Here is a 288358-nt window from a genome sequence, read left to right on the forward strand (position 1 = left end):
AGACCGTCTGGTGAAGGCTATCCAGGCGAACAGCAAAAGCATTAAAAGTACCCCTGTGGCACCACAGGTTGATCCGCATCTGGCTCATCTATGAGAGGCCAGAGAGGGACTTCTCAAGCGCTGGCTTTACCAGTGACACAATCGTAAATTGAGACTCCGCATAGTCGCTATCACTCGCTAGGCAGAAGAATACGCGAACACGATAGCCCGCGCAATCTGGGTAACCTTTTGTAACGACCTAGAGGGTACATTAAACACTAAATGCACGTGGTCCCTCCTACGCGCTCTCTTAGATCCAACAACCACTAAATCTCAGACACAAGTAAACACACAACGTCAAATACAACTAGAACTCCAAAAGGGCACCGACGTAATTGGCCAACTACGGGACACTTATATACCCACATCCCTTCAGTCAGCCGATCCACCCAATCTACCTTCCCCTAACCCAGAACTTGATGCCGACATCACCTTAAACGAAGTCCGCCGATCACTCTTTAGTATTCGCCGCTCTGCGATGCCGGGGCCGCATGGCATAACGTACAAGGCACTACTCAATCTGGACGAAGTCTCCCTCCAGGAACTCAAGGAGCTTGTTAATAACCACTGGCAAGCTGGGACGCTCACATCAGCCTAGACCCATGCCAGCATGTGATTTATACCCAAACCGGACAAACCCCTCACCCTTCAAAATTTGCGCCCATCTCCTTAAAGAGCTGTGTCGGCAAGCTCTTCGAGCATGTCATTCTCAATCGCCTCTGCAACCGTTTCTAGAAACAACAGGCTTTCTCCCGAACGTTCAATTCGGCTTCCGCTCAAACATCTCAGAACGTGGCGGTGGTGTCCTCCTGCCAGTAATTTTGCTCTTCCGCAATATTTCGTGCTTAGTAATGTTAACCCGCCAACCAATTTTTTATGGCGTTTCAATTTGTTTTACATATACGAGGTCTGTTAGAAAAGTATCCGACCTTTGGCCGAAGAAAAAAAAATGGCATAACTGGAGCGTTGGAAACCTAATCACCTTCGCCGCCGCGGTGGCTCAGCGGTTATGGTGCTCGGCTGCTGACCCAAAAGACGCGGGTTCGATCCCGGCCGCGGCGGCTAGAATTTCTTTGGAGGAGAAATTCTAGAGGCCTGTGTACTGTGCGATGTCAGTGCACGTTAAAGAACCCCAGGTGGTCGAAATTTCCGGAGCCCTCCACTACGGCGTCTCTCATAGCCTTAGTCGCTTTGGGACGTTAAACCCCATAAACCAACCAACCTAATCACCTTCGAAGTAGTCTCCTTGGAACTCCACACACTTCTCCCAGATGTGCTGCCACTGTTGGAAGTATTCCGAAAAGGCCTTTTTCGGAATGGAGTTTAGCTCAGCTGTCGTTGCAGCCATAATGTCCTCTCTTGTCTGAAATCGCGCTCCTTTCAATGGCCTCTTGATTTTCGGAAAAAACCAGAAGTAGCAGGGGGCCATATCAAGAGAGTAAGGAGTCTGCCGAACTACAGGAGTCTGGTTTTTCGCCAAAAAATCTGAATCAAATGCGAGGAATGTGCAGGAGCATTGTCATGATGGATGCGCCAATTTCCTGTTGACCTCAACTCCGGTCTCTTGCGCCGCACCGCATCTCGTAGGCGACGGAGGACACCCCTGTAGTACTCTGTGGTCATTGTTTGACCCTGGGGCGTGCGTACTCGTGGTGTAATACACAGCGAGAGTCCAAGAAAGCAGTCAGCATCACTTTAACGTTGCTGATCATTTGGCAGGCCTTCTTTGGTCTTGGGGACGTGGAATGCTTCTACTGTGACGACTGGGATTTGTTTTCCGGGTCGTACCCGTACACCCAAGACTCGTCACCAGTCATTATGGTGTTGATGAAGTCGGGGTCACTGTTTGTGGCATCCGGCGTGTCCTGTGAGACTTCAACACGAAGCTGCTTTTGCTCCACCGTGAGCAGCTTCGGCGCGAATTTCGCCGCAACTCTCTTCATGGCCAAATCTTCGGTGATAATGGAAAGTGCAGAAAAACTACTGATGTTCACCTCTTCCGCAATTTCTCGGATAGTCACACGACGGTCCCGCATCACCAGAGCGTTCACTTCGGCAATGGCCTGGCCATTTCGGCATGTTGATGGCCGACTGGAGCGTGGCTCGCTCTCCACCGATGTGCGGCCATCTTTAAACCAGTTGTACTATTGCTTAATTTGTGTGCTGCTCTAAGCATCATCACCGAAAACCGTCTGAATATTCCGAATGGTTTCCACTTGGCTGTCGCCCCGTTTCTGGCAAAATTTGATGCATTAGCGCTGCTCCTGTCGCACCGACATTTTGCTTTCACTAAAAAACCGACGAGAGCACTGCGCACTACCTGACTCAAACGCTGCCTCCCAGCGACTGACGCTATCGGCAGGCGGGAAAAAATTCGTGCATGCGCACGACGGTTCAAGGTCTGCTGGTGCAAGCGCGCTTGTTTCATATCCATCAGGTGTTCGCAAAAAAAAATAAGGTCGGATACTTTTCTAACAGACCTCGTATGTATATATATATACAAGTCAAGTTAAATTGAAGGCACAAGTGTAACAGGGGCGAACAAAGCGGCGAGACCACGTTCGCTAACTGCCGGACTGCGGAGGGACGGCTGAGACGTTGTGCTAAAATTTTTTTTGCGATCTTGCACGCTCGATGGCTCACAATCAGGAGGATTAAGAGGCGTGGAATAATGCTAAAATGATACCAGAAGGAATAAAACATGATATAAAGTGCTTCTAGACTGGTCAGTTCACTGTCTGTTGTCGACAGGGTATTTATTAATGGTATTGCTAATAGGGTGAGATCAACGCAAGACTCGAAGCAGTGAAATAAATGCTCTAGTTTTCAGAAAGGGCATTCGAAAGCAAGCAATAATTTTGATATTAGTCGCTCTCGGAAAGAACTGCTAATGATACATATTTTTTACATACAGCGTTCATGGACAGTAAGAATGCGTTTGAGTTAAGATATGAGCAGTCACTCAAGGACAGTGTAACCAAAGCGCGGAGGAAGACTGTGTAAAGAGTGTGGAAAATATTTACATATGGTGCATAACAACCATAATCCTCCACCACAAAAGTGAGAGAACATTGGAGAGGACCTGTCAGGCAGGGGAATGCAACCTCTCGACTATTATTAACTGCGTAGTTATTCAAAATTTTACCTGGCTTGGAACGGTAGGCTTGCGAATTATTCAGAAAAGCCCAGTAATCTAGCTCCATGACAATATCGCTGTGTCAAGATTGTCTTCAAAGGCGACAGCCTTCCGTCACATGTGAACGTAGGCCTTTTTCGTCACGCAGTACGGCCATTCATACCAAAGCTCCTACAATGCAAGAATTGTATGAAATTGGGCCATGTTAGCGGAGTCTGCGGCAACGCGAGTGTGTGTTCGCAGTGTGCCGAGCCTCATGATTCTGAGATATGCACAACACAAATTCTCAGGTGGTCAAACTGTAACGGTCCCCATGACGCCTCATCTAGAGACTGCCCGCGGCTAAAAGAAGAGCGTGCTGTCCTAAGACAAATGGTCCGAGACAACTCGACGCATCGCGAAGCCGCCGCGATCGTTCGCAAGAGACGTGCCCGACGCAAGAGGAAATCCAGACAGGCTGCTGCCAATGACAGCCGCAACGACGCGCTGTTGGCGCCTCCTGCTCACCCTCCTCCACCTCCTGTTCCACCTCGCCCCCAGTGTGCTCCGTCCGCCCTCTGTGGACAAGGGTGGCCAGATGTCATCAGGTTCCGATCCTTGGCCAGCGCTTCCGCCATTATGTCCTCCTGAGGCCCCTCCACGTAAGCTCCCATCGCTGAGCACGTCGGCCGCTGCAGACGGGCTCCCGGAGCAAGACCGCCAAACCCTCGTGATATTAGACCGTGGTCAACGCAATTCGGCCTCTCCTACGGCTCTGCAATCCCCAACTGCTCGAAGCGTTTTACTAGTGCTGGACTCCCTGGGTTCAGCACTTCAAGGACTTTAATCCATAATGGCTGGCCACCTTCCAACCTTTCGTGAGGAAGTCAGAGGCGCCACGATCTTCCAATGGAACGCAAGAGGTCTGAGGTTGCGAATGTCAAGTTTTCGTCCTTACGTATTCACTAACTACTTCCCGATATTGGTAATCTGCGAGCCCAAATTATCAGAAGCAATCAGGCTCTCCGGGTACGAATCTTTTTTCGCCCCTACATGCGGGGAGCGCAGCCAAGTCTTGGTTTACCTCCGCACTGACATGACGTATGTTTGCTGCCCAGTTCCACCTCACAATGACAATCAATACGCGTGTTTCTTAAGACAAAAACGCTAGAATTGACACTGATTGCAGCATATGTGTCACCCTCCTCTCAATTAGACTGCGAAAGGCTGAAGGCCATCATGGAAGAAACCCGTGCTCCTTGGATCATTACTGGCGATTTTAACGCCCACCATTTGCTATGGGGAAGCACCAGAATTAACGCCAAAGGAAGGCATCTGGCGTTATTTGCTTCCGACTATGATCTGTATGTTATGAATGACGGCAGTCCGACATACCTGCGCGGCTATCACTACAGCAGCTGCCTGGACCTGACATTAGTTTCAAGGTCGCTGCACCGGAGTGTTCGCTGGTTTTGTGATGTGGAGACCCATGCAAGTGACCGCATTCCTACCTACCTCAAAATAAACGGCCTTGGTGCGTCCACCCCAGCCCAACTCGCGCGAATTGACTGGGCAGTATTTCGAAAACATATGGAGGAGACGAGCAAAGAAGCCCTCACTGGCAGGCTGGAGCACACTATAGCTAACGCTATGAACGTTGCGAGAAGTCACATCACGTCCTCAAGAATGCGCAGGGATTTTGATATTGAACTAGAACGCCTGTGTGCTCTTCGGCGGCGAGCAGAAAAGCGATACAGACGAACCAAGTGTTAAATGATCTACGGTAGGCGAGACTTACGCAGAAAAAAATCAAACGAAGAATGGATCAGCTGGCGAACCAGCGCTGGAGGTCCTTTTGTCAGCACTTGGATCCCCACAAGCGCATGTCCCTCATATGGCGTACTGTGCGGGGCCTCCGTACGCTTCCGCAGCAAAGACAACCATTCTATGCGTTGGCTGTCTATCAAGATCGACAGCAGTCTGAGGTAGCAACGGACTACTGCAGGAAAATTGCTGGTGTAGCAATTGCTTCGAGTTCCCGGCGTGTTCCTCCTGCCTCACGGGTCTCAGCCATGGATGTCCTTTTTTCTCGCGAGGAACTCGACGCTGCTCTCGCAGGATGTCGGCGTTCGTCTTCACCAGGGCCAGATGGAATCACATATGCTGCGCTGTCCCACCTTGGCCACGACGCGCGAGAAGAGCTCCTCAAACGTTACAACGACTCTTGGCTAGACGGTACTGTTCCTCAAGAATGGAAATCGAGTCGATTGATACCCCTACTGCGTACCCCTACTGATACCCCTACTGATACCCCAGTTGCGTACGAAAGGTCATGGAGAAAATGATTTTGTCGCGCCTTGAGTGGTACCTCGAACACTACAAAATATACCCCGACGCTATGGCCGGCTTCAGGCGGGGTCGCTCTTCTATTGACAACGTCGTTGATCTCGTATCCACGGTTCAACAACAGAAGCGATTGAAACGTTCGTGAGTGGCACTCTTTCTGGATGTAAAAGGCGCCTACGACAACGTGACCCATGAAGCCATCCTTGATGCGCTGGAAACTGTGGGCATCGGTGGTCGGATGTTTGCGTGGATAGAGAGCTATCTGTTGAAAAGATCATTTTTTATCCAATATGAAGATGGCCCGACGCCTGCGCATTACACCTACCGTGGCGTGCCCCAGGGCGGTGTCCTTAGCCCTACATTGTTTAATCTGACTCTCATCGCCCTCCCTGAGAACCTCCCCAACACCGTCCAGGTGTGTATGTACGCCGATGACATCTGCATTTGGGCCTCCTCTGTGACGCGTCTCCAGGTGCGTGCAAGACTTCAGCTGGCAGCTTCGATCACTTCTTTCTATCTCCAGAAGCAAGGTCTCAGCGTTTCACCGGAAAAGTGCGCGCTAGTGGCATTTACACGTAAATGTATGACTCCATATCCGCTCCGCATCAACGGTCAAGTCATTTCTTACAGCAAATCTCATCGTTTCCTTGGGATCCTGATCGACCGCAATTTATCATGGAGCCCGCATTGCACTCTACTGAAAAAAAAGCTAACATCTATCGCTCATTTACTCCGATTTCTGGGTGGAAAATCATTGTGCTTGTCGGTCCAGTCAATGCTGGAGTTGTACAGAGCTCTATTTGTGGGATGCTTGCGGTACATTACACCTGTACTCTCAAACACGTGCAAAACTAACATGCGTGCCCTACAGTCAGTGCAGGGTCAGGCCCTTCGCACATGCCTAGGTCTCCCTCGGAGCGCATCAACACTGGGTAGCATTGCACTCGCCAAAGACCCCCTGATCACTACTTATATTGTCCTAGACTGCTTGCGAATGCACATACGTCATATTTCAAGGATTCCACAGCATCACCTTGCGCCTCTGCCACTGCAGAGACCACATTCTGCATTTTCAAAGGTGATAACGACGCAACAGTCGTCGATCCCACAACAGTTCACCCCGGCAGCAATACCTCCCTCTCCTCTATGGTGTATGCGGCTCCCATGTGTGCGCTTTGCTATTCCGGGGATAGCGAGGAAGTAAAATTTATCGACGCCAGCCATTAAGCAACTGACACTGTCCATGCTCCACTTCGAATATTGGGACCGTACTCCCGTCTATACGGATGGATCAGTAACCTCTACTAGTTCTGCTTGCGCTGTGGTCGTTCCTGCGCGACAGACTCAAATTCACCAACAAATTTCGCATCGGACTACCTGTACTGGAGCAGAGTTGGCCGCACTTCTTGCGGCGGTACAGTATATCTCAGAACAATCACCTCAAAAATGGGCTGTTTTCTGTGATTCAAAAGCTGCCCTACAATGTCTTCAATCTGCCTTGAGACATAGCGGCCATGAGCAACTTGTAGCGGAGATACGATATCTGCACCACCAGGCAATCGAACAAGATCATGAAATCATCTTCCAGTGGGTACCAGGCTATAGCGGCATTGTTGGTAACGTCTTAGCTGACGATGCTGCTCGATCGGCTCACGATACAACCAACACTGTCCGCATACCAGTCACAAGAGTTGACGCAGCAAGGCACCTTCAACTGCTCACCCGAAACCTGACTGTAACGTCGTGGTCTGACCCTGGAGGCTGGACACCTCGCTCGCATCACTTCAACCTCTTGCTCCAACATCATATACCATTCGGCCTCCCCCGCGGTGATACTACGCTGTTGTACCGCCTGTGGCTGGGAGTGGCGTTCACAAACGCCTATTCCCATCTCATCGCAATGGCTGACTCTCCAGCGTGTGACCAGTGCGGTTGTGACGAAACGATCAGCCACCTCATCTGTGACTGCCCTCGTTTTGAGCGAGACCGCGGTTTCCTAATTGCTTCTCTGCTCCGCTTGGACTCGCGTCCTTTAACAGAGTCCAACGTTCTGGGGCCTTGTACACAACCTTCCACACAACGGAAAGCGGTGAAAGCGCTCCTGAATTTCTTAAGGGACTCGGGGTTGCATTCCCGCCTATAATCTTTAAGTTTTCAGTGCGCGCCCTCTGTCCCTGTGACATAGTGGTCACTGGACACTTAGAAAACTCATTTCCTTGCTGCTCTTTTTCCTTTTTTCCCCTTTGTTCCCCTCCCCAAGTGTACGGTAGCCAACTGGGCATCGCCTGGTTAACCTCCCTGCCTTTCCGTCCTTTTCTCTCTCTCTCTAATTCGCTAACGAAATGCGACGTGTGCATGGAGTGGACGTAATGCGATTTGCTAGGTGTGATAGTATTGTGATGGCCGGAAGCATCTACAACCATGAGGAGGTGAAGTGCTCGCGTGTGGGACGGGAAGTGGACGTAGTGTGGTTTCGTGTTGGGAGCCGATTGCCTCTGGCAGTTAGGCAGCGCTGTTGTCAGTTACCTCTTTGTAAATAGGTGCGCTCTTTGCACACATTTGCGGTGCACTATAGGCAGCTGTGCGGGGCATCGTTCCCAGTACCTGGCCGTTAAAGTAATAAACTAATGCCTTGATCGCACAGAGCTTGAAAAATTTATTTTTATATAGATTCTTCGTCTTTTGCGAGTTTCTTGCTTATAGACGCCTGCATATGGTGTCTAACGACTCCCTGGACATGGGACAATTTGCACTATCCCTTGTCTTCTTGAGGCTCTAAAATTCTTGCCTCGTGACAAGGATGATATAACGATTGGAGTTCAAAGGCCTTTCTAAGAAAAGGTACTTCAAATTGTCCTTGCCGTTCCTTTTCCTCGTGAACGCAATGGTATTTTCGGGGTGAAAAACATTTTACAATCAAGTCGGGCTGCATTCACGAGAAAACGGATGCGTTCTCGCGTTGATTTATAACACGCTGTGAAAATATTCGCCAGGCCATGTCTGGGGGCTAACTGCAGATTGGAGATTTAGACACGCATCAGGTGTTTCTCGGCTGGTGTTAGGCTAGACGCGTTTTAGTCAGTACTGGAGAACAATGGTCGTGTGTTACGTGCAGATAATATCATTAAAACGAAAATGGACAACCATCTCCACGCCTGGGAAGAAACATTGAAATTTCTGCTGTTCACGAAAACTGTCCTTTATTTACCACCTTTGCATTTTCTGTTGTCGCTCATATGCTTTCTGCGAGAGCCATGTCATAATATTTTTATACGCCTTCATCACTTCCACTTCTGAACACATATCAATGTCCTCACACAGTGCTCAAAAACATGAATATCAAAACCCCGTAAATATTCAACAAACTCGCAGATGGATAACAGCATAATCCTATTTACCTGCTCTATAGTAAGGGTTTTTAATGCGTTACGGCCAATTTAACGATGCTTCCACTGAGACGATGCCACACCTGGCCGTTGTCACTCTGGGGTGGTATTCCTCCGGTGTCGCCTTTTGCGACATGTCGCATTCGCTCTTCGCCGATTAGTTCGAGCCGCGGTGACGGCGGCGTGACGACACGGACCCGCCTTCCTGCTACGTCATCGTGACGTCGCCCCAATTTACTACTCTTAGTCGAACAACGGAATGCGCTGAAGCGATTCGCGCGGGCGACGGGCTACCGTTAGCGTACGAACGCAATCGGCAGTTGCGGCTTTTGCGCCCTTGGCGTAACAACATGGCGACGTCCTTTCAAGCGAGAGCCGCCCGCTTCAGCCAATTCAGCAGTCCTTGCGATTCCGGTCGGCATGTTTACCGGCAACTACTGGTGTTGTTACTTTTCGCTATGACTTACCTTGCTTCGACGATAAAGTTTAAGCTGCAATTCAGCCTAGTTTTTTAGATACGCTCTCGATTCTGGAGCGCGCAAGCCTAATGGGACCTCCAGCTACACTGCTACCGTCTGCAACTGCCCTAAACGCAGCCGAAACCTAGCACAACCGTCCGGAACGAAAGAAAAATAGATTTGGAGCTTTTTCGCGATGTTTTATAGACTTAAATGAAGTAAAGCGAGTTTATATTAAATTTGCAAATGTTTTTTTGAACATTAGACGTCATGTGATGGCAAATATTCTTGCTATAAAAGATACGAAACTACTGCTGCTAGTGGATCAGCAGTGGTAAATTGTCGCTTCTCGGAGTGAATGAATGCACCGCAGACGAAAGTGCCGGCGGCTTTTTCCGTTTCTTCCAGCATCTGTAAGCACTTTTTTAGGCCCCGCCCATATGGGACATGTCGCAAAAGGCGACACCGGAAGAATACCACCCCTGGTCTGACACGGACCCGAGAACTTATCAAAACGCCTTGTTCTGCACAGCGGAGTGGATCGGACTTGTTTGCCGGAGCGGTCTAGTCTGATTCCTGTCATCATCATCAGCCTGACTACTCCCACTGCAGGGCAAAGGCCTCTTCCATGTATCTCCAATTAACCCTGTCCTTTGCCAGTGGAGGCCATCGTATCCCCGCAAACTTCTTAATCTCATCCGCCCATCTAACTTTCTGCCGCCCCCTGCTTAGTTTGCCTTCTCTTGGAATCCACTCTGTTACCCTTAGGAACCTCCGGTTATCTTGCCTTCGCACTATGTGCCCTGCCCTAGCCCATTTCTTCCTCTTTATTTGGACTAGGATCGCATTAACCCACGTTTTTTTCCCTTAACCACTCCGCCCGCTTCCGATCTCTTAACGTTACACCTATCATTTTTCTTTCCATAGCTCGCTGCGTTATCCTTAACTCAAGCTCAACCCTCTTTGCTAGCCTGCACGTTTCTGCCCCATAGGTGAGTTCCGGTAGGATACAGCTGTTGTATACTTTTCTGTTTCTCTTTTTCCCTCGCTGCCAAAATTTTAAGACAAGCGACATTGAATAGAACAATCAATATAATCTGGACCCCCGCGCACGAATCTGTCCCTGGCAACGAGGCGGCCCAGGAGGTGGCTGAAGATCTCTACCACCGAGCTACACACGACGATCCACCGCTCGCAGATCACGGGAGAGAAGGGCGACTAATCTCCTGTGAGGAAGTTACAGAATATTATAGACAACATCGCAGGTACTTTCCCCCGCCTAGCATAACACTCAACAATCAACAGGCGGTGGTGTGGAGGCGTCTACAAACAGATGTCTACCCACACCCAATTCTATGCCAACATATCATTCCATAAATAGAAAACGATAAATTCAAGAAGTGGGGAGCGAGAGGGTCCCTCGACCACATAATATGGGAGTGTAGCCAATCTCCAGGCAGAGGAAACAACATTAATAGTAGAGACGCCTGGAGAGACCATGCTCCGGAGTTCGGACCCTGAGCTCCAGCTCACCGCCGTCCGACTGGCTGAAGAAGCCGCCGGGATACAAGAGATCCTGGCCAGCATCTGACGCGACTACCCCATGCGGCCGGATCTCTCCTGATCCTCCTCCCTCAACTGGGTGTGTACGACAGGGGAGGTCTGGATGAGGTATGCTCATTCTGTTGGACAATAAGTGTTTTTTACTCACTCTGGCGTCCGTAGCAGACATCAATAGTCCTGTAATAAAAACAGCGCAAGGACACAGGACGAGAACGGAGAGTAGACACACACGGCGCTGAACTTGCAACTGCGTTTATTGGAAAAACACGCTGCTTTTCAAGGCAGGGCGTCAAGAAAGCGCGCGCATGCGCTTTGTCAAAAATACACTTATCGGGTAATAAAATGTCTCCTAAAGGCACGTGTGATTATCGGTGCTAACCACTGTTTAGCAACTTCATTTCCTTAGATAATCACACGTGCCTTTAGGAGACATTTTATTATCCGATAAGTGTATTTTTGACAAAGCGCATGCGCGCGCTTTCTTGACGCCCTGCCTTGAAAAGCAGCGTGTTTTTCCAATAAACGCAGTTGCAAGTTCAGCGCCGTGTGTGTCTACTCTCCGTTCTCGTCCTGTGTCCTTGCGCTGTTTTTATTACAAGATGCTTAACCAACTCGCCCAAACTGCCATTTTACTATCAATAGTCCGTTTTTGCAACGCATAGCCACGCCAGAAAATCCTGGTGTTAACACCCCAGAACACACCAATCCGGCCTGGTAAGTTTTACAACTGGCTAGAGAAAGGAACACCGCACTTTTCTGCCTCCAGGCATGCTGCAAGACCCTGGTTCGTTGATGTATCGCGGGCAGCGTGCTGTGGAGGACGCCCCCACAGTGGACCGGATGCGCGCAACCGGAGCCATCCGGCTTGTGCTGACCAACGTCCCGGAGCTCTGAATGTGGGTTGATGCCCACAACCTGGTGCACGGCACGACTCGCAACCCGCACGACACTCGCCGCGGACCCGGTGGCAGTAGCGGTGAGTCCGAGGGCCCTAATCAAGAGTGACGCAAGCCCATAAGTCGCCTGCAAGCGAAGACAGTACCGCACTGTATTTCTTCAAAGACCCGCTGCTGTGTCCACTGCGTAGAATATTCAGGCAAGACATTATAGGCAGCCCGTTAAAGTGCTCTACATTCATGATGTGTGCTTAAGCGATTTACTTGAGGAAGGCTAAAAGGGACCTAACCTCCTTATATGTAGATACTAAAAAGTAATTGCAGAGATCATGCATTTTTGACAATGCGCAGCTTTTATGGATATGAACAACTACTAGATGCATCTTTTGGCTGCCAGAAGCGAACTCCACCTAACTAAACAGGGATATTTCAGACTTCATAATTTGACAAATCTTTAGGGTCAGAAGAGGTTCCGGGCTTATACAATGATTATCACGATAATTTCCTGATCGCTGCAAATTACGGCAAAAACTTGGAGGGGATACTTAGGCTCTGACTTAAGAGTATGAGGCGAAATCGCTAATAGGTTATTGCCCATATATTCACGTAGATTAATAAGAGTCCTCATACCACTGCTAGCGCTGTGGTGCAGCGATTAAAGGGCACTCATTTTACGTCCGAAATAATGAAAAAGGTTAGCCGGTTGTTGTCAGTAAAACAGCTGCATACCTCTCCCTACCACCCGCTAGCGAACGTTCTAGTCGAACGGTTTAACGACACGCTTAAACAGATGCTAAAGCGCATGTGTTAGGAGAGACCGACCGATAGGGATCGCTACCTGGCTCCACTCCTGTTCGCATACAGAGAAGTACCCCAAGAAAGCCTCGGCTTTTCCCCATTCGAACTCTTATATGGGCGAAATGTGCGTGGGCCTCTTGCTGTACTTAGAGAGCTTTGGACTAATACAGCCAACCCTGGCGAGCTGCGAACTACGTACGAGTACGTCCTTGCTCTACGGGACAGACTGGAGAATACCTGCAAACTCGCCCACGAAGAGCTGGAGAGCGTAGAAGACCGTTACAGCCGCTACTACGACCTCAAGAGCCGCAAATGCTCCACAGAGCACAATAAGCTGCTCATGCAATGGAAGGGGCCCTTTTCGGTCATCAGCCGCTGGGGTGATGTCGACTATGAAGTGGATTTGGGCAATGTCACAAAAATATTCCATATCAACATGCTGAAGAAATACCGGCAAAGGAAAAACGACACCATTGTGGCCGCCGTCGGTGCCGTCATTTCGGCAGAAGAATACACAGACGCTGGAGAGATAGAGCTTCCTAAGCCCTCAAAGACACAGTCTATCAAGGATGTAAACATTTCCGAGAGACTGACCAGCGTAGAGAATAAGGACGCAAGGAAACTTCTACAACAGTACGAAGGTATTTTTTCTGACCTTCCGGGAAAGACCACGCTGATTGAGTGCCAACTGAAGTTAGAGAACGACAGGCCGATCTGTGTAAAGCAATATCCGCTACCGTACGCTTAGAGGCAGGCAATCGCATCAGCAGTGGACGACTTGGTCCGACTAGATATCATTGAGCCATCAGAGTCGCCCTACAACTCCCCTGTGATTGCCGTACGCAAGCCTGACGGGACGCATCGGCTATGCATTGATTTCCGGAAACTAAAAGAAGTCATCGCAGACGACGCCGAGCCCTTACCACGTGCGGACGACCTTATCGCCTCGATAGGCCGCCAGAAATTCTTTTCCAAGCTGGACTTATCTACGGGATATTGGCAGGTACCGTTGTCAGCCGATTCAAAGGCGATGACTGCTTTCACGGTTGGTACCGGGCGCTTTCAGTTGCGATATATGCCCTTCGGTATTAAGACGGCGCCAGCCATTTTTACCAAGCTGATGCGGAGCATCTTGGCCGGTATTCCCGACATGACGTACTACTTCGGCGATGTACTCATTGCAAGTACGACCTAGGGGCAGCATCGCCAAGCATTGTGCGAGGTCTTTGCCCGAATTGAGACGGCTGGTCTCACCATTAAACCGCTCAAAGGCGAAATCGGAATGGAAACCGTCGCGTTCCTGGGCCACCAAATTGCGTCCGGAGAGATGTCACCCCTCAGCAAGACCCTACAGAAGATACAAGAATATTCCTGTCCGACGACAAAGAAGCAGGTTCGATCCTTCTTGGGACAAACGGGCTACTACCGACCTGCCCTCTCTCCGATCTAACACGGAAGGGTCAACCTTAAGTTGTGAGCTGGGTCCCCGAGCAAGAACGGGCTATCAAGAACTTGAGGGAAAAACTGACTGAGGCACCGATTCTGAAACTTCCCGATTTTGATAGGGAATTCGTCCTGCGAACGGATGCTTCTGACAGGGGTGTTGGGGCCGTTCTGCTTCAGTCGCATGACGAAATCCTGCATCCAGTTGCCTATGCGAGCCGTAAGTTGCTCCCTCGAGAGGTAGCCTATACAACCGTTGAGAAGGAAGCTCTGGCATTCGTTTGGGGAATTGAGAAATTTCAAGTTTTCCTTTACAGGCGAGGGTTTCTCGTTCAAACGGACCACCAGCCTTTGGAGTTTATAAAAGGAACAAAGTCTGCGAACAGCCGCGTTCTCCCCTGGAGTATTAAGCTTCAGGAACACAATTTCCAAGTCGAGTATATTAAGGGCAGCGAGAACGTGGGCGCAGATTACATGAGCCGGCTGGAATAGTTGTTCAGTTGGCACTGCTGCCTAGCTGCATTGTGTTTTGATTGATGCAACGAAATCGTACATGATGTGCCTGTATATTTGTTCTTGCTTGATTGTATCGATTATCAATGACTTGTGGCATGAGCTTAGCACATGGATGCCGAACTAGAGTGTTGTCGTGCTGTGCGGGTTCTGATTGGTGCATATGTGGCGCGTGTGCATCATGAACTCTGCTGAGTGGCGAACGATCCTCAGTGCATCGGATGGGCCCAACTCTTTGCACCCCTCTGTGGGGCACAGTAACGTCGTTCACCACGATTCGGCGCTTGCAGATGTCTAGAATATTTCGAGACAATATTCAGTGGAGGGCAGTGTCACAAGCTGCCTCACTTGTAGAGCGGAAGTTACGAGATCTCCCCGCTCCTCTGAGCCGCGGAAATTACGGGATCTCCTCGCTTCTCCGAGCATGCTTCGACATGACTCTCCGGGGCAGCGACCGGCCAGCGCGCGTCCTTGACGCTGGGACGCCGCGCAACCAGACGGGGGGATAAAAAGGCTGACCGAGCCCGCCCTCGCCAGTGCGCTCTGGGGAGATGCAGTCTCTCGGCCCACTCTCGCGGCTGTTCGCTCCTGGAAAGTATTTTTTTTTTCTTCGCCAAACCCGCGATCAACTCCTCGTTCTTCCTTATCTGGCACGACCGCCGTTACTGAACTCTGCAACTACGACGCTACGTCGAACAAGAAAGTCGTGAGAACTTCTTTTTTGCAAAGAAACTGTCGGTTAATTGAACATTGTTTGCGCCTTTGTTTAAACTTTGATCTGGCTTAGCATTTTACGGCTTGTTTCTGTGAAACCCTTGCCCCTACTTACTATATCTGGAATATTTGCTTCATTATCGTTATCTTCTGCTTCTATCGCAGTGTTTGTTCATTGTCGGTTTTTGTTTTGTTTGTTCAATTATTATGCAGTGTAATTTGGACTACGAGCTATAAATATCCAATGGTTTGAAGGAATGGTTATTTACCGTGAACTTATTCCTCAATCCCACGCCGACACACGTACTTCGCGGGTTGACCGGCCTAACTTTTTAACTGTGCATGCTCCAACTTCATAGAGGGACGACGGGTAACAGTAAAGGGGATCCCGCGCCTCTGTTGACCGTAAAGGTGGGGGTTTGTGACAACTTGCTTGCGTTTAATGTTAACCTATACACTTATTCCTTGTTATTTCCATTCTGTCATGCTTGCCTGTACATTCTTCAGACAATACTTTTACTTATGACCACCGCCATGTGCGGCTGTAAACTGTTTTTCGGGCCCGAAAATGCACTTTTTTCTGGTTTTAATGTTCACCCATATACTTGTTCCATGTTGTTTACAACAGGTCATGCTTGTTGTTACATAATTCATACCATGCGTTTATCCTTTCACCATCAGTTAACTTGCAACTCTGGTCATCCTTCTCACGGCGCCAGTTAACTTTCTAACACTGGTCATTCTGGTCTCGCACCAGTAAAGTTTCTCCTCCGGATCGTCGTCGGAATGGCCGGTTTGGTCTGGTCGGACGTTCGTCGATGGCGACGAATAACGATGGCACGTTGGCCGATGATCGTATAGCACTTCACGTCTTCGTACGCTCGTCCGGCGACACGTTGCCGGTTGGGGCAGCCGCTCCAAACTTCTTGACAAACAAAACTTATTTATTGAAGACGGGACCAAAATACAAGAACTTAGAGAAAAAGGCGGTTTAAAAAAAGGCTGTTTCAAAGAAGGGCTGTAGAAAAGCAGCTGAGACTGAGACTCGACGCGCTCTCTGCTCTTTGCTTGTAGCGGGTTTTAATACCTTCGATAATTGGGCGGAGCATTATTAAATCTTCTCTCGCCCAATTTCAACCAATACTGCTGCAGTGGCACTGTACATACAAGTGGGCGGAGCCCAGTGCTCGCCAGAGCCCGACTCGGCGCACCGCGCACTTTTTCTGCAACTTTCGCACCTTTCGAGGCGCCAGCAAAGCCGAACTCCACCGCTTAGCGCGACAGTCGCGTGGGTTCAGAAGGCGCCGACCTTATTGTCCCCCACCCCCACTTGAGAGCTCATCTCTTTTCAATGAGAAACGGTCGCCGACCCTCTGCAACCCTGACAAGGCTGTTCGCGGTCTGCTCCCCGTTTCCCGCGGCCTTGGAGAGCGCCCGAAGCGCGCGACGCGCTGTCTCCATTCTCGACCCCTCCAGACTTCCGACGGACACGGTAGTAATCGGCGAGAGGGGGAAAGAAGCTACTGGTGCCGTAGGCGTCTAGCTTAACACCATCCCCTTTACTTTTGTTCATTGTTTTTTTTTTCAATTTTACTGTATACAATGTCACCTGGGCTTTTGTTTTTCCGTTTTTCCCCTTACCAGTATAAAAGCGATTGTTACTATCTAATCTTGGTTTCTTTTCCTAATGTGTCTTTGGTTTGAAGCGCTTAGCGAAATGATGTCCGACTGCTGACCTGTTTTTTATCTGACCTTCACTAGTGATGTGATTTTGTTACTTAGAGTTTTGCTTGCCCCAGGAATAATGGTTTGGTTTGGTTTATGGGGTTTAACGTAAGTTAGCGCTGGTTGTGTGTCTTGTGTCTCTCTCGTCCCTGTCTTTTTTCGCGCTACGCCTCCCTTAAACATGCTTTACCAACTGGCTCAGAACACCACTCTGCTCAAGTCCCAAAGGGACTCAGGCTATGAGAGACGCCGTAGTGGAGGGCTCCGCAAATTTCGACCACCTGGGGTTCTTTAACGTGCACTGACATCGCACAGTACACGGGCCTCTAGATTTTCGCCTCCATCGAAATTCGACCACCACGGTCGGGATCGAACCCGCATCTTTCGGGTCAGCAGCCGAGCACCATAACCACTTAGCCACCGCGGCGGCCTCGCCAGGAAAGAAAAAGAAAAAATATGATCACTGTGTGCTATCTAATCTGAGCACATGTGCTTATTGAGAAAGGTGAATGCGCGCCTTGGTTCCACGTTTATATAATAGCATGTGCTTGCATTCATCAATAAGCAGTCGGAAGTCTGCGCTCGTGGTTTCCTTTTTGTTCCTTTGTCTACTGCTTTTTCTTTTTTCCGCAGTCCTACATTTTAATGAATTACGCGTTGAAGTCACCCATTCGTACAGTGTACTGCGATCTTACTTTGTTCATTGCCGATTCCACGTCTCCATAGAAGCTTTCAACGATCTGGTCATCATAGCTGGATATAGGCGCGTAGGCCTGCACCACCTTCAGTTTGTACCTCTTATTAAGCCTAATTACGACAGCTGCCACCATCTAGTGAAATTTATAGAACTCATTTCAACAACTGACAGACATGAAGTGCATTATCACTGAAGAGCAGTGTTGGGTGAAACGGAATGCATTCATAAAATTGAGATAAGTACTTTTTCTCAGTTTTTCGAGTTTCGCGCATGAGAATAAAATGTAACTACTTGATGTTTACATTTTTCACAAACAGGTTTCTCTTGGATTCTCAGTGGGAAATTGTGCGCAAGTGTATGTGCCCAATATGGACACGCGATAAAATTACTTCTATAAAACGTTCCTGATGCCTACTGGTCTTGTATTCAGCCAGGACGGACTTTGCAAAATGCGGCTTGTTGTTAAGTTTGTTGTCGCATGAAGCTTGCAATTTTCCTCAGTTTATTTCGGACAAACTTCATGCAGTCTTTGTGAGGTATATCTACTTGCACTAGTTGTTCATTATATGCACGCGTGGCGCATGCATCAGCGCTCTCGTTCCCTCTAATTCCCACGTGACTAAGCCTCAACAGAACTTTATTGTACGCCATTATATATTAGCTTTTATTATATTATGTATTTTCTCCTATTATCGGTTGGACTACATTTCTGGAATTTTGGTGTTTTAGTTACGCTGAGCGAGCCTGTGTAGATAACACATTTTCAATGTTTTTCTATATTATTTTTTTCAACTGCAACAGGAATGGTGTAACATTCTGCCGCGAAAACTGCTGCGCACTAAGGTAGCCTGACTATTTTTTCCTTTTTCCTTTCTGATCTCGCACCAACATAGTTTGCCGTTTTAGAGCCACTGTGTAAAAATCTTTGTAATTATTGCAGTTCTCCTTCATTGCCAAAAACACCTGCAGAATATATTCCTGTGGTGTTTAATTTTTCTGAACGTGTGCCAACGTCAAGTCGCATGCAAAGGGGAAAGTGTACCAGGTGGAAGTGGGTGTGGTCTCCGGACAATATTGGGGAGCGTTTAGGATACCTATTCCTTGGCATTTTTTTTTTTCAAAACGGAGGAGGAGTGGCCTAATTGCTCGGGGTTTGCTGTTAAACAGTCGTTTGGATTGGCGTTTTGAAACTATAGGCCAGCAGATATGTTTTAGTTAGTTACACTGATTTTAACGGCCCAAAAGCAACGAAGGCTATGTTGCGCCAAACACAAGGTTGGGGTTTTTGCTAAAACAACCGCCGTAGCTCAGCGGTAGAGCACCGGACGCATAATTCGGAGGTCGTGGGTTCGGATCCCAACGGCGGCATGTGGTTGTTTTTTCTTCTCCTTTTCTAATCAATTAGCTTTAAGCGTTAACATATGCAGTAATATTCTAAATCGAACAACAGCATAAAATAAAAATAAAATGAAAAAAATTCCCCTGTGTCCCTTGGTTTCTGTGGCTGTTGGCTTCTCTCATATTTATAACGAGCCCCTCATTCCCCTTCCCTTGTATGCTTAATTGCTTAGAGAGGGCCTCGGTTCTGGCAGCCTTGACGCCATAGGAGGCATAAGAGGGTTCTCACACAGCTTCCACCCTCGTCGTTCGATGACGTCCTACGTCACATCAGCGGTAACTCAGCACGTGCAACGTCCGCCGCTTAAGAACGTGGGTGGCGCTGATGAACGCTCTCAAGGTTAGGTTATTTGTAAACATAAATACCCCCGAAAGCAGAAGATTTGACAGCCGTCGCCGTAGCTCAGCGGTAGAGCACCAGACGCGTAATTCGGAGGTCGTGGGTTCGGATACCACCGGCGGAATGTGGTTGTTTTTTCTTCTCCTTTTCTAATCAATTAGCTTTAAGCGATAACTTATGCAGTAATATTCTAAATCGAACAACAGCATAAAATAAAAATAAACTAAAAAAAATTACCCTGTGTCCCTTGGTTTCTGTGGCTGTTGGCTTCTCTCATATTTATAACGAGCCCCTCATTCCCCTTTCCTTGTATGCCTGATTGATTTCTACATGAGGGCCATTGTCCTAAAATGGGCTTTACAGAATGAAGTTTGTTGTTTACCTGCTCTTCCCATGGAGCCTGCCACTTATTACTGAGTTTACTGTACATTAACTTCAAGCAATCCCTGTGCGGTATGTTCCCTTCTTTTATTTGGCGGTCCCGGGCTTGTGCAGCACATGCATTTGCTTTCTCATTATCGACAATTACAACATTGCTGGGACCCAGCATAATTAGTTATGTTTTTTCTTAGTGATTTGAGTATATTATGTATGATGTTTCCTATAGTGGGTTCACCAGCATTTCTAGACTGCAGAGCTTTGAGCATAACCCCGCCGCGCTAGCTCAGTGGTTACGGCGCTCGGCTGCTGGCCCTAACGACGTGGGTTCGATGCCGGCTGCGGCGGCTGAATTTCCATGGAGGCGGAATTCTAGAGGCCCGTGTACTGTGCGATGTCAGTGCACATTAAAGAACCCCTGGTGGTCGAAATTTCCGGAGTCTTTCACTACGGCGTCCCTCATAGCCTTAGTCGCTTTGGGACGTTACAACCCTAATTTCAAGGATTCCACAGCATTACCTTGCGCATCTGCCACTGCAGAGACCACATTCTGCATTTGCAAAGGTGATAACAACGCAACAGTCGTCGACCCCACAACAGTTCACCCCGGCAGCACTACCTCCCTCTCCTCTGTGGTGTATGCGGCTCCCATGTGTGCGCCTTGCTATTCCGGGGATAGCGAAGAAATCAAATTTATCGACGCCAGCCATTAAGCAACTGACACTGTCCATGCTCCACTTCGAATATTGGGACCGTACTCACGTCTATACGGATGGATCAGTAACCTCTACTAGTTCTGCTTGCGCTGTGGTCGTTCCTGCGCGACAGACTCAAATTCACCAACAAATTTCGCATCGGACTACCTCTACTGGAGCAGGATTGGCTGCACTTCTTGCGGCGGTACAGTATATCTCACAGCAATCACCTCAAAAATGGGCTGTTTTCTGTGATTCAAAAGCTGCCCTACAATGTCTTCAATCTGCCTTGAGACATAGCGACCATGAGCAACTTGTAGCGGAGATACGGTATCTGCACCACCAGGCAATCGAACAAGATCATGAAATCATCTTCCAGTGGGTACCAGGCCATAGCGGCATTGTTGGTAACGCCTTAGCTGACGATGCTGCTCGATCGGCTCACGATACAACCAACACTGTCCGCATACCACTGACAAGAGCTGGCGGAGCAAGGCACCTTCAACTGCTCGCCCGAAACCTGACTGTAACGTCGTGGTCTGCCCCTGGAGGTTGGACACCCCGCTCGCACCACTTCAACCTCTTGCTTCAACATCATATACCATTCGGCCTCCCCCGCGGTGATACTACGCTGTTGTGCCGCCTGTGGCTGGGAGTGACGTTCACAAACGCCTATTCCCATCTCATCGCAATGGCAGACTCTCCAGCGTGTTACAAGTGCGGTTGTGATGAAACGATCGGACACCTCCTCTGTGACTGCCCTCGTTTTGAGCGAGAGCGCGGTTTCCTAATTGCTTCTCTGCTCCGCTTGTACTCGCGTCCTTTAACAGAGTCCAACGTTCTGGGGCCTTGGACACAACCTTCCTTACAAAGGAAAGCGGTGAAAGCGCTCCTGAGATTCTTAAGGGACTCGGGGTTGTATTCCCGTCTATAATCTAAGTTTTCAGTGCGCGCCCTCTGTCCTCGTGACATAGCGGTCGCTGGACATTTAGAAAACTCATTTCATTGCTGCTCTTTTTCCTTTTTCCCCCTTTGTTCCCCTCCCCAAGTGTAGGGTAGCCAACTGGGCATTGCCTGGTTAACCTCCGTGCCTTTCCGTCCTTCTCTCTCTCTCTCTAATGAACCAAACCAAACCAACCAGCATGAAAATACTGTCTGAGAGGCTTCCATACATACACAGCACTGTCTTGCCGTCTTTGATCTCGAGAAGGCATACGACACAACTCGGAGGTTTTGCATACTCCGCAACTTATCAAAGCTTGGCATCCGTTGAAAAGTGTTATAATCCCTAAATGACTTTCTATCCAACCGATCCTTTCTAGTGCGCCTAGGTTCAATCCTCTCAAATATCCCAAGGATTCGTTACGCCGCATCGACAAGCAGAATCCTGGCTTTCAACTTCTTTAACCTGATATGGGTATAACTAAAATCCAGCTTGCTAGTTCACATGATTCACTGCCAACAGTGCCACTGCCACGACATACAAGTCTCCTTTATATTTTCAAAAACCAGTTTTTAAAATTCAGTGTCGGAGATTTTCAACACAGCTGGTATATGGGAGTTTTTGTCGTCTTTGCAGACCTTTCTCAAACGGCGTAAATGTTACGCCCATGCTTTGTGTGCGGGTGGATTTTGCGGAAATGCAGAGGAGTGTCAGCGATAGAGTTTATTTATAAGGCGATTAATTAACTAATATTTCCTGGTCAACTATGTAACTCTTTTATTTTAGGCTTTAGAGAACAAACTAAAATTCAAGTCGTGAAATTCGAAGACGAGACAAGTTTTAAAATTTTCTAAAGTTAAAGCATGGTTCAAGATGTTCGACAATGGAATGGTCGGCTTTTAAATTTTTTTATGCTGATTTTATCACTGTCCAAATTGATGAAATGGCGCCACATGAGTTTCAAGCGCAGAAAATACAGAGCCAGGTCACGTTTTTGTTGCGCATAAGAATTTGATCTGGTTCCCGTGAGATGCCACGCGCAGCTACCAAGCATTAGCAAGCACGGCGAGCGCATTGCCTTTCTTCGACTATATCTATAGATATCCGCTAATCGAGCCAAACCAACAAGCGAGAAGAGGGTCACATGCCGACTAGAGGCAGAATTTACCAAGAACATGACTGTAACAATAGATAATTTCTTTCCACTTCAGATTTTATTTTGCACCTTATAATGAAATGCAGTGGATACTGCTATATATATCAAGACAAGCCGCATGCCTGTAAAGCAAGAATGCGCTTTAAATATTTAACTTGAATTTCAATCAAAATTTATTTGCGCGGGATACAGTCGAAATGTGAAAGGCGTGCCATATCACTCCCAGCCAGCCACAAGGCGGTGTCAGCTTGCCGCCAGGACTTCATTGGCAGCTTTCGTCGTATATGTGGTACTTGGGCGAAGTGCCGCAAAGCAGTTCGTACACGAACTCGCAGCAAGTCCTCTCGTCTCCGAGTGCCTCGTCGGTCACCCAGTAGCTGCAGCCGGCTCCTGGAATGTGGGGAAAGAGACCCGAAACGTCCTCCATAACTGGACAGAGCAAAGAAGTACCTACACATGAAACATGGCTTCAAAGAAGGAAAATTCCACAAATATTTATCACTTTGGCGCTCTGCATTGAGCTTTCTACGTCTTGTCCTTGCCTGCAGCGCCGAAGCATTTCTTGAAGCATGGATCACCAACTGGCGTACAAAACAACCCTTCTAAGCTATATTAAATGAAGTCACAATCAGAGTTCTTGTCAGTGACTGCGCTACTGACAGGTCCGTATTTAACATGTCTTCTAGTTCTACGCGCCTTTCATCTCAAAAGTACAGTTGATTACACGAGTTGGCAATCGGTCATAATATTTTTCTATCGTGATGAAATAAAAGGTACCGGCACCCGTGTCGTCTGTCTTTTCTCCTCGTTTATTCCTGACGTCGCGCTGGAACTGTATGGTTCCTCTTTCACATCACTGTGCCGTTGTTGGCGCAGGTGAGTTGTATATTGTAACATAGACACTACCGCACTTACTCTCTCTTCAGATTATCTTCCTACTTTAATCTCAAATAAGCGCGTAAAAGGGGTCTAAGCTTATTTCAGTCGCTAGTGCTACATGACCCTAGCTACAAAGCTGACTAAAATTACTTATACAATGGGACATGAAACGCAGATAATGCAGCTGCAGTGCTTTACGAGAACCAAGGCTGTTATGACTTAGTACTTGCAGGTAAATGTCAACATGCTGGAATTCTCAAACGTGGTTTTTATGTTTTTCGAAGAACATTTAGGTTTCTGAAGCTATGCCATAAGAGCAAAAGGCTTTCTTTTCGAAATACATACAAGGCAGGGTGCATATTCATATAGCCTGTGCTTGCAAACTATGTGCTCCTACCTGTGACTAAGCATGCCAATCAAACGAGATATTTCTTTTGGCGCTACGAAATTTCTCTTGCTGTCGTTGGTGAATACTGTGAGAAAAAACATATTTCTCGGGCCCTTATTGCGAGCTCACTGGAAACCATAGATGTACAGTCATGGACAAAAGTTTGCGGGATGCAAATTCGCGGGAAAAAAATTTATTGCTGCGCGGTCCGGCACAGTATATCACTTAAATGCATAGGAACATAAGGAGACATTCGTGCTCCATCTGTTGTAAAAATACAATCTGCCTGTCCAGAGAGGCAAAAGATAAATACAATTTTTTTCGCAAATTCGCATCCCGCAAACTTTTCTCCATGACTCTACACTGAAAGATCATGTAAATCTACTACTTTAGTGGATGTGCATCGCATCGACCACTGAATGCTTGCAGCGCGTGAGCTGATGGGCTGCTGACAAGTCAACTAATATGACCTAGCTCCAGTTGGCTAGCCCAGATAACGGCCACTCGCGTGGCCTAGGTCTCAAGTTGAAGCGAAATAGCCAAAGCATACAAAACGCGTTCCGAGCTATTGGGTTTACCGTTCTCGATGTAACCATGGCGAAACACCTTGCACCTCTTGCAGTCCCTGTAAGCTACAGTGAAGTTGAAAGGCTCCAGACTCTCTGCACAAAAGAGAATACAACACGAGGTTAGTATAATCGCTACTCGAAATTTTTCAAGACACGAGAAGAAGTACACACACTGCGTCGAAAGAAAGCGTCTCTAGGAGCAGGCGGTTTCATTTACAACGAATGGAACTGGTGGAGAAGAGGCGCGCATGCGCAGAACGGCAATGTGTAAAAGGCTGATTTTGCCGATTCTTCAAAGTTTCTCATCAACATGGGCAGCCAATATTGCACACATATTTCCCAAAACCCCATTCCACTTTGCAATCCCTGCCGCGGCCGTCGCATTTCGATGGAGGCGAAATTCTAGAGGCCCGTGTACTTTGAGATGTCAGTGCGCGTTAAAGAACCCCAGGTGGTCGAAATTTCCGGAGCCCTTCACTACGGCGTCCCTCATAACCTAAAGTCGCTTTGGGACGTTAAGCCCCAATAAACGAAACCATTCCACTTTGGATGCATTTTTGTAACAACCGCCTTGAGCCACACGGTGGCGAGCTTCCAACACTCTTCGTGGTAGGGAGAATTAAGGCGCTTTGAAGGACAGGTCTCTCACTGCAAAAAGGACTTAAGGACTCTGCACACGAGACGCATCTCCGCCGTAAGGGGCCTTCAATAAGGAATGAGGGGCAGAGGAGGACCACTGCAAGCATCGGATACTGTTGTGAATACGCAAAATATTTTGTCATTTTCTCTTCGTCAGATTTTCTGTAGTGCTTCACATTTATCTGCAGTGTTTTTCTGTAGCTCTCACGCCACGACAATAGTGAAATATTACAGAAAATTTTGTTGTTACTACAAAAGTTTCTGTTGTTACTACATGTTCATTGCAAAAGTGCTAAAAAAGTCCGTTTAGCGACAGAAATCTTAGTGGTGTGTTTTTTAACAGCGAGGGATTAGAAATATTTTCTCTCCCACAGTACAAGAACTACAATACATTTTTATCAGTGTGGTCAGCTCTCCCTGTGTCTCATCACTACCAGTTCAGACGCAACTCATGCACGCTTTTTCGTTAACTGTTGGCGGCTGGCCAGAGTGGTTATATTCGAGCGAGGTTGCACACACCCCGCTAAAGGAGTTCCTTTGCTGCACCACCGTTTCAGTCTTGCCTTAATAAAATTAAAACAGTGCCGCTAGATTTTTCAGGTATGCGCTGATTTAACAATGACTGATTGATGAACTTCACTGGCTGAAATGAGGGTTAGACGCTGTGGGTTAGGAAGAGGTTGGTGAGGGAGTAGTGGTCGCATTCCTGGGCCCAGGAGTCCGTTGTCCTCAGCTGCGGCTCTGGCTCGCTGATTTAAGAACACTCTCAATCCAGTTTGATTTCCTCTCGTAAGTACAGCCTCATTCTATCTGAGCAGGTTTAAGAGTATGGGGGAGGGCAACTTCCCGATTGCGGCAGCTTTACAGTTCTTGCAAGCGACTGCACTGTCATTCTCCACAATGAAATTTTTGCCCACTCAGCTCCGTCCCGGCGCTCTGCCACCTAAGCCTGTGATGTGTACAACCATGATGTACGCAGCATTTAATGCCTTTCTGTCCCCATGACTTAGTGAGGAGAAATATGATGTCGCGCGAACCGTCTTAGTCCAAGCTCATACCTTGAGACTGTTTTCCACGGGGCCATTACTTTGCAATCCAGCCGCAGCGGCATCCAATCGGGCACGCATATTTTCCTTCAAATAAAGAGGCAGCTGTTCTGTTAAATTACATGCGCATGTTTGTTTTCTCTGCATTATGAACCCCGCAGACTAAAACTTCACATTTGTGCCCCACCCCCCTTATCGACCTTATTCAGTTCATTCGAGCTTATGTGTCTGGCACTTATAAATTTGTCTTTCAATATCGTATAGTTTTGCCTCGAGTGGTGATTATTTGGCACGCGCCCAGCGCTTTGCTAATATCCGATATTAGCGTGAGCTTTCCAGCTTCCAATGTCAGCAATCACATTAACCGGAAATTAGTTTTTTTTTTAAATAAGGCTAAAATAGAGGCAAGTTGACTAACCACAACTGAAATGCAAGCACTACAGGAGACAAGACACAAACGGACAGAAGGACGCACAGTACAAGCGTAGCTGTGCGCCCATCTGCCCGCTTGTGCCTCGGCTCCTAATTAGCGCATAAAGTTCAATTTGATTTACTTTTTCGCCATAAGAGTACGACAGCGTCCTGAAACTTCGTAAACGTTTACCACTTTAGAACAGTATACGTTCATTTCAATGCTGTGTCCATGCCTGAAGACACATACCGGCATCGACCGTATTTGCTTCCTCGCGTTGTGCTCATAAGGGTCACCTTTTGGACAAAACTTACCATCAAGAGGCTGAAAGTGAACCACATTCCCGGCACTGTAGCCCGGTGACGACATTACAGTCGTAAGGAAGTCACTAGCAGAGGAGGAAGGCAACAAAGCGGCACAGTCAATGATTAATTTCACGGCGTGAAAATTATACTATTCTTATCAATATATAACTGCACATTCACATGGGCCCATTTTTTTGTTGCGTTCCATTCACTTGAGTAAGGACCGTTTCCTCATCTTTGGATATCAAGTGCTGCCAAACAAAAATAGTTGCCCAGTTTGCTTACGCCCAAGTAACAGTGCTTTCCCACCCAAAACAACATGCTAATTGTGCTCTCGAAGTGTCATCTGAGGCGTCTGCTGCAAGGTCTACACTAGAGTAACCGACACATTTGCACACATGACTACATTGCAGACTAAAAAAGAAGCTTGAGCGAGTTGGTAATCCGTTCAGTTGGAAATAGCGCGATTTTAAACTGGAACGAAGGACACACAAAGACGAGGGCTCACTTAACAACTGAAGTTTATTTGCTTGGCCCGCGGAAGTAGCAGGCACCTACAACAAAAGCAAACATATCGAAAATCAGAGATGGTACATATACCATCAAATGTTGATAGCTACAACAATAGCAGAAAGTGAACTAAGATTATTAGCCACAACTAAATGACGTCGCTGTTGTCACCATCAACAGTCGTCCGTACGTATCTTCTAATGTGATTGCCGATACACCTTCTTTTATTGATTGTGCCTGTCGTACATATTTCCGCAGGCCATGCGTTAGAATTTTGACTCGACTCAATTGGGCTCGTTCTGGTGTGTCTTCCTTCGTCCCAGTTTCAAATTTCGCTGTTTTCTACTCAATAAACTCCACGGTTCAATCCACTTCCTTTAAAACGTCACTGACTTTCGCAAGGAGCATCGAATAACAACCGCGTGTACTATGCCGATGGAAAGAAATGCGAACAATGCGGCGCTAACGCGCTCCGCTGTTCGAATCTCTTTAGATCGCGCTTTCACCTGGGTGGCAAGGAAAAAACATTAGAGCCGTCCAAGAATGCATAACGGATAACTGTAGAACCTTTTTTCTAGCACCGAAGTGAAACGTAAAAACGTCATGTAATTAAATGCGAACACCCGAGCGATAGGGCTCCGCTCTGTTCGCGTTTCTTTCCATCGCCCCTGCACATTTCAGTCAGTGGAGTTCCTTCCCCATTAAGAATAGCAGCCATCCTTTTTATGCTCTCTTTTATCAAGAACAGTGTAGAAATGCTGAGTTTGCTTTCAGGTGGTTACAAATAACGAGTAACTTTGTATTATGGAGATATTATGGGGCGCCCATTGTTGGTATTACTGATTCAATGATCAGCATAGGTGCAACAAGAACACAACGAGAAGAAATCAATAAATAAAAAATCTGCCCGGCGACGACGCGCTGCCTTCCATATTGCTTCCACCTGTAAGTTTGAATATGCCCGCTCTCACGTCGTGTTGACGGTCGCTTCTGAGGCACGGGTACGACTGCTATGCTGCGAGTTCTGCACAGCCGAACGTTTGCGCTTAGGATTGGTCTCTTCTGAAACCTTTCTCGCCGACGCCAATGAATGCTGCTCATCTTTTAGTAGTATTTTGTTCTTGCTAAGCTGCTTCGACAGAAGGCAAGTGCGGGCTTCCGCTGTCGACTATGACTCATGTTTACTGCACAACAAAAAAAGCAAGCTGACAGAGGACACTAACTTGCGTGATAGCTACTCTCCTTTTGTTTGAGCATTTGATGTATGACATGCCCAGGGCTTTCTTGTTGCAATTATTGCAGGAATTAATGTAGCCGTCAAAGCTATCGCCTCATCGACCGATGTTTTACTGCTCCGTATGCTGCCCATTTACAGCAAGGCTGTTCGAAGACAGATTTCAGGAAACCATTGCACCTTGCATTTTTCACGCTGCAAGACCTTCTAATACTGACGATCATTAGAAAGCCTGCAGACCAAGCCATATCAGGATTAAAATAAGAACGAATGGCGCGAAAATAGTTGATGTACATTCTTCAAGCTTTCTGCGGGACCTTTTTTTGTGCAGTAAATTACTTGAATGAAGCGCGGCAGTATAAGAACCATGCTGTCACCAAATGCGACCATAAGCAAGCTAGAGCCGCCGCGGTGGCTCAGCGGTTATGGTGCTCGGCTGCTGACCCAAAAGACGCGGGTTCGATCCCGGCCGCGGCGGCTAGAATTTCTTTGGAGGAGAAATTCTAGAGGCCCGTGTACTGTGCGATGTCAGTGCACGTTAAAGAACCCCAGGTGGTCGAAATTTCCGGAGCCCTTCACTACGGCGTCTCTCATAGCCTTAGTCGCTTTGGGACGTTAAACCCCATAAACCAAACCAAACCATAAGCCAGCTAGAATATTGGTATTTTCATGTCTCTACTAGAAGAGTCATAAGCGCTTACATTTCGTCATCAGAGCCATATTCAAAGGTTGTATTAAATGCTGAGTCGACGAGGGGCCCTGTCGGACCGGTCCTCACGCACTTGGCTTCACCTCCGAAGTAAGGGTCGCTCTCAAAGTTTCTATAGATCTCGTGCAGGTTGGACTTGAAAGGAAAACACTGAAACGTAATAAAGAAATGAGCACACTTCCCCACACCACGCTTAAAGGGACCATGGAATGGTTTCTACAATCATATTTTATTGCAACAACTCTGTAGGAGTGGTCTCTGCGAGTATTCTATCCGATTCAGAAAGCTGCGCGTGGGACCAATAATTTACAAACAATTTTTAAAACTTGCCGCTCACAGCCGATTAGGGCGACACCTCACCGCGCGTTTTTAGCTGCCCCTACTATGTGACGTAAACTGGGCGGCCTTGGTCATGGACTGGGCGACCCTTATCATTGGCCCTGCCCACTGACGTCACGCGCAATTATTGTAATAATTCATTTCAAACTGAGCACTGATGCTCCTTGAAATACTATTTCATTGATTGCTTATTATTTTTTAAAACACAGGTATATGGAGGTAAGAATCCAGCGCATTTCTTGAAAGTAATGTAGTACTTCCGGTGGAGAAGGAAGTCCGTCTGCTCACAAAAGCACGCGTTCTCGTCAAATTTTTGCGCCCGGCTTGGCGAGTTTCGTAGCTGCGCCGACTAGTCGCTGCTGTCGTCACTGTCGTCGTCCTGTGGGTCTCGGTATGGCGTGTACTGATAAGGCTCGAAGCCCATCTCAGCGGTGGCCGCACGCAGCCGCGCTTCGAGCTCCGGATCCATGCCGTTCGAGCAGCAAACAGGGGACAGATGTGCGAAAAGTTGGCCGGCGCGCCGCACCGATCGTCGCTGCGGTCCCTCGATGCGCGCGCGCTCCGCTGGGGGCGTGCGCGCATCGAGGCACCCTTTACGATAACGTGAACAGGAAACTCCTGTGGAGCATATTGAAAGATTTAGGTATTGGTGATGAGGTAATTGATTTTCTACAAGAAATCTACCGAGATAATGAAGTTGAAATAACATGGGAAGGGAAAAAAAGTACCACAACTGTGGGGGTGCACAAAGGATTAAGGCAAGGTTGTCCTCTATCACCGCTGCTGTTCATGCTTTACGTGATAAATATGGAAAGAAGGCTAGAAGAAAGTAATCTGGGTTATAATCTATCGTACAGATTAGGCGGAAATGTAGTTGAGCAGCGACTCCCGGGTTTAATGTATGCGGACGATATTGTACTGTTAGCAGATAGCCAGGAAGATTTACAAACTTTGGTTAATTGCTGTGGAGACGAAGGAGACGCTCTAGGATTCAGTTTTAGCGCAACTAAATCAGGTGTGATGATTTTTAACGATACAACTGATCAGGTGCTTACAATACAAGGCCACGAAATACCCAAAGTGGCGGGATATGGCTAAACGAAGGGCAGATATACACGGAAAAGCATGAACAGGCTCTTAGGGCAAAAGGACGAAGAGACGCCGGGATAATGAAACATAGGGCATTATGGGGGTACAACAAATATGAAGTACTAAGAGGTATTTGGAAAGGAATAATGGTGCCGGGACTTACTTTCGGCAATGCGGTTCTGTGCTTAAGGGCAGAAGTTCAGTCGAGATTAGACGTAAATCAGAGAGCTGTTGGAAGATTAGCACTAGGTGCCCACGGCAAAACCACAAACGAGGCAGTACAAGGGGATATGGGCTGGGCATCGTTCTAGGCACGGGAAGCTGAGAGTAAAATACTGTATGAAGAACGCCTGAGGAAATTGGACGATAACAGATGGGCAGCTAAGGTATTTAAATATTTATAAAGAAAGAACGTTGACTCACAGTGGCGGAAAAGAACTAGAAAACTAACCAGTAAGTATGCCGGTCATGAGGACGGAGAAAGAAAGAGCATTAAACGACAGGTTAAAAACGCGGAAGTTAGAAATTGGATGAATTCAATGGAAAAGAAACATAGTGTAGAACTATATCGATTCTGGAAAAGGCAGATCAGGAAAGAATTTTTCTATGATAACTCAAGAGGCAGTGCCCTATTTTTTGAAGCTATGTCCGGGTGTCTTAGAACGCGCAGCTACAAAAAAAAAATTTAACGAAGAAGATGACACATGCGCAGTGTGTGGTTGATCTGTGGAAACAATTGAACACCTCATACTCAAATGTGATGGTATCCATCCGGATGTCGATGCAGGCACAGTCACTCTTTCTGAGGCCCTAGGGTTTAAAGATAACAATGGTCATGTAAATAAATCTGCAGTGGAAGTCAGCAAAAAGCGATTGGAGGATTGGTGGCTGAAAAGCAGAGATGTGGCATAAGGTTAGAATTGTAGGAAACCGTAGGCAAAGGTGATGGAGAATCTTAATGAGAATTGCCAACACAGTAAACAAAAAATAATAAATAAAGAAAAGCTGAGCATAGTGGCAATTGCCACCACCCCGTTTCAAAGGACGCGCATCCATCCATCCATCCATCCATCCACCCTAATCGTCGCTTGCGAACTGCCGCCCCACAGCAAGCAGGAACAGACGGAACGGTAAACGTCGCTGCGCCGCTCTACCCAAGCTCCGCCCACAAAAGTTGTCGCACTTCGCCACCGTGCAGCAGTGCCTGAGCGCTGCTTGGGATGGTGTACAAATATCACAACAACAGACAAGATCGCTTTGCTATCCAAAAGACTGCCAGCTATACTCGAGCAGCGACAATGCATGCCTACTTATTTGGGAGCTTTCGGCAACGGCACCGCTCGCGGGCTCTCCGAGCGACGAACTCTGCGGCTGCCTGGTTGCCGTGGTCGCCGCTAGGCCTATAGCTCGTTGCACGTCGAAGCTGCGCGCAGCAGCCGGTGCTTCGAAAGTCGCCTGCGCTATAATAAAAGGCCTACTCTACGCATCGCTTTACTGTCAGCAGCATCATCTCTCAATAAAATAATAGTATGGTCAATTTCCATGGCGTTTTCAGCAGCAGAGCTAGCGGGCGTTAGGCGAGCCGGACCGCACGTCGGGCCAGCGGCAGCTGCAAGACGGTTGCGGCAAGAAATTTGCTCGTATCACAGTTGTTACCTTTACCAGCAGCTCAGTATTTGTCAGCGATCCTCAAAAATGACACATTTTTTCACATTTCTTGTCCCAGGTTTTATTATATACGTCAGGAACACTCTCTAGCAAATTTTTTATGACGCAGGCAAACGTGATCCAGGCTGGTCGGCCGGCCGGCATGCTCGGCGTACTTGAAGTTCGCACAAGGAATTGCAAAACAGCCATTCTACCAGAGATGATGCTTCCTAGATTCGAGCAACAACAGCATGCCTGTTCACAAGTGGACCTTTCAGCGACGACACCGCCTGCGGCAATGCCGGCTGACGAAATGCGCGCTAGTCCCAGGCTGCCCTAGTCGTCGATAGGCCTAACTGGTTTCGCATCGAAGCCGCGGCTGACGGCGCTTCGGAACTCGCCTGCGCTATAACAAAAGGCCTACTCTTCACATCGCTTTACTGCGAACTTATCCCATAATAGAAGAAATGTTCGATTTCCCCGACGCCTTCAGCAACGGAGCTAGCAGGCGGCAGGCGAAGCGCACCAAGTAGCAGCAGCACCAAAGCGGCTATGGGATGAAATTTGCTTGTATCGCAGTCATCACTTTTACGAGCAACTCGGTATTGGCCAACGATCGTCAGAAATGATGCATTTTTGACATGCATCTAACCCAGGGCTTGCTATGAACGTGAACAAACAATACTAGCGCGTTTTTCAGTCACCGGCGGACGGCATCAAGGTTGGCAGGCCGGCGCTCTCCGCGCTCGCTTTGGCTCCCGCTTCCCGTCGTTGCGTTTGCCGCGCGCGGCTGGTCGTTGACATCTAGCAAGCTGGACGCAGGCGACGAGCCGCGATCGGACGTTCCGACGCCGTTCGCAACGGCGCGCCGCAGTGAATCACACTCACTTTCGCACATGTGTCTGCAACCACCGGAAGTAAACAAGCCGAGCGTGACGTATTCATGGGCGGTGCATCGCCCCGTCTTTTCTTTTTTGTTTTCGGAGCGAGCCTCGCGTGTATGAGTTGACGGTAGCAGGTGGAGGAAAGAAGGAACATCATTTTTAATCGGCGATATCTTCGGTGTTGATGAAGTTCGCTTAACAATTTTTGCGGTGCGGTGACAAGTGATGGAATACTGATCTCTCGTGCGCTTTTGCTAACCTTGGCAAAGAGCTTTTCAGGGTCCGTTTAAGGTCCATCGAAGGGACCTCAGTCTCCCTGTGCTTGCAGCGCCCAAAACATGCAATGACAAAATACGGACCCCGGTTTGTCGAGCACTCTTTCAGGCAAGCGTGTTATGAAAACTCTGAAGTTCCGGTGAATTTGCGCAGGGAATAACTAATATTCCAGAATTTGAACGGGTCCTTAATTCCGGAAATATACACGGACGAAACGAGTGTTGGTGATCCCGGGAAAGTATTCTGCGGGTACCATCTCTGGAAGCCTACCGATGGTGTAACGTGCTTTACAAAGTCAGTGACATGCCTCATTGTCTTTGTCTCTCACGCGTTTTCCGGCACAAAAACGTGGCGGAAACGCCACAGCGGCTGGTATCAGTCGTGAACCGAGTTCAGTGACCAGAAAACTTTGGCCCATCTCCTAACCTGCAACGCAACAATCTTTTTTCGGCAAAACGCGCTCTCGCCAGCTGCATACGGCCATAAATACCGTCACTCTATATTGATGTTTGACCGGGAAAAGAGAGGCCGCACACGTGGCCTAATCGTCCTGAAGCCCCCCCCCCCCCCCCCCCCCCCCAGCTCACTAAGTGAAGCTGCCTTGGAAGTGCAAGCGGGAACAGCATTTGTGCTTGACAAAATGCCCACAGTTTAGCGATTGCAAAGTCTGTTCACAGTGGGGTACAATCATTAAGACACCACATTGAAGTGAACAGAGTTTAGACTTGTGATATTTATAGCCATTAGGCTTCTTTGCATAATATGGGACTTATACGTCACGAAGCATGGGCTGTAAGGAGCCTTGTCCCACAGGACAAAAATACTGTGTTTTAGGATAACAGTTTTCAGAGACTGGCAATTTTCGCGAACTAGAGGGCGCGCCTCTTGTGTTAAAATTTCACTTGTTTTAAAATTTCACAATTAGCTCTTTGTCGACGGAAGCAACAGTGTCACCCATGATGAAGAATTCGATATGGCGGGGAAATGAGAAAACGTAGGAGATCATTTTCAAATGTCAACAGCTGTCAATTTTTCATGCTGCTTAGTATAACACAAGCTGGCAAACATTGTCAGTCACTATGGCGTGGGTTTTAAATCGTATATCTGCGCCCATCTGCTTCTTTTCGTGCTCATAACCTGTTAAGCATGCGCAACATTAAATGCATATATATTAATAATGGTATGCGCAGGTGAAAAGTGCAAAAGTGCAAACGAGAAATTAGGTAGCCTTTTTATGCCCGCTGTCTTCTCAGAGCAGTTTACCCGCGTCTTGAGCCCTCCGTTTGTTCGCTTGCAGTAGATAGAAGGCATTTACGAATAAAGCCCGCTATGATACGTATAAAGTCTTGTCATCATCCCGCCTGCCTGACTGATTCCAGAGATGGGGAGGTACAATCGAAATGAAAATTTAGTCACAATATATGGAATTCGCATCATATCACATCACTCCCCTCTTGTGGATGATACCCCTGTCATATTGGCACTTTCAAGGGCTACTGAGTCGAGAGTTTTCTAGATTCTCTATGGAAACGGAAGGGGTTCGTGCCGCTGCTACCAAGCAAACTAGATCGCCGTCGAGAGATTCCATCGTCTGGCACCAAGGAGTTGTACTGCCACCGTCGCTGCTAATGCTGGCAGACATGCTGGCAATCAACCAATAAGTATAACTTGAAACAGCTAAAAACTAAACCTTTATTCCTTAGACTAATATTAATCCCTCTTCAAACGAACTTCGTTGTCTTGGACAAGCTGTAAAGGCATTTATTCACTTTTGGGGAAGCTATTGTTGGTTGTTTGTGTATCGCTGGCAACATTGGCACTGCAGAAACTGCAACAACTTTAATATTTTGTAGCCTGGCCTCTACTGTTCTCTTCAAAATAAGTTGTTTATTTTCAAGTTCCATGTTTTTCAAAAATGATACTGCTCTGGTTTCATTCCCCTGCGCGTTGATGCAAGCGCCCCGCGTCCGAGAGTCCATGCACGCAGCCGCCCCTGAAAGGCCCTCGAAATCGCGATGGAGTTCCTCGCTGCTCCGTTGACCCGATAGAGTATTGACTCCACGCCCATTGAAAGTACCCCTGTAGCAGCGTTCAATGACCTTTTAGTCGATAGACTATCGGTTCGAGGGCTGACGAAATGCCCGTGTGACACAGGCATACGAAAGCCACGTGTCGTCATACACGTATGCCTTAATAAGGCCTGTAACTACACAGACAGTCGGGCACACAACTCTTCGCGTTTGAAATGTGCCTCTTATTAATAAGTGCTCGGAAATGTTTATTCTTTAATTTAAAGGTTACTATTCAGTGTTTATTCGCGTTTACACAGGCCCTCCTAGTCAGGCAAATCATCTTTAAATATAAGGAAGGGCGGGGGGGGGGGGGGGGGGGGGGCTTCCGATAAGAAACGTCCTGGCGTAGGCTTGCGAGGGTTTCACAGTAACGTGTAAACTTCCTATTCACAATTATTCTCGGCACTGCTGGCGCAAGAAAAACCATGCAATACACATACACATAACGGACCTCCTATCTATAGCTTGTAGACATCCATGTAACAGCGCTGCCAAGAAATATTTTTGCAGCAAAACTCTGACAGCAACGTTGAATGTGACTGCGAATCACTCAGGCAAAGGAGGAAACGACGCATCGGCAAAGCAACTGCATACTTTAATACCACCGTCCCCGCGCATTGCACGTGGGCGGCAAGGGCTACTTTTTAGTATATCGCCCGTGGCTCTTAAATATGCAAGCAGAATTGCGTTGCACCCAGGAGACGCCTCTTGAATCTAGCGTCCCTCCCTCAGAGTTTGAACTCAGAAATAAAAGTATTGCCCGTGGGCGCAGGCAAAAAAAATGAATAAATTTTCGTTTTCAGGAAAATAAAGGGCGCAGTACCTTCCGACCCTCGGCGGCCTCCAGAACCGCACCTTCAGAGATGGGATGAAATAGAGAGTGGAAGGAGGAACAGAGGACGAGGTGCCGTAGTGGAGGGCTCCCGAATAATTTAGATAAGCTGGGGTTCGTCAACGTGCATTTCCCGAATAATTTATATAAGCTGAGGTTCGTTAACGTGCGTTTCGAGCCGGTCGCGCTTGACACTCTATCCACAGCATATCTCGATGCCCGAGTTTCCTCGCTAAGCCTAAACCACGAAGAGTGCGCGTCTGCGCAAATATATTAGCAATTATAAGGAAAGAGTACAGTGCCGTGAAGAAAGGGGTGAAAGTGGGCGGAGGTTTACAAAAGAAAACTGGCGATGTTTACACTCTGTCTGGCTGAACGTGGTTATTCACACAAGTGGTGAAAAAGAAAATTTTCGCGGACTACTGGTGTATTTCGTCATCTCTATCAGAATTCTCCCATGAGTGAAAAAGTTTGTATTTGGCAAGAAACCGATTGTGGGTAGGGAGATATTTTTTCCGGCGTAAGCTGCCATAGTCACCACCGCAGAATGCAGAGAGCTTCTTTGACTCCCGTCAAACCTTTATTTTTCTCCGAAGGCCATTGGCTACCGATAAATTCCTGTAGTAGCTGCCTTAGGCAGTTACCGGCTTGAGCTTGTTAAGCAGGCAGTTAGGCGGCCGGCGCAAATGCCGTACAGATTTCTTCTTCAGCGAAAAAAATCAAATTTAGGCGCCTCGCCAGTTGAGGGGAGAACGGAAGGTCACTCATAATGAACGCATGCCAATACAGCCCGTCAATACATTTCTTTGCCTAAGGAGGTGATCACAGAAAAAGGTCATTCTGCATAACGCATTGAACAACCACAAAATCGAATGGCATTAAAACGTGGAACATCGCGAAAGTTGCTCTCTACACTTGAGCTAAGCCTTCGGAAATATTTGTGCTTTTTTCACTCATAAAAACAGGGTGCTGCCCAAAGATTTATATGGTCTCTAAGAACCAAAAGGACTGCCAGAGCATCCCGACAGAAGTGACGGCTCCATATAAAAATTTGGAGCCATGATTCTGGCGGACTAACGAGAGAGATTAATTTATATATATTCTTACCAGGTGAACGCAAAAAACTTACGTCTATCTCATCTTGGTAGGCTCCTAGAGAAGGGTTGAGGTCGGGCGTCGAGCTTGCGGCTGAGCTGTCAGCTAAGACTATAAACGCGGCAATAGCAAGTGCGACCGACATTTCCGGTACGAAGTTGGCGAACTCAGTAACGGCTGCAAGCGACGGGGCTTATATTGTGGACGCGAGATTTTAAAGCAGGTTAACCACATGTTGCGCTCAAAAGGATACTCAGTACTTGCCCTTGATTTCTGTTTACGCAGCTGTCGAGGTCAACGCCAGAACAGCGGCACGTGGCGTGTTTTTAGAGCAAAGCTCACAAAGATTCGGCTTTATATTTTTTCAGTCACTCTTCAGCATACTCCAAAGTATTATTGGCAGCCTAACTGGAGGTCTTCAACAATGACCTCTTCCAATACATGTGGATTTCTCCAGGTCCAAATATATGATTCATGAGAACATACCTTTTCTGAAGCCGCCGCGGTGGCTCAGTGGTTATGGCACTCTGCAGCTTACCCGAAAGACGCGGGTTCGATCCCGGCCGCGGCGGTCGCATTTCGATGGAGGCGAAAAGCTAGAGGCCCGTGTACTGTGCGATGTCAATGCACGTTAAGGAAAATTCTGAAGCCCTGCACTACCGCGTCCTTCATAGCCCGAGTCGCTTTGGGACGTTAAACCCCTATAAACAAATCTGATTTGCTAGTGTTGCAACTTTAAAGAGGGCGCCCTTAACCGGAATATATTTAGAATACTACGTCACTCATTTAAAGAACTGCTGTTTCTGTAAAATGTTGTCGCCCTGAGTGCACATTTTAAGCAGATCACTGTTCCCGATTTCCAAGAATGGCCCCCAAAATTGACCTTGAAGAAAGAGCTCGTGAGTTCCGGAGTCCGCTATAATGATCAATCAATCAATCAAAGACTATTTTCTCATCCAAGGAAACTTTTTACAAACTATTTGGACCGATAGCCTACATGGCAGTATCCGGTCCAATACAAAACAGCATATTTGGGCAACCTCATAAGAAATATTGAATAATTTTTCAACGCAAAACAGTGAAAAAATAAGGAAATTGTCCGGTCATATCTAAAAAACAAAGCATTTGGACAAACAACTGACGAAAATGCAAACTTATATTTCAACAAAATACACACGAAGCCTTCAACAAGATACAAACATTCAACGAAAGTAGCAAAATCACATCATTACTTGATTGTGCAAAAAAACAACTTCGAAGAAAGTTTAAAATTGCTGGGAAGCTATAGTTCAATTGGCAATGTATTCCAGGCCTTCGTCCCAATAGATTGGAATAATCTCTCACTGTATGTATTCTTATGGATTGGTAGGTTAAAGTTACCGTTGGTCGCATGTCTTGTGTTGCGTACTGGAAAAGAGAACAAGCTCAACGGAAGTGGAGAGTATGTTGTTATGATACTATTTACTTGAACGGAGATTTTATAGTCACACATAGCTGAAAAGTTTAGTGCGCGAAGTTCTTCAAACAGGATGTTGCTCGGATGGTTTAGTGCAGAAAAAGTTATTATCCTTAGTGTCCGCTTTTGTAAACGTTGTAGTGGCATGAGGTAAGTCGAATACGAATGCCCCCATGATTCAATGCAATGAATAAATTAAAAATACAGACTGCGTAATGCATTTGGAGGGAAGTACTGTCTAGCCTTAATAAGGGCGTAGCAGCGAAACGCCGCTTTCCTGCAAACTTTTGTAACTTGATCTTTCCAGTTTAAGTCGTTGTCGAATATAACCTCAAGATATTTAGTTAGTTAGTTATTTTGATTTTAATGGCGCAAAAGCAACTGAGGCTAACACAAGGTTGGAGTTTTTGTTAAAAGTGAAGCTTTTTATGCTTAGAGTTTGTTTAAAACGCTGGCTTCCTTGAGAAACCTAGAAATACAAGAGATTTCAACCAGTGCTCGATCACCTAAAAGTAACATGGGGTGAAATGGGATGCTTTGCCTGTAAAATGTTGTAAAATATTTATTTCTCAGTTCTAGTTTGATACATGAAATTAGAATGTGGTTCACTGTGAGTTCAGCACCACACATTTCACAGAGAGGTTTGTTCTGTTTGGTTAGCAGAAAGTTGTGCGTGAGGTGGGTGTGTCCAATGCAGAGCCGACATAAAATAACCTCGGTAAAACGTTCTTGATACCTACATGATTGCCATTCCCCTAAAATGGGCTTCACAGAATGTAATTTGTTGTTTACGTGCTCTTGCCATGCAGCCTGCCACTTATTTCTGAGTTTACTGTAGATAAACTTTAAACAATCCCTGTGCGGTATGTTAACTTGCTTTATTTGGCCATTCCGTGCTTGTCCAGCGCATACATCTGCTTTCTCATTACCTACAATTCCAACATGGCTAGGAACCCAGCAGAATTTAATGTTATGCTTATGTTTTGTGATTTTAACTATGTTATGTATGATGTTTTCTATTATGGGTTCAGCAGCATTTCTGGAGTGCAGTGCTTTAAGCGTACTCAGGAGTCGGTGTAAATGATGCTATTTTTGATGTTCTCTCTTACTATTTTTTCTACAGCTACAAATATGGCATAACACTCAGCGGTAAAAACTGATGCGCATTCTGGTAGTCGCATTATCTATTTATTTGTTTCTAGGATTACTGCACTTCCAACATGACTTTCTGTTTTTGAGCCATCGGTATAAAATTCAATGTAGGTGTCATACTTTTCTTGTAGTGCAAAGAATTACTGTAATGTGTACTCGTTTGGCGTTTGCTTTTTGTCTAAATGTGTCATTGTGAAGTCACATACTGAAGGAAGGCTGTACCATGGTGGCAAATATTCATTCCTTTGTGCAATATTCGGTAGGGCATCTAGTACTGTTAGCTCTTCGCATTTATCTTCAAAGCGCAGTAGTAATGGCCTGATAGAATGTGCTTTGTTGATGAATAATCTTTTAGATGGGCACTTGGTGACAATTGGATGGCAGAGATGTTTCGGAAGAGAACGGATTTTTAAGACATATGTGCATGTAAGGGCAATTCTTCGATCCTCAAGAGCGGCTTCATTAGTTTCAACGTAAAGGCTAACTATTGGTGATGTTCTGTATGCTCCAGATGATAGGCGCAGACCAAGATTATGAATGGGGTCTAACCTTTTTAAGTAGGATGCTCTTGCCGAACCATATACTATGCACCCGTAGTCCAGCTTGGAGCGCACCAGAGAGCGATATATTTGTAAAAGGCTTGCTCTATCGGACCCCCACCGCTTCCGTGAGAGCACTTTTAAGATATTGAGGGCTTGAAAGGCTTTCTTTTTAAGGTTATTAATTTGTGGTAGAAATTTGAGTTTCTTGTCGAAAGTTAGGCCTAAAAATTTGTGTTCTTGTTTAATTGGTAGCGCAGTGTGATTCAGGTATAGATTGGGATCGACCTGTAGGCCTCGTCGCAATGAAAAAAGAACAGCTGCTGTTTTTTGAGCAGAAAATTTAAATCCATTTCTGTCTGCCCAAGCACCTAGTTTATTTAGTGTGATTTGTATTTGTCTCTCACAGGTTGATATGCTGGAGGACGTGCATGCTATTTGTAGGTCATCTACATAAACTGAATACATTATGGACTTGGGTATTGCTTTAGCTAAGGAATTCATTTTTATTATGAAGAGTGTCGTGCTTAGAATGCACCCCTGGGGTACGCCATTCTCTTGGGTGAAAGTCATGGAGAGAGTTGCTCCTAGGCGGACTCGGAATGTGCGGTTAGCCAGGAAGTCGTTCAAGCAGTTCAACATCCTGCCGCGGATACCTAGCTCTGCTAGGTCACGGAGGATGCCGAACTTCTACGTAGTATCGTAGGCCTTCTCCAAGTCGAAGAAGACCCCAATACAGTGCTGCTTGTGGATGAACGCCTCCAGGATGGTGTTTTCTAGGCGGACAAGGTGATCTGTGGTCGAGCATGCTTTTTTAAACCCACATTGGTGTGTATCTAATAGTTGCCGAGATTCAAGTACGAAGGTCAGGCTAATGTTTATTACACTTTCGAAAGATTTAGCAATGCAGCTGGTGAGGGCTATTGGTCTGTAACTGCTAGGACTTGTTGCTGGTTTTCCGGGTTTGAGAAAAGGTATTATGACTGCTTTTTTCCACTCGTCAGGTATATTTCCATTTATCCAGATCTAATTAAAGAATTTTAACAGTGCCTCTACAGCAGCCTCGGAGAGATGGGCAAGCATAGCATAGTGCACGTTGTCTGGTCCTGGTGCTGTCTTTTTTCCAGAAGATAATAACTTATTTAATTCTTGCAGTGTGAGAGACTGGTTGTAATTCTCATGTATACCTGCTCCGGATGGGAATTTTTGTTTTTCGGCTATTGCTTATTGTTTCTGAAATGTGTTTGTGTAGTTGGATGAGCTTGAGATCTCAGCAAAATGCTCGCCCAATATGTTGGTCTGTTCTTCTAACGATGTTTGTGTCCCGGGTGCTGTCAAGAGAGGAAGTGTGAAAGGGTCACTAGTGAATTTACGAACTTTTTCCCACATTTTCTTTGATGTTATTGAACTGTTTATTGAGGAGACATATTTCTGCCACGAGGTTTTCTCTGCATTTCTTCGCACTTACTGTGCTCTGGCTTTTGCCTTCTTAAAGGTAAGTAAGTTCTCTGCAGTGTGATATCGACGCAGGGCGCTCCAGGCTTTGTTTTGTTGTTGTTTTTTTGCTAATGTGCATTCTTGTGTCCACCACACTTAATGTTTCTTTTGTGCAAGTCCTGTTGTTTGTGGTATAGCGAGTGTTGCGGCCGATATTATGCATTCAGTAAACTTCTCATTAATTTCATCTGTGCTGAGGTGGTCACAAAATTCCTTTTCCAGAGTGGCACTTTTTGTAAAAAGTGACCAGTCGGCGAGCTGAATTTTCCAGAGCCGTGGCCTTGTGGGGATGATTGGACTGGACGATGAGAGCCTGATGACGGTAGGTAAGTGATCGCTGCCCATGGGGTCATTTAAAACATCCCACTTAAAATCGTTAAAAAGTAATGGTGATGCGAAGGCTAAATCGAGAGAGCTCATTTTTGCTGAACTTGGACAGCATTATGTGGCTTTTCCCGCATTTAAAAGACAGACATTATTCGAAAGTATAAAATGTTCGACTGTTCGGCCTCTAGAGTCAAAGCGTTCGCTTCCCCAAAACGGAGAGTGAGCGTTAAAATCGCCGACTACCAGAAATGGCTCCGGTAGTTCATTGATCAGGCCTTCTAGATCTTGGCATGTTAATGTGATGTGTGGGGGAAGATATACAGAACATATTGTTATGGTTTTGTAGCTGATGACGCTAACCGCAACCGCCTCAAGTTTTGTTTTCAGTTTGATTTCTTGAGCCGGGACGCCGCTTTGAATGACGATTGCGACGCCTCCCGAGAGTCTATTTGCATGCTCGCGATCACGCCTAAAAGTTTTATAAGGTTTTAAGATATTTGAATGTTGTGTACCAAGATTGGTCTCTTGAAGACATAAAGCTAGAGGCATCGCTGACCCTAGAATATATGTTATATCACTGTAGTTCCTCAACATTCCTCTACAGTTCCATTGAACCACAAATGTCATGTTCGTGTTTTTGGGTGGGAATGGAACGGAAGAAATTTACTGTTCTGGGCCCGTTACCGGGGTTGATGATGATGATGAAAAATTTATTTATAACAAGGGAGTTTTGGACACGTCGGTCCTTGGGCCCCCGCACGGCCCCACTGCACTCAAACGTTCATGTCCCGGAGGCTCATGACGCTGGCAGCCCGGCCGGTGGCGATGGCTTGCTTGGCCGGGTCCTCGGAGCGCAGTAGGGTCTCCCAAGCCTCCCATGAGGTAAGGTGCTCCAGGCCCCGCGGGGGAGGATCCGCCGGGCAGAGGAAAAGAATATGGTCGAGGGTGGCTTTGGGGTGGTGGCAGAGGGTACAGGAAGGGTTCGTGTGGACTGGGTGATATCGCGAGCGTATATAAGGGGAGGGCAAAGTGCGGGTTTGGAGCCGCCTCCAAAGTGTCTGATGGTAATTGTCGAGGGAAGGATGAGGTGGGGGGTAGAGCCGACGCTCGGCTTTGTAGGCCTGCGTCATTTCACTGAATGAGTGCATGCGCTCCCGCGAGAACCCCAGGTCGGAGGCCGCCGGTGCCCGGTTGAGAGAAGCTCGGGCTAAAGCGTTGGCGGCCTCGTTTCCGGGATTCCCGTAGTGGGCAGGCACCCATATCAGCTCCACATGGCGGGGCGGGTGCGCGGCGAGGGAGTCCAGTATGCGAAATGCAGGGACGTGAACTCTCCCGCGAGCAAAATTTAGTATGGCAGTTTTGGAATCTGACAGTATATATCGCGCCTCCGTGCGGGTGATGGCCAGGGCAATGGCGGCCTCTTCGGCCTCCTCCGAAGTGGCAGTAGGGGTTATGTGAAGTGTGGCAATGGGTTGGAGGGAGGGGTTCGTGATGGCGACAACCGCGTCCTCGCCCGTGCATGCGGCATCCACCCAAACGGCATACGGTTCCGTGCCATAGTATTTGTGGAGTGCCCGTGCGCGAGCTCTGCGGCGGGGTTCATGGTAGGTGGGATGCATGTTTTTGGGGGGAGGTTTAATAAATAAATCGCGGTGAATGAGGCGGGGTACCAGGAGCTGTGTGGGATCGGTAACTGGTAGGCGTATACCGAGGGTGTGTAGGATGTGTCTCCCGGTGGTGGTTCTCGCGAGACGTATGTATTGTGTCTGTCGGTGGGCCTCAATAAGCTCCCCTATCGTATTGTGCAGGCCTAGTTGAAAGAGTTTTTCGGTTGAGGTATTTTGGGGTAGGTTCTATCTTTTCTTCGCTCGAGAGAGCCGGTCCGCCGCTGCAAAGCGGGCGGAGTGGGAGTTGTATCCATCACCTCACCAGAGGTGCTGGAGGACCGCGAAGCCGCGGATGTGTTGGTGTCGGGCCTCCCCCGGCAGGGGGAAGTCCTGCGGGGTGCCGACTCGTGGGCCGGTACTCCCTGCTTTGTAGATGGCAGGACAGCCTTCGCTGTCCCTGCCTGGGGCGTGGATGGCCCTGCCACAGGCTCCGTAAAGGTGGCCTGGGCAGATGCCGGAGTGCTGCGTGGCGCACCGCCCCTGCGCACCCCGTCAGGAAAGTTTGTTTTTGTTGAGAACGTGAAGGTGTTCTTTGCATGATAGAGTTGTCTTGCTTCTTTGAAAGTTATGTTTTGTTTTGTTTTCATTGTTATGATTTCTTTCTCAGCCTTCCAAGAAGGACATGACCTAGAATATGCAGGATAATCACCTTCGCAGTTTGCGCAGTGAACTGCTGCTCCTTCACAGTTCTCAGAAGCATGGTCTTTTGAGGCGAATTTAGCGCAAGTTTTGTGGCCACGGCAGCTCTGTGACCCATGTCCGTACCTTTGACAGTTGAAGCACCTTCGTGGATTCCGTATGTAATGACGTACATTTATTAAGGCGGAAGCCTTTAATGTCTCATCGTTGTAAGCAGCAGTTGTCGACAGAAAATGTCGCGCTTTTCAATTGGTGGAAACGGTCGTGACGTCACAGTGCGCGAATTTCAAACGGGGCCAATTGCACTTTGGCTAGTAACCATACAACCAATTGAAGGGATCGTATAGTGATGCTCCAAGTAAGGGACTGAGCTTAGTTAATTGCTTAATTACCCAATTAGCATAATTAGCTTTACTAGTCAGGCAATATAAATAAATAAAAGCGATTAAGAAATTGGTCGAGCTCAGGAATCGAACCCCGGTCTTCGGCGTGAGAGACGAGCACGCTATCCACTCCGCCATGCCAGCTCGATGGTTTGGAATGAACAAAGGCGCGTCTAGTGAATACGGTGTCTTCACTCACTCTCGTCCTCCTCCATTCCCTTCCGGCGAGGTTTAGGTGTCCACCGACAAATGAGAGACAGATACATTTCCTTTCCTCAAAAACCAATTCTTGGCAGCGTTGCAAGACGCTGTCGCGTTCCACTCTTAGGGGCGAAGCTTAACATCTTAACCACACATCAGTGACCACACTTCAGGTCAAAAAAGTGCCCCCCTGAATTTTGACGGGTGTCCACCGAGATATGTGAGACAGTTACTGCGTAATTTCCTTTCCTCAAATACAATTTTCATTTTCTTTATTACGGCTCCTCTTTATCTATCTTCTTTCACTCCCACCTCCCTTCCTCTACGCTGCGGTTCAGGTGTCCACCGAGATGACACAGAATTACTGCGCCATTTCCTTTCCTCAAAAAGCGTTGCGTTCAAAGGGCAAGGCATCGCGCCGAACGGATGGTGGCGTTCCGTGGACTCCCTGGCAGCGCTACAACGCGCTGTCGCTTTCCACTCCTAAAGGCGAAGCTTAAGCGCCATTAATTAGCAGTTAATTAGCATTCATACATTAATCAGTAATTAACAATTAATTAGTGATTTGCCATCACTTAGTAATTAGTACTCAAAAATTTCAGGGGGCACTTTGACTGTCTAAAGTGGGTAGAGGCGGAAGCGTTTTCCGCACCACCTTCGCTGTTTCTGTGGCACTGGTGGCGTCACATATATTTGAGTACTAATTACTAAGTGATGGCAAATCACTAATTAATTGTTAATTACTGATTAATGCATGAATGCTAATTAACTGCTAATTAATGGCGCTTAAGCTTCGCCTTTAGGAGTGGAACGCGACAGCGCGTTGTAGCGCTGCCAGGGAGTCCACGGAACGGAAAGCCACCATCCGTTCGGCGCGATGCCTTGCCCTTTGAACGCAACGCTTTTTGAGGAAAGGAAATGGCGCAGTAATTCTCTGTCATCTCGGTGGACACCTGAACCGCACCGTAGAGGAAGGGAGGTGGGAGTGAAAGAAGATAGATAAAGAGGAGCCGTAATGAAGAAAATGAAAATTGTATTTGAGGAAAGGAAATTACGCAGTAACTGTCTCACATATCTCGGTGGACACCCGTCAAAATTCAGGGGGCAGGAAGGGAAGGGAAAACTTTATTTACACTAATGGTTTTTCCTGCGGTTTGGGGGCATCTTCAGAGACGTCTTGGTTCTACCCCCAGGAGCCTTCTCTGTCGAAGTCGTCCGCCTCTAATCAGTGGTCGGTTGCCCTCAGTACAGGGCTCCGCTGGCCACTGCCGCCCATTGAGCTCGCTGTACCAGACCTTGTTGGTCTTGGCACTTTTTTGACCTAAAGTGTGGTCACTGATGTGTGGTTAAGATGTTAAGCTTCGCCCCTAAGAGTGGAACGCGACAGCGTCTTGCAACGCTGCCAAGAATTGGTTTTTGAGGAAAGGAAATGTATCTGTCTCTCATTTGTCGGTGGACACCTAAACCTCGCCGGAAGGGAATGGAGGAGGATGAGAGTGAGTGAAGACACCGTATTCACTAGACGCGCCTTTGTTCATTCCAAACCATCGAGCTGGCATGGCGGAGTGGATAGCGTGCTCGTCTCTCACGCCGAAGACCGGGGTTCGATTCCTGAGCTCGACCAATTTCTTAATCGCTTTTATTTATTTATATTCCGTGACTAGTAAAGCTAATTAGGCTAATTGGGTAATTAAGCAATTAACTAAGCTCAGTCCTTTACTTGGAGCATCACTATACGATCCCTTCAATTGGTTGTATGGTTACTAGCCAAAGTGCGATTGGCCCCGTTTGAAATTCGCGCACTGTGACGTCACGACCGTTTCCACCAATTGAAAAGCGTGACATTTTCTGCCGACAACTGCTGCTTACAACGATCAGACATTAAAGGCTTCCGCCTTAATATATGTGACGCCACCAGTGCCACAGAAACAGCGAAGGTGGTGCGGAAAACGCTTCCGCCTCTACCCACTTTAGACAGTCAAAGTGCCCCCTGAATTTTTTTTTAAGTAGCCTGCTTCGATGGAGTCTGGAAGTGTGCTAGAGTTGAATGTCAGAACAATATGTTTCGTCGGGTCTTTTATTGCTCTAGAAAGGTGCTAGTAGCAGACGAGAAAGAAGAGGTCCATCTTCCTTCTTCTCACAGGGTCGGTGCCCCTATTCCAGAGCTTCGCTGCTCGTTGGGCGTGCTGGATCAGACCTTGTTGGCAACCCAGATCGCCGCTGGAGAGCCGGCTCTCCCACTGTTCTGCACTCGGATCTTTGCGAAAGTTGTCGTTTTTACTGCATTCCAACGTGATGTGGTACAACGATGGTTTGCTGCCACACCACGGGCAAGTGTCCCGATATTGCGTCGGGTAAATCTTGCTAAGGATATGCAGGTTTGGGAATGTTTCTGTCTGCAATCTTCGCCAATACACTGCCTCTAGTTGATTTAGACCAGGATGAGGCGGCGGATAGCGGATCCGTACCCCCTTATAGTAGTTGAGAATGTCTGAGTACGTAGGGCTGACTCGGTCGGGTAGATCGTCCGATTGGGAGGAAGCTCGGCTCGTATACCCTCGAGCTACCTCGTCAGCGCGTTCGTTCCCCGCTATGTCGGTGTGTCCTGGCACCCAGTAAATGCTATGTGTGACTTTTGGTGGGGTCGCGCTCTGGAGGAGCCGGAGCGCGGCGCGACCTATGCGGCCGTTCATGTAGTTACGGCACGCTTCTCTCGAATCTGTAAGGATGGTAAGGGACATGTTGCTTCGATAACCGGCTACCGCCGCTAGAGCTACGGCCAGCTCCTCCCCTTCGGTTACCGTGCAATCCCTCACTGAGGCGCTAGCTAATTCCTTTAAGTTCGAATCAATAACTACCGCCACTGTGCTGTTATGTGAGCTTCCTGTATACGGAGCCGCGTCCGTGTATACCGTTGTGGATTTTGTAGCTAGATTTTGTTGTACATACCTCGCCCGGGCTGCCCTACGGGCCGCATGCAAGTTGGGGTCCATGTTCCGGGGAAGGGAGCGAACCTTTAGCGTCTGGCGAATTGCGTCCGGTATGCTCGCAGTACGATTCTCGAATTCCGCCGTTCGGCCTAGCCCCAGTCGCCTAAGGAGCGAGCGCCCCGTAGGAGTCTGCTGGAGCCTAGCTAACTGTGTGACCAGTTGGGCTTCTTTGATCTCTTCGAAGGTGTTGTGAATTCCAAGAGCCAGTAGTTTTTCGTTGGAGGTGTTCATTGGTAGATGCAGGGCTGTCTTGTAAGCTTTGCGGAGTATTGTATCTGCACTATCCACTTCTCCTTTGTTGAGGTTGAAGTACGGGAGGGCGTAACCCACGCGACTGACCACCAGGCTCTGAACCAGGCGCAGGGTATCCCCCTCTCGCATGCCGCTCCGCTTCTGCGACACGCGCGTGATCATTCTGGCGACCTGAGTGGTCGATTGCTTGAGAAGGCCGAGCGTATGGCCGCATCGCTGGTTGCTCTGCAGCCACATTCCCAAGACTCGTATTCTGTCTCGTTCGGGAATTAGCTGTCCTTCGAGGGAGACATTGAGGGACCCTTCCTTGTGTTTCCCTTTGTGGACTCGCAGGAGTTCTGATTTTTCGGTGGAGCAGGCGAGGCCTCGTGCACTGACATATTCTTCCACGCAGGTAGCCGCTGCTTGCAGTCGTTCTTCTTTCTGGCCGAGCGACCCAGTGGTAACCCAGACCGTGACGTCGTCAGCGTATATTGCGTGCTGTATGCCTTAGATCTTCTCGAGTTGTCTCGCGAGGCCGATCATGGCCACGTTGAAAAGTAGTGGCGAGATGACGGACCCTTGAGGTGTGCCTTTGTTGGGGGTCGAAAATTTAGCGCTGCGAAGGTCTCCGAGCCCAACCGTTGCAGTGCGGTTGGAGAGAAAGGCCTTCACGTAGCTGTGAATCTTCTCGCCGCAGTGGAGGTTGTCAAGTCCTTCCATTACAGCCGTGTGGCTAACGTTGTCAAAGGCTCCTTTGATGTCGAGGGCCATAACCACGTTCTCGCCTACGCTCGGGACGTTGGTGAGGACTTCCTCTTTGAGTTGTAAGAGGATGTCCTGGGTGGAGAGGTGGGCTCGGAAGCCGAACATACTGTGGGGGTACAGGTCTTCGTCTTCCATGTAGCTTTGGAGCCTCCCAGTAACGACTCGCTCGTAGAGCTTGCCTAGGCAGGAGGTGAGTGAGATTTCCTTGTCGTCTTTCCTTATTTTAATACGATACACGTTTGTGACATTCTGGTCACTGAGACCCTCAAGGATTTCTTCCTCAGTGAGGCAGACAAAGTCTGCTTCGGAAATGACACCACGGACACTGTTCAAGGAACGGTGTGGAGTTATTGAAACTGGGGTTTCCCCGACTGACAATATGGTGGAGAGCTTGGAAAGTTGGCCGTTGTCTTTAACCTCCAGAAGGAGGTCGCCACTTGGCATTTTTTTTAGCTTGTAACCCGTGCCCAAGGCATCGGTCAGGCTTTTCGCTACCAAGAATGGAGATATCGTTCGGGCAGTTTTATCTGTCGCTTCGCTGTGGAGCACATGGAATTTGGTGAGTCTCTTTAGATTTCTGGATGTACTCAGCTGTCACATCGGTCCGCCCTCTTTTGAGAGGGCGATCTGGTTTTGAAATAGGGGGAGCCATAAAAAAATTTAGTTTTTCGGTCATGGTGCCAGCCACCCACCACGGAGTCCAACCAGGGGACGCGACAGGAACTTGAAAGCAAGCCCTGCCCACGCCAGCTGTACACCTTAACTATAACCTAATATGACTCAACACAGGGTAGTTGGTCACACACGGTTAACCCTCGCCGTCAGGAAAAAGAGGAAAAAAAAGCAAGAAGGGAGGAGGATACAGGAAAGATATAAGAAAGGAGATAGGACAGTGAAAGATGAAGAGGAGAACAGGAAAAGGCGACTGCCGATTTCCCCCGGTCGGGTCAGGCCGGAGGTGCCGTCTACAGGAAGCTGAGGCCAAAGCGGTGTGTTGCCTCCGCCGAGGGGCCTTAAGGGTCCAAACGCTCGGCATCGGCTCAACCACCAGTATCCCCTTTTCCACGGACACGGTGATGCCACGCACGGCTAAGCGCGGATGCTCGGGTCCGTGGTGACGCATTGCTCACCATCATCCCCCTGCGGGGATGTCCCTGCGGATGCTCGGGTTAACTCCGTGGTGTCGCCACTCACCAACGTCTGCATGCTGCAGACGCCCCCCTGCGGGGACCAAGATATTTAAATGAAGCCACACATTCAATTACGTTGTTGTTTAAAGAAACTGAAATTTGATTAACATCTACACTTTTTCTTCTGGAATGAAAGACAACATATTTAGTTTTCACAGCATTTAACGTTAACTGATTGTTAGAGAACCAGTCAGAAACTGCCTACAAGTCTTCCTTTATGTTATGTTGCATTGCAGAAACGGAATTATCTGTGAATATCAGGCCGGTGTCGTCAGCATACATTAGAATCTGGGAACACGAAACTGCACATGGAAGGTCATTTATGTAAATGGAAAACAGTATAGGACAAAAGACAGATCCCTGGGGTACTCCGCATTTTATATTGTTATAAGTAGAGTCAAAGTTATGAATTACCACCTTTTGTTGTCGGCACGATAAGCAACTTGTAAAGAATTGCAGTGCGCCATTGACAATGTCATAGGCGGCCAATTTGTTCAGTAATATTGAATGCGATACAGTGTCAAAAACCTTCTTCAGATCTAAAAAAATTCCAAGTGCGATTTCGTTATTATGAAGGGATGAATTTATCAACTGCGAGAGCGTGAGAACGGCTGTGGATGTTGACCTGTTTGGGACGAAACCATGTTGCTGATGAGCGATTATATTATTCTCGCTAAGAAATGCTTTTAGTTGTATGGCAATTAGTTTCACAAAAACAGTATTAATAACACTCAGTATCGGTATCGGGCGATAACTACTTGAGTCGTTTAGATCTCCAGATTTGTAAATAGGAATCACTTTAGCTACTTCTAGGATTTATGGATAGGAGTTTGTCTCTATTGCATGGTTAAATATATAGCATAGTGGGTTACACAGTATGTCAATGTTATATTTTAATATTGCAGTCGGGATACCGTCATGACCAACTGATTTATTAACTGGTAGTGTGCTTACTACACACATAATTTCCTCCACTGTGATTGCATTTAGGTTAAGGTTGTTGCAGATAGCCATAGGTAAGTTAGGAGATGTGCAACTAGATGAGATCTTATATTTGCAAGGGATTCACCGATATTGGTAAAGTAGCTATTAAATTCATTAACGACCTGTACGGAAAGGTGATCGGGTGTGATGCGTTTCTTCTGTCCAAGTCCTAAAATATCCTTAACAATATCCCAAAGCTGTTTTGAATCAGTTACGATTCCGTCTCCATGCAGTCCATCTTTAATGGCAGCTGATTGGGAAAGCAGTGTTGGTGCGTTCTTGCTGAACACGACATCTGCGTTTGGTCTTCTGGAGCTACATATAACAGGCTAAGAGCCAAATTTCAGAACGCTCCTTAAAAAGCAGGGTGTAGTTACCTCTTAGCCCTCCATGCTTTCTTAACTGAATTCACCGCTGAAAAGCGCCACCTAATTTTTGAATCGTCCTTCGCCGCTTCTTAGGTCAGGTGGCACTGCAGAGCGATGAGGAGCCGCTTGCACGCAGCTGGTGTCGAGGATATGCTCCTAAGAGCATATCCTCTTTCTTTGGGATTTGGGATTTCTTTGAGCATCTTTGGGATTTTCCCACGTATTGTTCCATTGTTCTAGATGGCCTGGCAGTAAAACGCAGTTGGTCCGGCAACGCTTAATTGTTTACATGCAACGGCAGCAGCGACTGTTCACTCTGCCGTTGGGCACTCTGCATCACCACAGCCGCCGCAGATGCGCTGCTGCGCCAGCGCAGAGCGAGTTATGTAGTGAAACTCCCCTACTGGTAAAGGGGCGCGGTAAAAGAGCATGATTTAAGCTCAGTTTTTCAGCGCAGCGGCACACGGCCAAAGAAAAGAAGCAGGAAGAGAAGAAAGACGAACACAGCGCTGACTGTCAACTGTTTATTTAGTGACGCACACACAGCTTAAATACACTCAGGCCAGCGCAGGCGCACATCGTGCAAGGTAAACAGGAAAAAAAAAACTCGTTTCACATCTTTATTTCAAAAACTTTGATAGGAACATCTTTTCTGCAGCATACAGGTGAACTGATGTATCGCTGACATATTCTGACCCTGCTCTCTGAATATAATATGCATCTATCGTTTCACGGGTTGTTTTTGATTTGCTTGTGCTCAGAATCCTCACTCCCGAAAACACCGGTGTACAATCCTTGCAAGCAGCGTAGTGCTGGACAAGGTTAGCACCTTCCCCATTCTTTAGGTCTCTTGCGTGCTCCCTGAGCCGGTCGTTGATGCAGCGCCCAGTTTGCCCGATGTACGATCTGCAAAACGTCAAGGGGATGTCGTACACAACGCCTGTGGCGCATTCCGCAAAGCGGCTCACGTGCCCCTTTTTACACCCAGGTTTTTTGTTTTCACCTGTGATGCGTCGGGCCAACTGGCCAAGCTTCCGAGGGGCTGAGAAGACCAACGGCACGTTGTGCCGGTTTGCCATCTTTTTGGGGCCATGGGAAACATTGTGCACGTATGGTATCACTTCAGGCCTTACTTTAGCCTGCGGAGGGGTTATTGCCACCTCGCCAGTTCCGGGCTCCAACTTCTTCAAGAGCGCTTCTGCAACAGTGACAACCGACCCAGGGAAACCGGCGGCCTCAAGCCTAGCCAATTGTTTCCCGAAACTATCTTGCATATCATGCTCTCTGTATCATGTTCATATCATGTGTATCATGTTGCATATCATGTTCATCTGTATGCTGCAGAAAAGATGTTCCTATCAAAGTTTTCGCGATCAAAATGTGAAACAAGTTTTTTTCCTCTTTATCTTGCACGGTGTGAGCCTGCGCTAGTCTGAGTGTATTTAAGCTGTGTGCGCGTCCCTAAATAAACAGTTGACAGTCAGCGCTGTGTTCGTCTTTCTTCTCTTCCTGCTTCTTTTCTTTGGCCGTGTGCCGTTGCGCTGGAAAACTATCAGTTTAAATCAAGTATACCAACTAGCCCAAGAACTAACTCTACTGAAGGGAGCATGAAGGTAGCTTTGTGCCAACCGCAAGAAAAAGGCGCTCCAGGGGAGGCCTCATTGAGCGCTCCTCAGTAAGGCGTATTTAAACGATTACAGGGAGGCCAGCCGCTCTTAAGGCATCCTGACTGAAGTAAAAAGCGTTCTAAAATTTTGACCTAAATATTCCAGTCACAAACACAGCCAAGCGACTAAGAATTTGATATGCTGCAGGCACGTGCGCCATGGCTATGGTTATGGAGGTCACAACTGGAACGACGCACAAGCGCACGGCTTGGGTATAACGCGCCAGGAGTGAGGCTGCTGTGGGCTTGCGTTAGCGTGCTTAATCTTGCTCGCAGTTTCGTTGTCGGGAACATTGCTCGAAACGCATGACTATGCGTCTGTGCACGAGCGTACTAACCACAATTATGCAGCGCGTGTCAGCCAGCGCGCTGTCGCAGAAAGAGACGCATGGAAACAGTGCTTCAGTGTGCGTGTGCCGCCTGCTTGACGAAGCACTTGCTGACTGCACCAGTTCTAAGCAAGCTTATAGCGCCCGGCGACGCTTTAAAGCGCAGGCGCTGAGGCGTTCACTGGCAGGTGCAAACACTGTGGCGAGGTGGCTGACACCTACCACATGGTTTGGGCTTGCCAGCGCAACTCAGCTCTCTCCCCCCACCCCAACCCTACCAGAGAGGAATGGGAGGCGGCCCTGCTTGGCTGCTCGGACCTTCAGGCCCAAAAGGCTTTGGTCAAGAGGGCTAAGCTGGCGGCTTCGACCAATGGGGTCCCGGAATAGGGAATCCACCCATTGCGGGGCTCTTTAAGAACGCCTCACCTCTTTTATTAAATAAAGGCTTTTCATCATCATCATCATCGGCGGTACCAGCGCGCGCTAGAGGAAAATAAAGATGGACAGCGCGTGCTGGGAGCGCACGCCCTGCACGGGCAGTTCGGAACTAGAAGCCTGCACGCTGGTCGTCTCTCTCTCTGGTGCTCCGCTGCGACCCCGCCAATCCTCAACAAGCTAATGCTATTTTGTTACGATACCGCCAATCGAAACGCGAAGTAGAGTCGGCAATGGCTGTAGATATTCAGTCACTCTTCGAACACTTTCTGCACCAGACAGGTGCAGTAAATTCATTTACTCACCTGATCGGGACTACTTAACGGCCCTATTTACCAATAATGCCTCTGTAGGCCAGGCCTCATTTCTCTGTGTTTATGTGATCTAAGTGCCAAGTCTATAGGCTAATAGACTTTTACCACTTAAACTACAAGTTGCACATTCTCGTCCGCCAGCAGGTATATAAACATGACAATTATCTATTAACACGGCTCGGATACTGAGCACGTTATCAAGGAAGGGTGACATTACCAACCCTTTGGCTATACGACAGACACGACCAGAGAGGGCGTAGAACTACCACGAAAGAGGCGGCGGTGCCTCAGTGTTTACGGTTTTCGGCCTCTGACTGGAAAGACGCGGGCTCGACCTCGGCCGCGGCGGTAGGATCTCGATGGAAGCAAAACGCTAGAGGCCCGGTGTGTACTGTGTGATATGACTGCAGGTTAAAGAAACCCAGGTGGTCGAAAGTATCCGGAGCTCTCTGTTACGCCATCCCTCATAGCCTGAGTTGCTTATGGACGTTACAATAAACCAAAAACCAACCTTAAAGCAAACCAGTACTGCACAAGACCACAAAAAGCATCCTAATCACGGAGTTGGTGAACGCTTCAGTATTCCCAGCGTCAACTCCTCAATTCTTCTAGTTTCTGTGGATTGCGTACGAAGTTCTCTAATACGTGGCCGAAATTCACACTTTATCGCGATCGCCGTAGGAAGTAAAGCGGGAGACGGGGTTAGTTGGTTAGTGGATTCCAAGAGGAGGCAAGCGCAGGATCAGGGCAGAAAGCTACGTGGGCGGATGAGATTAAGAAGTTTGCGGCGATACGGTGCCCGCAACTGGCAAAGGACAGGGTTAATTAGAGAGACATGAGAGAGGCCTTTGCCCTGCAGTGGGCGTAGTCAGGATGATGATAATGACTTCCGGTTCTGCCGTTTGCGGAAGGAGGTATACATGATCCGTAAACTATTTTATTCGGCCAGCTCTGCTAATAATTCACCCCTGCTATTCCTATAATCAGTCGCATAATCCACTATGACCTGATCGCTTGCCTGCTTCTTGCCAACTTTGGCATTGAAGTCCCGCATCAATACAGTGTAATAAGTTTTATTAAGGCACAGGCCTCCCAAGAGAAAATCCGCGCACGTGTGCGTGCGTGCGTGAGTACTTGTGTGCGGGTGACCCTGATGGCACCCACAAAAGATGTCCGCATATAACTTGGCACAAGGTGGTTAAATTAATGATCAGACGCACGAGGTTGCTCAGGTAGGGCAACCTGAATCGCACAATTCCATCGCTGGTAGCGCCTGCCATCTCAGGGCAGTGGCGCACCGCTTAACCTTAGCACCACTGCGCCAGGAGTAGTGTAAAAGCGGCCAGGGATCTATATATGTTAAGTAGTGAAATAGCAATTCTGCATATATGGGCATTAACGCCATCGCATCGTACCCTTCAGGCGGAGCGCGGGTCGGGGTAGGGCAGCGACTGCCTTCACGAAGTTAGCGCGCGTGCAGGTCAGGAGTGCGGCGGCGTAGCGGCGGCGGATACGTAGAACCATGCAGAGCTATAGTTGCGTGGCATCTGGTTACGTCTTAACACAGCGGGTGGCGACTGCGTTCACAAAGTGAGCAGGCGAGCTTACGCCTTCTCACTCGTAAGCGGTCTTAAGTGTCTTGCCGACATTATTTTTATGCGTTGCATATTGCAATCACTCAGTTCGGCCCTTGGGCGCGGCCGGGCAGCCACCAAACCACGTGACGTGACGTCACGACAGCCACAGGAAAAGCTGGGCCCCAACTCGCGCGGTCGCGCGCGGCCGCAGCCACCACCTGACTCCCGCTCCTCCCGCTAGGCGCGCTGCGCCGGAGCGTGACGTCACGGAGGAAAAGCTGCTGAGAAAATCGAGTGCCGCCAAGCAATACCTCGCGCAAAAAGACCGCGCAATATGCAACGCATTCTTGGCTTAACCAAGCTAAGCCTGGGCATCTTTTTACTAACTGCGGATTATACGTCTTCACAGAAGCTTTAGGCTATACCCATCATGGCGCAGGAAAGAAAGGCAATAGGTGTTGCGCGCATTGAGTTGCAAGGAAAAGGTACCATTCTTAACTTTAAGCAAGTCTTAATATAATGTGTCCCACTAAGTGAGTAATTTTTGAAGCGAAAAGCTTCACTATGCTAGTCAACACCGCGCTTCGCGTGAGCCGGGGTATGTCGGAGCACGAGTGACGTCACGCACGGCGCAAGCTACAGAGCATGTGCGCCGCCGCTTCTCCTCCTTGCCACTGTTTGACCTTTCGCCGCAGCCGTGCGCAGTGCGCATTTGAAAGAAGGGGTATATAAGGCGCGCTTGCCCATAGAACAGGCGCACGCTGTCGCGCGCTATGCGTCATCGTTTGACGTTCGCCGCAAGCGCGTGGTAATCGCGGAGGCCTGCTATATAACCACTTGCCAGAAAATAGGCGTGCGCATTCAACATAATCATAAGCTAAACCGTAAGCGTATCTATAGGCTAAATCATAAAGCATAACCATAAGCATCACCGCAGCTTTTCGCTTCGAGATATCCGGTCTTAACCTTAGCTAAGCCCTAGCCAATTTTTTTTTATCCTCTCTTTTATGAAGAGCAGTGTAGAAATGCTAAGCTTGCTTTCAGGTGGTTACAAATAACGAGTATCTTTATATTATGAAGATATTAGTTAGTTAGTTATATGGGGTTTTTTGGCACATAAGCAACTATGGCTATCATGCGCCAAACACAAGGTTAGATGATGTTATGTTAAGTGTATAGAAGTTACATTATATTAAATTTAAAACATTGGCTTTCTTTAGAAACTTACAAACAAGTGAAAACTCGACGAGTGTTTGCTCGCATAAAAGTAATGCGGGATGAAATGGAATGTGTTCATTGTAAAATACCGTAAAAATTTTCTTTCGAAGTTCTTCGAGATGCGAGCAAGAGATTAAAATGTGATTCACTGTGAGCTCCTCACCACACATTTCACACTCAGGTTTGTCTTTTTTTGTTAATAAGAAGTTATGGGTGATGTGTGTGTGGCCTATGCGTAAACGACATAAAATTACTTCGATAAAACGTTCTTTATGACGGCATGATTTCCATTCTTTCAAAATAGGCTTTACAGTATGCAGCTTGTTGTTTCTTTCATTTTCCCAAGAAGCTTGCCATTTGGCTCTTAGTTTGCTATGCACTAACTTCATGTAATCCCTCGGAGGCAAACCCACATGTTTCACCTCCATGGCTCTGGCTTGTGCAGCACACGTGTCGGCTCTCTCATTATCCCTAATGCCAACGTGACTGGGAACCCAGCAGAATTTTATAACATGTTTTCGTGTTGTGACCTTTACTATATTGTGTATGATGCTTCCAATCAGTGGCTCTGTGGCATTTTTGGAGTTTAATGCTGTAAGGACGCTCAGTGAATCTGTATAAATGATGCTCTTTTTGATGTTTTCATTTGTTATTTTCTGTACCGCAACACTAATAGCATAACACTCCGCGGTGAAAACTGTAGAACATGAGGGCAGTCGTACTGCATTTTCATTTTTTCCTTGTATTACTGCGCTTCCTACATGAGCATGAGTTTTTGACCCGTCAGTATAAAATGCTGTGTAATTTCTGTATTTTTCTTGTAGTGCTAGATATTCTTGTATTATATGGTCGTGTGGCATACAGGTTTTACTGAAGCGTGTTAGTGTGACATCACACACTGTGGGGAGAGTGTACCACGGTGGTAGCGCTTCGTGTCTTGGGGCAATATTTTTGATTTCATTTAGTATGTTCAGGGTTTGACATTTTTCTTCGAAGCGCAAGAGCAACGGCTTAATTGCATGGGGCTTGTTGTTGAAGAGCATTCGGGATGGGCATTTCGTGACAATTGGGTAACAGAGATGTTTGGGCTGTGAAAGGATTTTGAGGATGTATGTACAAGTTAGTGCAGTTCTTCGATCTTCTAAGGAAGGTTCATTCGTTTCCACATACAGACTTGCTATTGGTGAAGTTCTGTAAGCACCTGAAGACAACCTTAAACCAAGATTGTGGATAGGATCCAGTCGTTTTATGTAGGATGGTCTTGCTGAGCCATATACGATGGACCCATAGTCTAACTTAGAGCGAACCAGAGAACGGTATATATGTAACAGGCATGCCCTATCAGACCCCCAGCGTTTTCTTGACAGTAGTTTCAGTACATTGAGGGCCTGGGAAGCTTTTTTCTTTAGGCTGTTTATATGTGGCAAGAAACTGAGCTTTTTATCGAAAGTTACCCCTAGAAATTTATGCTCTTGTTTGACAGGTAATGGGGTCTGGTTTAGATATAGTGTGGGGTCGGCCTGTAGGCCTCGTCTCAAAGAGAATAGAACCGCTACTGTTTTCTGAGGAGAAAATCTAAATCCGTTTCTATCTGCCCAGGTGGCCAGTTTATTTAGTGTTATTTGTATCTGTCGCTCACAGGTAGATATGCTGGAAGACGTGCATGCTATTTGGAGGTCATCTACGTAAACTGAGTACATTATGGATTTTGGGATTACTTTTCCTATGGAGTTCATTTTGATGATGAATAAGGTCGTGCTGAGGATGCACCCCTGGGGTACGCCAGTTTCTTGTATAAAAGTGTTGGAGAAGGTTGCGCCTAGGCGGACTCGGAACGTGCGGTTGGTTAGGAAGTCGTTCAAACAGCTCAGCATCCTGCCGCGGATACCTAGGTCCGCTAGGTCACGGAGGATACCGAACCTCCACGTGGTATCGTAAGCCTTCTCCAGGTCGAAGAAGACCCCGATACAGTGTTGCTTGTGGATGAACGCTTCCCGGACTGTGTTCTCAAAGCGAACAAGGTGATCAGTTGTGGAACATGCCTTTTTAAACCCGCATTGGTGTATATCTAAAAGTTGCCGGGACTGAAGTGTGAAGGTTAGTCTGATGTTTAGAATGCTTTCGAATGATTTTGCTATACAGCTAGTGAGTGCTATTGGCCTGTAACTGGTGGGACTAGTTGGTGGTTTGCCAGGTTTTAGAAAGGGTACTATGATTGCTTCTCTCCATGCTTGGGGGATTTCTCCACTCATCCATATTTTATTGAAAAATTTTAGGAGAGCCTCTATGGCAGTCTCAGAGAGGTGAGCAAGCATGGCATAATGTATATTGTCTGGGCCTGGTGCTGTCTTTTTACCGGATGTTAGTACTGTGTTTAGTTCCTGCATTGTAATAAGCTGATTGTAGTCTTCATGTATGCATGTTCTGAAGGGAAGTTTTTGTTTTTCTTGTATTGTTTTGTGCTTTTGAAAGGAGTGTGTGTAGTTGGCTGAGCTTGATACTGTAGCAAAATGCTCACCCAATATGTTGGCCTGCTCTTCTAATGTTGTTTGAGTACCGGGTGTTGTTAGCATTGGAAATGTGAAAGGAGTAAAATTTCCAGTGAATTTCCGCACCTGCTCCCACATTTTTTTGGATGTTATTGAGCTGTTTATCGAGGATATGTACTGTTGCCATGATGCCCTTTCTGCGTTGCGTCTGATGTATCGTGCTTTTGCTCTTGCTTTTTTAAAGTTTATGAGATTGTCATGTGTTGGATATCTCCGAAAAATGCCCCAGGCTTTGTTTTGTTTCTTTTTTGCATCTTTACATTCTTTTGTGTGCCAGTATTTGTGATTTTGTTTTACTATTCCAGAGGATTGAGGAATAGCTAAATGTGCGGCAGCTAAGATACAATTCGTGAATTTTTCATTTATCTCATTGATGTCAACATTTTCTAAAACTATTTTCTCTAATGTAGCTTGTGCTGTAAAAAGTTGCCAGTCAGCTAAATTTAGCTTCCAACACCGTGGTTTTGTGGGAATAACTGTTAGCGAGGATGAAAGACTTATTACGACAGGGAGATGATCACTTCCATATGGATTGTCTAAAACACTCCAGTTAAAATCGTTAAAAACAGACGGTGAACTAAAAGACAAATCTAAAACACTCATTTTCCCCAAGGTTGGGGAGCAGTATGTAGGCTTATTAGAGTTGAGGAAACAGACGTCATTGCATAAAATAAAATGCTCTACGAGATGGCCTCTAGCGTCAGTTTTTTCACTTCCCCAAAAATGTGAATGTGCATTAAAATCTCCAACTACCAGGTATGGCTCTGGTAGCTGCTCTAAAAGATCCTCTAAGTCATGTAGTGTTAAATTAAAGTGCGGATCGATATATAGTGAGCACACTGTGATGGTTTTATGGGCAACCAGAGTGGCTGCGACAGCTTCAAGTCTTGTTTTTAGTTTAAGCTCTCGAGCCGGGACGCCGCTTTTCACTATGATGGCTACGCCTCCCGATAGTCGGCTCGCCTGTTCCCGATCGCGGCGGAAAACAGTGTAATTCTTTAGAAAGTTATTTTTTTGGGGACCTAAATTTGTTTCCTGTAGACATAAGGCGACAGGAGCATGTGCTCCTAGTATGTCTTTTATGTCACTGTAATTGTGTAAAAGTCCTCTACAATTCCATTGTATTATGAAAGCCATCTTATTTTTGTGTTTGTATCGGGTGAAAAACTAGATCAAGTTTTTGATGGCCCCGTGACTCGGGGCCTGTCTTTTTTTGATCGATCCAGAGAGCTCCGCCGACCGTCCGACGTGGACGGCGCGGGGCTGCCCGGGGTCGTGTCCATCGCCTCTGCGGAGGCGCTGGATGACCGTGCAGAAGGCACGTTCACGTTAGAGTTTGACCTCGACCTGTGGGAAGAGGTCTTGAGGCCCGCCGACCCGGGGGTCTGCGCAGCCTGACTTGGAGTTGGCAGAGTAGCGTGAGCTACTCCACCAGACGGCGCGGATGGCCCCGCCCCAGGCTCACTACGTGTGACCGGGACAGGTGCCGAAGCCTGGTGTGGTGCGCCGCGCCCACGCACCACATCGGCGAAGTTTTGTTTTGTTGTGAAGGAGAATGAGTTGGTGAGTGCAAAACGCCTTCTCGCTTCTTTAAATGAAATGTTTTCCTTTGTCTTTTTGGTGATTATCTCCTTTTCTTTTTTCCAGGACGGACACGCCCTGGAGTATGCTGCATGGTCACCTTCACAGTTTGCGCAGTGCGGGGCTGCGTCACATTGATCAGAATGATCCTTCGAGGCGCATTTCGCGCACGTTTTCCGGCCGCGGCAACTTTGTGAGCCGTGACCGAACCGTTGGCAGTTGAAACATCGGCGAGGGTTGGGAATGTATGGTCTTACGTTAACTTTCAGATAACCTACTTCAATTGTGTCGGGCAGTGTGCTGGTGTTGAACGTCAGGATCATGTGTTTTGTGTCTATTTCCTTATTATCCTTCCGGATCTTGATTCTGTGAACATTTATCACGTCTTGGTCACTCAGACCTTCGAGCATCTCTTTTTCAGTGATGTGGACAAAGTCATTTTCGGATATAACGCCTCGGACGGTGTTCAGAGATCGGTGTGACGTCACGGAGACAGGAATATCCCCAACAGATACAATGTTTACGAGTTTTGAGTGTTGGACTTTGTCACGCAGTTCGAGCAGTAAGTCACCGCTAGCCATTTTAGATACCTTGTAGCCAATGCCCAAGGCTTCTGTCAAACACTTTGACACTAGGAAGGGGGACAGGATTCTAGCTTGTTTATCTTGTACTTCACTATGGATCACATGGTACTTAGGAAAACTGACTTTTCTTTTTTGAAAAAACTCTTCTGCTTCGTTCCGCCCTCTCTTGAGAGAGCGATCTAGTTTGGAAAAAGGGGGAGCCATAAAAATTCTAGTTTTTCGGTCATGGTGCCAGCCACCCACCATGGAGCCCAACAAGGGGACGGGACAGGAACTTGCGAGCAAGTCCTGCCCACGCCAGCTGTACACCTTAACTATAACCTAATATGACTCAACTCAGGGTAGTTGGGCACACACGGTTAACCCTCGCCGCCAGGAAAAAGGAAAAAACAAAGAAAAGAGGAGGAGACAGGAGAGTTGTAAGAAAGGGATAGGAAAGTGAAAGATAGAGGGGAGGATAGGAAAAGGCGACTGCCGATTTCCCCCGGTCGGGTCAGGCCGGAGGTGCCGTCTACAGGAAGCTGGGGCCAAAGTGGTGTGTTGCCTCCGCCGAGGGGCCTTAAGGGTCCAAACGCTCGGCATCGGCTCAACCACCAGGATCCCCTTTTCCCCGGACACGGCGATGCCACGCACGGCTAAGCGCGGATGCTCGGGTCCGTGGTGACGCATTGTTCACCATCATCCCCCTGCGGGGATGTCCCTGCGGATGCTCGGGTTAACCCCGTGGTGTCGCCACTCACCAACGTCTGCATGCTGCAGACGCCTCCCTGCGGGGAATTATGAAGATATTATGGGGCGCCCATTGTTGGTATCATTGATTCAATTATCAGCATAGGTGCAACAAGAACACAACGAGAAGAAATCAATGCACGAAAAATCGGCCCGGCGACGACGCGCTCCCTTCCATATTGCTTCCGCCTGTAAGTTTGAATATGCCCGCTCTCACGTCGTGTTGGCGGTCGCTTCTGAGGCACAGGTACGACTGCTATGCTGCGAGTTCTGCACAGTCGAACGTCTGCGCTCAGGATTGGCCTCTTCTGAAACCTTTCTCGCCGACGCCAATGAGTGCTGCTCATCTTCTAGTGGCATTTTGTTCTTGTTAAGCTGCTTCGACAGAAGGCAAGTGCGGGCTTCCGCTGTCGATTATGACTCATGTTTACTGCACAAAAAAAAAAGCAAGCGGACAGAAAACACTAGCTTGCGTGATGACTACTCTCCTTTTGTTTGAGCATCTGATGTATGATGTGCCCAGGGCTTTGTTGTTGCAATTATTGCAGGGATTAATGTAGCCGTCAAAGCTATCGCCTCATCGAACGATGTTTTACTGCTCCGTATGCTGGCCATTTACAGCAAGGCTGTTCAGCGCTATTTTTTCCAGCTGGCTGTGTTCCGTCTGTATTCCAAACTTATTTTCTGCAGCCGAAATGCGAGAATGCATCAGCTGCGTTTTTCCACTATTGTTCCAGACTACACATAACGGGCTCAGTCGAGGCCGGTGCTCGTTGGGCGTCTGGGGCGACATCGGCCGAGACTGTCTCGACCCTTCCAGGTGGAAGAAAGCACAATGCTGAAAGGCCGGCTCAAGAACTTAGCAGCTTTCCAATAAGTTCCGGCAAAAGACTATAAAACTATCTGAAAGGTTCAGGTGTCGCAGGCGTACTAGTTAGGAGTCAACTGCGAGATATCAAATTACGTCCGAAACCTTTCGTATGCTCAGTAATTGTGGGGTTTTACGTAATTGCTCGACTGGATAAATCTCGGCGATCTAGACTCTTTAAACTAAGCCGCCGCAGTGGTTCAGTGGTTATGGTGCTTGGATGCTGACCCGAATGACACGCGTTCGATCCCGGTCACGGCGGTCGCATTTCGATGGAGGCGAAACGCTCTATAGAGGCCGGTGAACTGTGCGATGTCAGTTTAGGCTTAAGGAACCCCAGGTGGTCGAAATTATTTGGAGCAATCTATTACGGTATCCTTCATGGCTATAGTCGCTTTGGGACGTTAAACCCCAGAAACCCATATTTTTTAGCTCATTTATTCTGGATCTTTTCATGAAATATAAACTCTACTTCCGGTGGCCTTCGGCAAACAGGATGTCGTTTAACAGTGATATAAGGTTCATATTTGTTTTTCAATGATGAGTGTGCAGTGAAACACAAGACTTACCTTCACATCTGTCTCCTTGCTTCTAGTGATGGCTACCGTTGTTCGTTTCACCCCGTAATATATGTACTGGAAATGTTATTCCTACATGAAGAGAAATAACTTCCTTTTCGCTTCGATTGAATGCACTGTTTCCTTAACATGAAATATGGGAAACGGCGCCGAGACGTCGTAAAATAATCCCTTCGTGTAAAATACGCAGATTAGACGGAATAAAAGAATCTAGACCGTGTTATATTGTACGGGAAAAAATCAATTGTATATAGAATTAGGAGGGATCCTCAAAAAACACTTGTTGCAGTCCCTGACCTCTGGGACTTCTGTTTATTAGTCAAAGCGGTCGTGCATTCCTAACGCCCAACTGGCCGGATTAAACACGTTTATTTGCTCTCTCTCTCTCTCTCTAGCTTTGTGACACCTCGTAAAGCTTACAAGAACCTTTGAGTAAGTGCTTAGTGTTTTCTCCCGCGGTGTAAAGAGATAATCAGAGCCTCGCTTTGCTTGCCACGCAGCTCGAGACATGTCTAGGAGCGTAAATTCCTGGGCTAGTTGGTTCATAATGTTGTCAGGGTGGAACCAGCGGAACACAGACGCAGGACAAGAAAAAAGGAGGAACACACACCACACCGCTGTACTTGCAACTGCAGTTGCAAGTCCAGCGGTTTGGTGTGTGTTCCTCCTTTTGTCTTGTCCTGCGTCTCTCATGTCTACCACCTGGGCAGAGCACATTAGTTGTATTCCAAAAAACATACCTGTACTCTGCTTTACCGTCATCTACTCTGATCCTTTCTACCAGGCTAGAGCAGTCTGCCTCAAGCCACCTTCTGCGCCTTTGCTTTCATAAATTTATCGCATTTTGTGCCTAAATGATATGCATAGCCTCCCCCGCGGCGGCTCTGCAGTTACCACGCTTTGAACTGCAGTCAGCATAGCGGACTACGCACCCGCTGGTCGGGACAGTCTCATTTCGACCGCGGAGCGTTGAAAATATGTCCGTACTCTCAAATTTTGGTGCACGCTCAAGAGCGCCTCTTGAAACGTCTGCTTACCACTCCTCTCATTCTAGAGACATGTTTTCGGAACGTAAACATTGATACAATAAAAGAAGCGCACACGGCAGCGATTACATTTATTAGCAACGTACTTCGACAGCATATGCCGGGCAACGAACAACATGGGAGCTCTGGTCGTCAGACCTTATTGTGGTAAGCCGAATAGTCAGTTTTTTGTAAATGAGCTATAATTTGATCAATTAGTTGCGCGATTCTCGACGCTGTCGCTAGTCTGCACGAGAATCACGGAGTAAGTGATGACGGATCCTGCGAGCTGCAATAAAAAGAAAACGTCATCGTATAGCTGTATGCACCTGGATCTGACTTGTGCAAGTCAGCATGCAGAAACTTGGTCTATATTCCCAGTGGACCGCCTACAGGGGTGCCACTCAAAGCCGCCTAGCGGTAACTTTCGAAACCACGCTCGGGAGGGCATCGCGGTTGTTCATTCGCCGCTACGAGGACGAGCGACATTCGCATTGTTATTTAGCGTTTTCTTTTAGGCTTCTCCCGATGTCCTTCTACTGTGATATGGAATGAAGATATGCGCCCTTGTGTAAAAGTAAGCACATTTATAACGTTCCAGCCATCTGAATTTATCAAACGCGCATATTGTCACGTAGCAGTTGGTACAGGCGTCCAGACGGCAGAGGAACGCCAACACCGAGATGATGCCAGCCCACACCGAGACGGCCAGGATGGAACGTCCAGGTTTCGTCTTCTTCAGCAGCGAACAGCGTGGCGCACGAGCTGCGTGCCGAACAGCCGCCGAGCGGCTATTGTTGTAGACGCGGCATTACCCTCCCTCTCGGAAAGAGCATCGGCCCGATGCTTTAGCAAGAAAATAGGGAGAAAGGAACAAAAAAAAACAGAGTAACGCACAGCACTTAGTCACTGAATGTCTCGCTAAAAATAGGGCTTCATCCGCACTACATGAACAATCTCTGGTCTCTGCTGACGGCGAGTAGTCCGGGAAGCCCCATCCAGGAGAACTTCATAGGTTACGTCGCTTAGCTGACGGAGAACTCGGTAGGGGCCGAAATACTGCTTGAGCAGTTTTTCTGAAAGACCACGGCGTCTAATGGGGGTCCATACCCACACTTTGTCGTCCGGGGCGAACGTCATCAGTCTGTGGCGGCGGTTGTAACGTCGGGCGTCACGGTCTTGTTGGTTCAGGATGCGCACTCTTGCAAGTTGTCGAGCTTCTTCTGCGCGAAGCGTGAACTCCTCGGCGCCAACGTCGGGGTCGCGGCCATCATGGGGCAGCATTGCTTCCAACATTGTCGACACTTCGCGGCCGTACAACAGACAGAAGGGCGTCCTCCGCGTGGTTTCCTGTTGAGCCGTGTTATACGCGAAAGTAATATATGGCAGGATATCGTCCCAAGATCGATGCTCAACGTCAACATACATGGGCAGCATGTCGACGAGAGTTTTGTTGAGGCGCTCGGTCAGGCCATTCGTCTGGGGATGGTAGGCGGTTGTTTTCCTGTGAGTAGTGCCACTCAGCCGCATGAGGGATTCCAAGAGTTTGGCAGTGAAAGCGGTGCCTCTATCCGTGATAATTAGTGCTGGAGCGCCATGCCGGCGGACGATGCGTTCCACGAAAAATTTCGCAGCCTCGGCTGCTGTGCCGCGCTGGAGAGCCTTGGTTTCAGCGTAGCGCGTAAGGTAATCAGTGGCGACGATAATCCACCGGTTTCCCGAAGATGAAGTTGGAAAAGGGCCAAGAAGGTCCATGCCAACTTGCTCAAACGGGAGTCTGGGCACTTGAACGGGATGTAAAAGTCCAGCTGGCTTGACAGGGGGTGTTTTTCGTCGTTGACAATTACGGCACGTGCGCACATAGTGTCGTACAGTCGCCGCAAGCTTAGGCCAGTAATAGCTATTTTTATCCGAGCCAGAGTGCGGGCGTAGCCGAGGTGACCTGCGGTGGGCTCGTCGTGACACGCCTGCAAGATTTCTTCATGGAGATTCGCTGGAACGACGAGGAGGTAGTCGCTTCCGGTTGGAGAAAAGTTGGCTTTGTTCAGCACGTTGTTGCGCAGACAAAAGGAGGACTGGGTTCTTGCGAAGGGCTGGGGAACCTCCGTGGTACGTGCTTCTAGGAAGTCGATGAGAGGTTTCAGCGCAGGGTCCTCACGTTGCTGACTGGAAATAGTCGCTGCGTCTACGGCTGCGATGAGAGGAAAGTCCGGTTCGTCGTCGTCGCGCGCAGCCTCGACTGGATATCTGGACAAGCAGTCGGCATCGTTGTGCTGGCGCCCTGATTTATACACGATGGACTTGTCAAACTCCTGAAGGCGTAAGCTCCAACGCGCAAGGCGGCCAGAGGGATCCCGTAAGTTCGTCAACCAGCAGAGAGAGTGGTGGTCGGTTACAACTTGAAAATGCCGGCCGTACAGGTAAGGTCGAAATTTTGTCACAGCTCATACCACGGCAAGGCATTCTTTTTCGGTCGTGGAATAGTTAGATTCAGCACGAGACAGAGTGCGGCTGGCGTATGCTATTACGCGCTCAGCGCCGTCCTGCCACTGGACGAGTACGGCACCGAGACCCACGTTGCTGGCATCTGTGTGGACGAGAGTCTCCGCACGAGAATCGAAATGACCAAGGACAGGCGTGGTTTGCAAGCGTCGCCGTAATTCATCAAATGCCTGCTGCTGCTGTTCTGTCCACGCGAATGGGACGTCCTCTCTTCTAAGATGTGTCAACGGTGCAGCAAGTCGGGAAAAGTTGGCAACGAACCGCCGGTAATACGCGCAAAGGCCCAAAAAACGCCGGACCGTTTTCTTGTCCGAAGGAGTGGGAAAGTTGGCGACGGCAGCTGTTTTAGCAGGATCCGGCCGGACTCCACGATGGCTGACGACATGGCCCAGGAAAAGGAGCTCCTCATAACCAAAGTGGCATTTCTCGGGCTTCAACGTCAGGCCGGCAGATCTTATAGCCTGTAGCACGGTCAAGAGGCGCTGGAGGTGTTCTTCGAACGTTGGCGAAAATACAACAACGTCGTCCAGGTATACCAAGCACGTCTGCCATTTCAGGCCCGACAAAACAGCGTCCATCATTCTCTGAAATGTTGCCGGAGCTGAACACAAACCGAAAGGAAGGACCTTGAACTCATAAAGGCCATCCGGCGTCACGAACGCTGTCTTCTCGCGATCCCGCTCGTCAACTTCGATCTGCCAGTAAGCACTTTTTAAGTCCAGCGAAGAAAAGTAGCGCGCGTGCCGCAGCCGGTCAAGAGAGTCGTCAATGCGTGGTAACGGGTAGACGTCTTTCTTGGTAACCTGGTTAAGCTTCCGGAAGTCAACGCAAAATCGCAGACTACCATCCTTCTTCTTAACCAAAACCACAGGCGAAGCCCACGGGCTCATCGACGGCTGAATAACACCACCCTGCAGCATCTCTTTGACTTGTTCAGCTATGGCTTCAGGCTCCCGCAGTGAGACACGGTATCGGTTTTGTCGAATTGGTCGGGTACTGTAGTCTGTAATGATGCGGTGCTTAGCGAGAGGCATCTGTTTGACTGCCGACGTAGACGAGAAACAGTCTTGGAACTGATGCAGTAGGCCGAATAGGCTCTCCCTATCGGCTGGGGGTAAGCCTGGGTTCACGTCGAGGATCAGCTGAGGTGTGCAAGAATTGGACGTTTCGCTCGGGAGGGCAAGGCAGTCGTTAATTTCGGCGATGCCCTCGAAGTATGCGACCGCAGTGCCCTTGGCGATGTGTTGCCGTTCGGTCCCGAAATTCGTTAGAAGGACATCTGCCAGGCCGTTCCCTAGCGTGACGATACCTCTCGCGATGCAGACCCCATGAGAGAGCACAAGCGCAGTGTTCTGTTCTGCTACGCCGTCAGCACTGCACCGGTCGCCCCAAATGACGGTAACGAGGGCACAGGATCGCGGAGGCACGGTCACATAGGCGTCGATTATGCGCAGGGCCACTCTGCGTGGTTCGGTGTCGGCTGAAATCGTTCCAGGGGTCGAAAATGTTACCAGACGATCGGGAAGGTTTATGATGGCACCATGCTCAAGCAAGAAGTCCATTCCGAGGATCAGGTCTTTGCAGCAGTGCGGCAGAACAACAAAAGTGCCAACAAAAGCAGAATTGGCAATGGTGACTCGAGCAGTGCATCTTCCGACAGGCGTCATGAGGTGACCGCCAGCAGTACGAATTTGAGGTCCATCCCATGCTGTCTTTACCTTGCTGAGGCGATCCGCGAGGTGCTTGCTTATAATCGAAAAGTCCGCGCCTGTATCGACTAAAGCAGTCACTGGGTGCCCGTCAACGTGAATGCGGAGGTCGGCGCTAACTGCATCGGTGTCAGGGAAACTCGGGTTCACAGAATCGGGCTGCGGCGGCATCGGGATCTCGGCATCGCGTTCCGGCGGCGTTCGGGGGTCTTCGTTATATCCGCTGTCAGCAACCTTCCCCCCTGAGGTCGCCGCTTTCAGTTTCCCCGGCGCGGGCTTGGAGACCGGCCCTGCAGTCCATTTGAGAAAGCCTGGCGGCTGGGCGACGTGATGCGTGCGGGAGACGGAGATCGGGGTCGGCGGGTAGAGGTGGTGTCATGGGCAGCAAGGTACTCCTCTAATTCGTGGGGTCGCTAACCGAAACGGGGACAGGGTGCGTCACGTGGGAAACCCCGGAGGCCGATTTCACGGTAGGGGCAACGGCGATACAGGTGGCCGGCTTCCCCGCAATGGTAAGAGCGGCTGCTGATCAGAAGTGCGCCAAACAGCCGCCTTCCGGGCCGCTGGACGCATGGCAGGGCCTCGCTGAGGCCGCTGGTAGAATGACGGTGGCGGAGCGGTTGGCGGCGGCGGATGGTACGGCAAGCGTTGCACAGGTGGCAACTCGGAACGGAGAGCCGCGGCGTAGCTCATGGGGCGTGGCTCCGGCATGACTGGAGGAGGCGGTGAAAATGCTTGGCGAATCTCACCGCGCACAACCTCGGTAAGAGCCGCAGCCGTCGGATCAGACGAGGCAAGGGTCAGTTTTTGCAGCTCTTCACGGACCACCGCGCGCATGAGCTCACGAAGCGACGCATTGTCGCTGGACACGCTCAAGGAAGCCGCACTGGCGCTTGGCTCACCGCACAAGGAGTCATTTCGGCGCCAGCGCTGCTGCAAGGCCCGCTCAATGGCGGTCGCCTCTTTGATGAAGTCGGCTACCGTCTGCGGGGGATTTCGGACCAAACCAGCAAAGAGTTGGTCCTTCACACCTTGCATCAGGTGGCGGAGCTTCGTGGATTCCACCATATCTAGGTCAGCGCGACGACAAAGACGGGTCACATCCTCGGCGAACATGGCCACGCTCTCATTAGGTTTTTGTACGCGAGCGTCCGGAAGGTGCCGCGCACGATCCCGGCGGTCCGTGCTAGCAAAGGTGTCCCGGACCTGCTGGCGGAAGGTATCCCAGCTTTGGAGATCGGTCTCCCTGTTCTCGAACCAAATCTTGGCTCCGTCTTCGAGGGCGAAATACACGTTCCGCAGCTTCTGCGCAGGGGTCCATTGGTTGAAATCGGCAACCCGCTCAAACTGGTCAAGCCAGTCTTCAACGTCTTCGAAAGCGACGCCATGGAAGCTGGCTGGCAAGCGGGGTTGCTGTAGCGTCAAGTGGGAAGCGCTAGCCTGCGCCATGGTGGTATGCTCACCAGGTCGATGAGTGCGTGCCGCTTTTGGGAGGAGACCAAACTCTGGGACCAGTCCCAGGAGGCGGCGGCTGCTGCGGTGAACGGGCGTGCAAACAAGGGGTAGCTGGTCGGGACTCGATGAGCGGCTGTCTGAAGAGGTGTTGGACATGGGACGTCGAGCCCGCAACCTCCACCAGTGTCACGTAGCAGTTGGTACAGGCGTCCAGACGGCAGAGGAACGCCAAAACCGATATGATGCCAGCCCACACCGAGACGGCCAGGATGGAACGTCCAGGTTTCGTCTTCTTCAGCAGCGAACAGCGTGGCGCACGAGCTGCGTGCCGAACAGCCGCCGAGCGGCTATTGTTGTAGACGCGGCAATATATACGCTCCAGGGGCCATGGCAAGCGAGCAATACGCAAAAAACTAATAAGTGAACCACAGATCCGCTGGTTCTAAGGCGTTAGCAGTTATACGGAGCACAACCCGGACAGTCGCGTGGAGGAAGCAAGATGCAAGGTCACCGATCGAAGCGGCCAGGAGAGAAAGGTAAGACAAACAAATGCAGGGGCAGCGATGGCAGAAGGGAAGATGTAGAGGGTGAAAATGGATGGACGCTGTTGCCGACAGCGGGACTAAAATAAAAGATAAAATTACAGAACGCTTAATCGACGAACTCACACATTTAACGAAAGGCAATACGCTAAGTAGAAAAAATTCTAAGACTGTGAATTTGTTACGATTCTTGATTCGTTGCGAAACTACTTGAATTATTCAAACTTGCCGTATTTGCATCCGAGAGATTTGTTGAACAGATTTTTCTTCTTAATGCGCTTTAGTAATGCAGCATCAGTCCAGGCCTTATCAATTTTTCGATCAGTCCGGCAGCAGTGCACTCGGCCAGCAAGTCGACTAAACATGCTGCATATCTTTGCAGCCACTTGTTCTAAGGCCTTTGGTTCAGCAGGATGGACAGCCAGAACGACGCAGACTACCTACGCCCCATGGCCACACACAGTAGAGGTCAGAGCAACCTATTGCGTATCTTTTTTTTTTTTTGCTTCCGCGTTCTTCGCCGGTGACTGCGTTGACGGAGCAGCATGATATCCGCCTACAAAATCTCGGAATCCCTGCTTCACCGTTCAGTCCGGCAGCAATGCATTCAGCGAGCAAATAAACTAAGCGCTCCTCTACACCTTTGCAGTAAGCAAAATCGAATTTAATACTGAATAGTAACTCACTTGCTTGTCGCAGTGCTGTCAGACAAACGTAGAAAGTTGGATCTTTTTTACTGCTTTTTGACGTGGAAGCGCAGTGGGAAAGGACGACGAAAAGGACCTCGCGAGCTTGTTACCTGAATTTCGTAGAGAAATGCGTGCTCATATGATGGCAGTCAAAGACAGTTTACGCTTTTGCAGTGACACCTGTGATGAAGTTAAGACAACTGGCATTAGGTGTTGCGAGCGGAAATGAAAACACCAACCAAACAGAGTGAACACCTGAAAGCTGAAAACGAGAGGCTTGGAATTAAAGTCGTAGAGCTCGAACAATATCAAAGGAGTAACAACCTGAAAATTAAGGGCGTGCAGAGGATCTTGACTCGACCGCCGTAATAAAAAAAAAGATGGTGAACTTGTGGACTAAACTTTAGCCGACGCTGATATCGACATATGATATCGGATGTCGACGGCCCGAAAGCAGGATATGAACATGGTCAGTCGGTTCGTATCGCGAACCAACCGTAACGTGCTGATTACCAAGACCAACAAAAAACGAGCTGTCATCAGTGATGTAGGATTTGAGGACACAAGCACTGCTATTCACGTGAACGAACATTGACGCGACACAACAAGCACCTCCCTGGTGCTGCCGTTGTGCAGAAAAAAAAAGGTCGGATGGAAGTACGTGTGGCTCAGCTAAGGTGAAACTTTTGCGCGCAAGGATGAATTGTCCGTTGCTGCACGAACTGCTTGGTTTGGTTGGTTTATGGGGTTTAACGTCCCAAAGCGACTAAGGCTATGAGAGACGCCGTAGTGGAGGGCTCCGGAAATTTCGACCACCTGGGGTTCTTTAACGTGCACTGACATCGCACAGTACACGGGCCTCTAGAATTTCTCCTCCAAAGAAATTCCAGCCGCCGCGGCCGGGATCGAACCCGCGTCTTTCGGGTCAGCAGCCGAGCACCATAGCCGCTGAGCCACCGCGGCGGCTGCACGAACTGCGAAGGAAGATGACCTTGCCTGCATCAATTAATCAGAAACGGTACTGTATGGGTCCGGTCTCTTCAATTATTAAGCGCCATGTTTAACACGACATCGGTCAGTTTTTAATTGTCCGAACTAATAAAACAACTTGGCGATTTAAATTGGTGTTTTTCCTTAATATACACTTCAATACCCGTAGCATGACTAAGAAACAACATGATTTCGACAGTTGCATAAACTCCCTTCAAATAAATTCTGATGCATTCATGTTTACGGGAACATGAATGAAGGAAGCTGACCCGCCCCCGACATTCAAGAATTACATACGGATGTGCTCAGACAGAACAGGCAGAGGCAGCTGCCTGGTGATTTATCTTCAGCACAAGTGTGCATATCATTTTCGTGGTGCGTGGACTATGAGGAATAGTTACATGCTGGGCGTTTCAGCAAACACTTTAAAACTTTTTGGAAAACAAGCTTTTTTGGGTTCAAATATAGCTTTTGGGGCACAGTATTATCAGTTTTGACGGACACCAGAAAACCGCTGGATCGTCTCAGGAAGTAAGCTGCTTAACTAATTTTTAATAATCAACATTTAACTAGTACAGTTAGGCCCTAGTTGCAATCAGAGATTGGTAGCCGGTCGTAAGTAATAGCCATACCAGTTTTTAAAATTTCTAAAACGCGATTACCCTTGGCGTTGTGGCTCGAGAAAAGTTGGCATTTTCGACCAGCTACGTGCAATGGAGGGGTTGTTTTGCCTGCACGCTTTCTAAAGCACATGTATTTTCGAACGATGCAGCCAGATATCGTCGAGCCACAGCGGCCACGGTAATCGCGCTTTCGAAATTCTAAAAACTGATGTGGCTATTACTAACGACCGCCTACAAGTATCTGATGGTAACCAGATGCAAAAATCTACTAGTCAAAAAGCTAATTATTAAAAATCAGGTTTGGTTATAGCTTATGCGGTTTAACGTCCCAAATCGACTCAGACTATGAAAGACGCCATAGTGAAGGGCTCCGGAAATTTCGACCTCCTGGGGTTCTTTAACGTGCGCTGACATCGCACAGAACACGGGCCTCTAGAGTTTTGCTTCCATCGAAATTCGACCCCCGCGGCCGGGATCGAACCCACGTCTTTCGGGTCAGCAACCGAGCACCATAACCAGTAAGCCACCGTGGCGGGTTATTAAAAATTGGTTCACCAGCTTACTACTTAAGACGATTCACTAGTTTTCTTGAGTGTTGGTAGTGTGCTTAGTGGTGGGAACGAGCTCATTTCAAGTTTCTACTCTGTACTGGCCACCCACTGGATACAAGCCGCATTTCCTAGAACACTTGGAATATTTAGTGGTGGGTTGTAATAGAAATAGGTAGTCTTTATTTTTGGGGGGATGTTAACATTGACACTTTATCTGACGACACTTACGCGCATAACTTCATGATTCTCGAGTCTTATGGGTGAGAAAATTGAATTAATATGACAAGCCGCATTAGTCCAGCCAGTTCTACCTCAGTCGATATATGTGTTTCAAACCTAAATATACCAGACATCACAGCAGGAGTACTATCATGTGATATCAGTAACGATTTGCACATGCTCTTTCTTCCACATAAAATGTGTTCAATATAACTGCAAGCAGGCTTGAATGCAGGGCAGTGAGTGACACACTTTAAGCTATTTCCATTATTTAACTGAAAGTGCTGACTGGTCAAATGTGCACTTAGAGAAAGTTGCAAACTCTGTGCATGAGGTTTTCCTACGTGTTTTTTATTTGCTATTATAATCGTGCATTGCATTAAGACCATATAGAAATTGCCATTACGACCATATAGACCATACAGAAATTCTAAGTAATATACATTTCTGAAATTGTGCATTCATCTAGTATGTACTCTCGTTGAAAAAAGTGAAACCTTCCAGTTAAAATAAATGTTTGCTAATACTGAGCGACGTACCTAAAATCCTGTTTTTTTTTTTCACGCGGACACTACCGTTCAAAATCTCAGATTATTTGATCATATCGATGCGGACTGAGCACTAGTGCCGACTGCAAGAGATGAAAGTACCACATTTTTTTTCTGTTACACTATCAGCAGCCCAAAAGGTAATCATTATACAGTGTTCGCTACAAAGATTTGTTTCGTCGCGGAACTAATCACAGAGTAGCACGGAGTTGACGGATATTGCTTCTAATTTTCAAACGTGCGTGGCATCGTCTACATATGGAAATATGCTATGCCAGTGTGCTCATTACAGAAATATGAAATTTCGACGGGATCCCTAGTGGCAATGAATGGTCAAAGTGTACATAGCAGTTTGAGGCATTTTAAATGAATAAAAAAACATCCCCGCCCCCATCACTACTCAACATTGATTATATTCGACTAAAGAAATAGAAAAAAGAAAAATGTGTCCCAGCCCGCACCACTAAGTATAACGGGCTTAATCACTACTGTTCTTGTTCTAGTAAAGTCCTTGTCAATCGCCCCAAACTGGGAAAAATCGCTTACCGAAACAAGAAGTGGCATATTTAGATTGAAGAAGTTTCCGCCGCTAAGGAACATCTCTTCGTGGATTATGCAATTGTGGAGATACGCAACCTGCAAGAAAAGTGCCATTTCTAATTTACCTTCATATGTGTGGATGAATGTTCCAATCAAATATTCTGCTATTAGTAAGGCTAGTTTATATTAGAATTACGCCAGCGTTCTGTGTTGTCCTGTAGGAAAGACGAATAACTCGGAATGCACTGGCAAAAGCTGCAGACTTACCTCACGGAATTGCTCGGGCGTGCAGCGTAACAGCGATGCTTTCATCAGGGTCTCTTTCAACTCTCGAACCTTAGCATAAAGAAAATACCATGATTGAGTCTGTATCAACTTCTGACGCATGGCAATCACCCTGAACTGTACTCACCTCGTTGGCCATCGTCTGGCTCAGCAGCGCCACGTCCACAAAGTCGAAGATCGCATAACATGCGTACGAAGCGTTCACGAGAAGCTGATCCGTGGGTAAGCCTTCGTCAAACGCGCAGTAGATGCACACGCAAGCCTCGCTCAAGACGACGACCGCCGCTGCCATCAATGAGAACTGCCAGGTTGTGTTGAGCAGCCTTCTGAGGCTTCTAATGGAGCTCAAGTTTACTCTCACTTTCTCGATCTCAGTTGCTCCCGGCGTCTTGAAGTGGTGGCTGTCTGCAGCCATAGCCAACATTAACGCATCACGCTGGTGACTGACGTAAGCGATCAGCACTTCGCAGCACGGTCTCAGAACGACAGAGTGCATCATATCGTAAGTGAAGAAAGGCAGGCTGACCAGAGCGCTGGCACGGACCAGAAACTCGAGGAAGGAGTTGCCTGCGACGTCCACCGTCTGTAGAGTGATGCTTGCTTTGATGATGATGGAAGCGATTAGTGCTGCCAACATGCAGGTCCTATGAACAAACGTTTGGCTTACTCAACAATGAAAGATGCCAAAGAATTAAATGGTGTACAGACACTTTGCAATCAGTTATTTTGTGGCAACCTGGAACTGTTCAAACATCTTCATTTCAACATAGAACTTTGCCCCAAAGCTGGAAGTGTTCGCAAATATTATTAAAACACAACAAATTTTTTTTTTCCAGAAAACGGCCTTGAAAACTAAATGTATCAACCGAATTGCCTGTCTATTTCGATTTGATAACTCATCTAATATATCAGACGTCTCCGTCCTTTTTTTTTCAGGTTTGGCCCCCACCATGTATCTTTAAAAATGCTAGCCACCGCCCCCAGTCACCCCTGAAAAAAGAGCCGAGCCAGCTTCGAAACGTTGGGGTTCAAATTAAAAAAGTTTTGGTTGGAGACGTGTCAGAGTTTACTATAAGGGAACGGCCTTGATTTAGCTAAATCGGGCAAATCGCCTCAAGCCGAAAAGCTAGCCAAGAATTGTCAATCTCAAAACATCGTCAAAAAGGCGCCTGTCATCTTAAAAATCTACCTTGCTTCTTTAGACGCGAAATGGTGATGCGGGCCTTCCAAGGCGAAAAATAAAATCGCGAAAAACTAGGATTTATAAAAATGACATTTTCGGCATGTCTATAGACACAAATTTCTGTGTTCAAAATCTCAAAGTCCAGCTCCAAATAGAAATAAAAAATTAAATAAAGTATCAGAGTTTTAAGTTGCAGATCGATTAAAGCGCGAAAGCACGAGCCGGAAGTCCCGAAGGAGTATTATTGGACGAACAAGACGGTGTGAGATGAACAGCGTGAGAGTAGGTTGCAGTTTAACACGAGGCGTGTTCAGGTGAGGCGATAGCCTTGTTTAACAAAAAAGAAAGCGGCGATAGCCTAGGGCTCCCGCGCAGTGGCCTGCGCAGCTGATCTGCTAGCGCCGCCGCGGCGTCGACTCCTAGTCATGGATATTGATTTCATTTCCTTTTTTTAACTTAACGTGGCGCCGCTGTTGCTAGACAACGGCATAAGATCCAAAGATGACAAGATTCTTGGTCTCTGTTGGTGACCGTATGAGCGCTTTCACGAAAAAATCGAAGTTTTCTGTGCCCGCGCGACCAAAAATTGATTGAGAATGGCGAGATGAAGCTGAAGTTCGTGCGCCGCTCGCTCCGTGCGTGCTTGTCCAACCGAGATCATTTTGGTGTCGTTGAAAAGCTAGTTCCCTCCGCCACGTTTCAAACGCGAAAGTGCCCGTCGCAGCCGCGCGTTTTTTCACGTCATTCCGGCCCAGACAGCCCCGCCGAGCGTTTCCCGGCGCAAAGGGAGGCGGGCAGCCCGACAGCGGGAACATGCGGGAAGCAGCAGGTGCCTCCACGGCCGGTCTATCGGCGGCGGCGCGAACGCGCGCATTCTACTCTGGCCCAGCCGTGTAGCGGCGTTGTTCGAGGTTGTGGCGGCTACTGCCGCAGTCGCGCTATAAGCCAGCGCGATCGCGATGGGGAAACGATCTCCACGTAAATGACTGAGTCCTGGATGTAACCTGGATACAACGAAAAATCGCGGACTTCTTTCAGTTTCTTTCTAACCACGTAAAACTTGCTAATGAAGTATTGCAATCATCTTCGCTAGATTTGAAGTGGAGGTCCAATTTTCTGAGCTATCCGGGACGGCTAGCAAATTGCGACTAGCTATAGCGAATTGATCAGTAATTCGAGGCGGGAACAGTGCTGGCCCAATATTTCTGGGAATCCACCAAGGAGATCTGCAACAAGGGAGTAATTACTCATTGTCATCCACCCAGAGCAGCCATACTGCTGGAAATGAAAGCATGCACAGAAGCATCGTAGTTGAAGGAAAAATCGTCCTGGTCGGGGGTTCGAACCCGGGACCACCGTTTCACCGATGAAGTCGCTCTACCAACTGAGTTAATAGGGGACGGCTAGCATATCGTATTGCGAGAACGAATTGACCAGTGAACAATAATGTCACCTAATGATGCTTCATAATAATAGTGTTTTCACAAAAGTGGTTTACGGTTTATCGGGTTTAATGTCCCAAAGCGACTCAGTGAATGAGAGACGCCGTAGTGAAGGGCTCCGGAAATTTCGAAAACCTGGGGTTCTTTAAAGTGCTCTAACACCGCACAGTACACGGGCCTCTAGAGTTCCGCCTCCATCGAAATTCAACCGCCGCGGCCGGGATCAAACCCGCGTCTTTCGGGTCAGCTTTTCACTTAAGTGAATATTCTTATATGATGCTTTATCCGAATAGCAATAAAAAAACACAGCTCAGCATGCCACGCCATGGCCTGCAGCTTCATATAAATCGGAACCAAGTAACACTAAGGGAAAGTGTCCTAACCACCCGTGAAAAAATTGGAAGCGGACACTTAAGCTCCGCCTTGAGGGTATGACGCGATAGCGCAATGGGTTAATTCCCACATATGCGGAAGGTCATTCTCTACTTTATATTAATGCATCTCTGGGAGTCCTCATACGCCTCGAGGCGCAGTGGTGCAGCAGTTAAGGGATGCGCCACTGCCCTGCGATGTCAGGTGCTGCCACGGTGGCCAGTTTGCGCACTATCCGGCAGGCAAGTTGTGATGGCGCCGCAAGGTCACGCGACCTCCGTGGCCCATCTGCCGCCTAAGTTGATCTCTAGGGAGCACCTGCCAGAGCCATGATCGTGTTTTTTCGCTCACAACGCCGGCGCCGAAAACGCCGACACCGCATTTTCTGGGTAAAGGGGCCTGTAATGCTATCGCGTCCGTTACCTAATTAAGCTTCAGTTATTTTCCCATGACACGAACACTAATAAAGATATACTGAAGCTAATTATATTTTTGAAAACTGGAAAAGAAATGCATACGCACCTAATTTTATCACGGGTTGTAATTTAAATAACGTTTTATATGCTTGGAATTAGTTTTCTCACGCGCTTCTGTTGTGATTCGGAATCATTACGAGGTAGGAGATTTGCGCTGCCTCGGCTGCTCGCGGCGTTTCGTCTCTTCTACAATACCTTTGCTGCTGCCGGAGTGTGCATGAGCAAGGTTGAGAGCCCGTTCAGGTGGGTGGATCACGTGAAATGACGCCTTGAAAGGCTAACTTGAAGTAAATAGCTTACGACGGATATACAAACAGACTGCGATAACAGCCAAAATAAATAGTGGCAGGTCAAGGCACTACTTTGTACCGGCTGCTAGTCAAACATACTTGGTAAAATTCCGGGGCCTGCCGTGTTTTTTTTCTTTGCGCTATTTGTCGTTTCGTGTGCGATTTGATCGCATGCTGTAGCCGCTTTTTTTTATATAAATAGCACAAGCCCGATGCTCGCACGTTACCGCGAACCACTTTTCCGGAAAGCCACTGCATATCTGCAAATCGCCTAGGGGGGCACTTACACGCCTTCCGCGTAACGACCAATCAACGCGTGCGCACTGTCGGCGCGCGAATGGGGATGCATGCCGGCGGCCTTCACTCCTTTCTCGCGTGCAGGAATGCGGCAGTGCGCCGCAAAAGATAACGTGAAATTTTGCCCCCTAGAGGTCGGCTTTTAATAAAAACAATGAAGACCAAAGTAAGTAGCGCATGGGGTTATAAATAGTTGCTGATTATACTGCAAATGGCAGCAAGCCACGGTGTGTGTGGCACTCGGTGTCATGCGCAAATAAAACTTCAGGCACTTAATGATTGGATATAAGAGTTTGTGCAGTATGGCAAGCGCAGTCCGCGGCAAATAACGCTTCGGACATTTCGTTCGCCGAGTAGATATGTCCCGTTGTTAAAATAAAATTAACCCAGAAGGTAGGTAAACACACCTCAGAAAATAGGCCAGATAGCTCCTGTAGCGGTATTTCGTGCGGTCGAACAACGCTCTCTTCTCATACTGCGCCGACATCTTGAAAAATTCGAGCATTGTCCAAGAGCCAAAGAAAGCGCTCGCTTGGTTGGTGGCTACTTTCGCCGTCACGACGGCAGGAAGAACCAGATACACCGACTTCGTGAAGGTGCGGGCCTTGACAAAAACGCGCAGGATCTTGCTCATGATGATGACAAGCTCTATGGAACCGGCAGTGAGGACGAAGACAAGAGAGTACAGGGTGTACCACGTCTTCAATGTGATGCGCATGTCGTTCGGGTCGGTAGCCTGCAAGTTTTGAATGAAGAAAACGCCCACGGCACGGCAGAGCAAGGCGTATGGCTTCATGTGTTCAGCCATGGCGCTGGCCATGGTGCTTTGGGCGCACCCCGCTGGCCGGAGTAGGAACCTGAATTTGAAAAAAAAAGTGCGGTCGGGAAAGGTAAGAATATAAACAAAGAAGATATTAACCCTGATAGCACAAGGCAGTCAAAGGGCGGAAAGGTCTGCCTAGACGAACAGCTACTACTACTGCCGTTACTATTATACTGCCACTAGGGCTACAACTAGTACTACCGCTATCACCACCACCTCCTCTACCAAAACAACTACAACCACTACTACTACATAAACTGGGTGATTCCACTAGATCGAAAGGGCTAGTAATTCGATTTTAAAGAAAGCGAGAACACAGCTAGTGCTATTTTTTAAAGTTTGCTTTATCGTAATGATTATGGTTTGGTTTTATGGGGTTTAACGCCCCAAAGCGACTGAGGCTATGGGAGACGCCGTAGTGCAGGACTCTGGAGATTTCGACCACCTGGGGTTCTTTAACGTGCACTGACATCGCACAGTACACGGGCCTCTAGAATTTTGCCTCCATAGAAATTCAGCCGCCGCGGCCGGTACCGAACCCGCGTCTTTCGACTCAGCAGTCGAGTACCATAACCACTGAGCCACCGCGGCGGCCTTTATCGTAAAGTGCCAAGACTGATAATATTTCTCGTGTTCCCCGTTTATATCCCTTTACTGCACGTTGTTGCATATATGCAACATTAGCATAAATGGCTCCAAAAACAAAAGGAAATCTGAGTTGGAGCTTCCTGTGCTCGTTGTTGCATTTCTGCAACATAGGTTTGAAAAGCGCGCCATCGTGTGTGCTGCCATCTGTCCTGCTTCAGTGGAATCACAGCCATAACAAACATGGTGGATGCTTCGCGCGCTCACGTGCTGTAACAACGGTAAGTTTTGCCGTTTTTTATGCCTTTCTGAACTGGATAATGTGCAGTGAAATTGTTTAGTCTTTACTACGCATCATTGTTAATGTGTGTAAGGCAGAAAACGTTCTTATAATGCAATATTTTGTTTCTGGCGCGTTAAAGTTGGTATGTTGCACATATGCAACAATGTGCACCTTGGTTGTTTTTCTTGACAGAACAGGCTACATCACTCTGCAAGGCGGGAAAAAAGCAGCTGAAGAAAAGGGGCAGACCAAGCAGCGAATCTATTGAACAAGCCATTGAGGTGAAGAAGAAGAGGGGCCCAACTGCACCCACTCCTACACAGGATGTTCGGCTAGATGAGGTATAATTTCTAAACAATCATGAGTTGTTTCAAAGGTTATAATCACATATATTCTTTCAGGTTGGCCACTGGGTTCTTTGGAGCCAAAAGAGGCAGCGCTGCAAGTTTCCCAAGTGCACCGGAATCTGCATGAGCTACTGTTCTAAGTGTGGCATTCATCTCTGCTCTACAAACAAGAGCAATTGCTTCTACGTGTATCACACAATGAAATGACCGTTTTACTGTGGTTGATTCAGTGGTCATTATTTGTATTTCATTCTCACCAAGAACGGTGTTCAGCTTTGCAAGGTGTTTTCATTGTGCACATTGTTGCAAATATGCAACATACCATTTTTCAGCCAATAAAAAATGTTGATAACCAGCGAATCAAATTTCCATGTGCATATAGTGATTTTTATGACTGCCTGCATGTCCTGAAATAATCTTATCATAAAATAAAAAATCGTGCAGTAAAGGGATATATATCAACAAAAGTCGGCACTCTTTGTTACGACTCACGTGCTCAACACTTCCAGTTACAAGCAGCTGATACCGTAAGCCACGGGCAAAAAATCCTTCCAAATAGTTTCATCTCAATATTGTAGCGTTAAAAATTATTCTAGAAAGCAAAATTTCCTTACATGTCCCAAACTGCCTGACATGCTCTTTTACAATGGAAACAAAAATTATATAATCAAAGTTGGCTGCTGTAGATTCGTACGCCGCTCGAAAGTTGCGAAATAGAGCCATGTAGCTCATTAACTTTTCCAGTAATACCGGGAGTTTCAAATAAATGTAACCAAGTTTTTCAAAAAGATGAAGTGTCTTAGATCGGTGAAACCAAATGAATGCTGTTCCAGCCACGTGTCGTAGTATTGTTTCCTTTCTTGAAAGTTAATTAGTAAACACTAATTAGCAAGCTTTTTCAATGCCGGCTCCAAGAAAAAAGTGTCAGGGCGGTGGCTCTGTGATAAGGCGCTCGTCTACCGAGCCGGAATACCCGAGTTCGAACCCGACCGCGGCGGCCGCGTTGCGATGGAGGCAAAACGCAAGAGGCGCCCGTGTGCTGCGCGATGTCAGTGCACGTTAAAGATCCCCAGGTGGTCGAAATTATTCCGGAGACCTCCACTACGTCACCTTTTTCTCTCTTTCTTCTTTCACTCCTACCTTCCTCCCTTCCCTTACGGCGCGGTTCAGGTGTCCGCCGAGATATGTGAGACAGATGCTGCGCCATTTCCTTTCCTCAACAACCAATTTACCCATTTATTTTAAGTTGCAGATCCTGTTGGCAGCAGTAGACTGGAACGTTTACAACAATTTACCATTTACGCAGAGATGCCCACATAGGTAAACGGGACGCTACTCTGTTCTAAGTGCAATCACGTCTTGCGTATTGGAATTGAAGAAACAGTCTGTCCATGAGAACGCGCACCAACGTCCACTGTCAGCATGCACGTACAATTGCTCGAAATGTGAATTAGTCAGTGCGTGAAGAATATTCGGAGACTTTTGCCCGCACATGTACATCTTCTTACCGGCCTCAAAAGAAAGCCCGCGAAATGCAAAAAATACTATGTGTAAGCAGAGGTATTTGAGCCCCCCAGGCCGCGCTCGCTGAGAACAAAATCCGCTCATCTCGAGAGAGCTCTCATCGATGCGGCTTTGCTTTTGCAGTGACCTTCAAGATGTGCGCCAGCAAATTCTAACCCCTTAGCGTGCTTTCTTTTTGGGCTGGCAAAAAAAAAAAACCGACGTAAATGCTGGCTTATTGCAAGCATTTAAGTCTGCTGTTTTTCAAGATGATCTACAACTTGCGATGACACTTTCCTTCTAAAGCTAAAATTTAAAAAGTTGACTAATAAGAGCTTAGTAATAATTAACTTTACAGAATGAAAAATATACGCTGGAGACTAGATCACAAGACTTTAAAGAGCACTCAGTTGGGTTCATTCGCTTAGGACACTCTGTCTTTCCGACAAACTCGTTTACTATGAGCTGGGACACCCGGTACACTGGACTCCTCACAGAACAAAATTCACAATCTTGCGACAGAAGATTGAGCAAGGCATAAAAAATATTCACGAACATAATAAGAAATGAAGTATTAGCTTTTTTCGACGTTTAATAGAACCACTCTACTATAGTTTCGTTGGGGATACGTGCGGTAACCAGTCAATGGTGTGTTTGTGTAGTGGCCAGTTCGACGGAAATCCGTCCGGCCAGGCATCGTGAATGCGCCAAACCTCAAGTCCTTCTCAACGTGAACAAGAAACTCCTACGAGCTTAGAAATGTCTTTTCTTTTTTCGACTATAGCCAGATACGTCTTCATTTCGTCGGATCAGCGCTGTATTTGTGCCAGTGCCCGTGATTCACGGCTCCGCGTTCTGGTTAGTATCCCTTTTCGGGCTCTGGTTTCGCGCCACTAATCTCCACAGACTTGTTCAACTTGCCACTGTTACCACTCACGCCAAAACAAGTAGCCGGTTTGGTTTACTGGTTTAATGGGGTTTAACGTCCCAAAGCAACTCAGGCTATGAGGGACGCCGTAGTGAAGGGGTCCGGAAATTTCAACCACGTGGGGTTCTTTAACGTGCACTGACATCGCACAGCACACGCGCCTCTAGAATTTCGCCTTCATCGAAATTAAGCCGCCGCGGCCGGGATCGAACCCGCGTCTTTCGGGTCGGCAGCCGAGCGCCGTAACCACTGAGCCACCGCGGCTGGGCAAAACAAGTAGCCGCATGACGGTTCGCGCCAAGGAAAGTTAGTGTTTTGTTCCTAATTTGTCGTGCCGGCACTTCAGCTGGTTTCCGTTTGACATGCAATCGTGCGTTTGCTGTTCCCCACTGTGCGGCATGAGAACTGTTTTAAAACTCCTTGGAAAAGAAGAAGACCCTCTCCGACAAAGATAATGTTACCTTCAACTTCAATAAAAAGTTCAATAAAAAGTTCAATCGAACCGGCAGCCAAAATGCCTTCGTGCGCTGCAGGACTTGAATGACCTCCCCCACTAGCAGTAAATGCAGAGGGAAAAAGAAAAGTAACATCAAATCAAAATTAGTTGTATTACCCATTAGAGAAAGTCTCAAATATTCAGTACACAAGTATTCCTAGAAACGTTGTTACAGTCACGAAAGTAAAAGAAGCAAAAGGTTAGAAGGCTCAGACGGTCTTAAATGCGGCTGATGACGAGTATTCCGTGCTGGTTGTTGCGTAACGGTTTTCCCCAGTCAAAGAGCGGAACATGCTCTACAAGCTAGCGCCCAGTAGCGCCATTGTTGAGGCATATTCCGAGTGGTGGAAGGAAAAGAGAAGTATCGTGCTTCAAGTTCTGTAACTAGTTCGTCTGTTCCGCTAACAACAATGATCCTATGTTCAAACCTCTGGCCAGATGTGAGCTATCATTTCAACACGCGTACGGTGCATAAACACACCAGCCAGGCAGACTCACCGAATCTGTTTCAGAAACTTGCCGATTCGCGCCTTGTGGAGCCACACAAGCTACACGTGCTGGCTTCGAACGTGCGTACTGATTCATTTTTGTAGCCCTGATGTGGGGGTGTTCCTCATTTCCATAGCAGTGTTATAGCCGCCGGCACCAGAAATTGCGACGTAAATTATTCACGCGCACGCAAGCCCCAAATGACTGCCTCATGCATGCCGCTGTTTTTGTTTTTAGTTCTCGATTTGATACGTGCTGGATACGAACAGTGGTACGTGCACCTGCCGCCTTGGTCGAAAGTTTCGGTGCTGCGCCCAACGAAATGCCAGCTCCGCGATCAAGCACTTCCGCAGTTTATAAGAACCTGGTTAAAAAAACCTCGTCGTGTGTGTTTTTTGTTTCATAGCAACTAAAGCTATAATGCGCCTAACGCCTCGTTTAATGTGACTGGCTTGTCGATAAGAACTGGCTCTATTGAAGAAGGCTCAGCAGACGGCACATTTCCCGCTGCTCACTGCACATGAGTCGTCCAGACTCATGTCGCCGTTTTTAGATGGGTAGCTATAAGGAGTCCATCCTTACAGCTACCGATCTAAAAACGGCGCACAGAAAACACGCAGAACACAGGAAGAACGAACAGGATAAGAGCGCACTAGCAACTGAAGCTTGGTCGAAAAACACCTCTCACTCGGTAAGCATGCGCCAGGAAATTCAGCACGTGTAAACAAGATAAAAACCCAAATAAAAACGTGACGTTGCTGTACGATAGACGAACGGACTAAACCAAGATAATTTTTTTTAAATATGTAAGACAAGAATTAAGACAAGAACCTAAACCCCTGGGATGACCGAAGCTTCGGTCATCCCAGGGGTTTAGGTTCTTGTCTTACATATATATTTTTTTTAATTTTATCTTGGTTTAGTCCGTTTGTCTATCGTACAGCAACGTCACGTTTTTATTTCGGTTTTTATCTGGCTGACACGTGCTGAATTTCCTGGCGCATGCTTACCGAGTGAGAAGTGTTTTTCGACCAAGCTTCAGTTGCTAGTGCGCTCTTGTCCTGTCCGTTCTTCCTGTGTTCTGCGTGTTTTTCTGAGCGCCGTTTTTTGATGAATCGATACCAAATAGCCCAACTTTCTGCTTTACTGAACTCTTACTGCTACATGTCGAGGGCCCCCAGTTCAAAAAAGTGAAGCTGCCAGCCAACGTTACTCTTGCCCCTGGTAAGAGGAACAGCTGCTGCATTCTGAAAGACGGATCTGCAATCGACATCGAGAACTTTAAATATCTACCAATTGAAACACTTTGTGTTCAAGGAAGAAAGTTTGTTCAGCTCGAGGACCTGTACTCCTCTCTACGCCCATCATTAATGCTCGGCGTACATAAGGCATCAAAACTCTCTAGTCTGCGCATCTGGCCATCAAAGAATGTTTCGCGCAAAACTATGAAACTTATTTTAAAAGTGATGTTGTTAGTTTTGCCCTCCTTCATGCAGAAATATCAGCATAACTGACTGCATAAACCGCGAGTTTATGACGCTGTGGCGGAGGCTGAAGGCTTAATGTATGCTGGTGACATGTTATTTTTGTCCAAATCTGAATGTATGCTTTTAAACAGTATCTCTAGTGATCGCATTTCAACTTGGTCTCTGCTATTTGGGTTTGCTTGAAAATTATATCTGCGCGTTTTCACAAATTTTATTAAGGACTTCCCCAATTTCATGGTTGATGTCAGAGGGGCATTTATGCGCGAAAGACGAGAAATGTCCGACTTACTCTAGTAAATATTGTGTGAAACAGATATGTAAAGAAGGAGAGAGGTCGGGAGGTAATAGGTTATGAAATGATCGACTGGGCAGTTCAGTTGTTGATTGGGTGTTCGTGTGTACCCTCCGAGATACGCGTTTACTCAAGTGCAAGCATTTAATATTTCTATCAATTATTCCTTTCTGGATAAGGACATGCTAAATATTAGTATGATGTGCCGATGCTCACGTGTTCTATAATGTCAATTTTGGTTTTGTCCCCAAGAAGATAATGATGTGGCAGTGTTTCATAAGAACTGGTTGTCTGGAGACAGCCGCATGCGACCATCAAAAAGGAAAGACATCCGGAGCCTAATAAAAGAAGCAGCAATACCTGCGCTAGACTGGAAAACAGTGCCTTGCATCGTAGTGTCATCATAGTGACAAGATTGCACTCCCAGGTTTTCCTGTGCACGTGTTGTTAGTAAGCATAAAGAAAAGGACAGCAGAGAAATTTCCAAATCAGAAAAGCAGATCAGGTGTCAGCGCTCCCTCTGTACCTTTCACAGAAAAAGAACTTATATATTTGGCCGAGCGGGTGAACTGATAGAGACACAGCTATCGTCACAGTCATGAGAGCGTTTGTGTGCGTAATTACTTTTTTCATACTGAGTTCCGAGTGCGCGAATAAGAGCGCGACGATGCGGCGCGGCGAGGAGTGCCGTCGTTCTCTCCGCTGCGACCCTGCAGCAAACGACGGCGACATAGGCGAAGTTCGGCAGCAGCAGCGGTGTGTTTTCGTGCGGTCAGTGCATGCGCACTCCGGCTTAGCAAGCACTCCAGTAATCTGTCACCTTGATCTGAGGTGAGCAAACTTTGCATGTGAACAGCTACAACGCGAGTGATTTTGCACCGACGGCTAGCGCACCGGCACTGCTGATCGAGCTCCCGTACCCGAATCGACACGCATTTCGCCCTGCAGTGCGCCTGCTCGTAGTCGAGTCCGGTCCAAGTGTTATTAGCCCTCCTTTATCGACAGCAGATTCGACCTGCACGGCAACGCACACTGTCGACGTATCGCAGTGTCTCGCATAAAGTCCCTCTGTGAGCTTTTCTATTTAAGGGCTTTAGTCTCGCATACCAGTGTGCAGCTTCGCTGAGAGGTGCGGACGGACGGACTGCGCACAACATGGCCATCACAATAGGAGTCCAAAAGCCTTTTCGAAAATCCGCCCGGGATGACAGGTCCCTCGACGACTGCAAATTTTTCGCCATCGCTTTCACAAATGCAACCAAAGTACTGTAGACATGCCACAAGGTGGAAACTGACGGAAAGGCCGCGCCGAACACTATAGCTGCGCGGCTTTTAGACAAAGGTGCCGAAAATATGGCGCACGGCGCCGACAGAAGTTGCTGATGATGATGCCTGCCAGGTTGCCAGACTGAATATTCTAAAGGGTCTTGCCCGTACCTGAGGATGGGTTTGATAGCATTCCCAGCGGACGCTCCTCGATGTAGTGCTGTCGCGATGTGGCGCTAGTAAAAGAATTAACAATACTAACAGACTACCAGAGGGCGCTACCTTTGTGTTGTGTTGTATATACAAAGCACGCAATAAAGAGTGCGAGCCACTTCCGTGTGAGCGGACCCAGGCGCGGCCTCGTTCTTCGCGGACCACTACATGGTGTCAGAAGTGGGGTCTCTGTCATCGTGCCTATGCCCTGGGAGTGAGTGAGTGAAAACTTTATTAGCTCTAGATTCGGTTGTGTTCGGCGGTTTTGAGATGGCTTCGTCCATCTTGCTCAAAGGTCGGTTGCCCTTAGTCCAGGGCTCCGCTGGATGCTGCTGCCAGTTTTGCTAGCCGAATCAACCTTCTTGGTCGACCCGGCGATCGCTGGAGAGCACTCCCTCCCATTGCTCCGCACTCGGGTTTGTTATCACTGGTACCACGCTTATCCTCTGGCATGCCCACGTTATGTGGTACAGCGTGGGGGGTTCTTGGCACCAAGGGCATTTGTCATTGTATTGTGTTGGATATATTTTGTTGAGTACGTGTAGGTTCGGGTAGGAGCCCGTCTGTAGCTGCCTCCACGCGACAGAGTCCTCTCTGCTAAGGGAGTTGTCCGGTGGTGGATACCGCTTTCTGCAGCCCTTGTAATAATTTAGTATCGCCGAATAATCTTGAGGTACAGGTTCGTTCCCCTCGAGGTCGCCTACGTTGGATGCTCGGTAATAAGTGTACCCTCGAGCTATCCTGTCCGCCTCTTGGTTCCCTGTTACTCCCGTATGTCCCGGCGTCCATACTATCGTATGCCTGATTGGTTCTTCGTTTGTTTGTCGTTGTGTTATGTGGCCCCCAGAGCGGAGTAATGCCCGGGGATGACGAAGAGCGTAAGCCAGAGGTGGCAGCCGTCAAAGGAGTCGCTGCACTGAACTTGCGGCCAATGCCGCAGTTCGACTTCGGGATCCCTGCAACATGGCCGCGGTGGCGTCAACAGTTTGATGATTACTGTTTTGCATGCAGCCTAAACGCTGCGAGTGATGGAGTTCGTGTTTGGACGCTGCTGTATTGCATGGGACCCAAGGCACGCGACATCTTATGCTCGCTGCAAGTTAAGGACGAAGACTATACTAAGTACAGCATCATCGTTGTAAAGTTGGGTGGATACTTCGCGCACCCGTCCAACGAGCTGTACGAGCGCGCCCGATTTCACCGACGAGTTCAACAGGCGAGTGAGTCAGCTGATGCATTCTTTACGGCTCTCGGAAACATGGTGAAGCGATGCAACTATTCCACGCAAGAGGTTGAAGAGGGACTCGTTCGTGACCGCTTTCTAGTTGGTCTTCGTGATACCAAGCTATCAGATAAGCTGTGCCGAAACACGAAGCTAACGCTAGAACAGGCGCTCATTTAAGTCCGCCAGGCAGAAGATGCGGAAAAAGAACGGGCGCACCTGTTAGCTGCTGGTGAGCCAGCAGCGATAAGTGATCCCAGCGGGATAAACATTGACGCCGCGAAGGTCGCGCGGAAACGCCCACCACAGCACGTGCGTAACTTTGCCGCGTCTGCCTCGGTTGCGGGCGCCGTGTGGATACTGCGGACGCTCACTGCATCCGTGCACTGAATGCCCTGCACGACGGGCAGCGTGCAACAAATGCGGGAAGAATGGTCACTTCGCGGCGGTTTGCCTTTCAAGAAGCTGGCAACTGTTGAACTGAGTGCAGTCGGCTCGGAAGGTAGCAGCAGCGCGAAGTTCGTCGATGTCAAGATCGATCGCAGGCCTCTTCGCTTTAAAGCTGACAGCGGCGCTGAAGTAACAGTGGTCCCCAGCACGTTTTCTGGGATTCCAGAGCACCTCGAGGAACCAGAGGGCCAGCTAACAGGCCCAGTGGGGCAACGCTTGGACGTTCTCGGAATGGAAGGACAAGCAAGTGAGTAAAAACATTTATGTTCGCTCACAAGTTCTTCCACTCCTGGGCTTTCCAGCAATTCAAGAGCTTGGTGTCGTCAAGTTCATCGGCCATGTAGACCAGCCGGAGCTCGGCGGCAAAGAGTCTAACCAGCTGTTCCGTGGCTTGGGCGTACTCAGAGAAGCCTACACCATCCGACTCAAGCGTGATGTAATCCCTTACTCATTGCCCGTCCCGCGGAGAATACACATCCCATTGCAAGCTGTAGTTAAGACACAACTGGACAAGCTTGAGGCAGAGGGCGTTATTCGCAGGGTAACCAGACCTACACCGTGGTGCGCAGGTGTGGTGGTTATACCGAAGGCGTCGGGCTCTTACCGCACCTGTGTTGACCTTACCAAGCCCAACAAGGTCATTCTACATGAGCGTCACATTCTGCCGTCCGTGAACAAAGTGTTGGGACTCCTCGGGGATGCTCAAGTGTTCTCAAAGCCGGAAGCGACATCAAGTTTTCATCAGGTGAAGCTGAATGAAGAGTCTCGGGAACTGACGACATTTACCACGCCGCTCAGAGGCTATTGCTTCCGCCGATTGCCGTTTGGAGTCACATCAGCCCCGGAATACATTCAGCGCCAAATGTATTACATTCTGGAAGGCCAGGAGGACGTCATAAACATGATTGTTGGTATCCTGGTTTTCGGCACAGAAAAAGCAGAGCGTGAAAGAAGCCTGAAGCCTGAACCATAAGCTTGCCGTCCTGGTTAGCTCAATTGGTAGAGCAACTGCTCCGGTGTAGCGGTGGTCCTGGGTTCGAACCCCGGACCAGGACGAATTTTTCTTTAACTACGAAGTTTCTGAGAAAGCTGTATAGCTTTCCTTTGTAGCCGTATGGCTGCGCTCGGGTGGACGTCAATGAGTAATTACTCCCTTATTACAAGCCTGAAGGAAGTAAGATATGATGCTGGGCGAGTTGGTAGAGCATTCTTTTGAACCACAGCGCTGGCAGACAACGGACGAGAAAGAAGACGCACAGAACACACACAATGCGCTCAAGGAAGGACGGTCTGACTGAAGGAAGTACTGGGGCGACTGCGGAAAGTTGAGGTCACACAGAACAAGTCAAAGTGCAAGTTTGACGTTACAGGCGTCAACTCCCTCGGTGTGGTTGCCAGCGGCGCTGGCATCTCGCCCGATCGAGATAAAGTTGCAACTGTAAAACGCATGGAGCCCCCATTTTATGTGGGTGGAGTGCGCAGACTTCTTGGTGTGGTTAACCATGTAGGGAGGTTTCTATCGCACTTGTCCGAAGCTACCGCACCAATCCGAGAACTGCCCAACAAGAAAAGCGAGTGGACATGGGGACCAAGCCAACAAGAGGCATTCTCGATAGTAAAGGGCACGCTGTCATCCAGAATTTGCATGATCAGCTATCATACACTTCGGCCGACCATCGTGTCTGCAGATTCTAGCTTCTGCGGGCTGGGCGCTGTTTTGTTACAAGACCAGCCGACGGGTGAGCGTCGTCCTGTTGCTTACGCGTCGCGCTCGCTCACGCCAGCGGAGCAACGATACAGCCAGACCGAAAAGGAGGCGTTGGCAATTGCTTGGGCCGTTAGGCGTTTCGATGAGTATGTTCGACGCCTATGTTTCGTTTTGGAAACTAACCACCAACCTCTCACGGCCTGATATTGGCGAAATGGATGTCGATGCTTAACCCCCGGGAATCCAGAGAATAGGAATCAAGCTAATGAGGTACCAGTACAAAATAGTGTATGTCCCAGGGAAGCTATTAGCCGCCGCAGATACTCTCTCAGGAGCTCCAGTGGCACCAGCGTTGACTACCGAAGCAAGCTTGGTCGAACTGTACGTGAACGAAGTCGTCGGGTCTATCCGGGAAGGCGCACCCGTCAGTCTTGAACAACTTCGTCAACACCAGTATTCGGATGGTGAGGGTCTCATTCTGCTGAAGTTCTGTAAACAAGCCTGTCCAGCGAAGTCGAAGCTTCCGATACACGTCTCGAAGTATTCGCCGTATCGTGGAGAGCTATCTGTGTGCGATGGCCTGCTTCTCGAAGGAGATCGTCTTTGGAATTCCCGAGGCTTTGCAGCGACCCACCTTGGATTTAATTCATGAGGGTCACCAAGGTGTGAATCGTTGCAAGGCACGAGCCCGCGACTCTGTGTGGTGACCAAGCATTGGCAAGCAGACAAAGGCCATGGTGGAGTCTTGCGAACGCTGCGCTACAACGAGAACCCAGCGGGCGCAACCTTTGCTGCCAACCCCACCAATACATGGTAACAAGTGAGCGCGGATTTGTTCCACCTGGAAGTGATAGATTTTCTACTGCTGGTGGACTACTATTCACGGTACCCGGAAGTAGTCACGCAGCGCAGCACTTCTAGCCAGGCTGTCATTTGGGCTATCAAGAGTGTCATGGCTCGTTTTGGCATACCAGAGGTGCTTCGAAGTGACAACGGTCCTCAGCTTTCTTCGCACGAGTTTGCAAGGTTTTCCAGGGAATACAGGTTCGACCACGTCACCAGCAGCCCCGGGTATCCCCAGTCAAACAGCGAAGTCGAGCGAGTGGTGAAGACTGTAAAGGATCTTTTCCGCAAAAATGAAGACTGCTTCCTGACTTTACTGGTATACCGAGACACACCTGAAGTTTCCGGTTGCAGCCTCTCGCAACTTCTCATGGGTCGGCGCTTACGAACACGCGTAACCAGAGTTCGCGGTACGCTGTTGCCGGAACTACCATCACACAAGTCTTTCTTCCGGAAGGACAGCGCGGCCAAGCGGAAGCAAGCAAAGGACTGTGATCATCATGGGACCCGTAGGCTCCTGGACATTTCTTCGGGAGAGGAGGTATGGTTAACTGATGCCAAATGCTCTTAGCAAGTCCTTAGCAGAGTATAGCGGCCGCGGTCTTACATCGTGGAGACGGAAGATGGTAGAATACAGCGTCACCGGCAGCATTTAGTGCCCTTTGTGTCCGAGTCGGGAGCATTCTCTCCTGCTTCAAACTCACCCCTTCACGCCATGAAGAGCTTGGCTCACCGGATTCGAGCCCGCCACTTCCAGTGCCTGGTTCAAGCATGGCTAGTCCGGCTGCACCTGGTTCTAGCATCCCAACTATGCAGGTACCTGGCTCGAGCTCGCCATCTCCCGAGCCACCGCCTTCGATGGCAGGGGTGCCGCTATGGAAGACCTGTTAGACCTCCGACAGTACTGAACTTGTAAATGTCTTCTCTAGAGGTGTTTTCAGAGAAAGGGGGATGTAGTGATGTCGCGATGTGGCGCTACTAACACGATTAACAATACTAACAGACTACCAGAGGGCGCTACCTTTGTGTTGTACCCAGGTAGCACAAGGCAGCGGGCCAATATTGGAAATCCACTGGCAAAGCGTGGCCCTAACTAGGCCCAGAGTTGCCAGTGAGCATCCGATATTGGTTGTGCCACTCCTTAGCACATCCAATAATGGCCCTGGTTGTCCGTCGCTTTACCAGTATTGGCTGAGCCGTAATTAGATCCTGGCTATCATGGGCCAGGTTAGCCAGGATTGCCCCACTGTTTGCCATTGCTGGCTGTGCCATCATCGAATCCTGGCTATCATGGGCCATGTTAGCCAGTGTTGTTCCACTCTTTGCCAGAATTGGCTATGCCATTTCCGGGAGCTGGCTATATTGGCCTAGGATTGCCACCGCTTATCCAGTGTTCAAAGTATACTGGCAAACGTTGGTAAACATTGTGTCATCCATTAAAATGGGTTCAAAATTATTTTTATTGTCGAGTACCATATCGGCAGTTCATAATTTTCGAACGCGCTAAAACATGCGAGTTCAAAGATTCGGTTTTATTTATTATTCTATTTTAACCCAACACTTTTGCAGTTTGTGAGCAAAGCTACCCATGATTCCGTTGGAAAAGCTGCACTCTGGTTGCGCAGTGAGCAGCAATAATACGTTTAGGAGAATTGTGATCGAAGTCCTGTTGATCAGAATTAACGTTCTGATTACACCCGAGACGCCTTCAACAAAAATCAAATAAGTTTGATTTGATTAAATTTTTGGAATAAAAAAATCACTTTTTTTTATTCGCTCTAGGAATTCACTGCCGCAGTGCGCAGCTGGTGTCTGCTTCATGGAGATCGCGATACAAACGTAATAGATTAGCGCAAGTGCATTCGCTAAACCGAAATTGTGCTGTTTTGGCAACGTCCAGAAACGAAGCAGTCGCCTCGTAATTTTGAATTATGCGTTGCGCTCGTGAAATATTAGGCGGGTGCTTCATAAACGCACGCGGACACGTGCTAAGCGATTCCTACGCTTCCCTACCTTGTGCCCTGTGATCGCGCCTTTCCCGTGTTTTCTGATTTGCTATTTCCTTCCCTTTCTGCAAATCGTAGTGTTGGAAATTGTTGTTTTTGACCATTTTATTCTTCTGTTGCGTAATTTGCATTGGGGGAAATATAGCTCTTGCTCACGTCCTTGCATATTTACTCGCGTTTTTTTTCTTTCGAACATGACCTTTATTGATGAAAACCATCGAAAGTAGTTGCGAACCACAATTCAACATGCCTTTGTTTTTGCTTTTTTTGCGCGAAACTTCTAGACCAACAAACAATTTGAGGATTCTTCGACGGCCACTGAATAAATGGACTGACAACTGGCGTTAGACGCATGTTAACCTAGCTTGTTTGGCGTATGTACGGTACATGAAACTATGAAAGAGCGCGCATTCTGCTTCGATATTTTTTTGCTTTATATTTTTGTTATTATGTGGTAACATTTTAAGCTATCTTGAACTAACAGAAGCCACATCATACGGCCCCACAAAATACGCGAGTGTCTGAAGTCGTTTTGGCGAAATTCATCTTGAAGCTCCAAGTTTTTCACTTCAAAATTTTCGGGCTTTTGCTGCAGCTTTGTAGCAATACTTTGACACTTCCGTGTTTCCCATCCACTTGTTCCTTGTAGGTATTGCTTTCCGTACTGCCTGTGGCCATGTGACTCGTTCTCCAAAAATTCCAAACCCTTTTCACGTAGTAAGGTGGAAAGTTGGGCGAGTTGAATCTTATTCATGATGAATAAGACGTGTTTTGGCCCCTTTCCCTCTCTCTTTCAAGTCTTCCCATATCTCCCCACCTGTTCTCCCGGCCGCGAAATTCTTTAGGTAGCGGGCTAACCCCCCACCCCGCGAAGCGCTTTTTTTTCTTTTTGGTTGTTACTTCCTCAAAGCTATTTTTCCTCGCGCGCAGCTACGCGCTCCGCTGTTCGGGCACCCTTCCACGATCTCCCTGTCTCCACCTTTCAGCTCGAGGACTTTTCTAGAAACCACAAAACCTGTGTAAAGGAAAATGACTCGATCCCCTCCAGCCAACCCCTCCCCCCCCCCCCCCCCCCACCATCGTCTCCACTGCTTGTCTTGGAACCGCGCGACGCATCACAATAAGACATTTTTGACTCCACGGCGTAGCCCAACCACGTGCACAACCAATATGACGAAAATGCATGCAAACTCGAGCTAGCACTGTTCATAGCGCGAAAAGCCACGCTCATATATTAGGAGAGCTCCGACGCTGTTCGTACCGCCTGCAAGATCTTATTTCTAAGTACTAAAACTCTTTTATCTTGATATACGTCTGGAAGTTAAAGTGGTTTTTGTAGTAAACGTTGCTTTGACTACATGCGCCTTTATTTTTTCGGCAGGAAAACAGAGCGAGCCAAAAAGCACGAGGACGACTTCTGTGTACCCACTCTCATTGCGAAATGGCTTGCTTGACGTCGTGCGCAGTGGAATTGTGGCCGAATGGTGAGATGAACTCACTGAAGATTCACTACTTTGGCTAACAGCGGGTTTGAACTCATATGACCTGAGATGGGCTGCATTCGGGAATATGTCCTTTACCGCTTATGCACGACGGAAATCAGAACCGCTTAATTAATTTTCCACTGCAGACCAGTTAGTAAGAATATGTGTAATACTTCCGTACTGTTTCTTTTTGCCTTCTACACTTGCAGACGCAATAGAAAATCCGCAATTTCTGGTTAAAGCTTTTGCCCAAGTTCTCTCGCAATGAAAAAGGGCATTACTCTGGACTATCAGACTAGTATTTTTGTGTGGTTTGCAAGTCGCAGTTTCGAATCCAATTATAGCATGCATGCGAAGTGACTAAGGTAAAACAAAGGTGCCCTGAGTTACTTGCGTTCAGCGTATTTCGCAAAAAATCGCAAGCCGTATTTTTAACCCTATTAAAAAAAAACTAATCAAAAATGTTGTTTTTACGTCCATGTGGAAGAGACGCTACAACCTGTGCATATTGATACATGCATTCGAAGAAGAGACAGAAGTAGCGCATGCGCTAGAAGAGGAAGAAGTTAGTTGGCTCTCTCGCGCGCGCTCGAACCACTAGGGGACCGCCGCAGGTTTTGTAAATCTTTGCCTTTTCCCAGTAATGGAATGAGAAGATCCATTACTAGCCGACCTGTCACAATTACTTTAGCCGGGTCGCAAAAAATATTCAAATTGACATGGATTCATAGTAGGCTGGAACAGAGCAATTTTTCAGGTATTTTCTCTTGTCCACAAAAAGCATGATCATACCCAGCTGTTACTGTAATGGACTGTCGCCAGAACGTCATGTACAGAAGTCGTAATTTACTGGAACAAGGTTTTCAGCAGCAATTAAGTCAAAAAATAGTGTTCATAAAATGTACAGTAAAACCTTCTTAATTCTGAGTCATTGGGATTCCAATATATTGGAAGCGCAAGCGACGAGCGCAAGCTGAATAACGTCTACTTTGCCCTGGAAGAGTCTGCTCGGACGTGGTTTGAAAACCACGAGGCTACACTTCCCACCTGGGAGACGTTTTGCCGGAGTCTCCTGACTACGTTCCCCAACGCTGACCGCCGGGAGAAGGCCGAAGCTGCGCTGCACTCCCGAAATCAGCGCACGAACGAAAGCGTGCGCATGTACACCGAAGACATGACCCGTCTTTTCAAGCGTGCCGACCCCAACATGACAGAGGATAAGAAGCTGCGCCATCTCATGCGTGGGGTTAAGCAGGAGCTGTTCGCGGGCCTCGTGCGCAGCCCACCCCGCACGGTGGCGGAATTTCTAACCGAGGCGACCACGATGGAGACGACGCTGCAACAACGGGCCCGCCAGTACAACCGGGACATCAACTGCATGGTGCCCGAAGGCTTTTCGTCGTGTCTCGGCGGCAGTGCAGACACCTTGCGTGAACTAATTCGCTCCGTTGTCCGGGAGGAACTGCAACGGATCCATCTGCCTCAGGTTGCACCTGCGCCGCTGGCAGCGCTGTCCGAAGTTGTCAGGGACGAGATGCGACAGGCTGCGCAGGCACCTCCTGTCCCCGAAGCGCCATCCCGGTTCGATGACCGACCCACGTACGCATCTGTTGTACGTCGCACGACAGGCTACGGTCCCATTACCCCAACGCCTGGCGTGAGCAACATCGGCACATGTCACGCAAGCGTGCCTGGCTACGGTGTGACCCCGTCGACCTCCGTGAGTAACATCGCCACGTATTCTGCAACCGCATCTGCTACAGCTGGGCCACGCCCTCGCAAGTCGGATTTGTGGCGTACACCGGACCGCAGGCCTCTCTGCTACCACTGTGGGGAGCCTGGTCACCTCTACCGTGCCTGTCCGTACCGCCAAGTGGGCCTTCGCGGTTTCCATCCCGACGCACCCTGCCCTCAGAACGGCGAACGACCGCATGAGATTGCACAGCATCTCTGGGCACGCCAGAACCCTGCCTACTCTGGAAGGCGCGAGTCCCGTTCCCCTTCGCCTCTCCGTTATCGCTCTTCCAGCCCTAGCCGCCAGAGTAGCTCTGCTGGCCGTCGCTCGCCGAGTCCGCGTCGGGAAAACTAACACCAGCGACCTCTGGAGGCAAGGCCGCTGACGTCGGGACGTGTCAAGATCCTCCATCGCGGAACCCTCGAGCCGACGATACCCGGACAGAGAGAGGCAGCGACAGTATCAGATACGCTGCATCCGATTTGCGTGTGACAATTGATGGCACTGACATTACCGCGCTGCTCGATACCGGTGCTGATTACTCTGTTATGAGCCGTGCCTTCGCTGGAGAACTTAAGAAGGTTCTGACACTGTGGACGGGGACCCCCATTCGCACCGCTGGTGGCCACCTAATTTCCCCTGTGGGCAAGTGCACGGCTAGAGTTGGGATTAGTGGTTTTACGTACGTTGGTGAATTTGTCGTACTCCCCGAGTGTTCCAGAGACTTGATTCTGGGGATCGACTTCCTGCAGTCGAACGGCGCTGTGATTGACTTTCAGGAGGCACGTGTCACGTTCTCGACCAAACAGGCCGTGGCGCGCTTTGACTCCCGCGATCCCTGCAGCAACGCTCTGCGCATTGTCGAGAACGACGTCACGGTGCCGCCGCGGTGCAGTGTTCTGGTGCTCGTGCGGAACGACCTCTTTCATGACTACGAGGGCCTAGCGGACAGCCATAGTCCACTGCTGCTTAAGTGGGGACTTGCCGTTGCAAGAGGTCTCGTCCAACTACGTGACGGCCGCACCCACGTCCTCCTGACTAACTTTGCCAACGAATATCAGCACCTGGCCAAAGGCATGGCTATTGCCTTCCTCCACGACGTTGCTGAGGTTCCAGGTTTGTGCACCGTGGGAGGACCCTCTCCGGAGTATGCTGGCCCACATCACGTTCTTCAGTCAGTCAGAATAAATCCTGCTTTGCCGTCGGTTCAGAGGGATCTTCTGTCGGCCCTCTTGGCAGAATTTGCGGACTGTTTCGCTACGTGCTCGAAGGTCGGCCGAACTCCACTCGCCAAGCATCGTATCATCACTGACGAGACTACGCGACCCGTCTGCCAGCGCCCATATCGTGTTTCCCCGGTGGAGAGAGAAGCCATTCAGAATCAGGTTGCCGAGATGCTTGCAGACGATGTCATTCAGCCGTCCACCAGTCCGTGGGCATCGCCTGTGGTTCTTGTCAAAAAGAAGGACAATACTCGGCGTTTCTGCGTGGACTACAGGAAACTTAACAGCGTGACCAAAAAGGACGTTTACCCGCTGCCCAGGATAGATGACGCGCTCGACCGATTGCGGAACGCCAGATACTTCTCGTCATTGGATCTTAAAAGCGGGTACTGGCAAATCGAAGTGGACGAGAGAGACCGGGAGAAGACGGCTTTCGTGACGCCTGACGGCCTCTATGAGTTTAAAGTGCTCCCATTTGGTCTGTGCTCAGCACCGGCTACTTTCCAACGCATGATGGACACTGTCCTCTCCGGCTTGAAATGGCAGTCCTGCCTGGTGTACCTGGACGATGTCGTTATATTTTCGCCCACCTTTGACCAACACTTGGAGCGGTTGCGCATTGTGCTACAAGCGCTCAAATCCGCGCAACTCACCATCAAAGCCGAGAAATGCCATTTTGGCTTTGAGGAACTTCGCTTTCTTGGTCACGTTGTCAGCGCACAAGGTGTTCGCCGGACCCTGACAAGACTGCTGCCGTCTCAGGTTTTCCACGCCCAACTTACAAGAAGGCCTTTCGCCGGTTTTTAGGCCTGTGCTCCTATTATAGGCGCTTTATTCAAGATTTCTCGAAAATCGCGGAACCGCTGAACGCACTGACCCGTGACGACACGCCCTTCCTCTGGGGGACCGACGAAGAGGCTGCATTTGTCGAGCTTCGCAGCCGTCTGCAAAGCACTCCGATACTCGGCCATTTCGACGAGCATGCTGCCACGGACATCCACACTGACGCCAGCAATGTTGGCCTTGGTGCAGTACTGATCCAGTGGCAAGACGGTGCAGAACGGGTCATCAGTTATGCTAGTTGGACACTTACGCGCTCCGAGACCAATTATTCTACGACGGAGAAAGAATGTCTTGCAGTGATATGGGCCATCTGCAAGTTCCGACCGTACCTCTACGGACGACCCTTCCGTGTGGTAAGCGACCACCACTCCTTATGCTGGCTGGCGAGCCTCAAAGACCCCTCAGGACGCTTGGCTAGATGGAGCTTACGCTTGCAAGAATACGACTTAACAGTAGTTTACAAGTCTGGCCGCAAGCATCAGGATGCGGATTGTCTGTCGCGCGCGCCTATCCCAATCAATACCGAAGAAACCACCGATGATTTTCCTTTCCTGGGCTCTGTTAGTACCACCCAAATGGCGCAGCTTCAGAGGGCGGACACGGAGTTGGCGCCGCTCATCGATTACCTCGAAGGCAGTGAAGCTCCCATTCCGCGTGTTTTTCTTCGAGGGCTTCACACCTTCACTTTACGGTCTGGTGTTCTCTACAAGCGCAACTTTGCCAACAGCGAAGAAGTGTTCCTACTCGTCGTACCATCACAGCTGCGGTCTGAGATCTTGAGTGCCTGTCAAGCGTGGCCCGCATGGAGCGTTTTTCCGGGCGATTCGTCGGCGTCGACGGCACCGGGGCGTTTTTTTGCCGCCGGAGAGGACGTTTTTGCCAAATCGTCGGGTTCTGTCGAAACAGATAAAAACGTCGACGCCGCGCCGACGCCGGGAGAGGGTAGCGACAGAGGGCCAATGAGAGCCGGAACGGGCGTCACGTGACTCTGGGCGGAGCCACGCCGGCCGAGAGAGACGCGCTTGCGAGCTCTCTCTGGCACTGTAGCTTGACCACCAAAACTGCGTTGTGCTTCCCGGAAAGCATAGTTATTATCCGGAAACACGGGCGTTTGACACACCGAGGGTACCGAGTTCTAGTTCACTATAGTACCGAGGCTTGGGCTTCGGGTTTCTCGGCCGAAACGGCCGAGCAGCGTGTTGTCTCTCGGAGGAGTCGCTTTTAGCTGGCCGCGCCGTCCATCAGGGGCACGCGTAAACGGTAGCGCCATCTAGTGACAAGACGCCAAAGCACATAAACGCTGTGTTGAAGAATTTTTTTATCCGTAATTGCTGATAACTACGATGGGTGCATTGCGAGCCTTTTTTCGTTCCAAGTAGAAAAACTGCTAATAGATGAAAATGTAGCAAGTGACTAAAAGCTAGACAACTGCTTCACCAGGTGTCGTTCTTGCGAGGTAAACACAGTTAGGCCTAAGAGCTTGAAAATCGCGAAATTATCTGAAAAACAAAGGCTAGCTATCGCTTATACCTCTACGCGTGGGCGAGCTGTGCGAAGTAAAAGCGAACCGCTACCATCTGAGCGAGCTATCACGTCGAAGAATCCAGCGGTGACATGCATTTATTCCGAAGTGGGCGAGCAGGGCGCAGCCATCTTGTCAACGTCGCCCGTAGCGCGCGCCGCTCGGCTGCTGACCATGCGGGAGTGAATTCGTCGACGCCGGCGCGGGCGTTGGGCGCGCGACGCGATTTCGCGGGTAAAAAACGCGCCATGCGGGCCAGGCTTCATGATGCACGATCCGCCGGCCACCTTGGAGTCAGCCGTACACTCGCGCGGATTAGACAAAAGTATTATTGGCCCAGGTTACTCCCATCGGTGCGGGCCTACGTCAAAACATGCCGTGAATGCCAACGTCGGAAGACTCCTCCATTGAAACCGGCCGGATTTCTTCACCCCGTCGATCCACCGAAGACTCCTTTCCATCAAGTGGGCATGGACCTCCTTGGCCCATTTCCGAAGTCTTCGTCTGGAAAGCGTTGGATAGTCGTTGCGACTGACTACCTCACACGGTACGCTGAGACCACGTCTCTTGCCAAGGGCACTGCTGCTGAAGTGGCGCAGTTCTTCGTCCACAACATTGTCTTGCGTCATGGAGCACCCGCCGTTGTTATTACTGACCGGGGAACTGCTTTCACGGCCCGCTTAACCCAGTCCGTGATGACTCTGACGCACACGAGCCACCGACGTGCTACGTATCACCCGCAGACAAACGGGTTGGTAGAGCGACTCAACCGCACACTAGCCGACATGCTATCAATGTACGTTGACGTCGAGCATCGAACTTGGGACGCCATTCTGCCGTACGTAACGTTTGCGTACAACACCGCCCTGCAGGAAACAACCCGACTGACCCCCTTTCAGCTTGTCTTCAGTCGCCAGGTGACCACTCCGTTGGATGCTATGTTGCCTGTCGACCCTTACTGCGACTCTGACGCTGACATCGACGTAGATACCTTCGTTCAGCGTGCTGAGGAAGCGCGTCAACTGGCCCGCCTGCGCATCCACCGTCAACAGGAGGCTGACGCCACTAAGTACAACTGTGGACGCCGTTTCGTCAGTTATGCTCCCGGCGACCTTGTGTGGATTTGGATACCTGTTCGTCGCCGCGGGCTCTCTGAAAAGCTGCTGCGCCGATACTTCGGCCCTTACGAAGTAGTGCGCCGCATCAGTGATGTGACTTATGCAGTTGCTCCCGCCCCGACAGCTTGTCCATCGCGCCGGTCGCACCGAACTGAAGTCGTACACGTTCGCATGAAGCCTTACCACGACCGGCTACCTGACTGAACTGCGGTCCACTGCAGCTGTGTTGTACCCTTTCGCTGACTTTTCACTCCCAGCCGCATCGTGTCGATGCTGCAGAAGAGGGGGGCAGTGATACATGCATTCGAAGAAGAGACAGAAGTAGCGCATGCGCTAGAAGAGGAAGAAGTTAGTTGGCTCTCTCGCGCGCGCTCGAACCACTAGGGGACCGCCGCAGGTTTTTCGTCTCTGCGCGGGTGTTCTTTTTTGGCGTTGCACGCTACAATATTTACTTGAATAAAAAATTAGCTCGCAATTTAGAGATACGAGTTATGATATTACAACAAAATAATACATTAATCTGTTTTCAATATCACATTAATTTGCTTATCTCGCATTGAATATATTTACTGGGAGTGCGACACGACGCATTGGACTAAATTAAACCATTTGGTATAAGAGAAGTTTAGTAAATTAAATTCCACTTTGTGCAACTAATGTGGTGCTGGTTCTTAAGAATAAATTTAAAATTATCCTGTAAAATATGTTGCTAGTGTCTTCACGATGACTGTTTCACAAAATTCGGTGTTATTTAATCATTTTTGTTTTTGTTCTGTGATGGCCATAATTCAACTTACCATGACATCATGCATCTCAATCGTTGCAGGCTTGGCGCTTCGTGAGGCCATCGTGCAAGAGCTGGACGAGGAATTTGTTTGAATGCAGTCCAGCAGCCCTCTTGCAAGTGGAGTGCAACGATTACTTCGGATATGACTGATCAGTTCACTGGAGGACAGCTCCGTTGAGCATTTTATGGATGCCTTAGCCGTGCCGCAGCAGCTTGCCCAGATGCTTTGCCCAACCTGATCGGCACGCACCAAACTTGAAAATAAATTGTTTTCCCACAGCCTCTGCCACCATGCTCTTGGGCCCCCTTTCTTTACTCCCCAGGGTGGCTGGTGGTAGCGCAAACCATCCTGTGCGGGCTAAAAGCGTGATTCTTGTAACTCAAAGCAATAAACGGGTCTTTTTTTCTGGAATTCTTTCGCACCCTCTATTATGAATATTTGCTAGGTAGAATGGTATGTACATCCATCCACAGTGCCGGTCATTGGCGAGTGGGTTAATTGCATGTGCCAGCGTTCGAAAGCTGGATGCCATTATTTGAAAGTTGGATACCAGATGAGACCTTTGCTGGCCCATGCTGCAGAACGAACATCGGTACTGCGTTGGCCGCTTGATCGTCCGAACATTGGCCCAAAACTGGCATGAAAGTAGGTCCAATGTGTAAAGTGGTAGCGCTCGGCCCAAATGCCAGTGTATGACCGATGTTCGTGCCAATTTTTGCCAACAGTTGACCGACCTTCGGCCAATGTTGTTGTGCTGCCTGGGTATATATAAAGCACGCAATAAAGAGTGCGGGACACTTCCGCGTGAGCGGACCCAGGCGCAGCCTCGTTCTTCGCGGACCACTACACTCGGCCCCGCTATTGTGATAGACCACAGGACACTGAGGAATAATTAACTGGCCGCTCGCGTGATGCCCACGACCTCGCAGCAGCGCCAGTCCCGATCACAACCCCCGAGGCGCTTTACTTCGCCCAGTCGGTCCTCATTCTCTGGTCACTTCAGAGACACGTCCCCTCGGCGGGAAAACTGAAGACGGCGTGCTCCGGTGCTAGCGCTGCCGCTACTGCAGAGTCAACAGCCTCCACCCGACGATTTGACGCCATGGCCCGAGCAGCGACGACCCGATCCCACGACCTCACTGGCGTGCTGCGAAGGACTAGTTTCCGCTGAAATCCTAGTAACTGCCGACGGTTGTGACGTGACCGTACTCGTGGAAACAGGCGCTGATTTCTCTGTGATGAGCGGTGAGGTTGTCACGGCTCTCCGTAAGGTTCTGATGCCTTGGTCTTGACCAATGATCCGCACCGCCTGTGGACATGTCGTGACGCCGGTCGGCGTCTGCACCTGGCGCAACAGATCCGCGGTCTCACTTTAAATGGTACTTTTGCCGTATTACACGACTGCTAGCAAGATCTGATCGTCGGCATGAATTTTCTTCAAGAGTTTGTGGTTGCTCATCGGCCTTCGGGCGCTTGTAAAACTTTTTCTGCCAAGCGAGCCGCTGAAACTGTGAGAGCGAGTTTGTCCTGAAGGCGCGCCCGCTCCTAGGGTGCCTCGATGCCAGCGCCATCCTTTGACCAGCCCCACGCCGCCTTTCTCTCTGCGACTCCGTTTTGAATCACGGCGGGCGTTCAGAGTGGTCGCAGTTGATCAGAGCTAACAGCTCAGCTTGCGTTGTTCCAGGTATACTCACAGGTGGTTCTACTTGTTTGAGTGTTCGACCGCATGACTGACGAGCTTGTCAAGTCCACTGAGCCAACATGACGGGCTGTTGTGTGCCAATGGGCTCCAGGTCAACACGTGAAGGCCTGCGTTTTCGCTTCCCACGGAACTCGCAGCGAAGAAAGAAATGGGAAGCTCAAGTAAAGCGGTATCAGCGGAACGCAACTGACAGCTCTTATATCTGCGGGCTGAGTTGCAAAACAGTCAAGTCTTATCCACCCGTATTTTGCAATCAAAGCAAACCTGTGCATGTGACGTCGCGTCCGGCGGCGGACGCTGTGGCGGACATGTTCGTGCAGTCAGCGCTGAGTGGGCGTAGTGCGGGTCGCATGCGTTTAGTCGTGTTCGCTGCTGGTAGCACGTGCCATTTTGTTGCCTTTTTTCGTGGCATGCCACCACTTCTCAATAAGCAGCCATTAGACGCGACCTACCACTTAGATCTTACGGGGTCTGAGCGCGTTCGGTATGCGGAAAAAGTGCGTCTCTGCGATAACATCGACCCCTTCATGCTGCGGCCGGGAACGGACACGACATGCGATGTCGACATATTCCCGGAGATTTGTTACGGCGACATTGTCAATTTTTCTCTGCAAACTTTATGACCCTTCAGAAAATGAAGGCGTCCACCGAGGCGCATAATTATTTTACTAGCGGCTGGGTGAAGGGTCTGTCGGCAAAACAGCTGCAAGAGGACAGGGTGCTTCTACTTGGAGAGGTAAGCCGCAGGACTTTTATCTTTCTAAGGATGAGAGTAAAACAATAACGTTTATTCAGTCCATAAGGAACTGAGTGTAAGCACTCAATCAGTAAAGTTTTAAAAAGAACTGTTTACAAACTGTCAGGTTAGTGAATCATTTCTTCGTATGTACTGCACCTGGACGATTTCAGATTTAATCACGTGTCATTCTATTCTTATGGACATATGAAAGGAAATTCTTGATTCATATTGCAGCGAAGAAGCACACACACACAGAGAAGGAACACGCAAAAAACACGGACGAACGCTGCACTCACAACTGGTTTACTGCGAAAAGATTTCAAGCTTAAAATGGCTCAACGTTCGTCCGTGTTTTTTGCGTGTTCCTTCTGTGTGTTTGTGTGCTTCTTCGCTGCAATATGAATCAAGAATGTTACCAACTTGCCCAAAAACGTGTTTTACTCAAATAAGAAAGGAAACGTTGCTGATTTGTTTTTTTTTGGCAACCTAACAAGTTATTGCTCGAAAAAGAAACGGTCACGCGTGAGGAGGTTGTTATCCTACAGATTTGCCAACCAACAATTTAGGTCTCGCCAGTTGCGTCGCGCAGTTTTTATGGCCTGCCCTAACTGATCAAGCTCATCGCTGCTGCCGTTTTCGACAGTCCGGTAGCACGACAAGATCGACAGTGACGTGCACCTGCGCAGAGATGTGCTCACTGTTAATTTGGACTTCGGCATATTTTACTTGCAGGTGAACCACTTACAAAGGTTGCGAGACCAGCCTCTACGTGTACGGATTCTGTGTAAAAAAAGTGGGGCTGTGCTCACAGCCCACTGCACGTGTATGGCAGGAGCAGAAGAGGCCTGTTCTCATGTTGGAGCCTGCCTTTATGTAGTCGAGACCGGTGTGAAAGACCGGTTTGAGGTGCCACCAGCTGCACCTCAAAGAGCAACATCTGGCTTCCTGCCTACGTGGAGAAAGTACAATTCCGGAGGCTCAAAAATATCAACTTCACTTTGCCCAGGATGAAAAAGCGAAAGCTGGATGATGCAATGAGCAGCACTTCAACTGAGACTGAAGCGAAGAAACGAATGGATATCCCACCACCAACAGAATAACTTGGAGCACTTTACAGAGCTTTAACGTTGTACCTGCACTATTTTCTGTGCTGCCAGAATATTACGAGCATTTTCAGGAGCCCGTACGGACACAACCTGCTCACTTAAGAAAGTTGCACTCACAGGAGAACTTGGTTAATGATCTCGACGTGCTTGTGGAGAAGGCCAAGGCCAACAACTTTCTCACACATTTTCAGTCTGAGAGGACAGAGTAGAGTGAGTTGAGGCTGCAACAAGCCACCAGAGCAACTCACCGGACTGGTTCCTTCATCGAGACGGCAGAGTGACAACATCAGTAATCAAAAGAGTGTGTCAAACAAGTGTTGAGAGCCCCAGCTTGTCATTGTTGAAGTTGTTATGCTACCCTGAAAAAAATTCTGTGGGTGTGCCTGCTGTTATGTGGGGTCTGAAACATGAGCAAGATGCTTTTGAGGCTTATAAAGCTAAAGAAGCCACCAAGCACCGCGACTTCCAGTGTCGAAGGTCAGGGCAGCACCTGAGCACTGCTTACCCATTTGTTGGCACATCACCTGATGCCATAGTCGCATGCAGCTGGTGTGGGAGAGGTGTTGTGGAGTTGAGCGCCCAATTTTGCTGAAAGATGCGAAGAGATCACCTCCAAGAATTCGTGTTTAAGTGATATCAATAGAACACTTAAGCTTGACAAAAGTGATGCTTACAACTACCAAATCCAGACTCAGATGAAAATGTGCAAAGTTGAATTCTGTGACTTCATGGTGTGGGGACCGAATGTGTTACACATTGAGAGAGTAAGGTTTGATGAACTGTTTTGCACTGACATATTTGCTCGTGCAGTGCAAAATGCAAGAGAAATTTGTTTAAAATGAGATATTCCGCCGTGCTCGTACGTCATGCAGCTAAATAAGCACTGCGCATATGCGACGGGCTTACCTTTTACGAAGTGGGCGCGGAAAACACGTATGCCCGTCCTTTCGGTGTTGAGATCAGCGCTTTTTATCCAAGCCAGCCACACATCACGTCGCTTTGCGCATAAAGCTTTTGTACGATCACCTTCATACTCGATGATATTTGGGAGACGAAAAAAGTTTGTGTTTGTTAATTTCGCCCAACAAGTGCAGTTGGAGCATCCAAAAACAGAGCAGATAACCATCGCGACGTCATCGGAAGAGCACCATACGCGCGAATTGCGTGAACTGCACTATGGCCGCTGCGACTGCACCAGCATGGCAGAACAGTAGGGCTCCTAACTACAACGTCAGTGCAAGCCATGTATATGCCTTGCACGTCTCGTCACTTCCAGCCACATCAAGCGCTAGCGGCCATGCTGCCGAACCATTTGTTCGTCCGCATCCGTCCGCTCCACAGACCCATGCCACCGGACCGCTACTGAGACGCTTTGGATTGTCCCTACATATTTGGTCGCGATGCCTCCTCCTCAGAAGAATGAGCCGTTCAATGCGAGCTATTTCTCTGAACTTGTTGGATCGTCGCGCGTACGCTATGAAGAAGAAGTGCAAATGTGCGACGGTAGAGATCCGTACACGTTGCAACTGGGTGTTGATACAGCGATGGACGCTGATGTGTCCCCTGAAGTGACTCAAGGGGATATCGTGGACTATTCAGTTTACTCCCCTACTTTTGTGACATTAGAAGAAATGAAAGCATTTAAATCATTAGAGGCACATAACTATTTCACAAGCGGGTGGGTGAGAAGCCTATCTGCGGTGCGCCTACAAGAGAAAAAGGTGCTTCGGCTCGGAGAGGCAAGCTCAAGGAACCTTTATGGCATGTTTCTCAGTGAACATACGCAAAAAAATGACCATTGGAATTTATGAAAATGAAAAATAAACCGTGCTTCTGGCTGTGGCGGCAGCGCTTAGTGACAGGAAAATTTCAACGACGTCCGCATAGGGAATTTTACAGAGCACGGTGATTAGAAGAAATTTCACTGCAGAAAGGCATAGTTTATCGTCATGACTGCATGTCTCTGCTTACAATGGTGGAGGACTGGAAACCTGTTCTGTCCGAGACCACTTTGTCTGGTGTGCATATGCCCATTTTCTGCAAACAAAAGAAGTTCACTGTTATGTACAGCTTCACAATATTTTCACAGGTCAACCATTCCCACCAGCTCAGCGACCACCAACTTAAAGCCTGGATCTTATGCAAGACAAATGGCACCGTGCTTGTTGCCCACTGCACCTGCAAGGCAAGTGCAGGTGAGGCGTGCTCGCATGTTGGAGCTTGTCTCTTTGCTGTGGAAACTGTAGTGTGCATCAGGAACTCAGTTTCATGCACCCAGAAAAAAAACATCTGGCTGCCAGCCTACGTTGAAAAGGTGCGGTTTAAACTGCTCAGAGGCATCAACATCACCTCATCGAGAGGACATACAGAGCAGATCGATGTCACACGTGCTGAAGGTCAGCAGAAGAGGAGGAGGTTGGAAATTCTAGAACCTTCTCCACAGGAGTTGAACACACTATATGATGACATCGGAAAAGATGGTGCAGTACCAGCACTTTTCTCTGTGCTTGAGGATAGATGTGATGTGTTCAAGGAACCAGTTAAAAGGCCAGCAGCACACTTAAGAAATCTGTTCACTGACAATGCGTTAGGCGACAGCTGCGAGCTGCTCGTGAACAAAGCAAGGAATTTCATGTCTACTTTCATCATTTCAGTGGACCCCGTAAAGGAAGTAGAGTCATTAACGAAGCAGCATAGTGAATCTCCACACTGGTTCATTTAGACAGCAGGAAGAATAACTGCATCTTTTATGAAGAAAGCAGGCAATACTAAAGTAGCAAATCATAGAGTGTACCTAGTCAGAGATTTGCTATCCAGAAGCCCAAACTATAGAGGTGCCAGCTGTCATGTGGGGTAAGAATCATGAGAAGGATGCCTTAGCAGGTTACGCACATAGTAAAGGCACAAAATATGACAATTTCAAATTGTCCACGTCAGGCCTGCACCTCAGCACTAGGTACCCTTTTGCTGGGGCTACACCAGATGCTCTGGTCTCTTGTAACTGCTGCAGAAAAAGTGTGACAGAGTTTAAATGCTTATGTGCTTAGGAATGCAACTGCATTCAATGATGAAAAAATATGCCTGACTGAAGTTAATGGGATCATGCAGCTTCAGAACAGCCATGCATATTATTACCAAGTGCAGACACAGATGGCTGTGTGCCAAGTGAAGTATTGTGACTTTGTAGTTTGAACATCGAGTCTTCTTCACATAGAGCACATCAAGTGGGATGACGATTTTTGTGAAAATATCTTTTCACTTTCAGAAAAGTTCTTTGTGGATGCTGTGCTCCCCGCACTGAATGCCAAGTATTACACCAGGCAGAACAGTGTTGGCACAAATGCATTGTGTGAACAGGTGTATTGTTTTTGTAATGGACCAGATGGCACAGTGGTTGTTTGTGACAGTGAAGCCTGCATGTACAAATGGTTTCATTTTTCTTGCGTTGGACTGACACGAGCACCTAAAACTAAGCAGTGGTTACTGCCTACATTGCAGAGGAGGCAAAAAAAGTGTGCTTAATTTTGGTTTTATTGCGTAGGGTAGTTGTGGTGGCAGAGGCTTGAGTGTGCTTCAAACTGTCGTCCAAATTTATGCGTCTCTACAGAAGATGTTTAGTTGTCTTTTCCTCTGTAGTGCATATGTGTACTGTTACCACAAGAGCTCAGTGTATTATAACCTGTGCCCAATTGTACTTCCCATGTGTTGCTTTGTTTGGGAAATACTGTCTGTCTGGGTTTATGGAGCTGTTGATAGCAGATCAGTGTAAGGCTAACCATACCAGTACCATACAATGGCTGCTGTCTATAAGTCTATAGCGAGACACCGTACAAAACGCAGAACCTCTGGCCCGGCGCACCGCCAAAAAAGCGAACGTCTGGGTAAGTACGTGTGATGAAAATTATCAATTTTCTTACAATTTATTGTTGTTTCTTTCGGTTGCTAACAGCTTTGCATTTTTTTGGGGGATGTGGAAGGTGCCATGACAGCAGAAGAGGAACAAATTTCGCCTCCAATGGTTGACAGCTGCACACGGACACCAAGGAATCCCTGCACTGTTGCCTGCCAGACTGACAGCATTGATGTGCAAACAAAATGTAAGATTTTCCTCGCAGCAGTGGTGTGTTCATTTTCTTCCCAGATTTCACAAGAATAAATTGTGTTGCAATAATTTTGCTGTGTCTTAGGAAGGGGGAGAGGGAATTAAGGAGCACCACTTTGTTTATTATCCAGTGGTGTCACTGAATGCTAGAGAAATTCTGGAGGAGGCATTCAAGCTGTGTCAGTTCCAATCGGGGGAAGTGCTGGGAAGGTATGTATAAATCACTTTTTGGTCCTCCAAAGAAGGCCATTACGGATTTCACATGCAGGTAGTGATGGTGCAGCTGATGTTGTTTAGTAGTCATGCCTATTAGCTGGTAATGAGGTGTCCATGACTGCAATATTAACGTTGCACAAACAAAGAGCACTTGGCATGGCATGTTTCATTTTCTTCATTAATTTTAAGATAACACAGGTGAACCTCCACACTTCCCTGAGAAAGGATATGCAACTACTGACAGATGCCTGTCAGTCCACCGGCACATACTGCGAAGCTTGCACCACTACAAGTGCTGCTGCAACCTACACAGCACTGCCCTTCTCCTCTGCCACGTTCTCCCTCCTGAATAGTCCCCTCACTACCAATTGATGGTCGAGCACCGTCTCCCATCACATTCGCTCCACGACAGTCATCCAGTCCGATAGAATCTTAAGAAGAACAGGATAACACTCAGCAGAGCTCGGAGTTTTTCCCATCACTTAACGAGACCTTCCTTAGGTAATAATTACGACTTTATGCGTACCCCTTTAGCATGTGCATTGCATGTCATTTCATTATGGCGGCGTGACTAAAAATCAGATCAGGCGATGGAAGAGTGCCATAAAGATGTCCTCCTCTTTCTTGGGTAGGGGCAGGCATGAGTATCATATTGTCTGCACTCGCATAATTGCATTGCGGTGATGCATATGTCCTCTCAGCAGCTGGCCAACTTCACACTGTACGAATATTCATAAAGCAGATCTTGATCCATCGAAATGCTTTTACAATATTCAGTGGCACAAGGAGCTGCTCATGCAGCATCAATGAGACAAAAATCTTGGAACTTTGCTAATCTGCCGTTACATTTACTGCTCTTTATTCCTGTTAAATTCTAGCCTCCAGTTGTCTGAGCAGCATAAGACATGACAATTTAACCGTTACAACTCACTTTATATTGTTTCAGATTTGACTCCAGCACTGAAGAAGTCCTCCAGCAGGATGAAAGAAAATTCATCATATTTGAAAGCAGTCTCACCGAACTATTTCAAGTGTGCCGCAAGTGCTTTGCCGCTTGCAAAAGTGCGAGTCGTGTGTCTGGGACTTGGCTTGAAATACAGACACTTTGTGCAAACCACCACACGCTAACATGGACAAGCTAACCCATGAAAAATGGCAAAGCATCAGGCAATGTGCTGATGTCATCAGCCATGTTGTTGCTGGCGCCAGCCCCACCTCAGTGCTCCGAATGTTCAAGTACGGAAACGTGCAGGTGTTCACGCCACGAACATTTTACAACTACAAGCAAGATTACCTGCTTCCTGCAATCGACAAGGTAGGAGAAAGGTTGTGCATTGTCAAACGAAACGAAGAATTACTGAACCAATATTTCAGGGTCCACATACATAAAAGGTCCATGAAGTGATTTTCTGACAACAGCTAGACTAACCTCAAAGGATCTTGAATTTTCATAGGACGCAGCAATCATTTTTGATCCGAAAAGAGGTTCCAGAAAAATGTTCTCAAAATCTATTTCGTGGTACCTGTTAAGGAAAGAAGCAAAAGGGGCAGTGTATTAGTGTTCTGCGTTTGATATGGTGTTTAAAAGCTGCACCCCTGTTGTAGCAGATCTGGCAACAGCAACAGGAAGAGCTGTTTTGGCAGTTGGAAGGCTGCACAGTGGACCTGACTGGCGATGGATGCTGCAATTTCCCAGGGTTTTGGGCAAAATTTTTAACTTACTTTCTACACGTCGCCCAGCTCAACAAAATTCTTCACTTCGAGCAAGTGCACGTTGGGGAGGTAGGTTAGAGCTTTTTAATAAAGTGGCTTTGTGATGTAACTTAGCTTTTTTTCTCAAAAGTGTGCAGATGTCAAATCAAGCACCTCCATGGAAAAGTATGCATTTATGAAGAGCCTCAAAACGCTGAAGGAGCGGGGGCTCAAGGTGAAGTCAGTGACAACTGACCGGCATGTCCAAGTCACCAAGTACGTGCGGACACAGGAGCCCACCATCCAGCACTACTTTGATTGTTGGCACATTTCAAAAGGTAGCACCGAATGAAAATGTCTGATGCTCATTGCCACGCTTCACAGATAAGACTGCTTACTCCATGATGTTTTGCAGAATGTGGTGAAATTTTAGACTAAATTTTGCTCGATCAAGCAGACTACTACAAGCGGGCCGGGTAGCAAAATGATAACAAATGGTGAAGCAGTGGGAAAGGTTGCTGAAGTTGAAGCGGCACAAAAATGGGGGAAGGTTTTATCAGTTTGCTTTTCTTTGTGGCTGTTTTTGATGTAAATGATGATGAGGGAAGGGCCTGCCATGCCTGCAGATGTTGCAGATAGGCACTGTGGTGCGAAACCAGATTCCTTGCATTCTGGAGGTGAGGGGACCGAATGGGGGTGTTTCGGGTGCAAACTCAAGCCAGATTAGCATATTATGAAGGCTTAATCTTCATTAATTAACTATTACACCTCCTTTCCAGGCATCAAGAAGCTGGCTGTAGTGTGCTAGAACTGTGGATCCAGACAGCCAGCAATCACCTATATTGGTGTGCAGCCCTTAACGATGGAAACATCAAGTTCCTAACCGACATGTGGAAGAGCATGGAGCGGCATGTTACAAATATGCACACGGGACACCCGGGGCTCTACACACATTGTACACATGACAATCTTGGAGAGAGGCAATGGCTAGTTCCTGGTGAGTAATGCAACTGTTTGAAAAGAAGATATGCATTCTGCAGAACCCTCAATTTACTTCCTGCATATTTATTTGCTTTCCAAGTTTGAATCATGTCCTTGCGATGAAGCATGGCTTGCGACATGTTGAAATTGCAAAGCTTTGTCAAGGAGCCAAGCTGCTGGTATCCAGCTAGTTACCAACCTTTCCCAAGAAACTGTTTGTTGTCTGAATATAAGAGTTGCTTAGTCGCAATTTTAAACACATATAGTACTCCTTAGTGCATTTGGAGAAGGCTTTTCTGGGAAACTGCTTTCTCAACGCAGGGACAACTGCACACAAAACATTTGTAGAGGTTGTGAAGTCACCTCGTCTCCTGAACACATCAGGCAACTGGCCCCTTGCACACACACCTTCAGCTTGGAGGCCTTCCACCGTGTACTCATAAGCTTCGCACCGAAGTCTGTATGCTTCTCACCTGATGAAATGCGTGCAAGGTACATAGTGAATGAGATCAGGTGAAAATTTACACTTGATGAGCTGCTTGAATTGTTTGTCTGGTTTTCCAGAACACAACTGGCAATACTGCATTTCAATGAGAATGCCAGCAAAGGACAGGCCGTGCAGACCATCCCACCGCTGCCATCCAGTTGATGTGCTTGGTGGTCGGGACCAGACTGCAGAGGGAAGCCTTCAGGAGTCGCAGCTAGCTTGAGGGTTTATTTACATTATTTACAATATAAACAGAGAGACCAAAGGTCAGGACAGAAGCTCTCGACAAAAAAAAGTTTGTGGCTTAAATACCGTTGTAATTCCCTGGGCACCCAGCTAGGGAGTCCGAACTCTGGTCGAGTGTCCAATGGGACTTTAACCGCTTCATAGGCTCCGCCCTCACCACGTGACCACGCACATTCAACAGAAACACGCACTGGCAAGGAGGAACCTTGGCGCCTTGCAGTCGCGGACTGCGGTCTCCAGCGGGCCGACCAGGCTCAAGGGTCGTTGGCTCTTTATGCGGCGACCCCGATCGTGGTAGACACGACGGCTCACACCAGTGGGCTCTTCACAAGGGAAGGGCAAATCAGCCGTGTTGCTGCTCAGGGCAAGCGGGCGATCGGTTGGCGCCACCGCTCGCAGTCTCCCCCGCCGGTCCACGGGAGAGCACAGTTCGGGAGGAATGCCACATTCCACATCACAGATGAGGAGGACTGATGTTAGTTAGTTATATTGATTTTTATGGCGCAAAAGCAACTGAGGCTATGCTGCGCCAAACAGAAGGTTAGAGTTTTTGTTAATGGTGAAGCTTTCTAAAAATACTTAGAGTTTGTTTAAAACGTTGGCTTCCTTGAGAAACCTAAAAATACATGAAATATCAACCAGTGCTCGATCACCTAAGAGTAGCATGGGGTGTAATGGGATGCTTTCCCTGTAAAATGTTGTGAAATATTTCTTTCTTAGTTCTTCTAGTTTTATGCATGAAATTAAAATGTGGTTCACTGTGAGTTCAGCACCACACATTTCACAGAGAGGTTTGTTTTGTTTGGCTAGCAGAAAGTTGTGCGTGAGGTGGGTGTGTCCAATGCGGAGCCGACATAAAATAACTTCGGTAAAACGTTCTTGATGCCTACATGATTGCCATTCCCCTAAAATTGGTTTCACAGAATTTAATTTGTTGTTTACGTGATCTTGCCATGCGGCCTGCCACTTATTTCTGAGTTTACTGTTGATAAACTTTAAACAATCCCTGTGCGGTATGCTCACTTGTTTTATTTGGCCATTCCGGGCTTGTGCAGCGCATACATCTGCTTTTTCATTACCTACGATTCCAACATGGCTAGGAACCCAGCAGAATTTAATGTTATGGTTTTGTTTTGTGATTTTAACAATGTTATGTATGATGTTACCTATTATGGGTTCAGCAGCATTTCTGGAGTGCAGTGCTTTGAGCATACTCAGGGAATCGGTGTAAATGATGCTATTTTTGATATTCTCTCTTACTATTTTTTCCACAGCTACAAAGATGGCATAACACTCAGCAGTAAAAACCGATGCGCATTCTGGTAGTCGCATTATCTGTTTATTTTTTCCCTGGATTACTGCACTTCCAACGTGACTTTCTGTTTTTGAGCCATCGGTATAAAATTCAATGTAGGTGTCATACTTTTCTTGTAGTGCAAAGAATTCCTGTAATATGTACTCATGTGGCGTTTGCTTTTTATCTAAATGTGTCATTGTGAGGTCACATACTGAAGACAGGCTGTACCATGGTGGTAAATATTCATTCCTTTGTGCAATATTCGGTAGGGCATCTAGTACTGTTAGCTCTTCACATTTATCTTCAAAGCGCAGCAGTAATGGTCTGATAGAATGTGGTTTGTTGATGAATAATCTTTTAGATGGGCACTTGGTTACAACTGGATGGCAGAGATGTTTCGGAAGAGAACGGATTTTTAAGACATATGAGCATGTAAGGGCGATTCTTCGATCCTCAAGAGCGGCTTCATTAGTTTCAACGTAAAGGCTAACTACTGGTGATGTTCTGTATGCTCCGGATGATAAGCGCAGACCAAGATTATGAATGGGGTCTAATCTTTTTAAGTAGGATGCTCTTGCCGAACCATATACTATGCACCCGTAGTCCAGCTTGGAGCGCACCAGAGAGCGATATATTTGTAAAAGGCTTGCTCTATCGGACCCCCACCGCTTCCGTGAGAGAACTTTTAATATATTGAGGGCTTGAGAAGCTTTCTTTTTAAGGTTGTTAATATGTGGTAGAAATGCGAGTTTCTTGTCGAAAGTTACGCCTAAAAATTTGTGTTCTAGTTTAATTGGTAGCGCAGTGTGATTCAAGTATAGATTGGGATCGACCTGTAGGCCTCGTCGCAATGAAAAAAGAACAGCTACTGTTTTTTGAGGAGAAAATTTAAACCCATTTATGTCTGCCCAAGCACCTAGTTTATTTAGTGTGATTTGTATTTGTCTCTCACAGGTTGATATGCTGGAGGACGTGCATGCTATTTGTAGGTCATCTACATAGACTGAATACATTATGGACTTGGGTATTACTTTAGCTAAGGAATTCATTTTTACTATGAAGAGTGTCGTGCTTAGAATGCACCCCTGGGGTACGCCGTTCTCTTGGGTGAAAGTCATGGAGAGAGTTGCTCCTAGGCGGACTCGGAATGTGCGGTTAGCCAGGAAGTCGTTCAAGCAGTTCAACATCCTGCCGCGGATACCTAGCTCTGCTAGGTCACGGAGGATGCCGAACTTCCACGTAGTATCGTAGGCCTTCTCCAAGTCGAAGAAGACCCCAATACAGTGCTGCTTGTGGATGAACGCCTCCCGGATGGTGTTTTCTAGACGGACAAGGTGATCTGTGGTTGAGCATGCTTTCTTAAACCCACATTGGTGTGTATCTAATAGTTGCCGAGATTCAAGTATGAAGGTCAATCTAATGTTTATTACACTTTCGAAAGATTTAGCAATGCAGCTGGTGAGGGCTATTGGTCTGTAACAGCTAGGACTTGTTGGTGGTTTTCCGGGTTTGAGAAAAGGTATTATGACTGCTTTTTTCCACTCGTCAGGTATATTGCCAGTTATCCAGATTTTATTAAAGAATTTTAACAGTGCCTCTACAGCAGCCTCGGAGAGATGTGCAAGCATAGCGTAATGCACGTTGTCTGGTCCCGGTGCTGTCTTTTTGCCAGAAGATAGTACCTTATTTAATTCTTCTAGTGTGAGAGGCTGGTTATAATCCTCATGAACACCTGCTCCAGATGGAAATTTTTGTTTTTCAGCTATTGCTTTGTGTTTTTGAAATGTGTTTGTGTAGTTGGATGAGCTTGAGATCTCAGCAAAATGCTCGCCCAGTATGTTGGCCTGTTCTTCTAAAGATGTTTGTGTCCCGGGTGCTGTCAAGAGAGGAAGTGTGAAAGGGGTATGGTCACCAGTAAATTTACGCACTTTTTCCCACATTTTCTTTGATGTTATTGAACTATTTATTGAGGAGACATATTTCTGCCAAGAGGTTTTCTCTGCATTTCTTCGCACATACCGCGCTCTGGCTTTTGCCTTCTTAAAGGTGAGTAGGTTCTCTGCAGTGGGATATCGACGCAGAGCGCTCCAGGCTTTCTTTTGTTGTTTTTTTGCTAATGTGCATTCTTTTGTCCACCACACTTTGTGTTTCTTTTGTGCAAGTCCTGTTGTTTGTGGTATAGCGAGTGTTGCGGCTGATATTATGCATTCTGTAAACTTCTCATTAATTTCATCTGTGCTAAGGTCGTCACAAAATTCTTTTTCCAGAGTGGCACTTTTTGTAAAAAGTGACCAGTCGGCGAGCTGAATTTTCCAGCGCCGTGGCCTTGTGGGGATGATTGGAGTGGACGATGAGAGCCTGATGATGGTAGGTAAGTGATCGCTGCCCATGGGGTCATTTAAAACATCCCATTTAAAATCGTTAAAAAGTAATGGTGATGCGAAAGCTAAATCGAGAGAGCTCATTTTTGCTGAGCTTGGACAGCAATATGTGGCTTTTCCCGTATTTAAAAGACAGACATTATTAGAAAGTATAAAATCTTCGATTGTTTGGCCTCTAGAGTCACAGCGTTCGCTTCCCCAAAACGGAGAGTGAGCGTTAAAATCGCCAACTACCAGAAATGGCTCCGGCAGTTCATCGATCAGGGCTTCTAGATCTTGGCATGTTAATGTGATGTGTGGGGGAAGATATACGGAACATATTGTAATGGTTTTGTAGCTGATGACGCTAACCGCAACCGCCTCAAGTTTCGTTTTCAGTTTGATTTCTTGAGTCGGGACGCCGCTTTGGATGATGATTGCGACGCCTCCCGAGAGTCTATTTGCATGTTCGCGATCACGCCTAAAAGTTGTATAATGTTTTAAGATATTTGAATGTTGTGGACCAAGATTGGTCTCCTGGAGACATAGGGCTAGAGGCATCACTGACCCTAGAATATGAGTTATATCACTGTAGTTCCTCAACATTCCTCTACAGTTCCATTGTATTATGAAAGCCATCTTAGTTTTGTGTTTGTACTGATTGAAAAGCTAGATCAAGTTGTTTATGGCCCCGTGACTCGGGGCCTGTCTCTTTTTGACCGATCCAGGGAGCTCCGCCGACCATCCGACATGGACGGTGAGGGGCTGCCCGGGGTCGTGTCCATCGCCTCTGCAGAGGCACTGGACGACCGTGCAGGAGGCACATTGATTTTTGAGTTAGACCTCGACCTGTGGGAAGAGGTCTTTGGGCCCGCCGACCCGGGGGTCTGCGTCCCCTCCTTTGGGGTAGGCGGAGTAGCGTGAGCTACTCCACCAGACGGCGCGGATGGCCCCGCCCCAGGCTCACTACGTGTGACCTGGACAGGTGCCGAAGCCTGGTGTGGTGCGCCGCGCCCACGCACCACATCGGCGAAGTTTGTTTTTGCAGTGAAGGAGAATTTGTTTGTTTGAGAGTATTGCCTTCTTGCTTCTTTGAAAGAAATGTTTTGCGTAGTCTTGAGAGTAATGATTTCTTTTTCTTTCTTCCAGGACGGACAAGCCCTGGAGTAGGCAGCATGGTCGCCTTCACAATTTGCACACCGTGGGTTAGCAACACATTCTTCAGATTGGTGTTCTTTTGACGAGCATTTTGCGCAAGTTTTGCGGCCGCGACAACTCTGCGAGCCGTGGCCAAATCTCTGGCAGTTGAAACATCTGCGTGGGTTGGGAATATACGGTCTTACATTGATTTTCAGGTAGCCTACTTCAATGGATTCGGGTAATGTGCTCATGTTGAATGTCAAGATCAGGTGTTTGGTGTCCACTTCTTTGCCATCCTTCCGGATTTTGATCCGGTGGACATCTATAACTTCTTGGTCAGTAAGTCCTTCGAGCATTTCCTTTTCAGAAAGGTGGACAAAAATCTATTTCAGAAATGACGCCTCGTACAGTATTCAGAGACCGATGTGGGGTCACAGAGACAGGGATGTCCCCAATGGATACAATCGTTCCAACTTTTGAGTGTTGTGTGCTGTCGCGCAGTTCAAGAAGTAAGTCGCCACTGGCCATTTTTGACACCTTGTAGCCAAGGCCTAAGGCATCTGTCAAGCGTTTTGAGACTTGGAATGGGGATATTATCCTTGCTTGCGTTTCTCCTGCTTTGCTATGGATGACGTGAAATTTTGGAAATGATACTTTTCTTTTTTGAAAAAAGTCGTCTGCTTCGGTCCGCCCTCTCTTGAGAGAGCGATCAAGTTTTGAAAGGGGGGGAGCCATAAAAAATTGAGGTTTTTCGGTCATGGTGCCAGCCACCCACCATGGAGCCCAACAGGGGGACGCGACAGGAACTTGAAAGCAAGTCCTGCCCACGCCAGCTGTACACCTTAACTATAACCTAATATGACTCAACTCAGGGTAGTTGGTCACACACGGTTAACCCTCGCCGCCAGGAAAAAGAGGAAAAAACGAAGAAGAGAGGAGGAGACAGGAGAGTTGTAAGAAAGAGATAGTAAAGTGAAAGATAGAGGGGAGGATAGGAAAATGTTATGTTATGTTATGTTAGGTTTAATGGCACATAGGCAGCTAAGGCCATCATGCGCCAAACACAAGGTATAAGAATTTCTGTGCGATTTAAAAAAAATGTGAAAAGGTGATCAGTGGTGTAAAGGGCCTAAAAATTTACCTATCTACTAATAACAGAGAAAAAGAGATCTAGGAATTTCTAAAGGTAAAAGCTTTAAAAAGGTCAGGTAGCCTCAGCAGCCATCCTTGGCTGGGCGAGGATGTCGAGGAACCCGACCAATCAAATAAAAGCCTCAGCCCTTTCTTCACGAGTGAGGAAATGGCTGAGGGACATCATGTGAAGCTGTGGGTCATGATTTATATTTTGTTGAGAAAACCTGCTTCAGTTAAAAACTTAAAAACACAAGATATGTCCACAATTGCATTATCGCCTTTGAGTAGCGCTGGGTGGAAAGGAATGGTTTGCGTGTAAAACAGAGAAAAGCACTTTTTCCTTAGTTTTTCGAGTTTATAACATGAAAATAAAATGTGGTTAACTGCAAGTTCATCTCCACATGCACAAACTGGTTTATCTTGTTTCGTGAGCAGAAAGTTGTGTGTAAGGTGCGTGTGACCTATACGGAGACGGCAGATAATCACTTCTTTGAAACGTTCTTGGTGTACACATGACTTCCATTCTCCTAAAACAGGTTTTACCAAATGTAGTTTATTGTTTATTTCACTATTCCAAGCAGATTGCCATTTTTGCCTTGCTTTAAGATTTACTAAGTTTATGCAGTCTCGATGCGGCACATTTACATTTTTTATTTGCTTGTCACGTGCTTGGGCAGCGCATAAATCTGCTCTCTCATTGCCTTCTATTCCTACATGACTCGGGACCCAACATAGTTTTATGTTGTGTCCTTTAGCTGTGGATGTTACTATGTTGTGTATGATGTCACCGAGTAGAGGAGTGATAGCATTTCGAGAGTGGAGAGCTGTAAGCACACTTAAGGAGTCTGTATAAATGATACCGTTCTTGACGTTCTCGCTTACTATTTTTTCTATGGCAACATATACGGCGTAACATTCGGCAGTGAAAACAGATGCACACTGCGGAAGTCTTACTGTTTCCTCCCAATTCCCTCGTACTACCGCGCTTCCTACATAATTATCTGTTTTTGAACCATCAGTATAAAATTCTGAAAAGCTACTGTATTTTTCTTTCAGTGTAAGAAATTCTTGTATGATATGCTGTTGTGGAGTTTTCTTTTTACGGAACTGTGTAAGTGTGAAGTCGCAGATTACAGGAAAATTGTACCATGGAGGTAGTGGGTCTCGTCTTCGGGCAACGTCAGGTAGTGTGTCCTGCATATCGAGATTTTGGCACATCTCTTCAAAACGCAAGAGCAGTGGCCTGGTAGCTAGAGGTTTGTTTGCAAATATTATTCTAGAAGGACATTTTGTTACAACCGGATAGCAGATGTGTTTTGGTAGTGACCGTACTTTAAGGACATATGCACACGTTAGAGTGGTTCTTCTAATTTCTAGTGAGGGTTCATTTGTTTCTACATAGAGGCTTACTATGGGGGATGTCCTGTATGCACCGCATGAGAGGCGCAAGCCTGAGTTATGTACTGTATCTAATTTTTTTAGGTAAGATGGTCTTGCTGAGCCGTACACAATGCACCCATAATCCAAGGATGAACGTACCAACGAGCGATATATGTGCAGAAGACATGTTCTATCAGACCCCCAATGTTTCCTTGAGAGTACTTTGAGTATGTTTAAAGATTGCGAGGCTTTCTTTTTTAGTGTGTTTATGTGCGGTAGGAATGTAAGTCTTTTGTCGAATGTTATGCCTAAAAATTTATGTTCTCCTTTTACTGGCAGTATAGTTCTGTTCAAATTTAGGGTAGGGTCATTCTGCAAGCCTCTTTTTAGTGAGAAAAGAATCGCTACTGTTTTCTGTGGGGAAAACTTAAAACCATTTCTATCTGCCCATATCACTAGTCTGTTTAATGTTAGTTGTATTTGCCTCTCACAGGTTGATAAGCTGGAGGATGTACATGCAATCTGAAGGTCATCGACATAGACTGAATACATAATGGACTTTGGAATGAAGTTTGCTAGCGAATTCATTTTTATGACGAAGAGTGTAGTGCTTAGAATGCATCCTTGCGGTACTCCATTTTCTTGAATGAAGTTCCTCGAAAGTGTTGAACCCAGGCGTACCTGAAATGAACGGTCGGACAGAAAATCTTTCAGGCAGTTCAGCATCCTTCCACGGATACCTAGATCTGCTAGGTCGCGGAGAATGCCAAACCTCCAGGTAGTGTCGTAAGCTTTTTCCATATCAAAGAAGACTGCCAAACAGTGTTGTTTATGAATGAAAACTTCTCGTACTGTGTTTTCAAGGCGGACAAGATGGTCAGTTGTTGAGTGTGCTTTTTTAAATCCACATTGGTGGACGTCCAGAAGTTCACGGGATTCGAGGATGAACATTAATCTAGTATTCAATACGCTTTCAAAACATTTTGCAAGACAACTTGTGAGTGCTATAGGCCTGTAACTATCAGGGGAGGTTGATGGTTTTCCATGTTTCAGGAGAGGGACAATTATTGCTTTTTTCCAGGTGTCCGGTATTTTTCCTGATACCCATATTTTATTAAAAAATCTTAAAAGTGCCTCTATGGCAGGTTCCGAGAGATGAGCTAGCATTTCATAATGTATTTCGTCTGGGCCGGGTGCAGTCATTTTACCGGCGGACAGTACTTTATGGATTTCCTGAAGAGTAATTGGGTTATTGTAAGGCTCCTTGGTACTGCTGTTTGTTGGGAGTCTTTGTTTTTCGGCTGTGTTCTTATACTTTAAGAATGACTGTGTATAATGCGAGGAACTGGAAATTGTAGAGAAATGTTCTCCTAGTATGTCTGCTTGTTCACCGATGCTTGTTTGGGTACCAGGGGGTGTCAGAAAAGGAATTGTGAATGGGGAGAAGCTGCCATTTAGTTTACGAACTTGCTCCCACATTTTTTTGGAAGTGATTGTACTATTTATGGATGATATATAATTCTGCCAGGAAGTTTTCTCAGCAGCGCGACGTACGTGACGTGATTTTGCTCTCGCCTTTTTAAAATTGATAAGGTTTTCTTGTGTTGGGTACCGTCGAAAAATTCCCCAGGCTTTATTTTGTTTCTTTTTAGCTTCTTTACATTCTTGTGTATACCAGAACTTGTGGTTTTGTCTTACCACTCCCGAGGACTGAGGAATCGCTAGGCGCGCAGCAGCTATGATACAGGTTGTGAAGATTTCATTCAGTTCGTCAACGCTAAGGCTATCGGAGTATATATTATCCAGGCTGGCCTTTTCTCGAAAGAGTGACCAGTCGGCTAAGTGTAGTTTCCAACGGCGAGGTTTACTTTGGATGATTAAAGGTGACGATGGTATGCTGATAATTACTGGCAAATGGTCACTTCCATAAGGGTTGTCCAGGACTTCCCATTTAAAAACTGTAAAAACTGATGGTGAACTAAAAGATAAATCTAAGGGGCTAGTTTTTCCAGTACTTGGAGAGCAATAGGTGTGCTTTCCTGTATTGAGTAGGCACACATTGTTGCACAGTATAAAATCTTCTAAAATGCGACCTCTAGTATCAGTTTGATCACTTCCCCAGAAGGAGGAGTGGGCATTAAAATCTCCGACTAAAAGATATGGCTCTGGTAGTTGTTCTAAAAGTTCTTCCATGTCCTCAAGTGTTACTGTTATATGTGGTTCAAGATAGATGGAACATATTGTGATCGTTTTAAAATGAACAACGGTGACTGCAACAGCTTCATATTTAGTCTGAAGTTTGACTTCGCGAGCTGCAACACCACTCTGAACAACGATAGCAGCGCCTCCAGAGAGCCGACATGCTTGCTGTCGGTCGCAACGAAACACTTGATATTTTTTCAGAATGTTTTTGTGTTGCGGGCCTAAATTGGTCTCTTGTAAACAAAAAATGACTGGGGAAAGTGAAATTAAAAGATCTGTTACATCACTGTAGTTTTTTATAAGTCCTCTACAGTTCCATTGGATTAAAAAAGCCATTTTTGTTGTTTTTCTTGTTTTTTTTTGGAAAGATTGAGCTGAAACCTAAGTTTCTGGCTTTTCGGGTCCCGTTATTCTGGCCCGTCCTTTGCGACGCTCGAGTGAGCTGTGCCGCCCGAGCGGGACGGACGTGCCAGGGGTGACATCCATCACCTCGGAGGAGGTGCTGGAAGCCCGCGAGGAAACCGTGCGTGTGCGGGTTTCAGGCCTCCCACGGCGGGGAGTAGCCTGGTTGTCCGCCGACTCAAGGGACGGCTGGACCTTTTTGGGAGACGACAGGGCAGCTTTCGCTGTCCCTGCCTGGGGCATTGATGGCGCTGCCTGTGTCCCGGTAAACGAGACTTGGGCAGGCGCCTGATTGCGGTGTGATGCACTGCCCCTGCGCACCACATCCGCGAAGTTTGTCCTAGCTGTGAAGGCGAATGGATTTGACTGTGAAAATCGTTTACGTGCTTCTTTGAATGAAATGTTTTCTTTTGTTTTCAATGTTATGATTTCCTTTTCCATCTTCCATGATGGGCAAGACCTAGAATACGCTGGGTGTTCGCCTTCGCAGTTTGTGCAGTGTGGTGATGCTTGACAGTTCTCGGATTTATGTTCTCTTGATGCACATTTTGCACATGTTTGATGGCCACGGCAACTCTGGGAGCCATGACCAAACCTCTGGCAATTAAAACACCGACGGGGGTTTGGAATGTAGGCGCGAACTCGGATTTTTTCATAGCCAACTTGAATAGATTCAGGGAGTGTGCTACAGGCAAAAGTGAGTACTAAGTGTTTGGTTGCTATTTCCTTGTCATCTTTTCTGATTTTTATTCGGTGCACATTTACAACATCTTGGTCACTAAGACCTTCCAACATTTCCTTTTCGGTGAGCAAAAGAAGATCATTTTCAGAAATTACACCTCTGACAGTGTTCAGGGATCGGTGTGCAGTGACAGAGACTGCAACCTCCCCAAAAGACACAATGTTTGGCAGTTTTTCATGTTGCGTGTTATCTTTGATTTCGAGCAATAGGTCACCACTTGCTAGTTTTGTTACCCTGTAGCCGGGGCCCAAGGCATCTGACAGACTCTTAGTAACTATGAATGGGGATATCTTTCTGGCTGGTTGCTCTGTTATTTCGCTATGAATAACATGATACTTTGGGAACGTTTCTTTTCTGGTGAGGAACTGAGCTGTTGCATCGGTCCGCCCTCTTTTGAGAGGGCGATCAGGTTTTGAAAGGGGGGGAGCCATAAAAAATTGATGTTTTTCGGTCATGGTGCCAGCCACCCACCATGGAGTCCAACAAGGGGACGCGACAGGAACTTGAAAGGAAGTCCTGCCTACGCCAGCTGTACACCTTAACTATAACCTAATATGACTCAACTCAGGGTAGTTGGTCACACACGGTTAACCCTCGCCGCCAGGAAAAAGAGGAAAAAACCAAGAAGGGAAGAGGATACAGGAAAGTTGTAAGAAAGGAAATAGGAAAGTGAAAGATAGAGGGGAGGACAGGAAAAGGCGACTGCCGATTTCCTCCGGTCGGGTCAGGCCGGAGGTGCCGTCTACAGGAAGCTGGGGCCAAAGTGGTGTGTTGCCTCCGCCGAGGGGCCTTAAGGGTCCAAACGCTCGGCATCGGCTCAACCACCAGGATCCCCTTTTCCCCGGACACGGCGATGCCACGCACGGCTAAGCGCGGATGCTCGGGTCCGTGGTGACGCATTGTTCACCATCATCCCCCTGCGGGGATGTCCCTGCGGATGCTCGGGTTAACCCCGTGGTGTCGCCACTCACCAACGTCTGCATGCTGCAGACGCCTCCCTGCGGGGATGGAGGAGGACTGATGCCTTTGTTCTAAAAGCCGCCCCCAGGCCCCCGCTAAAAGCCACCCCCAGGCCAGCGTTTCTTGCGACCTCTCCGAACAAAGCACTTTCTGTCACGGTAGCTCGATATGACGCCTGCCTGGATCGCCTGTTTCCGCTGGCTGGGACCCCAATCACAACAGCATGCCATGTAATTTTGTGATTAACCTCATGTCCTACTTTCCTTCTTATGTCTTGATACATGGAGAAGGAGAACAGGGCGATGGGCATTCTAAGGTGGGCTTCATGAGTAAACAGTAAATATTGTTACGAGGTGGCAAGCCTAGGAAAAGGACGACATGATGACCAAGTAAACAATGACAACAACAACACGTGGAGAGTAGCACGCCTTGCAAGTGACAGCTTCTCCGTGGCGAGCCCGCAACCAGGGTTGCCGTTGGTGGCTACTTTGCGCCAAATTGGCTACTTTTCGACCCCATCTGGCGATGAAAATTTCACGCTGGCTCCTTGGCTACTTTCTGGCTACTTTGAACTTCTATTTTGGCGCATTTACTAGCCATTTTTTTTTTGCAATTGCATATACAATAGCAAGCAAGAACAGAAAAGAACAATTATTTCCAAGCTTTGCTGTCCTCATCGCTGTCCTGGTCGCCTTGATGCGCGCGCGCGTCCTCGACGCATATATTCCTCCAACGAACTGGAGTCTGAAATACGCCAGCAGCAGAGAATTAGCGGTGCACTTGATCGCGCATCATGTTTGACTTTCCGGCACGCAGCGGCATCGTACAAGGACACTTGCGGCGAATGCCCTTTTCAACACCTGGCGCAAGGAGCACTGAAAATTTTGACCCTTCCAATTTCTAATGCTGATGCAGAGCGCGTGTTCTCTTGCGTGAACTTGACGAAAACAGAGATCCGTAACAAAATGTACCTGGATTTGCTTATGGCAATTCTGCGAATCAAATTCGGGCTACGACTCCAAGAAAAAACAGCATCATCGTTTAACGTTCCTGCTGAGTTGTTGAATAGAATGTGCCAAAATTACTCCGGCAAGAACACTATCTACTCTAGATAAACTACGCGGACTGAACTTTTATTTATTTGCAACGTACCTGATACTTGAAGGCCGAGCAAGAGGCCCAAAATTCCGTGCTCTTTATTTACTCTGCGTTTTTGTGTTGATTCAAAATGATATTATTTATTGTTCATTAATAAAAGTGGCTTATAATAATGACTCTTTTCTACTTGGCTACAAATTTGGCGCCAAGATAAGGTGGCGTGGCTACTTTTGGCTACTTTTAGCTTCAGTTCTGGCTCTTTTTGAAAAATTCCCAACGGCAACCCTGCCCGCAACCGTCATCACAGCCTGCCCCGCTGCCGCAGCGGCCTCAAGGGGATGGTGAACGGAATCACTTCACACCAGCGATAGACATCGTCCTTCTGCAAGAAGTGCTGCGGTTCGTGATGCTGCGAGGTGGTTGGACGTTGTTAACAACGTGAACACATCCACAAGCCGCAACTTTACAATGCGTAGCGTCAGGGAAAGGCATGACCTGATCCTTATGCACTTCTTGCGGAACGACAGAAGGAATTTGAGGAGGTAAGTGTTCCTCGTGTCTTAATCGCGCAATACTTCGAAATCCACGAAGTACACTTGAAAGTCACGGCGATCTTTTTTTAAAACAGGTTGGGAACAGAAGAAGACTATAACACCCGCGACCAGTTGTTACAAGAAGTCGCCGACCTGGCGCGGGACCATGGCTACAAGCCGAAGGCAACGGCCAAGAGGGCGAAGGTGCCCGAAGAGTTCCAGCTGCGGCCGCGCCCTCCGTCTGCCACTGCCACCGCCAAGAATGACAAGAAAGAAGCAGATAGAGAGAGGCACGCAGTCACAGTTGTATCTTACGCCAGGGCGTCAGCTCGAGCGGAAGGTAAGAGAAAATCTTTGTTATACATTTAACCAGCCTCTAAATTCTGGACACCTTGTTACCAAACAGTTCCCGAGTACATTAGGCTACAGTGTCAGCAGCAACGGGATAAAAAGCAATCTGCTGTTAATACCTTTGATTTGCGACTGTTACAATTTCAATTGTTCACTCTGCTGCAATATATCTGAATCCAGTGCAATGTCTGCTTTGCTACATTTTATTACAAAACATTTTTTGCCATCATGAAGTCACTGCCTGCGTATTGACATCCACCATTTTTTTTTTACTTAAGAAAATATGCATTGCATGTTTTTTCTACAAGGATGAATGTGTAGACCAGGAGTTGCTGTGCCACTGTGCTTGCTGATGGTGCATAAATTGGTGCAGACTTGCAAACAGTTTTATTTTGTATAAAGCAAGCATAACAAAATGAGGTTGCACGAATTATGACATGCTGCCCATGTGATTGTACTTGACACAACTTTATTACTCCAGACCACAGCACCAGCCAGTCCCCGCAGGACATTCTGCTCAACATTTATGCGGACGACGCCAGCTGTGAGACAACCCAAGAGCAAGATCTGCCAGGTAGTCTGACTACAGCTGATACGCCAGTGCGGAGCGATGTTGCAGCAGGGACCTCCTAAGAAACACTAGCTGGCAGTGTCGCTGCTGTTCGCAGCCCTCTACATCCAGCAACTGCTGGTTCATGCCAGACACCGTCTGGTGTTCGCATGATGCCATTGCGAGGTAAGCAGACTATTTTCGAAAGATTACATGATCGCTTCTGTCCAAAAACCCTTATGGCCTGCACTGGCGCATATGACACTTGCATGTGCAAATACTTCACCATGGCAGTATTAGCCATCAGAACATGGCAGTAGTAATTAAAGGACGCATATGGATGCTGCAATTTGTTTCAGCATGCATAACACTACCTTAGCGCAGAGCAACATTTCACAACATGCTAAGTACTGCCTGATATTTTTAATTGGAAATTCAGCTCTATGAGGTGCATTCACCACTCCCTTGGATTTTTTTCATACAGGACTGCAGAACAGGAGTTCTGCGACTGGATTATCTGCAGGGGCGCGGAACCCTCAAAAGCCGCCACCTAGACCTTGAGGAGCAGCGACTTCTCAAAGAGCGCATTATGCGCTCAGAAGAGCGCTGCATTTTAGCTGAGGAGAGGGCGGAACCCCGCCGCATTCTCTCAGAAGAGAGACGACAGAACCAAGCCATCATGGCTACTGAGCGCGCGGAATTGCGCAGTATCATTGCTGAAGAGAGAACGCAACATTCGCGCATGATGGAGGAAATGATTCAGCAACAAAAAATTCACCTGAACCTCATAGACACCCTCCTCAAGCAAATAAATAAAACATAAATCTGGAGGAATGCAATCTGTTGTCCGAGACTCTTGTTTCTCCTCCCTATTTGCTGACCAAGGGTGTCGATATGCTTTCATGTGAAGGTTAAATGTCTGGCGCTGCACCAGTTCCTGGTTCAACATTAGGAGGGCTGGGACGGATAAAATTCTTGTATCTGCTAGCCAAAAAGAAATGGCTTTTTGCAGTCTTTTACAGAACATGGAATTCCTCTATAGCACAAAGCACACTGAAGTCGCTGCTAGCATAATGCAAGTCATACTGAGTGCATGCATACCCGTAAACAGCACTTAGAGACAAGATAATGAATGTTACATGCATAGGTTTCCACGTAGGGTCAAATTTCATTGAGGACTCAAGCTGGCTCACTTTATCCCTTACTGAAATTGATTCAGGAAAACAAGCACCCAGCTCTAGCAGCATGTTTTGCATGCAAGAATGAACATATATTTAATAATACAAATTTACCCTCGAGTAAATCAATGGTGTGACCCTCTTCAAAATGGCACTAAATATTCATCAAGTGCTGGAGCAGCCAATTAAAAAAAATCTGTCACTTGGCTGCCATACAGGCATGTATGGCAGTTGGCAAGGAGGGTGGCAACTCTGTACATGCGCCCTAGAGCCTGCACATGAAGATACTGGTTCTTGTGATAGTCAACAAATGCAAAGCCGCCAGCCACCTTGCCAAAGCCCCACTCCACAGCTTGTCGTACTGCGCTCATAGCACGATTGAAGTAGGCCTCGTCGGGCTGCAGATTCGAACCTCCGTAGGGCTTCAAAAGGAGAGGGTCCCCATAGATAGCATACTTGTGTCCTTGCACAAGCTTCTCAAGGTTATTATACAGCATGGTCTGCCGCAAAATGCTATGCTACTACTAGAAGCACATACACTTAGATGCATTGTATGTGAATGTCGACGATGTAGATGAGATGAAGGCACGAGAAATTACTCTTCGTTTTATCCATGCACCTGTCTTACCACCTTGACATGTGTACCACAAAATTAGGAGAGACATGGCTCAAGTCTACATTAAGTAGAAAAATTATGCACACCATGTGCTGGGTTACTATTACCAGAGTACCAGACTGACCATGTTTTTTTGCTGCCCTTTAGCAAGAGCAGTGTAGGTCACTAGGTGACTGATCTGAAAGTGCAAGATCTCTCTGTTGATCGACAGCTGTTCAGTTTGGTTTGGTTTTGTGGGGTTTAACGTCCCAAAGCGACTAAGGCTATGAGAGACGCCGTAGTGGAGGGCTCCGGAAATTTCGACCACCTGGGGTTCTTTAACGTGCACTGACATCGCACAGCACACGGGCCTCTAGAATTTCTCCTCCAAAGAAATTCTAGCCGCCGCGGCCGGGATCGAACCCGCGTCTTTTGGGCCAGCAGCCGAGCACCATAGCCACTGAGCCACCGCGGCGGCCCGACAGCTGTTCAGTACACAACAAAATTCCATTTCTGGAGCACGTAGCTGTGATTTTCATGCTGGTGAACTGCTCAACCATGCTGCAGCCACTCGACCAAGGCATAATACAGTCTATGGAAGCCATTTGCAGTACAGCACTGATGCACTGGATTCTCTAGCACCTCTGCAACATGGTTGAAGAGCCAACCAAAATGAATGTTCATTAAGCATTGAAAAGGCTACCAGCCTAGTGGTACGTGTCACACAGCCCTGTATGTAACTACTACCGAAGAGCTGGGTGTGGTGTTCGTGAGTTTTGGTTTCAGCACCGCCAGAGATCCCAGCGGCAGCGCATGCACCGAGAGCACAGCCTCCTCTCCTGTAACTTACCCATGTATCCTCTCAGTGTGCCTCCAATAAAGGAACGTAACAGACGCATGTAACACTGGCGACGAGGGAAGCGAAAACCCACTGAAGAAACGGGTGGAGTCAACTGGAGATGGCATCCTTGCAAGCCTCCATCGAGCCTTTCTCAGGGAAGTCCTGGACATCATGGATCCAACGCCTTGGATTTTACTTCGTGGCAAATTCCATCACAGACGACGAAAAAAAGCGAGCCTTGCTCCTGACTCTCTGCGGCCCAGAGACATTCGAAACCGTCCGCACACTGGTCGCACCTAAGAGGCCAGGAGAAGTGCCATACGACGAGATCGTCCAAACCTTGGCTACGCATTATGACCCACGCCCGAGCTCTACTGTCGCTGCAAATTCCAGACGGGACCAACAACCAGGCGAGTCCATTGCTGGTTACGTTGCCGCTTTACGGAAACTTGCTGCGGATTGTAACTTCGGCGTTGGGATGTCGCCACCCTCCGCGGAGGCGACGGCCGCCGCCGTAGGCACCGCGCTCCCCCTGGATATCATGTTACGCGACCGTTTCATCTGCGGCATCCACAACGAGCTTCTTCAACAGGGTCTGTTCGCCGAAAGAGAGCTTACGTTACAGAGGGCTTTCGACCTCGCCGAGAGGGCGGAGAGCACTGCCCTGCAGCAACAGAGCACAAAGCTGGAAACAGAAAATCTGGAAGTGCACAAGACAAGCCCGAAGAAAGAAGGTGCAAAGGGAGAAGAACAGCACACTCAGCACAAGGCGCGCTGCTACAGATGCGAGGGCCCGCATGACCCGGGTGAGTGCAGGTTTCGCAATGCTGCATGTAACTTTTGCAAGAAAATTGGGCACATCGAAAGAGCTTGCATCACAAAGAAAAAACGCAAAACTGCAACTCATCATCTCAAGCTTAAGCCTGCAAGCTAGAATACAAGCATGGCACATTCGCCAAAGAGGTCAGCACAGGATCTATTTACAGTCAAGAGCTTGCAGGCATGCCCAAAGTTCATGTTACCGCTACGCGTCAATGGCAAGATGTTGGATTTCAAGGCTGACTCTGGTGCAGCATATTCGCTAATCAGCAAGGAAACCCACGAGCGCAACTGGCCCACAAAACCTCCTCTGCTGGTGCAATCAGACTTGAACCTTCACACGTGGTCAGGAGAGCAATTGAGTCTCATTGGCACTACGGAAGTACAAGTTCGACACAAGTCGAAGGATTACGTTCTTCCACTGCATGTCATGAAGGCAACGGGTGCAGCCTTCTGGGCCGTAACTGGTTCAATGCGCTAAAAATACGTCTACAAGGAATAAACCAAATTCAAGACGCCTCGCGAACCAAACACACAGTGCTATGTCGCCTGCTTGAAAAGCATGAACGTGTTTTTCCTGAAGACATTTTAAGCTATGCGGGACCACCAGTCAACAAACAGTTAGACCCAAACGTCCCACCACGCTTTTGCAAAGCTCGACCGGTTCCCCTTGCTCTTAGACCAGCTGTGAAGGAAGAGTTGAATCATTTAGAGCAACAACGCATTTTGAAACCAGTTCAGCATTTTGACTGGGCGACAACCTTGGTGCTTGTTTGGAAAAAGTCTGGGCTGTTAAGGCTCTGTGGCGACTACAGAAGCCCTGTAAATGCAGCGCCCGTGGAAACGGCTTATCGGCTTCCACTGAAGAGGTACTGTCTACTCTCAGGGGTGGAATGATATTCTCAACGCTTGATCTGTTTCAAGCCTATCAGCAAACGGCCAGTCACTGAAAACACAGCAAAAGTACTGACTGTGAACACAATGAATGGACTGTACGCGGTCAAAAGACTGCCATTCGGAATCTCAGCAGCACCGGCGATATTCCAGCGAATCATGGAGACAACTCTCGCCGGAATACCGGGCACCAGAGTGTACCTGGACATAACTGCCTGCGGCGAAACGTCGCATGTGTCGAAACGTGTTTACATAAACGACCTCATTGAAGATTCAGAAATCAAGGCCAGATTATTTGCAGACAATTGCATTATTTATACTAATGTTAATTCAGTTGAAGATCAAGTTAAGCTCAATGGTTACCTGCTCAACATTAGCGAATGGTGTAGAAAGTGGCAAATGTCTTTAAACCCCAGTAAAACAGTATGTATGACAATCACACACAAACATCAGCCACTCGAATTTGACTACTCATTACAAGAAAACAAACTTAATCGAGTAACAGGATATACATACCTGGGAGTGACAGTTACTTCAGACCTGCGTTGGAACACTGACGTACATAACATTGTTGCTAAAGCAAATAAAAGATTAGGATTCATTAGGCGGTCACTTAAGCATGCTACACAGGATACTAAACTTACAGCTTATAAGATGCTCGTACGCCCGATAATGGAATATGCGTGAGGTGTGGGATCCCTACACTCAAACACTTGCAGCTGAACTGGAGCGAGTGCAGCGACGAGCACTTCGCTTTATCTATTCTCGCTTCCGAAGACAAGATCAGGTAACCCCACTTTACACTTTAGCGAACTTGCGCCCTCTTCAATGTCGCCGGAAACAAAAAAGACTCATTCTTTTCTATAAGATTATGAACAACATGGTACATATCGATAAGCAGCAATACATAAGCCAAACTACTTCACATATCACTCGGGGTAAACATTGCAGACACGTAAAAGAACAAAAGTTTTCTAAGCACTGCTACAAGCATTCCTTCTTCCTGTCTACAGCGAGAGAATGGAACAGACTGCCAGAGAATGTGGTGCTCGCATCGGGTGTGAATGTGTTCTCTGCTGGAGTTCGTGATTGGTTGGTATAGTGCCTGATATAATGCGCCTTGCATTTGTGTTGGACGTGGTGTTTCCAGATTGTTTTCTGTTTCGTTGCAGCGATATTTTTGCGCATTTTTATTTGTTGCTTAGAGGTCAATTCCATTTTTTGATATGTTAAACCTTGGCACCGACTGGATGGTGCTGGTGTTTTGTTTGTTGTGTTCCGCCTTTCTAATCTGTACCTTGTATCACTCCTATCTTGGTCCTGACCGGACCGATAGTATCTCTAATAAATAAATAAACAGCACAATGAACGGCTGGACCAAGTACTTTCAAGACTGGACAGTATGGGTCTGCGCCTTCAGAAAGACAAATGTCGGTTTGGGGTCTGCAATGTGTTCTTGACAAATGTGAATGAACCGTCCATAAACCTGCTAAATAAGATATGCTACCCCGAGCAACACACCTTCTCTACTCCAGCCACAGCGCGGGGATTACAGCACGAGGCTGTTGCAATCACAAGCTATGCTGAAGAAATGAGGAAGAACCCCACTGACTTCTCCCATCAAAAGACGGGTGTTTATTTAAGTACAAAGTATCCATACATAGCACCAAGTCCCGACAGTTCTGTTTCTTACGCATGCTGCAGAATGAGCATCGTGGAAGTAGTGTCCTTATTCACACTCTGACAGTACAATACCGGACGCTGTGAAAGACCGCAACTTCTGCTTGAAGCGACAGCACTCTTTTTTTTCAAGTGCAGACTCAGATGGCAGTGTGTGACGTTCCATACTGTGATTTTGTTGTATGCACTCCATTGTCAGTGTACATTGAAAGAGTGGAGAGAGATGATACGTTCTTTCAGTCTTGTGCCAACAGCATTAGCTTTTTTTACGAGTAATTCTTCCAGATCTTTTCTCACAGCACTTTTAAAAAAGGATTATAAAAAAGCCAACAAGTGACGTCAACAAGTTTTGTTACTGCCAAGGTCAGGAGGCAGAGAAGATGCTTGCATGTGATGGTCCGCAGTGCAAGTATGGGTGGTTCTATTACCTTTGCCTGGGTATAAAGCAAGCCCCAAAGGGAAAGAAATGGTTCTGCCAAGACTGCAGCAAGCAAGGATAATGACTTGTAGCGAGCTGTTTGTCTTCTTCCTACAAGAGGAACAGCACATCAGTGCAGGCTCGTATGCCAGTTGGCAAGTTTTCTGCTGACAGGCTTACCAGCGAGATGTCGCCCAAACCTCTATCATATGGAAAGCAGCCCATCATGTTATGTTCAGAGCTCCAGCACTGTATGTCTGCTATATTGTCTTTATTTTCAATAAACACTTCAACATAGCATATACTTTGGGTATTACCTTATGCAATTCCCAGATGAAAATTGAGGAAACGACTTGTGGCCCAAGTGGTCCCATTAAGAAAACCACTTGGAGCCTAGGTGGTCACAGCAAGAAAACCACTTGGGGCTGATATGGTTCTATTTACATAAGTGGTCAAGCTTAGGATTTCTTCAGGCAATTGCACATCCAGGCATCATGCTCAAGCTCAGAGACCACCTGACAGAGGTGGCTCCACTTGCATGAAAAACAAGGGTGTTGGGAACTGCTGGTCAAGTGTATATGTTAGTGGTCACAGCATCTCGAGCAAAATCATTGCACTGAAGGAAATCCCCACCCCTGCATATTTCATTCTGAATGAGCATTGTACCAGCTGTGTTTGTGTAATCACAAAGGGTGTTGCACGTTGCACCACAGGCTATAGTGGCCCCACTGCACTGGTTAAATTGCTAATCAATCCATTCGTGCAGACCAAATATTCGAAAATGTCTGGTTTCCTTTTTTGTGTTTCAAAAAGGCGAGTATTAAAATGCCAAGTCCAGGTAAATCTTAATTTGGCATACCTCAGAGAACCAATTTCAATTGCTTTTTATGAGATCAGTAAGAGGAATCTTTTCACTTGCGAATGTACCAAGATATTGAATCACAACCAATAATGCAAACCATATTTGGTCTGGTTTGGTTTGGTCGGCCACTCATAATGGCCATGTGATAAGGCTGGAGCCTTTAAGAATCCATTTAATTTACTAATTTGCACTACAATTTTGCAGGTAAATGATGCTATTTCAAATCAGTAAGCTCAGAAAGAATACCCAATCAATGAGGGGAATAATTTTGATACAGCAATTTCTCGACATACTCACAGTGACGAAACATTCACTTGAATGCAAATAAAACAAGTGCATTTAATCATCCTTTAAATCCTTTGCATGCCTTTGGAATCAGCTATAACCTTCAATAGTCAGATACAACTCAAGAACGAAGCGGTAAATGCCCCTCAAAGGAGGTCCACCCACCAATAGCGTCCACTGCTTCTTATGACGTCGTGGTTAATCCCTCGGAGTGGCAGATGAAAGGCAACCATGGCTTCATCCGATTAGCCACAGCATCATGAAAATTGGTTGACGCCATTGGCTAGAGGGCCTCCCTTGTAGGGCACCTGCCACTTTGTTCTTGAGTTCTATCTGGCTGTAGTTAACCCGGCAATTGTTCAAAGCAAATGAATGGAGAGCTCTAATCTGATGCATTGCTTTCACATCACAGAGGCAGTTTTATGTGGTACATACATCAAGGACTTTATTCCAAACAAGTTTTACTACACAAAGTACTAAAGCAGAACATTATACAATACATTATACAATATAATTGTTCTTTTTTAACAAAATACACACAAAAACCTTTGAAATTGTAAAGTGCACACAATGAAAATTATAAGCCCAAGACTGCCACATGGAAAGAGCAAATGTCGTAATTAAAGCATAAAAATATATTAAAAGACAAAATGACAAGATAATCCTTTCAAAAATCTAAAGCCCATGTCCAAAATTTAAAATCTGCAATTTGCTTACATCCCCTCTAAAAATGTGGCACAGCTACATTATAGAGCAACTCCAGCATTTTTTGTGCCTTCTCAGATTTTACTGCTACTTTCATGATGTGTTCTGTGCAGTTTTGTGGTCTTTGGTGTAAAATTTTGCAGTGGGGCTGTTTTGTTGTGGCGCAAACGAATATTTAAGTTTCATGCTGATCTGAGCTCTGCGTTTGTTAAATGACAGTATTTCGACCTTGCTTTTGGTCATTCCAGACAAATAATGACCTAAGCAGTCACAGAGTTGCAGTTTATCCAGTCAACACGCACGACAGGTTTTGCGGCAGTATCCATGGCATCATAGGTCTGTCTGTTGTGACGTCATCATTTACGTCTACTCTTGCCCTTTGACATAAGTGAAACCGGTCACCTTGCCTTAAGGCCATTCATGCTTATTGCACAATTCAGTAAATATAGCCTCATTGTTGATCTCCAAGTACATACATGGATGCATGGGCTCACAAAGTTTGAACAACAGCCATGTAGGGTGCTTGTGAGCGCATTTCAAGTGACTTGAGTCTCCAAAGTCAACAACATCATAGCTACATGACATAACATATACGCTGCAGCTTCCATCAGTTGCAGTCACAGACAGAATCCTCTCTGCCCTAAGGAGACATCTCCCAGTCTCAGGGCAGTTGAATCCTGCTTTGATGGAGCCAGATACTGCATGCTGTGAATAGTGGGACCAGCAATTCTCACTCTATCATGCTCGACAATCTGGTCAAAAGCATCAGAAGTCAGCCTTCTCACAAGCTCACAAAGATGCTCAGGTACCGCTTTAGGCTTTCCAAGGGTTCGCAAAGTACCTGGTTTTTCTTGGTTTTTGGTCAGATGCAGCTGAAGTTCTTCTGAGGCCATGCTCCTCAGCTCAAAAAATGTGCTTCTGAGTAAAACACAGGAAAAAATCTGGAAAGCCACTCCATTCGATGATGATATAAGCTTCAGAAGATGGCCAATGCTCGACTAATATGGAAAGCATGACAGTGCCCATAATGGCCCATGAAGCACCATACCTTTTGGTAGATGCAGCAGTGTATGAACATTTGATGTCATCTGTGCTCCGCCATACAGGTATTTGGTCATCAAAAATGTTTATAGCATTCCTCAGGCAAGACATCCTTCAAACAAGGCAGGCAGTAGTAGAAAACCCAACCTTGCCACTCATCTGCCTTTCAATATTTGCGGAGTTTCAGGGCACGTGGTGGCCTATTCAAACACTGTGGTGGCTTAAGACCGCAGAGTTGTTCACTGACTATGGACTGCCGCGTGGGATCTCCAATGTAGTATGGTTCACCAACACCTGAAAGCCACAGCTCAGTAAACTGGCGGGCAACACCAAGCATGGCACAGTGCATAAAGTCTGGATTAAAGCTCCAGACTATATCAAATCCTGGTACATTAACAAGTGCTGAGGGACCTTTTACACCACGAACTGTGCGCTGGGTTGTTGCAGCTTCCTTCATATCTTTCAGCATACCCAGCTCATTGCGGCCCTCGACGACACCAGCACTGACCGGGTATTTTACGCACCCTGCAAAATAAATAATGCCACTAGTTAGCCTCTTAAAAATATCACAATTACCATTAATGCAAACTCCTGGGTGAAGGCACCATGAGCAGCCATATTAGCCATTGAACTGCAGGACATTCTGCATTGCAGCCCTTGCAGGGGTGTCTGCCATGCAGCTAATGCAGTACACCTAGAAGAGATAGTGGATCAACAGAGCATCAAATGTGGAAAAGAATGAAAAAACATTTATCTAGAAGCATCTAGCTGCCACCATCAGAGCTTATTGCATGCATTAATATTATTAGCACAATGTCAGGCAATGCAGATTTGGGCAGACCATCCAGAACTATTGAAGCTGTCATGCAGATTGCATATAAGTTTTTGAACAATAACTGAGTTGCTTGAACAAATTCGGGAGTTAACTACGGAGCTTGTACATGTTCTCAAAGCTACGTGCAGAGAAGAATCAGACAAGTGCCTTTTGCATTTTTAGAAAACAGTACTTCCATATACCGCAATAAATATGCAGAAAACTTACCTTGGAGTTTACTGCTATATCCCTTGCTTTCCATTTGATGCAATCTTGAGCCAGTCTTCATTTGCATACAGAAGGCAGCGTCATGTTTGGATGCTTACTGCCATAACACAAAAGTGGCAGAACGATTGACCGCCATCGTAGGAAAGGTGGCAATTCATTAATGGTCAGCTGTACTGGCCAAATGGCATAGTTTGCTGATTTGAAAACAGGGCTGCCCAGGGTGTCTACCAAGTTGACGTTTCCAAATTCCCTGAGTTTTCCAGGTTTTCCCTGAGTGCATTTGTTAAATTCCCTGAGTGACACATTACTTTGGTTTATGCAAAAACAGCCTGACACAAAGCCGCCTGACGGTATCACTCTTCAGTAAGCATGTTAAAAAATAAAAAAAAAACGATTTAGTCTTATTTGTTTAGCAAGGAGTAGCTTTTAACCGTATTTACTAGCATAATAGGCGCACTTTTTTTCCCGAAAATTCGGCTCAAAGTTCGGGGTGCGCCTATTAGCGGGGTAAAATTTCCGGAAATTTTTCGACTCAAAATTGAACACACCGCGTAAACGCACTCGTGCATGGGCCGCACCCCGTTTTCCCGAAGAAAATATTACAAAAAAAAAAGATCTGTGGAAGGGCCGCACCGAAACTTTCTACGACCCACGCGGGAATAGCCTTCGGAATGCACGCGCCGAGGCCTCTGCGATCGGCTCCGGCTGAGCGCACCGGGCGCTTGATCGTGGAGGCCACACACACGCACAGGAGCTTCCAGACGCCACCCACGGAGGGCGCCCGAGGTAGAGCTTATCATCATCATCAACGTTTTCCTCCGCCGCGAGCTTTCGCTATCCATATCGCCATCAGCATCTCTAGCTCGTTTTTTTTTTGTTTTGTTTTTTTGTTGCTGTCAAGTGCCAGGATCTGCGGTAGCGCGATAGTTCATCGTGGTTTATGGCTTTGCCGCGGGGCGTTGCTGTTTTAGCTCGACGGCCAAGCACCTTAACAGCTACACGGCTGGGAGTTTGCTCTCGAACACGGCTAGCGTGCGGCAGGTCGGAAAATACGACGTGGCCGAGAAGTCATTAAAACAGCAGTCATTGAAACTAAGTCGGTTCAAAACGGCGCAGCTAAGTACGGACAGACTTCGTTGCTTCGCCAGCGTCGCCAGATCACGAGAAGGCGGGAAACTATTCCCCCTCTCCCAAAGCTGCGCTGCCTGCATCGCGTGTGTGCACCCCCTGCGGCAGAAATGGACGCTTCCATCAGAGAGACGCGCAGGGAGGAAGAGTTCACTCAGAAACACCGGAAAACAAGGGGAGGCCGCTGGCCGTCGAACAGCGCACGCGCGAACCACAGCGCCGGAGAAGCACCGGAAAGTACGATTCAAAATTCGAAGTGCCGCTGGCGCCGCGAAGATTTTTGCCGCCTTGCTGGGATGCTCCACTTGACGGCAAAACGTTGGAGGCCGGCGCTCGCTGAGGAGAGTACGCGTAACGCCGCAGTGGACAATCCGTGCAATGCCAGTCCGCATCGTTTACATGAGGCAGCATTATCGCGCCTTTAATTCTTTTTATGTAGAAATGCAGCTATTTTTCCCTGATATAAGCACAAATCCCCTGAGTTTTCCCTGAGTTTTTCCAGATTGTCCAAATTCCCTGATAATTCCCGGTTTTCACGGTTTTCCCGGTTGGTAGACACCCTGCTGCCATCTGCATTAAGCAAAAGTCAAATCGTGCTGACCACAATTTAGTTTAGCACGCTGCTTGTGATAACTTTCCCCATCAGTCAAATCTGATTTCCCTGTCCCCCTGGGTGAATTCAGGTTTTCAAGGGATTCCACCAGCTTTTCTCGTACTGCTTCGTCCGCGAGAACTGAGGATAACTGAGTCACCAGCGGCAGGCCAACGAAGTAGCTTCCCTTTGAAATTAGATCTCTTCCGGAGTACTGTTCCCCACACATGAAACACGTCGGCGAGATGCTGTGTGTGGTTTGTAAGTTGCCTGGTGTAGTTTCCAAGAACGCTTCACATGCTAGGCAGTAAAAATGAAAAGCAATGTCAACAGGAAAAGCAGCTGCAAATTTCCAGAAAAGGTATTTCCAATCAGGAAAACTGCTTGTTCCTAAAAGCTTGTTTTGCAATTTCAGCAATCTTTCTATGCTTGTCCATGGTAGGCCTTCTTCAATAGCATAATCCATGATTAAAACTACAGCGTCTCCAATGGACAGCGAAGTTCCATTTCCTAGCGGGGTTAAAAATTAGACGAATTGTTTACCGCAACCCATTTGCGAAGGGCCGGATGAAAGAGAATTCGCAGTACTCTTCATCTGTACAGTCCAGATCATTCACAGAATTATCCGGTTCATCACAGATCGTACGAGGTGGCAGTACCAGAAGCCGAAGTCTGCGTGCTTGACGCTGTCGCACTGGTGTGACTGCTGGCGTCCTCCTTCATAAGCCTATGCGCCGTCGACCTCAGAATGTCCTCATACTCCGCGGCATTTGGCTCTAGATACCGCTTCCGAGCCCTGTGCTTTTTTGCAGTGGCCATTTTTTGAAGCAGCCTTCATAAACCTACGATGTAAAAAGAGAGAACATAACAGGCACAAAAAACAACCACAGATCAAGCCATAAGGCAATGATCAAACCACAAAAACACAGACTAGCCAAACGCTCAATGTTCCGAATGTAACTGGATTGGATTCGAGCGTCTCCCCCCCTAAAAACGTGGTAGTGGTACGACGATCGTTACTCATGGCGAAAGCTAGGCATTTTGCTGTTTGTTTTATTTCACACACTGCTTGGCAGAAATTTTTAGGCACAAATAAATTTATAAAGCTGCTAAGACAAGAAGAACGCGAGCAAAAACATATGCTGGGAAGCCTAATCCAACAATAGCCAAGCTAGTCGATTTCCCATGACCGCAATACCGCGAGCCACCATACGCGAGTTGCAAGTGTAGGCTTGTAAGTACAGTGTGACACGAAACGTTGAAGCCATGTACGCTCTGTTGAGATTTCTCAACGATCATGACCGAAAGGTGCATGCTGTTCCTGTCGTGAAAATTAAAGACTGCTCCAGCACATGACAAGGATTTTGATGCAAAGCAGGTGTACTCGGCATTTTGGGCTGATCCACATAATGAGAATTCCAGTCACTATTCTGCGCAGATTTTGATGATGGCAGGTAAGTTGCTTTTCATCTTGAGAACCGTTCCTCCGATATCAACCTTTAAAAAAATCTTGAACCCAACTACTACATCTATCTTATTTTTTGTTTTCACACAGAAGTGCGAAAACAAATTCGCACGGCGAAAATTCCAGCCTCAGAATATTAGGTTGATGTGAGTGATGACGATGGAGTGTCCTCCCAAGCTACCCAGTCACGGAAGGAGAAGCAGGTATCTTGTTCATTCGAGATCGAGATTTTGCAGATTGTAGCAGTCATTGTGTACTTTCAGGAACAAAAGAAACACAAACAGGCTGCAAAAAAAGCGCATATGCCAGTATTCTGAAAGCACAGATAGAAAACCCTAAAAGAAAGAACAAGGAAGCCACCGACAGTGGAGGTGCAAGTTGCACGTACTGCTACAAATTTTATGGAATCTTCATTAATACTCAGTTTCCTTGCAGACCCGAAAGAAGCATATTCTATATGCATCAACATCTGACAGCGACATAGATGACGGCGTCGTGGCAGAATCCGATCTAGTTCTGCCGTAACAAGATTTCAGACACTGGCGCCAGCGTTACAAAGAGAAATGTGCCGAAAATGCGAGGCTGCATGACATCATCAAGTCACAGCAGATGTTGATTGATGGGAAGCTCCTCACAAGTAGGTTTATCAAGGGTTTACTCTATCTTTAATGATTATGCTGAATTGAAATGTTGAATTAGCCTGTCATTCCTCGATAGCAAGATTCCAGTCGATTTCTGATTTGTACCTTTTGTTGTAGGGTGAAGGCATTTGCTGTTATCGATGGTTCGTGTTATCTGCACTTGAACAAGTTGCACTTTATTTTTTGTTTTTTTTTTAACTCTACACAATGTGCGATCACTGGGAGAGGAAGAGGTGAAAAGAATACCTGCACGAGGATAACGAATTTGCTGCACCTGCATCGACGTGTCGCTACAGGCAGTGGCTAGAGGTTGTTAATGAAGCAACCACAACAGACAAAGATACTGCCAAAGCTTTTGTAACCTCTGGCGCTGTCACCGGTGGCTCGCCGTGTCCGTCAAGCTGCACTGAAAACAACGTGCCACCAAGCGCATGAAGACGACGAGCCGGAATGAGCCGGAATCCATGCACTATGAAGAAACTCTCAGTGCTACTCTAGATGAATACCGAGACGACACTCTTCCCAGCTCCTCAACAACAAATGCGGCCGCCATCATATGATTTTACCCTTCGTGGCCGTTGACGGCTTGCTACGGCTCATTAACGAACTGTTTGGACTAGAGCGTGATGTACTGCCTCGAAGCAAATTTGTGCTTAGGAAACTATGGGCACCCCAAGTGAGCGGCAAAGTAGAACTGCTACTACTGTGATGTTTGCGGCAGCCTTTTGCAAAGCGACTGCAATGTGACATGTGCAAAAGAGCCCTAAGAAAATCGCAGCTGAAAGAACGAGGTTCTTTCTATTCTGAACTTGAAAAAGCAGCTTCTTCACAGAATTGAAACATGCAAGGACTTGATACTCCACCAAATGAGAAAGACTGAACAAAATTTTAGAGAAGATGGAATCCGGGACATACCGTATTTACTCGCGTATAACCCGCCCTTGCATATAACCCGCACCCCTAACTTTGAACCCCATGAAATAAAAAAAAATATCCTCGCGTATAACCCGCACACTTACCTGAAAAAATGAGGACTAGGAAGTTACAACTGAGCAAACAGTCACCATTTTAGTTTTCAAAACAAATATATTTGAAAACGACTGCCGCAACGTTGTCAGTGCTGTCGTTCAATTGTCAATCGTCGCCACTCTCACTGCTGCCGTCTGAGGCTTCATCGCCGCTCTCAAAGACGTAATCATCTTCGGTACCATCTAGGCTGTTGCTTATGGCACACTTCTTGAAACTCTTGCGTACCATGTCGGTCGGGATCATCCCCCATGCATCTACGATCCACTGGCACAGCAGTGCAATATCTGGCCTTCGCACGCGTCCCGTCGGCGTAAGGGCGTAAAGGCCATCGGCCATCCACTGGGCATATAGCCGCTTCACGTGAGCCTTGAAAGGCTTATTGATGCACACGTCGAGTGGTTGGAGCATGGAAGTCATGCCGCCAGGTATTACGACAAGGTCTGTGCCGTTGTCAGAGAGGCGAGCTTTCACCGCGTCAGTGCAGTGGCCTCGGAACGAATCCAGCACCAGCATCGAACGGCGTGCCAACAAGGCACCTGGTCTTTTTTCCCAGATTGCTTGAATCCAGTCAATGACGAGGTCACTGTTCATCCACGAGTTATCTTCCACTCGCACAACAATTCCTGGGGGAAGTGGTGTACTCGGTAGAGTCTTGCGCTTGAATATTACATACGGGCGCAGTTTGGTGCCGTCGGCCAAAGCACACAACATCACTGTGCAGCGCAGCTTGGTGTTGCCGCCAGTCAGCACACTAACAGATTTTGCGCCCTTTTTTTCCAGGGTCGTGTCCATAGGCATCTCGAAATATACTGGCGTTTGGTCAGCATTTCCCAGCTGAGATAGCAAGTAGTTGCGCTCTTTCCTCAGTCCGATGACGTAACGTTGAAAGTTGAGCAGCTTCTCCTCGTAAGCGTCGGGAAGCCGCTGGCACATGGTAGTTCGCCGCCGCATCGAAAATCCATGCCTGGCCATAAAGCGCTGCAGCCATCCGCGGCTCGCATGAAACTCGCGTGGAATGTGCATTTCCCGGGCCAGCTTCAGGGCTTGCATCTGCGCCATCTCTGTAGACACAGCGTGGCCACGACTCCTCTGCTCCTCGATGAATTTTGCAAGCTGCGTCTCGAGGTGAGGGTACGCGCCAGTCTTCGGGCCGCGAAACGCTCGCCTGTCCTTGTTCGCAGCTTCGAGAGAGTCTTTTTTCTTCCGCCAGTCGCGAATGCAAGATTCGTCGACATCGTTCTTTCTCGCAGCAGCTCTGTTGCCGATTTGTTCAGCAGCGGCGACGATCCTGAGTTTCTTCTTCGCCGTGAATGATTGCCGCCGAGACACACTCATGATGCCTAGACAAGGCTGGCGAACTGTGCAAACTGGGCGTACAAGAAACGGCACCTTACTCAAGGCCCATCAACGTCTGAACAAACTGAAGGCACAGCGCACGGAAGACACGCAATAAATAGGCGCAATAAATAGCACAATCAACAGATACGGCATCAGTGATGATTGTCAAGAAACACAACAACCAAAGCACACAATCGCACCCTACACTAGCGTACTTAACTGCTAAGATAGTCAATTTCTTTTTGTGTTAGCGTGATAGAAGGCTTGCTGACGCAATTGTCAAGACCCCGGTGAATTAAAAGAGCTTCAACTAAATGATCGCCTAAGTGAGCATAAACGCTCCCTAAAACCACCCCCCAAAAGCAATTTGGCTCTACATTGGCTTTCTTGTAAATGCACCCCTTTTTTCAACCGTACTACAATAGTGTATAAAAATAAGGACCAACGTACGCGGGAAATAGTTGAAGCTCTTTTAATTCACCGGGGTCTTGACAATTGCGTCAGCAAGCCTTCTATCACGCTAACACAAAAAGAAATTGACTATCTTAGCAGTTAAGTACGCTAGTGTAGGGTGCGATTGTGTGCTTTGGTTGTTGTGTTTCTTGACAATCATCACTGATGCCGTATCTGTTGATTGTGCTCCTTTTTCGCCTATTTATTGTCCCTTCCTTAGTCCTGTCTTCCGTGCGCTGTGCCTTCAGTTTTAACAATGTACCGACTAGCCCAAACAAATACCTTAGTCTGAACAAAGCGTATGCAAAGCATGCGAAACGCGTGGCTGGCGTGGGACTAAACAGACTATGGATGTGGATCTGGCTGTGACCTGCGTTGGCCTCTTGTTGGCTGGATGGATGGATCATAGTGGCTTAGCCCTTTGTAACGGTGGTGGCTTGCGCCCCCTAGCCTAGGATTCCCCCCTTTTTTTTTCCCCCGTAATTTTGTTCGTATTGTGAACTGTAATTTGTCCCTCTTTTATAGACTCACTCGTCCCTAGCCCCTTTTGCACCAATCTTCCAACCTACTCTTTGTCACCACTACCCTTCTCTCATCCACACGTCCGTCCTCCCCTGCAAATCCCAGGGCACCCTCTATATCTATCGCCGCGTCTTCGGCAATGTCCGGACGAAGTGTTCTGCACCGCAAAACGATATGCTCCATGGTCTCCGCTTCCACGTGGTCTTCTTTCAGTCCATACTGGCCTTCGGTGGTCAAAAGGTTGGTGCAATATTAATATGCACTGCAACACACGTTGATGTCGATGGGGATGCGGACTCTGCACGGCAGGCCGCGCGTTGCCGTGAAGCCGACCCGCCGAGCCCCCCTTCTCCGGAATATTCGCGTATTACCCGCACCCCCACTTTTTAAACACATTTTTTCAATTTTTGGTGCGGGTTATATGCGAGTAAATACGGTAACTGGAAATCTGTACAGAAACCTCCGGAGCCAAGGACATCTCTTCTGGCGACCTCACAGCTACAATTAATACTGATGGGAGCCTGGAGTGCAAATCCTCTAAAGACGTCCGTATGGCCGATAGAGCTTATTATCAATGAGCTTCCTCCAAAGCTTCGTCAAAAAACTCCAGTTCTGGCTGGTCTTTGGTACGGCCCGAAGCATCCAGATATGGGTGTCTTCACTGACAAATTTGTAGAAGCTATTGCATCCGTTGGGACGCTTTTGTGGATATGTGTCCAAGAAACCATAAGATAAGCTGGAATTGCATGGCGCGTTTTTGGGCGCGATTGCCGCGCGTCATTTTGGCGCGTGCCCAGCATAATCCAACACGAAATCGCGCCATCGCGGGGTTCTACGCTGGTAGAAAAAAACGCCTCGCGCTCCGCGTCCCCTGATGTCAGGGCCAGCGTCCACCAATCAGTGTGCAGTCACATGTCATTTTGGTTTTTCGGTTTGCCAACAGATGGCTCTGCTCTCCGCGCATCTCGGCGGAACCTTTTTGGCGGAACTTTGGGGTTTCCTCCGAGCAGCTTGTTTACTGGTGCGCATGTCGGAGGAGCCACGTGCAAGGAGCCCCGTAGTGTTCATCCAAAATGGAAAAGGCCTCCTTCAACGAGGCCCTTATCAGCGAAGTTGAAAGGCATCGCGTCTTGAGGGATGTACGCGACGCAAACTACAAAAACAATGTGAAGCGTGACAACGCTTGGAGGACCATTGCAGATGCCCTCAACGCAGACGGTATGTACCAAATTTGTGCATGCGTGGTGTGGTTATCTTATTTCCCTGTTTGTTCAATGTATGTACGTACGTACATGCGCTTCGACTGGCGTGTGAGCGTAGCATGTTTACGCGCCGTTTTCGTACACTGGCTGGCACAGAGCGTGCCCCCGCACTTTCTTCGTTTATTTTCAAGAGAATAAGTTTGATCATTGCAAGCTGTGTTGTTTCGTGGGCTCTGACTAACATGAATTTGCCTGTAAGAAAATACCAACAACAAAAAGCTAGCGCGGACTAATGCAGACTTCCCGAGTTTCTTTTTTTCTTTTCCGCGGAAAATAAATTTGTGCCGTCATTTCAGTAGTTGCATTACCTCCCTGCGTGCGCATCTGTGTAATTGCTTCCAGTAACACTTTTTACTCCTTTGCAGTGACGCAAGTGATGAAGCGTTGGAAGTCACTGCGAGACACATTCATCAAAAAACAGAAAGAGGCCACAGCTTCAGAGTGGCGCCGATGCGGACACTGCCGTCACCGTGCGGTGGCCGCATTTTAATCAACTACATTTTCTGTTCGACACGCTGGAATACCCCGAGTAAGCACTTCTTTGAAATCATGCACATTAAGCAGTCATATATGCGTAAATGTACTTTTGAAGTGTACTGTGTACAGTTAAATTAATCCTGCTTTAATAGTGTCGAAGTGTTGGCAGTAGCTCGTGGTTCGTTTCTCTGCATGTTTCATTTTTATTCATGATAACCAGGTTCAAGCACGTTGCGAAATATCCGGACAAGTCATGTTGCTTTTACGAAAATTTTGAAATATTGTGTTTTTGCAATGTTTATCATTCATGCAGAACGGACGGGAACCTCTTATGTAACCAAAGCGTGGACCTCACCGAAACGAGCACTGCTTGTCTGCAGGGTAAAAGGCCCTGTACCTATGAACCTGAAGCCGATCTGTGTGCTTCGGGGTTTTCCATGACCCCTACACAGGAGGATGGGAGTGGATATTCTAGCCCCACACCAGCACCAGCCAGCAGCACACCATGTCGGCCGCAAAAGTAGAAAAGGGGCCAAGAAAAGGCTTTTGAAAAGGAAATTGGATTATTAGGAGAACTGGCTTCAAAGCGAGCCGACGCTTCTGAGCTGTTCAGGCTTTTTATTGGAGACAAGCACAGACGGTGCCCACAGTGTCTGCGAGGACAGTTTGAAATGGAACTTCTCCAAGTCGCAGCTCGGTATGTGGACAACGAATAATGCCGAGTTGTCAGTTCATTTCAAAAAAGAAATTAAAGAAACATATATTACAAATATTCTTCTGATGCTTGACATCTTTTTCCAAGAATTAGTTCCACAGAATTGAGGCACTATTCTTGCACTTCCTCACAATTGGGTTCATCAATTTCCAATAATTTCCATTGCCAGGGCACTTTTCCTTCGTTCACGAAGTATGCAGCGTACTGTTTGAGCACTCTTCCGTGCATGCATTGGCTGCAGGCCAAATGTGGCCGAATCTGACTCCTTTGTACAATTGCTGGCACAACTGGCTTGTGCACTGTAGCAGTGTACATTGTAGCGAAGAAAGTTGAATCCAGTTGGTCTCTTATAACAAGCACTCTGCAACTGGCACGGCAAATTTAGTCCCTGTACCTCTTCTCCAGTACAAGCATAGTCTCTCGAGCAGAGTACCTGCCAAAAAATGTCACTGCCTTTGAGTGCCAGGGCAGCGTTCAAGTGCTTTAGACTGGCGAGCTGACAGCTGTGCTAGATAGGATATGTGGCGGTGAACAGAGTTCAATGCTGTGAAACTACCTGCAGGCTCTAATGTCCAGGCACGATGGAAAAGCCCGAGCGACACATTTACAAAAAAACACCGTGCCTGGAAAGGTGGTGCACCGAGTGGGTCAGGTACAAGTGATGGTAAACAGGTGCGGTGGCCATATTTCCACCTGCTAATGTTTTTGAAGGACCAGGTGGATGTTGGCAGGTATGTTATCATTGGTCAATGCTGATCTCTCAAAATCATTTATCTTTCTTTTGGAGCCAAGAAGAGGTTTTACTTGTGTGGGGCAGGGGTCAAAGCACATGGCAAGTAAGACCAGCAGACAATGCAGGAGCAGGTAAAATATCCAAATTTACAGCAGTAGTTCCAGTACCAGCAAAGCGAAAATGTCAGTCGCTTTCAGGTTGCACATGAAGCTACTTGGGTAGGGAACTTTGTTATTGAACAAGTGTTTGCAGAACTGTTGGGGTGACAAGGCCACACAAAAGCTGGTACAGCACAACTTATGTAACTATTTGCACTCCCACAACAGTCCTGTGTTTCCAAACATTCAAAAGAAGTGTTTATGAAGATGACATGTGAAAAGCAAAGCAGTGTGTGCTAACCAGCCTAACAATTTTTTTTTCAGCACAATCTCCAACTGCCATAGCCAAGCTGAAGAAACAGCTGAAACATTATTTAATTTAATTTATAGCGACACAGAAGGTAAGAATCTGCATTCCAGTTGCAAAAGTGTGTACCATCAGCCTCAAAAGTTTGCGGGATCTGTGATGCAGGGCGGAGCGTAGCAAAACTGCATTGCTGTGCCCTCTACCGTCATATAGCATGGTGTCGAGGCTCACTCACAGCACACATGCAGCTGGCGTGCCGTGAGCCCTGACATCGCACTCTGCGATGGCAGATGGCGCTGCAATGCAGTTTTGCTTCACACCACCATGCATCACAGATCCCGGAAACTTTTGCTGCCAACACCAGAACTAGCCAACAGTGAAGCCTCACACATATGCACAATGTAGTTCTGCTTTTCATAAGTACCAGCAACAACCATTACAAAACTGCACAGTACTGCAGTACTGACTTCTGAACCGTGTTAGCCACAGCAATGTGGCCTCAATTCTGAAATACATGCTTGCATTATGAAGAAACACTGTAGAGCAAGTTTTCGGAGAGCCATATTGATCTCCTTGCATTTATACCATAATGTAAAAAAAAGTTTACAGTGCCTCAGCTTTGCTTTTATTTTTGTCTAGACACACTGGCAGAGCCCCCACAAGAGGACTTCACCAGTGCTGCCCATCCAGTAAACAGTAGTCAAGAACAGACCACATCAAATGGCATCCTGCAGACCTCAACCACCGTGGCAGCCCCTCATGCTATGAAAGCACCACAGAAAAGAAGAAAGGAGGCCCAGACAAAGCGGTGGGAGGAGGACATGGACAGGGTGGATGCACTCATTGCGGACATACGCTAAGAGCATGCCCAAAGAATCTAAGAAAGACTATGGAACTCGAGCTGCTTGCTTTTGTAAGCAAATATACATTTGATGACCCAGAATAAAAGTACATTTCCAGCAGCACCCTGTCGAATTGAATACACAGAGTTGGGGGCAAAATAAACCCCTGCCAAAAAGGTGCAAGGAGAACCAGTAGCTAAAGCACGGTCAATGCACTGCTGAGAAACGACAGGAACCAAGCTTCCTTGCATGAGCAGACAGAGGCCCACAGACAGCGGGCATGTCTAAAGTATGCTATGGAGGTTAACTCTTAAATTCATCACAAAATAGACATTTCATGACACACAATAACAGCAAATACATAGCACTGTCTTGTTGCTAAATACTACGAGTCACAGGTAGACAGGATGAAAGGTAGTAAAGCACAATTGCAATTCACAACTTTGTTTTTCCTGTCTGCTGCAGTACACCAGCTATCCTTTTCTAAGCTCGATTGATAATCTGCAAACGCGCTCTTCAATGAAATGGCAATCAGGGTGCCGAAAAAAAGAGTGCATATTTTTGTCGACTGCGGCACAAGCACGTACGCAATGCTTCGCAGTTATATTCATTCAGTGTCTAGCACACTTGAATGAAATTCTTATGAAATTTTGCCTGTGAAATTATACATTCAACAGATTTAAGCATGAACAAACTACAGGTACGAATTCAGTGGTGTTGCATATAGCCGCACAATTTGCTTAGGTTAACATCAGCTGCACAAGTGATCGATCGATGCAAATTCTATTTTTTCAAGCTCAGTGCAATTATTAGACGTTTTTTGTAACTGCGCACCCAGGCCTTCCGAGTGATAAGTGGGATCCAGTACGGACTCTGTGGATGAGGCCTACGATAGGCTTCAATAAAAGCCATTATATATGACACCAGTGCGATTTTAGGCAAGCTATATAACGTCTTTATGACGCTGCGTACGAGCCCTACGAGGTTCAGTCTGCTGTAAGGTACAGACACACTGGCGGCAAAACGCATGCGGCACGCCGCTTGCCGCGAAACCTGCCGCGGCGGCGGGTTCATGTGCCGCGCAGAGGATGAGTCGAGAAGCCATTTTTGGCGGCTTGCCGCGTGCCGCGGATCGGGTAGAGCCAATGAGAGACGTCCAGCTCAGTGCCACCTCTTGGTGACTACCGAAGTTAACTTCAAGTGGTGGCGGCTAGACCACGTGGGATTGAGCGCTCCGGGCCAGCCGCGACAGAGAGCTTCCTCCTCGTGCGCATCCATGCTGAAAAATGAATCTCAGCTGAGAGAACATGATGGAACAATTTCTGGAGACTGTTAGCGTATTCCCCTTTTTGTACGACAAAACTCACCCGGAGTTCAAAGATAAGGACGCAAAAATGAACCGGTGGGCAATCATTGGCAGAACATTCGATCTGACTGGTAAGTTGTTTTCATCCTTCATCTGAGCTTCCGCTGAATGTTCACGTTGGGAGGAATGTGCAGGAATGTTGTGAAATCTTGGCTTCTTAGGGGCATGGTGATTTTGCCTGAGCGGTTCGCATGTCGTATCAGGCTGCGCTTCGTACAACGCCGCTTGAGCGCTGAAACAAGTTGCTGAACTTTTTATTTTGCAACCTTTCTTGGTGATAAACTGTGACATTTCTGCAGGACTGCAAGCAGCCGCAAAATTTAAAAATGCGAAAGATCATTGGCTGAAAATTGTGCTGGCGTCGGAGGCGGCCCGGAAAAGTGGCACTGGAGGAGAGGCCGGAAAGGTCCACACGCAGTGGACACTTTTCGACATCATAGATGGCATGCTGAGGAACACACCACATTATGCCGAAAGATAAAAAAAAACACTACTTAGTTGCGCAGCCATCTGCGCGAACTCCAGTCTAGCATTCATAACTTCGCTGCTGTCACCCACCCTACCACTCTTTTTTAAGCCGCCTTCTTTGTGTTTAATATCTTTTTAATTGCTTTGACTGCCCAAGCTTCTGTGTTTTTAAGAATATATTTTCCCTTCAGCTCGGCTGGTAGCTTCGCTATTGTTATTGTCACATTACCTTTTCCTGGCGAAAAATCTGCAGGGATTGCATCAAAAACACCTCAAATTTTACACTTTAATTTATAAGGCTTCAAGTGATTTAACTTGTCATGATGAACGCAACTGCATCTGTGCTTTTGTGCAGCTGCATTCAGCAATCTTCGCTGGCATCGAACAGCCCTTCCAGTCCAAGACTGGTGGCCAGGTGTGCACCTCACTGTTTGGTTACCATAACGATTACTGCAGTGAAACAGTTTATGTACAGCGTTGTCATTTCATTAACCTGTGCAGCTGTGCCTCAAGCCCGGCTGCTGCGCTATGCCTTTAATAATGCAGGTACACTGACAGCCCTAATGACTTTACTGATGAAGACAATTTGAGCTCGGTGGTGATTTTCCATTTTCCTAACTGTGGTGCTGCACAGGTTCCTCATCAATACGCCCTTTGCACCAGCCTTTCACATTTAAGAGTGGGTCCCCACTAATTTGCACTGTTATGCTGCACTCCCATAGAAATGAATTAGTCATGACTCGCCGCTGATCTGTAATTTCAAGTGAATCACACACTCAACACTGCATTGCAATGTACGGGGAAAATCTTTTCAGTGTCCGATTTAATGACTGCACACCCAAAAACTGCAACAAGGGGAGAAACCAAGCTTTCAGGTACAAGATGAGTGTAATGTGTTTTGTTCATTTTCATAGCATTGCAAGTAGACATGTTTTCTGCATCACATATATGCAAAATTGTTATTTTTTATATAGGCTTCCCAGTACATCAGAAGCTGCGGCATTTTCTGCTGGCTCTTCAGGTCACTTTCTTGTGTGGGGATATGACACAATAAAAAACATTTTTTTGAAGCAGGATCTCAACTCCACAAGCAGGAGCCGCTGCCCCAGATCCAGGGTAAGAAAGCTGCGCACTTTCTTTTACTGGAAGCAGACATACTTTTCCAGTGCATTTCTTCAGTCCTGTCCTGCAGGTCTGCCAAAAGGCGAGCATCCAATGGACCTTCCTCTCCATACCGGTATGGTTCACCAGTATTTCAATGCAGTATTTTCCTGCAGAATTTCCTGCAGTATTTCAATGATAATCAGTGACTGCAAGAAAACATTGTGCTGATATATTTATATGCAGGACCAAAAGAAGGCAGTCCAACAGCTTCGATGAAGCGGTGAAAGAGGTTTTGGGGAGCTGCTCAGCTACGCTGCTAGAAATAAAAAAGAAATCCTGCAGATGACAGTGAAGAGGCAGCAAACTGGATCACTGCTTAGTTGAGGATGCTCACACAAAAAAAGATGCGAGGTGACATTCAAGATCCACAAGATGCTGTATGAAGCTCAAATGGAGCAGTTATAATTAAATGAAATGTAAACTGCAAGCAGTCTGAAAATATTTTTCTTTGAAAGCAAGCAATTTCGGCTTTCTTTTGACATGATAGTGTTTGTGCATGCTGACAAGTAGCTGCCTGTTATCGGCGCACAAAGAGCACGCAGCTGCTCTTTTGCGGCTTCAGGCAGATTGAAAACGTGAAAGAGTTTTTTAAAGGAAGCAGCATGAAACTTGGCAAAAAATTATTTAACGCCCACCATGTTTACGACGTCTGAGAAGAGCTTTCTAGCGTCATGGGGTCGTCATACATCATAGGAAGATGCGTGGCGGAAGTAAAGAGCGCCAATTATGACGTGCTGCTGCGCACGTGCCTGAGTTCTTAATATGGCTCCTTAGCTTTCGGGAGGCGATCGGAAGATGATGAAAGCCACCTGCACCTGCAAGGCGGGTCGTGAGGGCTGGTGCAAGCACGCTGCAGCACTGGCTGTTTACATAAACAATCACCACCATACGTAGTGCACGGACCTGCCATGTGCCTCAAACAAGCCAGCATCCCGTCTGATGCTCGACACGAAGAAATTGGTCAAGGACCTCTTTTCAAGTAAGAGTGTTGATTTTTCCCACCATAATAATCAAATTTAACGCGTTTTCAATAACTGTCACCTAGGATGGCCTCTGCAAACGCCCGCACTGCAGCCACTCGACCCGGCCGTCCACGCGCAGTTTCAGACGTTCTTGATCATGAAACTTCACGATCAAAGAGCAAGGAACACGCCACCCTCAGATGCTATTGAGACAACAGGCCCTTCAAACGCTCACCTCAACAAAACGAACGACAGCGGTTTAGTGCGTTTGAGTCACCTGTGTCACCCCTAAAGCTGAAAAGGTGCAGCATACTGTCAGCACTGTCCACCAAAGAAAAAACACTTTATAAGAAGTATGTGTGCCAAAATCTTGACAGAATAGTCAAGATTGCTTTAGTAACCAAAGGCCAAGCAGCTGTGAACAGGTTTGTTAACGCTTTACTCTTGACGTGCGACTTCTTAGTGTGCCTGTGCTAGTTTCATGCGAGATTTATTACAGGTGGCATCTAGAAAGGCACCTCCGAGTGACAAGCTCCGCAGCACATTGGATTAAAACAAGGATAAGCGCATTTGAAGCCTTGGCAGACAGCCTCGTAGGGAAGAGGATGTTTTGATCTGCAGCTACCTCATATGGTAAGCAGCAATAAGCAAGGGATTGCGACCACTCATGTGGCACCCTACTTGTGCTAGTGTAGCCATTAGTTGTACAAAAGAGGAAATATGCTGTGTATGCATAAAATGACTGCTTCCTTTCACTGTAGTAGAATAGAAAGTTGGGCGAGTTTTTCCACCCAAAATGCTTCCTTTCAGAATATACTGAACAGTAGGCACTGCCTTTTGCAATCCAGACACAGTCATCCAAAGTCCAGCCACAAATTGTGTCATATACTTTCGCACTACAATACATAACCTGGATCAAAGTGCCATTAATTTTTACTTTGCACAGGCAAACAGATGGAACCTAAGGCACGGAAGCACTTGTCAGAATTGCTGCAAGCTACTATTCATGAGGTACGTAAGAATTTGGTAGCTTTATCATCGGTTCCATCCGCATTGTCGGTTCAGGTATTTTTTTTCCTGGCAGGTGGGACTCGTCACTCATCCCGAGCAGCAACGGCTGTGCTGCAGCCCGGATGGCGTCATTGCATTCGACGATGCCATTCACCTTGTAGAAATCAAGTGTCCGTTTTCTCTGAGGAGTGATCTATTTATTGATCACGAGAACGAGATTAGCTACATTCCATATGTGCAATATGTTATGGCAAGCTGGCAGTTAAGAAAACGCAATAATATTACACCCAGATAATGGCCACGTTGTACACTTTGGGGATGAAAGACGGGCTTCCTTCCAAGGTCCGAGAGATGCCACTCACCAAGCACCAAATGATAGTTGTCGACAACAAAAGATGAATATGTCAGCACCCTTATCGGGTGTCTTCAAATAAACGTGACGCCATCCGCCATCAAGTTATAGAAATGCTCCAGGACATCTTACAACCATCCACAAGCCCCTCGGCACCACCTGTTGTCCTCGTCACAAAGAAAGATGGCACCCTAAGGTGCTGCGTTGATTACAGACACCTGAACACATGCTTCTTAGGAATCCTGGTCCCTCTTCTGTCGTGGGCGCTAACCGGCAAGACTTTGTGACCCACGGCCAAACCATCTCTCAGCCCTGAAATTCCCGCAACGACTCCAAACCATTCCCCTCGCAAGCATCTTCCCTTTACTATTCACACCGCCACCACCAAGACGTATGCAGATGTCCTGCAAGGACCTTCACGGCCACCAACCCAATGCTCCCGGACGCCCAAACTAGCGACCACTGCAGCACCAATCCTACTCCCAGAGCCTACTCCAGCACAGATGCCGCCAGCACCGAGCTGTACCGGCACACTGCCCGACCCTCACACAACATGATACCCTAGCCCAGCTTGAACTTGACATGCAGGCCCTTGAGACATGCATGAACCACCACGCCAAGAAGCGCTGGAATAATAAATCCAGGCACAAACACTGCACACCACTCAACTCACAGCCCTGATCGCTACTCTCCAACATTGCCGCCAAGCAGGCAGAATTCATAGAAAAAATCCAACATACACTTACAGCCCTCTCCTCCCCATCTGGCTCGCCACTCCTAAAAAAAAAAACCCTGTGGCCATCTTCATCTAAGGTGTACATGTGTCAAATTATACACGTGTATACGCCTTTGTGAATTGCTCGCCACGTGGAACTTTTGGACACTCGGTGCTCATATTTGTCTCATGCAAAGGTTTCCTCCCTTGTTTGCCCATTACGTCGCACCAAGCCCAGTTCCTCATTTCAGACTTTAACAGCCAATGTCATGCATTACCTTGCGACATTTCTATATTTTTGAAACACTTTATTTAAAGTTAAAGGCCATGAGGTCAAGCAGTGTAGATCACAGCTTATACTTTTGTTTTTGCAGAGTTCTCAGTCGTAGGAAAACAACTGAATCTGGGTGCATTACCTGGCGGTATTACTGGGTCCTTCACCGGTTCCTGGGCTCCCTACCGGCTAATGACTGCAGCTTGATGGAGGAATCAAGCTGCAATGAGAATGAATCTGCCTAGCAGGCGAGTAGTCATGGAGACTGTTTATAGTAAGTGCACAAAGCAGTTAACAAGATTGATTTCACTGAATGCAGCCCATACTTGAGGCGACAAGGAACAGCATGCAATACTGAAAAAATCCTAATTTGCCGCACTTTACACTTTCTTACTACAGTACCCTGGAAATGGATGTAGAATCATCCCTGCTACTGTAATGTAGAACATATGTATCCTTTCAGATTTTCTCCAGCATGCTGGATGGAAATAAAGGGGGTCCAAGAAACCAGACGTGATGCATCCTGGAAGTGAAGATGTTGCTGTCACAGCAGTGGTGGCAGATGATGCCCCTGAGCCCTTCTCAGGCACGAGGACTTCATTGCCTTTAGCAGTGGAGTGCCCCGAGGCGGCGAGCTTGCCGAATCCACCCAAGGGGCAGCGGCCAACTGCAGCAAAGGGGCTGGCAGCCCAAACAATGATTCTACAGCAGCTGCTTGAGGAGCAGCGGCAGCTATGCTGCGCAGCAGAACACGAACGAGCAAAGGACAGGATGCCCAAGGAGCGCCAGTTGGCAAGACCGGCTCATCGATGTTTTAGAAAAACCTTTGAAAAAAATTAATGTAGCCAGCTCGATGCCTCTGACAAGACCTTTAACACCAAACTTTCATCTACCCGAGTGCTAACTGAAAATGCTTTTGGGGAATTAAAGGGTAGGTTTAGGCAGCTACAGTGTCTGGACCTGACGACAGTAGACAACATGTCAAAATTTATACTCTCGTGTTGTGTACTCCACAACATCTGCATTGACAAGGGGACTCACCTGATAAGTCTACTTCAGGTCATGCATCTGAGCTCAATGATCAAAGCCCTACTGCAGCTGAAGTTCAGAGTGGAACCTCTAGAGAAAAGAGCCTCTTGTTAACTATTTGCAGTTCTTTCGGGTTAGATAACAAGTCAGCAAGGATACTCTCTTCACCTTTGTAAATATTTACTGTCTGGATAAATGTGATATGCATTATTTCCTACCCACATACATTTCAGAGTAAAAACTTCCGTAGAGGTTTCCACTTGCCACTTCTAAAATCACAGTTTGCACCAGAAGGAAATACATCAACACAGTAAAGCAAATATTTTGAACACCAAGCTCATGGTATGCATACATATTTTTATTGACACAACCTCTAGAATTTCACAAAAGGGACCAGCAAACACTGCCTTGCTGTCCAGGCACGGCCAGCTAGTGTTGAAGAGACCAGCGAACAATTTGATGATCTGTCATCAATGCTGCAAGGTTCATCACCAGCCAACTTTCCTTGCCAAGCACAGACTCATCATCACCATCACGCCAGTCACAAGATTCAACATCCCATGAGTGTGCACGGCTGCTGGAACATGTGGCGTCACAGGAAGAAGCATTGTCACAGGCACCGCCGACATCTGGGCATGCAAAACTCAAAAAGAGTAGCAGCATTAGAAGAAAATGCGATTCTTGCTCATGTTGCAAATATCACTGAAATGCTGCGGTCACCCAATGAATATGACGAGTGCGATTTATTTGGAATGACAATTGCAAAGCTGGTGAAAAAGGAGTACCAAAATGGCATACAAATAAAACTGCTGGAAGTGTTGACTCGTTCCCAATTTAATAAGAGCGATGTGTGTTTGTTAGGCTCAAAACTGTTTTCAGAAGGTGTCACTGCAGTGTCACAACACTGAACTGAATGAAGCACTGGAATGTCTAGTTTACCACAAGACCGTTTTGGGCACATTAGCCATGGCTACGGGCTTGAGAACTTGTAATTTGACCAAATGAGGGTGACAAACACTGTGTGATAGTCCCCTTAAGCTATGTGTGACCTCAAGACAGCCAGAGTGAGTCCCTCGCAAAGACAATATACATAACAGAATGAGGAGCATATGTATTCTTAGTTGGTTGGCTTGTGGGGATTTATGTCCCAAATCAATACAAGCTCTGATAGATGCTCAGTATGCATTCTTGTTGTAAATATATGTTACCTTCACTGGCATGAACAGCGCTGCTGCTGTCCCCGATCGATTTGCATCAGCAGGGGCGAGTGCGAAATCCTTTACGTGGAACTGGCATGCAAAGGACTGGAGAGAAACCACAGAAGGTGTGGAAAGCTGTTCCCTGCAGCTTAAAGGTTTATGAGGCCATGCTGCAAATGAACCCACCGAGCAGCAACAAAAATATATAAAAGAATTTGCTGATGCCTCAAGTACACTGGACGGAATGGAGCACTTTGCAGTAGCTGCAAGCTGATGACTATAGTGAGGCCACTCAGACAAAATATGGCAAGCATATCAAGGGCTCACTGCTAAGCTACCAGCAGTCACTAGAGTCACATGAGTTTTCCGCTTTCCTGTCAGAAAACCTAAAGAGGAAGCAACAACAACTGAAACTTTTGACTGCTTCAGTGACATCATACATTGGGTGGTTCCTGATCGAGTGGATGGACTGCTAGAGTCATAAAGGTCTATGCCTAATAAGATATCAATAATATTAGTTCTGTTTTTTGCTATTTTTATGCTAACATTTATGTCACCTTGAACTGAGAGAGGCTACATCACATGGCTCCACACATTATGCAAGCGTCTGACGCCGTTTTGGTGAAATAGATCTTGAAGCTCCATGTTTTTCCCTCCAAAGGTTTTGGGCGCCAAACATGATGCTTTCCCTCTGCCTTTGCAAAAGTACTTTGACCCTTGCGCATTTTTCATTCCCTTGTATCTTACTCGTATTGTCTCCCGAGCTGCCCATGACTCATTCTTTAAGAATTCCTAACCTCTTTCACATGTTTCGGCCCCCTCCCCTTTCTATTCCAAGTCCCATATCTCCCCAGCTCGTCTACCAAACATGCCGCTTTCAACATAGTGTGTCCTCCATCCCACGAAGTGGTATTTTTTCTTTTTCTATGTGATTTTAGTTTCTCGTGACAACAAAAGCTGTGGTAAAAGATAATGACTCTTCCCCCCCCCCCCCACACTGTCGTCTCACCTGCCACTCGCCTTGAAACAGCTGGATGCATCACCATGACACATCCTTGACTGGCACAGCGGCGCCCAGCCACACAACCAGCACGATGAGAAAGCATGTATGCTTGAGCTGGCAATGTTCGTAGTCTGTGCCAGCTAAAACCCACATCTGACACGTTATGAGAGCTCCGATGCAGTTCAGTACCCTGGCCTGCAAGATCTTCAAGTTTGAATGCAATGCAACAGTTCTCTTGCAAAAGGAGTGCAACGATTAGTTCCGATATGACTCATCAATTCACTGGAGAACAGCTCTGTTAAGCTTGCTGAGCTGCGTTGTCCAACCTGAATTATCGTAATGCACCAAGCATAACAGTAAACGATTTTTCCACAGCCTCTGCAACTATGCTCATCGGCCCTCCCTTCCGTTACTCTCCAGGATGGCTGTTGGTGTGCAAGCCATCCTGTGTGTGCTAGAAGCATGATCCTTGTAACTCGATGCAATAAACATTTTTGTTTTCTGAATTCTTTGGCAGCCTCATTAATATTAGCTATGTAGCATGGTACATACATAGTGCTGATCACTGGCCAGTCGGTTGCATGTGCCAATGTTTGAAAGCTGGATATGCCAGTGTTCTAAAGCCAGGTAGTTTGAAATCTGGATATGGCAGTGTGTACGAAGGCAAGAGTACCGATGTTCGAAAGCTGGATGCCCCGAGTTCTAAAGCTGGAAAGCCAGTCAGACCTTTACTGGCATGTTGCAGAACGAACGACAGGCCTGCGTTGGCAGCTCGATCAACCGAACGTTGGCTCAAAACTGGCTGAGAAGACGAGCCACTCTCACGACGAGCCAATGCGCTATGCACGTGTGGGCGACTGCATCGGCCTCCGTCATGGTATGACACCACCGTGCCAACGCTGTCAGAGCAAGATTTCAAGGCCAACCTTCAAGCCTCAAGGCAGACGTTCGCCTATGTTGTGGGTTGCTGCAGGCGGCTTCAGAGAGTCTACACGAATATGAGAAAAGCCATCTCCTTGGAAAAACGTGTCGTGATCTCTCTCTATAGGCTCCCTACTTTGGCAGAAGAAAGGACTGTGGCCAATCTTTTTGAAGTCAGCCGCCCTTCTGTGAACATCATATTCACAGAATTCTGTGACATTGTTGTTGAAGAACTTGAGCTTGTTGTGATCAAGATGCCGACAAGACATGAAATACAAGACCACATCCAACAGTTTGCAGCGGTGACTGGTTTTCCACAAGGGTTTGGTGCCCTCGACGGGTGCCACATCAAAGTTTCACCGCCTAAAGAGAATGCCCAAGATTATTACAACTATAAAGGGTGGTACAGCACCATTTAACTGGTACTTGTTGATCACACTTATAAGTTTATACAAATGACTGTGGGATCTCCTGGCAAGAACCATGATTCCAATGTTTATAATTGCACTTTGATATCAAAGCTCGCTGACGCAGGTTTCTTTTCTGTGCCAGCAAAGGTGATTGGAGGAGAAGAGGTTGGAGCTGTCATAGTGACCAAGTTTTTCCTTACTGCCTCATCTAATGAAGCCGTGCCCTTACCGGCACACAGGGGGTAAAGCTGTGAGCGTGTTCAATCACGCACTCTCGAAAGCAAGGCGTGTGGTTGAAAATGCTTTCGGAAGATTGAAGGCAAGATTCTGGATTTTGAAGGGGCTAGAATGTGACATTCGCAATGCCAATTGCATTGTGAAAACATGCTGCACAATTCACAACATTTGCGAGCGAATGCGCGACGAATATGACAGCCACTGGAGTGAGGAATTTGGCAGTGAGCTCCCACAGCCAGTGAATGTTAGCACCACAAGTGTGCCACAAGTGTGATTGGAGGAGAAGAGGTTGGAGCTGTCATATTATGTGACCAAGCTTTTCCTTACTGTCTCATCTAATGAAGCTGTACCCTCACCGACACACAGGGGGTGAAGCTGTGAGCGTGTTCAATTACGCACTCTCGAAAGCAAGGCGTGTGGTTGAAAATGCTTTCGGAAGATTGAAGGCAAGATTCTGGATTTTGAAGGGGCTAGAATGTGACATTCGCAATGCCAATTGCATTGTGAAAACATGCTGCACAATTCACAACATTTGCGAGCGAATGCGCGACGAATATGACAGCCACTGGAGTGAGGAATTTGGCAGTGAGCTCCCACAGCCAGTGAATGTTAGCACCACAAGTGTGCTACAAGTGTGATTGGAGGAGAAGAGGTTGGAGCTGTCATATTATGTGACCAAGCTTTTCCTTACAGTCTCATCTAATGAAGCCGTACCCTCACCGACACACAGGGGGTGAAGCTGCCAGCGTGTTCAATCACATACTCTCGAAAGCAAAGCGTGTGGTTGAAAATGATTTCGGAAGATTGAAGGCAAGATTCTGGATTTTGAAGGGGCTAGAATGTGACATTCGCAATGCCAATTGCATTGTGAAAACATGCTGCACAATTCACAACATTTGCGAGCGAATGCGCGACGAATATGACAGCCACTGGAGTGAGGAATTTGGCAGTGAGCTCCCACAGCCAGTGAATGTTAGCACCACAAGTGTGCCACAAGTGTGATTGGAGGAGAAGAGGTTGGAGCTGTCATAGTGACCAAGTTTTTCCTTACTGCCTCATCTAATGAAGCCGTGCCCTTACCGGCACACAGGGGGTGAAGCTGTGAGCGTGTTCAATCACGCACTCTCGAAAGCAAGGCGTGTGGTTGAAAATGCTTTCGGAAGATTGAAGGCAAGATTCTGGATTTTGAAGGGGCTAGAATGTGACATTCGCAATGCCAATTGCATTGTGAAAACATGCTGCACAATTCACAACATTTGCGAGCGAATGCGCGACGAATATGACAGCCACTGGAGTGAGGAATTTGGCAGTGAGCTCCCACAGCCAGTGAATGTTAGCACCACAAGTGTGCCACAAGTGTGATTGGAGGAGAAGAGGTTGGAGCTGTCATATTATGTGACCAAGCTTTTCCTTACTGTCTCATCTAATGAAGCTGTACCCTCACCGACACACAGGGGGTGAAGCTGTGAGCGTGTTCAATTACGCACTCTCGAAAGCAAGGCGTGTGGTTGAAAATGCTTTCGGAAGATTGAAGGCAAGATTCTGGATTTTGAAGGGGCTAGAATGTGACATTCGCAATGCCAATTGCATTGTGAAAACATGCTGCACAATTCACAACATTTGCGAGCGAATGCGCGACGAATATGACAGCCACTGGAGTGAGGAATTTGGCAGTGAGCTCCCACAGCCAGTGAATGTTAGCACCACAAGTGTGCCACAAGTGTGATTGGAGGAGAAGAGGTTGGAGCTGTCATATTATGTGACCAAGCTTTTCCTTACAGTCTCATCTAATGAAGCCGTACCCTCACCGACACACAGGGGGTGAAGCTGCCAGCGTGTTCAATCACATACTCTCGAAAGCAAAGCGTGTGGTTGAAAATGATTTCGGAAGATTGAAGGCAAGATTCTGGATTTTGAAGGGGCTAGAATGTGACATTCGCAATGCCAATTGCATTGTGAAAACATGCTGCACAATTCACAACATTTGCGAGCGAATGCGCGACGAATATGACAGCCACTGGAGTGAGGAATTTGGCAGTGAGCTCCCACAGCCAGTGAATGTTAGCACCACAAGTGTGCCACAAGTGTGATTGGAGGAGAAGAGGTTGGAGCTGTCATAGTGACCAAGTTTTTCCTTACTGCCTCATCTAATGAAGCCGTGCCCTTACCGGCACACAGGGGGTGAAGCTGTGAGCGTGTTCAATCACGCAGTCTCGAAAGCAAGGCGTGTGGTTGAAAATGATTTCGGAAGATTGAAGGCAAGATTCCGGATTTGGAGGGGCTAGAATGTGACATTCGCAATGCCAATTGCATTGTGAAAACATGCTGCACAATTCACAACATTTGCGAGCGAATGCGCGACGAATATGACAGCCACTGGAGTGAGGAATTTGGCAGTGAGCTCCCACAGCCAGTGAATGTTAGCACCACAAGTGTGCCACAAGTGTGATTGGAGGAGAAGAGGTTGGAGCTGTCATATTATGTGACCAAGCTTTTCCTTACTGTCTCATCTAATGAAGCCGTACCCTCACCGACACACAGGGGGTGAAGCTGCCAGCATGTTCAATCACACACTCTCGAAAGCAAAGCGTGTGGTTGAAAATGATTTCGGAAGATTGAAGGCAAGATTCCGGATTTGGAGGGGCTAGAATGTGACATTCGCAATGCCAATTGCATTGTGAAAACATGCTGCACAATTCACAACATTTGCGAGCGAATGCGCGACGAATATGACAGCCACTGGAGTGAGGAATTTGGCAGTGAGCTCCCACAGCCAGTGAATGTTAGCACCACAAGTGTGCTACAAGTGTGATTGGAGGAGAAGAGGTTGGAGCTGTCATATTATGTGACCAAGCTTTTCCTTACTGTCTCATCTAATGAAGCCGTACCCTCACCGACACACAGGGGGTGAAGCTGCCAGCGTGTTCAATCACACACTCTCGAAAGCAAAGCGTGTGGTTGAAAATGATTTCGGAAGATTGAAGGCAAGATTCCGGATTTGGAGGGGCTAGAATGTGACATTCGCAATGCCAATTGCATTGTGAAAACATGCTGCACAATTCACAACATTTGCGAGCGAATGCGCGACGAATATGACAGCCACTGGAGTGAGGAATTTGGCAGTGAGCTCCCACAGCCAGTGAATGTTAGCACCACTACAAGAGCGCCCGCTGAGAGAATCGAAAGTGCTCTGGCAAGGCATCTCTTGGCCATGAATGCGTAAGCTTCACCACTGCCTGTTCTGGAACCTTTTCAGACCTTATAAAATTTAAATACTGACAAGTGGTTGTGCATCTTCTTACAGGAAAAACTTTTATGCTGCTGTGCAGTAATAGACTGCCAGCAACAAAAAAACTAAATTCTAGAGGTGCGTGTACTGTGCCGTTTTGTCGTTAAGCATCCCATTCAGCTTAAAGCCCAACTCCATATACACTTGCACCGCACGTCACCGCGCGCCAGGCATCCCGGGCGTCAGCCAGAACCAGTCTGCGCATGCACGCGGTGTCAGACGTGAGCAGTGCGAGCCCTGACGCTCTGATCTCTCCCTGTGAGATATTTGAGTATTTGGCGCACGCACTGCACGCGTAGTTTCCGGCGCACTGACGGGTCGTCCGACTTCCAGAACGAGACCAAGCACAGTTGGCAACCCGGCTGCTCATTCGGCTTCTTTTTGTTTGACAGCATGGAGAAAGAAAGTGCTCGCGCATGTACAGCAAATATGGAGGTCACGCTCGATACAGAACTGCTAATTTCGGAGGTCGAAATGCGGCCGTCGCTACGGCTGGCGAGCCATAGGCTGCACAAAAACAAGCATGTTAAGGCTGCGCTCTGGAATGAAGTTGCAGCAGAAGTCCTGCCAGGAGTGCCACTTGAAGGTAAGCCGACCTCATTCATTCATTACCTGTATCAACATGAAAAGTAACTAGTCAATCATTGTTTTAATCGCATAGCGAGCACCAGCTATATCCAGAAGCGGTGGAAATCTCTACGGGACAAATTCCGCCGCTTTTTCATGGCTGAAAAAACTTCCAAGCGAAGTGGCGCTAGTGCCGGGGAAGTGGAGGCCAGTGAGATCGCATGGCCGTATTATATACAGCTGATGTTCCTGAGGGACACAATGGAGTCCAGGCCATACGTGCACAATTTTTATTGTTACGGTAGAAAGGTGTTGATAAAAAGGAAAGCATGCAGTGCCATCCTTTTGCCAGTAGTGGCTATGCTGATGCAAAAAACGCCCTTCGACGCTGCGCATTTGCAAAGCGAGTACAGAGGTGAACAAACATGTCTGGACGTTAGAGCGACGTGCAGCGGAAGAAATGGAGTGAAATTAAAGCGCATGTCAGTGTTGTGATTGAACCAAAATAGTACTTCTTCAGGTACTTTACCGATGAACTGTTTGAAGAGATTGCACGTTGCACAAACATCTATGCGAGCACGAACAGCTACGTGCTTCAGCACGAACATCTACGTGCTTCGGACCATCCTTCGAACAACACCAGAAGAAATCAAAACGTTCTTCGGAATGTTATTGATAATGGGAACACTGAAATTCCCACGCATCAGGATGTACTGCAGTCCTGCAACGCAAATTCCAAGTGTGTCGGGAGCAATGAGCGAGAACAGACTTTTTAGGCTCCAGTCTGCATTACATGTCACTGAGCCAGACCCAGATCAGAATGGAACTGACAAGTTTTGGAAAGTGCGACCGCTCCTTGATGCTGTCAGGAAGGGATGCCTCGAACTTCCTCCTACTGAAAAAAAACAGCATTGATGAGCAAATGATACCCTTTACAGGGAGTGTCGTTGCGAAGCAATTTGTCCGCAACAAACCTAACCCCGAAGGTGTGAAAGTGTTTGTTCGTTGCAGCTCCAGTGGTGTCGCGCATGAATTCAAATTTTATCAGGGAAAAGGCACCGGCACCTCCGTGGAGCACAAGCACCTAGGGCTTGGTGGCTCCATTGTGATGACGTTGACTCAGGACCTCCCAAAACTGCGGAGCTTCAAATGTTACTTTGACAACTATTTCAGTTCGATAGCACTGCTTCAAGAGCTGAAGAAAATAGGTATCTGGGCCACTGGCACCATCCGTAGCAACAGGCTGCAAGGATGTCCACTGAAGTCTGAGAAAGCACTTAAAAAAGAGGGATGCGGCAGTATGGATGCCAGTGTCACCAAAAGTGGTGGCAGGACAGTGGCTCTGTGAATGTTGCATCGACATTCGTGGGTGTTGAGGAGCCTAAAAATGTTAAACAATGGTGTGAGGCATCAAAGAAGCATGTTGCCTTACCGTGCCCTGAAATTCTCAGCCAGTACAATGAATCAATGGGCGGAGTTGACAAGATGGATTTCTTGCTGTCGTTGTACCCACTAAAACAAAGAACTGTTAGCACTCCCATAACTTACACGCCACGAGGTCTCAACACACCCGAGCAAGATGGCGCTCCTGCACAGTATCCACGAAACGCCCCGCATCCAACTCTAATGTTCAAGCCGTAAGCTCCGAGCGGAACAACCATCCTGCCCTCGAGTCACGCTAAGTGGGGATCAGCAGCACATTCGTTCTCAAGCTTGTCTAAACACAGACCACGCGGCCCGGGACATTCGGCGCCGTGAACGTAAACCACGCACTCACGAAGCGTGTCCGCGCCCGCATTCGGACTCCGAACTCGTAAATTTCCAAAGCCTCGGCACCACGCAAGCGAAGAATGCCGGAGTAACGTGAGCCGTCGACCGGCGCGCTGGGGAGAGTACCAAGCGACGAATGCTTCGAGCGAGGCCCAACAGAGAGACGACCGAGAGACGCCGACGATACGAGACGCGTCGGCAAGGCCCTCCCAACTCTGCAGATCCGCCGAACCTCCTACGTATCAATAATCCAGTTATCACATTCTTGTATCCTTAAGTCTTAAAATAAACCAGTTTTCTTTATTCGAAAGGAATCTGGCCACCTCTTGCTAACAGAACAAAGAAGTGGCCAGTACGCGTCATCTCTCATTTCACGTCATTCGCACTAGTGAATGGATGGCAAGAATACCTGACTGACGCAAATGACAACTGCTTCTCACGCAGGAAAATTCTGGACTTGTTGGCATTTCAGAACGATGTGGGCTTGGCATTAATAATGTGCAACAAGAATGGTGCCAGGAAACGCGGTCGCCCAAGCAACGATACGAAGGAGCCACCAAGGAAGGTGCACAATGCTGAGCCGCGGCCCGTAAATGCCGCCTGGTATGACGGAATGAACCACTGGCCAGCACATACAGGCAAGAACTTTGCTCAGCGTTGCAACCTAGAAGGCTGCAATTCAAGAGCGCGAGTGCGATGCCACAAATGCAACGTGTTCCTTTGTCTTTCAGCGACAAATGACTGCTTTTACGCATTCCATAACAAATGAGCTTTGAGTTTTCTTTTTCGAATGACATTTCTATGTGATATAAACAAATGCCTTGCCTGAGACTCGAAATGTAACTTTGCCTCATTTGTACTGGCTGAGTCATAATGTACACATACGTGTACGCGTGCTAAAATTCAGTAAGAAGGGAAAAAAATTTTTTCTTTGCTTTATTTTCATTCTCGGAACATCTTGTCGAAAAAGCATGTGGAATAATTTTCCTGCACTTTGCTTTAATTCGTGACTGACGGGGATATACATATTTCTTATATGCCGGACGTCAGGCAATTACGGCCTGCCGAGAGTCGGCTGGCCAATGAACCAGGCCCCAGCAATGCGGCGGGACCAAGCAGGCTGCAGCCAGGAGTAGCCCTTGATGTTATTTTAGAAAATAGCATCCAGTTCGACGACTTTCCAGAGCAATTTGAGATTATAGCATGCGCAGAATCTCCACCACTGACGAGTAAATCGTCGTTGCACTCAATGGAGTCGCAACTGTCGACCGGGACGCCATCTGTCGACTCCCAGTCGGCAATGTCTGGTACCGGCAGAAAAAGAAGGAAGACCGTGCCAAGTGAAGATGCCTTGGAGAAGCTAGTGGGACGGCTCACTGACACCCTCAATGCGAGCGCAGGGCATGATGAGGAAGATTTGTTCAGCCTCTTCTTGAGGCAGATGATAAAGAAGGTATCGGAAGAACAGCAACTTGGATTGCGCATTAAGCTATTGCAAGTGTTTGAAGCATATACAACTGTGTAAAACCCTGTTGTCTGACATCATGCTTTTCACTCCAAAATGTCTTGGAAGCTGGCGCAAAAATGTCACATTGTGCCAAAATGAGGCCTTACAATGTGCAGTCTACCAAGACCCTGTTGCACGGAACAGTTACATATGCTTGAAGCATGGCAGCCTCATGTTTGCTGTTCTGCTCGCAAATAGCACAGCGGCGACATGATGCTGGGCCTTTTCATGTCAGGATAGTGCTCCCAGGGTTTTATGGTTGTTCCCAGGGTTTTATGTACTTGCTCTGAATTACGATAGTAACATGGAGATACATGAATACTGAATGCTGCAGGCATAAGGTACAAGTTTGGCCAGCAAACAGCTTCCTGAGCCAGAGTTGGTGTAACAAACTGTTGCTGCACATCCTTGTTATATAGTGCTGTACCCTCACTGACATCGATTGTGCTGCTGCTGTTGTGTGCGCCTGGAGACTTCCTCCTTTGAAATGCCTGGCTGTTGCCACTGCCAGGAAACCTCACCAACTGTGCTGCAAAAGTATGCCGTGAACAGGTCCCTGGCAGTGGCGGCATCGGCGCGATGGTTCCTAGCATGCGTTGGGGCTAGCTGGAAGTAGAGAGGCTCGGAATTGTCCCCCTGTGCTCCCTGAATGCCTTGCCGCCAGTGTCCTGACACAACATTTCCAAGTGTCCTCCCTGTCAATGAAATTTTGAGATCTTGGGTTCCGGACGATTTTGGCGGTGCCTTCACAGACGGAAGTCTAGACATCCCTCAACTTGGGACACTGCCCGGGACGAGTGTGACCGCCCCATATGCCTTCGTGGGGGACGAGGCATTTCAACTGCGAAAAGATTTCATGCGCCCGTACCCCTCAAGGCACCTAGCGGATGAAAAAAGGGTCTTCAACTACAGATTAAGCTGAGCAAGGTATGATCTGGTGTTCTTTTACAAGCCTTGATAATGCCTAAGGAGCACTAGTTACACCTGAGATGAGATGTCATTTTGACATATTTTATTGCCAAAGAGCTTGCTGTCTGCAGCTCTCAGCTGGTGTTGCATAATAAATTCTTTGCATAAAGCGCAACCCTTCTTAGCTGATCCTTCTTGTTTTGTATTCCTTTTCCAGAAGATGTGCTGAAAACGCCTTCGGTATAACTGCAGCCAGGTGGCGAATTTTTCTGCGTACCATCCCCCAGCTTCCCAAGAATGTGGATTATGTTGTGAAGGCTGCCTGCATCCTCCACAACTTCCATCGCTTAGACGGCCCTCCACACTCACGTCTACAAGTACATACTTGCATTCACTATCGACAATAGCCATGAGGACAATTGAGTATGTTCCCTGAAATTAAAGATACAGCAGTGACAATTAGTACAGGCAGTGTCACATAAGTCTCAAATGCTCCTAGGCCGACATGGCTAAGGCATGAGTGCATTCTATATGAATGGTAGCACCACTTGTTCGCTTAACCAAAAATTGAACTCATTGCCAAAAAAGGCAAGGAGGTGAAGCTGCATCTAGCCTGCACCAGACTGACACCTGCGATATCAGGCAATATAAAATTTAATGAGACATACTAACATTGTATAGACCCGGGGTTGAAGTTAACGCATTAACTATTAGCCGCCAGTGAGGGATCGCGGGCCTTCCCAAAGATGCAAAGAACATAATGAGAACTCAAAAAAAAAAGCCTACCTGCATTACAACAGGACTTTTGTGCATTTTGGTCTCAAGGAGAGAATGAAACAAGGATGGACATGTGCCACGAATTGTCCAGCTTCGTGTGAATATTCATGGACTGCCAAAACATAAAAACAGCCCGACTGCGCTTGTGCCATGTTACTAACATCACCGCATCTGCACCGTTTATGGTTAGTGCTTACAGTGGTGCAGGAAAACCGTCATGCCTTGAAGATTACCTTGCTCCATTCCTTGAACAAATCAATCACCTGACATCTCACGGGCTGGTCATCAAAGCAACACATGATAATGCCACCCTCGCAGCAGTAGTATGTGATGCCCTTGCTAGGAGCTTCGTTGAAAGCCTTTACTGGCCACAGTTGCTATCATGCATGCGAACGCTGTCATCAGAAAGGGTGCTACCTTGAAGGCAGGCTCACGTTTCCCGAGCTGCATGCACCGCAGCACACGAACAAATCATTCCGTTCCAAGGAAGACTAACGGCACAACACTGGCATTTCGCCATTCACATCACTGAACATCGACATGGTGGCATGTTTCCCGATGCATCTCGTCTGCCGGGGAAAGATGCGGCACCTCCTAAGAAACTGAGTCTGACAAAGACATGCAGCAATGCTGGGCAGAGCTGTACGGAATGAGCTTAACAACAGACTGTGAGAAGCAGCCACAGCAATTCCACAGCTAGTTGTAGCGGAAGCACAGGGGAACAAAATTGGGCAGATGGAAGGCTACAGAGTTGCGTTCATTTCTACTACAGCTGGGCCGTTTTGCTGAAACATATTCCGACAGAAAAGCAATATAAGCCCTTTGTGATTTTTCACGTGGTTCTCTGCCTACTCGTATCATCAGATCATTATGTATCACTGAACAAGTTTGCTCGGGAGTTGATAAAGTACTTTGTGCAGGAGTTTGGCCACCTGTATGGAGTGAAGTAACTTGTATACATATATGCTCATACACTTGCCAGAGCAGATAGTTTTAGTGCTTTTCCCTTTGAAAGCTATCTTGGAGAAGTAAAGAAACTGCTATGAACATCTACAAAGCCTCTTTTCATAGCAGAGTCAAAGAATGCCCCCCAAAATAACTGCTGCCACATGACTGCATGCGGCAAATGGAGAGCAGTGTAAAAGTAGGGACTGCTATCTCATAGATGATCACCCTACTGTCATCATTGATGTTTATGAAAACAGTGTCAAGGCTAGCATTTTGCCAAATGGCAAGGATTTTTATAAAATCCCACTCCCCTCGTCGAGGCAGAACATGTGGCACTTCCGTGCTCTTGGCGATGAAATAATGACCTGTCCCTGTCATTCATCAAAGATTAGGTGCAATAAGCGAGGGCATATGTAAGTAATAAGTTCCTGCATGAAGAGAACAGCTTAAAACACGCATCATATGAGTCTTATCTTGACCAGGAGCAGGAGCATTTTTTAGCAGCAGAATTTTATGCATATGGCATCATTGTGTGTGTCAGAATCGCCTGTCACTCACTCCTACAAAGAAATCATCCAGCCTGGTCATATTGAAGCTGACGAGCTGAAATAGCGGTGAATATGTGATGGGTACTTCCTGGTGACTATTACTTTCTCATACATACATAGATTCACATAGTACTTGCTTCTGGGATGTAGTATTGTAGCTGCATGAACCTTGTGGTATGTGTTCTGTGTTAGTGAGGTCACCTGCAAGCACCTGTGTCATTTGTCGTGCTCACAAACTCTGCTACAATGAGTGCAGTCAAGCTAAAAGAGGCCCTTGCTTCGGGAGAGTTCAAACTCATTTCCAAAGAAGCCAAGAAGAGCGCTGTACGGAAAAGATTTCTCCAAGTCATTGACACAAGCAATCTGTCACCAGTGGGGCATGTTCAATGCAAGGAATGCAAAAATTTTTCCACATACGACGGTGGGAAGACTAGAACGTCGCACTTGATCCACCATAAATGCAAGCCTAAAGGCGCATTTAGAGTCCGGCGTGACGCGCGCGCCAACCGGCGTACCGTGTTGCGTCGGCTGCGTCCGCCAGATCCGTCCCCTCTACAGTCCACTGGTGTTTGACAACACCTGGCGCATGCCGCTCGCTGCAACAAGTAGATAAATGAACAGACATCCTTCGTGTATTCCTGAATCAGAGTGGTGGTACTTGCACTGACACAGTTGTCTTTGATTTTATCTACCATCATGCTTTGTGCGAAGGCTGCTTCCATTCCTTTGCAGTGGTCGCTTTTTCCTGGTTGTTGGTGTCGACGCCCGACGCGCTTGTTTCCTTGCTGGCCGCTTGTGTGTACACATTGATATCGCAACGAACGCAATAACAATTGCCTGTGGTGCACTCTGTGATCGACTGGAGCTTTGAGTGGAACGAAATGGCTTGGACATATCTGCCCAGCAGAACCTTGCCATTTCGCTGCTCTTGGATCGGCATCGGTGCAAGCGAAAGAGAAGCCTGTATGTGAGAGAGATATTTGACAAACGCACAACATTCAGGGAATTCTATCACCTTGTGCAGGAGCTTCGACAATCTGACCTGGAGTATCACTTCAAATACTTGAGGTAACTGAACGCAGAGCACGCCTTCTAGTTTTGTCTCGGCAGTTTATTGTAAGTGCATGAGTGGCTTCGGCCATGCTAAATACTTACAGACAAGTGCATTTTACAGCAGGAATTAAAAGACCATAACCATTGGTTGCTATTTCAGTGCAGCGATCTAGACATATCGTACTTGCACTTTCAATGCATTTGTACCACATTGATTTGCATCACAGCTTGTTTGCATTTAGAACTTGATACATCTGTTTGGCTGCAGTGCTGACGTATTTTGTATGTGTAAAACCACATCCCACTGGCTAGTAACGTTGACCGTTGGCACCTCTTTCTGTACGCCACTATTTTTTACTTGTTTGCAAACCTTTCTTTAAATATTCTTCAGTCAGTGTTTTATATTCACAAATTATACATCAAGGAATGATTGGCTGTACGCTAATTTTTCCTAGCCACTTTGCAGTGAAATGGAAAGCCACTAATGGCCTAAGAATATTACACCTGATGTTAGTTTGTTGTCACATTTGATGAGGTCAGAATGTCACATGTTTTGAAATATTGCACACAATATTGCATGTGTTCCTCAAGCAAGCTGTGAGAAGCTTCATTGGCCACGTCGCTTTCCGCGCTGGTTTTGCTCGGGCACGACAACTTGTACTGCGTGGTCCTTGGCAGGCTGTCTCTATCAAAAGGATGCTCCAAGTAGACCTTTCGCTGCTGGGGCGGTTTCGATATTCTGGCCAGCTCACGAATCAATGTTCATCACTCAGAGGAAACTCGTTACCACAAACTACGGTCCAAGGAAAGATGCCGTGAGCAAGCACGCGCTGCAAGCTGTAAGCAACGAAGGAATGCAGCAAGCATGGCTAGCTGTGCTAGGTGGTGCCAGGGAGTAAACAATGTCTCGGGATTCAGAATGAGCTTGCTAAAGTATGCGACTTATCAATATTAACTCTACACAGTGGGTCTATCGCATATTTATATGCCTCAAGGTAGTTTGTGTACGTTCAACAATGAGGCATTTACAGTACAATTTTGCAGACAAATATTTGTTTTGCAATGTTACAGTGCACGTGACGAAGTCCATCAGGCGGTTTTTGCGTACCGCTTTTATTACGTCACCCACACTTTCTGTAAAGCAAAAAGCGAAATAAACATGTGTTAGCAGGTGCTTTTAGGCTGTTTGAAAAGTTGATAGCCACAGTCACATCCATGGCCACGACCAGTTTGCATGGCAGCTGCCCATTTTTCACGTATTCGTCTGTTTTGGTAATTCCCAAAGTGGCGCCAGATATTAATTGTTAATTTGTTTCAGCAATTGTCAGATTATTTCTGGCAAGTGTTCATATTTGTAATGTACGCTCTAGTGCAATTACTGGCAGACCAGGACAATCGCAGACATGTTGTGTGCGCGTGAACAAAATACGTTCCTTCAAACCTGCGCACAACAAGGATTTTGACAATACAGCCGTATGCAGAGTGTTTTGGGAAGATAAAATTGACAGAGAAAACACTGGTCACTAAAATTGTTCTGCTCGGCGGTAAGCAATATATATCTATTCCTTCGTGGAGTAGGGCACTGCGGTATTTACGTACAATTCGCACGTACAGTCGTGAGCGATATGAAAGGGAACAAGCATTCATTTATTGATTGATTAGTCCATAAGTAAGTGTGAGAAACGTGTTTTTTTCTGCTTCCTAACTCTCTTTTCTTTTGCGTATAGTATCTAAATGCAATTTCAAAATAAGTGGAGAAGTGCAAGATGGTTTTGATATGCTCATGACTGTACGTACTATTTGGAGCAAATTAAGAGGCCCCTGCGAGCTCGTGCCGGGAATATGCCGAACTGCATGCGGGCACCATGTGACTAAGCATTCCTTCCAGGCCGACACACCGAGCCGAAGTACTTCATTAGGCGGCGGACTGTGCTGGTCTCGATACCAAAGCTTTGGCATGCGCTCGCCGGGTTCTCGCATAATTTTGCTCAAGATTGCACGTTATGGCGTTCCGCCCAAACGGCAGCGTTTACTGACCTAGCTCACCCATCTCGGCTAGGGTACAAAGTGTCTGCATGTTTGCTATTGTTTTCTATATTACATCTCGCATATTTTGATTCCATGACTGTATTACATCTCGCAATTAGGTAAAGTTTGTTGTCACAGGTTGCTAAGAGTTCTGCCCAAATTTTCCGTGCGTATCTATAGCTGTATTGTGCATATATTATATACCAAATTTTAGTCTTTGTTGCCGTTTAGTCCAAAATGGGCAGGGGTTTTCCGTAAAGGGACTTACAAACTGTTTCATCTCCATGCAATTGAGCGCGGTTTTTGTTACACCTGGCAGCGAGTCAAGCTCATTTGATCCGTATGGACGGAACTCTAGCTAACGATTGTTCAATAATCACTGATGCAGATACAGAAGAAGACCTGCTGTGCCCTAAAAGGGTGCACGTACCAAAGGTGCGAATGGACTTGCTTTGCAGCAGCTCCAAGGACAGCACCTCCTCTCAGAAAAAGAAACAAGTTCATGGTTTTCCAACCTTACTCTTTTCAGTTTGATATGCACGGGGATCTCGAGATTTGAAAAAATAGGGCCTTTAAACATTTCTGCTTCAAAAGAATGCAAACATAATAAAAATTATTCATAATGTTGACCACAGCACATGCCGTAAATTATTTGCAAAGCACGTCATGTGGAGGGGCAACACAGCACATGAGGAAAGAAACGAAAAACGGGCAACACAAATATTTATGTCGTCCTGCTTCCATTCTTCCTTACAGTATTGTAGCCTGGCAACATGTATACTGAAATATGCGGGACTAACTCTGTAGTCGTGCTTCACTGTCCAATGTTAAAACAAAGTCTTGCGCCCATCACAACTTTGAAAAGAAATATGGCTAATAAGCAATGACACATGATAATCATGTAATTCCCTTCCCATGTAAGCAGATGAATTACTGGCCTAATTCTTTGTTTACAAAGGCAGGCATACTCTGCTCTCCAAAGGTCAGTGGACATTCGATGCATTGCTCATTTACAGGCAGCAAAAAAGAAAAAAGACCAGACCGCAACCAGGAAGGCCAGCTATGAAGCCATCCTTCAAACACAACTTAGCCAGGTACACCAGAAAAATATGTCTGGTACTAAGAGAGTTGTGAGTATCCTGTATTGCTGAAGAGTTATGTCGACTCTCATTCTATAGAGAGAGAGAGAGCAAGAAGCGGCAGGCTTCTTACAAGCATATAGTAAATTTCACAGGTTCCCTATCTTCCTTGCACCAGGGGTGCCCCGCCCGAGACGGTTGGTTTAACTCGAAGACTGAAGCGTTCCTTCGCACCAGGGGTGCCCCGTCGGAGACGGTCTTGTGAGGAGTGGAGATGCAGGGGTAAGGCGAATACTTGAAATTTATGTACAGATATTTACAGCATATACAAGTTAAGGCACTCGAGACAAATTAAAGAGCAGAGAGATACAAAACAACAAAAAAGTGGATCTGGCTAACACTAGGGGAGGCCCCTACTCGGCGTAGCCGAAGATGCATAGCATCTCACCTTAGCCCAGAACCCCGCTTCCAGCTCCGGGGCCCGGATTTAAAGCCCTAAAGGCCCGGCCCACATTTGGTAGCTTCCAATCATGTTGCCCTCTTAACATGATTGGCTCTTCAAGGGCATGGCCAGCCCTCCGGCTTCTACAAGGTAAACCACCCTCTCTACCACAAAATAAAAATAAAAACAAACACAAATACACATTCGTGCCAGCACGTGCGCGAATCGGTAACGAGTGGAGGGGGCACACCCGTAGTTCCCGGCGCGTTCGCAAGCGGCCGCGTTCCAAGAAAGGAGACGCTTCGCTTTGAGCACCCCTAGCCGCGTTCCGATGACTCCGCGTACACTACCAATCCCTTACACATATAATGTTATCGCATTATTGTTAAAGGCCGAGCTGCAGTGGAAGCAATTCAGGGAGAAATGGGATGGCTCAGTGTTCCAACACAAATACAGGAACACTAATGCATACCAGCTGCACCACCCCTTGGATGAAACGAACTTGGAGCCTTCACGGTCGGTACAGCGTCCGAATGGTATGCATCACGAAAAGGGGATCTGCACACACCAAGCCGTCGGTTCCAAAAGTTTGCCACCTTAGAAACAGTTCATTAAGAAAATGGACTCTTTTGATAACTCCAGGGGAAGCCAACTGCTGGCGAAACACGCTGTGGTGCACTCGGGACACGAGTGGGACGGGCAAGGTTCACAACCGACCTTCAAACGGAATATCTTCACTGCCTCACTGACTCCCTCTACACCAAACAAAATGCTTAGAGGTATTTCTTTCTCTACGGAGATAGAATTGAGAGATGGCTGTAAAGTGTAGCGGCAACAGTTAGTCTGTAGAAAGGATGAGAAGTCTGACTAAAGCCATTCAATTGCGGTGCATCTCAGATGCCCTAGACTTGAAGGGCACCAAGAAAATGTCATTTGAAGCTTCTTGTAGAGCTGGATTGAAATGCTCCCACAGCACAGCTAAAGGTCTTATTGTAACTTTTTCAAGCACATTACATCTTCTGGAGTATTTGACAACCGGGTGACAACTGGGGTGAGGTTTTATTACCTCATGACAAGCCGTTTGTGCCACGGCCCCCCATCTAAAGCTTTCTGGCATTTTCCGACAAATATCTGGCTGCAATGATCCCCCTACTGCCAGCCAATTTTTTATTTCCGTGAATACGCTAAGCTTCCAAAACTTGGCAATATCTCTTTGGGTGGCGCTTGTAACACAAAAACAGAAGTTCCCAAAGGAGAATCAATCTAACAGAAGCATATGAAGTGCTTCTTGTTTGTGACCTTGATCATCGTGCCATGTTTGCTCAAGCAAGTGATTCCAGGCTTTTTTAAATCGCTGATTATGGCACGAGGAACAGCACTGCAACCATAACGTATGCAGAGTGCTGCCAGCAGCTTCTGCAAAATAAGGATGTCTCCCCAGCTGAAGCAGCCTTAACCGGTGCTGTTGACAGAGGATGACTTTATATCCGTCTGATCAGCTGAACGCACTAGTGACATCACCGGGAAGCACATTCACCCGCTACCTCAGTGTGAACAGCCGGCCACGTCGATGGTTTCGTGAATCTAGGCAAGTTGAAATCTCCTGAAGAAAAGCACACCATGCAACCACGGAATGATTCGATTCTGACTTTCGTGCCATTTGTAGGGAAATAAACTCAAATTCTTACTGCATTTGCAACAAGAGACAACGTCAGCGTATGTACCTTGACCAAGCTCAAGCCTGAAGCCAAATTCTGGCAGAAAAAGCAGGCCTGAAGGTTGATTTCGTCGAAGGTTGATTTGTTTTGTTTTGCATATGAACCACCGAAGTAGCAATGCAACAGAGTGTCAGCCATCACGACCTTGCAAAACTGAGTTTTGCAAAAGAAAATTCTAAGTGATCCAGTGAGCTCCCAATACAACCAGCACCCATTCCAGTGTATCCGGGCCTATTCCACTGTGTACAAAGGACACTTCGGCATCGGTGAAATGCACTGGCTTTTCCCAAGGAAGGCTATTATAATGACCAACTGCTACTTGCCGGAAGACAGCTGCATGATATTACATCATATGCACAAAACATCACTCATGAGCACGAAAGAGCACCGTGGGCACTCCCATCCTAGATTGGAATTATGCGGCACCATTTCAATGCTCATGAGCAAAAGAAACCCACGATATTGTTCGCTGTTTTCACAATGAGCCAACTTTCAGAATCCATAACTTGAATGGCAGCATAAGTACCTTTGAGAACAGCTACACAAATCTGAAAATCCTTCAGGTGACCTGATCCAAGGTTCCAATAACAGTAGAAAGGAGCAGACACAATAAGGCTCTGCCCAACCTCTGTCAAAAAAATTCACAACATCAAGTAAACAGCCCCTTAGCTATTATTCTGAGCAGAAGGTTATGTCTACCAATGCTCTAAAGGTTGTTCTTTTTAGTATGGCATCCCCTCAGACATGCTAGCCTGGTGCCTGCTCCTTTGGTGTGCGACCGAGGGAGCCAGAATATGTGATCCACATACAATGGCTGAGCTGAGCAAGAGGTCAGGGATGGTATGTGGACCGTGATATTTGCTGGCTTTGCGTGTATATACAGTCTTTGTTTTTTTTTGCTTTTCGTTTTTTCATGTTTATTTTTTGCCATTCCTTTTCGTTTCTCTCGCTGTTATATTTTCATGTTTTAATTGTTTGTTTGATTTTTTTTTACTTTTCGCTCGTTCTATTTCCTTGCGTTATTACATGCCTTTTTGTCATTTACTTGATCCTCTTTTCTATTTCCCCTTTTTTATGTACCCCTTCTGCTTTCTTAAGCCCAGTATCTCCTGTTAGTTCGTTTTTTGTTTTGTTTTTCTCCTCGCTTTCTGTTCCTGTCTCTTCTTCCTTCTTACAGATCCCCCACCTTCCCTCCTCCTGGCCGCCTGCGAGCCTGTCTGAAGAATCTGGGCACGCTGGACTCATCCCTGTTTGATGTTCATTTCTTAAATTTTCTTAAATTTTCTCTTGGGCGTGGGCCCCTTTTCTTTTATGTTTCATTGGATCGCCTGCGATAACCTCTGGTTGGGTGCGGGCTTCCTCTCCAATTTTTTTGTTTATTTTATTTTACTTTATTTCAGGAGAGTTTACAATAAAGGGAAAACATATATTCCTGAAGTGCTTCAAAAATATGCTCTTTAAATACAGCTTCAAGTCCCAGAAAATATTCTGTATAATTGCTACAGAAAATACGCATTTGCAATGTATAACCAAGTTGATGTTCATTCCATAGGTAGGCTGGTAAGCATTGCAATCTGACCATTTCTTCATGAAGGACCGTTAAATTAGCAGAATGGGTCTAGCAACTGCTGTGCAGATGTAATGTACACTTTCGTAACTTTCCAGCGGTTATCAGCAGAAGGCAGATTACATACAGATGTGTTTGAAGGCCTGATCACCTTCTTGACTGTCTCAATGACCACCACAAACATGTGACTTCTACCTGACAATAAAGTCCCTAAAGATGCACTGTAATCACTTCAATGTCGCTCGCACTTGTGACTATCTGGTGACTTGAGACTTCAAACAAAATGCACTAGAGCAAACCTTTGTAATAATGCATTAAAGATCTGAAGCAAAAAGATTATATCTGCAATCAGTTTCAAGCTGCATTCAAACACCTTTTAGCCATCCATTTCTTTTGGCTTAGAAACAAAATTTATGAAATATAAATGCGTTAAAAATTCCAGATCTGAACTGAGGTCAATGAATTTTTTTCTAAAAACCTGATTGTCCCTTATATCAATACGAAGGTGGCACTGACTAGGACGGAGGGTGCTGCGAGTGCGCGACCGGTTCGGACGAGTAGTGCAACGGTACCGGAATACCTAATCTCACCCTCAGGTAACTACGCTCATCAGGCCCGGAATGTGTGTTGGCGTCGCCGCACTCCATTTTTAGGCAGGTGGGCCAATTTTACGCCATTTGCGAGCCACTTTTCTCCCGACCATGCTGGTGGCACTGCTAAGCTTAAGGGCGCAGCGGCTCCCGACGAGGCGGGCGCCTGGATTCATGCAGGAGTGACGACCATGGGGGATTCTCAACCTGAGACACAGGGCTACAACCCCAACAGCATGGTGTGGACCACCATACCTGCTACAAGCTGCCCGCCGGAGCCGCATCAAGCCTTCAAGAGCGCCGTGCTAGCCTGCCGAGCGAGGGGCGCGAATGCCCTACCAGCGTTTCGTGGACGCCATAGATGTCGAAACATTACACCGCCTGCGATGCGCTCCACGGGAGCCCAGGGGAAGCAGCTGGTGTCCTGGAGACCGCTTCCTCTACCAAAGCCAGTAACTACGGACTTCGTTGTCGTCGTGAAGCCAACAACAATAGTCTCGTTCACAACAGTCTTCCCAGAAAACAGCCTTGGAGAGGCATTCGTCGCCCACCTCGGGATGGCCGCGTTTCGCGCCATCCCTGCTGTTCTGATGAGCGACCAACACCTCATTCTCATCTATACCGCTGACCCGAAGATTACAGACAAAATCATCGGCGAATTCACCGTCAAATCTTCACATGATACGGTGCCCCTCGTCGGACACCTCCGTTCGGATGGACATGACACCTGTCATGGGGCCGTCACCTTCTGCAGCAACGACACTGGAGACTCGCTCACCAACTACGTTGCAGTCGATGATGGCGTTGTCGTCGCCGGCCAGTGAGTGATGACGAGATCATCAATGCCCTCTGTGTGGCAGATGAGGCTTCTGATGAAGATGACCCGTGCGATGTACTCCCGGTGCACCGTACTACAAAAGAAGCCGCAGATGCTCTCGCTGTTTTAGAGGAGTTTTGCAAAGGTGCTCCATGCAACACGCTCGCACTGGATGGATTGTCGCACGTACGAAAACTAGCCCTTTCCGCCCAGCTATCCGCGAAAAAACAAACGAGCATCACCGACTTCTTCTCAAAGTGAAGGTATGCAATAGAAGAGTTGTAAATGTGCCATTTTTGTTGTTCATTCAATAATTCAACATTTGGATAATTCTGACAATTTTTTTACTCCCATGAGATCCGAATTAATGCCCATTGCATTAATAAGCCAATTGCAGGTTTCACTACTAGAGGTGTGGCTCCTGGCGTTGTGGTGGCCAAGATTGTCACAGAATCAGTGTTGCAGCTTGTGCGTCACAGTACTTCAGTTCTAGCTGTTGTCAGTGATGATGCGGGTAACAACCGATCGATGTGGACACATCTTGGAATATCAGGGAAGTTGCATCAGCCTGTGAATAAGATTCCGCATCCTACACTTGAAGACAGAAAGCGTCCCCCTCTGTCGCGGGCGCCCCGTGATCGGAACATGCTCCCGCCACCCCATGCCGTCCGGCCTCGGAGTTTTCCCTTACCCTAGCGTGGGCGAACGTTCGCTCGTAACCGTGCTGGTGAGTCGGACGTCCTCGATTCCTCAGCGTATTTTGTTGCTAGCTGGCGTTATTGTTGCTGGAACAATAAATGCCTTGTTTGTGTCAGCCAGTGTGTCGTTCCTTTGTTCCCTCAGAGCAAGGCCCGCCGTAGTCGGCGTGCGCTCGGTAGCGTACGTGACCACCGGGTGGGATCCAGCGGTTTCGAACTATGTCAGCCGTGCTTAAGCGGGGAGAACGTATTTATCTCCCCAATAAAACCCCACAAGCTGTAATGGCGACATACTACCATGTCACTTCAACACAGGAACAGCCAAACCACAGCCTACACCCAACTGGCATCAACTTGTGGTGCATGCAAAACGCTGCAGTTGCAAGAGGGGAACCACCACCCCAACACCGTGACAATCCCCCAGACCATGTGAGCAGGGCACTTCTACCTGTGTACGAGCGCCTAAGTGACAAAGCACTCTTGAGCCGGTGCCACAGGGGCAAGACGCAAAATGCTAATCAAGCTCTGCACTCAGAGAGGTGGTACCTCAAGCCAAAGGAAAAGCACACATCACTTATTGCTGTGGAAACAGCAGTAGCTGAAGCAGTGATACACTTCAATCCTGGAACAAGAGAGTCTTCAGGACGTATCCTTCAAGTGCTGCAAGTCTAACAAAACCACAAGAGCATCTAGAGGGCAAAGGAGAAGGACACGCTCTTTATCGCAGCCTCAGAGTACAAGCGTGAAGCCTTGGCTGCTTTTCTGTACGCTGCTAAATGGCAGCAGCAAGGAAATGACGATCCCGATTATGCTCCTGGTGCTTACTAAGCTGACTAGTTCAGAAGGAATACATTTTTATTAGCCAGCAAAATGGTAAGAACATTGCGTTTCATTTTTCACCATTTTCTTGGTTTGGGTTTCTTAGCCGCTTCATAGCATTGAGGTGAACTTTCCTCTGGTTCTATAGAAGCAATTTTGATCACTCTTGTCTTCTTTTGTAGCTGAATGCTGGATGTTTGCAATAAGGTGAAGAGTAATACCTAAGATAAATGCAAATAATATTAAAGTTGACGTAGTCTACGTGGAAAATTGTGGCAAATTATTTGTATTTGGTGCCTTTTAAATAATTCGAGCAGATCTTTGTCTTCAAGTGCATTTAAACTTTCAAGGGCCTCGTTTTCTTGATTGAAACTGGAGATACTTACTTATCTTTTACCTTACTGTAGGACCTCGGGCAACGTGGAGGCACTGCCGCACAACCCTGCGGAACCTGCGTATATTGTGCCCCTGCCCCAATACAACTCTGACGACACGGCACAAGAAAGTGCTGAGCAGCTTTTCGAGCAGATGTACTCCAATGAGTATGCCTTGCCGTCCAGTCCTACGCAGAGCTCAGCTCCAGACCCGAATGAAACAGTTGAGCCTGCACCTGAAACGCCCAGCACAGGTCCACGCAAAAAAAAAGCAAAGCACATAAATACGATAAAGAAATCGATATGCTAGGCGAAATACTACAGAAGAAGCCCTAGATCACTTTGAGGCATTTCTTGTCGAGAAGATGCGGCAAGTGCCAGAAAGGCTTCAAAAATGAAATGCAGATGAAAGTGTTACAGACCGTCCTGGAATTCATACCAGAGAAATGATGTATTTGGTACATCCTGTGAACTGCTAGAAGCAATATGAGAGGGAGCATTGGGCTTCCGTGCTTTGCAAAGTGCAGCCACCAATAGACGAGAACAGGTGGCATCAAGGTCATGCTCGGGAAGAGTATTAAGCCGCGTTTACTTTGCATGCCCCTTACGCTGACGATTTTCCGTCTTCTGTCCGTGGCAGCACTTTGCGCTGATGTTTGTGCCTGGGCACCACGACACCAACGTCACTGGCGCCCTGAGTAACGGGAACGGTGGCGCCGTACAGCATTCCCCGACGTCCGCTGTATTGTTCTCGCAGCGCATTGACAGGCACAGAAGTATAAATGAGGCTATGTCCCAACACGTGGCCATAATCATTGCGCTAGGCTCCCGTCGTCTGCTCCACTCCGCAGGAGAGAGAGAGAGAAGCAACTTTACTGCCATAGAATGGCGGGATTTAGGGTAGGTGGGCTTGGTGTGGCCCCTAGGTGGGGGCGACTTCTGGGCCCATGAAACGAGTGCCAGTTGGATGCTCTTGTCTGGCCTTCTGAGGAGTTGGTTCCATCCCTCCTCAGAGGGAGCTGGCAGTAAGGTTTGAGGGGGCGGATTTCCCGCACAACCCCGCACAGGAGGAGACTACCGGAAGCAAGCAGCAGCGCAGCCGCTCGATCTCCCGCACCGGGGGAGATCATGTTCCAGGGACCTGGCGAACCCTTGGACTAAGAAGTGGAGCCCGAGCGGGGACCGTAAAAGGGTCAGCTTTGACAGGGGGGCTTCCCAGGCAAAAGACAAGAAGGATGAGGAGATCGATAAATTAAGAAAATAGGTTGGGGAGCTTAAAGAGATCATTAATAAGCTCACTCAGGAATTACATAAACCAAAATTACAGTCATGTACGGAGTCCCTCTCCACCACAGAGCGCCACCAAAATTGGTATCAAGACCAACCAACCTCCCCCCCCCCCCCCCCCCCCCCCCGGGCACCTAAGGCTGAGACTCCCACACAGCCTGCGACATCGGAGGAGGAAAAGATGACTGTAGAATCGGCTAGGCCGCCCGCTACTAAACGCAAAGGGGAGGACGCTGATCCGTTGGTGGCACTAGAGAAAAGATTAGAAGGCAAAATCGAAGCTAAATATGATTCGTTCATGGCCCAAATTATGGGAGCAATAAATCAGACTCAAAGCCAAATACAAGCCCTAACGGTTGAAGTACAAAGGCAACGGGCAGAATTAGTTGCCATCGGAGAATCTCAACAAAAAGCCGAGGAAAAATTTGACCAGCTCCAAAATGGCCAGAGGCGCACCGAGCCTTTAATCTAGCAGTTGAACTGTCGCGGCTTCCAATGCAAGCGGGCGTTAGTGCAACAATATCGGACGCTATTAGATGAGAAACCACTAGCTGTAGCCCTGCAGAAGACGTGCAAAAAGAGCAAAACTCTCGGGACACCAAGCTTTTTCAAGTGACACAAGCGAGAAATCTCGCGTCACAACATTGATTAAGAGGAACGTCGCGGCAATCGAGCATGTCAACTCGAGAGAACTCGAGAGAGAAGTTCTAATGGGACGAAAAGAAGAGCCGAGCGTGTTCCTCTTAAATTTGTACAGTACCCCACAGCAGAGAAAGGAGAGATTCAGGGCCCTCTTTCGCAAAGCGATTAAGGCAACCAGGACTAACCCTTTGCTAATAGTCAGGGACTTTAATGCGGCACAACCGGAACGGGGTTACGCTAAACAAGATCCCAAAGACAGGCTGCTATGGGAGGACGCGCACGAGCTGCGACTCACTCTACACATGGACCCTGGTAGTCCATCCCAGGCGGGTAACATCGTGTGCGCAGACACCTCCCCTGACCTGACCTCCAAAAATGTGACAGATTTGATGTGGCAAAATTCAGAGAAAAATTTCGGCAGCAATCATTTCATTCTGGCCTCGATCCTTAAAGGAGTTAAGACGTGTCGTGCGCGCCAGCCGAGTGTAATGAAATGGGAAATATTTAGGAAGAAGCGAGAGAAAGCTGTCACAGGGAAGATTACAAACATAGAGAAATGGATGGAGACCCTCAAGCGTCACATTGGAGAGGCAACAAAGACGCTTGAAGGGGACGATGCCCCAGAGGTAGTTGGTAGCACACTGCTCCACATGTGGGAGCAAAACATGGCATGGAGCACATAGATGCCCGCTTTTCTAAGCTTTCATTCGCAGCACCACCAGAAACAAATGATTGTGAGTAGTCGCATTTTTTCACCTAGATCATTATCGATTTGCTGACTTCGCAATTGAAACAAAATATTTTGTCGTTTAATGCAGCAAGTATGTGGCAAAAAGGGCTTTACCAATTCTTTTTTTAAAGAGTGTAACGTTAGGTGACATTAGCGCCACCTTTCTGATCGCTGGTGGCGGATTGAGAGTCTCATGCATACTATTGGCCGCGCACTGCACTACCTTTTTTAGTACACTGAAACGACTCTTCGCTGACGAGGACCAATGGTTGTATAGCTGTGGGTGCCTTTCTTCAGTTGGTTTGTGTTGAATGTGTGACCTCGTTAGTGTTGTGGTAGTGTGACTGAACTCGGAAGGTGACAGATGACTCCTGTGCGGCGGAAGACGTTCTTACACACATGCAGTGCTCAAAAATTGCTCTGACGTACTGCACCCAACCATGCCGGAGCGGCCGGCGCCCGGTGCCCGATAGAAGAAACGGCTTGCCGTGATTGCTGACGAATTAAGTGCAGAACTGGAAAATGACTTCTGCGATGTGTCGGGAGGATTCACGAGGGCTGCAAATCATTTGGGTTGGTCTTCACATCTTGTTTGCAGTGAGGTGCAAAATGCGAGCACCACGCAATTGTTCTGACACGATAGCATGCCAACTATGCAACTTTTAACCCGTCGCCTTGCGCTCTTCGCGTCAGCTCCTCGGCGGAGAAGTTATGTGATAGAATTTGTTTGCACGCTGAGAACTATGGGGTGCTGCTTGATTCGTTATTCCGACTGAACAAGAGCAGTGCGTGAAAAGGAGACCATAAGAACGAAAAGCGCTTGTAGAGGCATGCGTGCTCTGATTCTGCTGCCTGAGTGTTTACTGGATATGGAGCATTGCCCGTTCTACGTCACAGTCACATCAAGTGCTGTGGTTCTTAATACCTCTGGTCAACGAAACGACGATTAAAGATAGCAGAACCATTCTATTGCACTGCAGCTGAGGTAACTTCATAATAGAAGATTTGTTGTCATTTTATTTGAATTATGTTCAGCACATTTATGTCATTCCCATATTTTCAGTCTGAAGCGATAAAAGTATAACGTGATTCGCGAATAATAGCTCTACGAAAAGTATGACTAGCTTTGTAAACCATTTTTACGCAAACTATTGGAGGTGTAAGTAATTAATCATTAGCCTCCACTCCTGAACACATTGGACTGAACAGCTAGAGGTCGTAATGGGATGTGGCTTCTGTGATGATGTTTATGAAAGCATGGCTCTAATGCAGCCTTTCTTCAAATTCGCTCGCAGTTAAGCTCTGTACAGCTGCTCCACTGGTATCATCATGCTACTTTTGCACCAGCTTTCATCCATCATTGAGCCAATGCTACCTCAATCTGAGGAAAATGACATCAAGACCTGCTGATGCAGCCTATCAGCCACTGACACTGGATATCAACGACAACCAGAAGGCCAACCCTTTCGTTGTGAACGTTCTTGCTGCGCGCGCGATGCAAGCCACTGGGAATCGACCAACGACGCTAAACGACGTTTTTGCCACGATAAAAATTTCCCACCGCAGCCTTCACACCAAAACATGGCAGAGGTATGTGAAAAAGTTGGCGCCCAGAAGCAGACGACTCTGTGCGCGCAATCAGTTCAGGAACTGTACGACGACTTGAAGCTTGGGAATCCCGTAAACATTGCCATGTCATACGATGGTTCCTGGATGACGCGTGGCCACTCATCGAACATTGGCGCCAGCACGGTCATCGAGCTCTTCACGGGGCTAGTTCTCGATTTTGTTGTACTCGGCAACTTCAGTGCTGGTAGTGAGCATGGGCCAAAGGAAGATGATCCGACATACAAGGCTTGGAAGGAGAGCCACGCCTGCCATAAAAACACCACTAAGGCGGCTGGTGAAATGGACGTTGAAGCTGCCCTCATCCTTTTCCAGAGGTCACTGCAATGACATAACCTAAGGTACACTCCTCTACTCTAGACAGTGAAAGCCGCATTTTCCTTGCTCTGCAGGAGGCCAAAGTGTATGAGTACATTTCAGTGCAAAAAGAAGACATACCAACCATGTACAAAACGGATGGACACAAGCTTGCGAAACCTCATCACAAAGCATAAGGGACGCAGATTAGAGAGCCTTGGTGGTGAAGTCAAACTGACCGCCGACCTAGTTGCAAAGCTAACGCGGTACTATGGCTGGGCCCCGAAGACTCACAAGGGTGATGTGCAGGGAATGAAGAAAGCAGTGACAGCCACTTATCATCACACAATATCAAATGACTTGGTGTTAGACTACAGCCATTGCACGGGCACCAGGACCGAGCTCATGGTGCTGCCAAAATGCAGCAAGCGCTAAGGGCGAGACAGCTCCTAAGCGCCGCTACAATCTGCCTCCATGTCTGTGAGGCCCCGTTGCCCATTTATGAGTGCCTTTCCGATGAGAGGCTTCTTGAGCGGTGCCAAAGGAGCAGTACTCAGAACAGCAATGAGTCCCTTCACTCCACGATATGGGCATTGGCTCTGAAGGAACAGCATGCTTCACTGCACAAGCTGCAGTGGGTGAGGCTGTGATGAGATTCAATTCTGGCTTTGAGAGGACGTCCGCAGCAATACTGAACGAGCTGCACTTCAACCCTGGAGCACTGAGCACGAAGTGCATGGCGGAAAAAGACCAACGTCGAGCAGCGGCATCTGCAAAGAAGCGCAAGACCAGCAAGCATGCATTCAAAAAGCTCCATTTGGGTGGCCATAGTCAGATTGACTACATTCCAGGTGGCTTTTAGTTGCATAGGATGCAAAATATGGCACTATTTTTTCTGCATTTTCTATTAAAAGTGAATTTATTTCTTTTTGCTCATTTTATCAAAATGCCCCTTTTTGACTACTTCTAATTTGTGGAAGCAATATCTCGGCCTTCAAGGCAGGCAGAGCCATAATTTTTGTTGTGGCATGCAGCTAAGGGTGCAAAACAGGAACGGGTTTTGGAATTTAGGCTTCAAGTTTTAGCAGTTCTACTCTATATAAGAAAATAGGGTACCCATGTTTTGAACAGTGAACTTTATATTGCTATCGCTAATATTTGTTACATCAAAAAGTACTAATATTGTATTCCTTGCTTTCTGGTACCTTGCCATATGCTAATATCAATTTCTGCAGTGCAGTTACTTTTTTATTGTTTCTGCAAATTATGAACCATTAATTCCATTTATCTTCGTAACAAATTATCCTATCGAAAAACAAAATAGATATTTGAAATCAGAGCAAGACACTCAATAGTACTGGTAAATTTCTTCAAATTGGACCAAAAAATAATAAAAAAAAGTTTTATGAGCCAAGTGCTCGCTTCAGTGAAAAGACTTCGGAACAGCGTTGTGGAAAACCTGTGCAAGCTCTCTAATGAAAACAACAGTTGCGAGTACTTGTAGGGTGTCATAAATGAACTTCTTGGGAGAGTTGAAAGTAGTACAGCACACCACCAAAAAAAAAATTTTTCAAAGACCGATTACTGTCGTTCAGTTCAAATCGCATACAGTATAGCGCATAGTCGATTGTGTACACGTGAATTTTGCACATGATATCAGCTCATGCTTACAGGTTTTAGAGGAGCACGAGCAAACTGACCTTGCCTCATCCAAGCACTACAAGGAAGGTATGCTTCTCCTTTCAAATGTCTCCTGAAGGCAAGGCCTGAGAGAGTGCATTTCTGCAATATGCCTCCCATAGATTCAAGCAACTGAAACCGCATGAATACCATGTGATCCTGATGCTGAACGAAATACACATTAAGCCTTGGCTTGATTACAAGGCAGGCAACATAAGCGGTGCAGCGGTCAATTCATGTGAAGCTACAACATCAGCTCATGTATTCATGGTACACAGTCTCCTTAGTTCTTTTAAAGAAGAAGCACAAATCCTCCCTGTAAAAACATCGAATGCTGACCAGTTTCACAACGCTCTGAACAAGGCCGCATTTCGCTTGGAGGATATAGGTTTGAAAGTTGTGGCAGCTGTCTCAGACAACAATTCGCTTAACAGACAGACCATGATGATGTTTTCCCAACCATACAAATTAAGAATTCTTTATTTCCATCCCGCAGGTCCTTTACAACCACTTTTTTATGTGGTTGATGCTGTGCACCCCTTGAAGAACATACAAAATAATTCGGCAAATAAAAAAAAATCCAGGAACACGCTTTTTTTACCCTCATTTTGACCTTTCGAGCAACAGTACACAGCCTGATTGCATCAAGTGGGCATAGTTCAAAGATGCAAGAGAGCTGTACAAGCAAGAGGCAACAGAACTTTTGAAAACCCCGAGGGCACTCAATCCAAGCAATTTGGAGCACCAAAATGTGACTTTATATCATGCAGAATCCACAGCAGATTTCATCACGATTGTTGTTAGATGGTGCAGCGTTGTTAAAGGGGCCCAGAAACACAATCTTAGTTGACTGTTTTGCCTGTTGATTGCATACGGTGAGTTATAATGGTGCTATTAGCGTCGGTAATGCCGCGTATATTCCGTTTTTTAATATTTTAATGCCCTCCCAAAAACAACTTCATGGCTCTGATAGTGTCGCCACACAGTTGCGGGTTTTTAGCAGTGGATATGACATCACTTGGCGCGAGCTTGATGATCAGACAAACAGTAAATATACTGCAAATTGCGTGAATAAATAGAGACACATTTTGTCACCTGTCTGCGTTTTACATTAGATCAACAAAAACAACTTGTTTGTCTTAGATAAAAGCCCTGCAAAGCAAGTAAAATAAAAATACACCACCAGGGGCGCTCTGGCATGGAAACGACGCTGCCCGTCTCAGCAAGAACGAGTTACAGAGAGCAGGCAACCATGGAGTGCAAACTTCCGCGACATGCTCTGGCTGGCTGTTTTGATTGGTTGCGCCAAGTGCCGTCATTGGGAGAGCGAAATAGGAGTGGGAAGCCCCGCCAAAATCGAGTTGAGGGCAGCGTTTTGTTTGCTTGTATTTTGAAATTTCTTCACTGAATAACTCCCGTTCCTGTGCATCGATTCCTGTAATTCTTTTGAAGTCAGCATCTGTGTGACATAAAGAACCCACCTGAAGTATAGCCGGTATCCTCCCAAGCAGTGTTTCGCAGCCCCTTTAACATAAAAACGCCTTTATGGGCATCCACCACAGTAACATATTTGAGCAACCAGTTTCACAATCTGAAAATGATCCTAGAATTCTTTTCCTTAGTGCCATGATAACGTGGCTGGATGTATGGGAATTCCTGAAGCATGGTGCTGGAATCCTTACAAAAGAAACACTCATTGCATTGAGGCTGTCTGTGTACTCTCTTTAGGAGTTGGCAAAATACTGCTTGCAGGAGCTTTGCTACAGGTATGTCTTGCTTGGTAAAATTCATATAGACTGCCTGCAGGACCGCTTTGGGCAATACAGGCAGTTGGCAGGCAGCCAGTACCATATATCTATGCGGCAGCTATATGAAAGTGAGGGACGAATCCGTCTGCAGAACACTCTGCCTGTAATCAATGCTGAGGACTTGCAGAACATTGAAATCAACACCTCGAGCAGCACGCAGAGCACTTTCTCGAATTTCTGTTACTGAGACTGACCCGAATGGTTTAAGCTCCAGCATGGCTGTCAATGCCTATGTTGATGGATATTGTGCGTACACAGTATTGAAAAAGACGCAAATGCAACAACTGCAGGAAAAATTTGGTCAATGCTAGGGAGCAGACTGAAATAGATGATGATGATGATGATATGCATTAATTAATCAGGCACTTGGATCGAGGCGGTTTGAAATTTCCCTCGCCATTTGTTGACACTACTGTAATGCATGCAGAAGTGATTGTGAAGAAGCTTGCCGAGAAAAAAAAAAATTGTACAGAGTTCCTCAGCAGTTCCGACCAAAGGTGGCTTGTCAGGACACTCATTGTTGAATCTTTGCCAGAGTATGATGAAATAACACCATGCATCAAAGGGCATACTTATGAGCACTTAGCCAGTTTGCTAGCAAACTGTGCGGCTAACATACTTTTGAGCAACCTTTCCAAGCAGAGGAATGACGTAGCACGTGTTGCAAAAGAAGAGAGCACAAAAAAAGGAAAACTCGTATCTTCACTGATAAATGAATCATGGCAATTCACTGTCTTTCAAAGCTAAATTTTGTATTTCATGCATTTTTGGTTGGCAAAAGAATCATTATGAATTTTGTGTACTTACTGCTTACTTTCTGACCTGTTTGCCTGTGTTTATCTGTATTGTATGCCACTGACGGCAAGTAAAAGCTGTGCTTATTGTGTGCAGTTGAAGGCTCTCATATTTAAGTGTACACGTTTCTTTTTTCTGCTCTCGGAATTTAGGCATACTGTGTGAACCCTACTATACTGGGGTATAGTGTTTAAGGATCGAGTGCATTTGACTGTGCTTTGACGAACCGATAACTGCACATCATGTATTAAAGAATCACTCTGTATCTAATTTATGTTATGACAACTGCGAATGATTTTGATATGTGCAGATCCCTACTCCCTATCTGGACAGCCTTGTATGTATGACTTAATATAGTAATTTGAATTGCATCTGATAGAGAGAAGCACTACATTACAAGGCACTCATTCTTTGGTGCTTAATTTGGAAACTGTGCCCTTTTGAATACTCTTGTTGCGTTGTGTTGATGTTATTCTGAGTACTGCCTTGAGAATAATCAAAATAAACGCTGTGCAATGAGGTTGTCATTGTGTATTTCAACGAATGGGCTGATCATTTCATTAATTAACATGGTTCTTGTTGAAAAAACCTTGGCGAATGATGCCCGGTTTCAAGCAAGTAGTGCATGACGTCTTAATGCTGCAAACAGGCTCTGCAGGTTTCCTAAATGAATATCCCGGCCCTACTCAGGCAACCCCTGTGTGTTATTGCTTTTCATCTAATGCTAGTGCGAAACACAACACCACGTCTGAATTGCTTTTAAAAAGAAAAAAAAAATATGAAAGCGGGCAGTGTCACGCACTCAACACGAATAGCAACGTGCCGCGCCAGCCGCGCTCAAGGACGAGCCAGCCAGCTGGAGAGGCGTGACCTAACTGATGTCACGTCACGTGAGGTGCAGGCCTCGACAAGTGGAGGTGGTGTTGGCTCAGCAAGCAAACATACAGTATAAATTGGCTCCTTCGGTGCAAAAGGAACTACGTGAAATAGCCACAGACTGCAGAGCAAACAGCTGAATGCGCTGGCCATGGAAAGTGCAATCATTTTTTCTCAGAACAGAAACTGGGAAGAATGACAGCTATAAACATGGGTAACAGCTTGTATATTCCCGTTTGTTTTCCTTGTGGGATACACTGGTATCCATCCTCCTCCCCCACACCAGCGGCAAACGCGCCGGAGTCATGAGACCACGCACACGCGCCACCAAGAATGTGGAGAGAAGGCACTCGGGCTACTCTACCCATTCCCAGCAATGACTTGCCGTCACGACAGTGTGCTGGCCACTTAGGGAAGGGTTGTGTGCCTGAGCTAGTGAAGTTAGGCAAGGCCCGAGAGGTTAGAAAGAGGAGCTCGCAGCGGGAAACCCCTCTCTGGCCGCTGGCCTCCTGTTGACCTGCCCCAAGGGACCCCTTTCTGCACGGTCTACCATGCAGAGTTCGCCATTCCCATGATCACTGATTAGTGTCAAGACGATGAGGGGCCAACAAAGGGCACAGCCAAAGCCACATTAATAGTCTGTTTATTCTAAGCCATGGTGGCCATGCTTACAGCGTGCTTTGGAGAACGCTGTTGGGCATTTGGAATTGGGTGATGTTTTGTGTACACACCATTTTACAGAGCCAGCCTTGTTTAGGCATCAGGAGTGTGTCTCTGTGCTAGTCGATCACAGTGAAAGAGAAGCTGAAGACCACATTCGCTCCTGAAGAAATCGGCAACAGAGCAGCTGCAAGAAAAAATGCTGCGAACGAGTCCTGTATTCACGACTCTTGTTGCTGAGAGTGCCGACACTGTGACACAATCACTCAGCGGAACTTCTCTCTCTATTGAGAGTTTAAATTTGGTGAATGTAAGGTCGTGGTGCGCAACCGCTTGTTAGATTTCTTTTGTTTGTGTTTTTTGATACAGTTGCACCCCGAGCCGCTTCGCCGGGCGTCCCGGGCAGGGTGGGGGGAACTTTTGTTTGTCTTTTGTATGCTGTTCGGAGTTGTGTTTCACACAGCGGCACCCCCGAGCCACGTCACTGGGACACTGCGCGCCTTCAGGGGCAGAATTTTTGTTTGTCGTACAGAGCGGGGCCCAGACTCCTTAGGCGAGACGGCCTGCACGTTCATCACCCACATTTTGATGTGTTTGTTTCTGCAGGTGAACTCGCACTTCGCGTGGAGTCAGCATGAGTGTACTACTGGTTTTGTTGGGTCTTGTTCTGGCATTGACATAGGAACTGCCGTGCGTCTCCGTAGGCTGCACTTCACGCATCATTTAGCATACGGGGCTCCGGACGCCTTCGGCAAACCACACCCCGCACGTCTGTTAGGTGTCTGGCTTTGCGTTGCTTTTCTTTACCGGACATCTGAGCAACTTGTCGTAAATTTGCGCTTCTCCATGGGAGTAGGTTTCCTAACATTGCGGACCGGGGCCCAGACGCACCGGCATCCCAGCCCCGTCTGCGGTACATGCATTCCCTGAAACCGGGGAAAGTGTCCCTAGGGAATATGGGAGCACTGAACTAATAATTGTTTCTGTGGAAGAAGCCCAGCGACGGCCACGAGCTCTGAGTGGGTGGCAGTTGAGGTTGGAGCTGGGTAGGAGACGGACTTCCTTCCGCATGCTCACCTAGGACGACAGACTGTCCAAGTCCAAGGGCGGCCCAGCTCAGTTATTCAGTTCAATGCTGCTGTCATCATTTTAAGTGCACTGTACCTTTTTTGTTGTAATCAAGTGTTAATTAGGTAAGTTTTCTCAGTTAACCCGGCTAATTCGAGAGGTTCATTGGGCGGAGCAGGGAAATGGGACCTACTAAGAAAGAAGAAACAACAAGTGAAGAAGAAGAGAGAAGGAAAGAACGAAGAACAACAGAGAACAATTTTTACTGGCGCAGCCCGCGACAGGATCACCGTTTACTGTCAGGCTTCAGCGAACTTCAGACCTTTCGAGGACGAAGACGATTGGGCCGATGGACTGTGTCTGAGAAACGTCTCTGCCAGAAAGAAGACAGCAGCTGAAGAATTATTACAGCATAGTGGCCAATGCACAGAGCCAGCTGTGCTCATCGGGCCAACGGAGAGGCACATGGACTGCTGAAGTACTAGCGACGCAACAACAAGAGGCGTCCAGCATTGCGGCCAACGGACCGAGCCAGCGGTGCTGAGCACTTCAAGGGAAGAACAGATCATTGTTGAGCGACTGATGACGCTGCAGCCATTGACTCCCAGCGCAGCGGTCGACGGACGAAACAACCGGCTCTTGGTGTGTCAACGGACCGACACATCAGCGCTGACAGACTAGCATTACAGCAGCCGCAGAGTTCCAGCTCGACGGGCAACAGATTGAGCCAGCACTGCCATTATACCACAAGAGGCACATCAGCCGCTGACAGACTAGCGGTGTGCTTTCGCATTTGCCAAGCCTCACATCGATCAGCGACAACGGAAAGCAACGAGAGCTACTGACGGCAAAGGACGGAGACTTTCTCTAAACGCGACCTGAGGGAGAGAGACAAGAGCAACAGACGCAGGTGTCTCAGGGACGACAGGGCATGCTATTCCTGTAGGAAGGTGAGTGGTCCTTCTGCTGGTCCTCAGAACCCACTGAGGCGGAGGCATTAAGGTGAGTCACGGGTCTTTTGCATGATACTACGTAGTGGTGCAGTGGTGGCAAAAATGAATACGGATGAAAGTGGTAGTAACAGCACAGAGTCTAGTATGGATCAATTGACGGGGACGGAAAGCGTGACGGGAGCAGCAAAGGGGGCAGGTAATGCAGCAGATTCAGATGCGGCCATGTGGCGGCTGGAGATGGAGGTGCAGTTGAGAAAAACTACGCTGCTTATTGAGCGAGAAAGAACCCGGCAGTTCGAGCTTGGAGCTGCAAACTGGGTCACCACAGGGCTCGCAAGCGGGACGTAAAGAGACACTGGCGTATTTCGCTAAGCATCTAAAGAGTTTGCTGACCTCAATTCCGAAAGATCCAGAAGTGCCGGTATGGCTTGAGAAAATCGAGGGCATTTTTCACTCCTATAAGGTGCCGGACGAGGTTAAAAGCCATATATTTTTGCCTCTTGTAAGTGGAAGTATCTCACACCTTTTCTCCAAGCTCTCTACTGAAAAGCTAGACAGCTACGATCGGGTCAAACAGACCGTTCTGTCCGAGCTCAAACTGTCCCCAGGTGACTACCTCAGGCAGTTCCCCAATGCCGTGCCGGCGCTAAACAAGACCTGGCAACACTTCACATCGAGAACTGGCAGCTACTATGCTTTTTACATGTCGGCGCGAAGAATCAAAACACTCGAGGACCTCACTGCACAGAATATGGCAGACCAAATGAAGCAGGCGCCAAGCACCGAGGTGTACAAATATGTCAAGCAAGAGGAAGGCGACAGCTGGGTAAGGCCTCACGAAGTGGCGAAACTAGTGGAGGCGGTCGAGGATTGTGAGGGAAAAGGCTCAGGAAAGAAGCAAACATTTGCTGCCAAAAGCCCCTCCGGGGTCCACCAACCTTAGTCTCCCAAAAGTCCGCCCCAGCTTCTCGGGAAAAGTCACCTCCTTCAAAATTCTTGGCATGCTTCATCTGCGACGGCCCACATTTTGTGTGGTCATGTCCTAAGAACCAGGGAGCTGGCAGTACGCAGCAGAAAAGCGTGAACAAGGCAGCACAGGCAGATTATAACGTCGCTGACAGCTGTGGTGGCGGAGCTATAAATACTGCCAAGCGGAGAGCTGACGATGTTCAGTCCAGAGTGGAGCCAGCCAGTACAAAAGAACTTAATCCACTAAGGTATGTTGCCTTAAAATGCAGTGACGTGGTTGTGAGAGGGCTAATCGACACGGGCGCCGAAATCAAAGTGATTAAAGAGGGCGTTACACCTAGCAACCTGATGGAGGAGATAGGCAACATCACGCTCGCTGCCGCTTTTGGTGCTAAAGTAGTAGCGAAACTAGCTCGGGTGCCACTTGTCTTAGCAGCAGGTGACAGTAAGCAGGTTAGAGGAGCTGCACAGCTGCTATGCGCCGTAACGAAGGAGCTGGCGTCGAAAGACGCAGACTGCTTGCTCTCACAGGGGCTTGGCGGCACCTGCTTGAACGGACACAAAGCAGCGCTTGCGAAATGGCCGACAATAGAAGTAAGGTGGTGAACACCTTAGATGCCGGCAGCTGGGAGGTCGAAGAGTCTCAGTCTCTGGCAAACACCGAGACAGATCTGAGTACAGAGGAGGTACTCTTAGTGCTAAACGAGACAGGTGAGCGTTTCGTGGTCCGAAGACTGGCGCATACCTCCACCTCGAGACAAAGCTGCCCAAGTTCATTGAGGAGCAGAGGAGTCGTGGCCACACTGTTTCGACAGAGATGGTGCAAATGGAAGCCTTGAAGTTGGCCCGGGAAATGAACATTCCATGTGAGTTTCATGCAAGCCGTTGATGGCTTCAGCACTTCATGGGAAGGCATGGATTTTCGATGCGGCGGTGCACAACCATGTGCCAGCGGCTTCCTGATGCCTACGAGGAAAAATTGTTATGCTTTCAACAGTATGTCATCGGACTTCGGAAGGAGTGCAGCTATTTGCTGTCTCAGGTGGGAAATGCTGACCAAACCCCGGTCTACTTTGAGATGCCGATAGACATGACCATGGAAAAAAAGGGTGCCAAATCAGTCAGTGTGCTGACCAGCGGAAATGCCAAGCTGCGCTGCACTGTGATGCTATGTGCTTTGGCAGACGGCACGAAACTGCGCCCATAAGCAATTTTCAAACGTGCGACGCTGCATAGCCCACCACTGCCTCCAGGAATCGTCGGTCGTGCATGCGGAAGAAAATTCCTGGATGAACGGTGGCCTAGTCAGTGACTGAATACGAGTTATCTGGGAACGAAGACCAGGTGCCTTGCTGGCACCTGGTCTCTCGCACTACCCCAGCGACGAGGTGGAAGTGCTCGATCGAGTGGCTGGCATAGAACCGCGTGGTTTTCCAGTTGATCAGGCCTGCCAAACTACATTGAACCTTGTGCATGTCTTGCAAGAGGTGAAGAAAGAGAACAGACTGAAAAGAAAGGCTGCTCGTCAAGGCAACCAGCCACAAAAATTGCAAAGTCCAGCTCCAAAAATTGCAAAGTGGCGTTGACAACATAAAAGAGCTCCTCCAAGTTTACACAGACAACAAAGAAATTCAGGCCTTTCTACAGGTGTTGAAAGCGGCCGAAAAAGGGGACAAAGTAGTAGTTTTTATCCACAACCAAGTGGCAAGTTTCAATAAGAAAAAGCCTGCTTACAATGAAGGAATACTGCAGGAATGTGTTTTGTGTAAAGCTTGCTTAAACAAAGGTTATGAACATGTTCAAAGCAGAGGCTTTTAAAGCTCTCATGTCGTGCTACGCTTCAAACTTACGTAGAGAATTCAGCCGATAAGTTGTAGTGACTTCAATGATAAGACTGTGACTACGTCTCAAGCTCGAAGGTCTAGGTGTGGAGCAGAAAGCTTACTGTTCGCTCATTGTCGATGAGATGTCTATAGCTCAGAAAGTTGTATACGACCGACAGGTGGACAAGATATTTGTTCTTACTGACATGGGTCCCGAGGATCAATCAAGTACTGCCCCTCAAGTGGCAAACTGCTTGTTGTGCTTCGTTGCATGGAGCTATCGGTAGGCTTGACTATACTGGTTGACTATTTCTTCACGCGGTGCCCAAGAACGACAAGCTCACCGTTGTTTTATCCGCTACAACTGGGAAGTATACATGGGTTCACGAGAAGTGAGTAAAAGTAGATAGAAATCTTAAGGCGCATTCAAGCAGCATCCTGGGGCAGAGCCACTCAACCCGGTCGTGCATCGTATAAGCGGCCGTTATGGATAGCGCTCAGGCATACACTAGAAGGGGGATTCTCACCTGCCGTGGTGATTTGTGACATAATCGGCGCTTTCAATGACGACTTAAAAATGCAGTCTCTAATGAGGAACTAGAAAGCGCACTGTTTACGCCCTTGAACAGTCAGGCGTACCAACGCATCTGCCGCAGCGTTTCCCCGCGAGCAGTTGTCCCAGAGCAGTGGTGCCGTGGCGGGCGCACAGAGAACTAGGCCCAAGACGCCGTTTCTGTGCGACATGACAGGCCACACCTTGCTTTGCACTTTGCATCACGCGTAGTACAGCTCTACACAATGGCCAAGCCCAAAGGCTCTGGCTCCGTGAGCCTTAGTGGAAGAGGGAAATTGACTGCAAACCTCATCAACAAAATGAGCTCCTACTATAGATGAGCACTAAAGAACCATACAGATGTGGACGCCGTGCACAAGGCAGTGACGGCCACATTTCACCACATCACCTAACTCCTGGTGCAAGCAGAGTGCGGCAAAGGCCAGGGGTGAGCCAACACCAAGGCATCCTGTGCGGCCCTGCTCCCTATATACGAGCGACTCTCAGGAAAGAAGCTCCTTGAGCAGTGCTTGCGTAGCAAGATTAAAAAACAGCAATGAAAGCCTCCACTCCATGATATGGGCACTTGCTCCTAAACAGTCCCATGGCAGAGGCTGCTGTGGCTGAAGCCATAACAAGGTTCAATGCTGGTAACGCAAAAACATCAGCAGTAATCCTCGGCGAGCTCAGCCTGAAAGGTGTCCAAAGTGAAAAACGCATGCAAGAAAAAGACCTGCGTAGAAGCAGAGCATCGGCATGCAAGCATGCATCCGGTGAACGCCTCAGCGATCCCTGAGAAAGTGAATGCTGGTGCCAAAGGCCATTCAGACTATATCCAATGTAACCGAGTAAATATGTCCTGCTTTCACTCATTAAATTTAGTTTTGTGTTTTTTTTTTGGCTTTTTCTCAAAACTGTGTTTTCTACCCGAAGGATACCTCAGCACCTACAGTAACTATAGCTACAACTATTTTGCACTGTGAAGCTGAAAGTATAATGGATGCAATGTCGGAAGCACACTTGTATTTTCACCTGTAAAATGTTTTTGTTTTACCTTGACATTCTTATATAGTCGTTATGGATGTGACAACCAAGTTCAATGGGCTGCTAAATCTCTAATAATAGCTCAGTTTGAAAACTGCTTCCAGTGTTGCACTCCTTACACTTTATAGTACCTACATACCTGTCTATTAAAAATAAATTTCTGATGAAGTTTTTCCTATTGTTTGGCAGACAATAGCAATAATTTTCTTATATTATTCTAGTACTTCCGGAACCAATTACTGCAGAAGAAAAATAGTTGCATACCTGAAATCAGCAGGACAAGCTAAACAAGTCTGTGAAGCTTTGCCAAATTTGTTCAGTAAATAACAGAAATAGTTTTAAGACCCATGCCCCCTTAGCTCATTCGCTTCTGCCATTTCGTCTACCTTCCCCACGCAGTAGTCTGCACAGTCTTTTTGAGCACACAGCAACGCTGATGGCCAGTTCTTTCATTACAGGAGGGGGGGGGAATTGTTTGCTGTGCCAGCATGTGCCAGTGCCATGGTGCATTCGACATCTTGAGTCTAGTCCTGTGTGTACACAGGTATCTGAGGTATGTATGGTTTTGGTTTCGTCCAATTTGCTTCGGAGGTGCTAGGCCTGCCTGTCGGCATGTAGCCATGCATCTCCATTTGTATCTCAGGTGTCCGTTCGGCATGACGAGTTCAACTACCAGAAAAAAAAAAAAGACTTGTCTTTTCAAAACAATCCCGCACTTTTAAGTTCAGTCTCCACGGGCAAGAAGAAGGACATCACCGCCCGTTTCAGCATCCATGAGCCAGAAATGTGCCCTTAAGTGTGGCGCAATTTTACAACAAAAGGCACAGGATTCTGTGTGCATCTTGGGCCATGATGATTTCAAGGCAAGCAACAGGCGGCTGCAAGGGTTTGGGAGCCAGCACGATGTCGTTAGAAAAGTCATCAGTGATGAATCCGACTCTGTGGACTGCGATGCTGCTGCTTCCTGGGTGGCTGACAAGCTGCCTGGAATTCCGAGTCACTTCAAGGCGGCTGAAATCTACAATGCCGATGACATGGCTCTGTTTTTACCAAATCCTTCTGGGACACGTGCTAGCCTTAAAAAAAAGATGACTGCCGGAACGAAAAGCAGAGCAAGTGCCACGTAACTGTTCTGAGGTGTGCCAACCTCGATGACACCGACAAGCGAATCCCGCTAGTTGTTGGAAAAAGTGCCCGTCCAAGGTGTTTTACGGGGGCGAAGCATATGCCCATGAAGTGTGTGGTGAACTCCAAAGCGTGGATGACTCGGCCAATATTTTCTGCGTGGTTGAAGGAATTTAATCAGGATGTCAGGCGGCAAGGCCGTCAAGATTGCCTACTGCTGGACAATTGCTAGGCACACCACATGGAAAGCCTACAGCTGCAGGACATCAAACCGCACGTGCTTAACAAAACCCCTGGACAAAGGGGTCATAATAGCTTTACCGTATATACTCGTGTACAAGCCGCCCTTATGTATAGCCTGCACCCCCAACTAAAATATAAAACACACGAAAAAAACGCATAGTAACACAAAGTGCTACAAGATGGTGCCAGTTAGTTTTTCCCACATCGCATCCATTATAATCATCTGTTTCAGGTTTTAACAGTCCCTTGCCCAGCAGGGCAGACCAGCAAGGCACCTAAGAGACTTAGTGAAGACTGTCTGGCAGACGGCTGAACGTCCCGAAAAAGAGCACAGCTTTGTTTGTGATGCTGCTGCAAGAAAATTTGCCACGGTGACAAAATCATGCACATGGTACTCCAGTAGTCATGGTATGATGCACAAGAGGGCTACATAAATGGCAAGGCTGATCTTTCTTCAACAACTGGCACTCCGAGGAGAGGTTTCTCATTCAGAGGACAAACATGATGAGGAGCACCACCATGGCACGTCACTTCAGCTGAAACTATCTACTCACTGCATCAAAACCATAACACTGGATTACATGCAATTGGCTTGTTTGGGCATTACGAGAAAGCTGATACATCTATGGCTTTCGGGACCACTCGTACTGGGCCTACTAGTCAAACAGATATTTCAAGCAACGTTCTAGCAGAATTTGTTCGCAAAGGGAGGCCCACTGCTGACTGTAACTGCTGGAAGCTCACCGAGCTCCAACTCTTTCTATTCTATACAGGGCCTCTAGTCCTTGCAGATGTTTTGCCACTGGCACTGTACTCAAACCTCCTTGTACTCCACTCTGCTAAATATGTGCCGGTGAGAAAAGACCTCTGCACTCAACAGTTATCCTACGCAAGCCTCCTGTTGGAGCATTTTGTTTCTGAATTTGCAAGACTGTATGACAAAGTGTATGTTTCATTTAATGTGCACTGCCTCTTGCATCTTGGAGATGATGGTCTTTGGTTGTTTGGACAATTGCAGTGCGTTGTTCCCTTTTGAGAATTACCTCCAGGGGAACTTCGCATGACAGGGTACTGCTTCAACAACTTCACAACAGAACAGGAACAAACTAACAACAGAAACAAAGCTGCTACAAATGGGCCTAAACAACACATTCGAAGAACTAACGGAAGCCCAGCTAAGTGCGCAAATAGCCAGGCTCCAGCAGACAGCCACCGGCCCCAAGCTCCTAAAGAGATTAGGGCACGACGTAGAAGGGATAGCAGATAGAACAGCTAGCATTCCAGACGAGAAGGCAGGCCAGGGCAGACTATGTGCAGCGGAACCTAGCCACAATGGAAAGCACAGTATACACAGACGTGGCCCTCTATCCATGGGACCACAGGACCAGAAAGTTCCGAGTCGCGGCAGCAGTGGTAGACCACATGGGGGAACCAATTAGCAGCGCGACATTAAGGAACTGGACGGTAACGGAGGGGGAGGAAGCTGCCGTAGCTCTAGCAGCGGCCGAAGGTTACCGTAGGAACAAGTCTTTGATAATCCTAACAGACTCCAAAGCAGCATGCAGGAACTACATACAGGGCAAAATAAGTAAGGAAGCGCTGAGAATCCTCCTCCAAGCAAAGCTTCCAAGTAAGACCTTAAGACACAGGATTTTCTGGATACCGGCACACACCGGGATAGAGGGTAACTCGAGGGTAGACAGCATAGTTCGCGAGATCACGAGCTGAGCAGGGCAGTCAGAAACCCTGGAGGACCCCATGACGGTGGAACCAACGTATGCAGAAATATTAAACTACCACAGAGGGGGGAGATTCAAATACCCACCACCCCACACATCATTAACACAGCACGAGGCGGTCTGCTGGTGGAGACTGCAAGCAGGGACTTTCCAAAATTTGTACATACTACACAAGATGTTCCCTACACAATACAGGGACACATGTCCGTGGTGCGGAGCAACCCCCACGCTATATCACATCACATGGGAATGCGAACGGAACAGAGCATTTCACAATCTAAATGACCCGAGTGCGGAACAATGGGAGGGCCTGCTGACCAGCAGCGAGCTCACGGCACAAAGGGCACTGGTGCAGCACGCCTGCGAAGCAGCAAGACTCAGCGGTGCCCTGGAATAGGGGCGCCGACCTTGTGAAGAGGCCGAAGACATGAAGACGTCGGCCCACCCCTAAACCCTGATTTTTGGAGCAATAAATGTTTTTCACTCACTCACTCACTCACAACAGAATGATTGAGAAGGAATGCATCCATGTGGGGTTGCAAGAACACATGCTGAGTGAGCTCACTTATGATGCAGTTATCCTATGCAAGCCTCCTGTTGGAGCATTTTGTTTCAGAATCTGCTAGACTGTATGACAAAGTGTATGTTTCATTTAATGTGCACTGCCTCTTGCATCTTGGAGATGATGTTGGTGTCTTTGGATGTTTGGACAATTGCAGTGCGTTGTTCCCTTTTGAGAATTACCTCCAGCAGATTAAGGGGGAACTTCGCATGCCAGGGCACTGCTCCAACAACTTCACAACAGAATGATTAAGAAGGAATGCATCCATGTGGGGTTGCAAGAACACATGCTGAGTGAGCTCACTTATGATGCAGTTATCCTATGCAAGCCTCCTGTTGGAGCATTTTGTTTCAGAATCTGCTAGACTGTATGACAAAGTGTGTTTCATTTAATGTGCACTGCCTCTTGCAGCTTGGAGATGATGTTGGTGTCTTTGGATGTTTGGACAATTGCAGTGCGTTGTTCCCTTTTGAGAATTACCTCCAGCAGATTAAGGGGGAACTTCGCATGCCAGGGCACTGCTCCAACAACTTCACAACAGAATGATTAAGAAGGAATGCATCCATGTGGGGTTGCAAGAACACATGCTGAGTGAGCTCACTTATGATGCAGTTATCCTATGCAAGCCTCCTGTTGGAGCATTTTGTTTCTGAATCTGCTAGACTGTATGACAAAGTGTATGTTTCATTTAATGTGCACTGCCTCTTGCATCTTGGAGATGATGTTGGTGTCTTTGGATGTTTGGACAATTGCAGTGCGTTGTTCCCTTTTGAGAATTACCTCCAGCAGATTAAGGGGGAACTTCGCATGCCAGGGCACTGCTCCAACAACTTCACAACAGAATGATTAAGAAGGAATGCATCCATGTGGGGTTGCAAGAACACATGCTGAGTGAGCTCACTTATGATGCAGTTATCCTATGCAAGCCTCCTGTTGGAGCATTTTGTTTCAGAATCTGCTAGACTGTATGACAAAGTGTGTTTCATTTAATGTGCACTGCCTCTTGCATCTTGGAGATGATGTTGGTGTCTTTGGATGTTTGGACAATTGCAGTGCGTTGTTCCCTTTTGAGAATTACCTCCACCAGATTAAGGGGGAACTTCGCATGCCAGGGCACTGCTCCAACAACTTCACAACAGAATGATTAAGAAGGAATGCATCCATGTGGGGTTGCAAGAACACATGCTGAGTGAGCTCACTTATGATGCAGTTATCCTATGCAAGCCTCCTGTTGGAGCATTTTGTTTCTGAATCTGCTAGACTGTATGACAAAGTGTATGTTTCATTTAATGTGCACTGCCTCTTGCATCTTGGAGATGATGTTGGTGTCTTTGGATGTTTGGACAATTGCAGTGCGTTGTTCCCTTTTGAGAATTACCTCCAGCAGATTAAGGGGGAACTTCGCATGCCAGGGCACTGCTCCAACAACTTCACAACAGAATGATTAAGAAGGAATGCATCCATGTGGGGTTGCAAGAACACATGCTGAGTGAGCTCACTTATGATGCAGTTATCCTATGCAAGCCTCCTGTTGGAGCATTTTGTTTCTGAATCTGCTAGACTGTATGACAAAGTGTATGTTTCATTTAATGTGCACTGCCTCTTGCATCTTGGAGATGATGTTGGTGTCTTTGGATGTTTGGACAATTGCAGTGCGTTGTTCCCTTTTGAGAATTACCTCCAGCAGATTAAGGGGGAACTTCGCATGCCAGGGCACTGCTCCAACAACTTCACAACAGAATGATTAAGAAGGAATGCATCCATGTGGGGTTGCAAGAACACATGCTGAGTGAGCTCACTTATGATGCAGTTATCCTATGCAAGCCTCCTGTTGGAGCATTTTGTTTCTGAATCTGCTGGACTGTATGACAAAGTGTATGTTCCATTTGATGTGCACTGCCTCTTGCATCTTGGAGATGATGTTGGTGTCTTTGGTTGTTTGGACAATTGCAGTGCGTTGTTCCCTTTTGAGAATTACCTCCAGCAGATTAAGGGGGAACTTTGCACACCAGGGCATTGCTTCAACAACTACACAATAAAATGAGTGAGAAGGAATGCATCCAAGTGGGGTTGCAAGAAAGCATGCTGAGTGAGCTCACTTATGATGCAACTCAAAACAGGTAGCTTCCTCAAGGGGGCAGCAAGCCACCTTAGTATTCTGTTGCCAAGACCAAAACTTAAAGCTAACCTGCAGCAGGTCAGACAATTGCTGTATCACTGACGGTCACATTGTCGAGGTAAACTTCGCATTTGTATACGATACATCTTCCCCTTGTATGATAAGTCATGAGTACATATCCCGACAGAATCTTTACACAAGCGCATTCGACCCAACCAAAACTGGCATTGCTTTCACTCCTAAACTGTCTGGGTTAAAATTATGGCCACTTAAAAATGTTAGGAATTCTGTCTGCTACCACTTGGAAGTAAATCGGTAGTTTTTTACTTACTGCACATATAAGCTGTACGAAAGAAATCAACAGCTACCGTACAAACGCATGTAAAGCCGCGTTCAGGCTACGTGCGCTATGCACGGATCGTTGGTAAGGATAGTAAGCGTCAACACAAAAAAAATGCAATGGGTCTGTTCAGACGAGTGTTGCACTGAGCGTAAGGTACGCAAAGTCTGCTGCCAGTGTGGACGTAAATGTCGGTGGACCCGCGACTTTTACGACAAGCACAGATGCAACTGTTACTGCTTGGCCAATGCGTACAGCAGTTTCGGTTTTCATTTTCCGGTCACGGGGCTTCCGGCCTTCCCAAATTTAGCGCGCAAACCGACGCTCCATCCTACGCTCTGACCAGCGCTGCTCCGACAATGTCACGTTGTCTCGGCTGGCTCGTGTTGTGTCGCTGAGAGTCACCGTGGTTTGTCCACAGCTTCATCATGATCCATGCGGAAGGCTCTTCTATATTATCTGATGAGCTGCTCATTGAAGAAGTGTGGCAGAGGCCGGTTCTGTACGACCAACGACTCAAAACATACTGAGACAAACAGCTCCAAAATGATGCCTGGCTCGAAATCGCAAGTGGACTGAATCAAAGCAGTAAGTGCTTTTCGTTTTTTTCCACCTACGAACAAACTCGCAACAGTCAAATGCTTTCCCTCGTCTAGAAAAGTGCGATTATGGTGCTGGGCGAGCGTTGACAATATTGACGACGGTGCGCTGCCCGTTTTGTTCTTGTGCATTCTTGCAGCCCGTAAAGCCTGCGTACCATCAAGCGACGTGTCTACAACGGTGCTTTTATGCGATAGGACAATGAGCCTGCCGAAGCGTTTTCCCGTTGTTTTGCTGTCACACTCGGTGAGGCGGCGATTTCTAGGGCAAAGATTGTGGGCCCCGGAATTAGCGCACACGTGCGCGACTGATCGTGTTGAAATCTGCGTGAGTTGTAACATAGAATTGCTAGTCGCAACTTGCGCCAGCCTTCGCTTGGGAGTCGAACTATAACCAACACGTGCAAGGGTGTCTATGGGAGTGGGTCACACTATGGGTCTCTATGGCACGAGCGTCTATAGGGACAGGCTATGCTATCGCTTTGTCTTTGACCAGCAATAAAGTGACCCCCTTTGTTTTTGATGCTACCCTGCCAAACTCAAGCTGGTAGGCTGAAATGAATGTTGGGCGGTAGAAATGAGATCAGCACAATATTGCAGCAGTGAGATTTCTTTAGACGAATACATTTTTCAGAAAAATATGCGCAGTGTTTTGTTTGTAATAAGTAAATATGTTCTTTTCCTATGTATGTTTAATGCAGTGCCAGTGTTACAGCATCGGTGGGGCTACCTGAGGCAAAAGTATCTCCGCCTCCGGAAAGGATACACAAAGTCCAGCAGTGGCGCAGCGGACGTGGAGAAAGGTTGGGCGTCGATGCCAAATCTCATGTTCCTGGCCGACGCAATACAACATCGAGGGTGAAAGCCAATTGTTAGCTTCTTTGCTACTCACTGGCTGTCGCGTTTTGCTGCTAAGATGGTTTGATATTTTTGGCTTCAGCCGTCATATTTTGATGAAGAAAGAAATAAAACCAGGGGCCGAATTCACGAAAGAGTTCGCTTTGGAACGCGTTCGCTTTCTCTCTTGCCACCTCGCTCCATTGGTCGCGTGTCGTCACCGCTGGTAGTGACGTCACTTCAGGGAGGCGGGAACACGGATTTTGTTTACGTCACGAGACATGTCAATCAAGCGAAAGAGAACGCGTTCGGTCGCTGTGTGCGGAACTCTGAAAGTGGCGTTCGCTTCAGCGCGAGGAGAGACACACCGGTACCTCCCGCCGCCCGCTGTTGTTCGCGGTGCTCAGCGAATGTGATCGGTGGCCTCGGCGGTCGCGCGTGCATGACAATCATTTCGACATGCCTGACGATGCTTTCCGAAGGCACTTCAGGCTGTCGAAGCTACTTGTACGCCAGCTATGCGAAGAGCTCAAACCCCACCTTGGACCAACGAGGAAAAGTGCGCTCACAACAGAGCGCAAAGTACTCTGCGCCCTATGGTTCTTCGCTACCGGGGGCTTCCAGGCGGCAGTCGGCAGCGAGGCAACTATACGGCGACCGCAGTCGTCTGTGAGCCGGACGATATTGGCCGTCGCTCAGGCAATCGTGCGTGTCGGCACGGAGCAAAACTGGGTGCCGTTTCCTTCGACTTGCGAGGAGAAGTCCCGTGCCAAGGCAGAGTTTTTGGACCGTGGTCTCATCCCCGGCGTCGTCGGGTGCGTCGACGGTCGGTGTGCAATTGGTCGTGTGTCGTCTCAAAATAAATTATATGCTTATTTATAGGCTCTGAGTAATAAATTTGCAGTATTGTAGCCAAACGTATTCATTTAGAGGTTAAAAACGCAAAGAAGTTAGCATATGCCCCCTTAAAAATACAAGCAACCGAGATGGGACCGCCCGACAAAGCCGATTGGCTGTTGCCTGCCCCCTTGTCCTCCCGCAGTGTTCCTCCCACCCTTCTCCTGCCGATGTCAACGTCAAACTGACGTCACGGCAAAGCGAATGCGTTCCAAAGCGAACTCTTTCGTGGATTCGGCCCCAGGCTCGTGTACCTACCTTTTTGTGTACACTAACTGGCCCCCTGGTGAAAAAAAGCCTGTAGCCCACAGTGCAACATCCTTTGCACTCTGAATTTCGGCACTGGGACTTCGCAGGCAATCTGTTTTCGTAGCATGTTTGATATGTATGAAGTACAGTTGAATCCCGCCACAACGAATACCGCCAAAGCGAAATTTCCGCGACAACGAATAATTTTTTATTCCCCTTCAGTAACCCATAGGAATTAATACCCTAACTTTCTCTGCACAACGAACAATTTTTACAGAGCATTTCCACTTCAACGAAATTTTCGCGAGCAAAATCGAAACCGAAACAAGTGTCAAAAAAGAAGTTCAAGCCAAATCCAAAGCCATAATAAGCATGAAATCACATGCCGGTAGTGTCGCCATTTTGGCTTAGTGTTGTGGTCGCGTCATTTCGCAGCGTGTCTCTTCGACGATGACGACGTGCTTTCATCCGTGCGTGGGACATGATGTCAACGCAAGTGAAGAGACGCAAAACCCTTTTACTCGAGCTGAAAGCTCAAATCATCGCCCAAGCGGAAAGTGGAAGGAAGAAAGCGGCAATCGCTGAAGACTTTAATTCCGGCAAGTTCGCTGTCTACGATCCTCAAAAGTAAGGACAGCGTAAAAAAGGCACTTGCTTCAGGCACATCCTCCAAGCACAAAAAGGTGACGCGGCCCCTCCATGAAGAGTTGGACAAAGCAGTGCATGCGTGGTTTATTGAAGCCCGAGCCAGGAACGTCCCACTCACCGGAAGCATCGTCCAGCAAAAAGCATTGAACTATGCGTGCCTACTCGGCACTGACGATTTTAAAGCCAGCATTGGCTGGCTCAACCGTTATAAGGCTCGCCATAATATCGTCGGAAAAGTGTTCTGCGGCGAATCGATGTCCGCAGATGTCGACGGAGCTACTGCGTGGAAGGCGAGCAACGTGGCCGGCATTTTAAGCGACTTCGCGCCGGCAGATAATTTACAACGCCGATGAGACCGGGCTGTTCTATGAGATGTTGCCGGCCAGGACGCTCGACTTCAAGGGGCAGCGCTGTCATGGTGGTAAACACAGCAAAAAGCGCATTACGGTGCTGCTTTGTACTAACATGGATGGCTCGGACAAACGTCCGCCGTTAGTCATAGGAAAAAGTGCCAAGCCGCACTGTTTTAAGGGGACCCGTAGCCTACCCGTGCAGTACAAGGTGAACAAGTCGTGGATGACCAGCGCTATTTTCAGTGAGTGGATGGTAGCATTCGACCGCGACATGAAGCAGCAGGGCCGTAAAGTTTGCCTGCTTTTGGACAATTGTTCATCTCATCACTGTGACGAAGTCGAGCTTACTAACACGGAGCTGAGGCTTTTCCCGTCTAATTGCACATCTGTCCTACAGCCTCTCGATCAGGGGGTAATTCTGAGCCTGAAGCGCGCCTACCGTGGGCGGCTAATTCACCGGCTGCTCTTCAACATCGAAACCGGCCGAGAGACGAAGGTGGATATGTACGTGGCGCTGCAAATTATGTCTGCTGCCTGGAGCTCACTGGGTCGCTCAATAATAGCGAACTGCTTCAGGCACGCAGGATTTGCTGAAGAACGATCCGTAAGTTCGGCTGACGTAACACCACACGTTGCAGACGACGACGGTAAAGAGGCGCCACCGGCTCCGGGGATCACGGCCGCCTGGAAAGCGCTGGAAGAAACGGGAAACGTGCCGCCTAATCTTGACCTTGATGAATACATAGGCGCTAAGTGATGAGCAGATCATAAAAGCCGCCCGGAATGATGACTCTTCCGATGACGAAGGTGACATTCAGGACGAAGGTGACTTACAGGACGCACCCACTGCGGCAACCGCCTCAAAGGTGATGGACGCATTCGATTTGATTAGGAACTTCGTTGCTGTCCATGATGACGATGTCGCAATGGGTTTGCTAACCGAATGTGAAAATCGCGTGACGTCGTTGCTCGCCGTGAAGCGCAAGCAAGCAAAGATTACCGATTTTTGGAAATAAAAGTCTTTTCTGCTTCTTGGGTAATTCTGTTGTCCGTTTCATATCAATTTTTTGTGACAACGAAGTTCCGCGACAACAAATTTTTTTTCGTTCACCGTGAATTTCGTTGTAGCGGGATTCAACTGTAGTTCGTTCACTTCCTAAAGTGGGAACACTCAGTGGGGCAAAACTGCCAGCACGCCGCGCATAAAATAAAATACCACAACACAAATGTCCTTCTTTAGGGAATCAGTAATATATTTGGACAACATATAGGCCCCTTCATCTCGGTTACCGCATGTTTGTAATATTTTACCTCTGAATATTTTACTCTCCTGAAGTCTACATTCAAATTTTTATTCAAGTAATAAAAGCCAGTGCTCCAATAACATGTAGTGCTGGTGAGAATTAATTTTTTCAACGCTACATACTTCATTCCATAGCACACGGCTAGCGTTCCTGCTCCATTCTACTGTGACAAAAACCACAAGGAGCAGAAAAATATTTGGAAGCTAAAACCAGCCTATACAATGGGGCATTACTGATTTGTCACGTTTTAACAGAAACACCTGGGTGACACAGCTTTGCATGTGCTATTCTCTTCGTGTTGTTTATTACGCTTGAGTTTATGTATGGGCATAAGCGTCTAACATCGTTAAAACATTAAGTTGGGCTAGTTGGTAACGGCTTGAAGGAATCATATTCTTAGCGGTAAGAAACAGACACAACACCAAGATACACACACACAGGACACCCGCTAGACTTCAACTATCTTTACTGGACACTTGTACGACATAAATATGTATCACTGAGCACACGCAGGTGCCTCGTCATCCGCATCAGGTCTAACTACGCCCTCCCCTCTCCTGCAAGGCATACGGTTGCGCAGATAAACAATCTCTTTTTCTGCCAACGCCAGGGAGGGAGTGCTTACACACATGTCGCCCGCCTCTTGAATACGAAAGGCTTCAATAATTTCCCAGGACTGTGGGAGCCGACAAAAAAGAAAGGGAAATTATCGAAGCCTTTCGTATTCAAGAGGCGGGCGACATGTGTGTAAGCACTCCCTCCCTGGCGTTGGCAGAAAAAGAGATTGTTTATCTGCGCAACCGTATGCCTTGCAGGAGAGGGGAGGGCGTAGTTAGACCTGATGCGGATGACGAGGCACCTGCGTGTGCTCAGTGATACATATTTATGTCGTACAAGTGTCCAGTAAAGATAGTTGAAGTCTAGCGGGTGTCCTGTGTGTGTGTATCTTGGTGTTGTGTCTGTTTCTTACCGCTAAGAATATGATTCCTTCAAGGCGTCTAACATGTTTCTTCTACCGTCCACAGCCGAGCAAGAAGAGAAGACACTGCGGCTTCAGTGCTACCTGCTCAGTCGCTTGAGTCGGTCAGCGACTCGGCAGCATCTGAGGAGAGCATATGCCGCACATTTAACATCGACAGCTTGCCGGACTAGCCCAGTGCTTGCAGGACTAGCCCGGACTAGCCCAGTGCCAGAGAGCCCAGTAGCGAGGCATACACTGGACCTCCCACAAGTGTGCCTTTGCGCTCAGGCAAATTGTCTGCGCCAGCCAAGAACTTGCGCAAGAGCACAAAAAGAAAAAAGACTGATCTCGACGACTTAATGATGTCGACGCTGCAGGCAAACCGCCACAGGCTAATTGACCTGACAACGGCTGCCATGTCAGTAGATGATGGTGAACATTTCCTGTTGAGCTTAAAAGGCCTTCTAGGTAAGATGAATGGTCGCACAAAAGAGCAGCTTAAGCTCCAAATTCACGAACTTATAGTTGAGGCAGCATACCCTCAGCATTCTGCAGAGCAATAAAGGAGTACAAGCATTTATGCTTTTGATGCAAGTTCTTTGTAGTGATGTGCTAGACAGTACTATACAAGAGTCACCACATGGAATTCACCAAAGCCTGGTGAATGCTTTATAATGAAATTTTTACTCGTCGTTTTGGTTTTAACAGACAGGTGCCGCCCACGTATGGTGCCCGAGGTCACAGGTCATCATCATCATCGTTAACTTATTCCTCCGCCGCGAGCTCCCGCCATCGATATCGGTAGTATCATCACTTCCATCTTTTCATGGCTGTCGAAAGCACAGGAGTTGTGGTAGCGTGGCAGTTCCCTGTAGTTGTGGCTTTCATGTGCTGGAGCTGAGCATTGCAATTTTAGCACGATGGGCAAGCACCTTAATAGCTATGCAGCTAGGAATTTGCTCTAAAACACGGCAAATGTGCGGCGGGCAGGAAATTCGACGTGGATGAGAAGTGCACCCGACAATGGTGAAACCAAAAGGATGCACTCAGGAACACAAGCTGCAAAAAATTAGCTTTCCGAGGCAAGCTATGCAAGTTCCCTGACTGGAAGAAGAGCTGCTCTGCTACGTAATGGAAGTGTGGAACTAGCTGCAGACCTCAGTGAATTTGCGGCTGCTGACGATAACCTCTGCGTGTGAAGGGAAGACATTCTTGATGACTTGGTAGCTGAGGTGCTGCCAGTACAGCACAGCAGCGAAAGTGAAGAGCAGAAATCAGAAGAGCAATCCTCTGTGACAGCAGCACAGGCCTTCCACTACCTTGCCGAGGTCCGCAAATTTCTGACTGCAGCAGAAAATTCTCAAAAAGAATTGGCTGCTCTTACTGGAATAGAGAACTTTGTTCTTAACGCACATGTAAAGAAGAAGCAATCAACAATTGATGATTTCTTGAACTGGTCTAGACAGCCATAGATTTCCATTAAGCTTGTTCTGGATCCTTCACCTCTGCTCTGTTTTTATTGTGTAATTAAAGAGTAGAAATGCTTAACATGTGATTTAAGTGGATACTTTGACTGTAACCTTGCTCAGAGTCATATATGCGAGAACTTCCGACAATTCAAATTTTCTAATAATTCAAAAAAAATCCTGGGGTCCCTTCAAGTTTGAATTAATGAAAGTCTACTGTACACATGAAAACTTTTTTTTCCCGATTTTTCGCTGTCCTAAGATTACACATCGTACTATACACGGTGTTGTGCTCTTGCCCACATTCTGCTGGCCTCTCTGGAAACCAGCGCCGTGCGCCCACCGTCGCGCAACGCAGGCCCAGACTCTCATCGGACATGTCGCGGCTTGCAGCATGAATCATCCCGGCTCGCCGGCGCAGACCCTTTCTCCTCCTCCTCACTGTCAGCTCGAGACTCCTACAACGCTTCGCCGGCCGCCCTTTCCGTCTGCAAGCCTTCAACGGCCGAGCCCTCTCGACCATTCGTCCAATTTGAACGTTGGCTAGTGCCATCACCTGATTGGAGGGCTTGAACGGCTGGCTGCCGCAACGGTCACCGGCGGCTATAAAAACGGAGCTGCGCTGAATCCGAGCAGCAGACGAGCCATCACGCCAGCTCTCCCGGGGCCGCCCTACGCCTTTGTGCTAGCCCATGGTGCTCTCAGCCCTTGTACCTATCATGTAAAGCCCTTGTACATACTGTACATAAATGTCCTTTGACTCACCGTCGCCTAGACCGTTTCTTGGCTCAGCTCTGCGCAACAGAGGCAGCAGGCTGAGATGCTTCAGTCCCAACAGTCGTGACCAGGCTCGGATCCCCAGTCGTAATAGTGGATGGCAGCTGCGGGATCGACCGGCGTCAGCTACCTCGGCGCGGTGAGTGCCTGATGTTTTCCCCTCAATTCGCCAGACTGCTCTAGCACACGTGATTGTAGTCTAGAGTAGGGCTATGTGTGTAGCACTGCAGAGAGCTTTGCTGTTTCAAACCAAGTCGGAGTGCTTTGAAACGAAAGCTGGTGCAGAGGGAGTAAACAAGGCGGTTTTGGAAAGAATTACTGGCGCGTGTCATGCTAGTAGCGCTATAGCAGTGAACGGCAAGGAAATTCTAAAAGAGCTAACTGCAAGAGGCTATTGTGCGCGATGGAGAACTTCAAAGTGAAGGAACTCATCGAAATTTGTGAATAGTTGGGCATTGATTTGGGCCCCGCAAAACGAAAGCATGCGATTCTTGAGATCAGGAGAATGTAACGGCTGAGGAAGCCAATGAGGCCTGGGATGAGATCAAAGAACCGTGAGCGCGAGGCCGAAGAGGCAGAAAAAGAGGCAGCTTCAGATAAAACGGCGTGCTCGCGCTAGGGAACTGATGGACCTGGAGCTTGAAGCGCATCAGATCGGTTTCGAGAGATATAAAACATTGTCCGCTCTGCATGAGACCAACGGTCGGCAGCCGAGAGACAGGCCACGGACCTTCGTGATCGCCGAAGATATGGCGAAATATTTGGCGGAGTTCGAGCGCGTCTACGAGAGAAAGCGCAGTGAGCAGAATGGTTGGGCACAGAAGTTGATAGCCCTGCTTTCCAGCGAAGCGTATGACATTGTCAAGCGCCTGTGTGACGGTGGCTTGGCGGACTACGATGAGCTGAAAAGCTTCTCACTGACGAGATATAACGTGTCACCGCGGGACCTTCGCCAAAGGTACCTGCGAGAGAATAGCACCCCATCGTTTTACGATTTTCCCTACCAGTTTAAAGCCGACATTTTAGAATGGCTCGAAAATGCGGAAGGTTCGGAAGATCGTGACACAGAGGTAGAGTGCGTCGCTGTAGAGCAGCCCTGCCAGTGCGGCACAGAGGAAGGTAGTTCGTACGTGGCAGATGTAAGTGCTGCTATAACAGTGGAAGTTGCCCCGCACTCGTCACCTGAGGAAACCTCTCTACCTTCGGACAAGGTAGCCACACCACCTGACGATGCACTTACAGAGGTCTCGCCCATTGAGACTGTGGCGGAGTTACCGGAAAGCGGATCTCCTAGCGAGTCAAAAGCAGGAGAAGTTGCCGAACAGGGCAGAGAGGACGCCCGTCTGGACATTAATGAAAATGCCTGTGCCGACGCAAGCGAAGTAACCGAGCATGAAACACCGTGTTGTGCATCGCTTTCGGCGGAAATGCAGAAACACGACACTTACGACCAACGGATGCGGACGCATGTAGAGTTTGCGGATGCTGAGTTGTGCGTTGGTGTCTCTGGCGAGCAAGGCAAAATGAGTCCCGTGCTTTCGCACTGCTCTGAGATCTGCGACATTCCAGAAAGCAGCTGCAGTAGCGGGAACATTGCGACTGAGTACACAGCCGACCCTCGTCCGAAATTGCCTGAAACGTGTCAGGAGCACGACGAGAGCTACATGTCAGCAGTAATGTCAGTAGAAAACACTGGTTTGTCTGTGCCTAAAGAAAGTGCATCGGATAAGTTTCGAGAGAAATGAAGCATTATCCATTCTGAATGAGACTAACAGTCGGCAGCCTAGAGACAGGCCGCGGCCCTTCGTGATCGCCGAGGATATGGCGAAGTATTTGGCGGAGTTCGAGCGTGTCTGCAAGAGAAAGTGCGTTGAGCGGAATGGATAGGCACAGAAGTTGGTAGCCCTTCTTCCACACACTTCCAGCAAAGCGTATGGCGTTGTAAAGCGCCTGTTGGACGGTGGCTTGGCAGACGACGATGAGCTGAAAGGCTTCTTACTGATGAGATATGACTTGTCACCGGCGAACCTTCGCCAAAGGTACCAGCGAGAGCAAAATAGTACCCAATCGTTTTACGATTTTCCCTACCAGTTTAAAGCCGACAGTTTAGAATGGCTCCAAAATGTGGATAGTTCGGACGATCGTGACACACAGGTAGAGTGCGTAGCTGTGGAGCAGCCCTGCCAGTGCGGCACAGAGGAAGGTAGACCGTACGTGGCAGATGTAACTGCTGCTGTAACAGTGGAAGATTCCCCGCATTCGTCACCTGACAATACCTCTCTACCTTCGGATAATGTATCCACAGCATCGAACGATGCAGTTACAGAGGTCTCGCCCATGGAGAGTGTCGCGGAGTGATCGGAAAGTGGATCGCCTAGTGTGTCAAAAGCAGGAGGAGTTGCAGGGCACGGCAGAGAGGATGTTCGGCTGGGCATTAATGAAAAAGCCATTGCCAAAGCAAACGAAATCAAACAGGATAATCCGCATGAATCTGAATTGTCGTTGACGGAAACACTAGAGATTTTGGGTCAACGGAAGCGGACGCTTATTCAGTATGCAGAGGCTTACAAAACTGCTACTAGTGAGGATTGCGGCGAGCGACGCGAAACGAGTCTCGTGCTTTCGCACTGCTCTGAGCTAAGCCACATTCCAGAAAGCAGCTGCAGTAGCGGGAACATCACGACTGAGTGCAGAGCCGACCCTCATCTGCAATCGGCTGAAACGCATCAGGAGTACGATGAGAGTTACGTGTCAGCACTAATGCCAGGAGAAAACACTAGTTCGCCTGTGCCAGAAGAAACTAAGGTGCTCGACGAAAGTCAAGTACAGGACCTTCCAGATGATATGGGGGCTGTAGACGTCGTTCCATCCGAGAAAGATGAGGACGAATGTGCACTCAGGGACGCTGAGGAGGAAGAGCGCTGTCTGGAGGATGTTAGGAAAGGCATCAAAGTCAGATCTGAGCCAGGTAGCACACGTGAATTGGCTGACAATCAGAGTGATATTGTCAGAGAGCAGGAACCTAGGCTACGGAAGCAGCATGTGCTTTCAAAGAACCAGATAGCGAAACAGCACCGAAAAATGAAAGGCAAGCACAAGAAAGAAAGCTCCAACCAGGAGGAAAGGAGCCGCCTGTTCAGGAAAGACAGTACCCACCGAAAGATGGAAGGCAGGCAACAGAAAGAGCGGTGCATTCGAAACGAAAAAAAGGGTAAGCGCGCGGAAACGGGTTGCCACCATCGGAAGCACCAGCGTCACCGGCAAAATGGCTGCAGCAAAGTCAGTCACGTTGTCAGCCCTGAAGCTAGCGTCAAAATCGCAGCTAAAGAAATGTGCGAGGCATCACTATCATGCAAAGCGAAGTGCATAAGTGTGTCGAGGCATATGGATCTGAGCAGTAGGATAAACTGCAAAAAGAAATCGTATAAGCATTCGCGTGGGAAAAAGTACGAAGGGAGGAAACCGAGATACAAGACAGCACTGCCCGGGAGGCGAAAAGTTAAGCAGCGGGACAAGGGTGAACCTTGCTGCCAGTACACAGAGCACATGACGCGCAAAGGCATGTGCTCTCATGCAGGCTCTCGCTTTTCTCTACAGTCACGGGAGAAACCGCAGTCCCAAAGAAAGCAGCATGCGCGCGTAGAGAAAACACGTGTACGGCTCAAAAAGTGCAAGATTGTACAGGGCCGTAGTGACAGGGGCAAAAAAATTTGCAAGAAGAAGCTGCCTAAGCGCTCTACCAAGCATAGGTATCGCGATGAAAAACTGCCGAGTCGAGATGACGCCATTTAGTAGGCGTATAATCAAAAGGCCAGGTAGATGCGGACCTCGCATCGAGCGAAAAGGACGGGTGTGCAAGAAATTAAAGACTCGTGGAAGTTCTGACTTGACACCATGAACAAAGGAAAGGAAAGAATGGTCCCACCGGAAGCGTTGCGCACTCGAAATGGAAAGTCGCGACTGGCGCGCACAGCGTAAGGAACGGGATAAGTGGTCAGTAAGAGAAAGCAAATCGTTCTCGTACTGTACCGCCCGTAGAAACTGGAACGACCAGTACAGAGAGAGAGAAAAGCGCAGCTACAGCGAAAGAGGCAAGGACCTTAGCTTACACGGTAGCTAGTATTGTTTATCGTCCGTCAGAAGCAAGTTAAATGCAGTCGCACTAGGCCGTCCATTATAAGCCAGGCTAGCTTCCACCTCCTCGTGACTTACATTTTGTCACTTCACGAGTGGTTATCAAGTTCGCTCGTAAATCAGTGCAAAATTTATATCCTCATTAGTGGCCTCAGCTGACTGTTTTCCTGCCCAAGTGATCGCGAAGGTCCCAATTTAAATTAATTTCATTCCATGTGTTGCATGTGCTTGACACTTTGTTCGAGTTCTGATTTTAAGAGTTCTGGTATCCCACATGTGTCTCTTGTCGAAGAGGGAACAAAAAGGGGACACAAATATAGCTAGCAGAGTTTTTATGACCTTTAAGTCTGGTGTATTGACGGGTGAAAGTGGGCACTTGCTCGTGTTGGATGTTGCCTGTTGTCGGTCGGTTCTTGGCAAGATGCAGAACGATCAACGACCGGTGCTGAGAAGCAAGCTCTTCCGAAGGACCGAGCGAAGCTGGTACAGGCACCTGGGCAACAAGGCGGCGGAGCAGTGATCCTGTCCTGACGACCTGTCCTGTCCCGTCCCGAGTAGGGGCCGCCCCACGTCTTTTGTGCTAGCCCGTGGTGCTTTCGGCCGTTGTACCTATCATGTAAAGCCCTTGTACATGCTGTCCATAAACATGCCTTGACTCACCGTCGCCTCGACTGTTTCTCGGCTCAGCTCTGCGCAACAGAGGCAGCAGGCTGAGATGCTCCAGTCCCAACCACGGTGACCAGGCTCGGAGGCCCAGTCCCAACAACAGGTTTTTGCAGTACCTGCTTCAGCAGCTGCCACTGACAGCATGTCAGAGTGGCCGAGGTGGATTCAGCACTTCGACAACTGCAGCTTCAGTACTGGTCTCCAAGAACGGAGCAGAGAAGCTCAGGCGTATGCACTCCTCCACACAATAGAGTGACAACTTCGCGGTCTCTCCGCAACATTGGGCCTCACAGTAGACCATTCAAAATTCTTCACGAAGTTTGATGCACATTTCACCAAGCAACGATACATTGTTCCCAAAAGCACATGCTTTCACAGGGGGCAACAGAAGCCGAACAAGACAGCTGACCAATCCATGACTGTGCTGCACGATGGCAGACCACTGCGATTTCGCTAACAAGGAATGTAATATGTTACAGGTGTCCTTGTTGGGCTCCGAGACGCCAAGTTATTACAAGCCCTGCAAACGGATTAAACGCTTACCTCGGCAACTGCTTTAGCGAAAGCCTGCCTGATGAAAATGGTCCAACAGCAGTCCAGCTTCGGGCCAACAGGCTGTCACCCTGTCCTGTCGCTAAACAAGTATCAGCTCACCTCCAGCACGGACACCATCCAGCGATGCAGGTGGCAGCAGCAAGGCGGAGGGCAATGCGCTGCGTCGTGTGAACGGTGCCTGAATGGTGGAACAACCAAGGCACAGTGTCAGAAGCGAGATTGAAACCCGCACTTTAAATACCTGCAAAGCGTCTAAAGGCACCAAGCAATTCGGCTGAACGGAGACGTTCACTAGGCATGGATAACTGTTTGGGTCACTTCCTGCCTGTTTGGCTCAGACTACCACTCCACCGCATACCCTTTAGAAAGGAAGATAAATGGCCTTGGGTGAATGATTAAGCAAATGCTTTCCAAAAGTTGAAAACGCTTATCTGCTTCACGCAGTGTATGGCAATGAACGATTTAAATGGAAAAAGATTCTTTTGGCAGAAGTATCCTCATCTGGCAGGAATGGAATTTTTTTACAAATAAAGGACGGGGAACAATGATGAACTGCCATCGCGACTTTGACAATCACTAAGGCCAAGCTGCATTACTCCCAGACCAAACCGGAACCATTAGTACTAAATGGGGCTGCCAACTGATTTGATGCAGACCTGCTGCAACTTTTGAAACTAATCAAAACCCTTTGGTTTCCTAATCAAGTCAGGCAACCATCAATGTGAGGCCATCATGCAGGTGCTTTAGGCGCACAGAAGTGCCACATAGGAGATGGTATTGTAAGCGACAAAGTAAATGCACAACATAAAAAAAAGCTCTAGTTTCATAACAGTTCTCTGGTGCAACCTACAACTTCCAAATTTGCATGAAATGCACGAAAATGGGCACTTACAGAAAACTTTTCTACTAGAAAAGAATACCCCCTCCACCCGGAACATTTTGCTGAATAATCCAATTAATACCAAATTCAAGCTCAAACACAATGCTCAGTATTCCCCCCCCCCCCCCCCCAAATTCTGGGAAAAATAACACTCAAAAACTAAGAGTCCCACGCATATGCTGGGAAAAGTGCTGTTCACACCAGACACTCCCCCACAAGTCCCAGTGGTGTCCTTAAAAGACAATAGCAGTTGCTCGACTGCCTCCAAAGTCGCATCATATTCGAAAGTTTGTCTGATGGACTTGAAAACTGAGGCCAATATGCTTGCTAGAGAGTGAAAACATCCAGCACAAGATGAAGTTTGTAGACCACTAAGAAAATTGTAGAACTAAGTGGTCTAGAATACAAAAATGTGCCCAGCTTCCTTGTGTCCTACTGGAAAGGCAGCTTGCATCACTGAAGCTGATGGTTTGTAAGCCAAAGGAAAAAGGCTTCTTCTGCCTCAGCCACACAGAGCTGGAGTGCTAATGAAGATTACACCACCACAGTCAACAAGGCATCTCGAGACGGCGAGAACTGCTTAATCTCTAATTCTAAGCAATTCTTTAAGCAATTCTATTATCGCTTAAGAATTGCTTAAGCGTTAAGTATGGTGGCCTGGACTAAGTGGTGCAAAATTGCAAAATGTGTGCTCAACACACAGTGAGTGGCACGCAACTGATGAATGCATCCAAAACACCTTGTTTAACATGGGACAAGGTGCAGTGGTGATTCAGCCATTTCAAGTCCTGGAACAATTTTTGGAGGAGAAAAATATCCATTTAGGAGCACCTTTGTATCAGAACGATAATCCTGGAGCAACCCGGGAGCAGCATGAACGGAGTAAAGAAGTCACAAAGAAGAGTTTTCTAACAACATAAGGTTCAGCCACGTGTACCTAGAAAGAAAAAGAAAATAGAGGAAGGTGCTCACTCACCAAAAGCAGTGACAAAACATTTTATTAATGCCGACACTGCCTTGCACACAAGTTCAGCCAAGCGTGCTTGACTAAAAGACTGAAGAACACGTTCACTAGAACCATTCTTGTTTTTTTATGTTGGCTCTACTATCTAAACGCTTAGTGGAATTTTTTGCAAATTCATCAAGCTCACGAAATGAATCAGCAAGGCCGAAATTTCCTTGTTCAAACAAAGCTTGACATCGCTGGACCTGCTCCTAGCTTTTATTCTTCAGCCCTCTTCAGGGTTGACCAACATGATGCAACCTTCGCAGCTGGAGCACCACTGCAAGGTGGCGCTGACTTGTGCATGAATGACAAGCGTCCACACCTAGTGGCTGTCATGGGTTGTTGATTATGTGTTACAATATTCCACAGTAGACTCCTCTCGTCAACAAGAGCACGCTCTGTGATTTAACGAAATGACAGAAAAACATAATGGTATCCTCAGGACTGTCATGACAGACAATGGTCTGCGGTTGGCATGTGCAAAGTGTGAGACACTGTAATCTAGTTGCTGTCATCCCACCCACATGACACTATTTGATATGAGGAATGCAAGAGACTGATATAGGTTTGCACCCTTTCTACTGTGGACGTACAGGTAGGTACTCAAATGGTGCTACAACCTTTAGAAAAGCTTCACATCAGGGGCCAAATTCAATAAACCTCTCCCTGATGTAAACAGTGTGACGTCAAAAAGGTGTGCCCCGATGGGCAAAATTGTCGACTTTCGGTTCTGAACCGGTTTTTCTGGTGCCGAGCGCTCCCCCACCACTTTTGTACCCCGATTCGAAACGCCTCGCAGCCTTTTTTCTCCCGATGTGAGCCTTCTCGGTATGGCGCATGTTTTGCCCATCGGACCAGAAACACGTGCGCTGATGACGTAGGCCGGGAGAGGTCTACTCCATACTATTCTTAAACACAGAATTGAAGCTTGTTGGGAGAGCTGGTTGTTCGTGCCACATAAACAGCACAAAACCACCAAAACTGGCCGCAAGAAGCAATTTGTTTCTTGTGATGAAGGTGTTTATTGCATACTGTTGTCATGTGGGAATGAATGTATCGGGAGGCCAAGCAGACGTTTAAACAGAAGACTGAAGCAACATGACAATAATGTTAATGAGGGCAACCATGGTCAAATCGGCTTGAATTGCTGTCAATGCATGACTCAGCGTAGTGGACGGATTCTGTATAAGCAAGACACAATCCTGCCAATGCTATTCACCACCTGTTTACAAAACGCAGTCAAATGCTTGGATTGGGAACAGTTGGGGATAAAAGTTCATGAAGAACGCCTTAAAAATCTGCGATTCACTGGACACTGTCTTGGGAAGGACTGCAAAGCATGATCAATGACTTAGACAAGGCACAGCAGAACGGTGAGTCTAAAAATTAATACGCCGAAAATCAAATTAATGTTCAATCTAGGAAGAGAATAGCAGTTTACAATCGGCAGCGAAGTGCTGGTAGTAGTAAGGGACTAAATCTATTTAGGGCAGGTAGTGGCCACAGGTCCGCTCCACGAGAGAGGAATGACTAGAATAAGAACGGGGTGGAGTGCATTTGGCTAGTTCTTTCAGATAATGAATAGCAGTTTACTAATATCCTTCGAGAGAAAAGTATACAACAGCTGTATCTTAGCGGTACTCACATACAGAGCAGAAACGTGGAGGCTAATGAAAACGGTTCAACTTAATTGAAGACAAGGGCGGGAGCTATGGAAAGGAAAACAACAGCTGTAACGTTAAGGGGCAGGGAGATGGCAGAGTGGGTGAGGGATAAAACATGAGTTAATGATATCCTAGTCAAAATCAACAACAATACGGAGGCACAAACAGACTCCTCACTCAACTGAAGAAAACCGATGCTTATTTAAAACCAACCCATTAAGAGTTAAGCAGCGATTACTACTGGTCAAATAAAAACTATGTCCAGGCTTTACCAATAACAAAGGCTTAAAAATAGAAACAAAAGGCTTTTGTACAAGCTGGCGTCACCGCCGCGGAAGTTCACGGAACTAGTGCAGGGTGTGCGGCCAAATCAAGCATCCTACACGAATATATGATCAGAGGCTAAGCAATTTCGCTGAGCTCCAAACACGATTATGGTGGACATAAGACAGAAAAAAATGAGGGCTGTGAATGCGATACCGCCAGCTTCATGTCAGCGGCAAACAAAGGAAGAGCAGCATACCTGTTTGCGAACTAGCTTTCGGAGAAACCCCGCAAGAGCTGTAGCACATTTTCTCTTCAGCGAAGAAGCCACCTCGAAGCGTGCCCGTAGGTGCGTCTTCACAACGGCGACCATGATGTTTTAGCAGTGGGGTCTTCGACCGCGGACTACGTCGCTAGCCGCCCATATGCAGTAGACACGGGGCAACTGCCCTCGAAGGGCGAGACTGATTGGTCGAACAACACACATTCAAAGATCGTAGAGCTTGTGTCCTGACGCGGAATGTCTCGGACTGCAAGAGATATTACGGTAGGCATGCCGAGACCTGCGACCATGCTTCCGACCACTTGCGACCATGCCAGCAAAATTTGTGGAGCGCGCCATCTTGAAAGCACTTACGATTCCGAATGCCTGTCAGGCTGTCACTCGAACTAGCCGAATGCGAACTCTCTCCTTCCCTTGCGGCTCGGAAAGCAGCGCCATGATGCGGCTTAACGCTGCTTAATGCAAGGAAAGAAAAATAAAAGTAACGTGAATAAAACATCGAGTTGGGCTAGTTGGTATGGGCTCCTTTCTCCGGTCCGTAATGTTTTGCACTGTTTTATTATGAAAGTAATGTAAGTGTGCAACAGAAAATACGACCGGCAAAACTCTGAAATCGTAGTTTTGAGCCTTCCTCCATGCTTTGAGCCATCCATGCTTTGAGCCAAAAGAGCTTGATAATAACGCTGGCAAAAAGCTTACTGCTGTATTTTTAAACCCCGATATTAAACCACTAAAAGAATTTAATGTATCGCCAGCCGTCCTGAATAAAACCGAAGCGCAGTGTTTACATAGCACACAACAAAAAAAAATGCAGCAGTTAAAGGGTCAGTCTACTGAATTTTATCGACCATATTTTCTTTGCGGCAACCGATAGCTCTTTACTCAAATTACCGTTTAGCCAGCTGTGGTTCCAAGGAGTGCGGTAGAACATTTTAAAATAGAATTTATTAATATGTGGGAACACATCTGTATGAGATGGTAGTCTCATCTGGCAACCATCTGGATTTCCGCCGCGCGGCGACAAACATGGCGGCGCCCGTCGAAGCCGGACCTCTCGCTTCGGACTGAATTCCCGTTGTTGCTGCCTTTTTCAGTGCGTTCACTGGCCATAAATGGGGCGCCTGTCTTTCGCTTCGTCTCATCTCGCCTATAAGAAAACATATAAGAAATAAATTTGCTTTATTTTAATAATTAGAGCGACGATTCTGCCGCTCCTAGGCTTAAGTGGAGAGTCGGTTTGTTTACAGCAATGGTTCCCGTCCTGACGACCAGATGGCGCCACTATAGGCTGAGTTTATTTTTGCGTCTCTGCTAGCATACGCTGAACTAAAAGTGGGAATGTGCCTGCGTTTTGCGCACGTGTGACTATAAATATTCATGTGATTGACAGAAAAAGTGAGCGGTACGCCTTCTACAGTTTACTAGAACAAAATGTGCGTTTCTCTGACATTGGGGCATACAAATAGTACGTAGTATATTCACTTATGCTTCTACAAAAAAAGACTACCACTTTCTTGAACAAAATGAACGTTTGGGGTCGCCACCATACTTTTTTACGCGACTTTTAACGCCAAAATAAAATATAAATTCCTGCCTAAACCCGGCGCAGACCCCTCGTTATTGATGTTATAGGGTGCCAACTACCAGAATATGCCATTATTTATACACTCATCTCGGTGAGTAGACTGACCCTTTAACACCGGGCGCGGTTTATTTTCAAATAAAATAAGAGGAAGCAAAAGATTTTAAAAATAAACTTAGTAGCCCAATCTAAGGCTAGATTTTCTCAGGCACCACGACTGCGTAATAAGCGCGTGTCATGAAGGTCATACTTCAGTATATTTGAAAAACATTCTGCCGGCTGCTACATATGTACGATTATGACGTAGCGTTTAGACCAGAGGCTGTGCCCTAATTACGCATAATTGTCTCAAAATTTACCGAAGTGATTGGTGGCCAGCGGTGGCCCGGTGTGCTTGCCTGCGCGTCGGCGGCCGACCATTTCCAGGCGTTTGCCAACAGTTGGTAGTTTGCCTTTTGCCAAACAGAGGCCGACACAGCAGTTGGCCAGCCGTTGCCCGATGCTGACCCTATCAAAGTCGACCGAGCATATATCGGCTACCAACTCGAGGCCGGCGAGTTACGAACCATCGCGACCATTGGCCAATTTCTCTTGGGACCCTACCCCTGTCTCTTCTTTGTATCGATACCCTCTTACCTCCCCTTCCTTGCTCTCCTCTCCCTGTCCCTTTCATTTCCGCTAGTATATAGCAGACGCCGCCTCCAGCAGCAATCTTTTCCTTCCATTTTACATTGAAACATTAGAGGGCAGCACAAAAAGGCCGCACAGAACACAGCAGACACACACAACACAGGAAGGGCGCTGCATGACTAACAACTGCTTTATTGTGAAGCCACCCCACACATTATAAAGCCACAATAAACCACGTGACAGTCAGGGAGCCAATGGCGCACGAAGCAAAAGGGGAAAAAATGGGGAGAAGAACAGTACGGTTCATTCGTCCACACGGCCAAAGGCGATATCCAAAGCATATCAGGCGATCACTCAACATGCACTAAAAACACCGAAGCTAAATAAGCAAAGTGAAAATATGAAAAATAGATGAAGCTTTTACAAAACTAGGGAGGCCAACAAGTAGCGTGGCTAAACGGTAAAAAACAAACAAGAATGACCTTGATCAGAACCAGGCGAGCGTATAAGAACAACAAAGCAAAAACTGTGTGACATTCTAAAAACAGATAAAAGCTTTTTTTTCGCAGCTAAACACTAAACAGCTAAAGAAGAGGCAAACCAGGCGCTAAAATTCCCTGAAAGCATCACAGCAAAAGGCAGAGTCAAAGAGGTAAAAGCTTTAAAGTGGCCACGAAGATGAACCATAAGAAAGACACAGGTGTACTGACACGCAGGTATGTGCAACGTAGACGAAACAAACATTTTGTACAGTGTTTTATAGTTTTGTATAAGCTTTATCTGCTTTTATATTTCTACTTTCCTTTTGCTTTGATGTTGTTCTGTGCCGTCTTTTTGCGCTGCCCTGTAATGTTCCAAATATGAATCAACTAGCCCATGCTCAAATGTTAGTCGTTTTATTTGTTATCAGCAATCCCATAATAATAATAATAATAATAATAATAATTAGTGCAAGAAAAAAGGATACCAGCAAAAGCTCAAGCTGGGCTTGTTCGTTCATAGTCTTTTGCAGCGCAACAGGACGACACATAGAGAGAAGACGCAATGCAGCACTACTGTTCTGTGCCATCTGCAAAAGGAAAAGGCATATCCATTGCCAAACCCACCCCATCATTTTTTATACGAACGGTAAGCAAAACAAAGTAGAACGTCACGAGGGAAAGACTCCCTGAAAGTTTACGCTCAGTTTCGGCTTTCCCAAAAAAAACGCATTTTTTTTTGTTTATTAATACCTCAAAGGTGCCGATGTGGGATTGACATGAGGGGTAAAGTCTCAGATCGCCCTGCGAGGCTTCAGAGAATTAATTTTAAAGCTGGACTCTGAAAGGGGCTCTAATAAAGTTGCGGCATGGCCCGAGTTGTTAAACCCGCTGCTCCACGAGTGTTTTCCAACAAGAATTCTTTTAATGCGTTTAGTGGAAGCTGAGTTAAGCTAACTGTTTCACATGCTGCGACCAGAACGAAAATGTTCGGCCTAGTCGGTGACGCCGCAGTGCGGTTTTACCGCGCCACATGCCCTTGGTGCGAAGCGAGGCCAACACTATACCACATAACATGGGAATGCGACAGAAACATATCGTTCCACAAACACGACACACCAAGTGTGGAGCAATGGGAGAGCCGGCTCACCAGCTGCGAGCTAGAGGCCCAAAGGGCACTCATAGCACACGCAAGCGAGGTGGCCAGACTCAGTGGAGCCCTGGACTAGGGGACCACCCAAGGCTAAGGAGGCAACCTCAAGACTTGAAGAGAAGACTTGAAGAAGACCTCCACCGCAGGCTAAATCTTAGAAATCAATAAAGTTTCTACTCACTCACTCGCTGATTGATTTCACATGCAACGCGTACCCAGCGAATTTGGTCGGAGGGACGTGTTTCTCGGTGTTCGCATAGGCAACCGACGATTGAATGCGACAGAAACGCTACACGGAATGTGTTGATGATGTTATGACCAGCGTGGTTTTAGATGCAAGGCAATATTTCGTATGTTTTGATTAGAATAAACAGTTTTGCTTACGCCGCGGCAACAGCTCCCACGTGACCCCACGTCACGCCGTCTCGGCGCTCTCCATCGGTCAGTCGCAGAGCGAACACACCGACGTTGCGATTGAATTCCAACCGGACGGAACTCGATCGCAGGCCGTCTGCGGCAAGACCGACGGCCCTTGTCAGTAGCAGACCGACAGAATTCACAGCGTCGCAGGCGAAAATCGCTTATGTGTAGTCAAAATTTGAATTTCAGCGTCTTCGCACCTTACCGTCTCCTCTCGACACTTTTTGCACGCTGGAAGGTCTGTACTCCTCCGCCGGCCCCACCTCCGGGGGCGGAGCTTCCTGACACCGCCAGAGTTACGTCTTATTGGCCGCGTCCATGGTGGCTGGATGATGTCTGAAAGAATCTAACCAATAGCCACCTCCCAACTAGTAAACGCAGGTGCGAAGGACAGAGGCGAGTACGAGCATGAAAAACTCACCGGGAAGGGCTCGTTAACTTTCGCGCGTGATTGCGGGTTCTCTGCTGCGTGTAGAAGTGTATTACAGTCTAGCCCGTTTAAAACGAAGCCACTTATAGCGAAATAGCGGTTATAACGAAGGGATTTCAATTTCCCATTCCCATTTTTGCATTTTCAATACATTTTGGGTCCGGTTTTAACGAAGTAAATAAGAGCGCGTAAGCGGATATAACGAAGAGATTTAATACCAACCGAAAAATAATCTGCCAATCAACAGATTTTTGCGTCCTTGAGGCGATTTTTTCCGCGAAAATAAGAGCAAAATTCGGCTGACGGCGTCCTTTCGTGGCGTGCTGCGCCGTCCTTGAACGGCGTCACGGCCGTCACGGGAACGAAGCTACCGCGATTGACGTCGCTGCAACCGCTGATGCTGCCGCCGCGACGGCCTGCTTGGAGCAGCTTTGGGATTCCGCTAGCGACTTGAACCTTGTGCCTGCGGGTCTAAGCCACATGGACTTCGTTTTCGCCGACGAAGACCTTGTTGCAACCGAGGACTTGACGACTGAAGAAGTTGCCGGGAGTGTCATGGAAGAGACCTTGGCGGAGAGCGTCTCCGACAGCGAATGCGACGAAACTAGTTGTGCCCCTAAGCCGGTCACCTCCGCAGCGGCCATCGCAGCTGTTGACACGCTACGGATGTACCTCGGGAGTCCGGAGTTCGACCAGATCTTTGATTCGCAGTTGGATGGTATGGAAGCCGCAATCCTGAAGTCCGCACTCGCGAGACGTGTTCAGGGGACGCTGGACGACTTCTTTCAGAGGCAATAAATCGGTATGCCGATGTTTGCATTTTTTTTGTAGTCCGCATATTACGAAATGGCGGATATAGCGAGGTGATTTCCGATTCCCGCCGACTTCGTTATAACCGGGCTAGTCTGTATTTGGCTCAGGTTTTCGTGACAGCACAACGTAGTGATTGAGCGAGTTGATCTGCTCTCCTCGGGAGGTGTTTCAGAGCATTTCAAGAACGGATGTGGTATCGCCTGTTCCGTGGTCTCTAATTCACCATTCATTACAGGGACAGCCCCGCCGCGGTGGATCAGTGGGTACGGCGCTCTGCTGCTGGCCCGAAAGATGCGGGTTCGATCCCGGCCGCGGCGGCCGAATTTCGATGGAGGCGAAATTCTAGAGGCCCGTGTACTGTGCGATGTCAGTGCACGTTGAAGAACCCCAGGTGGTCGAAATTTCCGGAGCCCTTCACTACGGCGTCCCTCATAGCCTGAGTCGCTTTGGGACGTTAAACCCCCAAAAAACCAAACCAATAGACTAAACCATCACAGGGACAATCATAAATCACAGAGACAGCAGCCTCATCGAAGACGAAACTTTTGTAGGTTAGAAAAGACCAAAAATCTAAATACACAAGTGCCGCCATCACCGGTAGGTTTCGCAAATAAAGTGCGTGCGTCGACACCAAGATTTTTTTTTAATGCGGATCCCAAACGGTACGCTGCACTGCCATCCCTTTCAAAACGATGGCAACCCGTTCTTTTCGGTTAGGAGAACGCGGGTATGCATCAAACTTGCGGGAAGATTTTTCATGCATTTTTTTTCGCTGACAGATGTGTCTTTTGTTGTCGGACAAGCGTCGTTTCCTTTCTGACGCACCTCTATTTACAAGCGTGGAGCGGATGACATGGAGTTCGACGGTGGCTACACCGAGATTGTGAGTCGGCGCCTGAAGAGGAAGCTTTCCAAAACCCCGACTGAGTGTGGGCCCAGTGTGCGTACGAAGCGGGCTAACAAGTCCATTGTGACCACGAAGATGCCTAACCAACACAGTGTGAGCAAGAAGACTGCTAACGAGGCCAATGTAAGTGAGCAATCTCTCACTTACACAATTTCATACATGCCTGTTGAGGATTTAGAGAATCTCAACTCCATCAACAGGCAGACTTTGACTCTTCTTCTTGAACGACTGGTTCCGGGCCAAGTCAAAGAAGTGCGTATTAATGCAAGAAGGAATATCCTCTCTGTTGATGTCTCTAGCCAGGCCACCTTGGAGAAGTTGAAGACCGTGTCTGTCCTTGGCAACATACGAGTCCGCTCGTTCTTCGCTCATGGACTTAACACTACTGCTGGTGTGATTTCTGACGTGGACATAGAGATCAAGGATATGGACTTGGTGCAACTGCTATCAAGTTCTGTTCGCATAACTGACATCCACCGTTTCGGCCAATCACGGTGTGTCAAACTAGTGTTTGAGGGTACTACTTTACCATCCCATGTGAAAGTGGGTTTTGTGAGGCACCCAGTGCGTCCTTATGTGCCCCGACCGGTGCAGTGCCGAAAATGCCAGAAGATTGGACATGTAAGTGCTGCGTGTACGAGCACTAAAGCATGTCCGCGTTGTGGTGGCGTGCACGAGGGGCCTACATGTGCGATTGAGCCTCCAGTTTGTGCCAACTGCAAAGGTCCTCATGAGGCAACGTCTAGGGAATGTCCGAAGGTGAAAACAGAGATGAAGATCTTGAAGAAAATGGTGAGAGACCATTCTACTCACCGAGAAGCAGCAATCGCGGTACGTCGCTCCAGGAGGAGGACACGAAACCGGCAGAAGAAATTGAGCTCAGTAAATGACGTGTCAATACATCAGGAGGACCGAGACCACTCTGCCGCGCAGAAGCCACCGCCTCCAGCTCCGCAAGAGCCAAGACTGTCAACCACCCAGGAGGACTCCGCAGAGTGGCCACCTCTACCATCGCGTACTGTAAGCTCTGTGACACGTCCGCCTGTGCGTCCGCCGGATGTGTCTACAACAGATGATCAAATCAGGGCGATGCTGAAACAGCTGATAGGCACCTTACGGCTGATAATTGCTGGAGTGGACACGCCATATGCTAAGGCTGCTGTACAAATTTTAGACGCTATTGAACCGGTACTTGCCACCCTTTAATAGCAGTCAAAAATTATGGCTCTACCGTCGTCAGCACCCTCACTACAGGAGAGAATCTCTCGATCGGCAGTATTACAATGGAATGCTCGAGGTCTGCGAGGCCGCCTAGCAGATTTCAGGCAGAGGATTTTCAAGTACCGATTTCCAGTGCTTGTAATATGTGAGCCTAATATCACATCTCCTTTTCGACTGTCTGGTTATGAAAGTTTCCTCTCTGAAGCGGCTGGGCATTTGAGCAAGGTACTACTATGCGTCCGTCGTGACCTCACTTACTTTCGGCATCAAATTCCTGGGGGCAGTAGCAACGAGGCGCACAATCTCTATTATAGGTGGCTACATACCACCAAGGGGTCGATTTGATGCCCTACGACTACAATCGCTACTCGGCAGCGTTTCAGAGCCCCATATAATAGTAAGAGATTTCAATGCGCATCACCACGCCTGGGGAAGCGCCATTACGAACGTTCGAGGACGGGATATCGCCACGTTCATGGACAATGCAGATCTTGTTTTGCTCAATGATGGCGCGCCGACATTTCTACGAGGGACTACCTACAGCAGCTGCCTAGACCTTGCATTTGTATCCAGGCGCCTCTCATCGTTCACAACGTGGTGTGCTGATATTGAAACTTATGGAAGTGACCACATACCAACGTATGTGCATCTACGGTGGTTTCACCGTCTTCCAAATGCCAAAATACGTTGCACCGACTGGAGTGCTTTCCGCATTGCTCTAGAAGAAACCTGTGGTAACCTCGCTGATCCAACAGATGTGGAACAGCGTATTATTTCGGCCATGCAAGATACAACGCGCAACATCTCAGCGCCCAATTCCACAGCTCCAGTGGATGTGATCTACGCGCAGCTTCGGGCGATTCGTCGGCGCGCAGAAAGAAAATATCGGAGGACAAAGGATGTCTCGGATCTCCGGGCCTCTCGACGTGCCCAGAAGCAAATACAGCGCTATTTGGAGAACCTAGGCAAACAACGGTGGCGGTCATTTTGCAGCAGATTGGATCCCCGCAAACCACTCTCCAAAATCTGGCACGTCGTTCGAGCACTGCCGACATTTCCCCAGCAGAAACACCCTTTCCGTGCATTGGCACTTTATGAAAGACGGCAAGAACTAGAGGTGGCAGAGGATTTCTGTTCGAGAATTGCCGGAAGCGCTTCTTCACCTCGGCAGCATCGATGTGCTCCCCCCACGATGGACGATCGACTGGACATCCCCTTCACAATTCAAGAACTGAAAGCGGCTCTTTCTGCTTGTACGCATCCTTCATCCCCAGGACCTGATGGAATAACATACAATGCGCTTCGTCATCTAGGCCCACAGGTAATGGAAGCCCTCTTAACATTGTTCAACCACTCTTGGGCCTCTGCCACTGTTCCACAGCAGTGGAAAAGAAGCCGCATTGTGGCCTTGCTCAAACCAGGGAAATCGCCACTCGACTTAGCATCCTACAGACCAGTAGCTCTGGCAAGTTGTATTGGCAAGACGATGGAGCGTATGGTGCTAACCCGTCTAGAATGGTTCCTTGAAAAACGTGAACTGTACCCTTCCACAATGACGGGTTTCCGCAAAGGCCGGTCTGCCATCGACAGTGTAATTGATCTCGTGTCAACGGTAGAACATGAAAAACGCCGTCACAGGTTGACTGCTGCTCTTTTCCTCGACATCAAGGGCGCATTCGATAATGTTCAGCATGATGCAGTACTAAATGCACTCGATGAATGTGGCATAGGCGGACGTCTACACAATTGGATTGCAAGCTATTTGACAAACCGGACAGTCTACATGGAAACTCTTGAAGGAGACACAGCAGATCATCATGTTGCTTGTGGTGTTCCTCAGGGAGGAGTGCTTAGTCCAACATTGTTCAATCTCGTGCTCATTGGCCTTTTCAAACAACTGCCGAAGACTGTTTCGATATCCGCCTACGCAGACGATATTTGCATATGGACATCAAGTGTCACGCGTCCCCAAGTGCAAGCAAGATTGCAGCGTTCGGTTTCCATTACGTCTGCGTACTTGCGCCGTCAGGGGCTTGAACTTTCGCCAACTAAAAGCGTAGCATTGGCTTTCACACGCAAGTTAATGGCGTGGTATCCGGTCACAATCGACGGGCAAATTGTTCCATACGTAACACATCACAAATTCTTAGGTGTTACGATAGACCGTGACCTGTCCTGGACGAAGCACATTTCTGTGCTCAAGAAAAAGCTCGACAGCTTTGCAAGCATTGTGCGGTGTATGGCAGGAAAATGTTGGGGTCCCTCTGAGCAATCTTTACTACATGTGTACCAGGCGCTGGTAGTCGGTCTTCTCAGATACAGTGCACCCGTTCTCTCGGGAGTCAGACTATCAGGCCTGCATGTGCTTGAAAGCTCGCAGGCTCGTGCTTTAAGAGTATGCTTGGGTTTGCCATGTAAAACTTCTACATGGGGCACATTTTATGAGGCCCGAGCCTGCCCAGCACGAATTTATTTTCAACAGGAGCCACTTCGTGTGCATTTGCGGCATCTGACCAGGCATCGTCATCAGCCCCTGACCAACATTAGTGCGGCGCGTCCAGATGCAGTCTTTTCCAGAGCCCTTAGGATGCAGCGCAATGCGGTGCCTTCGAACTACGCGCCACACCAGATTGCGGAGGTGCCACTTTGGGCAGTACCAAAACCATATATACGGACAACAATCCCAGGGATAACAAAGAAGACGCACATTCCAACAGTCGGACTGAAACAGCTGGCGCTGTCATACATTACATCTATGTATACTAACACCCAGCATGTTTTCGTGGACGGATCCGTGACGACCACTTCTTCAGCTGCAGCGGTGATAGTGCCAGGAAATGCCTCATGTCACCGTTTCAGGCTCATGCACAAAACGTCCTCTACGGCAACCGAATTGGCAGCCATACGAGAAGCCGTCCTTTATATTGGTCACCAGCCAGCGCAGCAATGGACTATATTCTGCGACTCGAGATCGGCATTGCAGGTCGTACAAACTTATCTAAAACCAAGGGCATGCGAGCAGCTGGTTCAACAAATTGAGGTTTTGTTAGCCGAAGCTTTCCACCGCGGCCATATCATAAAGTTTCAATGGATACCGAGCCATTGCGGCATAGCGGGAAACGAGCGTGCTGACGCCGAGGCTCGGATGGCACATAGTGATGGTGCTTTCATTGAGATAGCCTTTTCTAGATCAGACATTGGAGCCTTGTTGGCGCATTTAATGCAAGCGGCAATGCAGTCGCACTGGCATGATTCGAGTCATCAACAGGACCGCGTCTGTAAGCTTGACGCTGGCTCACGATTACATTTGCCATCTATGGTGGTGCGACGTCATGGGACTTTACTCCACCGGCTACGGCTTGGCGTTGCCTACACCAAACACTATCTTCACAAGATCGGCATCGAAAGTAACCCAAATTGCGCACAGTGCCACACTACAGAGACTATTGGACACCTTCTTTGCGAGTGCCCGAACTATACTGCTGAAAGAACAACATTGGAGGCGACCGTGAAACGACTGGACTCTCGCCCTCTCTCTGAGGAAACTCTTCTGGGCGCCAGGACGAGACGTTCTGATTGGTGCCGTGTGACAAAGGCCCTGCTCAACTTTTTGTGTGAAACAGGCCTGGATACTCGTCTGTGACCGCCTGTGCACAACCTACATGGTTAATGACATGTGTCGGTGTTTGTATTGCTGACACCAGTTTTATGAGTTTTATGTGCGTCTACTCACCGCGATGCGAGTGCCAGCCAGTGTGGTGTGTGTGGTGTGTGTGTGTGTAGACATCACCCGAGAAACTCATTGTATTATGCCATCATCAGCCTTCATTCGCACTTTCCTTTTCCTCCTCTTCCCTTTCCCCTGTGTGGAGTAGCAGGCCAGGGCCATGTTACCACCGGCCGACCTCTCCACCTTTCCCTCATTAAAATTCCTTTCTCTCTCTCTATCGATAGTACTAACGATACTATCGATAGTTGAATCACTATCGTACTATCGATGGTAAAATATATTGATAGTACTATCGATAGCCGTATCGATACGATGTGGTATATATAGCACTGTCCATTCTATTAATTCAACGACCTGTATCCACTGCATCCTAAAGTTGGTTTCCCGAGTGTGTCGTATGGAGGTGATGGTATGAGTAACTGACAGGACTTGCCCGTTTTCGTAGCCTACGGGTCACTGAGCTCTGCAGACATTCTCTACGTAAAGTTACTGGGTAAAGTGTTACTGTCGCGATTGTCCTAGTTGCGAAGCATGTGTGCGAAAAGCATTTCTGCAGCGGTTACGCCAGCAAGACAACATCTGCAGTGCGCGATGGTGTTGTGCTAGCCAGCACAAGTTGTGGTCAAGTTGTGGTCCGGATGAAGTTCCAGACCTTTTCCAAACTGTTCCAGCTACCTTTTAAACTCAACCGCCCCGCTTTTTCGTCTCAGTTTAAAGACGTAGCCATTTTATTCTAACTATATATATGCTCTCACAACTCCGCCAGTTATCTTTAAAAGTGGTTAACTTGTATGCAGGTCGGCGTACAGAAGAAAAAGGCACCTGACATGTGCAGTGCATATGCCATGCTATCACGAGCCTATAAATAATAAGATGCACAGCAATTAACGTTCATTCTTCTTGTTCCAGCCATCATGTTGTCGAATGCCTTCGTTACGATGTGATACATAAACAGATATATATACAACTGCTTCCTGTAATCTGTAATTTTGTGCTTATACCTCGAGTATCAGGCTCTAGCTCGAGTATCAAGCTGCCATTCTCATCTAGTATTTTATTAAAAATACTTCCGACGTTTTTGAGTGATAAACCACTGCCACGCTTGCAACCTCACCATCGACCAAATGTTTGATTAGCATCGCATAAAATTTCCGCGCCCTGAACACAAGGTAGTTATGACCGCGCACTTCCTGGACTACCATCTTGCAATGAAGATGCGACAGTTTGATAAACAAAGATCGGACAGCTCAAAGTCGTGCAACTTGAGAAAAGCTTTACTTTTGAGCATGAATGTATCGATGAACGTACTCCGGGTCCTTTACTGTGGAATTAAATAATTCATTCGTCCACAAGATATTTCATAAATGCATGAATTGAATATTGCACTTGAATATTGAATGCTGTGTTCGGTCCCGGGCCACAGCGGCTCTGTTTAGATGGAGGCGAAAGGCCAGTGCACGTTATGCCAGTGCCAGTGTGTTATGCCAGTGCACGTTAAAGAACCACAGCTGGTTGAAATTTATCCGGAGACCTCCAGAACGGCATCCCTCATAGCTTGATTTGAGTCTCTTTGGGACGTTAAGCCTCATAAGACCGTGGAACCAGTCCGGTGCCGCAAATATTCTGGCTATATCGCTGGCAAATAAATGCATAATAACAAAGTGTTACTATTGATAGTGTTACTATAGAAATTCTTACTATCGAGTCTCACTATCGATAGTCTTGCTATCGAGAGCGGTGCTATCGGTACTAATACTATCGATAGCAATACTATCGATAGCAATACTATCGATGGTAATACTATCAATTCTACTATCGATAGTAATATCTATAAAACTATCGATAGTGGTACTATCGATAGTTTTTTTACACTATCGATAGTTTAAAAAAAACTATCAATATTATCGACAGTCAATTTCCCGATAGTTTTGCATCACTACCTCCAAGTGCCTCTTTAAGTGCTCCTCGGACGAAGTTCGTGCAACGGCACGCGACTGCGACAAGGAAAAAGAGCCGTGGATAGCTAATGCTCAACGCTCCTCCACGTTACAGAATCCACAGAATTCGTATATACCCGCGCGTGCCAGTCTCTACACATTAGTCGTGACGGTTGCTCGGCGGTGAGAGCGACGCTGCCCACTCATCAGCGCTAGGATTTGCTTTCCAGACCCACCGCCTCATCCCTCAGAAGCATCGCACGCTGTGTAGGGTTCAGGTTGCTTAAATGCAGGCCGCAGTCCTTCGCGAGAACATCGTTGTAGGAATCAGGAGCAGGACCCATCGTAACGTTGAAGCATACGTAAACGAAGCGACGACGGCTGATAGAGGCCTTCAACATCAGGCCGGAAGTAGTTTTCGTTTCGGCTGCTGCTAGGCGGTAGTGCAGGGCTCGCCGGCAGCAATCACGGAGTCCCCGTTTCCGCTACAAATTTTCTCCTATTTCGTCATCAGGGAGCCCCGAGTTTGAATCCGAGTGGCGGGAAAAAGGTTTTAAACTTCGAATCCAAATCTCTTAGCAAAAAATGCACCTATAGTTGTCGGAGAAGCGGCAACAAAGCCACGAAATTTCGAACTATCGGATTTTACTAAAATAAAATGTTGAAAGCGTTGTCCTGGGTGTTCTTTTAAGGAACCTCCTCTGCGCGTAAAATATTTGGGAGGTACACTCTGTCAATTCCTTCTGGATCTAAAATAGTTGTCCGGGCTGGTAAGTACTCTTCGCTTTTGGGTTCTTTCTTTACGGGAGGAAATTGTGCTACGTGGCTTGGGAGCTGTTAGTGGCACGTTGGTTGCCAACAGCCTCGCTAAGTATAATGCCATGCAGTGCGATAAGCGAAGAGGAGATTCAGCGGCTGCGCGCAGATTTTTGAGCAGCCCAACAGACGGCGGTCGTCCTGGCCTGTATTTCATTTGCATGTGGCAACTGCAGCCGTGTTTGCCCATTCGCTTCGTCATAGGGAACCAATCAAGTGAGAAATCGATGAGTTTGTGATGGTCGGGTATTAAAATTTCTAAGGATGTATATAGATTGTTGTAAATCACAGCTTCAATTAATTGTTTGTGCCATAGTACGAGGAAAAGAAAGAAATTTCATTTGTTACGTGGTTTTGGCGAAGATTTAGATTTCTTGAAGTTACTTCGTGCTTCTCCAGAATTGGTGGGCACGCAAGTTGGCTATGACTTCTTACTGGCTCAAGAGACGTTATCTCATATATTGTTACGGTGCATAGTTGCTAGGCGAAGACGACGTTGTTTTTGACGTTCGGCAGTGGACGACGACGAGGACGTGGCAATTTGTGCTGGTGTGATTTAGCTCGGTGTGCCTTCTGACTGTGGCCTGTCCCGTCTGCTGCTGGGCTAACCCCCCCGTAATAATATGCTTTAACTCTTAGCTGGAAATGACAAATACCCGAAAACATCGACACTGCCATAAATTTCAGTTAGTTATCTGCGTTTGTTTACCTGTGGCCTCGCCCTAAGGGACCGTTTTTTTTATAACGCCCTCTCTTGGGGACCACTACCCCAAGTGAAGGCGGGACAAGGCGTTACCTGCACGGCGCCGTAGTCGAGTGTGCCTAGGAAGCTCTCGCATTCTTCCGCGGTGTCGTCGAATCGCCACTCGAACAGCTGCACGATCACGCTCTTATTTGGCAGCATGGTGGGCTCCGACCACTGGGACCTTGGAGGCACAACGCCAGCAGCGCAGTAATTACCGGCCACACAACTTCCATGCCTATGCTGCATCGGCCGAATCCGATCGGCTCGTAGCACAACTTGGAGCACGTTGTCGGAATGACTCACAGCTGAAGCCCTTCATTTGCCTGTGAGATTTACAAGTCATGCAAGCGCCTAGATTCTGTTTTTGTGGTCAGCTATGCTGAAGCAACATTTCTAAGCTGATTGACTGCATTTTAGGGAGATCTCAATCGTTTTTTGAGTATCATGGTATTTGTTACGTCAGCATTCAAAACACTATATAGGCTTGCATGATTTCAGCCTTACGACCTTCTCAATTTACATACCGCGCCTAAACGCGATTACTTTAGGAACAAAACAGTGAAACAATGAACGCCTTAGATGCTATGCTTATAGCCCTTTTGCTTCTCCGCAGATGGTTTCACTAACGCCGTTAATTTGTTTATTTTATTCGAGCACTGTTTGCGCAGCGGTCGTCGTGCTTCAGTTCAGATAATAAAATGCTTATTTGATTCACGCCCACTAGCCTGTTGGAGTACATACGCGAAAATAGCGCTTTCTCGATCTTGGTACTCGTCGCGATGGCTCAGCGTGGCATGTACTGTCAGCCGCTAAAGTTTGCGGCATCTGCGATGCGTGGCCTAGCGAAGCAAAACTGCATTGCTGCACCATCTGCGGGTAGTGTCTTGTCCATGGAGGACAAAAAAAAAAAACTAAGGAGGGAGCGCCACGCCACGCTGCCAGCTTTCGCAAGCCAAGTTCTCGTGAAGCCACTCCGTCCTCCGTTTCTGATTTTCCCAATCAGTCCCTAAAGTTTTGGTGTTGGTAAGTTTTGCTGCGCGCGTCTCCGCGGCCCATGGCGCGGGCGTCTACAGCAAGGAGGTTGATTTACCGTCAGTTTGCGGCCCTGGTCTCCGCGCGCGCGCAGCGGTGATATCACTGCACGTTATCACGTGGTGTGATCAGGGAGGAACCGACTGTCTCCTGTTTACTTTTTATGACTAGGTTTCAAGGCTGTCGCCCTACGCTCCCTACTGAGTTTTTTTTTCCCCCTTCATGGCTAGGTCACGCATCGCAGATGCCGCAAACGTTTGCCGCTGGCAGTACCTTCCCTCATGGCACACTATTGAGAGAAGAAGCTGTTCTGTGTCGGCAGCTACAGACAGATAGCTCCAAAACCGGCAGGCAAACCACTCCACCTGCACGCCGTCTACCTGTAAGCTCTTGCACCAGACCCGCGACCCTAACCCGCACTGCCTGGGAGTGCTCGAGTTCCCCGTGTCACGAACCTCACTGGAGCCTCGAGTGAACACTGGGCTGCCCTTTCCCCTGCCTAGGCCCCGTGCCAAGGGGATGCTTGTCCGTCGTCCTCGGGACTTCGCAGCCAGCACCGGGCTCCTGATTAACAGAACGCCCTCCAAGGCAAAAAAAAGTTAAAGCTTCATCTGCCTCTCCTCTGAATCTGCGTACAGTTCCAGACAGGCATCTTAATATGGAAGCGGTTCCTATGGTTCTGTTCAAGACGCGAAATGTGCTGAAAATCGTTCCTTAAAATCGTTCTTCGGGACTCCTCATTTTCGGTTGTGAAGTTAGTCGTTCTGTGGGGTTGCAAAGTGAGAAAAACATGCTAACCCCGATGATTGCTTGCAAACTGGGCAAAGCTCGGGGTCTGCTTTCGTATACAACCGTTGTGAAAGAGAAGCGTTATTTACTACACCCACTTTTTTATATTTAGGCTACTGTATTTTATTTGCTAAGGGAAACCACTCACTTGACTGCATGAAAACCTTTCGCTTCAAGTAGGAAAACCCCTCGTGCTATTGCAAACACTCTACACGGCATTTTTTTTTGCCTTTTGGGTTTAGAATATTGGATTTTTCATGTAAATGAGGTTTTCAGGTACAGATTTCAATTCGGTTATGAAGATGCTGCGGGTCAGATTAGATATTTCTTTAACCAAAGCCGAAAGTTGGGCAAGTTGGATGACGTTCATGACGAAATAATAGCGCAAAATGAACACGAGAGACGGAAAGGAAGCGGACGCAAGAGCTTGTCTGCGTCGTTCTCTTTCCGTCTCTCGTGTTCCTTTTGCGCTATTATTTTGTCATGGATATTTACTTCTAACGCAGTTTTCACTCCATGGGAGCGATATGGGAGATGCCTTTGCACTGCAGTGGGCGTATTTAGGCTGATGATGATGATGACTGTGCTACCATTTACCAAAAATGCTTTTGCCGCCAACATGTACAACTAGCTGCGGTTCTAGGAGTCCTGAAATTCAAGGATACTCAAAGAGAGCACCGTGGGACAAGTCTATAGGTTTTTAATTCACAGAAGTGGGAACTCATGCATATTTGCACCACCAGGTCCATTACACTCTTGCACCATGCATTAAGATCATCAGAACCAAATCTGGGCCTTCCTTTTTTGTTGTTGTTTGCATATTATGCAGAGTCGCGGACAGAATAACATAGAACACGCTTCGGCGGTCAAATTCTTCCGACGCATTACGTTGCAACACGTAATGGATATTATATGTATATGCAAGTAATATTTACTTTTTCCTTTGCACATAGAGGCATCAAACATTTTTATTTCCGTTACGCAACACGACAGAAGTAGTGGAGATGCAACTTCCTATACCTCCCAGCGGCCACGAATTAGAGACGGTAGCAAAGAATCCTCCTTCAGTTACGCTAGTATTTTTTTTAGGAAAAGAAATGCGTTGTAACTGTCTCACTTCTCGGTGGACACCTCAACCACGCCGCGAGGGAAGGGAGGAAGGTGCAAGTGCAAGAAGAAACAGAGAAAGATATGCCGTTGTGGTACTCATAGCGAAGGGTGTACGAGTTATATCCATGACAAGGGACGACCGAATTTGAGCATTGAAAAAATATCCTTTTTTTTGCAATCAGTGTTTTTATTAGAAAAATGAAGTGACGAGATTGAATTTGAAAATTTGTTTCTTGAGGAAAGGAAATTACGCAGTAACTGTGTCAGAAATCTTAGGGCTGTTCTTACTTGCAAGCAACTTGTTTTTATTTTTAGGAATGATGTGTAATTAACACATTGGTAAACATAGCACGTGAACTGCCGGTCCCAGTAGATGGTTTTTGACTGAATCTCTTTTCCAACCTAATCTTAGTTCCAGCAGCCAGATAGCGGTTGTGATGTCATTTGTAGGTTTGAGTCACGAGAGACATTGAAAAGCTAGAGTAGCTGTTTGTTCACTCGCTGTCATTCTGGTCCCGAGCTATAGCGTAGGAGATGTAGGTCGTTAAAGGTCGAAGGTAAATTTTAAGTGGAGATTCATGTTGACTAATGCTTTCTGAAGCTTTCCAAAAGGAGAACTCAGAATAAAAATATGTTATCCCTCTATTTTAACCTACGACGCGTTAATGATGGCTTGAAGTTTGCTAAACAGAATTCTATTTTACTTTGCTACTAACAAAGCTCTTCTTTCTGTACGCCTGCCTGCCTGCTAAAGTGCCGCGTTGCCAGCAGTACCTGCCGGGAAGCCCACCGGGGTACCGCGATCAGACCGTAGCGTTAGCTCCGCTAAGCAATGTAAAGGTAAGAAAGCCTAACTTTACAAAACTTTAGTGGGCTTCACGTTCACGTGTAACATTTGGCGCAATGTTTCATCTGGTTTCGAACGCTTCAGCTGGGTTCGATGAAAAAAAGGTGTTTACATCTTTTGAGATATCGTTTCATGCCTTGATGCACATTGTAAACCATATAGGGTTGCCTACGCACGAGTTTATTTACCTCTACCTCTGTAGACAGTTGTGATAAATGGCATTCTGTTTTCAGAACACTGTGATGGCCAAAATAGTTACCGGTTTTATTTAGACTACAACATATAGGCACGACACCACCCTCGCGATGAGGGGTACACGATATAGAAGACTCTGGAGAACCAGGATGGCAATGAAGTTAAAAAACGAGAATAGATCACAACCTAAGCAAAATATTCAAGATTGTGCTAGCCGATTTAGCCGATTCATGCCGATTTAGCCGATCTATGCCCGCTTTGCTTTGGAAAAGCGGGCATAGATTTTCTTCTGAGGGAACTGAGAACTTATGAATTCGCTTCTCCGCGTAATGCATGCCCATGTTGCAAGCAACTTACATGTATTCAGTGAGAACAATTTGCATGCCTTCTTTACAAGTAAAAAAGCCACAATATGTCGCAGGAGATAAATGACAGGTTCAGCAGCAACAATGCTAGCAGAATCAGAATTTGTTCTTAGGGCCTTGCCTTGGTTATTTTCTGCGCAAGGCTTACCAAATAGGAAAGCAGTACATCTTTATCCCAGGATAGGCTTAATGGGACCCTGAAGAAAAATGAATTTTGTCTGTATTGGTAGACAATCACACTACAAAGGCGAAGAGGGCTGTTTCACTGAGAACAGAGCTTTCATAAGGCAGAAAACGCTAAAAATGATATACGGGAATTGCGACCGTCACTAGTTCTCGCAAAAAAAAAAAAAATGCTGTGATGTTAATGATTTTTTTTTTTTGCGAATCGGTGGGGCTAGGCTGCACAGCCATTTATTCGAAACTGATTACAGAGACCGCAGTGGTGTTGACATGAACTGGAAGTAAGTAGTGGCAGAAAGTTTTCCCTATTTAAATGTGAATCTGCAGTAATAAAATCGTTTTGCTGTCCAGCAAGCATCAGACACCTAACAAGAATAATAAAAGCAATTTTTGCCACTAAAAATTTCACTATAGGTTGGCCTGAGTACCCCTTTATTTCTTGCCCTCACAGTCGTGAAAGCAAGAACGACCATATATTGCCTAAAAGGGAAGTGCATACCATTAAACACTTCACGGTAACTTGCACAATCGATCAGACCAAGCGCACGCAACAGCTTACCTTGACACCAGGAAGAAAGGAATAGCTTAGGACATTATAATTATGCGTGTGAATCAGACTCAAGGTACATGGCATTTACCACGAATGGATCAGAAAGAACTTCTGAAGCTCTTATGACTTCAGTGGCAGCGCAGGTAGAAAGGAAAGATGAAATAGGACACAAGAGTAAACAGCGCTCTTTACTGTTGTGTTCAGTGCTCAGAGCACGTGCCGATGGTGCCGTCAATGTAAATCAGTGGCCGACTCAGCGCCAGGTATGGCATCCTAAGTTTGCATGGCATTAGTTGGGCGGAAAAAGTGCGGCAAGGTCAACCACTGCTGTAAAGAAGCAGCTCCTTCAACGGAGAAATCACGGGCGCCTTTCGACTTTGTTGTAGCGATGTTTAACTGTAGCAGTACAACAATAATAATGACAATAGCTCAGTTGGGCCCCATAAGGTCCTTCTTTACGAATAGCCAACAGACCGATAATTTTTTGTATGTTTTGGTTGGGTATCTGTCTAATGTAAAGCTGTGCACATATTCGTCTGTGTAAAGGTTGACTTTATAAAGCAGTTGTGAAGAAAGAACTGCATGTGGGAACAAAGCGTCGTGCTGGTATAACATGAGGCTGAAGTTTCTCCAGCAGATAGACATCTGCTTGAGCGCGACGAAAGGAAAAAAAAGCCGGGCCAAAAGGAAAATAATTCAGACTATTTACCCTTATAACGTTACGCTATCATAAACACATAATAATGTAGTAATAAATGCAATTATTACATAAAACAACATGATCAAAATGTTTTCAAGTTGTCTAGCTGCGTTGACCGTCATCGTCGAGTTCAGCTGTGGTGCTGCTGCTGATATCCGCTTGGAGGGGAAACTGCACGGTTTCACGGCCCGAATCCATTCCGTCGTCCCCGTTGTCAATGGACTCCGCGATGAGGCCCTGCGACCGATAATGTGTACAGCTTTTGCTGATTAAGCATGTAATGTGCTATAGAGTGCACAGAACATTATGCATAGCCCGCTGAGTGTCTCTAATAATGATGCAGATCTCTTGTGAAGTGAGAACAAAAATCTTGAGTATCCTCAACCATGACATCACTTACTATCAGCAAGGATGGTATTTGCTGCACAAAACATATGTTTATAGAAGAAAACAATATCGCATTTGTATTTTTGCTATATATTCTTTTGTTCTCCGAAAAAAGCGGTGGAATGTTAAGGAAGCGAATAAGTCGACCTTGTGATAACGTGTCTTGCGTTGTGAAACTTCCACACGAACGAAACATGGCTGATGGGAATGCAAGAAAAGGGTGACAAAAATATGCCAGACAAGTCTAAATACTTTTAATAAGGAAAACCTATACGCTTATATTTTGCCACCAACCTGCAGAGTAGTCTCTAGCATCTAATCTCGCTGTGGTTAACGATCTGTTTATTTGCAAGCCTATTTTGCACTTCAACAATACTGGAGCCGACCAAAAGCATTCAGCATCGCGGAGTGAAGACTGAGTATTAATCCGGAAACATTGGGGAACGAATGAACACTTCAGGTTGTGAGTACTCATATATTGGAAAGCTAAAGGCTGTCTTATAATTACACCATGTATTTCGCAGAATTTTCATTGAATACATATTTTCCAAGGTATCTGGCTTGGAATTTCTGGCTCACTCAGCAGAATTACGTAAGCACAAACGGTGATGACCGGCGCTAAACTCCTCCCTGTGTGATGGAGCAGTTTCGCATGGCGTTTCTTGAGCCAAAGACGTAGAGTAAGAAGTGTAGTCGATGACTTTCTATTTCCTTTTTGTACAGTCAAATACAACAAACACCATACACAACCACTGCGTCAAACCACTGAGGTGGTAGGACACGGAAGAAATTGCGGTCAGGGAGGCTTTTATTCCATGGATGTATCATCTTATACGATCCCTCAATAGGTAGGGCGATGTTTCATTTCGGGAATTGGGCTCTTGCACAAAATTTTTATCCAAAGTTGTGCCTATAAAGAAAAGGGAATCGGTCTTTTTTTCATAAAATTTTAATAATTACAAAAACAGGGTAATCTTTCTCGGCCAAGGATGTTTTCTGCTATGATGAATATCACGGCCAGGCAAAACAAATTAGCGGTTTTTGAAGAAAGGAAATGGCGCAGTAACTGTTTCACTCCTCGATGGAAACCTCAACTGCGCCATGAGGAACCGGAAGGAAATGTGAGTGAAAGAAGCAAGAGAAAAAGAGGCTAAAACTGAAGCTTGAGCGCGTTGGGCCCGTCATATATTTCCGCGGGCCAGTTGTAAGTCAGCGCTCGTCCTCGTCTTTCTTCCTTCGTCCCAGTTCAAACCGCACGGCATTGTTCAAGACGGAGAGTTGCCGTAGTGAAGGGCTGCGGAATAATTTAACGTGTGCTGATATCGCACAGCACACGGGCCACTTTGCTTTCGCGTAAATCGAAACGCGAAAGCTCGTAGCCGGCTCCAGATACAGAGAGGAAAAAAGAGAGTACGGCGCAACCGACGCCCGCGCGGGAAGCCTTTCTTTCTCAATGTGAAACAGTTGTAACCACAGGTACTTCGCAAAAGTTTCATTTGCCCTCTGTTTTCACAACAGCCACGAAAAAGATTCCCAGTTCAGGGCGGCACGACAATCAATCAGCACTGATCCCTACCGTGCCGTCTTCTCTCCGACTGTGTGTTCGCAGTGCTGTTGTTTCGTTGTTTCATAAATTACTAACGGTAGCGTACGACAGCGTTGATCGACACTGCGCACGCTTATGCTGTCTCTCTCTCTCTCTCTTCCCCCATCTCTCTGCCGGCGCCAATATTCCCTCTCGCCTCTCGTGGGTGGGCGGTTCTCAAGCTCAGCTCACTACAGTGTAGGTGTCGGAGGCTTCACTCGGCGGCGACGCAGAGACAAACGCCAGCGTTTTCGCCTAAATACACGCATACTGCTTGCACAGATAAGCACTTTAAAATACCTCGCAAGAAAATGCAAGGATTTTCTAAATTGATGCAGAGAAAGAGTGTCCAAAATTGGATTTTTTTTGGCTTAAGGAAAGCAAATTTCGCTTGCAGCAGGAATATAACTGTGAACCTACCAGTGTTTTTTTTTATGCGATAAGCCTCAGGGAAAGGGTGTTCATGTCATCGCACGTTTGTGTTCAATACCACATAAAACCCTTTTCCCTCTTGAATCGCTGCTACCTTTTCAGTCCTGCACAATAAGCCTTATGCGAGAGTGCCAGCAGGGCTAAGACACTGCTTGAAAACTTTGTCCTCAAGTAGGGTTTTTACGGAGCAATTTCCACGAGGAGAACGCCACCAAATACAAGACTCGCGGTTTGCGCACCTGACTTGACGTACGGGGAAAAATGTAGCGCAGATAGCAAATGGAGCCCAGCGCAATGCCCAACTGTCATTAATCCCTCCTTAGCAAAACCTTAACAAACAAATAAAACTCCTGCAATATTAGTAACGGGCTTTATTTGCCGCTCTAGACCAAAGGCCTAAGCGGCTTGTCCTTCCAACAATTCGGCGTTTTTGAGAACGCATTCACTGAAGGTATTATAATTTGAATACGTAAATAAACTAACCGCTAGCTTGTTTATATAAACAGAAGAGGCGAGATGACGCTGACTTGTATCAGGCTGGATAAGTTGAGCTGTCAGCTACCTGCACCATAGCTTTAGCCCTATGCACTTGGCGCAAGTGAAGGAATTTATGAGCAAGCATCCCCATAAGAACAAGCAGAACACAGCGGGCATCAAAATGCGGCATAGTGGTAGAATGTTCGCGGAACGGGTAACTATACTCATGGTGAATGGACTGAAAATATCAAGCTTCCGTGACGGTATAACGGATCGCTTCAGGATACCGGGAATACTCGAAAGCATTCTACGTTCTAGTTGCTGCTGACAGTTGTTCCTAAGAGCTACATGTTCTTTGAAGTAACCCAATTACGCATTCGATGTCATTCGCTTACGCAACAAAATTCCGGCTTCTGTCATGTAAATGCTCTCGGCGCTAAGAGAAAATGGCGTTCAATCAATAACAGGTAGCCTACCGTAGCCTCTTCGGAGTCGTCTTCGGAGACAGTTGGCCGCGGACCTCTCTGTTTTTGCCGGATAGAAATAAGACGGAAAAGACAAATTGTACGACTCGTGTAAAACGCACATCCACTTTCATTCACACTGGCAGAGAATTTAAAGAGAATTCGCAGTGTGTGCTCTTTATTCGGGTCAGTGTTTTATTAATCCTTTATGCATTTCGACTTACGAAGACGCTACCGATGGGCGTAAGTTCGGAAGTTACCCATGTCTACAAGTCAAGTAACTATTCAGGAAGGAGCTAGACACCGCAGCGGACACGGGACAGAGTAAGAAGACGACACACGTCCGCTGCGGTGTCTAGCTCCTTCATGTCTCACCAACTGGCCTACACATCTACCCTCCTAACTATTCAGATAATACACTTCCGCTGTAGCCCGCTTGTGGTAAGCCAGAATTTTTCGTCAGTGCTGATTTCATTGTATCCAGCGATGAAATAAATTATTAGAGACTAATTATTAATAAAGGACACTGGATATAAGAAAATAACTTTCGCCTCCTGAGTCGGAGTCACATCGAAACCCCTCCGTTCAGCCACCAGCTAAGGATTTATGTGGAGACCCTTTGTTTGAAGATACTCAAAAACAGGAGTATAAACGGATTCAGTTTGCAAGCAGCCGAAGTTAAGCTCTTAGCGTACGCTGATGACATTGCAGTGTTTGCCGTGGATGAGGGAGGCATAAGCGAGGCAGCGAAATGTGTACGCGATTTCAGCCAAGCTACGGGAAGCGGGGTTAACTGGTCGAAGTGCCTCGGGCTGTGGCATGGCGGGTGGGCGTCTACACCTGAACGGTTCGCCAGTGTGCCTTGGACGACGACACCAGATAAGTACTTGGGCGTTCCGCTCGATGCGTACCGTGACAGCGAACAGTATTGGACAGGGCAGGTCAAAGAGATACGGGAGAGAGCGGATAAGTGGAAAGGGACGACCTTGTCAATTTTTGCCAGAGCCACTGTTTGCTACCTGTTCTTCATCAGCAGGCTCTGGTACGTCATGCAGGTGTTGCACTGTTCACGGTTAAGCATTCAAAAGCTGCACAGAATTTTCGCCGTCTTCATCTGGTCGTCTGACTGGGAGCGCTGCAGCCGGACCAACCTGTTCAGACGGGTACATGAAGGTGGGCTGGGACTGGGACATTTGTTTCTTCGGCAGCTGGTGAATCGTTTCTTGTTTTTTCGGGACACAAGAGACCCATTTTTGCGCACCGTATGCCAAGTTAGGCTGCGGCGCCTGCTGCCGGAGTACGTAGTCGGAACTGCTGAGGTTTACAGTAGGGTCAGCGGTTTTTACCGGGAAATCGTTGCCAGTGTAAGGTTTCTTTCCGCGCGGTTTTCGAATGACTTTCTGTCCACTGTGAAACGAAGGAAACTGTACCGTGCTTTGTGTGATGTAGTTTTCCCCGTGCCCTTGTACAGGGCCTTGTACAGTGGAAGCCCAGGCAAAGATGTTTTAAAGAAAGTGAAAAAAATGCAGGTGCCGCCAGGAACAAAAACCTTCTTTTTTAAGCTGCACACCGGAACCTTACCGGTTAAAAAATTTTTAGAGGGAAAGGAATTCTTTTTACCTTGGGGATCTCACTGTTTGATTTGCAGGAAGCCGGAAACAATAGACCATGTTTTTTTACACTGTTGGGAAGGGGTTTATTTTTGGGATGTGTTGCAGCGAACCTTAAAGAAAGAATTTCCGCTAGACCCGTACGGCATTCGGTACTTATCTGTTGAAAATGAGGATGGGGTGCCTTTCGACTTAATAATGCTGACAGGCCTCCACTGTATATGGCGCTCCAGAATGGCAGGCTACTATTGTGACCGAGACGCAAGACCTGCCAGGATTTATTTTCGCGAAAATATGGACATGTTTCTGGCCATTCAGAAGGCCGCTGCGGACCCTCCGTAGTGGCTCTCAAAACTAGAGCCGCTCTGTACATTGCCTGAATTTTAATTAGACGAAGCCAGATTCATGCTGGCTGACCACGAGTCGTATGTACATAGCGTTTATTGTGATTTGTAGATTGTTTGTTTTGTCCAATTTTCTTTGCAAAATCCAGGCAATAAAGAAAAAAAGAAAAAAAAGTGTGCACATCCCAAGGAAATCTTTAACGAGAAAAGATGCAAGCGCTGGTGGTGGTTTCCATGGTCTGAGTTATTGAGCTAATTGCGTACATGGTGATGGGATAAAAAGAAAATAGTTTGGAAGATCGCTTGACCACACGAGCGCTGTCATAACATCATAAGTAGAGTCTAGCGCGCCGCAAAACAAAGATCTCTTGCTATAATCTCCAGTTTTCATATTTTGCAACTTGTATTGAGGAAATGTGGCGGGAAGCTGGTCTGTTTTCCTGTTTTTCGCGTTTCAGAAGAGCACTGCGCATTGAGATCACACTGCTTAGAACTGGGACTTCAAAAGTTGAACACAATGTTACGTGTTCTCATTCTAAACGCACAGCTACTTTCAAAAAGTACACAGTCGAAAGTTGGCGGGATTCCCTAGCGCGTCTAGAAGTCCAAAGCTTGGGAGGATTGAGGACGCGAAGGCATTCCTCCTTCGAGAGATTACAGTCGTTGAGGATGCCTAACGAGGCACACTGCAGGGCTGCCAAGTAAGTACTTTGAGCTGTATACTTTTGACGGGGAGTGTACGTACAAGTATAGACGACTGAAAGCAAATATTTCGACTTTCATTAAAGTTTTAAAGGCACTGCTCTCGCAATGGAGTCGACATCGTGGTCGGTGACGATCAGTGAGGTGTCAGGGGGAATATAGACTGAGTGGAAAAATTCTGTGTCATTCCTGAGGCTCAGGGATAAAACACTGGTGTCGTTGTTCGTATAGTGGCCTTTGTGCTTACAATGAGGCCATGACCGCGCTAGCCTGCTTATGTTTTGGGCAGACGGGAGGCCCTACGGCACATGCTGGAGTGTCAAACAATCCTATTGAAAAATACCCATAGGTTAAAGGGTCAGCAACTAGGATTACGGCACAGTTCGTTTGGCTTTATAGGATTAACGTCCCAAAGCGGCTCAAGCTACGATGAATGCTTCAGTGCAGGGTTTCGGACAATTTCGACCTATTGGTCTTCTTTAACGGGCACTGACACCGCGCAGTACACGAAAGTCACGGGTTCGGTACCGCCCTTAGTGGTCACATTTCGATGGATGCGGAATGCTAGAGGCCTGTGTACTGTGCGATTTGAGTGAACGTTAAGAAACCCAGGTGGTCGAAATTATCGGGATCCCTCCATTTCGGCATTCGTCATAGCTTATAGCGTGCTCTGGGACGTTACTCCTACAAAACCAAACCGAATGTCCCATAATGCTATTCGCTGACCCATTCAAACCTATACACATTTTTCAGTAGGGAAGGCATCCTGTTTTCATTGTCCACTTTCAGTAACTGCATCCTGCAATATAATTTCATCACTATGTCTGCAACTGTGGCCACACAGATGAGGCATGATAAAAAAGGGTATAGAAAATTGAAAGAGGCAGCAGGTGCTTCACATTGTTAATTCCTACCTATACTTTTGAATTTATTTACTTTAATAGTATACACAGTGTCGCATTCTAGGCTGCGTCAGCATTAACCGAGTACTGACATGTTTACTGCACCATATCACTTGGCACAGCGAGAAATAAGTTAGTGGAAGCGCTTTACAGGCCTCATTGGAAGGGAACAACTACGAGCTCAAATAAGCAGCTTAGTTAGGGAGATGGTGGTTGCGCAATCAATAATTAACGGCGTACTTACGAATCCTTCGGCGTCCGCGGTGCGCGTTTTGCTGAAAGATAGGAACAAAAAGCTCAGATCGTCCTCCCTCACGCGTCTCTTCTTGGAAACTGGCGGTTCTAGCATTTACGTGCCATAATTCGCTAAACCCACAGCGCAAGAGCACTGAATTGGCTATCATTTGACAACGCATACCAAACTCATTATTACATCTGTGCACATATCCTCCTGGGATGCACAGTTCCATATATTTCAGTGCGAAAGCACTACTTAACACGGTCCCAACCAAGAATCTTGCGTGAAGGTCTGAGTAACTCTGCATGGTAAGCTCGGGTTAGTTCGGAGCGGAGGAACGTCGCGCAAGCTGCAGCCAATGGGAGGGAGATCATGGCCACACCTAGCCTAGCAACAGCTCATGCAGAAATAAAATACATATTGCCGCGTCTGGGTTTGAACCCGCGGAGGTGCGAGCAGACCAGCTTCTCTGGCCACTGCCCGAGAGCACTATGCTATCGCCGCAGCCGACCACGCCTCGTGTTGCACTGCAACACACACTGGCGCTGTGCATTTCACATCGTCGTCTTTATCAGCTTGCAGCCAGTTCCAACCAGTGGTTTAGCCAACTAGGCTAAACACATGCTTTCGCACGTCTACTCGGTTTAACTACGTTAAAACCCAAACACTTTTTTTTTTGTGCAGTTCTCTCGTTGGATAATTATGCGTTGGATTATGCGGCAACTGAGCAGAGCTACGCTCAACTCTAGATACAGTACAACTTCGTGCGTAAGCGCGCTGCCACGTAGCGTTGTAGCTGCGAAGAAATTTGTTGTGTGGAGCCCATTCTGTTCCCGCTGTCACTTCGGCTCTAATGAAATTATCGGTCACAACATGTGTGCAGAAGCGCTATCGTCATCCCGCGTAGACTGCATGCAAAACATGACCCGAAGGAAAAAAATTAGCAGTGGTTTGGCTCTGGTTAAACCTGGAGGAGTGCGAAAGCAACGAGGAGAGATAGAGAGGCGATGGAGAGCGCGCGGCAGCAGCGGCCGCGGCCCCGGCACGCTGGCTATTTGCCGCTACTGCGCATGCGCAACTGGCGAGCACGGCGGCGGCACCTCTGAGTCACCCGCGCAACAATGGCGGCGGCGCGCCAGCTCCGCGAAATGGCTCGGCGACTCGCGTAGTGTTGCTTTCGCAACAAAAACACGAACATCGAGGCATGCTGCAAGCATAGATATGTGTTGAACGGCGAATGAGTGACGAAAGCCGCAGCTCCTAACATGATCCAATTTCTATGTCCTTCAGATCGTGACCGAGTTCCCGTGGTCGTGGGCGGCCAAGGTTCAACTAAGCAGAACGATTGTTAAAGGCCCCACGACTCCTTTCTTTCAGGAGATGCACAGGAGCGTTGACAAGGTCCTACTGTACGACAGCGCCTTGAAGCTGAAAATTTTTATCGAGGACGCGTGCCAGTATTTTAGGAATCTTCGGCGTCTAGGGAAAGAATGTTTGACCGACACACTTTTGCGCACGCTCATATGGGAAATCAGATGATTCCCCGTCTTTGTGTTAAAGTTTCCGATGTGATCGAATACCGTAAATGAAACTGAGTTCATTTTTGCAATAACCGCCTATGAGTGAAAGATGCACTGTGAGTGCGAGTACTTACTTCGGGTCTTTTGACCAGTGGAAAAGAAAACAAGCGGCTGATTAGTCACGTGCTTCGACATACCATTCCTGTTAAGTGTACCGTTTTTGGGTCGACTAAAGCACCGAGATCGAGGTGGGGCGATATTCTTGCGAACAATAATAAATTGGAAAATTTCCCCGAAAGCAGATATTTCTTGACAAAGCAGGGCAAATAGTATTCTTCCGCCGTGGCGCACTCCTTTAAGCCCGTTTTACCTAGTGGCAGGAACGAGGACATTTTATTAGAGATATAGCATGACAAGGTTTGCCAGCGTGATCCGTTTGAGCCGGAACCCAACTGCGCCTGCGCAGTGGGAGGTATGTGCCCGCACATGACTCCTGGTTTACCACGACCCGCGATCCGGTTCCGCAAGGGGCTAGCCGTGCATGCGCGCATGACTCTTTGAAAGCCATCTGCGCATTAGTAGCTGATGCCTCGCGGAACTGAATCATGAAAGTAGATCTGTAGTCATTTTTGAAAAGTCCTCTCATAGTTCATCGGACCTTAAGTTCGCTCTACGAGCAGTGATTTTGCGTCAAGCAGTCTGGTTGGCTGACCCATCTTTTTGAAACCTCTAAGGCTGCTTATCAATGAAATAAATTTTCTCACCGCTCCGTGTAACAGAGTCATTTAACTAAAATCATCTCTCCAAAAGACCTCAAAGAGCAATGGTTCATAAAATGTGGCTCGAAACGACAGGTAAACACTGTGCAAACGTGTTGTTTGGTTCTTGGTTGCTTGCAGCTTCCAAGCCAATTTTTTTTGACGGAGGTTAGCAGCCCTTCTCGGTTATTTTCCCTGGCTGCAAATGCACTACACTGCGCTTAACTCTGTCAGTGCAATCTGAGAGAATTAACTGCTTATTTCATTTACAACACGACTGGCTAAGAAACGTTTCCATACACAACAATGTTTGAGGGCAAACTATTCGACTGCGTTGAAGAAATAAATTCTGGGACCTGTATATACTGTCCCGCTTTTAATAAAGGGGTTATAGACTAATCTCCCGACAGTTTACTGCATCGCAATCAAATTGTTGGTCCTCAATGTTCGTTGTGCAACTTTGTGGGAAACATTAAAGAATATACGTGCCATCTGTTAAGTTGGTTAGTTAAGGTAAGCTTGTCAAGAGGATAAGGAGTTGTAGAAGCGTTTGAGCTTGTTTTCCTACCAGTGTCAGTTACCGTGGGGTGCGATGTTTGAAGCCTCGAAACGATCTTTATACTTCTTTTTTTTGCGCATATTGAGCAACATCTCCTGGATACAGAAGCAATTGTCTTGGAAGTTAAAACGGCTCCTTTCGTTAGAGGAGTGGAATCGTGTTTTAGAAAAAAAAAGAAAAACGTGCGAAAAGAGATTTCGCGAAAACGTCCGAAATAGAGCATTTTTCTCTCAGCACCACTCGGCCAGGGTGAACTTGTGACAGCTAATGCTGACGAGACAGCCCATTTGTACCTTTTTCTTCATACTAATGCAGAGTATCGCGTTAAAATGCACAAAATAGCGCATCAGTCCGTCAAGTGCAGGAGCACGTCATAGTGATAAAATTGTCCTATAAGAGTAGACAGGGATTGCCCCCGGAAACACAGTGATATCCCTCCGCTGTTTACATCGATAGCGCAAGTGGACAAAGGATGGGGGCACAGAAAGCGAAGTATTGTCAAGGACAGGCGAAAATGGCCATAACACAGGCACTGAAGGTTTTTGAAAGCACTGCGCAACTTTGTAAAGAAAAAGTGAAGCGAAGAAGAAAAAAAAAACTGCACATTTTAAAACGATTTCCGCTCAATGAAAATAACGCATTTCAGCCAAACCGGTTTCCCATTCTTCAGAGGCCGTATTTTGTAACAAATGATTTCTCCTGCATTTCATTTGGTCGTGATGCCAGGGTTGACACCTGTAACAGAAGGGGGGAAGGAAAACGACCAATCGTACACAAGGCCAGTCTGGTCGCGGCACCGCCGCCGCACCGATTCCGGCTGAGTCGCTTGGACCATGTTAAACCATTTTATTACACGACCACTGCAAAGGTTCTTTGCGAAGACAGATTGATGCCAGTAAAGATACTCAGGCACGGAAATTTCGCCATCGCGCTCTGTCATTCTTTGGCGTAGGTACCGGTCTGCAATCGTGGTACGGTCGTGGAAGCATTCATTCGAGTAAGTGGCATCGTGGGCGTGTATCTGCCACGACCAGCGTGACGTCTTCTCCCATGGTCTACGTCAAGGAAGCACCGACAAATGGCATAAGACCAAATGAAAGGAATAAATTAATTGTTACATAATAAGGCAATGGCATTTATTACAGTTGATACTTGTAGAAAGCCTTATGCAGCGTGCTAGCTCTGCCGTGTGTCCCACAGTATGGCCTATTGCGACTACATTACCTGCGCTTTCCTTACCGCAGTGCAGCTTCAGGCTTACCTTGTGTTGGATTTTGCGGCTCCTGTTTTCCGCCGGCTGTGAAACGTAAATGCATGGTGTTATCACTCGCTGGCTACGGCACGCGTTACTTATTTGCAGAACGTTGCGCCAGATAATGTGGCGTCAAATCTTAGTTGCCACACCGGCCCGTCAACCTAGTTCACCTATTTAAAAATAACATCACTCACAACGCTAAATATGCCTCTTTGTGCAAAAAAAAAGTTATTATTAATGCGCTGAACTGCTATACTCACTGTCGTTTTCGGAAAACATATGAGACTGTAGCTACAGAAGCTGCAGCTTTCAACGAAGAGTACCGAGTGAAGATTCCACTAATATAGGTTTTCCTCATGTCTTTCGGAAACTCTAGCAAAGCCAGGCGAGCATCTTCACATTTAGTTCACGTGTCTTCGAGGTGCAGTTATTTCACAGCTTCAGTACTGAACGCAAACGTGCGGCTTCAACTACACTTCGGTCTCTGCAAAGGTTTTTTTTTGTTCTTGCTGTATCGAAGGCATTCAGCCACTCGTGTATTAAACGACATAAATATGGTATGAATATAGGTAGCATCATTCCATCGCAGATCTGAACGCAGTTCATTTCCAAGCTAAATTAATGCAGTTCCTCCATTATCGTCCGTTATTTCTTGACGCCACAGCCCCGCGACAGTCTGCGCGTGAAAAACAAACCAATGTAGGCCATGATTTCAGCGTAACCGAAGGCACTACTGGCAACGGCACGAGCTTGCCTGAAACCTCCGACAGCATACATGACTCCGCTACGTCGCCTGCTGACGAAGTCCTCTTGAGTGCCGTGATTCTACCCACAGTTAAAAGTACCAGCTTTCCAAAAAAGGAAGGCGTGACAAGGAGGCGACGGGGAGTGACTATGCGTAGTTTAAGAATGCAGTAAGCGTCCTTTCAAAATGGAAACAAAATAAAGGCCCACTGACAGCGTAAAATTCTGTTTTGCGCTGATAGTTTCTTTTTTCGACCGTGAAAGCATTATATGTCCTATTAGCCCAAAAGACGGCGTCCGCCGGCGTTTGTGGCACGAGTCACCATGTTCTTGCATGAAATCAGCAGTATACCATATATAAGATAGTGACGTCACCAGCAAAGTAGAGAACATAAAACTTCTTCCTAAGGTGCGAGGAACTGACACAGGGACTTTCAGATTGTGAGCCAAGAACGCAACCCATAAGCCACAAAACCACATTACTTCTTGGAGAATAAAGGTTAACCGACTGATGCGTCTCCTTACGCCTGTATGCTAATGAGCAGGGGCGTTATTTCAAAGGATAGAATCTTTAATTAACCTCGCAACAGAGCAGTCGATGAGACAATGCTTTCCCATTAAAAACACGTAAGCAATCATAAGTGCTGTCCGTAATTGTTTCTGCTTCCTGTTGTCGAATCTGCCTGTTTCTTCGATTCTTGAAATTCATATTTCGCAGCTACCCGTCTTACCTCCGTCAGGAACCTCTGACGTGCACATGCAGTTTAGGTTTAGACATCAGCTACTGAGATCTGGCTGTGATTCCGCAGACATACTGTAGTCCTAGAAGGACTGCTGCCTGCCTCCTAGTGGGGTCCTACATGAGAGCACAGGGGGGATTATCGCTCCGGCACACTCTCACCGACAATGTAGATGATCAGGAGGGCAGCCAGCAGGAGCGTCGTGCCCACAGCTATTACGGTGTTCTTGTTGAATCCCGGTGCCTCGGTGGTCTCCTTCACCAGGAGCCGCTTCCTGGGCAAAGACGTCGCCACGGACAATGCATTAGCATCTGGGCAAAACTGCCGGAGGGATCGCACCAAATATGTTGCCGGCAACGTGCTCGCGTAAGGGATGCCTAAACGAATTGGCGGCATTGCCAACGTTCCTTTAGTTCACGCTGCCCCCAGCGCATGCCAGGCTGAACGGTCATTTCGTGCGTCATCGGCTGCACTAAAATGCACCGCAATCCGTGATTTCGCACGCTAGCCGTGAGTAGAAGGGAAGCAGGTCTTTCACAAGGGTTTGGTCTTATTGAATCAAATCCTTTATTCTGCAGGTCATCTTGTCACAACTATCGCCCGTCAACCGGCTGCCTGGTGCAAGCCGTCGAGGCACAGGGGCCGCTTTACGCTCCCCTGTGGCCTAAAAGCGAACGTTGTGCAACATTTATTTTTTTGAGGTCGGTCAGCCCGTGCGTGGTGCACGTGTGTCGGTGCGTCAGTACTCCAAAGGAACTCAAGGGGTTGCGGGTTTAAAACAAATATTTAATCGCATGCAGGGAAACACAAAAACATGTAAAAACAAACAGAGGAGTAGCCGAAAAACTATACAAAACGCGACAAGCAAGAGAGAACAATACTAAGAACACACAAACCCAATTACAGAGAACAAGAAGGCGTACAGGGCATGAAAAGAAGTAATATACAAAAAGTTAAATGGGAAAAAGAATAGAAAGTCCGACGGACAATTCACATACGGGGGCTGCGGCGATGACTCTGGTTCGGGTGGTTGTGGATGCGACGATGGCTCGACGGCGGCGGGCCTTGTGCGATGGAACGCGTGCCTCGGCGCGGTAACTCGGCCCTCCACGCCCGCAAACACACCACCCAACCTCTTCAACTGCCTATTTCCTCCCGACTGTCCCAACCGCTCTCCGCAACCTGGACGGGCCGGCAGCTAGCATACCTCTTCCCTCTCCCTCATCATTGTGGCGCTTTTGTCAACGCGGTGACGACGGTGCAGAGGGGACGCATGAACCCGCTCAGCTCCCTCAGAGCGCCGCGCGGGAGAGCAGGAGGGAACGCAAAAGGTCAGTCTTCCGTGACAGGCGTCGTCGAGTCGGCTATGCCTGCATTCTCCACTTTAAAAAAAAAACAGCGCACCCGTACTACCGCTCTAGAACATACCACTCCTGGAATTCCAGTGTCGGCTTCGTTCGCCGATGGCTGAGCCCCGAGAGAATTCCTGACCAGAAACAGTCCACTGGTCTGTGACACATCTGTACAGTCACTCAAGGAGGAATATGCCTAAGTTTACATCAGATGCCTTGTAAAAAGCTCGTACATGCCGTGAGCTGCATAAAAGGAAACGTATTGTATTTTATGAACCCATCACGCTATCGCGTCATAACCTCAAGCCGGAGCTCAAGTGTGCCGTGCGATTTTTGTTCCAGGCTCCCGTTTCGTGAAAGGGAGCACTTCGACAGTCCTCGAAGCGAGAAGTGCCGGATTATAGAAGACATCGCTGTCCTTCACTGGCTGTGTGTCGCACAGCGGTGGGCCGGGTTCTGAATTTTTTTTTATTTCCTCCAGCATGTAAAGGCCCACGACACGCCGGCGGCGTTACATTATTTTGATGACGCGTTTTCTGTAAAGCTGACGTGTATTCGGTGATTTAGAAAAAAAAAACGATGAAGAAAACGATAAGACGAAACTCATTTCTTTATGTATCAACAGATGTTTTTAGCATATTATTAGCATCAGGTTTGATTCAGTTCTTAATTTTTTCCCCAGGTACAGCTGGGTAATCACGCTCAAAGTGCGTGAATGACCTCGTTTGTTGGCTGGCAGTTCTCAAGTCACTGCGGGCAAGAGCTACGGACACACCAAATAAGCGGCATGCGAAGCTTTCTTAGGGACTCGCCAACACTGGCCGCAGGCTTTCTGCCCGTCAATTTCGTGTTGCGCGCGAAAGCGGTGAGTCAACTACGGTTGGTTCCGAATTCGCTTGACGGTCACCGAAATCCGCGACGGACGTCGCGTATGGTGCGCAGAGTCGCGAACCTGCACGTGGGCTGGGAGGGACGCAGTAGTGGACGGCTTCCGACTTTTTTTAAGTCTACTAATCATCCGAAATCAATTTTTCTTTTTGCGTTAACTATAAGGCTTCCAGACTGGAAAAAAAAAAAAAACCTCGTTGTCTGAGTGTCCGAAGCCAGCTAGATCTGCAGAAATAAAATCAATATGGTCACGACTGCGTCACGTCCGGGTTTCGAACCCCGTGGCGGCGCGAACAGATTAGCTTCGCTGGCCACTGCACGAGAGCACTATGGCACTGTGACCGCGACCAATTACTTATGTGTTTAACTCCCACTCTTCAACCCATTCCCTACAACCATTCATCCTATCCATTTGTCCATCCCTTCCGCTATACTTCCCAGGGGAGATCAGGGGACTCTCCTCTGGCCCGCTCCCCCGGCTGTGGACCGCTATAGTAGCTTTTCCCTTTTATTTTACTTTTCCACCTACCGGTGGTGAAATTACAATTTGCCTACGGGCCTATTCTTTTATTTTCGAATTGGGTTAAGCCTGTTATACGTATGTTGTGGGCAGGGGCTTATTATTTTTCCCCAACCTATTCTTTGTCTAGCGCTGTACACTGCATGTCGTCGTTCATCAACTTCCATCCGTGTGCAATGGATCCATAACACACCGCTATCGCAGTGCCCTCTTAAGGCGCTTTAAGCGGTTCCAACTTTTTATAGCGCGGTACCACTAAGGTACGCATCATCGATTTCGTCCACCTCTGCCTGAAGATCTCTGCCGATATCGGACCTTGGAACAGTAGCCTTGAACCGAAAGCGATATGAAGCGCTACATCTGCCGTATATTGCATTTTGCCAAGTAAGCTAAATAGGCTGCAATTTTTTTCGAACATCACGCTTTTCTTTAGCAATATTTCCACATGTCAAACGTAGACGGCTTGCTATCGAGCTTCGTAGCGCTGAAAATCTGGATTCATAATTCTATTTCGTAGCAAAAGCTCCCTACTGCGGAAGAAATTTTGCAAAGTCAATTCCTGGCGCACTGTTTCATTTTGTTTTGTGATACACAAGTTGAGGGAATGAAGAAAATTTTGGTTTTAAAGCGAAATTTTCGGTGCCACAAACGGCGTTGTGTTCCTCTCCGTGAAAGGACAGCCTAGGGGTGGCTAAGGAAAAATTTCACGCTGTGCGCAGTCCACTCGCGAAATAAATGCACCTCGCGAAGGAACACTAGCGACACCAAGAAGGCCGCTTAATCTGTTCGTTGCTACGCCGTAACTCGCCGGGCCTGTTTCTTCGTCGAAATGACTCGCAGGATAAGTAGTGTACTTAGTTTCATTTGTTCACTGTGCTGTCTTTGGTTTGGTTTATTGGGGTTTAACGTCCCAAAGCGACTCGGGCTAAGAGGGACGCCGTAGTGAAGGGCTCCGGAAATTTCGACCACCTGGGGGTTCTTTAACGTGCACTGACATCGCATAGTACACGTGCCTCTAGAATTTCGCCTCCATCCAAATGCGACTGCCGCGGCCAGCAGCCGAGCGGCATTACGGATTAGGGAAGAGATCTCACCGACAGCAGAACCCTTTTGCTGGCGCGAGCCCTCGCGTCAGCAGCAACTCTCCCCACTCATTTAATGGACCGTGTACTCTGCGATGTCAGTGCACGTTAAAGAACCCCGGGTGGTCGAAATTTCTGGAGCCCTTCACTACGGCGTCCCTCATAGCCCGAGTCGCTTTGGGACGTTTAAACTCCATAAATAAACCAATCATCATTTTATGGCAAATGTTTTAGGGATCGACTGCGGTGCGTTGCTCCAGCAGCATCGATAGCGACTACCGCTGCCTGAGTGAAATGGCTAGTGGAGTCTTCGCACTATGCCTCCTTACCGCAAGACGATCAGCGAATCCTTCTTCCCTAGCCGACCACCGTCCGCACCTGCATCCGCCTGGTAAAAAATACAAAGAAAAAATTGGAGCGGACAAACAAGCTCCGCCTTAGGGGTATGACGCGATATCGTTAATGTGTTAATGCTCATGTATGCGAAATTGTGCATGTGAGCCATAGCGTTGTTATAATGATTGTGGCCGCTCACATTAACCCAAGGATTTTAGTCTTTACACAAAATATTTTTGTAGCTCAATGCGCTCACGCAAACATCGATCACAAAACACGCATAATACCGTGAGCTCCTTTCTTGTGTATTTTGTTTAGTCGCATAAATGCCACATATTAGACAGCGATAAGACCTTCACAACTTATATGGATGCCTGTTAGTGAATTCAACCATTGATTCGACATTCAACATCACTCCGCTGCACCACCACCGAAAAGAAATAATGCATAGACATTGAGAGCCGCAGTGCTTACTAACCTACGCCTTCACAAATCGTCGTGCGCCGCCGCGGTGGCTCAGTGGTTATGGCACTCGGTTGCTGACCCGAAAGACGCGAGTTCGATTCCGGCCGCAGCGGTCGAATTTCGATGAAGGCAAAATTCTAGAGTCCCGTGTACTGTGCGATGTCAGTGCACTTTAAAGAAGCCTAGGGGGTCGAAATTTCCGGAGCCCTTCACTACGGCGTCCCTCATAGCCTGAGTCGCTTCGGGACGTAAAACCCCCATAAACCAAACCAATTCGTGGTGCTTGCTTAACTAGGTAAGACGAAGCAATTACCCTAAACATGGTCTCAGATTAACCCTAACCTGCTGCCACCCTGTTCGAGCCATACCAGTAACGCAGTGATCTTCCAGCTCAAACCGTTCTTCTGTACTTTATGGAGAGATAAAATAGGCACGGAAGCTTAGCGCGCCAGTGGTTAGCGGCACAATGTCCACTCACCGCCGTAAATTGCTGCTGCAGCATTTCGCCGAGTCTGAAGGCAAGCGGCTGTCCTGAGAACGCGCTCTTCTTTCTCGTTCACTTTTCTCGGAAGAAAATTGTTGTTGTTTTTGTTGTAGCCTTTGACAGAATGGCACATAGCCACACTGGGGGATCGGCCAAGAATCGGGAGGTAAAGGTTGGTATTCACCTGTACGTAGGCACCTGCACAAGACAAAAGAAAAGCACACGGGAGGGGAACACCGGGGGAGTCTACCACAAGAAGGGCAGGAAGAGGAAGAAAAAAATAATAATCATAAAAAATAGATATATATTTATATATAGGAGTTTGGATTGGAGAGAGAGAGAAAAGAGAGATATTAATTCGAAAAATAATGAAGCATAAAAAAGAAAATACTGAAAGCTTTAGCAAGGGAGTCGATGAGATTCCAGCAAGAAATTTTGACCAGTGTCACAAGCAGACCTGTGGCTGAACCCAAGCGTGGTGGCGCCAAATGATAGCAAGTGTGGGCTGCTCAAACTAAGGCCAGGTTGCTGTAAGGGCAACTCCAGCGGTATTCTTCTCAAAGAGGTGAAACACTCACGCATTACAGCAAGCCTGAAGATGTAGAAGTTTGGGTTGAAAAGAATGCTCGCCTTGCAGGCTGCTTTATGCCTGTATAGCTCGATCTTCAATAAAACAGTCAACGAAATTGCAATGAACGAGACGCCAAACCATAAGTACTCGCAGTAAGGGATCACTAACACGTAAAGGAAGAAGCACGCTTTGATCATCTCACTAATATCGCGGCATTTTCTTTTCTGTACATTTCACTCACCGCGTGCTAGTTTCCTCCTCATTACTTGCTGGTTGTCGACCAGTTTCTAGCCGATTACCCAGTGTGAGTATGTGGAACACTGAAAAGGAGCAATAGCAGCAACATATCAATTTAAATAAGAAGCTCAGATAAAATATCCGCATGAAGAGCCGCTGCGTGTTCTAACCTATGAGTTCACAAATACTCGTGCTTGGTTATCTCTTCAGACGCCATTTTTTCTTTCCATCGAAAACAAATCTCTTTCCAATTAAATAGTATATTCCGACCTTAAAAAGGACAAATTGTTAGTTTTCTAGCACGCCATGTACGCACTTGATTTTTTACACGGCTGTGCTAAAATTCGTACAAAGTGTCATAACTTATGCAAACAGCAACATCGAATTGCCGGCATTTTACAGGTAAACACGCGAAGGATCGTACGATCTATTTGTGTTGCCAAAAAACAACATTGTATTTGAAATCGCAAAAAAACAACATGTTATTATTGCTAACGAAATCTGTCTACACAAAAATGGCAGACTACGTTCTACCGCGCTCACTGTTTTGCGCAATATCATTTACTGCGATCGCTATGTGGCCTACAAAAACTTCATATTCACGTCATGAAGAAAGATAAATTAGCCTAAAACAAAGAAATCATTGCTAGGTGGGCCACACTCTTAGCAAAAGCTGTGAGTTTGCTTTGCACATAACTGTGTACAAAGCGCCTTAAAGGCTAGGCAAGCAAAAGAAACTGTCCTTAACTTGGTCCCAGACTAACCTTGAACAGCTACCGTCGTGTCTGCCCATCCACAAGCACTGATGAATGATGCCCTCCTCGGCTTCTTGGGTTATACTTTTTGTGGGCCAGTCGCAAACGGGTTTAGTGGGGTGTGTTCTAATACAATAGATCAGCGAAGCTTCGCTCCGCACAAGCGTTCGAGTGAGGCGCCTAGTGCACACAATTATAGTGGTAGCGAACACTTGCCGGCAATGTTGCGCAGATATTGGGAAGTTTAATATGGAGGGGGTAGAGAAAGTTGCAGCCTTGAAGTGGTCAAGAGGAAATTGCCCCTTGGCAAAAGTTTGATGTGTGCCCTAAGACACAAGGAGGGCACTGTCATTACCAGTAAGGACAAGATAGTAGATACAATCTAGGATACATTGTTGGGGTCCTCAAAAAGGGCCCAAAGAACAGCGTCGAGCCGAGGATCCCGGAACATGAGCTTCTTTCGCTGAATCGACGGATTTTCAACAAATACGCTGTAGAAGAGAAAGAAAGGTGCTTGCTCGACGGGGTTGACAACCTCATCAGGACGGTACCTACTAACGAACCTCACCAACGAACTCCAACGAAACATGTCGCAGATTTTATCAAGGACAATGACCTATACGACTCATGCAGGCCGACAAAGAAGGAGGCTTCGTCGCCTTGCTGTAGGCATGTTCATCGAAAAAGCTGTCCAGGCTATCCCAAAGAACTTCAAGACCACTAAACAGAAACCTGGAAAAGTAAAAAGTCGGGCTATTTCTTCATGTGAATAACTCGGTTTACAGGAGCGCGTAAAACATATTCAGGACTGCAAGCATAATAGTTTAAATGTGTTCTTTACTGCGAAGGCACACAAGGAATGTGTACCTTTTAGGTGCATAGTGAGTGAAAGAGGTGCCTGGGAAAACCAAGTTAGCCGCTACCTTCTAAAACAGCTCAACACCCTGGTTGTAGAAGATCCGTTTGGCGTCAGGAACAGCCTTGAAGTCATTGCATTTCTGCGGGGGAACAAGTCACTGGGATGTGCTTTTTCTCTAGATGTGGTTGATCTGTTTTACTCTATACCGCATGCAGAGTTGATCGCATCTATCTTGGCCTGCATCGAAACCAACGGCCTGTTTCTTTTCAAAATACTGCTCGCATATCTATAGATAACTTCTTAGCACTCTTAGAGTTTCATTTGTCTTTGACGAGCGTTTCCTTTCAAAGTCAAATGTATGTGCAAAAAAGGGAATATGTATTGGCTCGTGCGTCGCTCCCGCGTTGTGCAACATCATCTTGCGGGCACTGACAAAACCTTATAGGGGGCGCTTGACGCAGGCAAAGTTCTCAAAACTTTTAGATATGCTGACGATATTTAATTATATTGACTAAACAATTGCCCTTGAATTACTCGTAAACCGTGCAGGATATTCTATCTGATTTTAAACAACATAATCATTACTGACGAAGGTGTTTGCTGGATGTATCGTCCTCGTGCCCGCAAGGAATTGTTGCCGTACGATTGGACGCACTCGAAAACTGAAACGTGCCATTGCCATCATGTACCTTGAATCCGCTCTAAAGAAATCATGCTATCATAAAGTACAGGAAAGCTTTGATTTACAAATCCAAAAGCTTAAACAGGCTTGCTTTCCTTCCTTGGTGATAAGCTCTGTCACGGAAGCATTGCTGAAGAAGGTGAAAAAGAAAGAGAAAGAGCGAGGAGGGTGATGAAGTATCTGAAAAGAAAATCAAACCGGTTGTGATTCCATACTCCCACAAAGTGGCTATGGTCTCAAGCATGTAGATGTGAAATACAAAGTTGCTGTGGTCTTCTCTCCACCGAGAAAACTTGTATCGCTGTGCCGAAAGATTGGAACTGGTCATGTCAAGTCGTCAGAATGCGGAATTAAGCATGGAAACCCTTTTGTGAAATGTGCTGTGGGGGTAATGTATAGCATAACGCTGGCTTGTGGGAAGGTTCGGCGAGACAGGCCGATGTGTTAATGAACGTCTAATGGAGCATAAGCGTTTGCTAGGAAATGGTGCCGGGTCCCATTTGCCGCATCATTGTAAGGACTGTCGCAAAGAAGAGCAAAATATTTGTGAAGCAAAGCTCCAAGACACCCGAATATTATGTAGATGCAGAGATAAGACTGCTCATGAATTCCTAGAAGCCCACCGGATTAGAAAAAGCGGGAGTTCCTGTGTTAGCAGCCAATCGCTTGTAATTCATAATAATAAAAGTGTGCTTTTAGATAAGTTTAGAAAGAGTTGATTCACTTTTGTACCCTCCACTGTAGCTTCCTTGCCCTCGTACATGTCATTTACCTGTTGTTTGATGTATTGTTTGTTTTGCTTCCCTTCCACCCCGGCTTCTTCCTGGCTGTAAATAAGCAGGTCCTGATTTCAATAAACAATTGCAAGTAGCGGCTGTCTCGTGTTATTCTTTGTCTGTGTGCTGTCTTTTGTGCGCTTCATCCACTCAAGCAAACAGAAAAAGCGGCTGGTCTGGATTAGGCAACTGCAGATTTGTGTGAAGTACGCTGTTAGAAAAACTTGGCCCCATTTAATCGCAGTGCATCATGACCTCGAGAGTACCGGTTCCTTGGAAGAACGCTGGCGTCTTAATCCATAAGGAAAGGGGTTTCAGGGACTCGAAAAATTACAAGCCCATCAGCTTACTGTCTGTTGGTTACAAACGATTTACTTGGGTACTCGCTGATCGAATCGACAACTTTAAAAATTCTATAAGCCAGCTTTTCAGCAAGGAAGTTTTTCAGTCAAAAATTCTCGTTCGCAAATGACATTCTAGCACTGTCTTTTTTTTTAAAGGAAGTTGGAGATGCCCCTTAATCTGCGTTAGAAGGAAGTTGACGAAAGGGTTGAAACGTTTTTCACTGAATCCAAAATTACGGAGGGCATTTAAGACTACTTATGTGTTTTGAAGACGGAGTAATTAATTGTGAAATTTATTATTTTTTTTGCGTCCTTTCCCAGGACGTACTCATGTACTAGGTTCACCCTTATTCGTCAATAAGCAACTCGCTTTTGTGGCCTCTACTGCATGGAAATCAAACCCGCTCAGCTACCAAATGCTTTACGTAAACACATAATATTCCGCAATGCAGACACAAGCTGGGCTGTGTGCTCGCCTCGCAATCAGGAGGTCCTCGTTTCAATCACCGCCCTAACGAAAGTCAATCAGAATTTTGTGGACCACTTTTCCTGGATGCCGACAGCGACGACAGCGATGCCTAGAATACAACCAACCTCGTTTAAATAAATGTTTTTTATCTCTCTATATTAGCTTTCACAAATATTGAGGCAGCATTTACTCAGCCGGAACCTCATCATCCATGCAAGCATGGCGTAACCAGGACGCGCAAGAGGCGCATGTAAAGGTTCTGGAAAATATTGCCGCGGATCTTTGTAGCGTTCGTTTGTAGTATTTGTTTGTTCATGCTTTAAGGCTGCCGACGCGCCGCTTTATTGCTTCGTTTGTGACGCAAGACGCGCCTAGATTTATCTCGATTGATCGCATGCGGACGGAGCCGGTTCTAGTTTGTTCCAGAAGGTTCTAGTAACTTCCTAAGCTTTATCTCGAATGCTCGCTATCAGCTTTAAAAAGAGCACGGCCGACAGCGGCGGGGATTCTGTTCGACGACCGCCGAGCACGCCTGTTGCTACGCCGCCGCCGAGTGATTCAATTCTTTGCGGGCGCAAGTCAGCACGAATAAAGAGTTTCGTTTCGAAGACATTCTCGCTGTGTTCCTGTTCGCCGGACTGCAGTCACCACTACGTGACAATATCTATAGCACTTCCATAGCGACCATAGTCCTTCACAGGGAAAGTGATAAAATACCAGTCAGGAAAGATGGTAGGTAAAGAGGCACGATCTCTCCAGTATTGTTAACCACGTGCTTACAGGTAGTATTCAGAGAACAGCTTTGGGAAGCGCTGCGGGTAAAAGCCAATTGAAAATTCTTTTCCGATATCCTATTTGCTGATGACATTGCCTTGCTAAGTAAGTCAAGGGTCCAATTTGATAGCATGAGCGAGGACGTAGATGGGCAGAGCAGACTGGGTGTAAAAATTAACGTGAAGAAATCTAAAGCAATGCTCTGCAGTCTTGAAAGGAAACAACAGTCAGCGATAGGCAGCCAAGCATGAGAAGTGGTAAGAGAATAATCTGCTAAGGGCAGACGGTGACTTGGGTGCAGACCATGATATTAAAATCCCTAGAATATCAATCAGTTAGTGTGCGTTTGAAAGGCATTCTGTAGTCATGAAGCGCAGTTTAACAATATACCTAAAAAAGAAATTATTTAACAGATTTGTTTTAGCGCATTAAACTATGGGGCAGAAACTTTAGGGTAAAGAAAGGGTTTCAAATTGAGGACAACGCAGCAGCTGTGGCAAGAAAAATGGTAAGTGTAAAGCTGAGAGACAGGAAGAGGGCAGAGTGGGTCAGGGATCAAATGCGGATTAAAAACGCTAAGAGGGAGGAAGAGAGCAGCTTGGGACAGGGATCAAACTCAAGTTAATTATATCCTAGCCGAAATCAAGAAGAAATGGACAGGGCATGTAATGCGAAGGCAAGATAAACGATGGTACCTTAATGTAACGGAGTTGATTCCAAAAAGGACAGGCGTAGTGGGGCATGAGAAAATTAGCTGGGTGCATGAGATAAGGAAGTTTCAGTGGACGAGATGGCACAGGGCACGGTTATTTGGAGGAATGTAGGAAAGTCCTCTGTCCTGCAGTGGGCCTAGTTAAGCTGACGCTGACCTGTTCACCGCTGTGGTGTGGCGTCGGACCGCTCGACCACGGTGGCCGACTGTACTGTTGATGCAGCTGCGGTAGGTGGCCACAGCGACGAACTACATTACATCATCTGGGCCCCAGGTCACGCAGGCATCACCGGTAATTTCGAAGCCGACCAAATCGTTCGAAGCCATACACAACACGCATTCACGTCAGCCGACGAGACAGCAACTACTGACTACTACTCGAACACCTCAGGGGTACAAACACAAGACATCCACTACCACATGATTCCCTGGACAGAAAGCAGGCTGTTTTCTGGAGACAATTACAGACGAACTATATCGCTAGTCTCTTTATTTACCACAAAATTCACATTACCGCATACAAAGATACATATACCAGGTGCGGAGAGACACCCAGATTGCAAAATTTCCTATGATCCTCTCCCAGCATTGAGATGGCCCCCATCATACAACACCCAACAACGAAGCAGCGAGTCCCAGTAAGACCAGCGATGGTTGATCGAAAGGTCATGCCGGGTGGCACGGACAACTGGAGTCCTGGGCGGAGGACCCACCTACTGAGGACCGCCACACCTCGTGTTGTTATTGTTCTCAAGGGATAAATGGCGCGTACCCACTGCTAGCTGGGGGGTTGGTCAAGACAGTGACGGCGAATGACGGATGCACAAAAACGTTTTTTAGAAATGAAGAAAAGAGAATGCAGATTGCGACATTAATATTAAGAACAAATTGGTTGGTGTGAGATGGGTGAGTGAAAGTGGGAAGAGGGTTGTATGTACAGAGGTTTGGATGAATTGATTATTGATGAATTTTGTGCATAGCAGCCTCCTCCTCGATTACGGTGCGGCGTGTACCCATGTGTGGACGCTTTGGCTTAAAGCTCTACATCGTGATATAGACAAAACGTGTTAAAATATGAATTTGTGACAGTTTTCCTGCTGGTTTCGACAAACATGGCAGTAACGAATCGAAGCCCACTCAGTGCTGCATCTGAAAACCCTAGTAAAAAGCATAAAATAACGAATGTCAGTAAAAAAAAAGGACAACCCTGCATGACATCCGTATCGACAGCTTGATGTGCAACAATAGCCAGATTCTTCCTTATCCAATGCCAAGTCATCTCGAGCGTGCATGCGCGTAAGAAAGACGACAAAGACGAAAATCGCGATGGCTCACCGTTCAGCACCCCTTAGAAAGCTCCTAGAAGGTCTACGTTTGAAGCCGATGCAAGGCCCCGTCAGGGCCAGATCGAAGGAAGTAGAGATCAACAGGGTTGTCGCCACTCGGTGAGTATTAACCATTGCTTTCATTTCAACGTGTGTGACTTTCATTCATCAATGAACGCTGGCTCTCTGGAACGATAGGCAAGAACGAATGAGGTAGGTTAATCTTTTTAGTTGGCCTGGTGTGTGGACATTATAAACGCTTAAATGCAGTGATTGAGGGCTACGTCACTAAAGCTAGCCAAATCCTTCTCACAGCTATACTCAAGCGCCTTGCTTGAAGCGAAGCATTCTTCACTGAAAGTTGCATGCTGGAGTACAGGTTACCAATGCTTTGGGCAGGTATTTCCTAACTACTGCATGCAAGGCAGCAATTACGGCTAGTTGGTTGCACATTCTTGATGGAAATAACGCGCTAAACTAGGAATTCGGCGAGACAGACGGGTTTTTTAGGACAAGCACGCACTAACAACTGGGTTTATTAAAAAAACAGGAAGTACAATCCGTGCGCATGCACTATTCAAGCAACTCATTACCAGCAGCTATCACAGATCTGCACACTCCTTCGCTTCTTTGTTTGTTTTATTTACTCATCTGTTAGCCCCGCCGTGGTGGCTCAGTGGTTACTGCGCTCGGCTGCTGACCCGAAAGACGCGGGTTCGATCCCGGCCGCGGCGGCCGAATTCCGATGAAGGCGAAATTATGGAGGACCGTGTACTGTGCGATGCCAGTGCACGTTAAAGAACCCCAGGTGGTCGAAATGTCCGGAGCCCTTCACTACGGCGTCCCTCATAGCCTTAGTTGATTTGAGACGTTAAACCCCAATAAACCAATAAGCCAAACTCATCTGAGGGTGCGATTACGCACCTTTCTACACCTGCCTCCGGTATCTGAAAAGCTTATTTTATCTCCCTTTCCTTTTTGTCTATCATGTGAGCTAAGATGAAAAGTCTTTCAAATGGAGGTGCGCAGTGGTTATGGTGCTCGGCTGCTGACCCGAACGACGCGGGTTCGAGCCCGGCCGCGGCGGTCGTATTTCGATGTAGGCGAAATGCTGTGCGATGTCAGTGCACGTTAAAGAACCCCAGGTGGTCGAGATTATCCGGAGTCCTCCACTGCGGCGCCCTTCAAAGCATGAGTCGTTCTGGCACATTAAACTCCATAAGCGAAACCAAACCAAACCAGCAAACTTGAACCAGACCTCACATGTGCTATTTGCGCTGCCTCCTATAGTTAGCACGGCGTTGATTGCCTCCAAGTTTTACGGAGTGTAACAAAAGGACTCTTCCATGCTGAAAACAGCGCACTGATGCTATCGTGGTTCTGGAGCCACGCTTCTCCGCCAGACGACGAGCCAGGAAGGCAAGACCGTGAAGATGCCGGAACTCGGGGTAGGGAGAAACAAATAATGCAGAGGCGTTCATACATGTGACGCGAGAAATCTGCGCTACCAGTATTGGTTGTTCATTTCGTCTTAACATTGAGCGCCTTGCCGTCGCGTCGTTGAATTGGATTTCACCGTCGCGTTTTTGTTCCGGTTCTACGTGGTTTCTGGTGGGTGCAGGACCCTTTAGAGTGGACGGTGCTGAGTGGGTGGTGGCCGAAGGCCTTTTAAAGTGTGGAGGCGGATGGTGCTACTGAAGGGTGCGTGTGGGTGGAGGCTTGCTGGCAGGGGGATGTGGTGGCTTCTGAGGATGGTGAAGGCTTAGGAGCACACGCACGCACGCACGCACGCTGTTGGGACTGGGCATCCCTTGCCAGGCAACGGTCGAGGCGACGGTGAGTCAAATAACTTTTATGTAAAGTATGTACAAGGACTTTTACATGATACAAGGGACAAGAGCACCACGGGGCTAGCACAAAGACGAAGGGTGGCCCCGGCGGCGAGCGGAGCTCCGGCGTGGTGGCTCTTTGCTGCCCGTCTGCTGCTCGGGCTCAGCGCGGCTCCGTTTTTAAAGCCACCGCTGACGGTTGGGGCAGCCAGCAGTTCAAATCCTCCAATCAGGTCACGGCACTGGCCACCGTTCAAATTAGACCAATGGTCGAGAGGCGACGAGCGTCGGAGGAGTTCGCACCGACGGAGAGGAGGGGAGGAGGAAGGGTCCGCGTCGGCGCCGCGGTGGCGGGATGAGTCACGCTGCACGTCGCGACATGTCCGAGAGAGTCTGGGCCTGCTTTGCGCGCCGGCGGGCGCGCAGCGCTTGTTTCCAGAGAGGCCAGCCAGCGAAATGTGGGCTCCGGCACTACAACGCACGCACGCACGCACGCACGCATGCACACACACACACACACACACACACACACACACATACACACACATGCGCGCGCGCGCGCACACGCACACACAAACACACACACACATGGATTTTTGAGAAAAGTGGACTGCATTGCCAACGCACTTAATGTTTTCTGTACAATAATCGATATGGTGAAGATAAAATGAGCAAATTGTTTGGTTGGTAGAAAAAAGCTATTAGTGAATACAACTGCACTGATTAAATAGAGTCTCGGTAAGAATGCCTCCACGGCTTACGCAATTGCACCCCGCCGGTGAACGTGGGCGGGTCATCACTGGGATTTCGGTTGAGGCGAGGATGTTCAAGCGCAAGATCCACTCTGCCACAACACCTGTACTTCGCAGAAAACATAAGCACGAATCCTATTTTGATAGCCAAGGCTGCTGAAAGGTGAAGAGTGCGTTGTTTCCAGAAATATCAACCATAATTATCACCATCATCTGCCTGACTAAGTACACTACAGGGTAAAGGCTTCTCCCATGTCTCTCCAATTAACCAATTAATTATTAACGGAAACCCCCACCAGATCGCTACGCCCGGAGACAGAGGAGGGGCGGCTGTGGATGAGCCAATAACCTACCGCTGTCCATCTGCGGCGGGGCAATCCTCTGTCACTATCTCACGTAACATGGCTTCTCTCGACAGCTGGCACCAAAGCTTTCTTACTGCGTCACAATTTCTGGAAGGGAGGTGCAGTCGAGCCTTCCCCCGATCCATTGTATAGGCAGATGTGGCGATTCTGTCTGACACCCTGCCTTGTTCCGAGATGTTCCTTCTTTGGTTTCGATTAAACACGCGCGTGGCTCGGCGAACGTGCTTCGGAACAAGGCCGACCACAACAGCTGCGAAGTTTCAGTCTTAACGCACTATTGCGCCATGTTAGCCACAGCGAGTATTCAACATTCTGCCTTCGCTGAAAACTTATTAATCCTGGAAAGATGCTTTGACACTAACCATCTTCACTCCCTGATCCAATTGCAGCGATGTAGCGGCTCGGATAGCAGGAATCTCACCTGCCGAGCGCCGTGAGCAACCGAGCCCACGGCCAAGCCTCGCCAGCGACCAGGATTTACTGCATCGAGGAACGCCGTCTGATACTGGAAGTCATGCGCCAACGACTGCAGTTGAAGGTGGCGAGGAGAAGGAAGCGGAGTCATCGGACGTGCAGTGGAGAGTGGTGTTAATGGGACTCTGCGTGATCGCCTGCACTCTGTTTGCGACAGTCGCGTACTACGCTTTCGGAGGAGGCACGGTACGTTGTCTTTCAGCTGAGAGCGGATATTGTTCGTCGAGCTGATGAGGAGATGATAACGATAAGGATGATGATAAACGATTCTATGCGAGGGGTGTTCAATACTTCCTGCGCGCAAGCGTAACTTGGCTGAAAGCGTTACGGCATCGGACGCAGCTTGCGTCAGCATTACCAGTTCAAGGCCTGCTTTTTTGAATTCTGTATTGAGTATCGTTTCGCGAAGCGTTGAATCTTACTACCGGGTGGCAGTCGCTCAAGCAAAACACTGTCATATGATATGAATTCATCATCATCATCATCATAATCATAATATGCCTGACAACGCCCACTGCGGGACAAATGCCTCTCCCATATGTCACCAGTTATTCATGTTTTGTGCCAGCTCCGGCCACCCTATCCCCTCAAACTTCTTGATTTCATCCGCCCACCTAACTTCCGCCCCTTACTACGCTTGCCTTCCTTTGGAATCCATTCTGTTACCCATTAAACGCTACTGAAACCGAATGAAACACCTGTGTGCGGGCAGCGCGCTGTAAATGTGACCGTCGGAAGTTGCATGCGTGTGTTTAGGAACGGTTGGGGATTTATTCACTGATTCCGACGTACTATACGCTGTCGATCTGTACATGTCGGTGAAGTTTGCTGCAAAGTAAAAGATAAAAGTGGGTGCGTGAGAAGAACGTCTTACGAATTTTCGCGTATTTTAATCTGTTCACGTCTGCATGGTGTCTTAATTGTAGCCGTGAGGAAACAGTGCAAAATTCAGTTGATTGTATACTCGGCGGCAACTTTCCGTGGTTATGCAGTGGAAGCTTCGAGCGCGTGCGGCTAGCTCACAGGCCTGTTTCTTTGTCTTGTGCATGCGTGCGAACAGCGCACTTATAGTAGCCGGCGTCAGGGCCTCGTAGCTTCCTCTGCATGACCACAGAAAGCTGTCCCCAAGTATAGTAATTACGTCACTGCTAGTATGATCACCGGTGGGAACTGTCTTCTTGGGGCGCGCTGTTGACTGGTGGTGACCGCAGGATCTCCCGCTGGGTCCTAAAGTGCAATTAAAGGATTATGGCCTCAAAGCACAAGTAATTTTCTGCCTGTTTAGTTCGTGACAGCCATTGCGGATCGGAATTTTTTTGCAAAGATTAGGCGGCGTGCTGAACGATCCATTCCATCAAAATTGCGACAGTACACACATACTCTGCATGAGTGCTGGATCAGTTACACAAAGCTGGCAAAAAAAGATAATCACTTGGTACAATTGGCCACATATTTTTCTGTTGCCTGGTGTCCCCGTTTCTCACGGTACCCAAGCCGCACGACATGATGAGTGGGAAAGAGGGTGTGAAAACGACGACAACGCAGCCAATGCTACGCCACTTGTATCAGTTTCTCCTTCTGGGTTGAAGTTTAGAAAAGTACTTACAAGAATAGAGCTTTACCGGTTGATTATAATCGGCCAAAGTGCCAGGCCGACACTGTTTTTAGGATGGATACAAAATATCCGCTATCCAGAATCGGAGTATATGGCATGCATGAGCAAAAAGAATTCCCACCCTCGCAGATGATTGTCCTGCTCAGTTCTGGCTTATCATATATTTACATCTTCACTTAACACTGCTTTAAGATCTCAGTTACAATTTTTTTTGGCTCAGTTATTTTATGAAAAGTCATGTAAACTACCGAGTACATTTTAGGCCTGCTAATATGCTTATGCTTCCAAAACAGACAAGTATAGTACATCGAGGCATAATAAATGAATAAGAAAATACCGTATTTTCCGGTGTATAAGACGCACCCTTGTATAAGACGCACTTGCCATATATGCAAGCTGTCACTGGAAAAGTTCGTATATAAGACGCACCCGTGTATAAGACGCACCCCAGTTTACCCAGTTAGGCCAGTGAGGCTTAATTAAATACGCTTGCGCGACTATCGCGAAATGCACCGTACCTGTGAGCAATTCTTAAGCAACGCTAAGTGATCGAAAAAGGCAACACTCATGCCATACTCGTCCACGTTCTAGCAAAAAAGAACGGAAAAATGATACAGCTCCCCATATGTCCATAACATTTTATTCTACTTGAAACCTTCGAAGTCTTCATCTTCAGATGCGCTATCAAAAGGTTCACCCATTTCTGGAAGCAACTCGGCTGAAACATGCACTACGTACACGGAGCAAAAAAAAGTTGCAAAGGGTGACTAAAAAAGAACGCCGGCTTGTCTTGACAATGGCGAGAAGCGCGATTGTCACCATCTTTTGGCGCTTCTCATTACTTTTGCTTGGGGCCTCCGAAACAGCCGCGCGTTTGTGATCCCGGAAGTCGTCATCCCCGCCGTTTTATAATATAGATCACCTAGAATGTCGCGCACGGCGGTCCCGGTATTGAAGTATTAACCGTGTTACAACCGCGTTATTGGTAGTGATATTTTTTAGGTGAAAAAAGCTTGAGCATGAACTGGAGTAATCGATGAACGCGCAAAAAAAGATGAAAAATTCGCATATAAGACGCACCCTTGTATAGGACGCACCAGCAAAATTTTCGAAAAAAAGCCGCGTCTTATACACCGGAAAATACGGTAGGCCTCGCGAAAACAAATTTACCGGGGGTATACCAGCACTGCTGTAAAACGCGAGGCATCCTTAGTAAAAACAGTGTTGCACATCCATTCGCCGTAATTCAGAAGGTCCTGCGTGTACGAAGGAAGTTTCATACACATATGGAGACACCGTGGACGAAGGGGATTGGAAGTCTTGCCCCTGAATCATGCTCTGAAGCTGATTATTTTCCTGGACAGATAAAAAAGCTAACAGAAACCTTTGCTGTCGAAAGCCTAAACGCAGGGACCCAAAACGCATGCTATCAGTAATCACATTTATTTCAAGAATTCAGAGTAAGCACATTTGTGTTAAAGTCAGCTAAACCAATCGAGGGTCCATAACCGCACTGCGCCGGCGTAGGGGTGTATTTCAAAACCGGGGACTCACCCCACCAGTGCACAAACGCGGTACTGAAACTCTCTCCTGCAGACACAGTGCGCGCGTTGAATTCTGCACGGTAGCAAGTCAAGGCACTCAAAACTTTTGTCGCGTCTCCTCCTGTCATGTTGCCTTCTGACAGACAGAACCTTTAAAGTGGCCTCCTATTTTTGCTTTACCTTTCAGAATAAGAATATATATATATATATATATATATATATATATATATATATATATATATATATATATATTGTAACCACATTATATAAACTGCTTGTTATTTTCTCATGCAGTGTTTTTCTCTCTCTCCTGTTGGACTGATGTTATTTATGTTGATTTTGAATGTGTTTAAATCATCCATATGTATCTTTTTTTTCAGTTTTTACATTACTTCAAAACTGTACACACGTTTCTACTTGTTACCGTATTTTACACGTCTATCTGTGCTGTGTTTAAGTATCGATATTTTTATGTTCCTTTATTTTGCTGTTTTTCAATGTCTGTATGACTTGCCCTGCCTTGTATGCTGGGCCCTGGGCCTCGTCAAGCTGACAAAAGCAGCTTTTAGCCCAGGTGTCCCACCAGAATTTTTTTTTTGGAAATAAACTGAAATATATATATATAGTCGCCGACAAACGTAGCGCGACTCAAAAAGAGGCTTTCAATCGGACGGCCAAGCAGACCAGTCTACCAGCAGCGCGCACCCGAGCGGAAGTGTCGACTTCCTCGCCGCGCGGCCAATGCCGCGCGGCCACATGGTGGCGCCGCCAGAATGTGTGCAGTGTGGCAATATATATCAAAAGCGATTTTTTTGGCACCTGATTTTTCTCTTAACGTGTTCTTCCTCGACTTTTTTTGTTACATTTTGACTGCAGGCTTCGACCGATGCAACTATCGAAGTTGGCGGCGGACGTCCGGAAAATATAAGCTACGAACCGGTACGTACAGCCTAGTTCGATCATTCTGTTTGCGTGTATTCGGGAAGAGCAAAGCTTGTTTGCTGCAACGCGACAGTGACAGAAGATTGCACGTGTGGTAATCCTTCATCTGGAAATTCACTGGTTGTGTTTGACTAATAAATGCTGTCCACGTGGTCTAATCCATATTACTACTTCTCATTGGCATTCATTATACTCCTCCCCCTACCCTCCCCCTTCTGAGACCCAGGTTTCTGTCCCCGGGCAGTCTCTCGTACCTAGTTCGATTAACGGCCACCTGTCACGGTGGACAGAGAGAGAGAGACCTTAATGGATACAGAAGACAGTTTGCTCACAATCCGCAGGGCAGTGATGACGTCAGAAGGACACGTTACCTAGGTGGCAGGTTGGCCACCTGCTTTTCTGTAGACGCCACCGGCGCCAGAACTGTCACTGAACGAAGCCCTTAACCCTCCTCCTTGTCTCGCTTGGTTGCGAAGACTTTTCTAAACAATGAAGACACATGCTTTGTGAAAATACATCGCACAAAAAACAGGGATAAAGAATGAAAAAAAAGCCGCATTCCTCTCCTTGTGCTGTGTTTTCACAATACGATGCCAACAAACCTATCAGTTCGGTCTCGTAGGCAAGCACGCTTTGGCTGGGAACCTTCGCATTACTAGCTAGCGCTGAAAAACCTGTAAGGAGGGTGATTCCTTTTTCAACAGCAAATGCTTGATGGTATTCTCAACCACTTTGACCCTCCCCTGCGCATCGTAGAGATAAAGCAGGCGAAATGCTTCAACGTGTATCTTATAAAAGTATGACCTCCTCATTTCTGACACATCCGAGGTAGATAAGGATAAATGATACTTCACATGTGAATAGCACAAGCAATGGTTTTTCAGTTCTAAGCGCGCCTGCGCTCTATGTGTGTAGATGGACTTAAGAGGGCAACGGGCAGTATCGTTGTGTGCGTAGTTACGAAGCGCGTAAAACATCCCATGCTTCCTCACTTCGGACACTTGGTTATCCCGCAGCTATGCTCAACTTTGGCGCGCGGCGAGTTAGATGCAGGAACCGGGGCACACGACGCTGTCTCCGTGGTTCGACCCGAGTCAATTCAGTAGGCAGGGCGAGGATGGCCTGGACTCTCCGATCTTCCACTGGATGAGCACGTGCCAAACGCAAGCCTGCCAACTTCAAAGCCTGTGGCTGGTCTCCATCATGGAAGACCAGGTGGATCCGTGTTGGGAGACCAATGCGTTTGTCTGCGACGGCTCCCAGCTTCCAGTTAAAGGATCGCCTCTGAAGGTACGTTTCCTGCCTAAGCTATACTACAACGCGCTCTGACTAGTTTTCTTCGTTGCTTCTTAGAGCACAGCTTTAGGCGCCCGTTCCTGCATTCCGCGTCGTAGTCGCCGGCATTGCTGACGTGGTCGGCGTAACACGCCACCTGACAGGTCACCCCGCCACCTGACAGGTTACAGGTGGCAGGTAGTAGCAGAGCTAAATGCCACCTGTCGTGGCGAGAGCGAAGGCATGGACAACCGGAATGTGGCTACCACGGGAAGATACTGAAGAGTTGCTAGCAACGTAGCACACCACCTGCAAGCCGTGGCGTAATAATACGTGAAGAATAGCGTTCAAATTTCGCATTACTGGCTATCTCAATCGTCTGTGAAGTTTTTTTCGCTCTATAGATGTGTCAGCACGTGACAAAGTTAGTTCAATGTCTGACATTACGTGTTTCATGAGAGGCGCATTCTCGATGGGCTCACCGTCGCTCTTCAGACTTAAGGAATCGCAGCAGCAATACCCATGGTTATGCATGTCAAAGGCACTGCTGGGCCCTTGGCAGCGTGACGCTGTTTGACAAGACACTAAGCAATTAAATCGAAGATCAAGCATAATGGATGTACACTATGTAATTTTCCAGGTGCCTGAGAGCAAGAAAAATGACAGCAGCGGCGATGAAATCTCGACCTCCCCCACCACTCCCAAGAAAGGCGGCGGGCTGCTCGTTGCCCCAGACGATCAGACGCAGCCTGATGACGATGATTTGAATGCGGCCTGTGTGAGTTTTGCGTCGAAGCCGGACGAAGGGGCTGACAGCGTGCGGGAGTTCATGGGCCAGTTTGGCCTCGACCTGGCCACGATGAAGGACGACGAGAGCGAGGACCCTCTGGACAGGATGACTCAGCTGTCCTTGCAGTTCGGCGTGCACACACTGCTCAGAATGGACCGCCGCTACAGCATCCTCGTTGATCCCGCCACACCGTTTACCGTGGAGGTGAGGCCTGTATGGCACACTGCACGACACACAGAGCCGTTCACTTCTGAAAGCTGAACAGGGAGTTTTGACAAGCTACCAGGAAACACGCGCTGCAGATTCGCAATCTGCGAGCACGGAACCAAGACGATTTTTGAATGGTCTTTATCGGCTAGTGTTCTGGGCATGTGTCCTGCAAGACGTGACTAGAGGACCGAATATCAACTGAATGCCCCCTACGGCCTCACCGCAAAAACTACATAGTAACTTTAATCTACAACCGAATTATAACGTTTACAGCGAAAGATTGGTGCAGTTTTCAGGAGCCAAGGTTTGGAATGCTTTACCCCCAGAAATGAAACAGTCTCATGAAACAAATAGAGAATTGCGAACATACTTTATGAGCCTTATTTGACATATGTGACAGTTGTCTTCGGTTTGTGTCTGTTGTGCCATGTTGTTAAAGATTTTTTTCATTCTGCTGTAAAATGCACATTATTTTATTTTTTCCTTGTTGTATGATGTATTTGGGTCTTTCGCCGTGATTTTGTGCTTTTCATTTTTCACAAGTGCTGTGTCATTGCCTTCATATATTTTGTTTCTGAACCCCACACTAGCCTCTGGCTATGGGTTCAGTCAGTGTTTTGGTGATTTGTATGGCAAAAGTAGAAATAAAATTAATGAATAATAATGAATACCTTACGGATACGAACGGCATTGATATTTTTTGTTTAATGTTTTGATTTATGGCTCTGACACCGTGCTGACGGGGTAGGTTTAAACTATCGAATTAGATGATTGGTTAGTTTATGGGGTTTAACGTTCCAAAGCGACTCAGGCTATGAGAAACGCCGTAGTGAAGGGCTCTGGAAATTTCGACCAGCTGGGGTTCTTTAACGTGCACTGAAATCGCACAGTACACGGCCACGAGAATTTCGCCTCCGTAGGAATTCAACCACCGAGGTCAGGATCGAACCCGCGTCTTTCGGGTCAGCAGCCGAGCAAACCACTAACCCACCGCGGCGGCCGAATTAGATGAACTGCAATCAGTACCGCAGGATGTTTTGTGCTGAAGCATAGCGACAAACTTATCATTAATGTTAATTTTCAGCGAGAACATAATTGTAATTGGTATGTCGGAAGGAAGAGCTGTGCATTCCTGGAGGTTTTTTTTTTTTTAACTTTTCACGAAAGAGCTGTTAACGAGAGCTCTCTCTGTCTTTCCTTGCGTCCTTCTTAACACTCTCAGATGGATGTGAGCGAATTTTCGTCGGAGCTGCAACAAAAATGGAAGAAGGTTACTGAAGCGAACTGGAAACCCTACTACAATGCCTGCTTGGAAGGTTACGGACCGCCGGCCGGCGCCGAACGCGAGCAGCTCGTTACCGAGCTGGTAGCATTGGACAAAAAAAGTGAGTTGGCACAGTTTCGCGGCGGCTGCTTTGGCTCAGACTGTTCTGGCTGTCGCGCGCCTCGTGCTAAGGGATCGCGAAAGCTACGATCTCTAGGAAAGCAAGGCTACGATCTGTACGAAATAATTGAGTGCGGCAGACTAAAATAAGTTATTGAGATGGCTCAGAAACGAAGTCACTCTAAGCAGAAATAAATTACTTATAAGCACCAATTCCGGAAGCAAAAATTTACAGGGACACCTGATTCCGTTACATGTGGGCAGTGTGATAGCATTAGCAGCTGCTGATGCCTTTGCCGGAAGTTACGTCACTTCCGGCTTGATGACGCCACTTCCCTTCAACCAATGAGTGAATTGTATGACTGACGACGAACTTCCTCCCGATGGGGCTTCTGATGCTATCGTATTAATACCTTTTCAATGACTCAAAGAATTAAAAGTCGCATCTCAAGGAATGGCATTCGCTTTCACGTGAGCGACCTTCTGAGCAAATGGGCGACGGTAAAAAGGAGAAGCTCTCGCAATCACCATTAGGACTGTCTTATACAGGTCTTGTATTGCCAGGCACCTTTCATATCCTCATTCTCGATCTGCGTGAAAATGACAAATTATTCGATGCGGAGCACAACGGGCACGCAATGTCGAAGAGCAGCTCTGGCATGGTGCTGTGCTCTCACACCGAATGCAGGTAGCTTCTAAGAGCTTGCGTTGACGAAAACCACACACGTCGGAAGCCTTTCTTTCCAGCAATAGAGCAGCCATCGACTACCAAAGGAGAACACAAAACGGTACCTCATGATCTCTTTCTGGCTCATCAGAAGTTGCAAATGTTAACGCTTAGATCCTCTTGGAAGGTGCAGGAGATCCAACCGAGAAGGGATCGAACGATTGCACGTCATCCGAATTCAATAATCCTTCAGTTTTATAAAGTGAATTAACCTTAGCCAGCGCCGCTGACCACCTTGCTGCATGGATGCTTTAATGGAAGAAGCCAGGTTTTCTGGTATTACCAGAAAGCGTAAATGCAATCTAAGGAGCCTAAGCAGACAACCTAAGTAGCCAATCCAGCTAGCGTGGTCATTGCTTACTTAGCGCGGTCCACCCCACGGTTTTCTCCGTACTGAAAAAGGAAAAAATTGTTGAGACGACGCGCTTTTTAATGCGTAAGATTACTTGGCTCATGCGTGGAGTCCACGGAAAGTGTGTACAGAAAGTGTGAACACGAGCTTATCCGAGTTACTCGGTAATTCGGTAGTAGCTCGGGTAAGCTCGGATAAGTTCGGAGGAGCACCACGCGTGCTGTAGCCAATGGGAGGAAGCTCGGGTAAGTTCGGAGAAACGTCGCGCCAGCTGCACGAGGAGTTGCTCGGGAAGAGTAATATAGGTCGCACAATACTTAAGGGTGGCTATGACAGGAAAAGGCACCTGCCTGTGCAGTGGCGCATCGCTTAACCGCTGCGCCACTGCGCTGGTAGTGGTTAGAGGACTCGCCGCCATCTGTGAATGTTAAGTAGAGAATGAACAATTCTGCATACATGGCATTAACCCACGGAGCTCCGAATGGTGTGCGGTTTGGTGGCCAACGCGAAATAAGTTACACAAACGCACCAGCGGAAGCTGCAGTAGCGCACAATGATTTCGCATTCACAGTACGTAAACAGACTTAACTGACCCCGGCATTTTTTTTTACATTACTGTGCCCGATTCTCCTGTCTTTTACTTCATACATCAGCAAAAGCTCCCATCTTTAAAGCAGCCAAGAACCGCGGTGGCCTGCGGCAAAGGTGACAACAATGGCATTCCGCGTCCAAGTTCTACTTTCGCCCTTGTGTAGTTCTGGCCTGTCAACCATGACCTTAAATAATTAACATCCATCTTATGGTCTGCAATGAAAGCCATCATCGGAGTGAGACATCAGGCTATTACAGCGTTGTGGGAGTGACAGCTGGCATCATAGATCAGAAGTCCGAATCCTGAGTGCAACTCGCACGTAACAGCACTTCGGTAGCAGCTGGTTTCCGAGACTCGACTAATGCAGTAGAGTGGCTTTCGACGGTCAAGGCGCTCAAACCACTCGGGGGTCATTCTTACATGTAAACTGCTTTGAGAACGCGTTCCGTTATTAGCTGACACTAGTAAAAGATGACAGGCTTCAGTGTCACTGCGTAGAGTTGAAATTCCGTGACTTACATGGCGAGTTTATTAAAATGGCTTTCTAGTAACTCGGCGAGACTTGCTGCAACGCCGGGAATGCTTGTTAGCTGTCGAAAATGTCATTAGCCCATGCAATGTTTGAACTTTCTATTCTGTTCAAAACAAAGGAGAGGAGATTTATTGAAAACATACTTGATGGTCTGCACATGCCCGGCTGGAATATCGGCAAAATATTGCCACGTATCATTGCAGTGTTTGTTCGTTCACGCTCAAGGCAGCAGGAAAGGGTCGTTATCACTTTTGTTCGTGGCGCGAGAAGCGACCAGACTAATCTCGATTCTTCGCAGCCATGAAAGGCTGCATCTAGGTTTTCCAGATTACCGTAGATGATCTTGACCTGTTATCTGGAAGTTTCCTTGCCGGCTTTAAATTGAGCGATGCCGCGAGCGGCGGACATTCGTAGTTCGACGACCGCCGAGCGCCTGTTGCTTACGCCGCCGCCGAGTGATTCAGTTCTTTTGAGGGCGCAAGTCAGCCCAAATAAAGAGCTTCGTTTGCAAGTATTTCTGGTGTCTTCCTGACCGCTGGACTGCCGTCACTACAACGTGACATCTGGTGGAGGTGCTGGGTAGCCTCCCATGTTCCGGACACCCCCTACAAGTCGAGACGCCAGCCCTTTGAGTCATCTACCGCAGGACCTGAGTCCAGTCCACCGCGCAAGCCGACGCCTGCAAGGGGACGCACCTGAGTTCGGGACCCTGCCGGACCCTACCCGGAAGCTGAAGCAAGTACCAACGTCCATCATGACCTTGCCCCAGACGACCACTCCAATCATTCTGCAGCAGCCCCGGGTGCCACCAACCTTCGACGCTTCGCCTGGCGCCGACCCCGAGGAATGGCTGGAGCAGTTCGACCGTGTGGCTGTCTTCAACAACTGGGACGACGCCATGAAATTTAGGTACGTCTTCTTCGCCCTGGAGGGACCAGCAAGAGTCTGGTTCGAGAATGAGGAAGCCAGCCTTGCCAACTGGGAAACCTTCAAGGAACAGCTTCTGAAGACCTTCACAAACGTCGTGCGAAAGGAGAGAGCCCAGCAGCTGCTACAGTCTCGCATACAACACCCAAACGAGACCGTTGCAGTGTATACTGAGGAGATGAAGCGTCTCTTCCGGCGTGCCGACATGAACATGAAGGAAGAAGAGAAGGTGAAGTTGCTTATGCGAGGAGTTAAAGAGCAACTATTTGCCGGCCTCGTTCGCAACCCACCGAAAACCGTCGCTGAATTCGTAGAAGAGGCATCCACAATGGAGAAAACTCTCGACGCCCGAGCCCGCCAGTATGACCGCCAGCAGCGCTTTTTGTCAGCAAGCTGCATGGACACCGCTAACAATGATAACCTGCGGGAGGTTATACGTGAAGTTGTGCGAGAGGAGCTCCGACGGTTGCTGCCAACGGGAACGCAGCCGCAACTTTCATCGCTCACTGACGTCATCCGGGACGAGGTTCAACAGGCCTTGGGTGTGACGCCGACACCCACGCAGCCTCTGCAGCCCCCAGCCATGACTTACGCCGCAGCTGTGCGCCGTCCTGCACCTCGACGACGGGACCCAAGCCCCTATCGCCCTCAGCCAGCTGCGTTGGACCGCCGCCCACTCGCCCCAACCCGCCCGTCCTACGAGCGACGCGCGCAGCCGAGGAAATGCGACGAGTGGAGAACTCCCGACCAGCGCCGCCCACTATGCTTCCACTGTGGCGAAGCCGGTCACGTCCTCCGGCACTGCCCATACAGAAGACTGGGCATCCGAGGGTTCTCTTACGACGCTCCACGACCCCGACCCGGCCAGCGACCAGCCGAAATCGAGGAGTTTTTACGTCGGGAAGAATACTCATCGCCGAGCCGCCTATCACGTTCCCCGTCGCCATCGTCCCCGCGCTTTGTTTCTCCTAGCCGAGGTTACGCCGTGCGTGGACGCTCCCCCAGCCCACGAAGGTTAAACTAAATAAAGCAGCCTCTGGAGGTGAGGTTTCTTCTAAGCGCAATGACAAAGATCCTCCATCGACGAGTACTCAAGACCATGCCTCAACTACGACGACAACACCGACGACGACAACACCGACGACGACAACACCGACGACGACAACGCCGACGACGACAACGCCGACGACGACGACGCTGACGACGACGACACCGACGACGACGCGGCCAGACTTGAAGCTTTTACCGCTGCCCAGTGAAGTAACGTCGCAGTACGCCCACCGCAGCCTCACTACTCGACGAAGCCGAGATCGGACACCGAAGACAACGTACAATACCAGAACGCGAACAAGTGACCTTGAAGTTACGGTCGACGGTCACGCGGTTACTGCCTTGGTGGACACGGGAGCTGACTACTCTGTCATGAGTGGCCCACTCGCTGTCCGACTCAGGAAGGTGACAACAACCTGGGATGGCCCGCTGATCCGCACCGCAGGTGGCAACCTGATTACGCCGTCAGGACGCTGCACCGCGAGAGTTACTGTAAATGGGAGAACCTATGCGACAACCTTCCTGATCCTACAGCAATGCTCGAGAGACGTGATTTTGGGAATGGACTTCCTGAACGAACATCGGGCGATCATCGACCTTCGATCTAAGTCGATCAAGCTTTCCACGGAAAAAGCCATACCTGTTGCGACGAGCGCAACTCATCACGTTGCCTTAAACGTCCTCGATGAAGCATTGATCGTGCCGCCCCGATCAAGTGTTCTCGTCGGCATAGGTACTGGAGACATCGAAAATGCCGAAGGTGTTATCGAGGGGAACACCCAGTTACTCCTGGATCGAGGATTGGGCGTCGCGAGGGGAGTCGCCGAAATCCGAAATGGCCGAGCCCAGGTGTTGCTAACCAACTTCACCGAAGAATACCGGCATCTAAACAAAGGTACGACGATCGCTTTCCTCGACGAGCTGGCAGACATCAGAGACGTATTTGCCCTACCCGACCAACCTGCAGAACCATCTGACCAAGGCCATCAACCCACGTTCGACATCAACCCGGCATTACCCCGGAGCAGACAAGACCAAATACGCAGTCTTCTTCAAAGGTACACCAATTCCTTCTCATCAGCATCGAATGTGCGACGAACCCGGCTTGCCAAGCACCGCATTGTCCCAGACGAACACGCACGACCACTGCGACAGAGCCCCTACCGCGTATCGCCGCTAGAACGCCAAGCTATCCGCAAGCAAGTTGAGGAAATGCTTCGTGACGACGTCATACAGCCATCGAGGAGCCCCTGGGCAGCACCGGTCGTCCTAGTGAAAAAGAAAGACGGCACCCTTCGCTTTTGCGTCGATTACCGCCGCCTGAACAATATTACGAAGAAGGATGTCTACCCCCTCCCCCGCATCGACGATACACTGGACCGGCTGTGCAACGCTAAGTACTTCTCATCGATGGACCTGAAGAGCGGCTACTGGCAAATTGAAGTCGACGAAAGAGATCGCGAGAAGACTGCGTTCATCACGCCAGACGGACTCTTCGAGTTCAAGGTGATGCCATTCGGCCTCTGCTCTGCCCCAGCGACGTTCCAGCGAGTAATGGATACGGTGCTTGCAGGCTTGAAATGGCAGATTTGCCTAGTCTACTTAGATGACGTTGTTGTCTTCTCCTCAAGCTTTGAAGACCACCTCAGAAGGCTTCGGATAGTGCTGGAAACGATCAAGTCTTCAGGCCTGACACTGAAACGAGAGAAGTGCCACTTCGCTTACGAGGAGCTGCTGTTCCTTGGTCACGTCGTAAGCAAGGATGGAGTTCGCCCAGACCCCAAGAAGACGGCTGCGATCGCAGAGTTTCCACAGCCCAATGACAAGAAAGCTATACGCAGATTCCTTGGATTATGCGCTTATTACCGGCGATTCGTCAAGAACTTTTCGCGCATCGCTGAACCTTTGACCCAACTTACCAAGGCTGACGTGCCTTTTAAATGGGAAAGGCCGCAAGAGGAAGCTTTCAACGAACTGAAGCGCCGCTTACAGTCCCCTCCTGTGCTCGGGCACTTTGATGAAAACGCCGAAACCGAAGTTCATACCGATGCAAGCAGTGTGGGCTTAGGAGCGGTCCTCGTTCAGAAAAATGGCAGACAGGAGAAGGTTATCGCGTACGCTAGCCGTTCACTGTCGAAAGCCGAGGCCAACTACTCGACCACCGAGAAAGAATGTCTCGCCATTATTTGGGCCACGTCGAAATTTCGCCCCTACCTGTACGGACGACCATTCAAGGTTGTGAGCGATCACCATGCTCTGTGCTGGCTAGCCAATTTGAAAGATCCCTCCGGCCGCCTTGCTCGTTGGAGCCTGCGCCTTCAAGAATTCGACATAACTGTAGTCTACAAATCTGGCCGCAAGCATTCCGATGCAGACTGCTTGTCGCGAGCCCCCGTCGACGCAGCACCGGAAGAGGAAGACGACGACGCTTTCTTAGGACCAGTAAGCGCGAGCAGTTGCGCGCAGCAGCAGCGCTCGGATCCTGAGTTGCAAAGCCTGGTTGATTATCTGCAAGGCAAGACCGCATCGCCTCCCCGAGGGTTCAAGCGCCAACTGTCGTCCTTCGTCCTTCACAATAATGTCCTTCTGAAGAAGAACTTCGCGCCCAACAGGACAGTGCATCTTCTTGTCGTGCCCAAAAATCTCAGGCAAGAAATTATGCAGGCATGTCATGATGAGCCGACTGCAGGGCATCTCGGGATTGCTCGCACGTTGCACCGCATCCAGGAGAAGTACTATTGGCCGCGGCTAGCTACCGACGTTTCGCATTACGTGAAAACGTGCCGTGAGTGTCAACGACG

At 47.6% G+C, this 288358-nt stretch overlaps 5 protein-coding genes, 2 long non-coding RNA genes and 4 pseudogenes across 9 annotated transcripts; 7 read left to right on the forward strand and 4 right to left on the reverse strand.

Moving 5' to 3' along the window:
- Window positions 1-22724: 22724 nt before the first annotated feature.
- On the reverse strand, window positions 22725-37673 carry LOC149362408 (uncharacterized). Its single transcript, XM_089568296.1, has 5 exons — window positions 37563-37673; window positions 29287-29444; window positions 26851-26924; window positions 24449-24532; window positions 22725-22993 (listed from the first exon to the last, which is right to left on the reverse strand). Exons 1-5 carry the CDS (start codon window positions 37671-37673, stop codon window positions 22866-22868), a joined length of 555 nt encoding a protein of 184 aa, XP_089424422.1. The 3' UTR covers window positions 22725-22865.
- A 27775-nt stretch (window positions 37674-65448) lies between these two features.
- LOC149362409 (uncharacterized) lies at window positions 65449-224515 on the reverse strand. Of its 2 annotated transcripts, none has more exons than XM_089573001.1 (7): window positions 224192-224515; window positions 220107-220296; window positions 80494-80943; window positions 76154-76670; window positions 76009-76077; window positions 75748-75837; window positions 65449-65662 (listed from the first exon to the last, which is right to left on the reverse strand). In XM_089573001.1, exons 3-7 carry the CDS (start codon window positions 80904-80906, stop codon window positions 65585-65587), a joined length of 1167 nt encoding a protein of 388 aa, XP_089429127.1. In that variant the 5' UTR covers window positions 80907-80943; window positions 220107-220296; window positions 224192-224515; the 3' UTR covers window positions 65449-65584. The 2 variants fall into 2 exon arrangements, with proteins under 2 accessions (XP_089429127.1, XP_089429125.1); XM_089572999.1 differs by lacking the exons at window positions 220107-220296; window positions 224192-224515 and adding exons at window positions 109259-109324; window positions 113035-114053.
- Window positions 81558-82349, forward strand: LOC149362410 (uncharacterized). The gene is made up of 3 exons (XM_089573002.1): window positions 81558-81775; window positions 81970-82118; window positions 82179-82349. The coding sequence occupies exons 1-3, from the start codon at window positions 81745-81747 to the stop codon at window positions 82329-82331; spliced, it is 333 nt and encodes a 110-aa protein (XP_089429128.1). The 5' UTR covers window positions 81558-81744; the 3' UTR covers window positions 82332-82349.
- Window positions 96321-104020, forward strand: LOC149362411 (uncharacterized). Its single transcript, XR_016288499.1, has 2 exons — window positions 96321-96511; window positions 103779-104020. It is a non-coding gene; the product is annotated as an uncharacterized LOC149362411 (long non-coding RNA).
- Window positions 109350-110372, forward strand: LOC149362412 (uncharacterized; annotated as a pseudogene).
- Window positions 111303-112747, forward strand: LOC149362413 (uncharacterized; annotated as a pseudogene).
- On the reverse strand, window positions 134188-144266 carry LOC149362414 (uncharacterized; annotated as a pseudogene). Its single transcript, XR_016288997.1, has 2 exons — window positions 139521-144266; window positions 134188-139172 (listed from the first exon to the last, which is right to left on the reverse strand). The product of XR_016288997.1 is annotated as an uncharacterized LOC149362414 (transcript).
- LOC149362415 (uncharacterized) lies at window positions 165952-167177 on the forward strand. The gene is made up of 3 exons (XM_089568297.1): window positions 165952-166108; window positions 166184-166300; window positions 167101-167177. The coding sequence occupies exons 1-3, from the start codon at window positions 165952-165954 to the stop codon at window positions 167175-167177; spliced, it is 351 nt and encodes a 116-aa protein (XP_089424423.1).
- LOC149362416 (uncharacterized) lies at window positions 211641-213100 on the forward strand (annotated as a pseudogene).
- Window positions 224516-230575: 6060 nt separating the features above from the next.
- On the forward strand, window positions 230576-231835 carry LOC149362417 (uncharacterized). The gene has a single exon (XM_089568299.1). The coding sequence runs from the start codon at window positions 230576-230578 to the stop codon at window positions 231833-231835; it is 1260 nt and encodes a 419-aa protein (XP_089424425.1).
- A 23698-nt stretch (window positions 231836-255533) lies between these two features.
- Window positions 255534-270352, reverse strand: LOC149362418 (uncharacterized). The gene is made up of 6 exons (XR_016288212.1): window positions 270208-270352; window positions 263506-263584; window positions 262688-262891; window positions 261738-261796; window positions 257728-257840; window positions 255534-255562 (listed from the first exon to the last, which is right to left on the reverse strand). It is a non-coding gene; the product is annotated as an uncharacterized LOC149362418 (long non-coding RNA).
- Window positions 270353-288358: the final 18006 nt, after the last annotated feature.

The sequence above is a fragment of the Amblyomma mixtum genome, chromosome 2, assembly GCF_055824585.1.
Source record: "Amblyomma mixtum isolate Tamu chromosome 2, ASM5582458v1, whole genome shotgun sequence".
Classification (NCBI taxonomy): Eukaryota; Metazoa; Arthropoda; class Arachnida; order Ixodida; family Ixodidae; genus Amblyomma; species Amblyomma mixtum.

What these genes read in the sequence shown, in the direction of transcription:
- LOC149362415 (XM_089568297.1), top strand. Translation starts at nt 165,952, where the DNA reads ATGGAGGTCACGCTCGATACAGAACTGCTAATTTCGGAGGTCGAAATG. An exon ending in GCCAGGAGTGCCACTTGAAG is followed by an intron (nt 166,109 to 166,183) that starts GTAAGCCGACCT and finishes TTAATCGCATAG; the next exon opens with CGAGCACCAGCTATATCCAG. An exon ending in TGCCGGGGAAGTGGAGGCCA is followed by an intron (nt 166,301 to 167,100) that starts GTGAGATCGCAT and finishes TGTTCGTTGCAG; the next exon opens with CTCCAGTGGTGTCGCGCATG.
- LOC149362408 (XM_089568296.1), bottom strand. Translation starts at nt 37,673, where the DNA reads ATGTCGGTCGCACTTGCTATTGCCGCGTTTATAGTCTTAGCTGACAGC. An exon ending in CCTACCAAGATGAGATAGAC is followed by an intron (nt 29,445 to 37,562) that starts GTAAGTTTTTTG and finishes ATTACGTTTCAG; the next exon opens with TGTTTTCCTTTCAAGTCCAA. An exon ending in CCATGGTTACATCGAGAACG is followed by an intron (nt 22,994 to 24,448) that starts GTAAACCCAATA and finishes CCCACATTCCAG; the next exon opens with GAGCCGGCTGCAGCTACTGG.
- LOC149362409 (XM_089572999.1), bottom strand. Translation starts at nt 113,057, where the DNA reads ATGAAAATTCAAGATCCTTTGAG. An exon ending in TATCTGGCCTATTTTCTGAG is followed by an intron (nt 76,671 to 80,493) that starts GTGTGTTTACCT and finishes GTTTGTTCATAG; the next exon opens with GACCTGCATGTTGGCAGCAC. An exon ending in ATATGCCACTTCTTGTTTCG is followed by an intron (nt 65,663 to 75,747) that starts GTAAGCGATTTT and finishes TTTTTATTGCAG; the next exon opens with CTCGCAGGATCCGTCATCAC.
- LOC149362410 (XM_089573002.1), top strand. Translation starts at nt 81,745, where the DNA reads ATGCTTCGCGCGCTCACGTGCTGTAACAACG. An exon ending in GCTCACGTGCTGTAACAACG is followed by an intron (nt 81,776 to 81,969) that starts GTAAGTTTTGCC and finishes TTTTCTTGACAG; the next exon opens with AACAGGCTACATCACTCTGC. An exon ending in AGGATGTTCGGCTAGATGAG is followed by an intron (nt 82,119 to 82,178) that starts GTATAATTTCTA and finishes ATATTCTTTCAG; the next exon opens with GTTGGCCACTGGGTTCTTTG.
- LOC149362417 (XM_089568299.1), top strand. Translation starts at nt 230,576, where the DNA reads ATGGAGTTCGACGGTGGCTACACCGAGATTGTGAGTCGGCGCCTGAAG.